This window comes from Chroicocephalus ridibundus, chromosome 5, assembly GCF_963924245.1.
Source record: "Chroicocephalus ridibundus chromosome 5, bChrRid1.1, whole genome shotgun sequence".
NCBI classification, from domain to species: Eukaryota; Metazoa; Chordata; class Aves; order Charadriiformes; family Laridae; genus Chroicocephalus; species Chroicocephalus ridibundus.
In genome coordinates this window covers 33,812,590-34,033,239 of record NC_086288.1, presented here as the reverse complement: position 1 = coordinate 34,033,239, position 220,650 = coordinate 33,812,590, and the positions used below count along the sequence as shown (strand labels likewise).

General features: G+C 47.2%; 14 protein-coding genes across 24 annotated transcripts; 6 read left to right on the top strand and 8 right to left on the bottom strand.

The window, feature by feature from the left end:
* Positions 1–36,450: 36,450 nt before the first annotated feature.
* Positions 36,451–41,608, top strand: SPINK2 (serine peptidase inhibitor Kazal type 2). Its single transcript, XM_063335302.1, has 4 exons — positions 36,451–36,493; positions 37,028–37,065; positions 37,525–37,634; positions 41,563–41,608. The coding sequence occupies exons 1-4, from the start codon at positions 36,451–36,453 to the stop codon at positions 41,606–41,608; spliced, it is 237 nt and encodes a 78-aa protein (XP_063191372.1).
* An 11,274-nt stretch (positions 41,609–52,882) lies between these two features.
* HOPX (HOP homeobox) lies at positions 52,883–61,437 on the top strand. Of its 3 annotated transcripts, none has more exons than XM_063337070.1 (3): positions 52,883–53,407; positions 58,141–58,316; positions 60,787–61,433. In XM_063337070.1, the coding sequence occupies exons 2-3, from the start codon at positions 58,173–58,175 to the stop codon at positions 60,862–60,864; spliced, it is 222 nt and encodes a 73-aa protein (XP_063193140.1). In that variant the 5' UTR covers positions 52,883–53,407; positions 58,141–58,172; the 3' UTR covers positions 60,865–61,433. The 3 variants fall into 3 exon arrangements, with proteins under 3 accessions (XP_063193140.1, XP_063193142.1, XP_063193141.1); XM_063337072.1 differs by lacking the exon at positions 52,883–53,407 and adding an exon at positions 57,709–57,941 and having other exon boundaries at positions 60,787–61,437; XM_063337071.1 differs by lacking the exon at positions 52,883–53,407 and adding an exon at positions 57,711–57,884 and having other exon boundaries at positions 60,787–61,435.
* A 163-nt stretch (positions 61,438–61,600) lies between these two features.
* SPMAP2L (sperm microtubule associated protein 2 like) lies at positions 61,601–66,848 on the bottom strand. Its single transcript, XM_063337069.1, has 5 exons — positions 66,281–66,848; positions 65,845–65,965; positions 64,609–64,740; positions 63,917–64,092; positions 61,601–63,322 (listed from the first exon to the last, which is right to left on the bottom strand). The coding sequence occupies exons 1-5, from the start codon at positions 66,382–66,384 to the stop codon at positions 63,208–63,210; spliced, it is 648 nt and encodes a 215-aa protein (XP_063193139.1). The 5' UTR covers positions 66,385–66,848; the 3' UTR covers positions 61,601–63,207.
* A 5,429-nt stretch (positions 66,849–72,277) lies between these two features.
* ARL9 (ADP ribosylation factor like GTPase 9) lies at positions 72,278–79,562 on the bottom strand. 3 transcript variants are annotated; one of them, XR_010071356.1, is made up of 5 exons: positions 78,053–79,562; positions 77,498–77,666; positions 74,726–74,901; positions 73,250–73,566; positions 72,278–72,749 (listed from the first exon to the last, which is right to left on the bottom strand). XR_010071356.1 is itself a non-coding variant. In XM_063336879.1 (4 exons), exons 1-4 carry the CDS (start codon positions 78,326–78,328, stop codon positions 73,387–73,389), a joined length of 801 nt encoding a protein of 266 aa, XP_063192949.1. In that variant the 5' UTR covers positions 78,329–79,562; the 3' UTR covers positions 72,279–73,386. The 3 variants fall into 3 exon arrangements, 2 of the variants coding, with proteins under 2 accessions (XP_063192949.1, XP_063192950.1); XM_063336879.1 differs by having other exon boundaries at positions 72,279–73,566; XM_063336880.1 differs by lacking the exon at positions 78,053–79,562 and adding an exon at positions 76,298–76,372 and having other exon boundaries at positions 72,281–73,566; positions 77,498–77,636.
* Positions 79,563–79,704: 142 nt separating this feature from the next.
* SRP72 (signal recognition particle 72) lies at positions 79,705–93,989 on the bottom strand. The gene is made up of 19 exons (XM_063336877.1): positions 93,814–93,989; positions 92,615–92,735; positions 90,976–91,099; positions 89,815–89,958; positions 88,930–89,041; positions 87,714–87,745; positions 86,970–87,094; positions 86,820–86,877; positions 86,496–86,627; positions 85,964–86,092; positions 85,361–85,433; positions 84,920–84,984; positions 83,849–83,944; positions 83,293–83,396; positions 82,583–82,660; positions 81,707–81,844; positions 81,408–81,445; positions 80,936–81,095; positions 79,705–79,960 (listed from the first exon to the last, which is right to left on the bottom strand). The coding sequence occupies exons 1-19, from the start codon at positions 93,917–93,919 to the stop codon at positions 79,786–79,788; spliced, it is 2,010 nt and encodes a 669-aa protein (XP_063192947.1). The 5' UTR covers positions 93,920–93,989; the 3' UTR covers positions 79,705–79,785.
* A 2,164-nt stretch (positions 93,990–96,153) lies between these two features.
* Positions 96,154–101,309, bottom strand: LEPROTL1 (leptin receptor overlapping transcript like 1). Its single transcript, XM_063336251.1, has 5 exons — positions 101,296–101,309; positions 101,068–101,186; positions 100,595–100,670; positions 98,379–98,565; positions 96,154–97,315 (listed from the first exon to the last, which is right to left on the bottom strand). Exons 1-5 carry the CDS (start codon positions 101,307–101,309, stop codon positions 97,199–97,201), a joined length of 513 nt encoding a protein of 170 aa, XP_063192321.1. The 3' UTR covers positions 96,154–97,198.
* Positions 101,234–112,317, top strand: SARAF (store-operated calcium entry associated regulatory factor). The gene is made up of 6 exons (XM_063336878.1): positions 101,234–101,380; positions 101,817–101,992; positions 103,659–104,049; positions 107,163–107,271; positions 109,345–109,463; positions 109,974–112,317. The coding sequence occupies exons 1-6, from the start codon at positions 101,308–101,310 to the stop codon at positions 109,997–109,999; spliced, it is 894 nt and encodes a 297-aa protein (XP_063192948.1). The 5' UTR covers positions 101,234–101,307; the 3' UTR covers positions 110,000–112,317.
* A 13,085-nt stretch (positions 112,318–125,402) lies between these two features.
* Positions 125,403–141,997, top strand: REST (RE1 silencing transcription factor). Of its 3 annotated transcripts, none has more exons than XM_063335871.1 (4): positions 125,403–125,482; positions 126,731–127,641; positions 133,286–133,369; positions 136,452–141,997. In XM_063335871.1, exons 2-4 carry the CDS (start codon positions 126,741–126,743, stop codon positions 138,149–138,151), a joined length of 2,685 nt encoding a protein of 894 aa, XP_063191941.1. In that variant the 5' UTR covers positions 125,403–125,482; positions 126,731–126,740; the 3' UTR covers positions 138,152–141,997. The 3 variants fall into 3 exon arrangements, with proteins under 3 accessions (XP_063191941.1, XP_063191942.1, XP_063191943.1); XM_063335872.1 differs by having other exon boundaries at positions 125,422–125,482; positions 126,728–127,641; XM_063335873.1 differs by lacking the exon at positions 125,403–125,482 and adding an exon at positions 125,751–125,845 and having other exon boundaries at positions 126,728–127,641.
* A 6,640-nt stretch (positions 141,998–148,637) lies between these two features.
* NOA1 (nitric oxide associated 1) lies at positions 148,638–159,412 on the bottom strand. 2 transcript variants are annotated; one of them, XM_063337285.1, is made up of 7 exons: positions 158,301–159,355; positions 157,518–157,682; positions 156,478–156,674; positions 154,015–154,146; positions 151,730–151,846; positions 150,154–150,271; positions 148,638–149,567 (listed from the first exon to the last, which is right to left on the bottom strand). In XM_063337285.1, exons 1-7 carry the CDS (start codon positions 159,232–159,234, stop codon positions 149,362–149,364), a joined length of 1,869 nt encoding a protein of 622 aa, XP_063193355.1. In that variant the 5' UTR covers positions 159,235–159,355; the 3' UTR covers positions 148,638–149,361. The 2 variants fall into 2 exon arrangements, 1 of the variants encoding a protein (XP_063193355.1); XR_010071416.1 differs by lacking the exon at positions 150,154–150,271 and adding an exon at positions 149,866–150,130 and having other exon boundaries at positions 149,428–149,567; positions 158,301–159,412.
* On the top strand, positions 159,368–179,203 carry POLR2B (RNA polymerase II subunit B). Its single transcript, XM_063337283.1, has 25 exons — positions 159,368–159,508; positions 159,736–159,808; positions 161,484–161,634; positions 164,378–164,490; positions 164,756–164,975; positions 165,870–166,028; positions 167,056–167,220; positions 167,772–167,968; positions 168,711–168,830; positions 169,213–169,399; positions 170,510–170,653; positions 170,935–171,074; positions 171,199–171,310; positions 171,778–171,932; positions 172,189–172,387; positions 172,497–172,665; positions 173,132–173,228; positions 174,576–174,670; positions 174,958–175,208; positions 175,296–175,385; positions 175,659–175,766; positions 176,215–176,328; positions 176,426–176,586; positions 177,975–178,170; positions 179,057–179,203. Exons 1-25 carry the CDS (start codon positions 159,490–159,492, stop codon positions 179,144–179,146), a joined length of 3,525 nt encoding a protein of 1,174 aa, XP_063193353.1. The 5' UTR covers positions 159,368–159,489; the 3' UTR covers positions 179,147–179,203.
* Positions 179,204–179,253: 50 nt separating this feature from the next.
* IGFBP7 (insulin like growth factor binding protein 7) lies at positions 179,254–197,513 on the bottom strand. The gene is made up of 5 exons (XM_063337286.1): positions 197,018–197,513; positions 183,900–184,009; positions 182,275–182,391; positions 181,063–181,189; positions 179,254–179,482 (listed from the first exon to the last, which is right to left on the bottom strand). The coding sequence occupies exons 1-5, from the start codon at positions 197,496–197,498 to the stop codon at positions 179,463–179,465; spliced, it is 855 nt and encodes a 284-aa protein (XP_063193356.1). The 5' UTR covers positions 197,499–197,513; the 3' UTR covers positions 179,254–179,462.
* A 3,335-nt stretch (positions 197,514–200,848) lies between these two features.
* Positions 200,849–220,362, top strand: LOC134516003 (probable E3 ubiquitin-protein ligase HERC4). 4 transcript variants are annotated; one of them, XR_010071202.1, is made up of 23 exons: positions 200,849–201,094; positions 202,058–202,190; positions 202,848–202,924; positions 203,866–204,087; positions 204,848–204,939; positions 205,533–205,663; positions 206,449–206,591; positions 206,918–206,994; positions 207,308–207,402; positions 208,284–208,343; positions 208,924–209,026; positions 209,194–209,377; positions 209,695–209,873; positions 211,033–211,128; positions 212,326–212,439; positions 212,547–212,639; positions 215,844–215,984; positions 216,062–216,228; positions 217,354–217,420; positions 217,625–217,698; positions 218,860–218,915; positions 219,288–219,387; positions 220,005–220,040. XR_010071202.1 is itself a non-coding variant. In XM_063335769.1 (23 exons), the coding sequence occupies exons 1-23, from the start codon at positions 201,025–201,027 to the stop codon at positions 220,217–220,219; spliced, it is 2,817 nt and encodes a 938-aa protein (XP_063191839.1). In that variant the 5' UTR covers positions 200,853–201,024; the 3' UTR covers positions 220,220–220,362. The 4 variants fall into 4 exon arrangements, 3 of the variants coding, with proteins under 3 accessions (XP_063191841.1, XP_063191839.1, XP_063191840.1); XM_063335769.1 differs by having other exon boundaries at positions 200,853–201,094; positions 218,732–218,915; positions 220,005–220,362; XM_063335770.1 differs by lacking the exon at positions 211,033–211,128 and having other exon boundaries at positions 200,853–201,094; positions 218,732–218,915; positions 220,005–220,362.
* PIGY (phosphatidylinositol glycan anchor biosynthesis class Y) lies at positions 214,452–215,179 on the bottom strand. Its single transcript, XM_063335773.1, has one exon. The coding sequence runs from the start codon at positions 215,177–215,179 to the stop codon at positions 214,949–214,951; it is 231 nt and encodes a 76-aa protein (XP_063191843.1). The 3' UTR covers positions 214,452–214,948.
* On the bottom strand, positions 215,214–215,670 carry PYURF (PIGY upstream open reading frame). Its single transcript, XM_063335772.1, has 2 exons — positions 215,503–215,670; positions 215,214–215,355 (listed from the first exon to the last, which is right to left on the bottom strand). Exons 1-2 carry the CDS (start codon positions 215,643–215,645, stop codon positions 215,214–215,216), a joined length of 285 nt encoding a protein of 94 aa, XP_063191842.1. The 5' UTR covers positions 215,646–215,670.
* Positions 220,363–220,650: the final 288 nt, after the last annotated feature.

Here is a 220,650-nt window from a genome sequence, read left to right as displayed (position 1 = left end):
GGGTGCCTTAGCCCCCTTTCAAGGGAAGGTATATTAAACGGCCTGGTCTATGCAGACTGAGTCTGGGTTTGGGAACCAGGAGTTCAAATTTCTAGCTTTGTCACTCTGACCACTTTGACACTTGGTAGTCTTGGTCTCTTCTCCCAGTCTCTTCTCTGGCCACACAGCCTCCGGGCAGGGAAATATCTATAAGCACGCTGAACACCGAGCCACTAAAACTGTGGACTAAAAACAAATAGGAAAACCCAAGTTTTTTGCTTTGTCTCTCCAGAGTTTTTTGATTAAATTCACTGTTTCCCTGAAGAGAACGAGCCTTCAGGGCTAGTTATATCAATAGAAGAAGAAAGAAGGGACCAGCCCATCACTGACCCCTCAGTCCCCCAGACTGTGTATCCGGTGCCACCTCTGCTTTACCATTTACAGCCCAGTTTCCCCCACTACAGAAGCAGGGGTTTGCAAGCAGAGTACTGCACTGATACTCCAAAAGGAAAGAAAAGGAGAGGAAAACAAGCAGGGCTGGTGCATAGGGGCTGGAGCTCCCCTAATGTCCAGTGAGGCAGCGGGTGCCCAGCCTAAGGGACAGAAGCTTTCTGTAGGATAAGAAACTGCTTGGTTTACAAGGCAGAAATCCATGAGAATTTTTTACTGAGGATTTCAGTGGTTGCAAATTGTTTCCTGGGCAATACCTAATGACAAGTAATCGGGATCCCAGAAACAACTCAGCAGCACCTTCTTATTTTCTGTTGCCTGTGATAGCAGCGTCCAGCTGTTATTTTCATCCTCCTAAGTAGTATAATGGACAATCGCATTCACATTTCTACTCCCTTATTTTGCCAGAGATGTCACCATTTCTATTTTCTCTATAGAAGCGGAAATGCAAGATTTCTTCCCCCTCCCACTGCTTTAGTTTTCAACTAATGTAAAGAAGCAGAAGCCAGTAAAAAGTTGATTACCAGACCTCTCCAGAGGATCAATTTAGCAGTTATGCATACTACAGCTTTACTTCTTTTATTTTTCCTTAAATAAAAAAAAGATAGAAAAGGGAGTTATTTTAAATCTATGAGCTGATGAGACAGTGAGTAATGGTGAATCACTGTTTAATATTTTAGTCAACCATCTGCAAGGTGAGCTGTACTCCCATTTCATATTGCTAGAGCTAAGAAGTCACCTCGAGTTTCATGAATGGAATCAGTCTTGCATCAACCCCAAAAGGCTGTATTCAGCACCAAAACCAATCATCTTCCACCCGGGGATCTCAAACACACAGCCTTTGAACACAGGAGAAAACAAGCACAACTGTAAATCAGGGTTGGGGGGGGTGAATAACACACTGAATAAAAAAAGCTGCAAGGATGAAGCAGGCTTTTCTGCTAGCTCTCAGTGATTCTGCAGGCAGACTTATAGGGAAGAGCAGCTTTCTGGCGAGCATGGAGGACAGTGCTTATGGCTGGCTATGTGCTGGCTTGTGATTGCCTCGTCTTCCTGTGCTTCCCAACACCATTACTAGCACTCCAGAGGCACTAAACTTTGGGCCAGCATGGGATTTTCCAGCCGGTTTCCCAGAGGAAGCAGACACAACCATCTCTCTCCTGTTTCTTCTTCCTCCAGCCCAGCGATGCTTGCAGAATGTCTCTTGTGTCCCGGTGTCACAGCTACCCCAGGAGAAAGCACCACAGTGCTTGCAAGGGAGGAGGACGCAGCATCGTCCTGTGCGAGGGAGGTCTGCCAGCAGTCTGGCACCTGCAGATCCACACTTCCAGGGGACACACACGCCGTGCAGACCAGTCACCTGCCCCACCTGCAGGGACTGTGTCGGAGCAGAGAACGTGCAGAGCCAGCTGTATCCCTTCCAGGCCTTCACGTGGTGCCTCCCCCACTGGGGACAACCTGAGGACTCTGAAATTCCAAGTGGCTCAGGAAAGCCTCCCTTAGGCCTGCTGTTTCCAAATTTCCCTTCCTCCTGTTCCCAATGCTGAAATCCTCATCAGTCTCTTGCTCTTAGCTGCTTTCATGATAGCATCGTCTCCCCACGCTGGCTACTTAACTGACTCTTGCCCACCGCTCATACCCAGCTCCTCTGCTGCCATTGACAAGAGCTGTTTCTCTAGCTTGTACCACCAGCAAAAAGCAGGCTCTAGGCCCAGCCTCTTGGTCTGTCTTTCTCCAAGGGCATCTTCAAGTTCCTTTCCTTGATTAATGCATGTTAAGGCTGACTAATTTCATACCTTCCATCTCTGTAGCTGCTTTACAGCGGGGAAAAATGCAATTTCCTCTCGCTTGTCAAGTGTCACAAGTGCTTTGTGAACCATGACAATGTGCATTCCTTACGGCCACGCACACCCCACATCCCCCCAAAATCTGATGGGATATGAATAACAGTTTTGCAATAAATGCAACATTAAATTACTGTGGAGAGCCAGTGCTACAGAGAAGGGTACTGTGAGCCTCTGTGACCCAGCAGAAATACGGCTCTCCGTACAGCACGGGCAGAGCACAACTGCTCCAAAGGAAACTCCATCAGTTGTCCTGGGGCTGATTTCAACGAGGTTTTATTTATGTACATATGAACGAGCAGTTTAGTCTCCACGTTGGTTTGCAGAGCTTCCTTCCACAGCAAGTGCTTCAACCACGATGCAGTGAAATCTGATGTCGGCACAAAGTCGATGGTCGTTCCTTCTCTGCCTACAAATAGCCTGCTTCAGTCTATGTAACAGAAATTCTGGGAAGCTTAGGGGAGCTGATTTAGATCAGAAAAATATCTCCCTCTCTTCTCATGCCAGTGGTTCACCACACACTCTGTTAAACAGTATGCAAACTTTATTTGCCATAGCTATCTCTTAATGTCCATTTTTTTTATGGGACCTGACCGTACCAACTGAAGGAGATTTCTGGCATGTGGTGTCTTATTTCTGACAACACATGCAGACACCATGTTCAAGTCACCTCCTGGACTTCTCACTTAATTGGGCAGATTTGGCACTGTGTTAGTGCTAAAGAAGTTCCTGATATTATCCAGGATTCTTCCCTCGGAGATATTATCTGGCACTCAGAAAAGTGTAGGTTTGTTTTCTGAATGCTCTGTTTCCTCCATAAAAATTCAAAAAGCTTGCTCACAAGCTTGAAGGACATATTTTGAAGGACAGTAACAGAACAAAACCAAACATTCAAAGCAGTTCTTTCTTTTGTCTTTTCAATGTCTTCCAAGTGAAGCAAAATAAGAACAAGAGAGCTTTCCACCCTCTCAGTTTTTCAGACATAAGAAAAGATCTCCAAGCAAACACATTTCCCTGCTTTCTGAGGTGAGAGAAGCAAAGGAAAGAGTTGGTAGAGAAAAAGAGAGAATCTTCCCTATCCCTTTAACATTTAAGGAAGGAAAAAAATATGGGTTTTTAAAAATTAACATGAAGCTCTGTTATTTTGATCCCTTCCCCAAGCTGTATGTGCCTTGATGTCCACAGGAACTCCTTCTCAAAGTCCTCTCTTGAGCCACCCTGGACTCTCCATGCATCCACCCGCCCTGTGGTGCAGTGAGCATGGCCTGGGTGGCAGTGACCACCCGGCGAGACAAGGGCCTCCATCTTCATACCGCACTAACCCCCATTTCTCACTAAATCCACCACAAGACAGGATAAAAAAGAGGGTGAAAGCACTATTGTAATGCTTCAGTTCTGCCAAGAGAATCCAGCATGAGAGTGGAAAAAGACACGGTCCTACCAGCACGTACGGTCATTTTGCTTTCCTGGATTTGTCTGAATCTCTTATTGTTCCCCTCTCTCCCCTCGCTCATCGTACCACACAGAGCTGCGATCTGAAAGCCTTGTGTGTATTCATCAGTGCTTCAGAGCAGATGATTCACCTACCCCTCTTTATAATTTTATCTTCCATCAGCTGAGAAGTCGAAGTCTGCATAATGCACCATTGTTGTTTTCAGGAGCGGGCTTGTCGCTGCGATACGAACAATACCAGGAAAAAGGTATGATTTGAATTGAAACAGAGGGTCGGCAGGTAGCATCCTAACACCCCGGAGCTAGCAGATTAAAAATAACAACAATGAAATCGTGTCTTCTGACAACCGGGAGGAAAATAATAATAAAAAATACAATAGCCCTGACTGTGGCACTGCATGGGAAGGTGAAGGTTAGAGGGTGTGTTGTCCACTCTGGGCAGAAAGTAAACAGTGCTGCTTGTTTTACATCCTTTACAACCAATTGTGTCAGGTCCAAGCTCTGCCTCCTGCCTGGCTCCCACCCAGCATCTGGGAGGGCTGTACTGGTCTCCAAGAGAGGAACCCTCAGCTGGGAGGGGGCATCTGCCCCATGGGCCAGCAGCCACCCAGCTGTGGCAGCCACCCTTGCTTGGCATAGTAATACTGAGGAGGACAGGGACAGAGGCTGCATCTGTGTCAGATCCATCCGTTGTTAATCCCTGAAGGACATCAGGCAGCCTGGCCCAGGACTACTGCTTTCTGCATACCGTGCAGCTCTTTGTCAGGATGCCCCTCTGCTACCCTAGCCAACAGGCTGCGAAACACCCCGACACCATGAGGAACCTCTTCTGATTCAGCTGGCTTAAAGCGAAGCTGATGGCAGTGACAGTTGTGACATCTGGAAAATGATGGGCTGTCAGAAACCAGTGGCTAGAGCGCCCTGACCTGCATTCAACCCTCCCAGAGTGTTCAGGGGATGAAATGCGTGTTTGTTTCCTTGGTTGTTGGTGTTGTCACCCTCCAACCTGCTACCTGAATGGCACGGACAGAGTCTCAAACACAGCGGTAACTTCCCTGCTCCACTCTGCTCACAGATCAACTTATCTATCGTAAAGGACATGCCTTGTTTTTATAAATTGTCACTAGATTTTGCATGAAAGTAGGCCAGATGGAAGCAAACAGCCTCTCCAGTATTGCTGGATGCCTGCCACTGGGGCTAGATTCCCACACACAGGAGCCATAGGAAGGACACTGAAGGCATGCCTCCCTGGGGACCGTCTTGCAGAACATGGAGTGGGGAATGCCCTCACCTCCTCTGAATTTTGATTGAGGTTGTTTCTTAGTTAAGACAGAGATTATTCATTCTTGCAAAAGAAGCATTCACCCGTTGTGCTCGTGCTATTGATGGTAGGTAGGTTGTAAAGCTGCATAGGACATGCCAGAACCTCACTGGGCTCACAGACAGCTTTTAATGTGATGCCACATGCTGGCGTAGAGCAATTGCTACACTTGGATAAGCACTGGGTTGAGGATCCTGCAAGTATGCCCCTCTTTTTCACTATGATCCTTCCTCATTTTCAGGGCAATGGTTGAGGCAGTGTCTTCCCCTCCATTCATCCCAGCCTCTCTCATCTTGTAACATTTTGAGATTGAAGGCCTGGCCCAACTCGTGGGTTCTTTTGACAATGGTGGACACTGCCCTGAGACATCTAGTCCTGCCCACCATTTTCTTTGCATTAACCCTGAAGTTTGTGGGATCAGGCAGGGAGCAGGATCAGGGAAGTGATATTGCTGAGAGAAGGGAAAGAGGAAAAAAAAGGTTTGTTTTAAGGGGAATCAGCTCCCCAGACAAAGGTTTGATTCAGGGAGATGGAGAGCAGCAGGAGGACATACTCAGGGAAAAGGGAAATCTATGACATTTCAGGTGGCAAGGCTTGTCAAACTATTCCTTAAGTGGCCCCTCAGCTCCACCTGTAGTTAAAGGAGGAGAAAAGGATGTATAACAGCTTCCAAGCTGGGCTCTGGCTCCCAACCACCCTCCCTGGAGGCAACATATGATAAGCATCTTAAAAGACAGAGGTGGTGCGAATATCCTCCTACATTGGCAAGAAATCTTTCACTGCTCTAAGCTGTGGTTCCACACAGGCTGGATTGATCATTCAGTTGTATTACCACCAACACAGCTATTAACCACCTCTAGTACGTACTAGCCTTCAGTGACTACAAATCCTCAGCAGTTCCTCTGGGCAGCTGCATCACCTACCCCTCACTGCTCCATGGCATGAAAAAGACAGTAACCTGAAAAGCAGTGACTCGCATAACCACCTGGTGTTCTTGGAAAAAGCAAGATTTGAAACAGAAATTGGCTGAGAAACAAACATCCCACAAGGACATCCAAGAATTGGCATGCTCCTACATGAAGCGCTCAGGATAACGTAACAACGTGTTATCCTTCTGAGCACAGACCAAAATTCATCCCTAGAGCTACTCAAATAAAACAAGCTCTGAAAGTAGTGTCGCTGGTATAACTACAGCTGCAACATAACCTTCAAAACAGCCTTCTTCTGGCCTACTGCGTCCATCAGGATCACACATTACCTACCCACTGAACAACAGAGCAGTCAGGTATGTGTCATGTAGACCTGGCCAAGAGAAATCAAAAATTACAGATCTCAGTGTCTCCTGGGAAATACTTAACAGGGCTGTCCACATGGACAGCACAATCAGGACTCAAAGGACTACCAGGAGGAAGAAAGATGTTCTGCCCCAAGGTCTATGTAGGCTGGTAATGTGCTACTGAAAACTGAATTTTTCCCGATGTGTGAATTAATGTGCCAACTGGGTTAAGAGTTTCCATTGAACACATCTTTCAGTTACAGATCCATCAGAGACCTCTCTGAAGACTCTGAGTGCACAAGGAGAAAAGAAAGGAGCAACTCACTTTGTCCTCACATAGCCATAGCTGAAGACATGGGGAGATCAGGCCTGGGCACATGACAGGGTCTCTACAGGTGGGATTTATCTTGCATCACTTCAGAGACTTGTAACACAGACACCTCTTTGGTTTGTTCTCTTATGCTCCCTTGATAGTCAGTGAGGAAGAAGAGGTGGTAAGAGACAGGTCCTCAAGAGGCAGCCCTCTGAAAGAGGCCAAGTGTAGGTCCATCCACTAGAGAGTGACTGTTGCTTGTTATCCACAAAGATGTCACACCTAAGAAGTCACATCTGCACTTATTTCCTAATGACAGCCATGCTGCAAGGCAAACCAGAGCACAACACACTATTTGCTGTATTCCTTCTATTTATCACCTTCTTCCTTAAAAGAATTGCTCCCCTTGCCTTAAAATCAGCAGCAGGCTTCATCTTACTCTTTGATTGGTAAAGCCAGTATTTGTCAGTCAGAACACACTATGGCTAAAGGCCACCCTCTACTTCATCACCAGGTCAAAGCATCTCACACCACTGCCACTCCAACAGAGAGCCCAGCACGGCCTTCCACACTTTCTAAGGTCCCCGTGTCTTCTGGGAGAAGGCTCTATAGGATGGGAATCCTCTGGTATGGACAGATCTGATTCTTTTCTTGTGGCTGATGGATGTGGTTCTGAGCACCAGCTGCAAGGTTTCACCTGCAGCAACTGTCTCCAAAGACTACTATTTTTGGAAACACAGTCCGCTTGGAGAAAGTAAACGGGTTCATTTTTCTTGAGAAGAGCTCATCAGAAGCTAAGAACCTGCCTTGCTTTACTGTCTACTATTTCACTGCAAAGCCACAGGAAGCTCAGATACCAGCCAACAGGGGCCAGCATGGAGTTCATGCGGGGTTTCCAAACCATGCCACAGAGCCCAGTGATGTAAACAGAGCTGGTCTGAAAACACAAGGATTTTGCAGTAACTGAGTGAGCAGGTCAAAGCACACTCCATCTGTGCTCCATTTTCTGCAGAGAATCATGCATACCTCCAAAACACTGCCACTAGGTCTAAAACCTTCTCCATCTGCTGCCTGCGATGGTTGCCTGGACCGTAACGAACGAGTTGCCACTTCCAGCACCCAGCCGTGATTGATGCTGTGTTAAGAGGACACCAGTGGTTCCGGTCTATTTACATTTCCAAGGAGCTTGGCTGCGTTTTGTGCTGTCATTTTCTTTTGGTATACCAGCTGTGGGAGACCAAAGGGTACAAAAATTACTGCGACGCTCAAGCGAGGAAATGCTACTGTTGAGAAAACATCCTATTTATGCCACATTTTAAAAGAAGCCCCTCTTTAAGAGTTTTAAAGAGCTGCCACTAGCAACAAATGAGTCTGCTAATTTGGCCTGGCAAGCAGCATTTGCTAAACACCATTTCAGGTTTTAATTCATCTCATGTAGATTTGGAATTGGAATTCTACTAGCAAAACCATCATCAGTGTGCTTTTGCAATCCCAGCTCCCTTTCTTTTCACATCAAGCCGGTCTCCCCCTCTCCCTCTGTCTCCCACAGCTGTCAGCTGTCATCAGCCAGGAAGGCAGATGATCCAGCCCCAGCCTTACAGATCTCACCCGATCTCCTGTGAAACAGATGCCCAGGCCCCAGCTCCTCTTTGCTGCCCAGCCCCTTGTTTGTCTGCAGAAACTGCATGCGCAACTTGCCCCCTGCAAAGGGAGGGAGAATGATTGACTTTCCGGGAAGCAGGCAAGGGATAAAACGCTTTGCGCAATCCCTCACACTGAGAACTGAGGTCCGAGGGCCTGCTTGTGCCACTACAGATCAGACGAGGAACAACCGCTCTGTCCCCCTCTTCTACCCAAATCGTCACCCAGCAGCTCCCACAGGGACCTCTCCTGTTTCCCCTCAGTTTCACTGCCACCATGAGGTTGCTCAGAGAAGGATGTTACTGATGCTAGCTTGACTCCAACCATGCCAAAGTGATGGCAATTTGTGGGGAAAACCTTGGGGACTTAGGTCCTCTCTCCAGTACAGATCTCTGCTTCAGGGCAGAGTGAGCCCTGCCAAGAGCTGTGTGAATAAAACTCTCCTTTTTCCCACCCCGGTGTTTCCCCACAGTGACCGCAGCTGGGGGAAAGGTTGCAATGGTGCCAGCACTATAAGTTCTCTGTGAAAAGAGTTCTGGTACCAAAGCGAGCACTTGGAGGAATTGTGGCCCTGTTCGGGTTGCCCTCCAACAGAGCCCTCTCACTAGTCTGATGCTCCCATAGCTTTCCCTGATCTGTGCCCAAGCAAAAACCTCCTTAGCACCCACAAGACAGACACCGTGATGTCCTCTGGCTAGGGCCTGGGTAAAGGATTCCTAATTCGCTTGCACAAGAAGGGCCATCCAGCGTGCCGTGCTGCCAGCACCCTGCCGCCCACAGCAGCCAGGAGTGCCTCTGGGTATACAGAGGCTGTGACGGGACAAGCACAGAGGCGCCTCTTCCCTGGCATGTCTTGCGAGATACCTTAGGCCCATCCTGGGACAGAATTTGTACATTTAAAGCAACGAGTTGTATTTACATTGCACCATGCTCCAGGCTTCATATATTGGAAACCAAATGCTTAATGGGAAAGAAATGAATGAGCAACCTCTTCTGTTGTGTGTTTCCGGTATTTTCGTATCTATTTACTATTTTACATGGCACGCTACCATAGAGCATAGGAGATGAACATCACATTGGAGCAACTTCCAAAAATCAGACCACAGGTTTTTTTGCAATCAGGCTGTTTGAGAATTCAAAGTAGACTAAGGAGTCTTGCCTGTGCCAAGAGACCCGAGCCAGTGTCCAGGCAAGAGCAGTGCAGCAGGAGGAGGGCAGGTTTCCCACCCTGCCTTCACTGATCTGGGCAGGTGGGCTGCCATTCACAGGGAAAGAATCTGTCTGGATCCAAGTGAAGGAGTCATGTTTTGAAAACTGCCTTCTGAATGAGTCAGCAGAGCCATCTCCCAAGGCACGGGAGCCTGCCAGAGGGAAGAGCAGATAGTTTTTCCCCTTCTGCTGTTGAGGTCGATTATTCACCATCTTGAAGTACGTCACCAGCCTTGAGAAGCTGTTTTTTGAGTAGAATACTTCTTGACTTTTCTATTTCTGAGAAAGTTTTCCAGCCTGCCTTGCTGCTGTTTTGTCAAAGCCGGTCAGTGACAGCAAGGTCTGGAGGAGAAGACAGAAAAGGCCAACACAGTACCCCTGCAGGCCTGGCCTGCAGATTCTTTTCCCTTGCAGGCTGTAGCCACCAAAGCCCTCTTCATGAGAGGGACACACTGAAATCTCTCTCCCTGCAGAGACACTCCCTTCCACTTCTTTCATCCCCTATTTCACAGGGATCAAATACCTTTTCTTTCAGAGGTCACCTCACTGGTACATGCCTAATTAGATATTGAGCAGCTTGGATTTACCTTAAGGTCTGCGACTTCTATTTCAGACCTGAGGAAGGACCAAAAACATGTCCTTTATTCAGCAATAGCTGTTGCTCTAAGAAGGGTATGTTCTCTCTTGCCTAGAGTTTTTCCTGTCAAGGTGACTGACGTAGTAAAATGACTTTCAGGGGACACAGTAAAGGCTGCAGCTCTTCAAGTTAAGACTCATTCAAGTTAAGAACATTTCAGGAAGAGATGCTTGAGAGAGAACAGGCTCTTCTCTGTGCTGTTCCTTCATCCTGGCCATGCAGATGTGACAACCCCAAAAGTCTGGCATCTCTTGTCTCCGCCATAGCACAGGGCTACAGGGGCCAACCTCCCAGCCCTGGTCACATTCTGGCCTGACTGCCATTCTCTGGACACTTCTGAACCGATGGCTGTGCCAGGCACAAAGTCATGGGCAAAAGGCAATTTGTGAATAGCTGGAGCAGGAGGTATCATGTTTGCACAGGCCAGAGGTATGCACAACACTTTGGCCATGAGGTGGTCCAAACCTGACATTCCCCTGGCTGTCATGATGACAAATGTGAAAAATTGAGCTGTCTTACACACTCAGGTGAAAAAACAAACAAACAAGTCATAGCCTGGCTGGTCCCAGAGAATGAGCTAGAGTTTTCTCTCTTGGTCTGGGGACAGGGAGGGGGTCTCCTGCAATATAAATATGTAGAAAGAAGCAACATCGGTACTCCATGCATCTGCCAGCATCAGCTTGGAGCAGGCAGCAGCCAGAGGAAACAGCATCTCCACAGATTATCCTACCACATGGCAAAGTGTAAGCTCTTGAGCCCAAAACCTAAAAATGTTAGCTCCATGCAAGGCATCTAAAGCCACAGACACAATCAGAGATTTTTATGTCAATCTTCCCCACCACCTCTTCCGCTCCCAGCCCAAACTAAGCTAATTACTAGTCTCTCTTTTCCCAAAAAGGCTAGCTACTTCTTCATCCCTGCAAGTCAGCCACCCTTATCCCTCTAATTGCTTGATTGATTAGCATAATTAAGTTGAACCCAGAGTAACTGCTCCCAACCCGTCTCCGCTTGGAAGAAGCGGCTTCCGTTCCTGACCTGGGAATGGATTTATGTGCTGGCAAGCATGTCTGCCCCCTCCTTGGTGTATCATTCAGCCTGGTAAAAGATACGAGCTCTTCCTACGGACCACGCTCCACTGGCTTCCTAAGGCAGGATGCTAGGCTGCTTTTTGTAGGCCCTTTGCCATGAATAAACATACATCACTAAGAAACAGCTTGATAGTAAAATGGTCAGAACGGCAATATATGAAAATCGGTGTCTGGCTGCACTTGGTGAGGATTAGCTCCGTCAGATGAAGCACAATTAATGCTAATTTGTTGCTGCTGCAGCCAGCTTTCCTACCTCCGACTTCCTATGGGAGCAGGGATTACCATTGAGCTAACAGGATCATCTAAAAACAGTTGTGGTCTACTCCTGGAAACAAGACTTACACCCAAATCTTTATAGTCCAGTGCCTCCTTTTGTGACTTTTTTTTTTAAAACCAAGCAGAATTACTGCGATCCCTTATTCTGATTTGCATAGCACAAGGCCAGATAATTTTGTCCAGCAATTTCTGCACTGGCTTCATTCTTTTATGAATGCTTTGGAAAGCCATCCATTACCACGATATTCCCTGCAAATGACTATTTTTTCACAAAGATCAATTACTGGGGTGTCAAATGCTCTGTGCTGTCACACTTGGTGGCTGTGACTTTAATCTGTGCTCAGAACACCTTGCTTTAGTGTGGAAAAACAGCTGAAGCTGTACTTTATCCACAACTCCTGGTTCCCTGGGCTAAAGGCACTTGCAGCAATCCGAAGCAACAGAAACAATATATACGGTAGAAATATCCAAAATCCACTACAACAGAAGGCTCCTGTCTCCTTTTTACAAGTTAGCACACAGTGAAAGTTGAGAGACAATGTCTTTAAAACCCCCAGCTAATGCACCCTGCGGGCCACAGAAGAGGGTTCAGGGTACACTGGTATATCTCAGAGGCTTTTTGTGGTGGGTTTTTTTTTTTTCAGTTTCTCCTTCCTGTGATAACCTTTCACCCCAGGCTTTGTGCTCTTTGTGTGTTTATCAGCAAAGCACATCCAGATGCCCTTCAAGAGAGAAATGACTCATACCTGACTCACAATCGCTCAAGTAAAGCTGCAACCTTTAGTTCATTTCCTGGGAGAAGCATCTGTTAGATTCATCTTGGAAGATTAAGCATTTCTCACTGTCAGTTTACAGATGGAGGCATTTGTGACTGGCTGAGGAAGGGTCAACTGATTCTCTGCAATGGGTAGAAAACAAACTTCTTTGGGCAGTTGAAGCCACACGCTGAGGACTGTAAAGATGCTCTTTAGCAAGTGCTGTCAGCCCCCTCCCTCGCCTTGCAGAAGGACCTCTTGTTTCACCGTGTGCCTTCAAAAAAGGAAAAAAAAAAAAAAAAAAAAATCACTCTTCCCATGACAAGTGTGCAACTGTGCGAAGCAGGCAGCCGGCACGCTCCCTGCCCACATTATCCCTGCGCTCTCCCTGTCTCTGGCTGGCTGATCAACTGCCACTCAGGAAATGCAAATCGCCCTCCAACCCCACGCTCCCCTGACTGCAGTCACAGCCGCTAAGTCGCCTATCTGGCAATAAATGACAGTCACACTGGGAGGACACTGCAGAAACCACCTTGTTGCACAGAGCTGGCAACTTTTCACCCCCTGAAATTTCCCAGCTGTTTCAGCACAGCCAAGGGCCCCTTCCTAATGTGTCCTTTCATTCCCAGAGGACAAAAAGGAGCAGATCCACTAGGCACATCAAAGAAGGGCAGTGCTGGAAGTCTTCCCCCCGCCCCCTCTATCTTCCCTTGCAGAAACCTTAGTTCCTCTTTAGGATAAGTCCCCACATACAGGATTTGTTTCACAGAACTTCAGAACTCTAAAAAGATACTTTTATCTGCCATGTATCCCCCTTTTGTTTTAGAAACAGAGAGGTATCTAGCGAGGTTACTGCCCCATCCTTTGGATGCACAAGCCTTAGGACCAGTGGAAGATCACCCGTTCCTCCCCATAAGGACTTGATCTTGTGGATGTGTATACACAGACATCCCAATAAGCCCAACCCTGCCACGGTAGATGGCTTTGGTTTCCTCCTTATGCTTCCAAATAGTATGGAAATGCTAATAATGATGTATAGCCCTTGGTGTGCACATTCCTCTGCTCACCACTGTCTCCCTTCTTGGCTGAATAATCACAGATAATTCACTTGTCTGGATATGACTCACAGCTACTTTATTTCGCACAAAGCAATTTCTAATTACATGTTGTATGTCTGTGTTATGAAACCCAGCGCTAACTGTTATTACAAAATTAGTGCAGAAAACTCAAGAGGAAGGAAAACCACAGTGAGAAACCAAGTAAGAACCCACAAAGGGGCAGGTCAAAACTGTGTCAGCGTCCCCATCTCTAGTACAGGAAGCTTTTCCACACAGAGCCAAGCATTTCCTTATCGTTCACACAGTGATTTAGAGGCAGTGAGACAACTGGGGTCCTTCTTCCTTTACCCTTGGATGGGCTGAAACTATTTTGGCAAGAGAATACAATGGGGATTTGGTCTGGCTCTGCTTGTCCTTGTATTTGTGCTCAGTAAGCTTTACGGCAACGCCGACGCAGAGTCGCGCGTGGCAGCTGTGAGCTACCAGGGGGGCAGGTGCTGTCCTCTGCCAGGTGTCCCACTTCTCATGGCACTTTCACAAGTGCTTTACATGCCTCTGAAAGGGCAGGCAGTCAAACAGAGCGTGTCATGGCCAGAGAAAACCGAGCTGACGTTATAGACCTGGCAATTTTTCACATTTCTGGGTAAAGCCAAATCAGGAACATGTGAATTTTCAATTTTGCTCAGACACTAGCTCCATCTGCTCCAGTGGCCTCCTTCAGAGCGTTGCCATTGCCAGGCACTTTGGAAAAGTTGGATGAAACCTGGTAGCAGGCAGACAAGGGATAATCCATCCCATGGGCTAAGTTTTATCCTGTATGCATCTGTGACCCTATATGTTCCTCTGACACTGTCCCGGCAGGCTGTACTTCCTCACAGTGCTACTTACCACGTGCTCTCAATTTTGTGCTATGAAAATATTGTTCTTGGATGCTGAAACACATCCCTGTCATTACTTTGAATACCTCGAACTACAAAACACCCTTACAAAATGAATACAGGCATGCCTTGCTATCCATCAAGGACGTATTTCTTCTCTAAATGTGATGAGAAATATGAGAAATGAATAATGAAATTTCATGAAGCAAAAGAAAAAAAAATCTTTTTCATATGAGAATGGTGAGCTCAGGGCAAATCATCAACCATCCATCTGCTTCCATGGGGACTAAAAAGGATCCCAGCTCTGTGTGAAGAAGTTTGCTGCTAGGTGCCGTGAGAAAGCAGCCAGAGGCGATCAGGACCACGAAAGGGAGAAGTAATGCCAAACAAGACTTACCATGCATGCTGGGGAGGCAGATTCTTAGCAGCGAGGGGTGCTTAAACACCTGGACAGATTGCCACGGGGCACAGTGTTCTCCATCACTATCAATATTTATACCAAGATGAGACACTTTCTGACAAGGAAATCACAGCTCAGCTAGAAGCTTTCAGGCACGAAGCAGAAGGCGTTGGGTGGGAGTCACTGATCTGTACAATGCAGGTGGCCAGCCTAGAAGAGTTAATGGTCCTTTCTGGCTTCAGAGCCAGAGGAAATATTGTGATTTAATCAAGCACAGAAAACCCACATGGGCAAAGGCTCAGCTCTGGAAGACTGCCAAGTCTCTGCAGTTGGGCTGCAAATGAAGTGCCCAGTCCTTCATTTGCACCACTGGCAATCAGAGGAGCTGGTCCCAGGGACCCCAGAGTAACAAGAACAACACAGGTGCTCAGGATAATCAGGATTTGAGCTGTAAGCAACCAAAGAAAGCAAATAGGATAGGTATTAGGCAGACTTTGTGTACTCAAGGAAAGCAAAACATAGAGACAGGGCTAAGTGATCATTCAGGCCCACAAGGGGACAGGCATGCTGGGGAAATGGGCATCATCTTTCCTCAAGTACCTCTTTGCCTAGACCCGTGATCCCCTCTGGCTTCATTCATGTAAAACACAAGATTATGAATGAGAAATGCAGCGAAGGGGAAAGGAGGAGAAAGGATTTCATGCTACCAGGGCAACCGTCACCATGGCAACTATTTAATTAATGAGCTGCTACTGAACCCTACCAATATGGTTCCAGTGAAGTCATGCTGTAGTAATTACCAGAGTTTCATTCATCTTGTCCTGGCGGGGGCTGCGCAGGCAGCCTGGAGAAGCCTGTGAGCTCTGACAGGCGGGAGAGAACAGCTTGCTGAATCAATGGAAGGCGAGCGCGTGGCTGGGAGCGTGCTCCATTACTCCTGCGAGCCAGCTCCCCGGGCACTCGAGCACAGAGACCACATGCCGACCAATCCATCTTACAGTCCCACGCTGCCAAAGGGCAACCCAGCTGGCCTCGTGCCACTGACACAGGCAGCATTCACAAGTAGTCTGCAGAGCTAGCCCTCCTCCTCCCTGCTCTGCCTTCCACCTCCAGAAGATGATGCAGAAAATAAGCAAACGAGCAGGTGATTTGCCTTCTCTGGCTGGAGGATTTCTGTTTTCACACCAGCAGACACCAGCATAACAGCCGCATAGGCATCCCAAATGGAAAAAGAACTCCTGATAAGCAGAGTGAGGTCTCAAGAGGTGCATATGTACCAGGCACTCTAAGGAGATGAGGGTTATTCCATACGGAAGGAGGATAAATAAAATACCATAGATGAGATATACAAAGCAAAAAAATACTACTAAAGGTGAGCATCAGGTCAGCTAATTTAGCTTTTCCCATGAGATGAGAAGATGCTCCATGATACTGTACTGCAAGTGCTGAAAACGCATCACACCGCTAGCCTGCGGTGTTACCTGCTCCACAAGGCTCCTTGGACATGGGGGACATGGACATGATTTACACCAATCATTAGGATAGGATACCTTAGATTCATACTCTATTGAAAGATGCGGAAGTGTACAAACTCATGTGCTGCAGGACATACCCTTTTTTAGCACGTGCTGCCGACAAGCCCACTTTAGAAAACAGAAATCAGTCTGCCAAATATTTTCACAGCAACTGAGAGAAATCACAAGGATATGGATCCCATTCACCTAAACTTCAGCCCACAGGATTTGCTTTGCACCCTGGAACTGCCACCAGAGTAAGAGAGAATTCACTGTACTGACCATCCTGGACATCAGAGATCAGAAGGGGTAGGATTCAGGGACAGAAGTGGTGGGATTTATTTTCCTAGCCTTTAATCAAGCACACCTACATCTGAACTCATCATCCAGGCTCCCTTTATAATTAACGGAGAGAAATAAGCCCCTCTGGTAGTTTCAGATATCTATCCAAGGATAATTTCCTTCAAGAAGCAGCCAGGTCTCCTCCCTAAGGACACGGCATCTGTCAAATTAATGAGTTTGGATGGAAACACGATGGACCCCTGTACTTGACGGGACTTGTTCTGATACAGCATCCTCATTCCTACTCTCCATGTGAGCACTAAATTGGCTTGAGCCAATGGTTAAATATAGGAGCATTGTTAAGTACACCTGGCAGGAAACAGTTCATGCGATCACATGGAGGCTCCCGTAACAGTCCACGCTTAGCACCCAAGATCTCTAGCCAGTATCCTTCTCACCCCACCTACGTTTAACTCACCTGCAAACGCTCAGCCTGACTGGCTCACTACTGCCAAACCTGAGCAGTGGCTGTTCTAGACCAGATGCACACCTGAAAACGAGGTGCTTTTCTAGATGATGTCCTGAAAGATGTGGGCAGAGAAGAGCGCTAAAAGCATCTCTGCCAGGGTGCCTCTCTCCTGTTCATGCTGCACACTGACGGTCCTTATACAAGAGTCTGTTTGCAACAACACTGCTTGAATCCCATAAAATCTAAATTCAGCCTCCTTTAAACTTCATTTTGGGGCTCTAAATGCAGACAACTCGGTCACGCTAATCTTGATGTGGCACTACTGAATCAGTCTTTATTTCTGTGGTTAAAAAAAAAAAAAAAAAAAATCAGGAAAAGCCTTTTGCCTAGCTTCCAGGCTCATTCTTTTCAGCTTCTAAAAATGAGGCAAGGCAGCAGGCCTAAAATTTTCTCTTAGAAAAAGTAAATTTCTTTTAGAAAAAGAAAACTTTCTCATCCGTGTCAGTACTAAAACACCCATGGCAAAGCACTGCTTTGAAGCAAGAGCCACCAGGACCCCTCATAACCCAGCACATACAGGGTCTGCAACAGAAGTCTGCCATTTTTTCCCTAAAAGCCCTTCTATTTATACTCATCTTGGCAGGCTTGAAAGTACCTGCCAGATGGACAGATAACTGACATCCGGAAAAGACACTCCACCAGCTGCTGTTAGCAGGGGTTGGGAAGCGTGGGGGCTGGTTAATAAGAAACCACTTACTTCCTCGCGGCTGCTAGCTGCCCGCTCCCTTCCTCGGGCTTAATGGAATTTGGAGAGAGTATTTCAAGTCAGACCATCTGTCAGCACACGTATATATCAGAGGAGTCCCAGCACCTTGCTTGCACGTCAGGCGCACGCTTTGTTTCCTCACAGGAAGCTTTGTTGGTGCGTTCTCCCTCCTCTCTCTGCCTTCCGCAGTGATTCCCACAGGGCAGGGGTTTGACCGTGGATGGTTCTTACCGCTGATAAGCCGGCGAGCTGAGACCCACGCCAACGGGCAGAGGGCTCCTTGGAGAGCTGTTGGCTGCAAGTCAGAGGCAGCCACGTCCAGCAGAGGGGTAAGAGGAGAGAACGCGCTTTCACACCACTCAGAAGCTGTGAGCCCTCAGCCCTGGGTGGAAAGGCCCTGGGGGTGATGCTGGACATCAAAATGAAGTAGCTGGCAGAGCACTTTTCCTGAAAATAGAGCTAAACCGTGTCCTGGCCTACACTAGATGAGTGGCCAGCAGAGCAAGAGGAGTTGTTAAAAAAATCATGCCAGCTCTTACCCACAGCAAGAATCACAAGATTTTAAAATGCACCCGTATTTGGGAATTCTCTAACAATATTCCTGATTTTATGTTCTTTGCCACTTATTTCATAGTTTTGCTAAGAATTTCCCACCAGGCAACATACAAACTGTGTTTATTAACATCCTGAATGAAGATTTCTTACACCTTTCTGTGTGTAGTTTTGCCTCTGCTGTTTCTGAAACCAAACACGCCCTTTCCCTTTCATCGCAAGCAGGGAGCCTGGCATAACCATGGGACTCCAGGAACCGGGCTTTAAGACCGACTGCAACTTGCATGAGCCTCCTGAAAAGTTCACAGGCATTTTCCCCGTGTTTCTCTCAAACGCAGTGGTTTATTCTCCTTTTTAACCTAAAGCAGTGCCTGGGCTCCCGTAACAGGTAACGGCTGAGCCCATGTGGGCAGGCTGAACAACTGGGCAAAAAGCTACCGGCATTTTTGCAGTCTGTTGATCAAGAGGAACGCTGGAATAAAACCACAGGTTCCTTTACACTGCACGGGTATCTGCAGTTGTCTAAATCCTCTCACTTCTCCCTCTGCCTCCACACCCCCATTTGTAAAACAGCACCGTGATGCCGTCCTCCTTCATGAGCTCCTGAGAAGCATGATTTAAAAAGCAAGGCACTGTCATCCTTCTGCTTAAAGGCAAAGCCCCCCGCCTGCACGCAGAACCTAGTTAAAGTGAGTTCGACTGATGGATTAGTTTGCAGCTATTTTTATTCTCCGAAAACCCAGACATAAGAGCAAGTACTCTGTTCTCGTGCATTAACAAGGCACTTACCTGTAGTTCATTCACTGCATTTATTTCTATCTTATTAATACACTGGCCGACAGAAGCAGAATAAATGGGAACAAACAATTGTTTGGATATTTCTTCTTCCGGCCAATGTTGTTTCAGAGATCTGCCTCATACTAATAAGATACACAAGTGGCAAACTTTACAGCTCCTCTGTGTCGATGATCTCATTTATAACTAGAATAATCCTCAGTAATTCCACTGAAATCAAAGGAGCTACTTACAATTTCAGGGCTGGTGCTGAGATCAGCATCCACCTAGTGCAATACCAGTTATAGATTCCACCACCCCTCAACAGTTTTGCAGACACTTGCAATTTCACCCAAGAGTGCCATTTTGCTTGAAGCACCAGATCTTGGAGCCTTAATTTGTCCTTTTTATTTTCCTTTTTTTTTTCCCCCCCCCATTTCAATCCCATTGAGTTAGAAAGCAGTCTGAGACATTCCAACAGTAAGAGACAATTAACAACAAATTATTTTAGACAGTTGCACATTTTCCCAGGTGATTTCACATCTATGAAGGTGCACTTGAGGTTGGAATTTAGCAACGCCAGACTAATTCTCTGAGTTGCTGCAAGCCAGTAAATCCGCACTGCTGACCCCTTGAGAGCAATAGTTTTAGAAGCAGTGGCACCAATATCACATACACTGGACGGCCCGCTAAGTTAACAAAGCTGATGATCATGCTTCAAAATTCTTTTTCAATACACTGGGTCCAAAAAAAGCCTAAAGCCACTCTTTGTCTTTCCTCATATCCTGCCTTGTAAGTTTTCAGTTCCTTCTATCTGAGAGAGGCCAGGGCTCCATTAAAAATCAGGCACTGGCACTGATTTGAAGCATTAGTTTTGGTAACCTTACTACACTGACAATGACAACCTTCCACTGTAGCGTCAGTCTGGGAATGATGAGGCAAGAGCAGTAGGTAGTCACTAGGAGTAGGACATAACTATTAAAAGTTACCAGATCATATAAGTCCTCCATTGTCACTCATTTCCGTGTGAGATTTGCTGTAAGGGCATAATCTCAAGTGTTCTGTAACAATAATCTACGGCATTGCAATTCTTGAAGACCTCTTAATGAAGAGAAACACTTAAAATTAATACTTGGCTACTAGAGGAATTGGCCAGTTCATAAGGACTTTATTACTGTTAGCATATTATCTTCCCCACATAAAGTTTAATTCATGCAATGAGAGAGGAGAAAGTGGCACAAGCAGCGGTAAGTCCAGAAACATCAGAAGGGGCAGCCAGCCCCACCAGTCACCCCACACTTGTTCTAGACAGGAACAGCTGGTAGAAGGCGATGCCTCAATAGAGTCAAATAGCTGAAGATAAATTTAACCTATTTTTAAAATAGTTGAAAACTCATAAGCACTGTCCCTTGCTTCAAGAGTTAACATCTCAAAACAGCCCACTAGAAACTAGGCCACCATGAAGATATTGAGAGATTAGATGTCAGTTCTGGAAGATCTGTTCCTTTTTAGTAGAGGTATAGCAGATCATATGATGAAGTGGAAAAAAATTTGAAAATCTCTGAGTTCAGGATGTGGGCATGCTGGTGAATTCCCGTCTTCTTCTGAGTATGTGCATCTCCCGTTCCATCAGTATATATAGGTGATCAAAAAAGACCACTGCTTAAAACTGCTTAAAATCGTTCAGCTTGATTTGGTTATTGCCTTTGCATGAAGAGTGTGAAAAGGCACCTTTTATATTTGCATAGACTTAGAAGAAAGAAATAAGGACCAAGCTAAAACCATGTAAGCACAGAGCTATTCAAGGACAGCGTGTTAAAATGGAACTGCTCTGGACAGTCATGTTTGCTTCTTTCCTTATGGGAGGCTTATTGGGCAGAGAGCAGCCGCACTGAGCAACACCGCCTGGTGAGGAGCTGAGAGCAGACCTGGTGCCTAGATCCTACTGAGGCTTCTGCCCATGGTGGATCAAGTTCTCAAGTTCTCCCAAGCGAAGTCAATGCACTAACCCACTAGGAAGCGAGTAGAGCTGAGTCTCCTTTATCTTCCCCCGAACAGGATTTACACAAAAAGTAATTATTTCTGATGCCAAACTCATAATTTGGTTCAATTACTTGCTGTATTAAATTGCTGAATACAGTGATTTATTGATTCAGTCTTAATTGTGACCTTATTTTCATCCTTGTCTTGTTCCTCTTTAATTAGTTTCATGAAACTGTAGTAAATTAGCCTAATAATGTGCTTGATAAGCACATACTTGCTCACTTCTTTCTATTAGTAAAATCCATAAAGAGTACATGGGGTGGCCTACCCCTTCAAGTCATATGAATGCTTGATTTTGCCTAATATCTAAAACCCAAATTCTCAAAGGCAGGTAGGAGCCTAAAACCTATGTTAATAGAACCTGTTCTCTTTTATGTATTTGATGATTTATTTAAATGAATTGAAGCCTTTTGCAGCCTTCCCTGCAAAAGTGGGAAGCCTTCCCTCACTGAAGGTCCAGCGAGCCCAGCATGAAAAAATTAGTGCTGCTTCATTCTGCACAGGACTCCTGTTTGTAGGTTAGTTGTGTTGGCATTTGGCTGATTCCCAGACGTCATACAGGCCATCACACACGAAGTTATGCCAAGGGCTACTGCATGCTCTCCACAATCGCACGCTGCTCTAGGGAAGGTGCAAGTTCTGTGGGGAAACAGTCCAAGCACTCACGCCAGAGCACATCTGAGCTTTATAGATGGGCTCATTGTCAGAGCAAAGCAAAATGCTCAGTCGGGAAGGTCTTTAATCCTCAATCTGTAAGAGCCCATTCTTTTGTCTGCACTGCACTTTCTGCACCAGATCAGAATGACTTCTGGTAAGCCAGTCTGGCTTGTTTTCTTTCCACTCTACCACCCATCACCCAAAAGGTTGGCTCTACTACCTCTTTACAGATATCTTACTTACTGCATTGCACAAGTACTACATATCAAGCCCCTGCACCCCAAAGACTGTGACCATTGTGTACTCGGAGAATGGACTGGGACCTCCAAAGAGAGCCTGGAACAGCAAAGCCCTGAAAACATCTGTGCCTCCTACCACTTCCACCTGAGAAATGCTCTTCCTACTCTGCGGGAAGGGGAGAACACAAACAGAAGTCTGTGCAGACACGCAGCCTAACTCCAGGTGTACAGCGTCAGAAAGAAATGTTCAGTGAAGAGTGGCGTCCATAAGCATCCTTTATTCTTTGTGAGTGTAAGCCTCTGACACAGGTTGTTTTCTGTGTCCAGAACAAGCAACCCAAATCCATTTAAAAAAAAAAAAGGAGGGGGATAATAATGTTCTTAAGGAGCTTCTTTAACGAAAGAGAAATCTATCAATTGCTGCCAGAAGAGCTGTGTTATCATAGCAATGTGTATCTGACCACGTAGTTTAAGTCATATTTCAAGAAGGGAGGGTTTTCTTTAGCTTTTGTCCAAATTTGTAGTTAACTAGTCCTTGGAGGAGCCTTATGTCAGACACCCATGCCAGAAACAAAAAGAGAGGGCCACTGTTCCCTCCTTTTTCTATTAGTGTAACTCCACTGGCATGTGCTCCCCAGGGTAAATCCTAGTAAGATCTGCCTCTTCCCCCACCCCAAACGAGTCCTTAGCCTCATGCAATTCTCTGTCTGACTGCCAAGTTTAAGAACAATTATTAGCAGAATGATCGCCAAACGAGCACTGAACAGGAAACAGAGCTGATTAACTAAGGCATAAAGCTCTCCAAACCACAGCCTGGGTTTTCTGCTCGCTTAGAGCTCTGCCTGGTACCACTGGGAGCAGCCCCAACGCATTCACACCACCCTGGTGCAGAAGAGTCTCTGCTCAGCAGAAGGGAGAGAAGGGGGTCAGACAGCGGGAAGCTGATCCCTAATGCAGGCACAAAATAAGAGACCCATTTATAACAGTCTGAAAATCCACAGGTGGATCCACATTCCCTGGGAACCATCACCTGGAGTTTTTAAACACAGATTGAGCTAGCACATGCCTCTTAGGAAAATGCCAGATAGGGAAGTCTCATGGTGCAGACCATCACAGTCATCTTGGACCTTCCAATCTCTTCCTATATAGCCCTCACAAAGCACTGTGGCTGTTTTTCCCCTTTTGAAAACTGCGTTTCTCATCTACATCATATTACCTTGTGATGGGAGAACTCCTGAGGTCCCTGGGCGGTGACCACAACCAGCCCTGGGAACTGGACGAAAGCCTCAGCCACAGTCAGGAGTTTTGCCTTCCAGGCAGACAGTCAAGGACAAGTGAGCCCTTTATTACTGTAAGCAAATGGTCATCTCTAGCAACAGAACGATCACGCCAAACACCATTTCCAATTTGTGAGCCTTCCCAACAAACAAATCAATTACCATTCCTAGCTGGGATCATTACACAGCCTTGTTCCCTTCTACATTGTTTGCTCAGTAATATTGCTCTGTGTCTTCATTAACTAGCAGCGATTCGGAAAGAAACAGCCATAATTCATATTCCAAAAGTCATCTTCCCATGTACCCATTCACTCACCATTCCTAATTAAGTTCATGTAAGATTAATTCCTTAATGATTATGATTTGTAATGTTAATTAATTAGCTGTTTTTCCATTAAGCATTCAGAGGTTTCTACCATTACATCGATTCCTTAATTAGCCTGTGGCAAGTGTAAAAAAAAAAAAAAAAAAAAAAAAAAAAAAAAAAAAAAAAAAGAGTGAGTAACCCACTTCATTCTCTTTGTCCCTTAGGCAAATTATCTGCTGCTTGGTCTTCCAGTCCATCTCCTTTCCCTCTCCATGCAGAATCCCTTTCCTCCACTGCTGCAAGTGTACCTGCTTTGCTCACTCATCTTTCTAAGAGGGTAACATAACCAAGGAACAGGCACGGTTGACTCACATCACCCTTTCCCCAAGAAAAAAGTACTTGGATGTGAACCCTGCCTCTCTCCATGCTCCCCAAGGTGGGCAGACCTGCAACTGAAAATCTGCCTAGCATCCTGCTACACCAGGACGGTCCTTTCTAACATTCGGTGTGGGATGAGAATCCCCAGGATTGCTGAGCTCTGCCTGACACCGGCACCAGGGACGGTATCTACATTGCAATTCCAGTTAGCCTGCCAGGAGCTCCCTGCAACTTCAGCTTCATCACAGTTTCCAAGGTAACTACTTTGGCTCCTGGTGTTGATAGGCTTTGGAGGATGCCCACGGGGGGTTTGCAAACTCAGCCTGTCCTCTCTGCCCTGATGGCAGCAACTAGAAGCTCCACTAGCCATAAGGCTGAAGCTGCACTTTAGAGTGAAAATTTTTAATTTCTCCAAAACTGGGCAAAGCTCTAATTCTCAGAAATGCTCTGGGTTGGGTGCATGCTCCAGATTTGGCACCGTACAAGCACAGAGCATAGGCATTCCACTTTTAGCCTTTACTACATTTTGGGACACTCAAACCAATGCACAGGCTTCTCTGAACAGTGGTCTCAGGCCCAAATTCCCACGGCACTTTCTGCTCCATGTCTGGTCCCCAGATGCTCATGGAAGAGGCTTGCTGATATCTCCTAGGAACTGCAGGGGTGTCCATGTGACCATGTCAGGTATTGGAGCAACCAAAGAAAGTCAGAGTTGAGTTGTTAGGATATATCCCTGATGCCTTTCCATTGCCACTTTTAGAGGAACCCCTAAGCCATATTTCTCTAATGCCATCATTTCCAAAATTGAGAGGATCCACCGCCCCAAACCCCTCTAACACAGAGTTTGGGGGAGGATATCAGTAATCCTGACCACCCTAAACACAGCAGGCCTGACCCAAGGTTGAAGGCATTTTTAAAAGGACAGAGAATTATAGCTGCAGAATGGTGTCATCTAGGGGCCTTGGCTTCAGCTCCACATTTCTCCACTCACCTACACACCGAAAGAAGGCTTCCAACATCCTAGGTGCACCCAAGTGCTCCACAGGCTGGGTCACTCCTTGCCTCTCCTGCAGGCAATATAGCCACAGTCCTCAGGGGAGACCTCAGCATTAGCCACCAGTTTGCTTCCAGAGTCTGGCAGATAAACCTAGTAATGTGCAAGGAACTATTGGGAAATACAGTAAAACAGGGAACATCTCCTCCTGGACCAATGCAACAAGGTGAGGAGCTTACACGGTGCCCTTACCAGCAGCAAAAGCTCCATGCTAAAGTAAGAGCAAATACATGAGTAAGAAGGCATGACTTCTTTGTCCTTTGCACATGGAGATGCTGCCATCGGCAACTGCAGTTCATCCCAAAGCTCTGTACTGGTATTATTCTACTGTTAGTTACTGCACTACACGTGGTTCTTACAACAAATTCATCTCATAGCTCCAAGCCCTCCACTTGAAGCCCAAAGCCACCTGTACTAAGTAGATCTGCTGCAAAGGGTCCCCTCTGTGCTATAAACTGAAAAAGGAAACCCACCTCAGTTCCCCAAATAGTTTAAATGCATGTTTAAGACAAATGCTGCGAGATCAACTTCTTATCTACTTTCCCCCCCCTCTTCTCCGCAGCTTTTTATACTATGGTTGTTATCATGGGGTTAGTGCATGCAAGCAATAGGGTCTCTAAATGCAGGGAAACTGGGATTTGCGGGGTCACCCAGTAATGGTGCCCACTGAGTACCAGCCCTCAGTGGGGGGCATACATCAGAAGCATAACAAACATGGCCTTCCTCATTTAGGCCACCTAGCCAGCATTTGTTGCAGAGCGAAAACACCAGCAGTAGTCTCGCATTTGCCAAAATGCAGCCTAAGAAATATATCCTAACTAGTTGCTATCCCATATATGTATCTCTGATCGGAAACAGCAATAAAAGCCAGAATTAAGGGGAGAAAACAATATTGCAAACCACACACATCCCTTCTGCTGGGGCTCAGTGAAGCGTAAACCCAGTTGCAGCACACTGTAACCGCCACGCAGACGCTTTTATTACAGCAGTAAGTGCTTCTCTGTTTAAATATGAGGTGTTTGGATGATTTCTAGTAAAGCCAGCTTGCACTGAGGCAACAGGACAGCCTTAGGGCAGGCACATCAGCCTGACAAGATTCTTGGTGGCTAGAGAAGTCGACAAGCAGAAAGTTCTCCTGTCAACATCATATGCATCTGCCAGGAAGTCTCCGCATCAGCTGGTGACAGGGACACACAAGGATTCCAGACAGAGACCACAGCTGAGCCTTGTCCCCAAATCACCTCTGGTGACCTTTCAGTTTAGATGCTTTCTGCCACTCCAAGTAAAACTCCCCCCTTTGTCTGGCTCCCATCAGGAAAAGCTGAACAACTCTTGAACCATTTCTCTTCTTCTCCTCTTCCTACTGTCATCACTGCTCGGTGACTCACTCCCCAGTATGCCCACAACATACTAAGCCATCGCTGCTGAAAACACAACACTACAGCTCAATCAAAATAAATACCACCTGTCTCCTTCCTCCTCTCGAGCACCAGCACAGGCAAAACTGCCAGTGGAAGAGACCCCAGCCCTCCAAAATGGGGCTCAGAGTGAGAGACAGTGACGAGCAGAGAAATCCTGCATGAATTAGCAGGGAAAAGGGGAAGGGACTCAGCTAGGAACGGCCCTTGCTACCTGCTACCAGTCCTTGCTCACAGTTCCTGGAAGCCTCTGGGATTGCCAGGCTGGGAACTGAAAGGCTGGGTGAGGTCTCCCATGCCCCAAATATCCTCATGTCCTCATTCCTGCGCAGCCCTGTCACTCATGTAGCCCTGACAATCTTTGTTGGAGCACCCAGCCCAACAGAATGGGCTGTTTCACACTGAATTATAGATGTCTCCTGCACGGCAAGGAAAGGAAGCAGTTGTGCATTGCTGATGCTGTGGGGCTGAACACTCTACATTGCAGTACAATATCACCCAGCTGACAGCATATATGGTCCATTGAGCTCTTCACCCTTAAAAAAATGCTGCAAACAAAACCAGACAGGCGACACAGAGCACGTTCTGTGAGCAAGGCTGCCACCACATGGTACAAGGACAAGCCTGCAGACTCCTTGAGCCAGAGCAGGAGCGGGGAAAACCACCCTCACACCTCCACCCAGCCCTGGCCTCATTAACCATCTATGGCCAAATCCTGATGTCTCAGCTGGATCAATTAACTTTGTCGGGAGCTGTCGCTCTTGCACCCTCCCCTCCAAGTCACTACAATCTCTTGCAAAGAAACCACCAGACTCTTGCAAAATAGGGATTCCTAAGACACAGATGAGATCTGTCTGTTCGTACTAGAGAAGATTTGAATCAAGTGAACCAGTTCAAGAATGTCCCACAGATCAGAAAAGTCTGGGGTCAATGAAGCCTGACAGCACTAACAGACAAAAACATACCAAGCTCGTGCAGTTCCTAAACTCGCGTTGCTTACGGGCATGGAACTAATCCAAAAGCATGATACTTCCAATAGTGGCCAGGGAGCCTTGGCCTCTCCTGTCAAACTACAGAGAAGTTTGGGTAACTAATTCTGCTCTGCAATAACAGAACCATCTGGAAAAGACAGAAACCATTTTTTCTTCCTCCCTTTCAGCCCCCTCAAAATATTTCCCAAAAACGTGGGACAGAGAGGAGTTGAAAATCTAGGGGGAGACTGGGATTTTTCCATTACACATGAAAATTGCCTTTATTGTTGGAAAAAAAGATCACGCAGGTAAAAAAAAAAAATTTCAAACACTATTTTAAAAAAAAGCTTTCTATAGAATGCAGGCCTACCGATACACACCCCACGTGCCAGATGCTGCCCCAAAAGTAGAAGCAAGAGAAACCGCACCTTTGTGATGGAGGAGCATGGGCCAGGTCAGGCCATAAAAGGGTGAGGGGGAAACAGAGCTGAGATTTACCTTCCTCCATCATCCTTGAGCCCAAGCAGTGTTTTGGGGACTCCTGCCTTTTGTAGGCCTTCCATGCAGCAGCACCACTCAGAAATGGTGCCTCCAACCAGCCTCAAGCTTTGTCTCCTCCTCCTCCTTTTGCTGTTCTCCCCCCTTGAATGATGGCAGGTTTCTAACGAAACTACAGACCCCACAGCTGTGGCTGGCAGTGGGGCAGGCAGTGAGACACGCACACACACACCTGTTGGGAAGTGGTACCTCTGGCACTGGCCTCCACAGGGCAGGCACAGCCTTCAGCGACATCAAGCCTTCATAGGGATGGTGCCTGCCACCTTTGCGGCAAACTCATCTCCGTCTCCAAGCCATCACTTAACTTCCTTGGTGAATAAAGGTCTTTTTATCCACCATTTTACCAGACAACCCATCAGGCAGACAGGCATCAAAGCCTGACTGACCCTGACTGTGGTATACGAGCCAACTCTGAAATTCTTATCTGCAGTTCGTCCTGACTCCCGGAGACCACAAAGTACATTGGGTGGGTTTTCCCAGGTTAAGAATACCTTTGTTTATTGGGTCAGAGAGAGCTGCAGCACACTTTGCCATGAACCATGCTCAGGGCACAGCACTGCATAAACAGGGCACAGGAAAAATGTAGATGCTGACCCTGCTGCCTGTCCTCCCTTCCACCTGCCGTCCTCCTGCCATGGTGATAGCTACCAGCAGCCCTTTCCCCCTGGCACAGTGCCCTTGTCCCACAAACCCAGCTGAAGGGCACTAGAAGCTGGACAGAAGCTCTGCTGGGAATGGAGAACATCTTCTCTGATGGGGAACAGAGGCTGTGTCTGGATGAGGCGTTTCTCAGGTGACCACTCCATTCACAGAGCCTGTTCCTGCAGGGTGAAGAGACAGAAGAGGGTGTGAGCCTGTCTCTGAAAGCAGCTTCAGATGGCCGCTGCCCTGGCTGAAACCACTTGCTTTGTGAGAAACAGGTGGCCACTAAAGAAGATGCCTTTGACTTTTCTAAGTGTCTTCCCATATGGAAATAAAACAAGCGTTGCTGGATCAATTAACTGTCAAGCACTGTGCTGATGCAGCAGCAGCTTTGCTCATCTCCCCATGGACAGTCTCTGCCCTTTCGCAGCTGAAAACAGTTTCTGCTGACACGCTAGCCTGGCTGTTGCTCTATAGCTGCAGGTCATCTATGGGGTTTAGCACTGAGAAAAAAAGTGAGCAGCCTTCCAGGCAGGTTCCCTTCATCCTGTCTCCTTTAACAGCTTCAGCAGTTTGAAGGAGTTTTTACAGCCTGTCTTCAAAGTTTCTGCTCTTTGAGAAAACTTTTGACAAAGAAATGCCAGTGGGACCAGCCACCTCCATCCAAAGTGGTTATGATCCCAGGGCAAATCACTAAGATGTAGTGCATTTCCCCTCTAGCAGGATGGGTGGCCCTGGTCTGCCATGCATCATTTGAACTAGTATCCAGACCGACAGCAGAAGTCAAAGCCAGTGCCTGTAAATCTGTCCATGACGGACGAAGTAGATAGATGTGCTTAGTCAAGTTGAAAACAACAGGAGAAAAAAAACTTCTGGAGGAGAGAGAAAAGGAAAACTATGTTGATTCCTGCCCATCAGGACAACCTTTCAGGAGCTTTCTGGAGGCTCCAGGGACTACTGAAGCCCCTTGCTCAAGACTGAGTATCACAGCAACCCACACATTTCTCTGCCAGCCAGAAGGCTGCTGCTGCTTTGTGCTGTGATGGTGTCTGAGGGCATCAGCAGATCCTCCAGGAGCCCCTGGGTAACTCTCAGCAGCCCTTTCCCCACTGTCCCACAGCATGTGCGGCAGTGCCGTCCAGCAGCATTGCCCACAGGTCAGCAGCACTCCTCGGGGCCATAGTGCGAGGCAGCACATGCAGCCACCATGAGACGCTCAGCCCCCACTCCGGGGAGCACCCCCATGTTACACACAGATGGGAGGGAGCCAGGGACGCAAGGTGGGCAGCTGGCCAGCCAGTAAATTAATTTCAAAGGCAGGCAGGTGATAGATTCGGTTCATGTGGGAAACAGGAGAGGACAAATTGCCCATCTGTGACTGTTACAGCAAAGAACAGTACAGGATGGAGCAAAATAAATGGGCACGAAGGGATCAAGGAAGGAGAGACTGTGCGGCGTGTATATAATTGAATCCCTGAGGCCTGAATCCTGTCTTTTGGGCTACGTGGGATTGCAAATGTAGGAGCACAGCTGAGGTGAATGATTCATGAGCTGTGTGTGACAGATAGGACCCCCAGAGCAATCTCTTATTGGTGTGGGGGTGGGAATGCCACTGACAGGATGGTGAGGGAATGTGACGAGATGAGGAGCTTCCTCCACATCCTTCTGTGAACCTTTGAACCCAGCCTTTGTGAAAACAGCCTGGAGGAGTCTACCAAAATTAGAGGTGATGCCACAGCTCGGTGCTCTGGACCTGGCCACGGAGGCAGCTTATCAACTGGAAACAATCTCCCCTGCACAGCAAACCCAGACGTATAGCAAAAGCTTATTAATCTGCTCTGTGATGGTGACTTCTTCCCTACAGGAATCATTGTCAGGGAGATGGAAATGCTCAGGAAAATCAGCTTTTTCCCCTCTGTCCTTCTCTGCCCTGCTGCTATGCCATGTTCCAGTTGGCAGAAACAGACAATTAGCAAGTGCCAAACCATTTCTAGGGCACTCCCAGTCTCACCAGAAGCAGGGACCCTCCAGTGCCTTAGGAAAGAGGCTTTCAGCAGAGCCAACCCAGACTGATGGGCTGAAAAGCATCTCAGAAGCATTTCTGATTATCCTGTGCTATGTTCCTTGGAGGGTGTTTCTTGCTTTTAACCCAGTAATTACTCAGGTGGAAAGACACGCTCCCGTGCTTACACGAGACTCACATGCGTGGCAGAAGTACAGCTGGGACGTGCCCAAGCGCTGTGCCTTGCCAGACTACCTGGAGCCACGCAGGCAGCCAGCTGCACCCTCCTCCTGTTTCGGGGGATGTAAACATCCTCCTCCATATGACTGGGGGCTGCAGGAGAGCGTTGACTGCAGGTTATGTGTGACTGTAGCATCCTTCTCACCAGCCTCCTGTCTCCGACAGAGGCCAGCAATGATGGCTAAGAGAAGAGAAAACTGGAGCAAATGCATAGCCAGACTTCTCCTGCCTGCAGCAGCTCTCAGGAACCTGTTCAAGTGGGAATTTTCATGCTATAGTTTCTTGCTCTGCAACTCTATTTTTTTTCTTCCATTTTTAAACTTTTAGCATCCCCCACAACCTGTGACAAAGAGGATATTCCACACCACACTGCTGAATCCTCCAGTTTAAGGTAGCAGGCAATCCAGTGCCTTAGTCCAAATCCTCCTGGCACCTGGACCTCTCCCTATATCTGTTTGTCATGGCTTAACCCCAGACAGCAACCAGAACCATGCAGCCATTCACTCGCTCCCCCGACTCCCACAGTGGGGTAGGGAGAAGAGGGAGAAAAAGCAGAAAAAAAACCTCATGGGTTGAGATTAAGACACTTTAATAGAACAGTAACAGAAGAGAAAAATAATAATAACCATAAAAGAGTATAAAAAATGAAGTGATACAACACAAATTGCTCTCACCACCTGATGATCGGTTGCCCAGCCTGTCCCAAGCAGCAATTGCGGATTCCCACCTCCCTGGCCAACCCCCATTTATACACAGAGCATGACGTCTATGGTATGGAGTATTCCTTTGGCCAGCTTGTCCTGTCTATGCTCCCTCTCAGCTTCTTTGGGGAGCTGAAAAAGTCCTTGTCCTGCGATAAACATTACTTAGCAACAGCTAAAGCAATATGTGTTATCAACATTCTCCTCATACGAAATACAAACCAGCAGCTACTAGAAAGAAAATGAACTCTATCCCAGCTGAAACCAGGACACTGTTTTAAGCAGATGAGGTGATAGATCAGCTTTCTTTTGAGATTGTGGACTGATTTTATACAGATAACTGGTGTCTCCAAGCTTGTTCCCAACTTGCCCTGCCACCTAAGCCCATGCCAGTCTTTTGCTTGAGCAAAGCTATAAGCAGCCTGACTCTCTGTATGCAAAGAGACTTCATTGCACTAAATGGTGCAAAACAGCTCTCCACTCGTTCCATCTTCATGAAATAATGTGGTTTTTTATTAGGCTCAATGACCTTACTCTCTGAGGCACTGGGAGAGGCCTGAAGTAGATGTTAATCCATTAATTCAAATGCTTTCCATAAATCAGAGAATAACAGAGAATGATGTTAAGGTTTATAACTCAGACCCTCACCCGATTTTTTTCAGGTGGTAGAAGAGTAAGAAACATAGTGAAGACCCTTCTACTGCAATGCAGGCACTTCTGCACTCCCAGAAATTGCCTGTGTCTCACTGATCTGTTCCTGAGGACCTGACAAAAAACAACCTGTTGTCCCTTCAGCTTTGGCACACCCATCCTGGCACAGGTAAGCCAGCCAATCCCTCCTTCCCAACAAAGGTGATACCATTTCAAATCACAGGAGTAAATGGCACTGCCAAATACATTTTTGATACCTGTGTTGAGCAGCATATTGAGAGTTTTGTTGAAATGTTGCAAAACGATAGTGGTAAAAGTTCCTACCACAGGCATGAGTTTTGGGCTGTCTCTTACTGGAAGTTTCCATCCTTCCAGCACCTGATGCCTATTGATTTCAGGAGGATAGGCCGCATAAGTAAACACAGTATGAATCAGCAGATGAAAGCTCTGAATGGATTTCAGGGACAGGGATATAAAGTCATGGCAGTGATAGCTGTAAAGGACCTCTGGATCCCTTCCCAACAACGTCAGCAGAATTGCAACCTTGTCTAGCTGAGTCTTGGAAATCCCCAAGGACAAAGATGTCAGAGTTCACAGGCCTTCTTTCTGAGGAACACCAAGAGTGGAGCAAGTTCAGTTTTTCACAGAGGACTCAATTATTTCAAAAGGAACATCAGACAATGGCATTTATCGTTCTTTGTCTAAAAGCTTTCCTTGATGTTGAATCCATTCCACATTCAACCAAATTCTTTTTGCTGCAGTTTGTTGATATCCGCCTTAATCACTGCCTATTTCATTTAAGACCTACCCATTATGGACTGTATATACAAACTGTTCGTGTTCTGCTTAGCCTGGTTTGGGGAGATAGGGAGCAAACTTTCTCATCCTGGAATAAGCTGGGGCCACCCACGCCATGACCTTGCGCCAGAGGTTGCTGCTTCACTCTTGGGCATTTTTAGCAGTAGGTCTTTGCTCACCTGGCTGATTTGCACAGATTTAAGAGAGGAAACACTCCCATGGGCAGACCCAAGCAGTCGAGCATCTCCAGCAAGCAAGGTAGTCATGAGCGGCTGAGGATAAACTATATAGGTGGAGCCATAAAACGACCTCACCTTCCTGGTGCCATCACTAGGGTGGTCATGATCAATGTCCAGCCTTTGCAGTAGGTACACCTCAGAAGCACCTGGCTAGAACTCACTGGAGCAGCAGCAAGACCAAAGGGTTTCAGCCCCAAAGGTTTTGCTCAGCAGCTTGTTTTATTTTGTTCCTCCCAAGACGCAGCCAGACTACAGGCCAGCCCTGCTGGAAGCGGTGATATGTACTCAGTCACTCCTTCTCGTACAATCACTTCCTTCTGAGGTGAACCTGAGGCTCTGAACTGTGCCCTGTGTCCTCCAGGCCAAACACAGACTCTCACATGTAACACTTCTTTACTCCAAGAGAAGGACACAGACACGTGCCTCTGGTGTGAAACCTGCCTTTAGTCAACCTTTCTAGTCACGAAATCTCTATGTGTTGGGTCACAACCTTGCTAGTACCTAGCTGCTGGGCATCAGAAGAATATGAAGTACATATAAACTCACCAAAGGAACTGTTTTCTTTCAAGGACTCGTATACATTTACTTAGAAAAGTGACCAAGGTTCAAATAAATTCTAGCTTCCAAGACCAGAGGATCATTCCATAAGCATAAGGCAGAAACAGACCTTCTCTGTAGGGATGTAACTTCTAATTATGTATTCCTCCCTGCAGCCTATATGCTAGAATCGTTATTATCTTCCATGTTGATTAATCAGTTACCTGATGTTAACAAGAAGATAACTTCTAGGAGACATGCAAATAATTCCGCGGTTTTCTTTTCCAGTGACTCAGCATTCATATCAGAAATGTGTTAACAGGATACAAAGGCTATTAAGAAGCCCCCTGCGTAACTATCATCTTCCTTGCCTCCAGTTCTTAATAATTTATGGAAGAAAATGGGTATTTTCTAATAGATATTCTATCTTGCCAGAAGGAAAGATGTGTAAGTTATCTTTTCTTTTTTTTTTAAATCTCGTTTCTTTCTTTTTCCCTTCTCTAAAGACCTATATCTGAAATTTTATTCAAATAAGGCAAAGTTAAATACTCTCAGTGGAAAGAAGACTTTGAAGAAGTGAAAGGAAATGCTTTCAGCACTGAGGCTGGACTGGCACCAATTTAAAATATGAGTGTTGGCTTGAGAGTTAATAAAGCACCTGCAGATTACTTTTCCATATTTTCTCTGCAACATCAGGGGGAAGCATCCTGGATTGAACGCACGGCTTCGACTGAGTTCACACATGGCCTTGAGAGAGGCAACTGAAGCAATGTTAACCCAAAATGGTCCCATTCACCCCATTTATCTGGGATCAAGTGCAACAAACTGACAAGCACGTAAATAACGCATTGGAAAATGCATTAGTGTGGAGAATTATTTTTAGGGGGCAGCTATTCTCCTAAGTGACGTGATGACAGTACACATCCATCTTGTGCTTGCTCTGCTGGAGTTGTTCAGGAGAAAGTTTGTCTGGCCTACCAACAGCTGGAGCACTGAGCTTTTACTTGGTTTGTTGTGTTTGGGTTATTTTACTGTGCAAACACAGCTTTGTGCAAGTAACTGTTTAGTGACATGAACTTAAGAAATTAACAACTTCAGAGATAACTCCTACCCTAGGTTTTACTTTCTTCACCTTCAGCTGGCACCTTTTCCTTTGAAAAATCACACCTTCAGGAAACAAGGAAATCCATCCCAGTCTAACTTTCCAGTATTTAACACCCTGAAGCTCCTTCTCCCAAGGAAATCTCTCTGGCACCTAAAGATCCCCCAAGGATGGCAAATCCAGCAACGACCCCACCAATAACAAGGTAGCAGAAAGATGCACTCTTCTCAAACGCCTCAGCAGGCAAAACTGGGGGAAAAACATGGGCAAAGCTAGGGAAGGAGATCCACCAGAGAGAAATACTCCTCTACATGCTCCACCAACCATAAAACATTCTGATTAGGCATCTTGCTTAAAATATCCAAGCCAGAGGCTTTTGTATGAAACATCCCTTGTGATGGGTATTCATTTCAAAAGTGTGCTCTGAGTGGAAATCATTTTGCAGAGGTTACCTGGAGGAATAAGAACATATTCAGCAGATAATGAAATAACCTCACTATGATGCCACGTGGGAAGGGCACACTGTCAGGAACACGTGGGAGAAGAAAAGCCATGCTTGGAAGGACCTGGAGGCTGAAACACAGACAAGAAGGATGGGTGTGACGCCTGCATATGGACCTATCAAAACACCTGACTGGTCTAAACCCCAGCTCATATACACAAGCACAGGCCATTTCGCAAGAAGCCCATAGCCTAGATTTTAGGAAACTACATAAAAACAATTCCAGAGCCAGACTCTGCGTAAAGCTTACCCCCGGGCTTTGCAAAGCTAACCGCTCTTATCAGCACCTAACAGATGAGATCCTCGTTGGAGAGCCACGCTGCCGAGACACCCAGTCATGCCGGCAGGACAGTGTGCCAAGCCTTTCCAGCTCCCACTGGCCTGGATTCCCATGACTTCGGATGCAGGCGGGTTGGCTTTATTGCTGGGGCTGTGTTAATTTTCTCTTCCTCTTGGCAGGAATGCATTCATAGCTCGGCACGAACCATCTCATGTCACTATATGATGAGATGGGGGCTATGACCTTAACAGCCACATGGCACTGCATGCTTATTTCCAACTTCCCCATGTTGCCCAAGACACTCTGCAATCAAAGCACAACGCTGACAAGGCAAAGTCAAGCAGGGAATCCCAGGGAATGCTGAAATTACAGCCAGGGGCCCACCATTAACTCTGCTGCCTCCCTGCACAGCCCTGACATTAAAGCTTTCTGTCCTGCGAGCATGGTCCTGGTAAGGCTTCTGCCCTGCTCTGTGCGTCGCAGAAGGGGAGCTTGATTAGTTGCTGACTACTGCATATTTTGGGCGTTCCCCATGGAAATGGCAGCCATAAGCAACCCCGTGGGGACGTACCAGTAGGGCAGGCACAGGCTTCCTTGCCGAGGACAGCGTTTGGGCACCTTAACCCCACATCCCCCCAGCACGCCCCGGGAGGGTCCCTATCCCTTCTCCACCCCCGGAGGTGCCTCTGGAGGTGCATCCTTACTCCCTGCCTCTCCGGTACGTCCCGAGGCCTTCCCACTCCCGTGGGTGCCCCACGGCTCCTCAAGCCCCAGGTCCCCCCGCGTGGCATCCAGGTCCCCCCGCCCCCTCCCAGCCCCAGCGCGCGCCCGCCCGCGCCGCCCCCCGCGCTCCGCCGCGGCCGTTTCGCCCCGCGCCCGCGCCCCCGCCCCCGCCCGCCGCCGTTGCTCCATTCGGCGACATGGCGGTGCCGGTGGTGGTGTTGCTGCCCGTCCTCCTCGCCGGTACCGGGCGCACGGCGCCGGGGCAGTGGCGGTCGCGGGAGGGAGAGCCGGTCACCGGGAAGCGGGAACTGGGCCGGTACCGCGCCCCGGACGGTCCCTTCCCAGGGAAGGGGAAATCTGAACCGGTACCGGGCACCGGCCGGCCGGTAGTGGGCATCAACCATCCCGGGGCAGGGGGGACAACCGGCACAGGACGGTGCCGGACACGGGCTGGTCGGGATCGGGCCCGGTAACGGGCACCGGCTGATCGGGGGGTGCCGGGACAGGACACCGGCCGGCTTGGAGGAGCGGCCGCGGAATCTAAGCCGGTAGCGGGCATCAACCAGCCGGGAGCAGCGGGCAGAACCGGCACAGGACGGTGCCGAGCACCGGCTGTACGGGGGTTGCCGGGACGGGACACCGGGTGGTCGAGAACGAGCCCGGTAATGGGCACCAGCTGGTCCGGGGGAGGTCGGGGGGGAAATCCATGCCGTTGCCGGGACAGGGCGAATCCAGGCGGGACCAGAAGCCGTTAACGCCGGTTGCTCTCCACAGGGCTCCTCTTGCGTCCCGAAGCCGCTGCCAGCACCCCGGTGAGTGCAGCCTGCCCCGTCGTCCCCGGGAAGGACGATCCCACCTGCCCTCCATGTCACCAACCAGGCGTCCCAGTGCAGGGTGGTCCCTTCCCCAGAGCCTTGGGTTTGGGTCCACGGCCCTGGAGCTGAGCAGGGGTACCAGAGGTGCACCAGAGCCAGGCCACCCCTCCGGTACCCCTCCTCAGCCCCAGGAGATGATGCCCCAGGAGACGAGATGCCCCAGGTGGTCTCTCCCCACAGCCGAGGGCTGAAGCCATGCCAGGCAGTAGAAGCCAAGCCTCAAAGCGATACATTCACATAACAGCATGAAAGATAAAGTGGCACTTTATAGTGCTGTGCCAGCTCCTGTCGAGCGCTCCTTTCTGTGCACGAGTGTGTCGGTATTCTTCAGAAGCTGATCGGAGACCTGTTTCACATGGCCTGTCTTAGACTTCCTATGTTCCTGTTCTTACTTAGCCTGCTTGCTACAAGTATGGTGTGCCTGGATGTCCAAGGGACTACCATCCAGTTTGTGGGACCGATGGAGAGACCTACTCAAACGAGTGTGTCCTCTGCCTTTCAAACAGGTACTCACTTAACTGAAATCCTAGCCTTCCCTTCCCTATATACGAGCGAAATATTCACCCTCGCACCCCCATTAACTGGTAGATTATTGGCTTTGGATCGTTCACACTCTGTTAAACTGCAGTTTTGGCAGTGTCTTCTCAGCTGTCAGCCCCTTGCAACAGCTTTTATCGTGATACCTGGAAACGGCTTAGATTGGATCCAGTTAGCTGGGAGTACTGAATATTCGCCTTTGTAATTCTTAGGGAATTTTGTAGTTAATCTCAGAGGGGGATTACCTGTCACGTTCATACAGGGACACATTACCATTGAATAGAATGCTGGACTCTTCCTCACTCCCCATCAGAAAACATGAAAGATCCCACACAAATATGCAGCTTTTACTACAAAATGTTTACATTCAAGACACAGTCTCCTGTACTTCCTTTCACAGAGAAGAGTAAGAATGCCAAATGTTAGGAGAAAATACCATTTTGCCATTCATATTGTCTGAAAATTGAGAAAAAGATCGCCTGATATTCGAGAGATGGTATTTTTTTCTTTCACAATTGAATAATTTTTTAAAACAAATTGAAAACATTGAAAATCAGTACTTAATGAGCATTGTTATTCCCCATTACGATTGACTGGAAACCTCTGTAGACTGTCCTCTCAGTACAAACTAAGAGGAAATGCTTGTGAATTTAATTTGGTGGGGAAAGGCAATTTATGTTAATGAAGTAACAGAACTTCTCTTTCCAGCAGAGGAAAGAAGTGAGAGTAGCAGAACAGCAGTGACGGGCATTTACAAAATTACAAATACATAGATCTCAAGAAAGGGAAGCCTGAAATATGTTTCTGACTTTGGGGCTGGGGAAAGATTAATTGTGAGCATATCATTTACAAAATTCAAATGACCAAGATAGAGGGAAGATAGACCAGAGCAGGAAAAGTGTCAAAGGTATCAAGGACATTTAAGGAAATAATATTTTAAAGGAAGCGTGAAAGTGTGTCAAAGTATGTTTAAAGGTATGCAAATCTGCAAAATTTTGGTAACATTTTCACCAGAGTGCAACACAAACTACCCAAGCAAATGAGAAATCGCAAAGAGAATTGGTAAACCTATAGTTTGGAAAGAAAAAAAAAAAATTACCAAGGAATCAAAGGGCACACACAGTACAACCTGTGACAAGGGGAGAAAAGAGGTGCTGGCACGTTACATATTAGGAGCCTACCCATCTTTGCTGCCTAGAACGATGTCGGAGTAAGTTATTATGCGATTGACTTGCAGACAGGCAGAGGTAAAAAAGAGAGTAAGCAAAGCTGATACAGATTTGTCAGAAATAATCTGATCAAATCCATGAGATTTATTTTTTTGGCAAGATAACTTGCCTAGCAGAGTAGGAGGAAACAGAAATGTTGCTCCATTACATTAATAAGGCATTTTACATAGCCCCACTTGACATTCACATAAGCAGAGAAATAGTTATTCAGCTGAAATTGTTAAAGGATGAAGTCACAGCAGTTTAAAATGCTGTGGTATAAAAGCAGTAATCAGCATTTTACAGTCAAACTGGAAAGACCTATTAAGTGGGATTTCCTTTAGGTAGAGTATATAATTCAGTATTTTTGTAATGGATTAGATATCAGAAACAAGACAATAAAAATGTGCAAAATGGCATGAGATACAATGACCTGCGTAGGACAGTAAATGGGCTGAAATCGGTACAATAAAAGTCAAAGAGAAATGCTAAGTATGACAAATAGAGAGTGCAAATCCATGTCGTGGAGATACAGAAAAGAGACATCCAAATAGTATATTTGATCCTTCCTCAGAGCAAAACGATGGGCTTTGAGATCCAGCCTTACATTTCACGGATGTTTCATTTTTTGGGCATGATCCCTCGGTTCCAGACAGGTGCGTGGTAGATTCCTGCATACAGCGTTGCACATAGCGCAAAGGGTTCTGTAGGCAAACCCGCTGTTTATTTCCACTCAGTTCCTTAAGTAACACATGATGGGCTTTACGTCTTATTCGTATGACATGTACTGTACATGTTTTGTACATTACATGGGATTTAATCCAGCTGCACACACAAGATATTTTTTTTCTTAATCATCTTTCTTTGCTGGCATCTTACACGCTTGGAAAAATGCATTTTGGTCTGAAAGGGCGCAAGGTGATCAGCTACTATCCTGATGTTTTTTCTTTAATAATTCAGTAGTTGGCATACTCAGTGGCTTTCTAGTTCAGTCTGGAGTTGTTCTTAAGTGTTTGACTTGGCATGAATGCAAGAAGAATAAAACCCTTTGTTTTACTGGAAGAATTTCGAAAAATGGTTCATAGTCATAAGCAATGGTCGTTTCACTTCAAGGAGTCTATGGTACAGTTCATCCCACTCCTGAGGAGGGGTGGACAAAGAGATCTTTCTGCCCTTCTTAACAAGCTGCATGACCAGTAGTTGCTGAGACAAATAGTGTAACGTAGTGACATAGAAACAGATATATGGGCATATCCCATAGTCAATGACAAAACAGTCAGTTCTAAATTAACTGAGGTGATTCTCAACAGCCAACTTGCAGGTCACTTCCAGCCCATGTTTAAGCCCATTAAAAGGACTTTTTAAAGGGAGTGGCACTTCCCTGATGGCCAAGGCAGTGCTGTCCCTGGGCTCTTTTAGCCATACAAGACTGTGTGGGCACCTGGAGAGCCCTGTGCGCATCAGGAGTACTGCAGGAGAGGTTGCTGTGGCTGATCCAGGATAACATGAGACACCTGGAGCAAAGGTGCAGCACAAGCCCTGCCCATCCTGGTTCTGCAGTGCAGCCCATTAACTGTAAGACCAAAGCTGATCTCCCTCCCTGCCTTCTTTTTTTTCTTCTTTTTTTAAATCTTAAATCTAATCCATTCTTAAGTGGGTGCTCAAGTGCAAATCCCAGGTCTCTTTCACACTTAGCGTCCAGTAGCAGTGACAACGGCGGATCTTAATTTAAACCTGGTCTGGTAGCCCCCCACCAAGCTCTTTGGAAACAGACACAGCAGCTTGAGCTGCCTCTGCAGGGTTTAGCACAAGGGCTGTCCTTCAGCCAGGTCTTTTCCTCACATCTTTACATATGTTTTACGTCCCCTACACTTGATTTTTCCCTTCATATTCCTAATCTGCTCCATTGCGTTCTGGCTAAAAGATCCCTGATAAAACTGTTAGTACAGATAATCCCTGCTTTTGGGTGATTGTAAGCCTCTTGAATTTCATGAGGAGTAAACCAGCTTGATTTGATTAAGATAGGGAAGCAAACTGAAGATCTAGGGCAGTTTGCATTCCAGCGCTTCCTTTTTGTATCTGCACTTGCTTGGTAAACTGAGATTTTTAAATGGAGCACCCCAAAATATCATGTATGGGACTTCCAAAAAAAAAAAAAATCGAATGTTCCTAAACTCAGGGACACTTGGCTAAAATTTCCAGCCTTCAGAGAAACACGCATTCAAATTTTAGTGAAGTCTGGGATGCAGAGATGTGTCAGGACGCTCACCCTTCCCACCGAACTCTCACAGGAAAGGGGGAAATTTTGTACGCGATGGAACAGTTTCCCACTTCAGGGACTGCGCAGTTTGACTTGCATTAGTGCTTTGTAACGGGCACTTTACTCATTGCGAGATTTGTCATGTGGTTTGATACTTCTCAGATTTGCAGATGGCTTTATCAGATTTTTGTAGGTAACAATGCCTGGAGCGAGGCTGTCTCTGGTAAGTTATTCGCTCTGTGTGTGTGATTCATAAATCTTTGCATCACATTTACTTTGCGATAATGTTTGCTGTAAGTGATGCAATTAAATGCATCACTGCATTTAATTGAACACATAGAAAGACACAGGAGAGCCCGCTTTATAAAATGCCTCTGTTAAATTCAAGCGTAGTGCTTCTCTTCTGAAATATTTTTCTTCTGCTTGCAGTGAAAATAAAAAGGATGTCCAAATTTTCAAGATGGGAATATGCTGATGTGGCAGGTGGCCAATTTTCAAGAAAATGAGAGGGGCCAAATGGAGACAGTCCAAATGAAAACAATGCCTTAAATGTACCTTCTATGCAGCCTATCTTAATAAAGAAGTTTGCTTGTTTAAACAAAGTACTGTTACTGTATTAAAACTAGTGTTTATAAACATAGCCATAGTACATTTATAACCTAAACCCTGATTTATTTTCTCCTGCAAGACAGATCATAGGGTAAGAAAGAGATGTCCTGACCGTACCAGTAGGTCAGTTGTTTGGAGAAGGAGATGAACGGGTACCCAGTGCCATTTCCACAGCAGCACCTTGGAGCAAGGAGGCCCCAGCACCTCTGCCATGGGCAGCGCTGGCAGCAGCAGCTCCTTGTTGTTTCTGGGAGGATCTGAGCCTGCAGGTGCCAACAACACCTGGGGAGCCACCAGAAGGGTTTCCTGTGGTGGCTACCAAACCAGTGACAGTGGCTTGTCATGTCATGCCTGGTGGAGGGCAGCAACCTGGGCACCTTCTGCTCCTGCGCAAGTAAGGTGTTTTGGAGCTCTGGAGGTGTGTTGCCCCACAAGCCCCCAGCCCTTTGGGCTCTGCTCCATGGGGTGCCCGTGTCACCGCCCTGGGCTGGCACACAAGAGCCACTTCCCGTGGTAAACATCAAAGCAAAATCGGAAAACTCAAGACTCATGTAAAAGGGTGCACTCTGGAGTGGGTCTGGAGGACCTTCCCACCGGGAGGGTGAGTGAGCACTGGAGTTGGGTCCTTTCCTTCACCCACTTGTCAGGCACATGGGCACATAGTCTTTGTCATGTTTGTTGCCTTCTGTTCTGCTAAGCACCTCTGTTTTCTGCATGTTGCTTGAAATGAATTGTATTTGGGTTGTCTTATGGTGTGTTGGTAATACACGGATGGGCTTCCACCTTTGATCCAAGCCAGGTGGCACCTGCTGTAGCCCTGGCCCCAGACAATGGCTCCGTCAGGCTTTACTGGGCAGCAGCAGCACAGGCAGAGGTGTACAGCACGCTTCGTGCCTGATGAACATTCACAGGTCACTGACTTTGGTTTTAAAAACAAAGAATGCTTTTGTCTTATAGTTCCTTTAAAGGGTTGAAGCTACCCTTATCCTCCAGCACGTGCCTGCTTTCATTTCCTTTGTGCAAAAACTAATCATGGACATAGGGACACCATGTGTGGCACAGCTGGAGGGCTGGGAGCTTAGGACAAAGTGATCAAGCGGAGACATGAATATGTGGATGGAAAAGAAAGACGACCAATGCCTCGCAAGAAGGTGTCAGTTGTGGATGGAAAATCCACAAAAATCCACAATTTCTCTATTGGTGGCAAATCCTTTTAAGAAAGTTCCTGTGTGCTCCCAGATGTTATTTCAACATCCAGATCTGGAAATTTTCACTTTTTCAAGTTGTGCAAAATGCCAAAGCAGTTGTGTGCTCTGCTATGAAATACAGGTGAGGTAGAAAGTCGTCTAGATGACACAGTGCTAGAGCAGCAAAACTGAGTGGCAAAGAGGGAAAGACAGCCTGTGGGTCTTGCATCAGTGGCTACAATGGGCTGACGCTGATGACTTCCAAATGCTCTGGTTGCCCAAAATTTGGACAACAATCTAGCATGATGAAGTACCCTGGGGCTGAGGCCACAGACACATGGCACTGGGTCTAGCAACCCTCTCAGTCTTGGTACCCAGAGCTCCTTGGAGCAAGTGGCATTAACTTTTCCACTAAAGCAAGGCAGAAGTATTTCCTTTCTCTTAAGAATATTTTTCTTTTAAACTTTTTACGTTGGTCTTCTTATTGTAACAAATAAACAGAATCATTGAAAGCAGAACTTGCCCAGAATCTCCTTATTTTTGTAAACTTCTTTTAATTCGACTTTTATTTTCCTGTATCTTACTGTTATTCACCCTCCAGGCAAACTGTTTTTTTGGATGGAACAGTTCTGAAAGTTTGTTGCAACTGCTGTAGCTACGTCACCCAACTTTCCTTTCTCTCTCGCTTGTTGCATTTTAAATTGTGCTTTATACTTCTTGCTGTTCTTCAAACTGTTTAAACATAACATTTCCAGCGGGAGCAAAGAGGTGCATTTGTCTTTAACAGAGAGACTGGTGTATAGCATTGAGTCATGCCATGGCTGGCTCTGACAGGAATTGATTAAATCCCAGCCTCCTTGAAATTAAAATTGACGAGTACAGGACTACTCACCAGTGTTTGGTGACCACCATGTTTGATTAATCAAATGCATTAAAATCCATATGTCACATCAATTGCTCCAAGTGTTGACTGCCATTTACTGACAGCATTTATGAACTAGCTAAAATCAGTAACATAGAAGGATGTTACTGTAACCTTCAGACATCAACAAACCTTATGTCAAGCATTCTCGTTAGCTTATTACATCTGCATGAAGCTAACAAGGGATTATACTAGCTGAATGGCATGATTGTGAAACAAGACATGAAAGGGTCTCTATTCTGAGCCAGTCTGAGCTCAGATGGTTGGATAATATTTAGTTTGATTAGGATTTATGGCATTTTCTAGCTTCCCAGGATCAGCACAGTCTTGATTTGTCTGCGGGGTGAATGTGCAGCCAGCCATCTATGTCAAATGAAGGTCAGAAGACATCTTACTGGCTTTTGCTAATGAAGGGTAGATACGAGTGGGTTTGTTCCTGGTTGAGCTACAAGAAGAGCTTTTTTTAGTTGATTACATTTCTGACTCTCCCTCCTGTGGAAATGTTTTTTAGAAAAATTTGTCCAGGAAACGTACTTAAACAAAATGTTTCTTGGAGTCCATGCAGTGTTGCCCAGCAGACATGGCAGGTGTGTTTGCTGGTACAGCTGGGCTCCAGCTCCCATCTTAGCTGTGGGTAGTTTGGAAGTGCTCAGCCCCTTTGCTTCAGGCACTCTTTTGAGGGTTCACAGGTTTTCTCAACCAGAGGCAGTAACACGCTTTGGTTTGAACCAGGAGGAAAGCGTGTCCCCTTGAATTGCTGGCAGAGTCTTTCAGGACTGGGGATGCTGAAGTTCTCTTGGGTGTAGTAGAAACATATCAAACCAAGCATGCTTCCACTGAAATGTTTAAGGCTCAAAAGTTGTTGATAGCTGTCAAAAACCCTTGTCTGCTGGAGAACATCTGTCCAAAGGCACAGGCCATTAACAGTCATCCAGGAGAGACTTTTCCTCTTAGGTACCAGGGCAGTGTTAGCTTGTACTCGTATGTAGCCACTCCGTTTGTCCTCGGTGGCTCAGAAAAACGAGCAAGAGCAGAAGGGAGAGCTCTAATTGGGGGAGCCACGGTCTCAGGCCTGTGGGAGACAAGTCAGAATGAAGGGCTTGAACTTGTGGATTTATTTCCATCTTGCTCCCTAGGCGGCAGCATTTGTTCTCTTTTAAATCTCATTTTATTTTCTGTTCTCAGTAGAGGTGCAGGAAAGACTTTTTGTTAATAATTATCATTTGTATGCATAAGTGTTCTGTTAGAGGCTGTTTCTTTTCATCTATATTATTAGTGTCATCGATACACAATAAATTTCATTTACTTGGCAAAGTTAATTTGCTTTTTTCCTGATCATTGAACTCAAGTATGTTTGCTGAAAGAAACTCTACAGTACATCATTTTGTAAAAATTTTATTCTGTGGGCAGATGCCTCATAGATGAGAACCTCTGGCATTCATTGCTGTGTGTAGGATTGCGTGGGGTTCTCTCTTAGCTTTACGATATTCTAACTGGTCATGTAGCAGTTGCTTCGTTTTCTAAACCCTAAATATTTATAGAAGGAGCACAGGTTTCTGGACAGAGAATTCTTAGCTAGATAACCTAAGAAAAAAGCAATTTTCCTCTGTGACTGAGTCTCATCTTTACATTGAAGAAAAATTAACCCATTTTAAGTGCTTTTTTGTCAACTAATGAGAAATTATATAAGATTCTGGTACACTTGTTTTATTTAGCACAAGAAGAACATGGACCCGTTGGAGCAGGTCCACAGGAGGGCCACGAAAATGATCAGAGGTCTGGAGCACCTCTCCTGTGAAGACAGGCTGAGAGAGTTGGGATTGTTCAGCCTGGAGAAGAGAAGGCTCCGGGGAGACCTCATAGAGACCTTCCAGTACCTGAAGGGGGCCTGTAGGAAAGCTGGGGAGGGGCTGTTTGCAAGGGCATGTAGCGATAGGACGAGGGGTAATGGCTTTAAACTAGAGCAGGGTAGGTTTAGATTAGACATTAGGAAGAAGTTCTTTACAGTGTGGGTGGTGAGACACTGGAACAGGTTGCCCAGAGAGGTGGTGGAGGCCCCATCCCTGGAGACATTCAAGGCCAGGCTTCATGAAGCTCTGAGCAACCTGATCTAGTTGAAGAAGTCCCTGCTTCTATTATTCTATGATTTTACCTTTTAAGCAGATCTGAATTCTTCTTCCTGACATAGATGAAAAAGCGTTTAGAATTGACCTAAAACTCTTCCTACTTAAGCTGGTCTGTTCCAGCTTCCCCAGTGACAGAGGCAAAGGAGCTGAATAATCCTGCCGTGGGGCTCTCTCGAGCAGAGAATAGGGCTGGGACAGAGATGTGGAACTTGCCTAGTAATAGTCCGGTGTCACTGTAGGTTCTGTGTGATATTGCAGCAAGCCTCAAACTGCTGCTCCAGAAGGGCCTGAGTTTTCTGGAAGTACTTTTTCTTATATGCCAGTCCCCTTCAAATATTTTGGATACTCAGCAAGCTGCAGATGTCCGTAAATGGACAGCTGAATTGAGCCCTCTCTCTTCATCTCTGTTTGAAGAACATCTGTCAAAGTGAGGAGTGGGTCTTTTAGGAAGCTTTGGGGCTGCTGGTTTGGGTCTAACCTACACAAACATTTCCCTGCTTTTTCATCTTCCCATGAGAGTTAATGCCAAGAGGTGACACTGCTGCCGTACAGGGCAGTGTCTGGGTGCACCCAGGAAAGTGTCAGTGCATTGTCAGGACCGTGGGTGATGAGCTCCCAGCAGACAGTGGGAGCTTGCAGAGCAGAGAGAGCAGGTCCCTGTGCTCTGCTGTGTCAATTTATGGCCTGGTTATAAAGCACAGCAGTGATCCCAGCCGTGAAGGGTTCTTCTGTGTCCTTGTTGCCTCTCCAAAGGGCATAAGGGCTGGATCGGTGAGAAGGCAGCTTCCTTTTGGCTTTCAAACAGGAGGGATGATGACAGCAATCTCCCCCTGCCAAATGAAGAGTTCAGCTCCAGTGTCCAGAGTTGTTCAGCATGGAATATGGGGATGCACACCTTCAGCAAGTTCAGCCAGGCCTCTAGCAGAGCGGTAGGGACAGAGCACGAAGCTTTGGGCTTCACTCTGTGGCCTGGGAGCTCCTGCAGTCATCCCTGAAAATGGGGAGCTGCACATATCAGGGCTGCATATCAGGAAAAGATTAGCAATGCTCAACTGGACAAGTTCCTTTGGGAGGACCCTGGTCATCCCAGGGAATAATGATGTGGCAGAACTCTTCCTAAGGCATGCAGGGTTGCTCTCTATCTGTGAAATTCATTTCTGAGCCTGAAGAGGGTCCAGCAGTATGTCACTGTGAACAAGAGAATGAACGCAGCCAAGCTCCAGAGCTCACTTTTGAGCTCTGCACCAGGGTGAGATGTATGAGCTGCAGGGACCTCCTTTCCTGGCACCAAGGAAGGGTGCATGGAGTGACAAGTAAAGGACGAGCAGAGTGCGCTGATACGGGGACATGTCAGCCCCTTATAGCCACCTGCTCCTCCTCTTCCAGACTTCATGGTCCTTCCAGCCTGGTAGTTGAGGCTCAGCAAAATGGCATTTTCAGTCAGAGAAAATTCTTTTGTCCCTGCTTTTCCCTAAGCCAGAGAAGGTCCAAAGCAGCTGAAAGCACTTTACAGCACTGCCATGAACTGTTTCTTCCGAAGCTGTGCAGAGATCTAGCACAGGGGTGATGCTGCAGAACAGCAGTCAGATGCCCTGACCAAATCCCGCCACCCTGCCTGGTGCAAGTTTGTCCCTTCTTCACTTTTGGCAGAGGTTTCCCAGTGCCACAACCCAACAATGGTTGGGGGAGGGAAGAAATCAAGTTGTGAGAAATCAAGTCAGGAGAACTCAAGACTACCTTTCCCTGACTTAAAGCCAGCTCAGCCCCACAAGTCAGCAAAGCCATATCTATGTGCAGAAGAGCTGAATGGGCAGCAGAGACTAGAATTATTATCTTGCTAAAAAAAAAAAAAAATCTGCTAAGGGAAGTGTATTTCAGGTGAAGTGGGCTCTGGAAAGCCCTGACAGCATGGTCAAGTGCTCCTTTGCCGTGCAGACAGGCCAGCGCAGGACAGCAGGAGCAGCACGGTGATGGGGACACAGCTCTCCAGTGGTCTCTGTCAGCTCAGCCCTGCTGTGCCCACCCCACTGTGCAGGGTTCCCTGTGGCCAGGCCACAGACTTAAGAAACAGGAGACATGACCCTGCCCCAACCCCTCTCTAGAGAAGATGTTATTAGCCAGGACTAGGCCTGAGCGAAGAAACACCCTTCGAAGAAGGGAGAAAAACTCACCCAGGGAAGCCAGACACACTGGCTATATGAGTGATGAGCACATAGACACCTGGAACAACATAAAGGCAATCCCATGCCAGTGCCAGAAGCCCTCCTTCTGCTTCAAACAACCTCAGCTTGCCAGCAACTAGAGCCCCCAGGACCTGCCGATGGGAACTGGCACCCCCAGCCTCTCGTGTCCCCTAAACCACTCCCCTCCAGCAGAACAAGGAGCAAAAACACCTGTTGCAGGCAAGAGTGGGGCTTCCTTAAGCAGTGGCGCAGGTACAGCTTCGTTAGCTCAGGTTTGTTAGGGTGTTTGTGCTTGTTTGAGCCTGCTGGGCTCTCCCCTGCGTTGAGCACTCTCCAGCTGCTTGCCCGTGCAGCACAGCACCCTGCTCCCACTGCTCCTCCCTGGAAAGCATCCCCATCCGCCAGCCCAGTCCCTGCACCCTAAGAGAGATGGCAAGGAGTGTCCTCCTCCAGCCTGGAGCCTCTCTGCCAGACACACTGGACACAACCGACCCTCTGACAGCGGAGTGCACCAGCACAGGGAGCTCCCAGGAGCAGGGAATGTCCTGCTCCCCGGGGTGGTGAGGCTGTCAGAGCAATGAGGGAGCCCCTGCTGTGCTCACCCAGCTGTCCCCATGGCCATCTGTGTGGAGAAGACCGTTGGCAGCTAGCACCCAGGTAGCTGCGACACCTTTGTCAGTGCTGGCTTCCCAAAAGCAGCAAAACACAGGTTGATAAAGGAAAAAACATTTTTTACATTTTTAAGGTCAGGGCCTCTGAAGTCAATCCCCCACAGCCGGCAGCCGGCGCAGAGGGGTCCATTACATCCCTTCCCTGTTCACCGTCACTCTGCAAGTCGCCTTGGTCACCTGCCAGTGCCACAGTGGCCCATGGGTGCCCAGGGGGCTGTGGCGTGTGTCACATGGAGACACCCCATCCTGCTCACAGCCCTGGTGCCTGCGGTGATGCCCCAGCAGCTGGTGGCACCGGTGGCACCTCTCAGCAGGCACCCACCATGACTCTGTGCCACCCGCCCAAACTGGTCTGACAGAAACCACAGGGACCACTGCCAGCATGGGACAGCACAGGGGAAAACATTGTCCTTGTCCCTCATGGTGAAAGTTGAGGAAAGCAGCTGGGCTCACTGACACAGCTACAGGCTGGTCTATGTCCATGCTCACCCCGCTACGGCCCCTCGCTCTCCTTCGGGACAGTGTGCTTGCAACCAGGAGGGACACCTTGCTCACGTGCTAGTGGTCTGGCAGAGCTCATCCCTGCTCCAGGGAGGGATAACAGCCTTTCATTGACCTGTATACAAGTATTTGAGTCAGGACTTCCAAAACTAGGCAGCTTCAGCCTAGAGGTTCAGACCGGGACAAATTTCAGCAGGCATTCTCCAGCCTCCTGCCTCCCAGTCCTGCCCCCACACCCAGCCGTCCAAATCTCTGGAAGAGTGCTCATTCCTCTCACATCCGTCTGGTGCTCCAGGAGTGGAGAGCAGATTTGCGTGTCTCCTCTAGCCTCTTCCCTGCCTCTCACCAGTGCCAGAGCCCATCTTTTCCTGGGCTCACACGTGTGATGCCCTGCCAGCTCTCTCCGCGTGCTTGGGCACGCTCTGCCTACAAGCAATGGCAGCACTGCTGAAAAGCCTCCTGGCAAGGAACTGCACGTATCGGCGCCTGGTTTAGTCACTTCAAAACAATCTGGTTAGTAAGAGGGAGAGGAGGGAGGAAGGCTGTACCCCAGGCAGAATTGCGCATGGAAATACCAATGAGGTGACATTGTTCTCTGAGATGTATTGGAACAACAGAAGAAGCAATAGAACACCGCAGTTTCCATCCACACATCTCTATCCCACGGACAAAGAAAAGGCAGAGGATCTTATTGGAAGTCACATCTGATTTGTATCTGTCTTGCCTGAATCGGTTCTGATGCTGAGGAGGGGCAGGCTGAGCCCTACCCATTAAAACAGAAGGAAAACGCACAGAAGAGTGCGCAGCCAAGGCAGCTGCTGAGCCACCAATAAGGACAGCAAGGAGCTGCCTGTGCCTTGGGACAGGTCCCCCTGCCCGGGACATGATCTGAGTGAGCGCTGTGTGCTGCTGGCTCTTGGGCTGCAGCTAGTGTTGCTGCCCTCCCAGGGAAAAACTGACCAAAAGATCACTGATTCAGTCAGGTTCCTGTGTTTTGGGGTATCCGACAAAGGCAGCTGTTAGCCACACCCTGCAGAGCATCTCTTACGCTATTCTGCGCCAAGTGGGTTTTGCAGGTAGAAATCTCACCGCATTAGCTGCAAGAGTTACCCTGTGAGTCAGTACTGGCTGGTTAGGAAACTCTAACTGAATGGAAGCCAAAAAATTCTGTAAAGCCTTGTTTCCAGCCACATTTTTTGGTTTAGTAGCCAGAAAACCTCAGCACATAGGGAAAAAAAAACCACTGGAAAACAAAACAGAAGATGGTTTTTGTGGTTTTCCCTTGCACTGGTGTGTCCAAGGGGAGAAGGGTAGGTTTTGCTCTCTCTCTGACAATTGGGTTGGGGGAAGGGGGAGTCTCTGGCAAGCACACATTTTTTAACTCACATACTTAGAAAAAGAAAAAAAATCTCTGCTTAATGCCCAGACAAGAGGTGCTGGTACTAAGCCTCATTTTCAGGAAGGAAAACATAGCAAAATTCAGGAAAGAAGGCAGTATGAACAAATCAGAAAAGCTGAATTATATCCCATTCTCTCCTGGTGGCTTCACAAGTTGCTTCCCCCCTCTCCTCTTCATCTTTTTTCCATCCTGTCTCCACACAGCATTAGAGGGACAACATTTGGGCCAGGATGGCCATGAGCTATGTGTCTGATGCCCCCCACAACACGTTGCCATAGTGCAAGCACCGGATGATGTTCCAGCCTCTGCAAGAGGGGTCCAGAGGAGTGGGATGCTGAACACAGGCTGCAGCTGCCAACTCCTTGCTGCAATGCCACGGCATCACGCAAATTTGTCAAATGTACATCACAACAGCTGTATTTCTTCCCCTGTGATGGGCCTGGATGCACCCTGCATTTAGTTTCTGTTTAATCTAACTGTCCTGACGAAGAGACATCCTCTGGGGGAAGGATCTCCTAATACCAGCTGAGGCATAAACTCCAGCAGTACTCTGACCCTCTCCCAGGAAGAGAAATGGGGCCTAAAAGATTTCAGGATCAGAAAAGCATTAGCATTTGCCAGTCAGACATGGACAAATTCGTGGTGTGACTTCGGACTGTCACTGCGGGACTCACAGCAGCTCTGAAGCCATTTCAGTGGCATGTCTCAGCCTGAAAAATGTCACTGCCAGCGTTCCCAGTGCAAGTCTGGGCTGGGTTCACGGGCTAAGGGAAAAGGGTTTTTTCCACATTAAAGACTTTCTCTCTGTTGACAGTAATAAACAAGGGAAGAGAGGAGCCGATCCTGTTCCCGCAGGCCAGGTTACTCACATTTTGCAATGCTTGGGGCACCTGCACGGAAGAAAATAAAAGACAGCATACAAACATAAGAAAATCTTTCTGGGCCAGAATATCTTCCCCTCTGTGCCATCTTCAAGGGTGGCCAAGAGCAGGTGTCAGAGCAGAGCAGAGGCACGGGGCAGGTAAGTAGCGACACCCACCAGAGCTCCCCAGGCATCTGGCAGTATGCAATGCAGGGTCTCTGCCTGGACCTCCCACGCTGGGTTCAAAACCCAGGGCTGTGTCTGCTCCAGCCCCCTTGAAGGCGCCCCGATCCCCCCAGCCCATGGCTGCTGGAGCCACCCCGTTGGACACATTTTCCAACCTCCGTGCCACCACCCATCGCTACCCGTGCTCCCGTCGCTTAGCACCAGCGATAAACAGGACATATCCCCTTGGCCGGGTGCCTGCCCAGGGCATGCAGGATCAAGTCTTCTCCCAAAAACCTCCTCTGGCAGCCACTAAACAGCTCCACTTGGTTTATCAGGCAGTGAGGCTACCCCTGTAAGCAAAAGCACTCTTGCTTGATCAATGTCATCCTGCTAGGAAAATTGGCACCAGTCTGCCTGGCCTTTGGTGCAGATCTCTTCGCAATCCCCTTGCCTTGGCCCGTGTCTTTCCCCACATTACAAAACCACTCAATCTTCAGGACAGTTTTGGCTCATTGCTAAACATATGGCGGGTTTCTTGCCCGGGTTTGTCCAACCACTTCTCCCCAGGGGCAGGGCTCTTTGCCCCTGGCTCCAGCTAGCTCCACAGCTTTTTGCACCCAGTGCCAGTTTTCCTTTAGCTTTGGCAGATAATCTCAGACATTGCAACCCATACTCAGTTTCTCATGAGCCCTTTCTCCAGCCCCTCTGACTTTCCAGCATCCCCTTCCAGCTGTCTGTAAGCTGAGAGAAAATCAGCTCCTCCCCACTGCACCCTGCCCCACAGGATGCCTCTTTTTAAGCTGCTGCCTAGTGCTTCCAGCCCACCCCACTGTGAACCGCAGGCTCCCCGGCACTTCAGTCGAGGAGAGTGTAGGTCTTTGGCAGAAGAGGATGCCCTGCTCTCCTCCCTATCCCTAGCCAGGTTCCTGCCCTGCGCTTCTGAGGGCACTTGGGCTGCAGCAGCAGGTCAAATCCAGGACCCCAGTCCTGCCCCCATACCCAGCCTGGCGGGGTCACAGGGACGACTAAAACAACAGCGGAGTCAGGAACCTTAAACCTGGACAAATCCTTTCCAGGGGACTAAAGTGAGACGAGAAGCCAGCCCTGTGCAGCAGCAACTGCCGCCGTGCTCCATCAGCAAAGCCAGGAGTGGGGCTGCCCACAGCAGGGGAGACAGTCGCAGCCCGGCTGAGGGGACAGTGTGGGGTGCCCCGGGGTCCCCAGAGGGGCAGGCAGGCTGGGATGGAGCGCAGATGAATGGCTGAGCGCGGTTTCCACCGCACCCTGCCTTCACCCTTCCTGTCCCCCTGCAGGAAACAGCCCCAGCAGCCCTCGCCCGGGGCCCGCAGGACGGCATCCACCAGCTCAGAGCGAAAGCGCAGTGGGACGAGCCCCGACGGCTCCCCGTGCCACCCGTCCGGAGAGCCCCGCAGCCCGTACAACCATGCGTTGAGCCCTGCCAAGGAGAGTGGATGCCAAACCTGAATTACCAGCCCAGAGAGTGGCTGTGGATCCCGGGAGCTCCTGTGATTTGCGGCAGGTTTTTCAGGTCCCCGCCTGTCACACACACACGCAGATACTTAAGCAGTCACCCAAGGACCTGCGGGGTTCTTGTTTTACACGCTTCTGGTCCCCGCCAGCTCCAGGTAAGCGCAAGCTTTGAGCTGGGGGTGCTGGGGTGGATTTGCAGTTGGGGATGGGGGGGGGATGGAGGGAGGAGATGACCTGCGCCTGCCGATGCTCGGGAGGTTGGAGCAGCACCCAGCAGGGCTGTGGTGGGAACGCTTCATGCCTGGGGCAGGGAGAGGGGCACAGAGGCAGGCAGAGACCCCACGCTGGGGGTACCACGGGGGGCTTGCCTCTGCTTCAGCAGCTGCTGTGCTCTTGTTTGCTTTGTTCCCATCCGATATTATCTTCTAAAAGACTGAACGGGTAGTTTACAGGATGCATGACAGGTGGTTTTTCCTTATTTATGGCAGGGTCTGGTTTATTTTTAAAGCCTCCGTCCCACCTTATCCTGTCCTCATGCCGGCTGATGTTATCCGCAGCCACCCCACAGCAGGAGGCCGAGCAAAGCTGGGGACAGGACGTGGCCCTGCAGCAGAGCAAGGGAGGGCAGGAGGGCTCGTTTGCATTGAGAACTGCTATTTTGATCTCTGCAGTGGCAGGAAATAGCTGCAAGCTAAAACCAGATGCAGATGCCTCTAGTCGCACCCCAGCCGTGACAGTGGGGACAGCACTGGGGAAGAGGTCAAGAAGTCCAGCAGAGGCTATGGGACCCCATCAGCTGGGCAGGAGCTACTGCTCAGAGAGTTTTCCAGGGGCTTCCAGGGGTACAGTAAATCGTTGGAAAGGTGCACAGCCAGCCAAATATTGTGTCTGCCGTTCAAAAAAGCAAAGCTGAGCAAACAGAGATCATGTATTTTCTGGAAAAGTGGCTGCTTTCTGCCAGGATAGTAAATGCTGACTGTGTTAGCAGTGCTGGGACACAGAGAGATGTCCTCTCCCAGCTCAGGCCAGAGCTGGGAGCTCTGCTAGTAACCCCAGGGTGTCTCTGGGGAGCTGGATGCAACCACGGGGCCCAGGCAGTGTAATTGCGGAGGGAGGTCTCTCTCCACCCCACTGCTCCTACCTCACATCTAGGTCAGGTCACTCAGGACCATGTCCAGCTGATTTTTAGACATCACCAAGGATGGAGATGCCCCCATCTGCCTGGTCCCTGTCCCCGTGTTGGACCCACACACACTATGAAGATTTTTTTTCCTGATATCTAATAAGACTTTCTCTTGCTGCAGCTTGTGTCCATCAGCCATTGCCTTTTGTCTGCTCACTCCAAAATGGCCCTGGAGGTACATTTAAATGCCCCATCATCCACATGAAGAGCACCAGGTGCTGCCTGCGCAGCCTCCATGTACACAGCAATGCTGGCAGGCAACCGATGAGCCCCTTGCAAGCTTCAGCTGGTGGCTGCTCTCACATTGCTCCACCTAAAACCAAGACAGTTAGTCAGAGCCAAGTGTGAACTCCCCAGGGCTCTTTAGCGTGACAGGTAGGACAGAGCAGGTGTCACCGGTGCTGTGGTTTCACTGTGACCGTGCATCTGGCATTGTCATTTCTGGCTGGGTGGATAGGCCCCCCCTGCCACCAAACTCTCATCTCTGTGCTGCCCAGGGGAGACGGCGGTGGGCATGGGGCTGCTCACAGAGCTGTATGATGACCACAGCCCCCCAGCCTCTCTGAAGGCCAAATAGATGGTTTACATCCTTTGTACTACGCCATTTTTTTCCAATGCCTGCAAAAATTTAGTCAGAAAAAAGCAATGAGCAGTGATGCTTTTCAGCATCTGAGCAAAACGGTTGTGATTCTCCATATTTCTGCCACGTTTAAAGAAATGTAAGCAAAAAAATCACCTCTCCTGTATGGGGGAGACGTCCTGTGCAGCCTGAAGGCTGGGTTCTAGGCCTGGGCTTAAATGGTGCTCCATTTAAATGGTGGGTGGGCTAGTGGTGGTCCAGGTACTCCCAATGAGGACATTTAGGGACTCCTGGTGCCCTCAAATCCTGTTGTATACCCCCAGTTTTTAGCACCCAAGAGGTGCCAAGTCTGGGTGCCACACACTGCACAGGGCCACATGGCTCCTGGAAACCTCTGGGACCCAGTGAAGCAATGTGGGGAGACCTGAAGAGCCCTTCAGGACCCCCAGGGTTTTGACCTTTTCCTGAAAGCCATCTCACAGCCTTGAGAGGTAGGAACTGTTCTACCTCCAGGGCAGAGGGAAGACAAAGAAAAACCATCAGGCATCACATCCTGCATGCTGTGACACCCTGAGCTGCCAGCAGGTAGAAGATACCGTGTCCTACAGGGAAATGCCTCAGGAACCTGGAGATTATCAGAAATAGAAACAGCTGTGAAGATGAAACATGAAAGTTGAAGCACGTGTTCCCTATGCAAATCAATGCACACACATCAATGTACATTAATGCAGCAGGCTGCAAATGATGATTTATAAACTGCCCGGACCTGCTGCTGCTGGTGGCCCAGGCTACTTGCATGATCCAGAGGCGATGAGGAGCCCTGTGGTGACTGGGCTTTCTAGGAGAAGGGTGGGTGGCTTGGAGTTGACGTGGGGTGCTGACCAAGGAGGGGAGGAAGGACTGGTGGCCTGAGCCTGGCCTTATCTGCCCTTTGACCTCATGGAGAGCCCAGCAGCCCTATGCTGAAGAGCAGCACCTCAAGTTCAGGGGATCTCCTTCTCCCCCTGCATCATTTCCAGATGTCTCCAAATGCCCAAGGTAGGTAAGCAGCATTCACCTGGCCCCCACTGGCTCACACACATGAGGGACTGAACTTTGTCTGTCCCCTTCCTATATGGACACCTTGGAACTGAGCTGATGCCAGGAAAGCCCGGGCGACTGCTGCCACACACGTGTGGCCACAACACTCTGCAGACAAGGCCAGCTCAGCTTGCAGCACATGGGGTTAAAGATGGTCTTTCCCCAGTCCATCCAGAATGGTGGATGATGCCATCTACCAGCACACTCCATCAAACTCGGACGTGCTCCAGCCTTACGCTACCACTGTGTTACAATCACTATTTACCAAGTGACTCAAGAAGAGTGGGCTGTTTCACAACCAGCCCTGGTCTATTTATAAGCCCCTACTCAAATGCCAAAGGATCTTTTTATCAGTCAAAGCAACCTCCTGCAGACAAGGCTCAGTGGAGCCTTTGCTTTTTGAGGTAAAGCTCAAAGAAGAGGATCTCTCCAGGCCCTGTGAATAGGAGAGCTGGGTCTTTGCAAGCTGCAAGGCAGTTTTGGAGCTGAGCCCTATCCCAGCAGTGCTGTCAGGCAGTGAGAGCCCAGGGTACCGAGTGGGTTAAGGCGAGTTGTCTGTCAACCAGGAAAGCCGTTGGGTTTAAAGCTACACAGTAGGGGTGCAGCATGATGGAGGTGCCTGGGCTACATCCCAAAGCCAAGGAGAAGGAGAAGCTGGACTGCAAGGTGGAGGCAGGGCAGGTCTGCAGCAAACAGCCCAGGGGAGTTCCAAGGCGGGCCAAGGACTCCTGGCAGTACTGGGGACCCAGCAACACCAACCGGCCCGCCTGGCAGAGATGGGCCAGGCAACTCGGACAGCAGGAAAGCAGATCTAGAAAGGCCACATTTTTGCATCCAGCTCCTCCCCCGCCAACACCCCACAGCTTGGTTTCGGAAACACTGAAATGATTCAGCATCAAGGGACTTCTGCATGCTTTGTGGGGGCAACGCCTCGTGTTTTAGTTGACCGGATTGGCAGCCTCGACCCTCTGCTATGCGGGAGCAAACTTGGAGCCCTGCAGAAGGGAGCTGTGGGACTTACCCAGGGTGTACTTATTTGTTTTGCTTGTGCTTTTGTGCCAAGTCTGCCAGAAATTCGTGCAAAGCATAAGTGGGACAAACGTTACACTGGAGGAGAATGTGGGCTCGTTGCTTCTGCCATTACCGGGAGCACCTAGCACTGATCACAGGCAAAGGCAGTGAGGGCTTGGGCAATGCACATGCACGGGGTACAGTCCTCCGAGGACTGACCCTTCACTTATACACCAAAACACAAACAAACACACAGTTCAGCAATGCTCAGGAACAACACAACTAACTGTTTATGCCCATGCATATAGCATTAAATATTAGTGAAAACAAAGCAGCTCACGTGCTTATCACCAGTTTTGGGTGATGTCTGACCACGCTGCGAGGAGGAGGACCAGGACACTGATCAGGAGGGAAAACGGGGTGATAACTGGGTCCAAGCCCATGCTCCCAAAAGATGCTGCATCCTCTGGTTTGTGATTCTCCTGCACAAACTTGCCTGGTCGCTGGGGAGAAAGTAAAAAAAAACAAAACAAAAAACACTAGGCTGGGTGCCAGATACTGTCCCCTCACCCAAAGGATAAATGATGTTTTTTAATTAATGTCTTTAAATTAAGCCCCTCAACATGTCCATTGCTGTGACATCACTCCCAAGTGACGCCCAGGCCTAAATATGGTTGTAAACAGGAATTGTCCCCACGGGAGTCACACTGGCTATAAATACAGCAACAGGGGAGTGCTGAGCAGAGGACAGGCTGCAGTTTCCTGCCAGCTAAGGATGGTGAGACAGCTCAGCTGGGCGCTGCCGGCGTGCGGTCGCCACACTGGGGAAACCAAGGCAGGAGTTGCTGGGGGTGCTGGGGCTCCCGGCGGAGGTCCCCAGTATGCCTTTGGGAAGGGAGTTGTGCCCTACCACGGCCAGAGGCCACTGGGGAGGAGGGAGCTGGTGGGGACGTGGATGGCAAATCTGGGGCTCAGCAAGTGTGGCCCCACTAGCCTGTCCCAGCTTGGGCAATGACACCAGCCCCTCTCCACAGTGCCTGGCCCCATAACCCTGCCCCAGGAGAAGATGGCCACAGAGAAGCCAGTGACTCCCACCGAGGAGCAGCTAGAGATCCTGGAGTACAACTTCTGCAAGGTGAACAAGCATCCTGACCCCACCACGCTGTGCCTCATCGCGGCCGAGACCGGGCTCTCCGAGGAGCAGACTCTGGTGAGTGTGTACCCCTCGCCTCCACCTTGGCACCAGCCCTGCTTGTCCTGTGCCCCACACACTCCCCACATCTCCTGCCTGTCCTATCCTTGGCTCTCTATCATACTCCCTGCACTATTCTGTCCCCTCACATGCTTCCTACTGCACTCCCTGCTTACACTCTCTGCACCATTCTGCACCCCACACTGCACCCACAGGTCTCCTCTGCACCTCTGCAACCCCCAGTGCAGTCCCAACCCCACACTGTACCCACAGAGCTCTGTTGCACCACCCGGTACCCCACATCCTCCCTACACCCTATGTGTTCCTTCCCCTGCATCCCCCAAAGCCCCTTCCCCTGTAATCACAGCCCCTTCATCCCACAGCTGTGGTGTCCCACACAGCAGCCCTGTGCCCCACTGGGATCCTTGCACCCCCCCGTGCCTGGGAGCCCCGTCCCCAGCCTGGGTTTGGAGACCAGGCTAGTGCTTCCCGCAGGCAGAGCAAGGGCACACGCCGAGGGTCACAGACTGGCTGTGGAGCCCTGAATATACAATCCGCGTGCGCTGTCCTTTCCTTCCAGCCCATTTCTGATAGTCTCGGGTGTCCAAACCACTGCCAGCTTTATGGTCTGAAGAAACTACTGTCATTTTAAAACAGATACAGGATAGATGCAACTCCTGCAGATGTGCTGTGGTGCGTGCTCAAGCCATGCACTCTTCCCCTCACTGTAATTAGCTACTTTAGCATCCCCAAGCCCAGATGTCAGGCAAGTCTGTCAGCCTCTCCAGGAGACATAGAGGCCTCCAAATGTCCCTCCACAGGGACAGGATGCCACTGCCTGGGACTTCCACTGAGCCTTGTGCTCCATCTGTCTGCCTGCAGGCTACCTGGGGCTTCAGAAGCAAGTGGCTCCTTACCAGTTCCTTCAGGCTGCGGTGTAGCCGGTTTTGATGCAGGTGTTTTACAAACTGCTAGGCCCATATCAGCATTGATGGGTATAGAAGAGAAATCCAACCCACCAAAAAGTTAGCAGCATTTTGCAGAGAGCTGCCAAGCCTGGATCTCCCTGGGCAAAATCAAAAGCAGGCAATGCCGACATTTAGCCTGTCCCAGGGAAAGATGCTGGTGTAACATCCATTGCACTGATAGTCCTTGGCTGGAGTGGAAAAGGAGACCTCTCCTCCACTGTCCTTTGGTGGCAGGTGGGTACCACATTGCACTGCTTGTTTGAGGTAGCAAAGAGGCAGTACCCCCAAAATATCTTTTCCTCCTTAGAAATTGCACTGCTCCATGGGTTATTCTCCTAAAGTTAAGTTGTAAACACGGCCCATGTACGCCCAGGACAACTCTGGAGATGTCTTAAAAATCTTCCCTGTTAGCCATCTTTTTCCAGAAATATGGGGTGCTCCTAGAGATCTGGAGATGAAGGTCATGTTAAGGACAAGATTGAGACTGGGTTGGTGTGCTGCAAAGTGCCCGCATTGGATATGACACAGAGAATCATCGCTCTTGACATCTGGAGTGCTTTATCGGCTAGATATAGCAACCATTTTAATAAAAAATTTAGCAAAAATGAGATGCAAAGAGGTACTGAGTCAACAGGAGATGATGGTTTAGGGTAGGAAGTGAAATTTTTGGGAGGAGGCTAGGCAAGTAATCAACTGATTGGATGTGGTCCAAGGCAGCACTAGTGCGAGAGCCACTTGTAGAGAGCACTGTGGTTGTATCATTACAGACCACAATAGCTTCAAAAATAGCCATGAACTAATATAGCAACAAAATGCGCAGCAACAAAGCAAATCACAGGCACGTTCCCAAACAAAAGGCTGTGCTGTGCTTCCGGCACACATGAGTTATCTCTCTCGTATTACGGAGGTAGTGTGGCTTTATCCAGCTGCGTTTTATCTGACATTTTAAATTGCAGCTGTGTTGAAGTGGCATCAGCAGCTCTGGGAGTTGGCTTAGGGATGCTAAGTTAACTACAGAATAACATAGCCATGCATATTGCTTGAAGACCAAGATAATTTTTAATGCTTTTTAAAAATCCATTTGTCCGTATATCTGATGAGAGTTACTGTGTTGTCCCTCTCATGCCTTACAAAGCAGGTCAGCTTTTAGTTCCGCTCATTTTTGGACCTGCAGTGATTCTTTCACTGCTCCAGCCATTTAAAAAGACAGCATCCAGCAGCTTCTTAGCTAATCTCCTACTCTGTTTGCAAGAACTCACAGCAATAAAATGAGGACTCACCCATGCTGTCAAGGTCTGAAGCGAGCAAGAGAAATGAGTTTAAGAGGTGCACACATAGGTAACAAGACCGTTCGGTCAGGAGCGGCTGTCCTGCTGCCCGTACTGCCTGGGAACAGTGCAGCGCCGTGAGCTTCCCTCGCCTGGTCCCCCATGCTGGCCATAACTGCACCTTTAACAAAGGGTTCGCTCAGCCCAGTGCACTCAACCTCTCTTTTATTTTTCTTATTTTTTTTTCTCCAGAAATGGTTCAAGCAGCGCCTGGCGGAGTGGAGGAAGTCAGAAGGGCTGCCCTCAGAAAGCGGGTCTGTCAGGGACTAGAAGGTGCTGCTCCGATCCCCATGCCTGCTGTAAACGGTGGTGAAGCTCTTCAGAGTGGGTTTCCTTGGGGTTCTTCTGTTGCAATAGGTTTTGAGAGACAAAGTAATACCCTGCTATTTAACATGTTTTATTTAAAGTGTACATAACCAGGAAAATCATATTTTAAATATATATATGTGCATACAGCTTCTGATGGCTGTATAACCTGTTGATTCCCATCCATTAACAGCAGTTGCACAGGGCAAGGCAATTTCACACGCTTGTCCCAGGCTTGCAGAAAAGCTGCCATGAAACGTTCAAATACAGAATGGGGGAAAAAAGATTTCTTTTCCTTATGATCCCCAGAGGCAAAGTATGTGTGGTGGCTTTAATATACAGATCATCCAGAGGCGGGGGGCACCTGGAAAACCAGATGTGTTGTTCAGGAGATCTTGGTTAGCTCAAGAAGCCCAAGTCAGCTCGGGATATTGGCAAACCGACTGTCTACACCATAATCAGACCAAGCCAAGCCCCCTTTGCGTGCATTTCTCACGTTTCTGTTAAAGGTCACCAAAGGGAAAGAACTGGTCTTTTTTTTTTTTTTTCTTCCAATGCATTAATAAAAAAACGAAGTTTCTTCATGAGAGGAGCTGTGTTATGTCCCTGCTTGTGCTCCCTGCCCTGGTAGCAGGAGGCAGATTCCTCTGAGAAGGCAACACATCTTCAGGGCAGCCTCAGTGGGCACCGCGGGTTCTTCCTCTTGCCACAGGGATAGCCCACAGACACGGGCAATCTCCTCTTCTAGGGCACCCATGGGTCCATCCCTGGCAGCCCACACAGCTCCACAAACAGCCCAAGCCCTGAGGTGGCAGAGGCTGGTGCCAGCCCCCAGGGTGGGGGAGGACAGACCTCAGTGTCCTTCTGGCCATTCTCAAGCTTGAGGGATGCAGCTGCACTGGGGCTCTCGCACAAAGCCAAAACTCTCATCCATCCTGGTACAGGACAATGCATGGGCTAAAAAATATCCAGCACCATTACCCAGTGACCTTACCTTGTTCAAGACGGTTCAAAAATCCTCTGCTTAGTGGATTATTGAATCAATTAGTCGATCTTCTGATTAATCCTCTTCCGGTTTGTGGTCACCCGCCTCTATTGCTTTGGAAGGAGAATCAGCTTAACATAGAGAAGATTAAGATGCAAAGGCAGTGAAACTGCCACGTGCTTGAAAGAATCCTTATTTTTTGTTGTTCTTCTCTTTTAATGGTACTTTCATCTATGGCTTTTGTCCCTTGCTGGGGAGCATCTCTCTTGCCTCAGTATCTCCAGCCTATCACCAGTGGTTAGGTTGCCAGTGCAAAGCACACCAAACTCGTAGGAAACAGATAAAAGCAGTCTTTGCCATGTCCCACACAGGCTGTGCTGTTCCCCTGCAATCCATCTGCCAAACTGATACACCCTCAGATACGACTGGAGCTCAAGTTTTATTCTGCAGAGTCTGACACCAACATCTGTTTTGTTCTTAATCTTTGCAATGTGCCTTCTCCCTTACACTGAGGAGAACTCTGCTTTTTTGAGTTAGGCTCCAAAAATCCCAGTGCAGAGCTCCATTATTCTGCCCAGGGTCACACAACTGAATATCTGAACCGCACAGATTTAACCCACCTGTGTAACTTGTTTCAAAGACGCATGTAAAGCAAAAGGCGCTATCTGCGGGTTCTCCAGGCCCTTGAGAAAACAGGCCCCAAATCCAAGCCAACTCAACACACATGCCACCCCAGCATTTCCAAGGTCTGTACTAAAGCTTTGCACCTTATCAAATCCATCCCTGGATCTGGAATTTTGCAGCCTTTTGTGTTTCTATTTCTGTCACAAGCACAAAACTTTGAGCATCACTAAGAAGGTATCTCTGAACTTTAGCAAAAATTTTGAAACCCAAGGGCAGGAGTTGTGTTGCATCAACCTACTCTGTGCCGTCGGTTTTGGTTTGCCACACTTCTTTATGTGAAAGAACAGTTCCTGTGCTGGCTTCCCCCAGCTGTTGTGTCATTACTCAACTGTTACAGCAAAAAAATAAGAACAATAAACTCCAGACATAACCCATCCTAGGGAGAGTGGCTTCCCACAGTAAGTCAAGTTCTGCTCTTTTCCCTTGGTGACTCTTTTGTTCTTAAGGAATGATCACTTTATTTAACTCCCCAGACGAGCCAGTAAAATTGGCTACTCATAAGAAAGTGTTCCTGCTAGGTGCTGCCTTTGCGCCGTGTTCAAGCAGGTTTTCCAGCCACAGCACAGCCCAAAGAGGGTGATGTTCCAGGGGCAATGGGGGCAGCTGGCACAAGCAGTGGGCTGTGTTTCTGAGGAAGCTCAGCGCTTAATCGGACGAGCCAGTTCTTGGATCCGTGCAGAACAAGTTGCCTTCTTAGCAGCCTCCTTCACTGTGAAAGCGTCTGGGTTGAATTGAACTGAGCCCATAGAAGGCCTAGGGGAGCAAGGACAGAGCCAGTCAATTCCGGATGGAGCAGGGCCAGCTCTCAAAGCTGCCTGCCAGCTGACACACCTCCACTTGAGCCCTGCCCTTCCCCATCAAGGGAGGACAAAAGCAGTCACGCCTCTGCTGCTGTCACCAGGACGCTAGTGAGAGGGGGTGCCCCATCTCTCACTGAAGCTGTCACAGCCACTACAGCCAGGCATTCCCTCACCCTCTGTGAAACATCCTATCCACCATTTCCTGCTGCATCATGCTGGGCAACATGGATGTGCTACACTGTGCCATGGGTCAGCTGGGTGCTTTTTATAATTGTAATTAATAATTAAGGAGTTACAATCAGTAATTCCTACTGGAATTAGAAAGTTCCTATTTCTTCTCTTTGATTCTCCTTCCACCTCAAAAATGCCTTTTAAATCACAATCCATGTAGCATTAGCACATCCATCCGTACAAAATCCAGGCGTCTTGGAAGTAGAAGAGCAGCAGCTTAGTCACACTGGCCAAATCCAGATCAACAAGGTGCCATGGCCCACACAAAATGGGCTGACAGCTGATCATTTACCCATGGCAGGGAAGAAGCACCTACCTTTTGCAAGGCTGGGCCAGTTCCACAAGCCTTGGTGTGGCCACTGCGTGCTTTGCAGCCTTTGTCACTGGCCACTCAGCATCCCGCAGGGGCACATAGTCAGGGTGCAATCTTTTTGCCCTAGCCAGCTCCAGGGTCCGAGGGCTCGCAATTGCCTCCTGAGCAAACTTGGAAACCTGTAGAAGAATGGGGAGGAAGGTCCTTACAGGTGCTCCCGGCATTCAAGGGTGACCAGCCTGCAACTCAGTGTACCCAGATTCACAGTCACTCACTACACACAGATGGTACATGATCCTGTCCACAGCTGTGTCTGGCACTAGACAAGCTGAGGAAGGAAAAATCACTGCTCCACCAGTCCCATAACCTGCCCTCCAGCCTCTTCTTACTCATGGGCCTTTGTCCAACTCATCCCCAGCACTGGAGATCCCAATTAGGCACTTGTCCATCTCTCCCCATCCCCACAACTGCTAGGCACAGGCCTGCCCTTCTCTGGGGACGTCTGCTGGGGGCCAGTTCATGCTCTGGATGGAGGACAAGTCCTGCTCTCCATCCCAGGAAGCAGCTATGTCAGTCTGACAGACAGCAGCATATCCAGGGCTGCCATGAAGAGAGCCACCAGTGACTGGGCACCCAGTGCCCTCCCCTCTGCCCGGCACCCCTGCCATACGTGGTCCCAGGCAGTGCTGCCTTACCGGACGGATGACAGATTCAGGAAAGCCATGCTCATAGCAGCAGGTCACCTTCCTGACCCGGGGCTCTGCAAGACACTGTAACCGTGAGGATGCTCTGGCCAAGACTGCAACAGTTGTAACCTGTGTTGGCACCTACATGGGTTCAGAATAGAGGAGGGATGTGCGTACACAGAGTTCGTCCACAGCAGCCCACAGGGACACACTCCCTCTCCAAATGAATGAGCACCCAGCACACTTCCTCTACAGACATGGTTACAAGAAGGAGTGTTCTTACTTTCCCAGCATCCATTATTTTTCTTTCACCTAACTACAACGTAATTCTGGCGCTATTGGGATTTGTACGTCTTAACCAATATTACTTGTCGCCCACTCATAGCCAGGAGAGCAATGCCTGTAATGAGAGCCTGTGTAGCCAGGTAAAAGTGCAGAGAACTTTCTCCCAGAGTAGAAATATGTTTTTCTTATTCATCTTCCTGGCTGAATCCAATAAATTCCTTGCTAAGGAGAGACGCTTAGATTTCAGGGTAAAAGTGCTGGTGCAGTTAACTGCATTCCTACAGCAAAAGTGATTACTTCTCCAGCATGGGACTTCTTTCCCCATTTTTCACAGGGTTACTGATGCCAAGGCCTGCTCCAGCACAGCCTCCCTTATATCCCATCCCAGAGGCTGCAGCCAGAAAATTCAGCCTTTGCCATGGAAATGAGTGTAATCTGAGATTGCCCCAAGCCCTTTCACCCCTGCTGAAGCAATGACTCGCCTAAAAGGAGCAAGTTCAGAAATACATCTCTGAATTAGGTTTCTGGTAAAACACTGTTAAAATATATATAGTGTTCACAGGCTCATCCCCCCTATATACACAGATAGGAGCACAGCTGCCCAACTGCAAACATGACTGTACTCCCTAGGAGCTAAACAGGCCATTCCCATCAGGGTTCTCCACGTTCCCAGGCTGCTTTATCAGGGGATACAACCCAGATTCCTCCCTTGTCTCTCCTGCTATTCTAGGCTGCTCCAGCTTGGCTGTTTTCTGTCTCTCAGCAGGGAGATTTTCAAGGACAGCATCTCACTCCAAAAAGGCACCTTCTCTCAGTATCACAAACTCCAGCAGAACCAGACAGATTCTCGCCTCCACAGCACACACCGGGCACACCCCACAGCAGGGTACAGGGTGTAAAAACTCAGGACAGTTTGCAGCATCGCTGTCCCCTCCAAATCTCACTCAACCGTCTCCTCACCTCTCTATCCATCAGGAACTCTGGGTGCAGCACCTTTGGCTGGGCAAGCTCCAGGATCCGCGGGGAGGCCTTATAGCTCAGTGCAGCTGGTGACACGGGCCACTCAGGGGACTGGCGAGGTCTGGAAGCAGAGGGTCATGGCAGTGCCACTCACAGATATTCCCACACACTGGTTAAACCAAGCTGCAGCTGCGATGTTTAAGCCTCATGTTTGCTGCAGTAGAAGGCAGCTTTTTCTTGTGGACATTTCCAGCGTAGAACCCACCTAACTCATGAGAGAGATTCCAGAGGTCTAATCCCAGCATAGTCCTTGCTCTGCATTTTGCCCTCTGTGGTACCCATCCACTGTTCCTATATTTATTACTTTGAAGCGGCACTGATGCTACAAGACACAGTGGCCTACCTGTAGCACCCTACAGACTTTCTGTCTTCTCACCTTTGCTGCAGGTAAGGAGCCTGGCATTTTTTAGGTTCAGACAACTTCAGCAGCCGATCAGAAGGGAAGCCAAAATCCACTAGCAGGGGACGCTCCCAGGTCATTGTTTCCCATCCAGAGCTGTACAATAAGAGGAATGATGAGGAACAGCACAGAGAGTTAGTAAAAGCCAACTAACAGAAAGTGTGATCCTGGCAGATGGTATCCTAAGTCTGGTTAAACGTCCATGCCTGCTGCATGTACAAAAGTTGTCGCCAGTGCGCATGGAAGAGCCATGAACAAATGGGCATTTACACTTGAGATTTCCTGACTTTAAAGGTTAGCACTGTTTGCATTTAAGAGTCTTCTTTTAAGCACCCTCAGTGCATTGCTTTCAAAGACTAGGCCTTTCCTTGGGACATTTCGGGAAGCCGCTCTACAACACAAACCCGGCATCTCTGTTGTTCAGCTCTGCAAGCTGCCAATTTAGAAACCTCTTTGTTGCAATGGCTCGTGCTCTAGCAGCTCCTTTCATCTTGGGATCTCCCCAGGCTTGCCTAGTGCATGCTCATCCAGCTTTCCATCAGCCACAGCTGCTGGCAGATGTCTGTCATCACCAGGGAAGAGGTGAGCAGGAAGGCAGGAAGGGCTGTCAGACGGAGACCGTTAGTCAGAAGCAGAAGCTCTCAGGAGGATGAGAGACCCTGAACTGATGACAGTGGCAGAGGAGAGAAAACTATAGACACACGTGTCTTGACATCCCTCCAGGTAGAGGAATGCCAGGAGTACAATATAGTTTCCATTCTCATTGCTAGTACTTCTTATAGACTAGCAACCACTACCCTGTGTCCAAAAGAGCCTAATCCCCTCCAACAGAGCTACAGATTAGTTGCTTCAAGTAATGCAGCATCACCCTGCCCCACTGAAGTTTACATTTTCTACATCATTTTTCACACCTATTCACAAACACAGACCGCTTTGACTGGTTGTTCACCATGCAGTGACAGCGGGGGTTTAACTCAAGGCAAGAGACCTGGATTTCCTCCAGCCATTAGGATGCTGCAAGGTTTCTCTGTTCATAGCACTTCCTAACCTTTATCTTCAAGATTTAGACCAGGCTCCAAGAGGATGCAGGGGATCACTAATTGTGTCTAGGGGCCTGGCTGGGTCCCAATACAGACAGGGAACACTCTAGAGACAGACAGTCCCTCTGTATACACAGGTATCACATATACATGTTTCCATCAAGGTATGCATGCATGCACATGATTGTCTCTGCTTCCAGGCTGAAGCAGAGCTGTTGTTTTGGTTTGGGTTTTTTTTTTTTGTTTGTTTCTGCAGAGAAACATGCTCCCATGTCCTTGGAGGCTGAGATCAAGGCTGGCTCCTTCGGCAGTTGATCCAAACCCAGAGCTCTAATCAAACTAGCAACCACCACGTGTTGCAGACACCCTTCCCACAGCCAGGAGACGGGTATGAGGAAATAAAAGGGCACCAGAACTTACCACCCCTCAGGTCCTCCTCATTTTGGCAGTCAGGTACTCAGGGTCACTATAGCACTTTCTTCCCTGCTTACAGATGGCCCCTGTTCCAAGCACTGGTAGCTTGGTGGGTCTCAGTGGCATGGAGCTCCCTGTGGGGCAGTGGTGGCAGGAGAGGAGACGGCATCTCCCCTTCCCCTGGGAGCCAGCACATCCCCCTGACTGGAGAGCACCATCTGAGCTGGCTCCTTTCCCAGGATGTGCCACCACACCACTGACCTGCACTGGTGCTTGCTAAAATCCTTCTTGGGCTTGGCCAGTGCCACTATTCTTGGGGATGGTTGAGCTGTCAAAGCACCGCGTGAGAGGGTCCAGATCGTCTCTTGGTTTCCCCACACAAGCCTAGCAAGAACAGCAAGGGTGTGAAATTTTAGAAACATGCACAAGTGCTTGCTGGGGCTATCCATCCCTGCCTAGGATGGGACACACACACCGTCCCTATGGCTCTCCACAGCTGTAAAGTGACACTACCATCCCCTGAGCACTCAACTTCTCTGGCACTGAATTTCCTAACACTGTCTTGGTGGTTGTTGCAACTCAAAAAGAAAAGAGCCTTCAAGTGATGAGTCTGGTTTTACAATTCCCAGTGGATGTGCAGAAAGGGTCGTTTCATTATATCTCTGAAACCCCTGGGGGAGTTTCATGATTGCATTTTTCTTGCCTCACCATTACCACCTAACTATACCACAGGCATGACAGTAAAAATAATAATAATGTTACGGTCAGGGTGTGCCATGGAAAGTGGGTGAGGTTTTGCAGCACGTTAGTGGTTACTCTCCCGTGCCCAGGGCAAATTTGGAGTTGCTCATCCCCCATTGAGAGAGAGGCCATGGTGGAAGAGGGTACCAGAGCAGCCAGGACAGGGATCAGCAGGTTTGTGGAGCCTTTTTCAAGCACAATGACACCCATCCAGACAGTGGAGAAGAGGCGTTATCAAGAGACTGTTGCCCTGGCTTGTCATGCTATAGATTGACCCCATAATGCAGACAGCAACTGTTCCTAAAGCTTGACTGTGTCCTCCAGGGTACAGCAGCCTGTGGCCCCAACGAGGTCCGGTCCCCTTGCACCACAGCACCATCCTACCCTCCAGCATCTCAGTGGGGCAGGTCAGATGGGGCAGCAAAGGCAAGACTCGGCTCAAGCCCAGTTTTTGGACTGAAAACAAGAAAGAGCAAATTGAAGAGAGCCCATCAAACACTGAACATCTCAATCTGATTTTTTGGAACCACTTCTGCACTTGAAAGGAAAGTGGTAGCAAGACAAAGGCAAAGGGTCTGCACCTGCTGAGGCCCCATCAGTCTCCAGCCCTCAAGCAAGGTCTGTATGGGCACCTCCTTACCTGAGATCATTTGCACAAGCTGCTTTCTTGGGTTCTGCAAGTTCTTGTATCCTGCCAAAATTGCGGAAAGGACAAACGTGCTATTAAACATTCAGTTAAACGAACAAAGCATAAAGAAGCTACTGCTGTACGCAAAGCCGTAACACGCTCTTGAACCCCCATGCCTTTGCAAGGCATACCTTGTGAGGCTGCATTTAAGGGATTCCTCTCTCCCGGTAATTTACCATTGATTTAATCTGGTGAACTCACCAGCCCGTGCATTTTTGTGCTATCTCTTGGATTGCAGAGACGTGAATTTGCAATTCTGCCCTCACTGCAGGGTCCCTTTGGGACATAGCAGGGAGAGGGGGAGGTACTTTTCTGGCTAATAACATGCCATGCAACCCCAGCCTACAGGAGCCCAGACAACAGAAACACCTGTTGTCAACACTCTTGTGGTTTACTAAAAGGCACCATGGAGACAGCACTGTTCCCACATAGCTTTAGGAGCACAGGAGAAGACAATTTTTTTTTAATTACCATTTTATTTCAGTCCGTTTAGCACAGAGGTCTTAGATGCTACAAAGACACAAGAACATATATGGTCTGTGTCCTAGGAGCAGCACTGAAAATGTTTTTAGTCAATATTCATCAGACCAAAACCTTTCAGGAAGGTCAGACATCGTTGTCTGCTCCTGCTGGCTCAGGTGTTCCAGGCCTGAAATCCCAGTGGCTGCAAAACACTTGTGCTTTGTGAGCCTGGGACAAAGAGAAGGACAAGACAACACCAGTGCCACAAGTGCATTGCAGAACTCCCTGGTGTCACAGACCAAGCACATACATACTCGCTAGGGCTGCAGGTGCCTGCCCCCAGCCAGCTAGGGAACAACCACATGATGCAGGCAGCTGTGAAGTGCCCCACCATGGAAAAAGCAGAGAAGGTGAAAGCCTGGGGCATTGCTTCCCTGCTTAGTATCACCCAGCAATAAGGCAGCATTGCCCTAGAGTGGAGCAGGGACACCAACAGAGAGAGATGTTTGCTGACAGAAAACAGCCTGTGCCCGCAGGACACACCAGTGGTTTCTCTGACGGGGCCAATAGCTCCAGTGAGACGCCGAGCCCCAGCAAAGGCTTGCCAGAGAGCTCAGCACCCTTGCAATGGCAGGCTGCTGTTAGAGCATCCTCGCCGCATACTCCCTGCGAGACGCCTGCTGATTTATCTCCTAACCGCTGGTCACAACACTGCAAACATGGCTCCCACTGAGATCCCACAGAGGGAACTAACTGCCTGCAGGACTTTGGCCCCCTGCCACCAGTTCAAGACAGGACACGCTCAGGAAGGCAGCCATCACTTCAGGAGCCAAAAACCAGTTTCAGCTTTTCATTCCCAAGCAGCTCCACAGAGGCTTTTCCCTGCAAAGGTGCAAGGGGGTGAAGGATTTCCATGCAGAGGTGTCTCCCTCCTCCAGCCTAGCTACATCGCAGAGTTGGCACCTTCTCACTGCAGGCAGGCTCATTAATTTTCCTCCACTGCTGGCAAGGATCCACCACATAGCCACAGCCAAAACGAGCGCAAAGTGCATGTGGCCCTAGTGCCCCACGCCACTGGTTTGGACACAGCTGTGCAAAGCTTGCTTCATGACCCAGCCAAGGGAGGATTCCAAATTAGGTCTCACAATTCACTTGACAATCGTTTTGGTTTTTTTCCAATTACAAAAGAAGATGACTTTTTACTCTTTTACCATGGCAAAAGCTACGGACAGACAGGCATCCCCACGCAGGATGCATCTGCAGCAGCTCTGCAACTTGAAGGAGTTAAGCCACCTCACTCACTGACAAGGGGACAGCCCTGGGGGAAGCCTTTGCCATTTGGTCCTGCTTCCCAGCAGGAAAAATGATGCCTGACTGCAGCCAGACACAAAAACACCTCCCCTTCCCTGCCTGAGCTCACACAGACTCATTGCTTAAGGGGGATCAACTGCCTTTGAGACCAACTCCATGTAAAGCAAAGGGTCACAGCTTCCGTTTTGAAGGGGCAGGACAGTCAGACGCTGTTTGTCATGAGAAGCAGAGGAAAGGGCAAAACCAGGCATCATTTCCTCTGTGTGTTTATCACAGTGTCATCCGATATATTGACTCACTGCTCAGCGTAAATCCCCGACCCAGCCCTCCCCAAAGACATGGGGCACAGTCCGGACCCCCAGCCAGGAGGCCGGGGCTGGAGGGTTTCTTACCTGTTGCGTGAGCGTGCAGACAAGTAACAAGAAGCTGCAAAGACAAGAAGAGGTGAAGTGAAAAGCTCGGTAGCACCTGCAGCCTGGGCTGCCCGCTCTTTGGCGTGAAACAGTCATGGGGCAGATGAAGCTTAAGCATCTCTTTAGGATGCAATTCCATGGCAGTTATTGGTATTGTTTTTCCCGGGTCCCTCCCTGGTGCAGTCACACTGGGATGCACTCGCCGGTGAAATGCTCCTCTCCGGGGGCTGCTCCTCACCCAGGGGTGCCGTCAGGCTCCCCAGCACCATGTCCCCCACCATCATCCTCCTGCTGGGACGAGCACCAGCAGTCACTGCTGACCTGCGGGCTCTCACCCGGCTCAGTGTGGCTACCCCTTATTATCGCCTTTGATAACCTCAAGCGGACACTTTGAGAGCCCCAGGGGAGCCGTGGCTGTATTAAACCGGGACCCTGCAGCAGTGCAAAACGAGCCGCCATGCTTTAAAAGTGGGGGAAGGAGGAAACAGGGAAACCAGAGAGGTGGCGACACAGGCGCTGTGGGGAACCAGGCGCCATTTCGGGGAGCCCCCATGGCGGCAACGGCCCCCTGACGGGCTGGCATGGCTCTGCCCGCCGGGCGCCCTCAGCTCTGCTGCCAACTGCCGGCCGCGCCCGGGAGCCCTCCCGCCGGCCGAGACCCCGGAGCCGCTGCCGGAGCGGGTGGGGCCGCCCCCGCCAAGAGCCACCGGCCCCACCGCCCCCCGCAGGCCTCCGCCGCCGCCTCCTCCCTACCCACCGCCGCGCCGGCCGGCCGCCGCCATGGCGCGGGCGCCCGTCACCACGGCAACCGCGGCCCGGCCCGGCCCCGCCGCTGAGGGAACCCACCGCTCCCGCGGCCTCCGCTGCTGCCGGGGAGCGGGAACCCGGCCGGGTGCGGGGGAAGGCTGAGCCCCGGCGGGCAGGGGAGGAGGGCGGCCGGGCACCCGGTCCCCGCAGAGGGGTGGGAAGACCCAAGAGAGGCCCGGAGGGTCGGCTGCAAGCGCTCTTTGTTCGGGTAAATGAAGCCCAGACCCGCTGGTTAGGGTAAAATTGTCTGCTTTATGCACCTGTTCCAAAGGACACAACTAAAAAAAACCTCAGTACAGTAAATGCGGTTGCAAAACAGGTCCTTTACAGAACAGTGTGATCAGGAGGACACCGGGAGGGTGACAGGCGTCAGCAGCTCGCCCTCCTCACCTGCTGGCTGGCAGGAACCGCTTTCAGAAGAGAACCGGTGTAAGAGTGCTTGCTCCACGACAACCTGGACTAAACCAAAATATGCCGCTCATCGCGATGCAGGAGTCTCCCACTTCTGGTGCCAATTTAACTTAAACGCTTCCGGTCACTACCTTAAATTACACTGCTTTGCTTTTCCCCTGTAGGCAAAGAAACACTTCATGTCTTAGTGCTTTCATTTTCTTGTTCTTACCCACAAAAGAAGCAGTAACCAATCCAACTTCCAGAGATTACTAATTTGCCACTTCCTTAAAAGCCGACTCCAATACAGCGCAATAAAAATTATCACTGTCAAAAATACTAGTCGTAGCACTTTAAATTTCTGATGCTGTCAAGAGGCGAGGTCTCATTTTTAACAGAAAAACACTGTTACCAAGGTTCTGTAAACCCTGTGAAGTAAATATATTTCAATTTAAAATTGAACCTGAGACATCAAGCCAGGTTAAATTCACTGGATACAACCTTGTTCCACTGAAACCAATGCTTGATTCCCACCTAGCAAGAAGCCATCTCAACCCATCTAAGCTATACATCCCCTTAACTCTGCTGTCTGAGAGACTAATTTTCTCCTACAAATACGCTAAAAAATAGACTACTTTTCAAATGTATTTTCAAACCGCTATAAATTAGATTTTCTTACCAACTAGAGATCATAGAGGAAATCCACACCCACAAGGAAAAGATATCTGTACATTTCAATCACCACATGGCAAACTGACCATATGCTAACACCTCATCCCCCTCAGCTCCAAATATCATGTTGTAGGAAAAGAGCTGTCACTGTGCTTCCAGAACCAGCTGCGCTATCAGCTCCTTGGCATCCTTCATGCTGGAGGAGATCTCGGAGCCGTCCTCTGCCACGTGGGTACCAATCAAGAACATCTTCCTCTCGTCCCCAAGATCAGACAGTGCCAGAGCATCGTGGATATCGGTGATGCAATATGCACCTTCGAGGTCCTGATACACAAAAACAAAACGAGCCTGTTAGTTGCAAGAGGTGATTGCACCATTCCTGCATTGCAAGAGCCGGCGGTACTATTTCCGCTTGGAGCCACTGCCTTTGTCCAGGGGGAAGGGTCTCAAAGGCTCTGGGGGCACCATTCTTCCGTACGTTCTATGAGATCAAGTTCCCATGCCCTAAAATGCTTTGGGGATTAAAAAAAAAAAAAAAATGTTTATCCTTAACCTAATTTCTTCCCAGAAAAATAAGGGTATATCTCTGTTTCTAGTAATTCCAGTGTTTCCGATAATAATGTAAGACTACCTGTACGAGGCAGACAAAAGTCTTGCTGGCCCAAGACCCCAGGAGCCCAGCAGAGAGTTACAAGAACAGGGCAAAAATACAACAGTCATTCCCTGGGTACCTCCTCAGCCACTGGTGTTTTTGACTCCGGGACCTAGAGAATCAGTAGCAGCATTTGTGTTTGATTAAGCCAAAGCCGGCACTTCCATTCAAAAGTAACACACAGAACTACTACTAACATGCCTTAATTACTTGAAATCTAGGGGGTAACAACGTAGAGCAAACCGAGCGTACAGCCCTCATAAAAGAAAATCTGGGCTTAAAACCCCTGGGTGTTCTGTTCTCTAACTGTACCACAGGCACAGTTCTATTCCAGGTACAGCACCAGTCATTGACACTTCCACAAAGATCTTAGGAGAAAGCACTGCCTTGTGAAGAAAGCTTCTCTTTTCTCATTCTTCAGCAGCAGACTTAGGAGCAACCAACCAGACAATCTGAAGGAAAAAACGGTGCTTCACTTTGCGGTTGCTGCTAGTTAAATGGTACTTCTAGACAAGCATTCAGAACAGAAACCTAACTTCAGGTCTAACTGTGGTTTCCCTCACAGCTCTCAAACCTTGCAAACTCTACAGCATTCTCACCATTATTTCCACCCACAGCTCTGACTGCACCATCTGTGAGCCCAGGACCTGCACCTTGCAGATCCAAAACTCAACCTCAGATTATTTTCTTTTGTGGCCAGCAGATGTCCCAAAAAGATCCCCAGCTTCCAGCGTGGCCTCTTTAAAGGCATGAAGCCTCCTTTGAAAGGCTTTGTTGCTGTTTTCAGAGCTGCTGCCAGCCCAAGCTCAGCTAGCAGCAGGGAACTCTTACCTGCTTGTTGGCCAGAACCACCACCGGCAGGGTGGAGTTGTTCTGGATCAGTTGATGAAGCAGCTGCTTCGCCACAGGCAGTCGGGCATGATCGGCGGAGTCCACGACGTAGATTAGCAACAGGACTTTGGGCAGGTACATCTTCCAGTATGAACGCAGAGATTCACTGCCCCCGACTGGAAGAAAAGACAGCAGCACAGGATTCACCAAGTAATCCAAGCAGCACTGCCCCCAGAGGTGCCGACAGCAGGCCCTGGGCTGAAAACCCAAGGTATCTGCATTAGCAAAACCTCAAAGTATCTGGACTACTGTATATGAGACTGGAAATAGCTTTATTTTCCCTCATCGTGTGCCATGCAGACATATATGTATGCTCTGGAGGGGAAAAAAAAAAAAAAAGAAAAAGTCCATTTTAAGCTCTTTAAGCTCTTCTTTCTTTAAGAAATTTAGCTCTGAGGTGGGGAAGGCTCTCATCAGATTTGTATGACACTAGGGACTAGTTCAAAACTCCCACAGCTTTCACACTGTCAAAAAACAGAGGTGCTTAGGAAGAGAGAAAAACCAAGTCCCAGCAGACTTTTCAGGCAGTCCTTAGGTAATGGGCAAAATCTTTGCACAGGATACACTTCTACCTGACATTTCAGATACAGAGGAAAGACGCCCGCCCTCAAAACCAGGTATTATAACAATTCTGTGGTGAAACGATATGCAGCAAGTTGCCTGAGATTGTTGTTCCCATCCAGGGACAGAAAGAGTTTGGTAGTTTGCGGAGTTTGACAGGAATAGCAACGGTATATTAATTATTTCAGATGTGTTTTCAGTTCTCCAGGTCTGCTCCTAGGCACACTGTAGAACCACTCGCTCAAGAGTACTGAAGTGCTCAAAAGGCATGGGCAAGTCCCCCAAATGCAGCAAGTTTTCAAAGCAATACATTTGGGGGCTCCCTATAATTGCCTCCTGCCTTACACAGGAGCTCTTTTCAAAACTGACTTGCTAGTGAGCCATCTTTTACTGCCCTCAGTGACTTTGCTCTGTTTCAAAGCAATTTTACTTTCGCTTAAGTCAAAATGATTCAGTAGTTTCCAGAACATAGAAAGGGAAGCAACATTTCCCACTAGGGCAGGCCTGACTCTTCTTCAAGAGCCCCAGCATACCTGCAGGCAGAACTGCAACTCTGCCACTGTGACTGACACATCACACTTGGGACAGATGCCTCCGATTCTGTACTGTGACGTTGTGGGGGCTCCCCACCGTTCCCTTTGGTAAGTGCATTCATGCATAGCGTAACCCAGGGGTGTGCAACCTCACAGAGGACATTTTTCTTTCCCAAACCAGTAGGAACTCAGCAGAAGCCAGGAGCTCCTATCCCTTGCAAAGGCAAGATACCACCCACTTCTCCATATCATGGCATAAAGCAAAACTTTCCTATCTGTCTCAGCCAGCAAAATAAAAACCCTGCTGTCTGCTGATCATCTTGTGCCATGTGATCACAGCATAGGCTGCTAACCCCTGGGCTAGGCGATGGTACAGACTGGATAAGTAACCAGATTAGAGAGCCATGCATGGATTTACCTGGCTGAAACTGGCCTGAGACATTTCATTTCCCATGGGTCAGATCGCAGCCATCACACCTCAGGCACTACCAACCTGGACCAGAGAGGGAAGGACGACTCAGAAACAACAGGTTCTGCCGTGGTGTGCGCAGCGCTGGGCCCAGGCTGTCCCCGGGCAGCAGCAGAGATACTGTGGGTTTCTCTGGGCTTAGCTAGGGAAAGCACCTCCCAGCAGGAGACACGGGTGTCTCACACCTACTAGCAGAGGGGCACAGATCACAAGCATCTCTGGAGAGATGACTTCCCTAAGACACCACAGAGACTCCTATGGTAGTAGGACTGGGAATGAAACTCTGCTTTAATGGCCTCATCCTCACATCCCAAAGACTTACCTGGGAACAGCACAACTCCTTCAGGCCTGCTGAGAAAGGTACAGAGGTGTCCTTAGACTGGCTGCCAACTAAGCCAGTCAAGCACCGGTAGAAACAGCAGGAAGCAAAGGGCAGCTTCTGCCTTCACGGAAGGCAGGCAGCGACGAGGCCAGGATGTCAGCCTCTCTGTGCCAGGGACTGCCCTGACTCCAGGGTCTCCACCTTCCCCATCAGCTAGCTGCACCTAGAACAGCTATGACACCCCAAAAGCATCACAGGAGATGCTCTCTGCAGGCATGGACAACACCCAAAGATCAATGCTAAGGGCAACACAGAAAGTTTAGTGAAAACCTACAGGCATTCAAAAGCCACTAAAGACTAGAAAATACCACTTATGAGGCTTTTGCACAAAAGGTGTATTTCCTCCTTCTTCCTCCCTCCTCTCTTCTTTCACCTTCTTATTTCTTTTCTGCTCTTGCCTTTCACCAGGCATGAGCACCAAGAAGAAGCCACACAACACACAATGGCTATGGACCACAACACAGGGCTTACTGGGGACATCTCTGCTTTGGGTGGTTTCACACAATCAGAATTGTTACCCTCCTCTCTGGGGGTGGAGATCTCCCTGGAGGACAGGCCTGGACTAACACAGACCTCCTCTAACACCTGTATATCATCTCCTTCAAGAAGTGGGGCGGGATAGCAGAATCCTCAAGGAGAAAATAATCACAACTTCATGTTACCAGAGCAGGCATGAGGGAATGTGGAGGTTTTATCATATGGGCCTGATCCCTAGGACACAGGACAGGAACTTATTTTATGTGCTGTATTAAACCAGGTTCACTCACTCTCCAGGAACTCCATCTGGGACTCTTCGGTGTTGACACAGATGGCATTGAAGCCCTCGGTAGGAGCCACGCTGCGCTTGACATGGTTCGTTGCCAGGGCATGGAGAATGCTGGTCTTCCCGGCCCCATCCAGGCCCAGCACCAGTATCTGCTTGCTGCGTCCTTTACCCTGCAAAGCGAGGGGCAGCCGGCTCAGCCGGGGCAGCCGCAAGGCTTAGCGGGGCTAGGGGAAACAAGGAGGCGAAACGAGGGGTCTGGAGGGGACAGCAAAAGCCGCTTCACGGTGGAGAGGGAGGAGGTGCCTGCCGGGCTCCTGCCGCACAAGGACAGGCCCGCAGCGCCGGCGAGGCGGAGGGCAGCCAGGGACACCCGCCGGCCCCAGCGCGGCCACACGCAGCTAGCGAGGAAAGAGGAGAGCGCGGCCTCGGCCTCCCCGCCCGGACCCGGGCCCCGCCGCGCTGCCGAGCCCGCTGCCTCCGAGGCGGTCCCGGGCGGCCCCCCTCGGCGCTCCCCGACCCAGCGGCCTCGCCCGCTGCCCACACCCGGCCCCGGTACCTGATCGGCGGCGGCGGCGGCATGGCGGGCGGCGGGCGGCGCGACCCGACTCCGCAGGCGGGCCCAGGCCCAGGCCGCCAGGGCCGCGCCGCCCGCCAGGGCCAGCGCCGCCCCGCAGAGCGCGGCGGGCCGCAGGCGGGAACCCATGGTAGCCCCGCTCCGCTGGGCGCCCGGCGGCGCGCAGGGACACCCGGGCGCAGACGGGGAGCTCCCCCTGCAGCCCGGCGCGCAGAGGCGGTTCCCCCCACAGCCCTGAACGCGCGGAGCCCGCCCCATCTGCTGGGGCTCAGAGTCGGGCTGAGCCTTCCCCGTATCAGTGAATACCGAGCCGATCCACGGGTGGCTTTTTGCTTTCCCCGCAGCTGCTGCCGCCCTCTCCCACGCACACAAAGGGGAAGAGTTGTAGGGCCTGACAGTCAGGGCTGTTCAGGCAGCCTGGTCAGGGCTCCAGCAGCGCCACAGACTCAGTGTTTCAGCCAGGTTTGACCAGAGAAGATGCCTGGAGAACACAGATTCTCCTCCAGTATCTCCTCTCTCCACATCACCCTCCAGAAACTGCATGGCTGCAGGATAGTGCTTTCTCCTGCAGTCACCAGCTGCTGCCTAAGGAGGCACATCACCCAGGCACATCAGTTATTTACAACAATCCTTTCTATTCAGCAGGTGACCCTGCTGCTTTCTCAATGCTCACTTCTTCTTTCTCACTCAGAGCACAACAGATGCTCCCGGTGCACAGTCAAGGTAATAAAGACTGGATTCTAATTAGTATTTACTCCATGGCCACTCAGGGAGGTGGTGGGGGTGGTGTGCTGTTAAGACACAGTAACATTTCCCTTGCTCCCCACCTCTTCAGGCCTTGCTTTAAGTTCTTCCAGAGACAGAAGCCCTTGCCTTTTCAGCTGACATCTGACAGCTCTCCCTGAAGTGCTATTTCTACCCACTGAAAGCCCGTGTATGGAAAAATGTTCTTAGTACATTCAGACCAAGCCAGAAGTTTCAAGAGACGCTTGGGGGCTACCTGTGGGGTGCAAGGAGAGCAGACACTTCTCCACCTCACTGCCAGCTTCCACTTGAGAAGCACAATGCCTCTTCAACACAGCCCACTGCCACAGGCAGACACTTTGTTTTAGCTCACTCCTGTCTTGCCAAGCCCACTAGAATAAGGCAGCCGTCTTGCAGAAAAGGGGACACAGAGTCAGCTGCCACATGCTTCATCATGCTTTCTAACAGCTTTGTTCTCCCCTTCAGATTACCTTCTCCGGATAATCTAGCCCATATGTTGTTTTCCAAGACCCTTTGGTCCTGTGCTGTTTGGTGGTCAATGACTGACTGGGATGAGACATACAAGACAATGCTTGCATCACGCATAGACATTGCCAGACAAATCTGTTGAAGGCCTTAACTAACATATGCAGGAGACGCATAAATCTACACTTCAAGAAGTTCTTGATTATTCCACATCTTTTAAATGTTTGGCAACATGGACAGATCTCTTCTTAGGGGCTGCATTTGAGTTTCATACCAACACCCTTAGTCACAGTGGGGGCAAGTGCGAGGAAGGCAGCTTGGTGAGCAGACACATGCGGGTGCCTATACCAGCCCATCTCCCCCCAGACCACTGACAGGCAGGACAGAGATCCAGATACCAGGAGTCTGTTGCCAGCACTTGCTTTTGACCTTTATTCTGCAACCAGCATCACCTACTGAGGGAGGGAGATTACACATCCTGCTTTTTACCACCCTCCTTTAGCCCCTTTCTTCTTTTTCTGCTGCTGTTTCTTCTTGGTGGCTGGGGCACCAGCGGGTTTTTGGTGCCTGGGAGGGATGACGTTACTTGTGGCCGATACAGCTGCAGCGCTGCCGGGCCGAGGGGAGGTAGGTGGGCTGCTGGCAGTCTTGCTGGCATCCCTGCAGGGAAGATGAGAGAAAGAGATACCACGTGGGTTCACAACCACCTGTGAGAAGCTGACAGGGAAAAACAACACCTGCCCTAGAAGACAGCATTATGTATGGGAGGGCACTCATGCAAGAAGATCTTAAATAAGCTTCAACATATATAGAAAGGCTGATAGATGATGGGAACATGTCTCAAAGGGCAGACAATCACCTTCTAACTGATGTTCACTAGACAGCATAAGTCCCCAACAACAAACGCAAGGCTAACTTTTGAATAGACACGTGACAGCTCACACAACACGAGATGCTTTTCAGTCCCCCACGCTTAGGCAGTGCAAACGCAACATCCTTTCTCTCTTCTTAACCAAAGGCATCTTTGTGCCAGCTCTCCTTGCAAACACTGCTCAAGCCAACAGTGCCACAAAGGTCTTTTCATGCTTCTGTTTTGAGACAGCTGTGTAAAGAGAAACTACCAGAGAGCACTGAGAATTCCCTGCGTTGCTATCGTTTTAGAAGTACTTTCTCCTCTCAGACACTAGTAAGTCACCACCCTGCTGTCAGGCCTCATACACAACGGTGAGCCCCGACTCCAGCTCAAATAATCAGCGTCAATTTAGAAGGAAGTATAGGGTTTTCCCAAGCCGTGGCTAACGGTTCTCCAGCTGCCAAAAGACTTTCAAGCAAATAGCTTGAGAGAAGGCATGCAAAATTAATCTCATCATCAAAGCTAAGAAAAACACATTAAAAGACTGGTAATTTCATTTGCACCTTGGCACCTTCAAGTATGCCTAGCATATCATTTTGGTTTTCAGTGACCTATAGGGATCTTTGGGAAGAGCAGCTGGTAGAAGGTTCAAGTGGCAAAGTAGTTTTGCTTGTGCTACCCACAGCTGGTGTGGTGACAGAGCCACAGAAAGGCAGCACAAACCCAGCCCTCCCAGCCTCCCAGTGATTCCCCATCCCAAGCCCTGCAAAATGGGTACTTACAGTTCAGAGGAACCAGCTGTTGTTGAACCCTGAGTCCCCTTGCCAACCTGATCCTTCTTCTTGCCCTTCTTCCGTCCACGATAGTAGGAACGCTCTCGCATTGGAAGCCACCGCTCAGGGTCGGGAGTCACCTTGGGGTCATAGTTCTTAGGCAGCTTTCCTGTGGAACATCCAGTGCCAGGAAATGAGACTGGGGTCAAAACACTAGAGAGGCGTCACCAAGAGCTAGGCATGGGATGTCAGTACCCAGGAAGCACAAGAGCCCAGCAACCCACATCATCCTATCAGGGTGTTGCTCTTGCTTCTGTGGAAGAATGCCCCATCCAAACAATCTATAATGAAGATCTGTGTTCACAGGGACCCACTTCCAGCAAAGGGCTCCAGCTCCTGGGGAGCTCAATGCTATTTGAAGAAACAATCTGGCAAGCTCTCCAGAGCTGTGCCATGTCAACATCTAGAAAATGCAGCTTACCCTTCTTTTTTTTCTTCTTCTTCTTCACATCCCCTTGACTGAAAAGCAAGAAGGGAAACAGCCACTGTGACACAACACAGACGCAGCAGACAAGTCAACTAAAAACTAGCTCTGGAAGATGCTAAATCATTCCCATCTCTCTCAAAATTTGGTCTGCTGCTACCTGAAGCTCCTCGCGGTTAAACAGCAGGCTCCCTTTGCACCAGCTGCCTTTAATGGCAATGCCCCCACCACAGCAGGTGTGGTTCTTGTGCCACCCCAAAGAATGACTACACCGGAACTACAGCAGCCTGCTTTACCCTTGCTCTTTCTGCTGGCTGTCTCCAGTGAGCTTCCCAGCTTTCTTCCGAACATAGGTTGCTCCATGGGAGTTCTCCAGTGCATCAACATCTACTTTAAGTGACAGGGTGTCCGAGGAAGGCAAGTGTTTGCTAAGACTGCAAGGAAAGAGTTCAGGGATGCAAACCAGCAAGCAAAAAGATAAACACCCAGGTCTGTCCAGAGAGCAATGGGCAACTTCAGCTTGAACAAATTTGGCCCGTTAGCAATGCAGACACCAGACAGGCCTATGAGGCTAGTTTCATCTCTCTCACCAGCTGTCTACACAAGCTGGGATGAGCTGCTTAATCACCATCTGCCTCATTTTTTCTTTCTTTGATATGGGACAGAAGCAGCAACTTCCTCTGAAAACTGCTCAGGGTGGCAAAAGCAGTACGTAAACCTGGTATTTTAGGTCAGTGAGAGCTTAGCCATGCTTTATCAGGCACAGTCCTGCACTACTACCACAGGTTTAAGATTCCAATAGAAAAGATAGAGGAGCTCCTATTTTCAGTTCCATCTAGTCTTAAGTGTCCCTGCCCATGGTAGGGGGGTTGGAACTAGATGATCTTTAAGGTCCCCTTCCAACCTGAACCATTCTACAATTCTATGATAAATTATCAGCTCTCAGAGAGAAGGAGGCCAATACATAAGCGTTCTAGGATCCTGCAGTAATCAAACCAGTTAAAGAAATAATGTAGCTACAGGCAACTTGACCCAGATATGTAGCTGTTATGGAGATGTTACCTGCCTTTCTTCAGGCGAGAGCGGGTCTGAATTCCCCACACAGCTGAAATCCAAGGGAGCAATGCCTAAACACCTCTTTCTTTGTTCTGATACCACCATCAAAAGGATACACTTTAGCTTTTTCAGGGTCCACCAGGGAGTAGGCAGAGATGAGCTGTGCCAGAGTATGCACATCTTTTGGGTTTTGCCTTTGTAGTGGCAGGGGGGGGAAAAAAAAAAAAAAAAAAAAAAAGAACAAAGTTACCAAGGTACACACTCATCCCAAAGACTGGTCCCACCATGCAGTGCTTACTGCTGCAGCACAGCTGCTATCTGCGGGGACAGGCACGTCAGCCTGTGGTCTCCTCCAGAGCACATCACCAAACATCACTGGTGTGGACAATGGGAGGTGCAGGCATCTCCACAGTATCATGAAGCAAGCAACGGAAGACGAAAATCCCTTGGGTCCCAGTAGCTAAAGGTAAGTTAACAGCCCCCCCAAAAAATCCCGTCAAGTGCATAATAAAAACTAAAACCTAGACGTCACGGTTTATGCAGCACTAGAAAAAAAATGATGCATCCCAGTCCCCAAAGCAACTTTCACTGCATACAAGAGGCTTCTGGGACAAGCCAACCAGGTTTTCAAGTGAACATCATCAATAGATTAAATGAATAATCCCCCCTCCTTCCAAAATATGGCTTTGCATTGCAGCCCCTCTGCAAAAGCAGCTCTATAAAGGATGGCTACCAGTCAACCAACATTGTCAGACACTGCCTGGCACCAGACAGCTTGCAGAGGTCTCTGGGTGGAGACCTCCTGTTCAGCAACCACCCAACTCACTTCCAGAGCTCCTCCAAGTCGCTGATTGCTTCCTTCTTCCTGCCATGCTTTAGTTTGAAGTTGGCAGCTTCCCTTATCAGTGACAAATGGACAGGAGACTTTGGCTGAAATACACAGCAGCTGTAATTAGTTCCTCATTATCACAGCATGGAGCCCAGCTCTAGCTAGCTTTAATTTCCCTGAGACATGGCCAAGGAGAACTGAGTTAGCACCCTGTCATGCAGAAAGTAGACCACCTTTGCACTCTAGGATGTGAGGCAGAACTGCATGGGACAAGGCAGCTTGCTGCTCCACAATGCCTTCTCATCAGGGAGAAGGCCAGATTGCTATATTTGGGCACCCATTGCCCTCACTCTCCTAACTGACAGGAGCTGCTGCTCCCTGCTTGCAACACATCTAAAATAATGAAACAGTGACAAAATGAACACTCGCAAGGTCTCCAAAACCCCAACTGGATGAGCTGCTGGGGCTGTGCATCAAGAGGAAAAGCTGAGTTGGACTATCTAGAAAAGACTGAGATAAATCCTTGCGCATTAGCTCCTCTGGTCTGACTTGCCTGGAATTGCTGATACCACTGGATAGCCTGTGTGAAGACCTCGATTGCACTGTCAATGTCCTCTTCATGACTGTACATTGTCACCAGCGCGGACACCTGTAAACATTCAAGAGCAGCTTATAGCAGATCCTCACACAAGCTGCCTATAGCCAGAGAGTCAGCACGGTTAAGTGATGCAATTTCCTAAAAGCAGACTCAATGTGAGTCTGCTCAGCCCCTAAAAATCAGCTGTGGTAACAGGCAGGATACCCAGGTGAGACCTTCCTAACCCAGGTCCCTCCCAAAGAAACATCCCCACCAACATCCTGTGGTACAAGCTTAAGACTGCATTCACAGAAAGAACCTTCTTGTCTTGACACTTTCTTTGCTTGCCACTGGACACAGTTTCAATAGAAACACTTTTTCTTTCCCCATTCTCTATCCCAAGAGCCATGAAAAAATAAATCAATGCTGAAGAGACGATAAAGACACCATCTGCTTGTCTACACCCCAGTCACAACCAGAGGTGACCCAGAGAAAGGAGCTGGTATTGCTGACTGCCCCCATAAATTGATTATTACACTTGCAATTGGAACAGAGCTAAAACTGTCAGCCTCTGCTCAAGATGCTTATGTTGTACACTTGAGTATTTTTAAGGTCATCAAGCTCTTCCGAATACTAGAGGTGGACATGCATGCAGACCGGGCTGGTGCTGTGGGGATGGAACATATAGCACTTTCTCCCTAATGCCTGTTGTCGTAAAGCTGCTTCAAAAGCTTCCCAACGGTACGTACCAGGGAAGCAGCTGCTCCAGTCATGTTACGCAAGTAAATCCAGGCAAACATGCAGGTCTGAGGGATTACAAGAGAGTGGGAACATCTCTGCTGACAGGCAGAGTACTTCTGTGGCTAAGGTCAGGCCATTTGATGCAAGTTGTAATCCCACCTTTGTCCAAGACAATGAAGATGGGCTTCAATTCCCTGCAGACACTCAAGTGAAAGCCACAGGGAAGAGGCAACAGCGAGCAGGCAGTACAAATCTGTGCTATACAAGGGAAAAAACCTCACACAGTTCAGACTGAGTTTTGCTTACCATACCAGGCTTGTGCTGCAGTTCTTCTATGCTCCTCAGGATCATGCAGGCTTTGGTGATGCTACCTATAAGGGAGACAGGGAGTAACATGCTCTTGAGTGGCACAGTAACACTTCACCCTGCCAATGACCCTCCAGACAAAGGGAAACAATGGGGACACAAAGATCCTGCCCCAGAACAGATTCAGCCTTATTATTCACAAAGACTGTGGACATGTCTTCCAGGGATCTGTGGGGCCTGGACGTTCAGACATTAAGCTATGAGCTCCATCCTGCCATAGCCATATATATATATATATAGAATACCCGACAGAAAGCATCTCTACTCTGCTCTCCTGTCAAAACTCTGACTGCAGCAAAGATTGCCCCAAAGCCTGTTTTTCTCACCCCTTGTACCATTATCATGTGCAAACACTTCCCAACAAAGGAGGACACTGGATACCTTGAGCAATTTTTAGCTGGGCCATCGTCAGCTTGATCTCAGCTGCACTGGCAGGGTGCTGGTCTGCAAAGTCCTGAGAGTCAGAGGAAAGAACAATTCAACATGTGTGTGGGCACCAGGCTGCTGCTCTGGTGAATCATATCTCATGCTCAGTCTCAGCAAGCTGGCAAGAGCCAAACAAAGCTTTCCAGCACTGTCAGGCTTCAGCACAGAATTGGGGGGGGAGGGGGGCACCCAAACCATGCCAGTGGCCCATTGTCCTCTCAGATTTCTGTCCCAGGCCACTCACTCCCTCCCAAAAGGGGGCTGTTACAAACTGCTTGCCAGCAGAACAGCAAAGACCACTGGCTACCCTAGAGCCATCTATTACAGCTTCCTAAGCATGAAATTAAGAGGTGCAAGGGAACTATTTCCCTTTAAAAGTGGCATCATTCAATAGGGTGTAAATGCTTTACAGTAGCATTACACTAAACCAAACTAGGCACAGTCAGATACCTCTGGAAATTTAAACCAGACAAAGCAAGCTAAGGCAAACAGCACATGAGAACATAAAGCGCAAGTTTAAATGGAGCTTGGCGAAAGGAGTACTTTCTCTTAATGTACCTGCAGAAGCACTACAGCCTTTGCATGCTGCTTCTCGCGACACAGTTGGGCTGCCTGGATAAGCACAGGGAGCAGATGTTCAGGGCTCTGCGACTGCAGGCTTGCTGACAGCTTGCGACACTGATCTGCCTGAGGAATGGGAAGAGAGAATACAATTTTCTCAACCTCTGCAAGCACATAATGCAGGGCTAACATACCAGTTGTATCTAAGAAGAGATGCTACTGATGGCTTCCCAGAAATGGGTACACAGAACCAAGAACACTTGGTAACACTTTAGACGCATCTAAGAAAACACACACCCCTTCTGTCTCCTGGTCATCTCCATACCGCCCTCGCTACAGCAACACTCAAGTCACTACACAACTGGCTGTCTTCTTTTGGGGATGATTTTTTTTCCCCCCTCACTTATGTGGGTAAACCGACTGGTCTTATTTTCTGAAACAGAACAGCTGCATATCCATTTTTGTCTAGTCAAATTCCTGCGGCGAGTGCTAAATCTCTAGCTACTTACTGCAGATCAGTTTTCCCTACCTGGTTAGTGTACATTGCCAGCAAAGCTTTGTTGAATTCAATCGCCTGGAGCTGTTTCTTGGAGAGTTTATGCTCAACGCCTTCTGCATTGGTCAGCTTCACCTTTTTCTTTGAGTCAAAGACATTTTGGTCCTGTGGAAATCACACATCATGAGAAGATTTCACTACATTCCTTGAAGAAGGAAAGGTCCCTGGGTCTGCAATTTAACTACTGTTTAGGAAGAAGTCTTTCCTGATTATCCCCCTTCTCTCCACAGAAGGGGAGAAACAGGCTGAGTAACCACCAGGAAGAGCCTCATTGAAAGCAGCAAGGTAATTCTATACCTTGTTAATTGTGATGATGTTATTTGCAATGACAGCAAGCAGTCCTACATCTGTTGGCCTGCAGATAAGGGAAGCAAAAAGCACATTGTTATGAAACAGTAGTCTCTCTACAGATGGAAGACTGAGCATTTGTTTTAGAAAAGCCCTTACTTCAACTTGATTATTTGATTGTAGAGCTGCAGGGCATCCTCTGTACGACCTTGCAGTTGCATGATATAAGCCATCTGACCATGAATAATGGCCAGTTCAGCCTCAATGTCTTCCTCTGTCACATCCTGAAGGAAAATCAAGGCAAAAAGAAAAAAGCTGCCATCTCACCTCTCTTCCCCTGGCTCCAGCAGTCTGCTGGCAAACGTCTATGAGCTCTCTTGGGCAGTACTAGCAGCAAAGTACCCCAGCCACTACAGGTAAAGGTTGCAGCCACAGCACAAATACAAGCATATCCAGGTTAAACCGTGAGAAAAGAAAGCTTCACCTACTCTTGCAAGAATCTGAAGATACCCTTAACTTGTGCACTGAATCTGCCCCTCTGCTCGAGACAACGACAGCGATTACAAATTTCGTATGTTTCCCACCATCCACTCAGCATGCTCATCCATAGTAGGGGCAGGTCACAGGGAGGTTTCAGATAACCTGTACCCATCCTTCACCAGCATGGGCAACTGTGCCAGGAGCACAGCAGCAACAGCCTGCAGTGTTAGCTACGCTTCTGCAACAACCATGACGGCTGCTCCAGCCTCACAAGCTGGTACCAGGAGCAGTGGGAAGTCCTGCTAGGCAATATTCCACAGCAGCTTTGTCTATCCTTTGGTTATCTACAGTACACTTTATGGCTGCACCCTTGTTCATGCTGATACAAAGCAAACACTTTCCAGAAAAACATCGAGAACTTACAGAGTCTTCAGATAGCGATTGGCGGCACAACTCTAGAAAGAAAAACAAATTGAAGAAAACAATTTAGAAGGCTTTAGGGGAAAAAACCAGCCTAGAAGCATGGCAGAACATACACTTTTTTCACGTATCCCTGAAACTTCTGCAGCATTACACGGGCACATCGGACTACAAGTCTGATGATGGACAGGACTGAGCGTGAGGGAGAAGACTAGATGATGCAGAAGAAATATCAAATGCACAGCAAATAATGTCCTCCCAAAGCTGCCTTCTGAGAGAAGAGTCACACACTCATTTTCTCTCCTGAAAAAATTTCCTTAAACCTAGCTCCTGATCTTTTCCATAGGGATCATTCAGCTGCAACTCCTCACCATCTTGGGAGTTATTTTAAGTGATGCAAGCCTGCAATATTCACATTACACCAGCCTTTATGGGGCAGCAATTCCATCAACTTTCAGTACAGATACCAGTCACTTCTTAACTTTCTAATACACCTCACCAAAACATCACTTGTTTTGCTCTCCAAACAACTATCACCGCACCTATGTTCAAATTACACATGCTCAATAAATCAGTTGTATGAGAGAGGTGCTATTCTACCATCAAAATCAGGACAGAACTGACCTATTTGTCTGCAAGAGCAATTAGATAAGAAAGAAACTAATTCTTCCTAATTCACCCCCCCCAGGTTTTTGTTTTTTTTTTAAAACACACACAAAATCCCCTTCCACCCAATAGAAAAAAATCCTCTTCGCAGAAAAAGCTCATTTATTGGTTTATACTAATTTCTCACCTAATTCAGAGCATGAAGTATTTTTTTTTTTAGTTTTTATTTGTTAATATATATACATATACTAACAAAACCAGGAGTTAGAACAGATGAAACAGCTCACGCTTATGTGAAGAGATTACACTCATGTCTACTTCCTTCTTCAAAAAACTACTCGAAGGCATTGAACAAAAAAAATCGGGGGGCTGTAAGAGGGCCAGAAGATGGTACTTGCCACATGGCTCTGGAAAAGAGCTGCAGAAGAACACTTCTACAAAAACAACAGTTCTGTTAGGAACCATCTGGAAACTTACAAAACAAATCCTGCTGTTGTTTTTAAATGTTGTTTTTAAATTTTCAAAACTACTTTCTCTCTGATTAAGTGTCTATAGAGAGCAAGTAATTACTTCTGTCACACAAAGCTTCCCCCTCACCTCACCATGTTTTTACCTTCTGCTTTCTGTAGTTTTTTCATTGCTTCATTCAACTTTCCTTGCCCAATCAACGCACATGCACTGTTATAACACAGCTCGTAGGTAGCTTCTCGAAGGCCCAAATCCTCCTAGCATGAAAAGCAAAGGTACCACTGCGTAAACACCAACTGATCTATGCAGATTTGACAGGCAATGGATACAAACTACAGTTTTCATGTACATTCAAGCTATTCCTTGCAAAATAAGTTTAGACGCAATTTTAAAAGGGCACACACCTGGCAAATAAGTCACAGTGAAAAGGATCTTCCCTCACACTGCACAACAAACTCAGAGGCAATTGACAAGGCAGCAATGAAACTCCAGCCTGAACTTGGGGACTACTGAGGCTGCTGAACGAGGGCAGGTAAGAACCGCTACTCTAGAGAACTAGAAAGTGGATCCACAGCACTGAAAATAAAGCTGAGAGTGCTGTGCACACCTCCAAGGACAAAGATTTCTGAAAAATTTAGAACGTTACAACCTGCACTGCTCTTTAACAAAAACATTCCCAAGCATGGCTGGGTGACCCAGGCAGTTAGATTTACCCTGGGCAAGAGGGTAATGAGACAGAGGAAAGTGCTAGTCACCACATATTCTACCTAATGCAGGCTCAAAGAGATGTACTTCCTGCTCTATGTGACATCTACTAATACAAGTCTCCTAGAGATCAAAGATGAAGTATAACACTTCATCCCTGAGAACAATAACAGCATTTATTCCTCCATACAGGGGAAACCACTAGGTGATCTTCAATACACTCAGAAGTCATTAAGAAACCGGAACACATTTCTATCCTGTTAAAGATCTATGATTTCATATCCTTTATTCCATGACTGTCACTCTTTCACACGCACTTCCTTACCGGCATCACCTTCTCCCATGTACTTTGTGCTGCTACAACAGCAGAGAGGTTGGTTTTTCTCTCTTCCTCATACTCATCCTGGGAGTTGCGGATGAGATCCCTGTATGCAGCCAGACAATCATCATAACGCTCCAACCTGTACAACTGAGAAGGGGAAGGGATTAGCCTTCAGAACAGTATTTCCCTGTGTATGCTAGCAACTACAGCCTCCTTCCTCCTCTTGCATTGACTGGCAGCAGCAGAGCACCATATTTTAGGCTGAACATTACTAACATTTGCATCTACCTTTAACGGCAAACTCTACAAATTATTTTTGCAGGGACTGAAGCAACAACACCAGCTACCTGCACACAAAAGGCACAGTTCTTACTCCTAAAAAAGCTTCTTTAAAAGCAGCAGTTTACACAGTTTTGCCCTCAAACAGCCTTTCTCCAGATTACATCACCTCTCTATGAGAGAGATTAAATTAATGGTCTTTCATGCAGCTGAGAGAAGACAGACAATTCTTCACAAAACTCTACTCATCAACCAGGGAGAAACCAGAGAAGAAACTCCACTTCTCTTCTGCTTCATTTCTAATGTCTAAGATATGTCCAGGTTTGAGATAGAACAAAACCAATTTTCTGAAGTGTTCGCTTAAGAAAACACACTTAAGTGAACAGTGTCTGTTTCTAGCAGCAGTAACATCTGAAAAAGACACTGTTAATTTCAGAGTACAGTCAGTTAGAAGACACTTAAGTGAAAAGTAAAATTACTGAAAAGAAAATTGGTTTTCTTCTATTTCAAACCAGGACAGATGTCAGGTCCTGCAAACCATTCCTGGACAGGTATCTAATGCAAGCAGATGGCTCAACCACAAATAAACCTCACCAGCTCTTTTCCATCCTCCATCCCCTTGGCCAGACAGCTATTACCAGGCCAGACCCAGGAGGGTGAGGCAGCCACAAATGTATTGCTTTGGTTCAGCAGCGATAAGATGATGACTCTGCCTCCAGCAACAGGTGACTGAAGCTCCACAGAAGTTTGAGCAGCTGGCAACTGTACCTCTCCTTACCTTCAAGGCAGAGAAGGAAATTCTGTCCCCATACTTGCCCCACATTAGAGGAGGGACAAGGCATCCAGCATATGGAAGTGCCACCAGGAAGAAAAACTGGTAATTACCACTTGTCCATAAAGCTCCTTCAGTTTGTCCGTCTGCTGACTGGCACTCTGAATGGTCTTGAGAGCATTTTCAATGCGATTCAACCTGTATTCACAGTAGGCCTTCTCAAAGGCAATAATGTCACTGCAAGGACAAGACAAAGGCTGATAGCAGGCACTGTAGTCTTCATTCAACAGCATTCACCCACCTGAACGCACTTGTTAAAGCAGCCCTAATTAGTCACAGACTGCTACATTCCCAAAGAGCCAAACACCAGAAGTGAGCACATGATCCCAGATTACCGAATTATGTACCTGTTAAGCACTGAAAATATCTTAAATGTGCTTTTTGTTCAACAGAGAAGGAATATCAAAACTTCACCTAAAAGATGATGTTCCTTTTTTTTTTGGTGTCTCCAGACACATGGCATTTCAAATCTCCCCTGGCCTCCTACAGATCATGCAAATCAAATGCTTAAACATAAAATAGTACCAAACTTCATTATGTGACTCCTTTTTAAGAAGAAGGCATATCATTACAGCAAAAGATTGTTACTACAAACTTTCAAACACCAACAACAACCAACTCACACAGAGAACAGAAGTGGTATAAAACACAGTCCCTCTTATAGTCTGATGCTAAGTCAATGGTATCATTAACCTATTTTGAAATATCAGTGCAGCAGAACTGCAGCAAAAGGGTTTGCTGATGTTACCATAACTCCCCACAGGTGCGACCCTCTACACTCTTCCGCCTCCAGCCCGCCAATGTGGCACATAACAGACTTAGATGACCTTGGTTGTTATGGGAGTAAGTATAAGCAAGAGCCTCTCTGCATACCATTCCTTGGTATTTAACTATAAACATCAGATTTTATCACTGCTAGAAGCAGACACTATTTGAAAATATCAGGGAGTGCAGTTAGTTAGAAGAGACTTAACTGAAAAGTAAAATTACTGAAAAGAAAATTGGTTTTGTTTTATCTCAAACCAGGACCCAAGAACAGTATCTGAAATACAAGAATTTTGCTGCCAGGCAATTCTTGGGTAGCAATATTCATCCCAGTCGTTGCACAAAGAGCACCTTTATTAGAAAGAAAATTAGAGTCTGCTTAATGACACAAATGGGCAGCTTGACTTGTTCTCAAACACAAGTTGTCTCCAAGATCCTGATTTCGAGAACACGCACCAAGGGCCTGCACCACCCCAAAAGGTGAAGCAGTACCTTCAGGCTGGCAAAGAAAAGGACCCCAAGGAACAGTACTATAAGACAGCCAAGCAAAGCTAACAGCTTGCTGCCACTGGCAAGGGCTTCTCCCTCCTCTCTTCACTCCCCATGAGATCTGTCCTCTTCCCTTGTACCGGCTATGGTGCTTAACCACATCAATAAACAGAATCAGCTCATGAAGTTGGCTGAAAACAAGATTAGGGACAATCCCTTCAACAGTAACAGCAGGATGTTAAACTGCCTCAAACTCTTCCAGACCACCTCTCACACCCAGAATAAATCAACATTTCACTAGGAAGCCCAATCCCAATGGCTCTGAGCACCTCCTGCTCTTTATTTTGCTGCCTATTAGTCCCCTCCAGTGAAGCTACATGCAGCTTCTCGAGGACTTGCTGTTTTGTATTTTGGAGAGTACAGCAAGACACAACTCACCTGGTTAACACTTTAGTGTGGGTGTTGATTACACTGAGGGCTTCCTTGAAGTTCCCATTCTGGATAAGACACACTACTTTACACTGAAGTGCCGTCACATCGTCTTTGTTGATCTGCAGTACTGGAAGGGAAACAAGTTTAAACACAAGGATCTATCTCATTATCAGACACACTAAGGCTCTGTAAGAGTCATATGTTGTTACAGTTGCAAAAAACTATCACAGAGAGCAGTAACGTCAATTTACAAGGGTCCTGGCATGGCTTGCTTTGGCTCAGATCATGAAACAAATCCTGTCAGGATAAAAGAATCCAGTGTAAACAATGAACTTACCCTAAGTGACCACTGTGCTAACATGCCTGGAACAGAGCTGCACTAAAGGAACTGCACACACCTGGACAAACCTTTCACTGACATTTCAATTCCAGGCAGAGAACACAGTGCCAAAACCCAAGTGCCACGTAAAGCATATACAGGAAGAAAAGCAACTGGTATAGAAAAACAGTATGGCTCTAAACAGGTAATCACTTCATATGCTAATACTTTCTGTCAATGGAAGGCAGTGAGGGAGAACTAGGAAAAAGAAACAGGTTTTAGTATTTTATTTTTTCACTTGACCTCAGATCTGCTAGGCCAGGAGCTGAGCCCCTACTCCTTACAAACAGCAAAGCAAGAACTTTTAGCCATAACGTGCCTTATATATTGCAATCCCATTTTGGATACACAACTATCAAAGCAACTCATCCCACTGTGGCCTCTCACTCGCAAGCCAGTTATCGCTACCAAATCAGTTGGTCCGTACACACAACACTGCCTCAATTCCCGGTGGGAAAGCAGTTTCCCTTCCTCCCACAACCAAACCTGAAGGAAAACCCACCAGTAACCCCCGTGACTCGGCGCACGGCGAGGCCTACTCAAGGCAACAGAAGAAACCGATGGTCCCGACGGATGAGCGGGGCCCAGGCGACCGCCCCGCTCGCTTCCCCCTCTGCTTTTGCCTCTCGCCTCTCCCTAGTACCCTCATGGAGCACGGAACCCCCCACCACAGCCATACCCCACCGGCGGGGCCCTCGCACAAGGCCAAGCCCGCCCGGGAGAGACGTGAGGCGGGGAGGGAACGGGACACGGACACCGGCAACGGCCCCGCGGCGCGGCAGGGGCCGGCGCCGACATGGCGGCGGCCCTCACTCCCTCAACTCACTCTTGTTAACGGACTTGAGCGCGCGGGCGAAGTCGCCGTTCTGGCCGCAGCGGTTCACCTCGCTCCACAGCGCCGCCGCCGACCCCGCGCCGCTCGCCGACGCCATCTTGGAACCGGGAGGAGAAAACACGTCGGGGGGGGGAAGGGGCGGCTGCTGCCCCGGAAGCGGAAAGGGCCGCGCGCTCCGGCCGCCACGTCGAGAAGGGGCGGGCGAGGCCTGGCCTGGCCCCTCACCCCCGCCGCGGCCTTTCTCCGCCCCTCACACCGCCATCAGGCCCTGCGCCCCTCCGCCTTCTCCCTCAGAAGTGCCTGACGGTAGGCATGGGGCGGGGTGGCCACCTGCTGAGCTGATGAGCTGTCATTTTCTTCATTGGGCTTGATTTAATGAAAAAACAGCATGCACCTGTAGCGTCTTGATTATTGCCAAATTAGCTCCACTTCTCTTCCAATGCTTTAACTGAACAGTGGGGGGTTTTTGTTAATATTTTAACCAACTTTTTTCCCCTTTCATAATAATAATAATAAAATAATAATAAAATCAACAGCTAAGACCAAAGTGAGTGTATGTGGGCAGGGGGCAATCGCTCCCCCCAACAAAAAAAAAAAAAAAAATATTTTCCACCAATTCCCATTATTTTCTTCTGCTAAAAGACTACCATCAGTCCCCATTTTTCAATTTCAGCAGTGTCATGTGAATGATTACAAGTATTACAAAGGCTGGGGTTTTTTAATAAAAATTATAAATACACCAGAGAGTGAAGGTGGCTATCACTTTGTGTGATAATACCAACATACCAGAATTTGGACTTCAAACACAAACTGCAGAAAAACTGCAGATGTGAGATGTGACCAGCAAAGCCAGCTCAGTGCTGCTAATAGAGCGCTGGACAATCGAGCTGCTTTTTATCAAGTAGTCTGAAGTAAGTGACACAAATACTCATTCTGAAGGACTTTTGAGTTACCTGGTGACATCTCTTCAACGGGAATGACAACCACATTAAAGAAAGAAAAAAAAAAACCCAATACTTTAAACAAAATACTCTTTTATTAGAGTATTTTTGATTAAACATACAGAATTCAAGATTGCTATTTAAAATTTTTATCGTCCAAAGTTTTTTCCCTCTAGAAGGATGGTAACACTATCTCAGTGCATATTCTATGGAAGGACCATACCTCTCAAGCGTCTAGGTCATAATTGGAGCAATACTGCACGTACCCAGTGCGCAAGCAAAAGAAGGTAGCGCTGTAATGCAATTAACATACAGAAAATGCACCGCCAACACATACACGGTCAGCTCGATGGCCAGTGATCCAGGGTAGCATCACATTAAGAAGTAGGCTTAGCAGCACAGAAATGAAAAAGAAAACTGTTCCTGATCACAAAAAAATGGAGTTGGTAACGGATTCAGGAGATTTGTGCAAGTCCTAAGCAAGGACTCCTTCGCAAGGACTGCTAAGGACTGTAAATCTTGCCACTAGTTTGGGAGATTTTCTGAAGCATCCACCCTTCAGGGGGCAGGGATGCCTGAGTCTCACCACAAAAGGAGGTGAAACGTGTGATTCTACTGCCCCTCAGGCACCTCAAAACATCATGTGGCGGGCAGTGTGGTGAAGCACTTACCTATGGCTGAAAGACCATCTGCTATAGACTGGCTGGCTTCTGCACGGGGCTCTTGGCACCTATTTGTTCCTCTACCAGCACAGATAAAATTGAGCTCTTATTTTACACACGGGATGACGCTAACAAAGCGGCGCCTGTGGTAGCTACACCCCTGCTGCCCCTACCTGCTGGTATCAGTTCCTTGAGCATATGCTTTAACTACCATTACTATCAGACTTGAAGTACTCAAACTTTACACTTTGTTTACATCTGCGCACAAATATTACAGCTAAGACCTGCAATTCTGTGCCTGTTCATACTGCTCCACTGTTAGGCAAGACCTAAGCGATCGTCAGCTTTTAATTATGCACAGTAAAGTTCCTAGACTTTTTTTTTTTTAAAGAATTGAACAAAAAATATAGTTTAGAAGTATGTTTGGTCAAGTTTATCACTGCATTTAGTACAATCAAGCCTGGTTAAGCAGCACTCATCAACTATCTCGTGATGGAATGTCTAACGGCAAATTACTTTAAATGAAAAATCCAGACAATTGAGAGGTATCCAGAAAACATCTTAAATATTTGAAGCTACATGTGTAATCTTACAGAACACAAGCTACAGTTACAAACATATCATTAAATCTTATTAACCCATAGTGCATAAGAACTTAAAAACAGTCAGTGAAATCAGTTCAGCCAGTGACTTCCAAAAAAGTCATGCCTCAGCTGCATTGTCTGAAGGGGGAAAAAAAAATAAAAGTCATTCTTAAGCAAGTTTAACACAAAGTTTTAATCTACATTTGAAAAGCTGGTTTATTTTTTTATATATATATATACTATGTATAAAATAAATTAAAAAGGGTAAGGAGGAAATAGCTTTGTATATGCTTCAAATTAACGTAGACCAGTAGTTCCATAAATGAACATTTTACCATCTTTGTGGTAAAAAGTTGACATAAAAGTTCAAAACCATACAATACTTATAAATAGAAAGAGTTCAAAAGATTTTTTTTTAAAAATGGAATTTAAACATAATTTTCCCTTCCCCTACAATACACTTTAGTTTTATATGTCATAGCATCAATACATTTACAGAGTATTTGAATGTCACATCCACGCAAGAACTGATAACAAAGCAGGTAAAAGTGCTAGCACTGTTAAAATTTAGGACTTCTCCCAAATAACTCTACCTGCTCTTCAGCCTTCTCCTGAAATGAAGGCTGTCAACATTCATCACCCAGTTTGAGGTATGGGCAGAATAAAAATCTGCAACTGGTACTCCCCGCCCCGCCTTGCCTCTGCTGAAATATAACAACAATCTGTTGATCTGGTAATTGACAATAGTGGTGCACAATCTCTTACCTCAGTTCAGCTTGTACATAATTTAATCACTGTATTAAAAAAAAAAGTTATTTTGAAACACAGTATTAATGCTTAACTTAAAAAAAAAATCCCCAACTTTAAGTCTTCTTTGAAACCATGTCTAAATGTTCTTGTTCCAGATTTAAAGCTTCACATAAACACCGGACAGAAGGATGACAATTTTAAACAAAGAGAGCACCTAAAAACATACCATAGGTAAAAATGAAACCAATAATCTCTCCGCTTCATAAAAATGTAGAAACCTTGTCAGCAACAGTAGTACACTCAGAACGAACAAGGTGAAAAGGAGCATCTAGAATACTCAAGAGGCTTGCTATGCTACTTCTCTTTATTGCCCATTCTCTCATTTGTATGGATGGCCACTGCATGAGAAGATGCCTGGGATAGTTCTCTTATCTTCCTTTCACCACTGCTGCCAGCTGAAGTCGTCATTGCTGCCAAAGACCAAGAAAAATCCTAGGATTGTGGCGAAGATGACCGTATTCCCCGTAAGAACAAGTGCACATGCACCCCAGTAAATCTGCAAACAAGGGGAGTTTAGTTAGACACTTTTTGAACCAAATACTGACAAGACAAAAGGTGATGATGTCTTAACGTCACATTACAAAGTTCAGCACCAGGTCTGTGATGCAAGAAGGTGGTATCTCATTATCTGTGGTTACGCCAAGAAGGCTGGGTTTACCCAAAATGACTCAACCAATCCACAGTTAGCCAAGCAGCACTGCAAGTTTCTTCTGGCTGTGTTCAAAGCACTGGCTAGCGGGCACAGCTCTTTTGCTGTAACATCCAAAAATGGTAAAGTAAGGCTAGGCAACAGCATCAAGCACATCTGCAGCCCAGCTATACTTGCTAACTGTGCTGTAAGACTTTTTTAAGACGACATTTAAGGATGCAGGTCTTCAAAAGGCCAGCAGATATCCCAGTAACAAAAAAGGAGGTGAATGTTTTCCAAGGAGAGCGAGCGGATTATTCAAAGGATGTGAGGCATTCAAACCAACTGTCTGAGCTGTTCTTGCCTAAAGAGATTTTAGGAAAATGCACTCCGTGTTTTTTGATGTAGTAATGCTCTCTGAAATTCACACAAACAACATCATATTTTAAAGGATTTTAATGAAAAGCCATATAATGGGAAAGATGTAATGACAACTCAAAAATTTAAAAAAGAACACCAATATAATTTACAGTGAGTGCAAAAATGCATTGTTTATTCATGCTTCCTTAGCCCAACTATTCCACAAATTGCCTTCAAAGTATTCTATACACTTTTATATTTGGTTACTTGCCTGTTAAATTTTCACACTATTTTCTGTCTCATTTTCTCTGCACTGCATATAGGCTGTCAGGGTTTTTATTCCATGACCACGCGAAGCAATTTGTAATCACAACATTCTGCTGTGTTTCCGTTTCTAGCGTTAGTTTTTCTTGCCAAGAAATTTCTTATTCTGTTTCCACTGCAAGCATCTTAAGAACGTATTTATAAAAGTCACTTAGCACATGACAGCTTTACTTTCAGTAAAAAAACTATAAAGAACAAAGTTTTCTAGAAAAAAAATCATAGATTAATAGATGGAAATATTACTAACCAGTTCTGCTCTTGCAAACACTATCGGCAGCCCAAATGCTGAGACAACAATGCCTGTTGTAAGAAATATTGCTAGCTCCTTGCAGGCATTACTTGTAGCATCTGTGTCATCTACCAATCTTCTTGCTATGCAGTATGGGATAGGAGAAAGGATGTAAAAAAACAGAACAAACAGTGGCCAGTACTGGCTGAAAAAGAAAGGAGAAGAAAAGTTCAAGTTAACTCAATTTACTTCCTGTTCTTCCTAAAATCAATGCAAGGCATTTCCCCCATCCAGCACCCCTATTCGGGAAAGACAGACAGAAGCCCAGAGAAAGCAAATCCCCTGCTTTGGAACAAGCTGACATTAATCCAACAGACCGTGTTTGTGAGCGGCTTCAGCTGACCTCAACGGCAGCTGCAGAGAGCTCACTAACAGGATATTCATAAAGCAAGACTTCACTAAGCCAAGCCTAAATCTAATGCCACCTCGCCAGATGAGCTTAACTCTTAAGTTTAACCTCACAGCTTTATTTAAGAATTGCAGAGATACCTTTGTAAAGCCCTCACGTCGTTTTGCCCATAAGTTTTTCAATGCACGTACGTGGAACAGGGTATTGTTCTCAGCCAATACTCAGGGCACTTAGAGTGTTGGTTTTTTTTCCATAAACCTGAACACAACTAACCAAAACCTACAAAAATTACATCATCATACTCGGCAACATTTTCTTTTATTGCTTGCAGCTCCCCAGACTAGGTTTCTCAGACACACCAATGCAGCTGCACATTATTTCAATAAAACTTGATTGCATCATTTGAAGGGTGACTGTATAATGACCTCCTTCCTAAGGGTTTGTGCCACCAGCCCTGATTTTATAACAAAAGAAAGCTGGCATAAGAAAACTAGTCATATATGTAGAAAACCGCCATTTACAACCACTTACAGAAGAACTACAAACAGGATATTTGATATTTATTTAACTATAAATAACTCAGTTTAAAAGATTTTCTGTAAAGTCAGCATTCACTTGCAAAGGGTCAAAGCGACACACCTGACTTCCTGAAGCATTGGTCTACTGATTTCTATCTCCTGGAAATTAAGAGACCGGAATCAACAGACTGACAGCGGAGATACCAGCTGCAATTACTCCAGACACTACATTACCAAGTGCGTACACTCCAGACACTACATTACAGGCCCACCTGATAGTCACCGACAGCCCACTACCACTCAGTAGCCAGAGAAAACACAAATGCCTCCCTGATAACAGATACTTGCTATCTGCTTCTGGAGGTGCTATCTGCTGTCCAGCCATGGAGGGACAACATTGGAGACATGTTAGGACAGTGCGTTCTGTAACATTTTGCAGCCAGACCTGGTAATTTAACTTTTGTTGTCTACACTTCTGTGGTGAAATTTAAGTCCTAGATGGTGTCCTGATTTGAGCAACACAGTACAAATTTCTCTTCTAACGCTTGGGAAAACTGCAGTTTTAGAAGACTCTAGTGTCTGAATTTGTGAAAATATTTACATTATAGCCAGCTATGGGATGTGGGTTTCAAGGTCTCAGTGTTTTCGAGTTAGCCAGGTGCAGAGATGCAGAGGAGCGATACCCAGGCACTTGAACCAAGCTGGCCAACAGGATTATTTCACACCATGAACGTCACATTCAACATAAATTAGAAAGGTTGCTGAGAAGTTCACTCTCTTCTATGATGGCTGCAATCCTGAGAACTTCTTGGCCTGGTGCTGGACCCCTGAGCCCTTCCCTTCCTCCCGAAGCCATAGTGCTCACAGTGTCCGACATTTGCTGCCCACTGCCGGGAGCGCGCAGCTTCCTGCTGATAGAATTGGCCGAGTATAAACCTTGTATATTTTATATTGGTATCAAGATTGGTTCTTTAGTGTTATTAACGTTAATTATCTAGTCTCATTCTACTAAATGTGTCTGTATTTCAACCCACGGGTTTCCTTGTTTCTCCCGATTCCCTTTCCCGGGTGGGAAGGGATCATCAGGTGAGAGAATAATTGTCTGAACGACAACATTGTGGGTTCCTCAAACCATAACAGATGGTCTTTTTCCCCACCCCAATCTTTTTGGGGAAAAAAAAAAAAAAAAGGCAAAACAAAACAAAAACCCTCGTGCACGCAGAGGACTTGTTATGAAAGCCAAACCATTCGGAGTTAAAGGCACGTCAAAAAAAAAGAAGGGAGAAGGGGAGGAGAGTGCACCTTACTTGTACTGGGGAAGAGCGCATCCCAGCATCAGGAACATCAAGCCGACGGCTCCCCCGAAGGACAGGCTGATCAGGGCTGCAACGGAGCACACACCGGCATTAGGTGAGGGACTGGTCACGATGGAACAACACAAGCCCTCGGGAGCGGTGGGGGGGCGGCGCTGCCTCAGCGTGGGGGGGGTGCGGAAAGCAGCGGCCGCGCCGCTCTCCCCACCCCCACCCCCGGCAGCGCCCGCGCCCGCGCCGCTCTCCCCCCTCCCGCGGCAGCGCCGCTCCCCCACCGCCCCCGGGCAGCTGAGGTCAGCCCCAGCCCCTCTCCCTACCCGCTCCCCACCGGCGGAGGCCCTGGACCCTCCCCCACCGCCACCGGGCGCTGCGCGGCCTACCCAGAAGAGGTGAGGCACCCCACCACCGTTACCATGACAACTCCCCCATCCCCCCCCTTTCATCACCCACCCCACACCGCACCGCACCTTTGATACCGGCCATGGCGCCGCACTGGCGGAGGGGCTGCGCGCCGGGAAGCGGAACTAGCGTCCAGCGGGAAGCGGAAGCGGCCCCCGCCGGGGGCCACTTCCGGCCAGAGAGCCCTCTCGTCGCCTATTGGCCCTGCAGGCTGATGGAGCGGGGCTTGAGGGCGGTGCGAGCGCGCACTCCTCTTCAGGCCCCGCCCCTTCCGGCAGGATCCAGGGCTGACTCACCTCAGGGCTGTCATGGCGCCCGCTGCGCTATTCCTGCTCCTCCTCTGCGCTGCCGCCGGTCCCGCCTGGGGCTGGGACCAGCCGGGTGAGAGCCGTGGGGGCTGGGTGCGCCTCCTTGAAGCCCTCCCGGCTGCCTCTTGCGCCTCTCCCGCCACCGCGGCGGCGGCGGGCCGGGGGTTCTCGGGCCTGAGCGCTGCGCAGCGCTGCCGGGTTAGCGGTGGCCTGGGCGGGGGAGAGGGCGGGCCGGAGCCTGGAGTGCTTTTGGGTTTGGGCTCCTTTTAAATCGGCTTGTGCCGCAGTGATAATTCCATAGTGCGGTTTATGTGTTCTGAGAGACTAATCCCGAGCCCCCTCCGAAGGAAGTGGGAAGTACTGCCACGTTCTTCTCTGGGCGTCTGAGTCTTCTCAAAGTTTCACCCTGTTGCGTCTTTTGTATTGTCAGCCTTGTTCCTGAGAGGAGGCCCTTGTGGCTAAGACGAACGCATCTTGGCAAGTGTTGACCTTTGTGCTACCTGTTTCAGGGAGGGTCCTGCTGAGGGAGGTGCAGGCACTCACTCTCCGCAGAGGTCAGTACACGACATCCCGGCGGACAGCTGCAGTTCCTCAGTTACAGTGCACGGGAGGCAGTGCTGGTTGTTCCCATGTCCCTGAGGTTGTTCAGTGTTACAACAAAGGTTGGGATGGCTACGATGTACAGGTAACTGTTTAAAACTTGTTAAACGTTTAATGAAATCATTCTCCCCTAGACTTGGTAACTTCTGAAGGAGAACAGAGTAATGGGCTAGGGTGCCAGTTCAGTTGACAGGCTGAGAGAGTTGAGGTTGTTCAGCCTGGAGAAAAGAAGGCTCCAGGGTGAACTTATAGCAGCCTTCCAGTACCTAAAGGGGGCCTGCAGGAAAGATGGGGAGGGATCTTTAGCTGTGTAATGGTAGGAGTGTAATGGTAGGATGAGGGGTCACGGTTTCAAACAGAAAGAGGGTAGATTTAGATTAGATATTAGGAAGAAATTCTTTACTGTGAGGGTGGTGAGGCACTGGAACAGGTTGTCCAGGGAGATTGTGGCTGCCCCATCCCTGGAAGTGTTCCAGGCCAGGCTGGATGGGGCTTTGAGCAGCCTGGTCTAGTGGGAGATGTCCCTGCCCATGGCAGGGGGGTTGCAACTAGGTGATCTTTAAGAAGTCCCTTCCAACCCGAACCATTCTATGATTCAGTTCGCTTTTTGTTAGATGGCCTTTGACAACTAACGCTTAGCCTAAATGCTTTTTGGGTTTGGATTTTCTATAACTACTGTAGTTATACCTTTGACATATTTCTGAAGGCTGTAATGTAAAAACACTGCATAACGCACCTTGGTTGGTTTTAATTAACATGTTGCTCGAGTTTATAAAAATCAAACTCTTGTTAACCCTTGAGGATGGTCTTTGGTATTGCTGCGTGGATTTCCAATTTTTAGAGTAGAAAGGGCTATAAGTATTTGCATCACTTCAGCTCTATCTTCTAAAAACTAAAAGTTCAGATATCTGTGACTTCCTCTTGCATGTTAGTACTTCAGTCGGGTATTTCAATGGACAGACATGTATTTATCGTTTGTTAGCTATTACCTAGACTTCCACCAATTGACTAACCAGGAATCAAAGCTGCAGATAATGGTTAAAACTAATACAGTACTATAAAAGTATAATCAAATTTGAATTGGCAGCTGATAATGCCATCCTGAATGATCATTTTAGAAGCTACGTTTATTTTTCTTTCCAAAATATGTGTCACTTGCAGTTAGAGGTGATACCTAAGTTCAGATACTTCAAGAAAATGTGAGACTGAGCAATCTGCATATGTTAACTGCAGAATCACAATCTGATTAAGTGTGGCATATGAATTCCTAATGATGTCTGTCCCAATTTCTTTTGATTTTTATGTGGACACAAATGCAGTCAGGTGCACTGGATTTCAGGCTTTCATATTGTATTTTTGTAGCTGCCATCCATTTTAGTAGGGTTAGGGAATTTAGTAAGTAACTGTTGCACAGGGTACAGGTTATTTTTAGAAGTATTCTGGTACCGAAAGCAGGGATACTTGAAAAACCTGTTCAGCATAGAAGAACAAAATCTGTCAGAGTTGTAACTCTTCTGTGTTCTGAAAGATCAGATTTTTTTAACTTTTTAGGATTTTAAAAAACATTCTTAGTTAATTTCAAATTCCTAGTCCTCTTCAAAACAAGAGCGCTCAGAAGTTTTTTACCCTGTGGCCTTTCACATGATTTGTTAGCAATTACAGCTTTATTTCAGAGCATATTTGGGGAAGCAGAGAGACATTTTCATCTCTGGAGCAACAGATTTTACTTTGTATTGTGTTTATTTTTTCAGTGGCAGTGCAAAGCAGACTTGGAAAATACCTACCGTTTTGGACAAATTGAAGTGAGCTGCGAAGGCTACGATTATCCAGATGATCCTTACATCTTAAGAGGCTCCTGTAGTTTGCTATTCAAGCTAGAGCTGACTAAGGAAGGTGAAAGAAAAGTGAAGAGCTCTGGAAGCTTTGGCTCTGGCTATTATCAGTCAAGGAAGGATTCTTCTGATTCTGGTGCTGGAACGATTGTCATAATTGTTCTTCTGGTTCTTGCTTTTGGAGTATACAAGCTCTTCCTCAGTAACCCGCAGCCTCAGGAGAGTTTTGGTGACAGTGATGGATTCACTAGGCCTTTCTGGCAGAGTCAGCAGACACCTCCTCCTCCTGGTTTTAAGTCCAGCTTCACAGGTACGTCCCCGAGCCATTTATAGTACTCAAAAGAGCAAGCAAGATCTTACATTTTTGTCTTCAGTAAGTGCAGGTGGGATAGACTTAAAACCAATGCATTGGCAGTTGACTCTGCTGAATTGGCTGCAGAGCCTGCAGTCAGCTTTGCTTTCTGTTCTTTGTTCAAAAGTGAAAATAAGAACTTGATTTCCCACAGGCTTTCAGGGCATGCTGTGCAGCAAGCTGCCCTTTGAACCTTTGAAAATCCATCTCCCTACACTCTGCAAGCATTCTCTTCATACTCTGTGAAATATGAGGATTGTGACAGGGAAGAATAATTTTCATAAGTAATGTGGAAGAGAGAATAGTCTCACGCAGGCAGGAACAAACTCATGCCAAAGAAGCACTTTGAAACTTTACAGAAGGATCTTTCAGCTGTTGGGCTGCCAGACCCCTGATTTCATTGACAAAACAGTTGGAGTTGAGTATCATGTAGCAGTCCTCTGTTTAACAGGTGCTGCAGTGCAGTCCCAGTGGTTGAAAGGTTTGGTTCCCAGAGCAGAGAACGATGTCTGTGAACTATCATTAGAGGTGCCTTTCATGTGAAGTTGAAAATTGTATAAGCAGTGACAAGTCTGCTGCTAGGAAAAGATGCGCTTGCTCTTTTCCCAGAAAACTGGTGACTTTTGTCACTTAGTAAATGGTCTGCCTTAGATGATCATAGTACCTAAGGGAAATAAACGTTATTGATCTGGTGTTTGACCAACTCATTTAATCCTGTGAACATGTGAGATGCTCACAGCACTGGAAATCAAATTATACTCTGATAAGTTGTATCACTCCATCTCTTCTGGTGAGTTAGAGAAAGGGTTCTATCAAGTAAATAACTAGCAAGGATTAAGTTTACTTAGTCAAAAGCTTATATTTTAATAATGCTTGTTAATGCTTTCTTCTGGGTTTGCTCAATCCACTCGGCCAACAGAGGGTGCCAGTATAACTCTTCTGGATACCCTTGTGCAGGGCACGTGCAACAGAAAATAAAAGGGATTCTGCTTCTGTATTACCAGTGGCTTTGCAAATTGCTTTCCATGTAGTTATTTCAGACTTCAGACAGTCTGTCTATGCTGTGTGTGCATCCATGACCTCTTCCTACTGGCATTATTGTGGTAGTTACTAAGAGCCCTGGTCATAAGACAGGGCTCTGTCATACTAGGCACAGGCAAAAGAGAGTGAAGAGTCACTTTCTCATTTTCTGTCCTGTTCCTTGCAATTAATTTCACCAATGCATTTTTCATTGCAGGAGTCTAATATCTAGCAAGGGCAGGGCCTTGAAAATATGTTTTCTTGATGATTACTGAAAATTGATACACTTCAAATTCACATTGGGAGCCATACATATAAGGCTTAACTTATGGCATTTTTAATAACGAGTATCAATGATTTCTCCTTGGATTTCAAGGAGAAATCTAACACCACCGCACAAGATAAACCTAAGAGTTAAGCTTAACCTGTCAGCTTTATTTAAGAATTGCAGAGATACCTTTGTAGAGCCCTCACGTCGTTTTGCCTGTAAGCTTTCTGAAAGCTTACATTAAAATGTAATGCGCGTGCATGGAACAGAGTATTGTTCTTAGCCAATACTCAGCAGCAGCCATGGGGCGCTAAATTTTGGCAGCAGAGCAAAAGCACATCTCTGAGTGTGTATGTCCATGTGTTCCAGGAATATATTAGTCTTTGAAAATCTGGATGGTAATGAAAAGCCATGGTGTTCGCTTATTGCTGTTAATATTTAATTTGCCTCATTTTAAATCCCCTTAACATGCAGAATGCATCCTGTGAAACTTGTTTAGCTAGCCTATCTTAATTAAATTCTACTTTTTTCTGTTAGTGTTTTGACATGACCCTTAATGTTTATTTTAGGTATTTCAACAAAAAATTACTCAGTTTTCTGAGTCAGTGTTCAGCCACGGTGCTTTTGAACAAATAAGTTTGTTCATCTCCCTGGTTTACGTCATTTTTACAGTAAATTAAGTACTACTTTTTGTTCCAAATCAGCATAGTTTAATGGGTATACTATCCCAATGAGAGTTTATCTTTCTTCCAATGCATTTAAAATGAAATTCATCATCAAATACCAATGTAGACTTAAACTGATTATTTGAACTGTTTTTTTTATCTTCAGTTACTTCAAACAATCCACACCAGTTTGAGGACAAACCAGGCCCTGTATAACTTTCACATAGAAAAATCTCTGGTCCACTTGTTTAGGTGGACATATTTCAGGGTGACTAATATTCTTTTTAGTCCTTGCCTTTTACACTTCCCTATGCATTAAACCTGAGATTGGGTTTATTCTTACATAGGTGTTTTTCTCTAGGCCAGAAAATTATTCTACTTTGGTTTTGCATCTTCTCTTTTTATTTCTAAATGGAAGACATTTGGTTCCGAGTCAGAACGTCATGTTATGCAGGTCACACATGAAAAATCTGTGACTCTCCTCCCCCCACAACCCACTTGCAGTTTCATCAAGGTATTTGTCAAGCCTGATGACTCATGCATAATAAAACCTTTGCAATGTGATTGGAGTTAGCATGTCTTTAGATAACAAATACCAGACTAGGATTCCCAGAAACAATACAAAGTAATGAGCCACTGTTACTCAAAATGTGCAGCTGTTCTGAGTGAGATTAGAAGCAGTGAGTTTTAGTGGTTAGTTCACTGTTTGGTTTTATGTACTCGATGTGTGTTCCTGCATTTGCTTCTGGCCTGCTGTGTGACCTTGAGCAGATTATTCTTTCTTCATTTCCATTTCTATTTTTTTAGTCTAACTTGTTTGATTGTAAATCTGCAGGCAGGGACTCTTTGCCATGTTTTGCAAACATTAGGGCTGTGAGATTGAGTGAAAGCTAATTTTTAATGTAAAACTCTTTACGTTAGTGTTCGTTTCTATGTTTTTTCCTGCTTTCCAAACTGTGAGGCCTCTCAAGCTAAGCTCGGTCAAGAATCTACTGAAATCAGGAGGAGTTTGTTGTCTTAGTTTTCCATTATTTTTAACAGGGGAGAGTCTTGTTGCAACAGCTGGCCTGAGGATTAGGTGCCGCTAACTGATGTTTTCCATTTTCTTTTTGTTTAAGAGGGCAACAGCTTTGGGACTCATTCCAGTCATGAAACCAATTCAGGACCAGGATTTTGGACTGGATTAGGAGCAGGAGGCTTGCTAGGCTACTTGGCTGGCAGTCACAGGTAAAATATGCGTGCTATCAGATTTTAAGTATTTAAGCTTTCAAGGGGTATGCCATTTACTATGTTTACATTGTTTCTAAGCTTTCAGGCCTCTGTCGTTCAACCTGTAAAATCCTATGTCTAGAACAATTTTGAAGAGCAATTCATAGCTCCAGCAGCAGAGACATTTTAAGCATGTTTCTGGGCAAGAAGAATTGGGTGGCCTGAGGTGCTTCATTCTGCTTTAGCTGATTACTCTGACCTGGCATGATGGCCTGCAAATTTATAATGATAATTTAAACATCCATCTACAGACTGCCTTAAAACACAGATAATAATTTTAAGCATAAAACCGTCTGTAGATAGGTCTCTGGTATCAGTGTCATCTTTCCTAAAGCAGTCTGGATAGCAGCTGCTCTTCTGTGATACTCGGGGTGGTCAAATTAAGCAGCCTTTAGTCTACAGTCCTGCGTATGGGAAATCCAATGGCCCGTGTATGGAAATCCAATAGGTGTCTTTTTCCAAAGGATTTGTAGTTCATATCAAAATTGTATTTTGGAAAAACAACGCAAACAGCATTCAAAAGCAGTCTCAGTGCTGGAGTAAACATCTGCTGGTCATATTTGCTAAACACTTTTAAACACTGAAGATCCATCAATTTCAGATAAATAGTTCAAAGGGAGCAATTGCTGCCACTTTAGACTTCACTAGGGAAAATATGTGGCTCCTGCAGGGAATCTTCAGAACCCAAGCAGTTTCCTCTATTTATCAATAACTGCATGTGTATCAAGTCTAATCCTGTAGTAATATAACAGATTAAAATGCAGTAATAATACAAATAATTAAATATGCAATAATGCAAAATTAAACATGCAGTAATATAACAGATTAAAAATAACCACATACATTTTTTTATATTGAAAGTTTGGAAGTAAGATCATGTGGACAGGAGTGTGTTAAAACATATTCCTTCATTGTAAAGTTGGGGTTTTTGTAATGACAGAAGCCTTGTCAGGATTGCTTGTTTATTAAGTAAGTAAAAACTTGGGACATAAGAGAATTTCTAAAATGTCCAATGTGCGTTCTTGATCGCATAAAGTCAAGTAAGGTGAAACTGGGACGGTGATGCCATCAACAGTAGAAATTGTTTCTAAATTAGCTTTGAGTAGAGCTTTAGAGGTTGAAAGGTCATACCTTGGATTCAGTGTCTTAAAAGTCTTTTCCAACCACAATGATTCTACGATTCTATGATCTTGTTTTATTATATTAACCCTGCTAAGAATTCTTAAAAAGTATAATGTGTTAAAGGTCTTATTGACTTGATATTTCTTAAGCCTTAAACACATGACTCTTGTGTTTAAGCATTATATTTATGTATTGTCTACATACAGGTTGGTTCCTTAATTTCCACACGCATCTCCCATTTCAGTAGCCACCTCTTATTGTGCAAGATTAGAGGCCTAACTGAATATTTAAGTCCAAATACATGAACAAGCTTCCTAACTTGGGCTTGTTTTCTTTTAAAACAGTCTTTGGTCCGCTTTTTTTTTTCCAGTTTGAAGTGATGTGCCGGAAAATGCTGGTGCCAGAAAGTGTGAGATAGCTATTTGTAAGCTTTAACAGCAGGAAATTCTGTATCCATAGGAGCAAGTTATTTAAATCAGTGAGTCAAAGGTCATTACTGATACAACCTTTTCAAAATAGTTTATAGAACAGAGGGATGGGTTTTTTTGTCTTACATGGCTGGGACATAGGTGTTGCCAAAATACATTTAAGCTTCAAATGTCAAATCCACTTTCTTGTCCAACAGAATCTATGGTCAGAATTTCAGAGGGAAAAATTTCCTCGTTTGCAGTTGTTAGAATTGCTTATCCTTTGATTTACTTTTGAAAGTCTACACAGGTTATTGTGACAACACTGGTTACCCTTGCTCTGAACGTGTTAATTACATTAAATGGGGAGATTTCCAGTTTTGAAACAACTGCCTGCTTACAGTTTTCTCTCAGAGGTGCAGTCCCCTTGTTTGGAATGGTAATTTCTTAATTTTTCATAAGGTCACTGATGAAGCCTTCCTTCTACTCTGTTTTTCATCAGAGCACAGCCACGTTCCCCATATTACAGTATGTGGACAGATCCCACAGCAGCACCGCCAATGAATGGGCAGTCAAGCAATTCTACAGAAGGTAGCAGTTCAGGAACAAGAACTGCTTCTGGTAAGGCAAAAGACCTTTTCATCTCTTGAAGCTTGAGAGAGTTTGACCTATCATGGTTACACAGTTGTTAGTTGAGGTTCAGCAAGCATTCTTTGTTTTATTTTACCAGTTGGTACAGGTGGGCATATAGCAATGTGCCTTATTTCTGTTTGCTATGGAAGTAGGGAAGCCTTGGGGTGTATGAAACTCCCCACAGACCTACAATGGGCATGGTACCACCAGCACAGGGTTTGTCTTCACCTGCAAGGTGCATTAGTTTAAGGCTTTCCCCTTTTGCTGTGTCCTTCTCTAGCAAACATGTACTAACATGATTTCTTCATAGAAAGCAGGTTGTCTAAACTGCAAGAACAGAATCTTTTTCAGGCTACTCAGCCCACAGTTGCTTGCTGTTCTACTATATGAGAATAAGTTTAACTCATCCTGCTTACTGCCTTTAGCCTTATTAGAACTAGAGAGCCCAGTGGAAAGGCTGTGATAGGACTGACGCTTTTCTTTTTTTCTCCTTTGCAGGCTTTGGGGGCACAAGACGAAGATGAAATCCTTGATGTTATTACATCTGAGTGATTGAACTAAACCTTCCTGTGTGGTAGCACTTTTTTGTAGTAGTAGGCTTCACAAGAGGATATGAGAAGAGGTGTGAAGGACTAGGCAAAGAATTCCTCTCATAAGATGCAAAATAAACTCATCCAAGTTACGAAGAATCACGTTACAGTGCCTATATATCTGTCTGTACTTGAGGGATTATGGCAATGGAAGCCTTACCAGATTTTCAAAGCAAGTAGCTTACTCATGTTCTGGGCTTAATTTCATTTAATCCAGAATTTTCTGAGTTTTTCTTTTTCTTGGTGGTCCAGTGTCCAAAAGGCCTAGTGTGTAATCCACCTGATATCTAAGGGATGCTGTTCTTTGAAGCTACTATTGTTTGTCTTTGTAAAATTCATGTGAACATTACTGTGAGTGCAATCAGCTACTTGGATGGGTGTTGGGGTTTTTCCCGAATGGAAAAGAGCAAAACTAGAGAGAGAGAGAGAGAGACAAACATTAATACAATGTTTTTATCTGTGCTACGTGACTGTTGGGCCAAAATTGGCATATTTGAGAGCACTCCACATTTTAGGGTCTGTCCAAGTGGCTGTGCAAAACTGTGGAACTTTGTGTATAAATTATGTTTAAAAAAATAAAATAACCTGAAATGAGACAAGATGGTCCTTCTCTAATTTGGATGTTTTTCTGGAAGACTGGGGTCATTTAAATTCAGGTGGCTACGGACACTTTGCCCACATTGAGGCTCCAAACTTTTATGGTGGATGTTAGCAATGCTATGAAAACTTCTGATGTGAACTGGCTTATATCTCAGCCCCTGTCTGTCCTGCTAGATGTCCTGTCCAGAGCACAGTAAACCATAGTGCTCATTGCAAAAGGGAAGGGAGCATTCTTAATCCAAAACTGGTGGTATCTGTGGAACACAGTAGGCCTTGAGACGAAGCAAAGAAAGGAAATTGAATGTCTTGTAGGGTTTAAGCTTTCCTAAATGTACTTTTTAAAAACAAAGTGCTGTCAAAAAGTGGGAAGCAGGGAGGCCTTGCTTTGTTCTGTGATTGATATTTTGGGGCTCTGAAAAGTGTCTCATAGTTCTTCTGTGATTGACTGTGTCCTGGGAGAGGCATTGCTGAAAAAAAATAGAAATTTCACAGGATTGGGTAGGGGGAGCAGTGAAAAATGAGCTGCTTGACCACCAGGTCTTCTCCAGAGGCTGTTCTAATACAGTTGAGCAGTGTGTGTCCACGGCTCTTCCTTGCTGGCAGCAGTCTGAGCAGCAAAGCTTTCGTCCTTGTGAAAATACTGTGTCTGGGAATTGATTAAAACTGTTACAGCAAAAGCAAAGCACTGTTTTCCTGATGCCAGCTGCATCTCCACAAGGAGATTTGGCAGGTATGGTTAGTCTAGGAAAGTGACTTCAGCATTACGCATCTAAAAGCAACTATGTCCATTTATGAGTGCAGAAATAATTGGCTCAAATGACAATGCCAGAGTTCAATGTCTGGCTTAAGCAATAAAAAAAGAAAACCAACGTAGAAATATTTAAGATGTTGACAGAAGCTACAAAAAAGTGTTAGAGCTTGTGCTGAAAATGTGAAAATATTGATAAAATTGATAACTTGAGGATAAAATAGTGGTTTGCTACTCAGAGCTGCGTGGGGACTGGAGGGAAAATACTCTCATTAACAGCCTGCTCTATCAACCTAGAAAGCCAGAAAACATCAGAGACCTTATTGTTGGCCTATTAGGAAGTTTTACCTTTTATGAGGAAAAGTACATGACAAATCTTTGTCTTTTTGACCAAATATAGGAAAATAATGTATTTTAAATGTGGAGTTCTTACTTATTTCTAAGTGTGTTCGGGTTGAAATTTGTCACAGTCAATACTCTTTCTGCCAACTAATTGCATAACAATGAAAATGGAATTTTCCTACCTGGGTAGTTTGAAGCTGAAGGTTGGTCTCAAATGATGACATGTTATGAAATGTTTTAGACAATGTTTTCATTTGTATTTTTAGTTTCTGCATGAAATGTGTTTTGATGTGTAAACCTGATGAATTACCACCGTTTCTAAATCTGTTTGTAGGATATTTTTGCCCGTCCCTTTGATAAAGTAATGAATTAAGGGAATAAGGAGTATTTCCGTCTTTAAAGCACTGTCTTGGGGCCTGCAGGGATGTCTCTGTCTGTTTTTCAGGGTTGTCTGTGTCTCATCGTCAACTTCCCAGGTGGTGTAATAACATCCTTTACCTCCAGACACAGAGCTGGTGAGCTGTATATTGTTTCAACAAATTAAAATAGTACTGGGAATAGAGTTGTTTTATAGATTGCATTTTCAATAACAAAATTTTGAACCATGTGAGGAAATGAAGGACTGCTTTTAAATTAAGGTTTCGCAGCTGAGTCTGCAGAAAAGCTCCATTACGTTGGTGAGTTCTCAGTTTTACAAAGTGATTATCTGAACCTTTCAAAAGAAATTACAATCACTGCTGCTGTTCCCCGTTGTGGATATAGCAGAACTCTACCCTGGGACAGCAGCTGATGGATCTGCTGCTTATACCGAGAATGTGTCACTGCTGAACAGAGGGACGCAGTTCAACTTCTTGGCAGTAGTCATGTAAGGTTAAACAGAGACCTGCAAATTCCGGTGTCAAAGTTTCCTTGATCAAAGATCAAGGATGTTGGTGAGGCTTCTGAATGAAAAGAACTTGTGGAAGGCAACTTAGAGCTCATACTTGTTGAGTGACCCTGAGCTTCCTTCCTGAACATCTGATCTGGAAAGTCCTAGTCTTCCTTCTGCTCCTGGGCAGGGTTCTGGCAGCATCTTCACAGCAACTTCATAGTTGGAAGGCATACGCAAATGCTTAACTGTTAAATGCTGTTGTAGGGTAATTGCAGTTCTGCTTGGCACCTGGGACTAGTTCTGCTCCTACTCTGACAAGGCTTACACCCTCACACAAAGCTAAAGCTCATTACAGGGACGAAACTCCTGGTTTTACAGCTGACTTCCCCTGAAGCATGTGATGAAAGAAAAAAAAAAAAAAAGATGCACAGAGATAAGCTTTCTCTGTGCCACTCTGTCTTGTGACTCAGCTCCCAGGTCAGATCTTGGCTAGTTCTGCAGACTGTCGTGCTATGCAGCTTGCCCTTTTCTCTGGGTGCAAAGTGTGTGTTAGGCTTATCAGCAAGCGGAGGTGCTACGTTGTTTTTCTGAAAAATAAGTCTTCCGTGATCATCACTTTACATCATTAAGTTCCAAAAGGGAAATTAAGCCAGGTGGCACGATTTCAAGCACTAGGAGATAAATTGCTGGAATAAAGTAGCAAGCAATACCGGCCTGCCCAGCCATCTAATAGCTGAAAGTGCGGGATTTGTGCTTGGACTGTTCACTTAGCACCAATTACAAGTGGTGTGTTTTTCCCACCTTAGTAAAGCACATTAGTATTACTTCTTAATATTTTCAGAGTACCTATCAACCAGTGATTCTGGTACAGAAACAGTCCATCTGCCTCCAAACTAAAGTATATGAGCAAAACCACAAAAACAGTTTAAAAAAAAAAAAAAAAGACCCTCTCATGGAGATACAGTCCGTACCAACAGACGATGCTGTTGTCTCATGTTGTGTGTAATGAAACGTGTTGTCAGGTCCCTTGTTCTCCTCCCACACCCACTGGGGCAGTTCAGGGTGAAGTGCTGCTTGGGAGAGGCTCCATATCCCTCAGCATATTTTGTTGAAACTTTCTGCAGCTGATTCTCTTGCTTTCCCAATATCGTGTCCAGCTACAGTAGTTTTTGCTTTCTGACCTCTCCTTTTCCATTGCAGCTGTGTTTTGCCAGTGCTAATGAAAATAATCAGCAGACTCCCTTTGTGGCCTGTATTTCTTAACTCCCGCTGTCTTCCATCTTATAGTTCCCTCTGTTCCTGCTGAGTGTCAATGTTTCTTCAGCGAGGAAGTGACAAACACTTGCAATAAGTGAGCTGGGACATTGAGCGGGGAGTGGCTGGAGTAGATGGAGATGAAGTCAAGGGAGCAAACTGTCAGACTGTGAATTGGCCTTTGTGGGCAGTAAGTCTGTGAAAAGAACTTTTTTTCAGCCTTCTGTCAGAAAAGGATTTTTGTCAAGGGTACAGCGTTGGTGGCTGGAGCGGATTAAGAACCAGTGAACTGGCAGCATGGAGAAGACCTCAAAACACCCTTTCCATCCTACCTTAGGAATGATGAAGACTTGTACTAGTATAACCAGGAAGCTGGACCAGGATGTGCTAGCTCAGCCACTCCACGGACGTGCCATTGCAAATCCTGTAGGTAGATGCATGTTTAAAGGCATCAGATGCTTCTGAAAATGCCACAGTGCTAGTGCCAAGCACAAGAAAGGGGACTTGGCTCTGCATCCGTGTTTCTTTCATCCTGCAGCGTGTGTTGGAATGAACTGAGGCGGCCAGAAATGGAAAGGGTAGCAGGCAAGCATGATGAAGGGTAGTAAGTTTACACCTGCACTCACCAAAGCCAGGCTTGCAGGTGGAGCCTTGGCCCTGGTATGTCCTGTCTGCTCGCTCTTCTCGCACAACAGCGGGAAATCCTAGGCAGCTCTAATAGCAATTGTATCAGGATTATTTTGCTGGGCTTGAAAGTTTCATCCTGCATACCTAAATAAGCCCTAAGGGCAATATCAGTGCTGTCTCACATCTAGCCAGATTCAGTTGTCATCTTTGGTGGAGACAAATCACCGTCTGCTTAAAGATCAGGTTCTCCGAGTTGCCACATGGAGAATTTTTCCTCATTTACTGGATTTGCCTTGAGTTCCCTGGCGCTGAGACTCTCGTACAGTCTTTGCTCTACAACTGCATTCTGGTGTCATTGTACAGGATCCTCTGAGATTTGGCCTTGAGATCACAGTCCCTGCCGGCCAACTTCTATAGGCCTCCTGTGCCCTTGTAATCAGCATGTGGGAATGTATTTATTGAGGCAGCACTGGGATTAGCAGCAATCCAAAAATACCTTTTGCTGCTGATGAGTAATGGGAGTTACTCATCTCCCAGTCAACTCCTGTAGTCGTTTTCTTGTCATTTAGCAGCTGTCAATACATCACATCTGCTTTAATGGACAGAAAACAGTTATGGTTGAGAGGAAAAGAGAAAAAAAAAGCGTAATGAATGCAGATAAAATGTTGAGGTGGAACAACTTTGCAGAGTTGACCTTCACTCTGGGAATACTTTATCAGCATTCTTTTTCCAGGGGAAAAAGGAGTATGTTATTATTGCTGTGGATTTGAGTAATACCACCAGTGATTTCTGCACCACTCCAGCAAGAGTGGGAGACTAAGAACTGTAACAAGTTTGGTGTTCAGTAAAGTCAGACCTGTTTGGGGCTCGTTGTGGTTTGCTACACCACTTGCAAAGAATTGGTAGCAGTAACAAGTGACGTTAGATCAGTGCAGATTTTCCGTGTGGCTGCAGCATAGACAGAAACAAACTGCTCTGTGCTGTTTCTGAAATTGAGGTCAAAATCAAGCTCAAAGTAGGCTGAAACAGCTCAGAAAGTTGTTCCCGTCTTTGCTTTCAAGCCAAGGAGATCCTGTTCAGCTCCGATTGTCATGTGCTGCTGACACCTACTGTCAGCAGTGAAGTGCTGTTTTCCTGAGGTAGGCAAATCCCGTGTCCTCATCAGGACTATTAGCAAACCAGCCAGGCCCCCTGGGTCACAGTGCAGTTTGATTTTCTCTTGGCAAGCTTGGCTGGTTAACCCTACGTGCTCTCCTTCGTAACAGGTGGAAGGATTTATTTCCTTTTTCACAAGGAGCTGGGGATTAGGCTGTAGCTAAGCGAATGCGCGTAGAGCTGAAACAGTGCAAACATAAGCAATAAGAGGGAGATCACACTCAAAGCAAGTAATCCAGTTTTGCCCAAGATACTTATACGTTCCCTTTAGCTCAGCTGATGCAGCTGCTAAAGGGAAATTAGGGTTTGGACATCTGGAGGGTTTTACATTGTAAAGCTGCTTTGGGCGTAACTGAGAAACAGAACTTTCTGCAGCAGCTGAGAGAGAAACACAACGTGAACCATCTCCAACAGCGTTCAACCTCAGAAGAGCAGGGGGAGAGCAAGGAGTCCCAGACAGGAACCAGTGAGTGTTTCTAGCCTGAACCTGCTACCGAGGCATCTGTTCCTCTCCAGTCTTTGTTTGCTCAAGCACCTGAGAGGCCTCGTGGAGTGCTACCACTCAACCTCAACTTGGCGGATCTCCAAGCCGAGAGGCTGTGGGTGAGGGAAGGTTGTATTTGATGACCTTTGGACAGCATGTCAGGAGAGGCTCAGAAAGACAGCTGAGCTACAGGAATGTTTCATGCCCTGGAATGACAAATGAAGCAAGGGCAAGGAATGGCCAGCAAGAGACATCTTTGAAAAATGATGTAGGATGCTCTGGTGAAGACAGTCAACATACGGGAGGGTGTCCTTGTGCTCTGTACACTCTAAAGGAGCTGCATCCCTCAGTCTCCTTGTGGCTTATAAGGACACCGTATACATTCATCTGTTGCGTCGAGCTGGCCCTGCTGTCCCCTTCCTCTCCTCCCAAATATATGGCCTAACCATATATTTTCACAATCTTGCCAGCTCAGAGATAGGTGCACCTCAAAATCCAGGCCCTCTGGTTTATGAAACTCGCCGCAGCACGCTGTAAAGGCCAAAACCAAGGATGAGATGGAAAGGATTAGGCCATTTCTCAGGAAGGTAAACACATCAGCCACTGAGCCCTTATGTGACTTCTGGCTCAAAAAGCCATAGATCTTGAATTCCAGAAGCAGAAGGTGTCAATGGCCTCCATCAGAGTCAGGGTACTGGGGTAGAGGGAGCTTTGCTCCAAGGCAGTATGACAGCTTTTACATCCTTAGCCGCAAGGAGTCTCCTGGCACGGCCTCCTCGTACAGCAAGGTAACGCCAGCTGAAAAGCACTTTTCCCAGTACAGTTTACTGAAATTCTGCAAACAGCACACCTGTAATTGCACTAGAGCTTTTGCGGGCATCGGTGGGAGGAGAGAAGAGCACAGGTATTTTGCATTCCTGTCCCAATACGCATTCTTGGCAGAAGATTTAAACGTAGACCAAACTTAACAATCAGGTTACAATAGATAGCACCCCTTTATTCAGCATTTCTGTCAGATTTGAATAAGAAGTTACCCTTACTGCATTCAGACACCTTCACACTTTCCAGACAAGGCTGCTAACCAAGTGTTAACTTTTCAAAGTGCCACACGAGGGCAGGTAATATTATTTATTACCTGTCTTCCAGGAAACTTTGTACATGAAACATTAGTGTTAAGATTTTGATCATGAAATAAAAGCCACATCCTTTCATCTCAGTAAGTGGCCTGATTTCCTGCTGAAATCATGAGAAAAGGCATGGTCAGCATTTTGGGCAACTGTGCCATTTTTACTGAACATCTTAAATAAACAAAAAGCCAATTATTAAATCCTTCATTTGCATTTCAAGAGATGGAGCCTGTGCTAGATTACAGCGTGTGTGCTGTATTATAGCAATCATATAACATCCAAATCTACCCAAGACAGATCTTAAGATCTCATAGATCATAACAAATAAAATCTCGCTGCACGAGTCTGCGTTTCCACCTGAGACAGGGCTGTTGCAGGAGCCTCTTCTAGCCATAGCAGCCTACTTTTATAAGCCAGGTGAGAACTGTGGGGAGAAGAAATATCCTTGATTAGCATGAAACAGAGTTTGAATTTTGCTTTGCTATTTTTCTTCAATAAGCTATTTCAGCTTAGTTTTCCTTAGCAACTTACCATGCTACTGACACCCACTGAGTTCTGATGATGACTGCATCTGTCCCGGAGGAGGTCACTGAGCGGGCTGGCTGGTAAAGGGGGAGTTAACAGGACTGGCATGATTTTCCTATCCTGCAGTAGTGCCTGAGGGCCCCAGGCAAGACTGGGAGAGGAGACGGATCATACTGGGCACTGCACCCCCCACCCTCAGAAAGGCACAATCCCCCTGGGCCCCCAGACTGGGGCAGGGATCACCCTGCAGGGATGAGTGGGATGCGGTTTTTCCAGTTCCTTTCTTACCTTGTGGGCAGAGTTTTGTTAGTGCAAGATGAGCTGCAGAGATACTGGAAGAAAAAGAGTGAAAAGGGACACATTCGTAGTACCTGGGGGTTGAGGCTGAACTGCCCATCTTGGTCAGTCGGTGAAGCGGCAGCTGTTACCCAGAGCTACTAATGTGGGTAGTGTGGGGCTTGGTTTTTTTGTTTGTTTTTTTTCTTTCTGGCTTCCTATTAAAAAAAAAAAAAAAAAAAAAAAAGACAATAGAAAAGACATTTTCTCTGCACAGAGCACTGAATTTTCCATACTTAAAAAGAAATGTTAGGCCTCGTGTAAATCTGGGCATTAGCCAGTATTGTACTGGTGTGGCTGCACGAGTGAAACCTCTCTTCAAACTCTGCTGCAGCCCCACAGCTGCAGAGAGAGGCAAAAGCCACCCTTGGGGGCTTTGTCCACCCGGTAACCCGGTGTCCTGCCCCGTGTGGCTTTCCCAGAGCTGGAAGCCATGGCATCACCAAGAGTTTAGCATTTGGAAAAGCCTGTAAAACTGCAGGGAAGCGTGTGGAAAGTGTGCTCGGGAAAATGCTCATACACTTCACTGACTCCCAGGGATTATTTCAGGCTGGTGAAACAGTGTTTCTGTTGACTGAACAATTACTGGAGGCGAAGTGGAAAGGACACATAGTTTATATGTTTATTTAGGCTACATTTTAATTCCTTCCCCCCCCCCCCCCCCCATATAGTTGTGCTGGTACAAACAGCAAAGGCTGGAGAGCTGGGCTGGAGTGAAGTGACTTGCTACAATGAGATTGCATCCTCATGTCTTCTGGAAAAAAAAAAGAAGTGCACTGAAGCAAGTCAGAAAGACGCTTTTGCTACATCTCTGCATCTAACGCTGGATGTATTTCAGTCTTACTGCATGATTTAGGGTACCCTCCCCTCACTACTGCCCAATCTCTCACCTCTTTTGTCCCCGGTACTGGAAAAGTACAGCTCTTCCAGGGTCTCAAACTCAGGGTTGAATAGTACCTGGTTGTCAGAGAGTGAGCTTGGGCTGCGGCAGAGGGGACAGCAGGCAGCGGCTCCTGTGCTGGGGAAGGTGCAGCGACGACTCAGTGATGGAGGGAACAGAGGAAGAAAGCCCTCAATTAAAGATGGGGTGAGCATCCCAAATGCCTTTGGCTGAGTAACACTTCCAAGCCAGGGGGCACAGGACGCCTGCTGAGAAACAGGAGCGAGAGGATCGTGGGTCAAACCCAGAGGTGTTCAGGAAAGTTAGGCAGAATTTCTGAACCTGAGGTGAATAAGCCAGACTCTTCCCAGCAGGAGAGTTACTGAGAGCAGCCGCGCAGCATGGAGTTGGACCTGCTGGGAATGAAGGGGAAACCAAGGGAGAGGACCCGTAGTCAGCTCAGCACCACTGCACAGCTGCATGTTCTTTCTGAAGAGGGCCTTCCTCTTCCCTTATTCTTCCTCTTACACAGTAATTGCCCGTTACATCCTCTCTCCTCCCCACATAATCCCTGTCGCTGTCAATTAGCCAGTTGGGCTGTTGCTTCAGAAACAACTGCTCCCCCAGAGAACTGTTGTCAAACACCAGGCACCATTCCCTGCCCTGCCATCACCCAAGACAAAAGATGTACCACTCCAAATCCAGTCACACCAGCACGAATTCCTCTGCTCTTGTAGGAGAAAGGCTTTTAAAAAGAGTTTTATGTGTTGCAGCTGCACCTCTGTTTTGGCTGTGGCACCATAACTCCAAGGACAACATTGCCCTCCCCTCCAAACAGTTACTCGGGCAACTTTATGTCTGGTTTAGAAGCCAGGAATAGCTGCAGAGGATTAGGCGGTGTGTGCCCAGCCCTGGCACCCAGCGGCAAACTCGAGAGCAGGTTTTCCGCAGCACTCGGTACCTACCGGCTCTCCCTTCCCTGGCCTGAAATCATTTGGAAACCCAACCACGTAAATGGGAGCTGTGGAAAGTCCGATGGCACAAAATTAACCGTTCAGAGCATCTCAAAATGAACGGGACGTGACAGGAACGCGTTTGTGCCAGGTTGGTGCTTTGAGTCAGACGTCTGTGGTGGGTTAGGTCTGGCAGCGTCAGCCAGAACGCTGGATTTACTGCTCGGTAAAATCACAGCCACAGCAGTCAGTAACAGGTGTACGTTAGGAGCCAAAAGATGTTTTGGAAAGGCTATGTAAAAACAGGTAGAAATCTTGAGCCTGACTTATTGCTTGTAGAGAAATGCCCTGTGAGTAGAAAAATTACTTTCAGTAAGTACTTCTCTGAAGCGTCTTTGCCTTATCTGAGCATTATATTTTGCACTTTATGAAATCGTGGCTTCGCTGAAGTTTGCCCTTCCCAGTACCCATGGCTATCCAAGCAGGTAGCAAAACCGTAACAAAAGCAATCTGTTCTGCGTGCTTTTCTGCAAGGGCTAAAAACAAGTAGCTAAGCCTGGATAACCATCTGCAAACTGGTATTCCCACAAACTGGCCCTGCATTACATTCATTTTTAGGCAGAAGAGCAAACGTGGCATTTCCACTGACCCTTTGAGGTGGGATAAACCGGCACTGCTGACCAAAGAGGAGCTCTTTGGAGAGGCTGCTTTAATAGGTGTTGCTTTCCTGATCCTGATCACCACAGAGATGCAGAAACCTTCATGTTGGAAGGAGGGAGGAGATGCCACAGTGGAATAGTTACGAGACAGAAAATTTTAGTATTTGAAAAAAGTAATGTATTCGGTTCCTGTCATCACGAGACCTGCATATCCTGAAAGCTTTTTCAAAATTATTAAAGCCAGAATTTCTAAAATGCAAGTGATGCTGCATAGGGCTTAAAATTTTGTCCCGGTCTGACCTTCAAACACGAGATTTGTTATAAGGAGCAAATGATGCAAAACAAAACAAATGGAGACCTTTTTTAACCCAGGCAGCAATGCTTTTTCTCCTCTAGCACCAAAAGAGAGTCCTCTCAGAGCACAATACTGCAAAGGCGTAGATCCTCTGATGCTCTGAATAGCTTTTAGAAGTTCATTAGAGCCCACATTGTGTTTTTAAAGCAAGTGCTTGTAGGGTCTATTTTCCTGGCAGCGAAGCAATTAATATAGAAGTTTTTTACAACACTGGAACCATAAACACATTTTTACAACATTAAGGTAGACAGTTAGAGCAAATTGGCATACTTGCAGAGTACAAAAGTTGAGAAATCTGGTCAGACTGGTTTCTGAAAGGCGAAAGAGATCTCTGTTGAAGTGATAAACATTAAAATACTATTAAGATAACATTAATAGTGGTGCTTTCAGAGAAGCCTAAGCAATTTGGTCACTCAAAAAAAGAAGCAACAAAACAAAACAGAGGAGGAAAACCAGACGGTGGAAAAAAAAAACACTTCCAGGGAACGAACCTTAAAGGGCACCTATGTCAAATCCAATTGTGAAATTATACACCGAGGAAAGAACCTAAGTTCCCTTAGGAACCTCGAGTCATGTAAATTGCTTTAACAGTTATAAATGCAGCGCCTTTATTTTCATAACAGACGGATGTTAATATTGAAGTATGCTTTCTATTACAAACCCAGTTTCAAGTCCCTGCTCCCCAGCTGATCCAGAATGGAAACAATCCATCTTAGCATTAACGTCAAGTTCCTTGTTTTGGCAGAAGTTTTTATTTACTATTGCATTTTTTTGCAGGCATTGCAGGCTTTGATGTGGATCATTTCTTTCAGGATACATATTCACTGCAGAATTATCTACAGTCAAGCTGCTCGAAAGCATCCCGACCACAAAATAATTGCTGTAGCCACTTCCGTGTGCCGCCAAGGTTTCTTGGGGTGCACATGTAGGATTTTTTGTAAAGCACTAGAGAACTAACAGCACTTGACTGCTGGCACGATTAAGGAGGGGTGTAACTTGAGTTTTAACCTATAAATCTGAGGGGTCAGCCACCAGAGTTAAGGGGGTTTGTGAATGGCTCAGGCTTGACTAAGGGGCAATGTTCAACCTCGAGCTCAAAGGAGCTTTTCACCAGGGAAGGCATCTTTTGTGTTGGGCTGGGATAAGGAGAGCATTGAGCAAAGAGCTGTCTGCGAATAAGGCAAGTTCTTCAGGAAGAGAGGTAGGCAATGGCGATGTTGAAACCACTTATGGAAGCCGGACTAGAAGTTTGGGTTAGATTTTTCGGAGCCAAGTGGTCTGTGCCAGTTGCATCTGTACCTTTTGGGAAGGCAAAGCTCGGATGTGAGCCCGGCCTCCCGTGCGCTCAGGTTTCTCTGCCAGCTCAGAGCTGCAGCCTGGGCTAATACCAGAGCACGGCTGTGGTCCAGGCATCCCGCTCCTAACCGGGGGAAATTATCATCAGAGCAGGAGAAAAGACACATGGAGGTTGCAAGAGAGTGATGATTTGGCAAGGAACATAAGGTTAAGAATTTAGGGCAACCTCCTTCAAATAAATCCATAACATAATATATATAAATCCATATGTATATATAAAAATAGATATAAACCCATAACATAACCTGTTTCACAGGAGTCCTCTTCTGGATGAAGAAAAAGGCAGGCAAGCAGATGGGGGTTGGAGAAAGGAGCATGCACTTGGAAAACAGAAATACCTGAGTAGAAGTAAGGCCAGCTGGGAAGATTTCCAAGCACAGTTGGCATTTCTGTAATTGCTAATGAACGATTCTTTAAAAAAATATATAATTATACAGTGAAGAAACTCTTCTAGAAATGTAAATTGTAAAAGGCATTTAAAAATTTTTCTAAAGAGGTGGGAAACATCAAAACTCCTTTAAAATTACCTAGAAAAATGTAGCCTTATTGAAAGGAAGTTAGTGTCTTAGGTTATTTACATGCTTTGCTAAGTTTTACTCAGCTTTCCGAAAGCTAGAAGCACGTCACAGTTAAAAAAACACTGAAGTGGTACAAGACTCCACTTTTACACTTTCCTGAAAAAAAACCACAACCTCCAGCATAAACGCCAAATCAACATGGATCTTCATCAGACACTGAAAAAAAGATCATAGAATCATAGAAAGGTTTGGGTTGGAAGGGACTTTTAAAGACCAACTAGTTCCAACCCCCCTGCCATGGGCAGGGACACCTCCCACTAGACCAGGCTGCTCAAAGCCCCATCCAGCCTGGCCTGGAACACTTCCAGGGATGGGGCATCCACAGCTTCTCTGGGCAACCTGTTCCAGTGTCTCACCACCCTCAGAGTAAATAATTTCTTCCTGATATCTAATCTAAATCTCCCCTCTTTCAGTTTAAAACTGTTACCCCTTGTCCTATTGCTCTACTCCCTGATAGAGAGTCCCTCCCCATCTTCCCTGTAGGCCCCCTTTAGGTGCTGGAAGGGGCTATAAGGTCTCCCCGGAGCCTTCTCTTCTCCAGGCTGAACAACCCCAACCCAGCCAACTGAGTGAAGAGCCGACTCCTGACAGGGTGGTGGCTGTGTGTTACACCAAAGAGTAACGGCATGTGGCTGTGGCAGGCACATGGGCAAGGAGGGTGGCCATATGGCCACCCCAACCCAACCCTCTGATGTGCCGGCTGGGAAGGGTGTTACTCACCATCACACCTCGGGGCGAGTCCCAAAATCTCGGTGTTTGTCTGAATGTCAACTTAAGTACATCAATGTGGGCTTGGATTCTGACAGACAGATGCGAGCACCTCTGGAGGAGTCACCGGGCTGCAGTCTGCATCCCGCCGTCCAGTACTCCAGCACCTGTGCTGTTTGATTAAATTAAATACTGTACAGTTGCTTTGAAGTCAACACCCTTACCCTGCTTTAACACCTTTGGGGGACTGGTTCAATCACAGCCTCTACTGACAACAGTTGGAATAAAACCACAGCTTTCAAGACCCAGGGAAGGTAAAGCCAAATAAAACCCCTCAGCCATCTGGCAAAAAGCTTCAAAATGTTCCACAACTTGAAATGTGGCCCAGGAGCATCGGCACCAGCTGGGCTCAGAGGAGGTGAAACTCTTATTGCGATACAGATGAAACAGGAACAGATCAGGGATGCTCAGTAGACACCCCATCTAGATATCCAACAGAATATACGAACAAGTATCTTTACAACAGTTCCCGAGGTAGTGTGAATTCCCCAGTTATTTCTGTACCTAGGAAAAACCCCATTTGCTTTTCCTGGTCACGGAGAAGTTCTGGCTGTGCCAGCCTGGGTTGCAGCACGTGTCTCTGCGCCCGGTGGCACAGCAAAGCTCGCTTTGACATTGGCCCAATGAAACAAGGAGAGGGGTTTTTTTGCAGCCTCCCAGTGATGTCGGCTAATTAAGGCAATAAGTCAGCTTCCGCTGAAAAGAAAGGTTTGCGATTTACAAATTGGCTCAACCTGCAGAATTTCAGGCCCAGGGTGACTTTTCAGATATTGACGTCAAGCGACCAAGAGCAGAAAGAACTGCTGGGAAGACTGTGGGTTCCTCACGTAGAATGGGAATTGATGGCCGACGCAGTCAGGACTGGCCGCTGCTCCTGCGCTCCCGGTTGTAGCGACCTGACGCAGTGAGGGAGCGGGGCCCGGCTCCGCAATGGCAACCGGTTGGGTATTTTTTCCCCTAGTTTTGTAGCGGCTGAGGGAACTGGGGTTGTTCAGCCTGGAGAAAACGTGGCTGAGGAGAGACCTTATCACTCTCTACGGCTACCTGAAAGGAGGGTGTAGAGAGGTGGGGGTCGGTCTCTTCTCCCAAGTAACAGGTGATAGGATGAGAGGAAATGGCCTCACGTTGTGCCAGGGGAGGTTTAGATTGGATATTAGGAAAAATTTCTTCACCAAAAGTGTTGTCAAGCATTGGAACAGGCTGCCCAGGGAAGTGGCGGAGTCGCCATCCCGGGAGGTATTTAAAAGATGGGCAGAGGTGGTGCTGAGGGACACGGTTCAGCGGTGGGTTGGCAGTGCTGGGTTAGCGGTTGGACTTGGTGATCTTAAAGGTCTCTTCCAACCCAAACGATTCCATGAGTCTGTCAGGAGGAACCGCTGCGGGGCTCTGGGGTCCTGGAGGCGCTGTACGTTCTACGGCCACGGCGGGGACCACGCTCCGCCACCTGCCCCGCGCCCCGGCGCCGCACGGTGAGGCCGGCGCCACGGGCAGCCCCACAGAGCTTCCCCCTGCCCCGAACGGCACAAAGGCGGCCACAAACCCCCAAGCCCCCGGGCTGCCGGTTTCGCTCCCCGGGGGGTGGAGGGGCGGGCGGGGCCCGGGCCGTGCGGGCGGGGCGGGGCGGGGCGGTGCCGCCGCTGCGCGCTGTGTGCTGGAATGCGCGGCGCCTCCCGCCCCGCCGCCGCCGCCGCCGCCGCCGCCAGCAGCGCCTCCCCGCCTCGCGCGCGCCCGGCCCCGCGCGCACCGCCCCGCGCACCGCCGCCGCCGCCGTCGCGCGGGCGGGCGGCTCCGCGCCGCCGGTGAGTGCGGCGGGGCCCGGCGGGGGACGGGGAAAGGCGGGGGGAGTCGGGCCGGGCCGGGCCGGGCCGGGCGAGAGGCGCTGTCCAGGGCTGATCTGCGGCCGGGCGGGCGGGCGGGGGCGGCCGGGCCCGGCCGGGCCGCGGCGCGGGGGGGGATCAGCACCACGGCTAAGGAGCCGCGGCCGCCGCCGGCGACGGGGGCGCTCGCCGGGGCCTCGCCGCCGCCGGAAGGCGATGCCGCCGCCGGCCGGGCCGGGCCGGGCCGGGCGCAGCCCCAGGCCGCGGGGCCGGGCGGAGGCCCGCGGCGCCGCTCGCCCTCCAGCCGTCGGGCACCGGGTGGGCGCGGCCGTCGTGACCTTGCCGGTACCGAACCGCTTCCCCCACCCCGCGCCCCCGCGTTGGGGCCGCTGCTCTGCCCTGCCCTGCCCTGCCCTGCCTTGCCCTGCCCGCCGCGGGGGGGAGGAGGAAGCTGAGCCCTCGCCTCGCCTCCCGTCCCCGCGGGCCGGCGGCAGGGGGAGCGGCGGGGCGGCCGTGCCCGGCCAGGCCCCCCGGCGACGGCGGCGGCGGCGGGCGGGCCGGGGGCGGCGCGGGGAGGGCCGCTTTGTGTGGGCAGGCAGAAAATGGCCGCATGCCTGGCAGGGAGGGAGGGAGGGAGGGCGGGCGGCGGCGGGGGCACGGCCCGGCTCCCCCGGCCTCCTCCCCCGGCGGATGTGCGCCGGGACGCGGGGGGGGGGCGGCGGCGGCCGGGCCGAGCCGCCCCCTTTTGTTGGCGGCCTTGGGCCCGGCGGGGTCCCTCGAGCAGCCGGGCGGGGGCCCTCGTCGGGGCCCGGCGGCCTCAGCACCCACCGGCGGGCGGTGGCGCCGCCGCCCCCGGTGCCTGACATGGCGGGTCTCGGGAACGGGTGGGTCCCGGCAGCCCCGTGGGAGCGGGCAGCGCTGCGGCCCGGCCCGGGCCCGGTGGGACCGGGGACGTGGGACCCCGCTGACAGCCCCCCGCGCCCGGCCTTCTCACGGTGGGATCCTGCACCCCGCGTAGGGTGAAACCGACCAGCCCTTTGGGCAGCGGGACCCCCGTCCGCCCCCCGAGGCCGAGCCTGGTTTCTGGTAGCAGGGAGGCCTCTCGCCCCGGCTTCTGCCGCCTGAAGGGGTTTGATCCTGTGGTGTGATCTGGGGGGGCTGCTGGGACAGCACAGAGGAGGCTGTTCCACAAGTTGGGTGCTTACAGGTGTTCCTTTTCTGTTCCAGCAGAACTGCTGCCATGGCAACCCAAGTGCTGGGACAGTCTGGTGGGAACAGCCTCTTTCCTGGCAGTGCGAATATCGGTATGGCGTTGTCCAATGACATGTATGACTTACACGACCTTTCTAAAGCTGAGCTGGCAGCTCCTCAGCTCATTATGTTGGCCAATGTGGCCTTGACAGGAGAAGTTAATGGCAACTGCTGTGATTACCTGGTTGGAGAAGAGAGGCAAATGGCAGAACTGACAACAGTGGGGGACAGCAACTTCTCCGACAGTGATGGAGAGGGTATGGAAGATACCCAGGCTGCGGAGAGCGACCGCGAGGCACCTGAAAATGTGGAATTAAGCTCTCTTGAAGTTCCTAGTGCGGAAACCCAAGGTGCAGCTTCTTGCCCCCCTCCTAAGACTCCCAGTGTGGACAAAGATGTCTCATTGGAAGCACCGGGTACTCCAGAAAGCACAGAGGACAAGTGTAAGAGCTTGAAGAGCAAGCCGTTTCGTTGTAAGCCTTGCCAGTACGAGGCAGAGTCTGAAGAGGAGTTTGTGCATCATATTAGGGTTCACAGTGCTAAGAAATTCTTCGTGGAAGAAAATGCAGAAAAGCAAGCCCAGGTGAAGGAGTCTGATTCTTGCACCGCAGAAGAGGTGGATTTCTCTAAGGGCCCAATCCGTTGTGATCGTTGTGGCTATAACACTAACAGATATGATCACTATCTGGCTCACTTGAAGCACCACAACAAAGCAGGGGAAAATGAGAGAGTCTACAAGTGTACCATATGCACTTATACTACTGTCAGTGAATATCACTGGAAGAAACACCTAAGAAATCATTTTCCCAGGAAAGTGTATACCTGCTCACAGTGCTCCTATTTTTCAGACAGGAAGAATAATTATATTCAACATATTCGAACTCACACAGGTAAGTCTTTCATCTTTTTTGATTTAAGTGTGCTAAGAATGCTGGGAAACTGATGAATGAAGCAAGCCAAGAGTCTTCTATTTGCAAAGCTCATTCCACCCTGATAAAGCTCTGCGCTCTCTCGTCTCAGTGCTACCAGGTTGTAGCCTCATGGAAGTGTGGATTTGGTTTGAGCTCTGGTCTGCTGTCCTAGAGGACTGAGAAAATATCTCAATATCCGGGGCCCAAAAGGAGATGAAGAGCATCCTGTTTCGTAATATTAAGCTAATTTTTTGAAGAGGGCATGACAAAATGTGCCTGTGATGATTGTCAGGCTCTACAATACGAAAGCCTGATGTACTGTAAAAACAAAACAAGCGTGTTGACAAAAGGTGCCTAAATCCCATAGGTAGTTTTGAAAATGGTATGTTCAGACTGAGATGAAACTTGACTAAGTGGTAATTACAGAGAAGAGGGAGCTGATACACACATGTGAAGGAGCCCTCCAGCATCTACCAAGTCAGAATAAGAGTTGAGTAGCGTTCCTTGTGAATTGATTCCTCTTAATATACAGGGGCCTCATTTTTTCTGAGGTCTGCATCACTGCAGTAGCAAGAAGTAGCCACATACTTCTGTTGGCCTATAGGAAGCCCTCGAGGGAGTCTTTGGCCTGATTTCCTGTCTTCTCCTAACCTTGGTTTGTAACCTCAAGGAAAAGCATGAGGCCCCTTTTTACTCTGGTTTATGCCAAGTGGAATTGGAGGACCTTCGGCGTCGCTGCCGTCCTGCAAGCTGGGGCTGCAGGTGGTTTAGGAAGCGCCTTGCTTTGTATCAGATCCTCACCAGCCTCTCCCAAGGGGACTCCTGAAGCGTACCCAAACTGGAGGCTCCTTTCCAACCCAAGGCCAAAACCGGCAAGGGGAGGTTGCAGCCACATTGCCTCTTCGGGCAGTGAGGTACAGTTGCTTTGCCTCCTGATCCCTTTGGTGGAAGCAGGAGGGCAGTTCAGACCTTCCCTGCAGCTTCTCAGAAGCTTTTATTTCCCCCTTGCCAAGGCTTTCTGAGGAGGGGGCAGGCTGGCTAGCCATCTTCTACTCTGCTGACCTGACTCGGTTCCCCTTTATTGTAGGCTGTGCTGGCTGAGCAAAACACTGGGGAATTTCTCCTTTGAAGTCATGTTTTGTCACAGCAGTGACATGAATGGTTTGGAGGCTTCAGTTGAGTTGTCTGCAGCTGTCTGGAAGGGGAGGGCTGGACTCGGGCCGCCTCGGGGCTGGGCTTGAGCTCAAGTGTGCAGAAGTTTGTGTTCGTCAGCATGCTTCAGGATCTGCTTTGACTGGGTTGGGAGGGTCTGCTGGGATTTTTAGTACGTTAAGACATATTCTCTTAACAATAGCCACGTGTTGCTGTTTAGAGAATACCGTCAGTTTAAAAATCAGTCCTGTCTAAATATTGTTTTTCCTAAACAAGTAAACAAAGATTATTGTGAGAGGTGTTAGGAAAATGGTGTGGTTTATCCTCCAGTTTGTTTTCTTTGTGTGTATCGTGGGAGATGATAACAGTAAAGAGACCAGGTAAAAAAAAAGACAAAATAATAGGAGAAAACTAAATAAATCATGTGGGGGACTCATGACCAAATGTGAACCCATGCTGTGGTGCTGGTCTGTTTTACATTTGTCTTGACTTTAAATGCATCCCTGCTTGTGTTTGTACATGACATTAGGTCCCCCCTCTGATCTCTGAAAGCTCTTGTTGAGTTTTACAAGAGCTAACCATGAAAGGATGTTTGCTGAGGAAGTGCTCTGTTGTTGCTGCGTTTGACCAATTTACCAGTGAACTGTATTAAAATTTAAAAAATCAAGCATGTTAAACTACGTAGGGTATTGTCCAGTTCCTCTTTTCTCCTTTAAAAATAGTGGTGCAATCAAGGTTTCTGGTTCTTTGGTTTGCCATGTCTTTTCATTATTTTAATTAAGCCGAAATGAGTGATTACGATTTCAGCATTTCTTAGTCCACCCTGGTAGTTGTTTCATTGCTAGCTCTCACTTAAAAGTTAAGATCTTTTAGCCAGTTCTTGCTTGATAAAAATCTTTCAAATATATTAGTAGACTCATTTAGGAATGTGCCTTGTTTCCAGTAACATTGATTTTTGTGGGGGAGAGTGTTAAGTCTAAAGGAAGAGTATCAGAAGAATGAATAAGCTACTGGCAGGTATATTTCTACACCAGGCTAAACATTTCTGCTGGTATTAATGTGTAATCAGTTGCCTTAAAAAAATACAAACAGAACCACACCGCACAAAAAACCCACCCCCAAACAACCAACCAACCCACCCCCCAAAAAACTAGAAAAAACACCCACAGATATTTTGTAGTCAAAAGTATTTGCAGGCTGTTAACATAACAGCACTGAATTCAGTAAAAACTCTTCGAATAATACTAAAATATCTGCAGATTATAGTTTTCATTTAAAATTTAAGAAAAATATTTGTTGGAAAAAAGATGAGAGGGATAAACATACATACTGCATTTTCTTCCTATTTTATGGGTTCAGAATGTTAAGAAGGAAGTTGGAATTGTTTGTTTCTTTAGTTTACTGATTGCTAATAGGTTAAATAATTTTGGATAGATACTTTTTTCTCTCTCCTGTTTTTTGTACTTCACCTGCTTATTTTTTTTTCTGTGTGGGAAATGCCTCCTTGCAGATAATTGGATTCTGCTGTGTCTGAGCCATCATCCAGCTTTCTGAAACACTGACTCTGTACAGAGTGCAGTTTTCATAGGATCAAATGTGCTGCTGGAGAAAGGTAGTCTCAGTTTTCTCCCCCTGCCCTGGGACTGGTTGATTCAGCTCACTAAAATGGCAGTAAAATATTCCTTTCCTCTTCCCCAGGTTGGTTTTCTGCTGGTTAGTGAACTGAATCGACTTCCTAAGGACACATAAAAATGCCAGAGTGCACGTCCAGGAGCAGGGAAGGGGGGCTGCCTGCTAGTACCTTGCATGGTGGGAGAAATACTGATCCTCGCCATGTTTGGGGACCGCCGGGAGGCCAGCAGAAGTTTATCTGGTTGCCTGTTGCTTGCATCCGTGTTGGAAAGCAGGTGTCCATGAACATGCCCTGTACTGGTAGATAACCTTGCAGTTTATGACAATGCTTTTGTGGCAGGCTGCTGACAAATGTGGGGGACCTCTGGCAGAGGGGTGGTCTAAGGACCCTGCAGGTGGTCATAAGCTTGGGGAGAGCTACATCTGGAGGAGCCTCTCTGCTGCCCAGGAGGGGGTGGATGGAGATGTTCAGGCCCATCCCTTCCTTTGCTGGTGGAGCAGAAAGGAACCTTTGTGTCAGGGACAGACCTACCTGGACTCGATTGTGTTCGTTAGACGTGTTAGACCAAGTTTTGACTTGATTTATCCCATCAACTATCCACGCTGCTGATCCTGGAACCATACTACATGCAAGACAGTGCAGCATTGTTCTCAATTTCTTCCATTTAACTTGTTAGAAGCAATTTCTAGAAAACCTAATTGAAAATAATCTGCAAGGCTATATAAATAAGACATCTACTTCAGGCAGTCCCAGTGTTCAGTGCCTAGCTTTGGGCTGTCATTTTTATTTATTTATTTTGGTTGTCATAGGGGATCTTTCTTGCTTGCCACTGTGTTGGACGTTTGATGGAAGCAGTTTCATTTCAAGCAGACAACTTTTAATAGAATTACAAGAAAAGCTTTATAAAGAGATGGTCTTAAACTCGTTCACTGATATCAGTCTGTGTGTTCATTTACATAGAGTTAAGTGCCTGCTTAAGGTTTTGCTAGGTCGGGGCTTATTCTTTAAGTGTCTTGTGGAGAGAGATTTTTTTGGTGTCTTGTTTGCATATAATGAGTCTGTAAAATTACAATAAAAATCCTTCGGGGAATAGCATTTTATAAAACAGCCCTTATAATGGTAGCCAGGCATTTAACACATATGGCAATAGCACATTTTAAACTAGCTGCGTTCATCATACTTTGAATCTAGTAGTGTTTTGTTGCTGTACCTTATATAAAATACCTAGAAGAAAGCCTTTTTCACATTCCTAACATTGTAGGTAACTTTAAATATATGAAATTTCAGGTAATGGGAAGAAGACATGACTGAATATTCCAGGACCTTTGGCCACATTTGCAGATTGTAAGGAGTCATTGAAAAACAAAACCATTTCTTTATGGTTAACAAAAGGCCTACCCCTCCCTTGTACATGACTTAATCTTATTGTGTGTGTTGCACCAATCTCCTACTGTGTTTTAACTGGAAAAGGGGAGTGTTTTAACTGGAAAGGGGGACGGTATGGTTGTTCGGGTGAATTTACCTTTAAACTGCTGATCTAATCAAGAATGACAGTCTAAATGTTTGATGGGAGGAAGAAATGTGGGATTAGTCTGTATTACAAAGACTGCTTCTACTGCTGTTTTGGCAAAGGCCTGCAGCGGAGCCTCTCATCGCATACTGGCAGATGAAGGTCTTTGCTGCTGCAGGTAGAGCCGTGCCTCTGAAAGTGAACAAATAGCCTGTATGCAGGGCTTTTGCTGGGGTCCAGGTCTCAGTGACTTGGAGAGCACATTGGTTGTGTGCTTCAACTGATGTAGCACAATGCTGTAGTGTCGTTCTGACTATGACTTGAATAAATACTACAACCAAGTAACTTACTTTTCGCTTCCCAGCTTCATTCCCCTCTTCTGTTGGGAGTATCCACCTGAGACTAAAAAGTGCTTTTACAACTTGTAGTGGAGACAAGGCAGCCTAGACCTCTCAGCTGTGCTAGCAGTTTGAGGCAAACATCCCTGGTACTTATCTGGACCTGCCTAACAGACGTTAATTCTAAAACTAACTGCCTTTATTTGGGGCTTGTCTTCACTTGAAAAGGATTTTCAAGTGTCATTGTACTGATAGTTACACAAGCTAACTGTCCCTTGTGGAGACCTAATTTATGACAGGTTAGTTTCCATTAGTTCTCCAGAAACAATAACTCTGCAGGCAGAGGGATTTGGGTCTTCAAAATAAATGTTGCTGCTACGCTTGAGCTTTTGCTAGCAGCATAGTTTCACTGAGCAGGGCATCATGCTTTTTCATGCTCCAAGCTAGTTTCAGGTTGCCAATAAAACTTTAGAACTAGAGACCCTGTCTCTATCTGCACTTGTGTTCTGGCAAATGCAGGTCCATGCTGAATGGATGGTTGTTCCCCATCTTAATCCAAATCAAACATGGAGGTTTCAGGTAAGGTGTTAAGTGAAGCAAGAACATACCTGGTTTCTTACAGGGTCTGTATCTTTTGTGCGTCCTCTGAGTGGTGGGAAAAAATACTGTAGGAAAGTTGGCTCTGGTGGCTTAGGGCTTCCTAAAGGTGGCTGTCATCATCACCTTTTGCCTGAGGTTACCGTCTGACCCTGGATGGACATGAGGATGTGCCTCTCTCATATTCTGCCCCTTCACTACCCTTGTTCATAAGCCATGGCACATTGCACTGGTCCAGCGCAGGTATATGCTTCTCACCGTGTCCCTTTGCTGAGAGATAATGTGCCCTCAAGTACAGCTCGGGGATCTGCAACAGCCTCGCATGTATGGCTCAGTAACCAAGTTTGGGGATCGGCTGTGTTTCAATAACTAATTTGCTGTTTGTTTTTGCAGGAGAGCGACCCTATCAATGTGCTATGTGTCCTTATTCCAGCTCTCAGAAGACCCATTTAACCAGGCACATGCGCACCCACTCAGGTTGGTAAGGGGCGGCAGCAGCATGACTCAGGAAAAGGGGGTAGTTCACAAAATCACGGCATGGTTGAGGTTGGAAGGGACACCTGGAGGTCATCTGTTTCAGCCCCGCTGCTCAAGCAGGGCCACTTATTGCAGGCTGCCCAGTTCTGCGTGAGGTGTCATCTCATCCAGGACGGCCTGAACTCTTATTTAACAGGTTGTCTTTACCTGCTAAGGAAGTGCTAAGTGTCATTAATAAAAGTGATAACAGGGGAATGTATCTCTTTCTTTCCCTTTTACTCTCTGAGATGTATTCTGAGGTTCACAGGTCTGCTCTAGTAGTCCTAGTAATGTAGTAGCAAATACAACATTGTGATGATACAGGAGCAGATTCTTACCTTCTGTCTGCTGCCATAACTCAGTTCAAATCAATGAAGCTGGAAAAATGTTGAGCAGCTGAGAGTCTTCCCTGTGATGTCTGCGATCTCATCTCATCCAGGGGCTCTGAGGGAAACTTAGCTTTTGCTTAGTATTACAGAAAGATGCAAAATAGTGTCTGCTTATGGCAAGCAGACACAGAGAAAAGAGCAAACTCAGAGGGGGTTCACAAGCAACTCGGTCTTGCGACACTAAAAGCCAAATTAGCAATTTTTGCTAGCCTTTATTTCCCATTACTGGTCATAAGCTCTGGTGTTACAGACATATCCTGCTCTTTCTCTTGCAGGTCTCTTTTTGAATGGTTTAATAGCATTTCTGTGAGTCATAACAGCATAGGCATGCTAACACAAGCACAGTTGTCGTTTGTGACCCTCCTAGGGGACCTCAGGTTGATCTCAGCCTATGCTTTTGGTTTACTAATAATCTGAATTGACCAGACCTAGATGAATTCCTAATCCTAGCAAACAGTAGTGAAAGTCTCCTGAACAGTAATCTTTCAGTTTCAATAGATGAGGCTTTTAAGTGAAACCAGAAACCAGTTTTAACTGTAGTGGCGGGGGGGGGTGGGGGGGTGGGTGTTGGACCCATTAGAAATAGCCAGCTTTAAAATGACATGCCAGTATCTTGGTTTGAGAATATTGTGAATGAAATATTCCAGTTCCAGAAACAAAAACAATTTTTGGCTAAATCTCTGGGCTAAATGTGAATTTGCAAATGTTTTGGTCAGTACTGAGCCTTGGAAACCATTTCGTGACTATCTTAAATCTCCCCTTGTCTGTACAAGGAAGTCACCAATCCAAAGGAGGTGAGGAGTAGGATCTGTCCTTGGCCCTTAGAGATCTGGGAGGGAGGGCGCGAGCTGTGCTGGCAGAATTGGGAGTGCACATGGGACTCTTGCTATCAGGGGTGTTTTATTAATAGCTCTCATAGCTTCTATTGCATGTCTTGCCACATTGCCCCGGCAGCTGAACCTTTTCTGTGGCAATTTCTGGACTCCTGCAGTTCACAGGCTGGCCTTTTAAGGCAAACCGGTGCTGGAGCTTTCTTCAAATGTCAGACAGTGAACCACAGTGGTTTAGAACCTACTTCACAACTGCAGCTGTGTTGTTAGCCATCTTGATACGTGTCCTTTCCACTTGTGCAACAAAACCCCTGGATTAAAAGGTGGTGATGAACAGAAAACTCTTCACATACAACCTTTGAGTTACCCCGTTGCAGCCACCTCTGAGCACTCTGCTTGTTCAAGTGCATGTAAGAGAGAGGCTGTTCTTGTCTATGTAACATGGAACTGTTCCTTGAAGCATAGGCAATAAAAGTCCATACTTGCGAGAAGGATGACCAGTGAAGCACATCAAGCTTAAACTTGTGCAAAATATCTCCAGGAACTGAAGGGAAAAAGGAAAGAAGATAGTCTGAAGATGATACGGAATCAAACTAACCCTTCTTTAAATAATGAAAAGATGCTGCAGGCAGACATGAAGTCATCTAGAGACTTAAAGAAGTGTCCCCAAGCTTTCTCCCAGGGAGGAAGCACAGCTTTTCATAAAGCTTGTGAGGGCGTTGCACATCAGCAGTGTGGCTAACACACAGACACCACAGTCACAGTGACTTCATTTTCAGTGCAGGCTGCACCGGGCTCCTGAGTTGTGCTGCAGAGGAGCAGCGTGAATATTGGCAGGGATGGGAGAAGTACTATCGTACCATGAGCAGAAGGGGCTGGAGTGGATTTTCAATGTATTTAGGAAGTGGCATGCATTAGTTTTGCAGGTCAGTTTTGAGATGCTGGTTCAGAGCTCGGGAGCATCCCAAGTTCCTCAGCTGAATTTGCACATGCACAGATGTTCTCAAAGTATTTCTGGACTTGAGTTGTTGCACTAGAAGTGTTTTTCCTGTTTGCTTTGCTGTGTAAATGGGAAGCCACTTCTGCTGCAGCAGCATGCACTAAGCAGAATGTTTCGGGAACACTTCTGCAAGAGTCATTGCAAAACTGTAAATGCAGATTTCAGTAGCAACATGATGGCTTTGGACTGCAGCTGGTTGGCTTGGCAAGAGTAACCTGCAGCCAGTGCATCATGTGTTTGAGACACCATAAGAGTGAAGTGAATTATGAGAGGTAAAGATCATCTGAGCAATGTGCTTTGGGTTTTGCTAGCTTTTCCCCCCCACACACTTCCTTTTCAATGCAAACATGAAGTATGCTAAATCTGTGTAAAGTTGGACTTTTTGAAAACGTTTGTGTGAAACTGCTATTCATCACATGTTAACATTTCCATTTTTCTACAATGCATTCAATGGACCAGTTGGGTATGGATTCCATTTGCTAATATTACTGTAGAGAGATCTCTGCCGGTATGTATGCATAGCCAGAACCTGTGACGTTGTTACTGCTTGTTTGGTTTTGGATCCCCTTCCTCCCAACCCTTGCCCCTTCTCTCCATTTTTTTTTTTTTTGTATTTTGTTCTTGGTGTCTTGTGAACGTGTTTGTGGCTCGTGGATTTCTTATGTTGATTTTACTTAATTTGAAAGGCGCATGGATAATTTTTTCTTTTTCTTTTTGAGTTTCATATTTCTGTATCTGTATTAGCGGGAAGCGATTTCCGCTCCCTCCCCGACCCCCCCATGCTTAATAATCACCATCATTCCCTTCCGCCCTTCCTTCCTTAGGTGAGAAGCCATTCAAATGTGATCAGTGCAGCTATGTGGCCTCAAACCAGCATGAAGTAACTCGTCACGCAAGGCAGGTTCACAATGGGCCGAAGCCTCTGACTTGCCCGCACTGTGACTACAAAACAGCTGACCGCAGCAATTTCAAAAAGCACGTTGAGCTCCACGTCAATCCGCGCCAGTTCCTCTGTCCTGTTTGTGATTACGCAGCGTCTAAAAAATGTAACCTGCAGTATCACATCAAATCCAGGCATCCCGATTGTTCTGACATCACCATGGATGTTTCAAAGGTGAAGCTACGGACAAAAAAGAGCGAAGCTGACTTTTCTGAAAGCATTAACGACAAAGTGGAGAAGGAACAAACGAAAGGGGATTCAGCTGCAAAGAAAACTGAGAAAGTTGTGAAAGTGGAGAAAAAAGATAATTTGGCAAAGGAAAAGAAGCCAGCGAGCAATGTTTCTGCAGGCCAGGTGACAACCAGAAGTCGGAAATCGGCTTCGGAAAACAAGGAGGTGGATATTAAAACTGAGAAAAATACTGAGAAAACATGTAAAACAAAGAAGATCAAAAGAAAGGCAGAGGCTGAAGTAACTTCCTCAAAACAAGAGCCTGCAAATGATACCTCAGCAGTAACGAAAAAGAAAAAGAAAGTGGAAACTAAACCCAGAGACTGCCAGGAAGCTCAGAAAAGTGATGTTGTACTGGAGGAGGAACCTAAAAAGCAAAATTCTTGCCTCAAGAAAAACAGAAAAAAGAAAGCTCTGAAAAATAAGCACAGTAAGAAAAGCAGCAAACTCGATCAGGAGAAGATCGAGGATGAGGAGATGCCAGACGAGTGTCCTGTCACAGAAGAGGATGGATGTGTGAAGCCTGATGCTGAGAGCAGCGACCAGAAGGAGCAAGATCCCACTGATACAGCAGCATTAAGCAACGATGGTGGCCATGCTCTCAAGGGGGAGAGCGCTGACCCCAAAGGAAGCTGCATACAAGACCCAGGGCAGCTTTGTCTGCCGGCTCAGGATGCAAACACAGAAGCTGAGGTAGAGGAACAAGAAATGCCTGCTGCAGCAGGAGGCAGCGAAGACACTGTTGGTGAAAAGGAGGAGAGAAAGGCGGACAGAGGGGAAGACGCTTGCTCCGAGGAATCTTCCCGTGCAGTGTCTTCTGAAAAAAACTTGGATGTGCCCCTGGATGTGGTACCAGATCTGGCACCTGAGAAGGAGCCAGAGGAAACCTGTGTGGCAGAAACTGTGAGTAACTCAGAGCCAATGGACCTGACTAAGACGTGCCTGCCAGCGACAGGGCCAACAGGAGACGCCGTGCCGGCACCTGCGCCCCCAGAAGGGTGTACACAAAGCCCTAAAGTAGCTCTGGCCTTATCATCTCCGGATAACACAGCAGTGAATGAATCTCAGGAAATGGAGGAGGACGAGGGCATCCACAGCCACGAAGGCAGCGACATAAGTGACAACATATCAGAAGGAAGTGATGACTCGGGGTTAAACGGCACTCGCTCTGTACAAGAGGAAACAAGTCCAAAGACGTCACAAGGGGCTGCAAACACCACAGTGGCCAGGGAGAACTATGTGTGCATTTTTTGTGACCGCTCGTTTAAAAAGGAAGGTGAATACAGCAAGCACCTCAATCGCCACTTAGTCAACGTGTATTATCTGGAGAAGGCAACAAAAGGGCAGGAGTAGAAATAGCTGTGGCTTGGGGGAATCTTTTTTTTGTAAGATCTTATACAGCTTATGTACAGATATTGTAGATTTTTTTTTTTTTAAAGCATGGTTTGCTTTAGTGTCTGCATTGGTTTGTTGTTCTTTTGTTTTGGTTTGGTTTGGTTTTTTTTTAAGTTGAAAATATTTTTTGACTTTTTGTGTTATGGTGAACTCATTCACTATTGGATCTCTGCATTAGAGTAGGCAGGTAGGGTGTATGAGGCTGTGTCCTGTAAAGTCAGTGTAAGCTTCTAGTCTATTAGCTTATGTTATATATTTTTAGGAGCAAGACTGTAGCTACCAATACACAAGTTGGATGTTATTAGAGCCATTGGCATTAGTTGCTTTTTGTTCTAGCAGCCAACTCCTCCACTCTCTTCCCTCTTCCTTTCTCCCCTCCCCCCCCCCCCCCCTTTTTTTTGTTCTTCTCAATATGTCTTGATGTTCAAAGTGTTAAACTACTTGATGGTTTTTTTACCAGGAAGATAGCTTCTATTACATAAAAGAGCACTTTGTAAAACAAATCAAAGTTGGCTAGTGATGAACATAACTGTTTAAGATAATTATAATTGTGAACGTACATTTCAGATCCCCTAAGCGTGAATGGTGAGCCAAAATTTAGGAGTAGTCCTTCCAACTTTTGATTGGAGAACCTCTGTCTTGATTAATATCTTAATGACTATGATACATAATTGGCTTTGTTGTGGGGGAGCAAGTTTGTTATTTTTAATTTCTGGTTGTTTTTTTTGATTGTGCTTTAAGGGCTTAAAATGTTGCACATTGTTTTTGATTTTTACCTATGCAGTTTAATCCTTTAGGAATAGCGCTTGTGCAGTACGTGTACACTTTATATATGCATGTTTGGTTTTGTTTGTGTAAGTTGTTTTTTTTTTTATTTGGAAACGTTCAGATTTGTTGCTTACCGTGGGACAGTTTTCTGTTACAATTTCCTGTGATGCTCTTTACCGCAGACTTTTCTTGTTTTCTGAGGTATTATTAGCTGTGCATGAAGTTGCTAAAATTATGAAGTGCTTGGCTATATATTTTTGACTGGCTTTAAAATTGTATTGTTCTTGAGCAAAAGGGTACCAATGCAATTTCAAAACACTATTTTATAGGATTTTTTTGTGATGGAAATGCCACTTCTGCTATTTTGAATACACATACAGAGTAATAAATTTTAATTTATAATTTGGAATCACCAGACAGGAAAATACTCAGTCTCAATGGAAATGGTCTGCAGATTCTGCAAGTCCAGATGATTTCTTTTTTTCCGCTCCTTTTCATTTCAGTCCAACTTCATGATCTTAAAAAAAATAAAATGGTAGCACTGATAGAAGTATGGTTCATCAAAGTCTAACATCTCTCACACCAAAAAAACCCCAAATAAAAATACACCAACTGGTAAGCAACAAACCTGGCGTTAAAAACTGTAGGAATTCCTGCTCCTTATTCATTCAAGTTGAATTTAATAAAACCATCCTGCTTCCATGCAGAGAGAAACACATAAGTGATCAGATTATCATCTCAGGTCTACATGTCATACCAGGAGTTTTTAATTCTGACGAGATTTAATTTCTGGCACAAACACCAGAGAGACTGCATACGCACTGCTTGTAGCCAACCAGTGGCAAAATCTAAACAAAGTCCAAGCCAGCGGAGACAAAGCAAAACCCTCCGGTCCCATCTCTGCACTCTTCTGACTGTTATTAGCCGCCTGTTCAGTGGCAGCAGTCGAGGGCAGCTTCTCTGGTTGTCATCTCCAAAGAAGAAAATGGGGAGGCAAGTGCCGTTTGGAGAGTGGAGTTGAGGAGCTCGGACAGTATTTGTCAGAGCACTTCATGGCAAAGACTCTCAATGTAAGCTCTGGAATAAACCCTGTTCTTCTCTGCGTGTCCCCTCATCATCTTGCCCTCCAAACAAACCCGCTGCCTTGAATGAATAGAGAGCAACAATGCTACATTGCTTCTGCTTTTGGGAGAGATTGGTAATAGGAGGCCAAAGATTTGAGAGGGAAGGCATCCCTCGTGGCAGAAATAAATTGTATAATGTATAGTGAGTTTCTGTTTGCTTAGATAGTGTTCAATCCTTACCTTGGCTGTGACAATCATTGTCAACTGAAGATCAAGTTGCAACTATATTTATGTTAAACATTAAGAAAATAAACCTAGTTGAACAGTTTTCCTAAACAACCAGTTGTAATAGTCTTAGATGTATTTTTTTTTCTTCATAATAGTGTTTCCTTTATATATAAATGTTGCCACCGTTTGTGAGCGATGTAAGCAGATGCTGGGAATTCCAGTACTGTGTAGAGGTTTTATAGCTCCCTTCATATCCTTGCGAAGAGCCTTTGCCATCTTGTGAGAGACTTCAAGGACTTTAGCTATGTGGATAAATAAATTTATGGACTGGCCTGATAATTTTTCTGGTTTGTTTCTAAATGAAAGTAACGGTGTTGACTGACTTTAAATCTCTCTCTATGAGATAAAAACAAAGATGTGGTTCCCTGCGACACTCTGCTGCACATTTCTGGGAAGTGGTCAAGGTTTCAATGCTCAATCTGACAAGACCTCTTTGAAGACGACAGTCGGCTCCTGTTCGGCACTGTTTCTTACCACCACATTAGAAACTGAAAATAAATTATTAACACATTAAGAAGAAGAAAAGTTGATTCTTTCTTTCTGAGACCCAGCAACAATGTCCCGAAATACCTAATGTGGGTGCAGAACTGTGTTGGAATTCGCTGCTTGGTTAAGACAAAGGTTTGGGAGTATGTTATGGTAAAGCAGCAAGGATGTGATGCTTTACGTGTTCCTAAAATGTTAGACATTGCTAATATTGAGTGTTTGAGGAGGGGTGCAGGTCAGGTAACCCACCACATACGGTGGTCTTACATTGCTGTATGTCCCTTTAAACAATGCGTCGTGGTTTTGGGTTTTCTTTGTCTTTTTCAATATTCTTAAATTATTTTGTGTTGGTTTTGCCAATGCTAGCATTTTTTGTGTTTCTTGGCAATAATACCTGTACGAGTGTTCAACCTCTGATAGGGGGTTGAAAGGATTAGCACAACGATACCCCTACACTGCCAGCCCTTGGTTGAGCAACGTGATGTTTTGGGCTTTTGCTGTATGAAGCTATACGCTCAAAGTAACTGCCCTGAGAAATGATCTCGAAGTGGGTAGCTAGGCATTAATAATCCATGGTGTTGGAATTGCTGTTTCTGGATTTTGATGATCTAGACTGGAACTTTAGTCGTTTAAAGAAGAAGAATGTTTAACAACTGACAGGCCAGTTAAGATATGGTAACGTCTTTGATTTCAACAGATTTAATGGATTTCAACAGATTAAATGTAGCTGAAAGGTATTAAATCAAATTCAAGAGTTTTCTTGAATGTCAGTTGTGTAGATATGTGGCGTGCATACAATATTAACAGAATCCAAATAGCTAATGGAATTGTTTCATGTGTACATATGTTTTTCCCCCTCTGAAATTACACTAGCTAACAAACTTTTGTGAGCTGGCATGGAAACATGTTTATGATGTTTAGTTGCACCATGTTTGATGCTTTTTACAGTGCAATACTTGTATTCTCTGAATTAAACCAAAGGTAAATTTTTTTTCATGCTCTCTCTACTGTAGTGCATGACAGTCTTTTCTACGTTTGTAATAGATGTAATACAAGCCAGATCATACATCCTGTTTTTACCTAAAACATGTATAAGAAGTCTTTTGTCCAAAATGTAGTATAAAGTTAAACTAAATTGCATTATATTAACCCTTACAAGTGTATTTTCCTAAGCATAGTTATGATTAAATAAACTTTATTAAGGAACTTGCAGCTTCTATCTCCCAGTTATTAATGGCTATGAAAGCCGTTTGTAACGAAAGGCAGGAGCAGTGCAAGCGCCGTCGACAGAGCTCTTCACGACCTCAAGCCACCAGGGACAACGGCACCAGAAAATACGTTCTTTTTCCATTTCAACATACTCGTATTCAATTCCCTGCCCGCTTCAGTGAGGGCAGGGCACAAGGTGGGAGATGCACGCATACGGAGGAGGTTCAAACTTAACGCTGGACCTGCCTCTAACTTGGCAGGACAGGCCTGATGGGCCTGGAAGGCATATTCCCTGCCACGAGAGAAGAAATGCAACTTGATGGAAGCTGCGGATTTTAAATTTGAGTATCAGCGGTAATACAGGTGGCAGTTCCTCCTGCATTCCATACAGGTTTCTGGTGCTGTCTCATTTGGGGAACTGACAGTCACCCATCATCCCTGTGGCTTTGATACTGACTATATAGTTATTGGAAATGTCTTGAGGGCGGTGGAGTCTGGTATGGCCTGCAAGGGTAACTTTTTGTCTCTCTGCCAGCCTGGCCCTTCTTGAAAACCTGAGCTGGATAAGCCCATGATGCTAACCTGCCTTCTAGGCCTTAGTCATTCTTACCTCCTACTAACGCAGAACAATTCCTTTTTGCCAAGGGATCAAGGCAAATGACATTTGATGAACTTGTGGGGATAATTGTGTATGCAGCTGCTGCAGCTTTGAACAATATGGAATGCTCCTCAAAGCATAAGAACTGAACTTTTGTCTTCTCCGATTAGATGTTTTCTCATAAGTGATGTCCCCCAAGAGTCATCCGAGTCTGTCGATGGGAGTTTGGGCTCCTGAGCCAAGCGGTTAGTAGTCCAGCAGCAAAGAGCAGGCTGCACTGCTACCATGGGACATAGCCTTGGAGGGCTGCGGGGTGGCAGGGGCTGGCATCCCCTGGGTAAGGGGCAGGTTTGGGCTTGCTGCCCTCAAAGTCTTGTAGCCAGTGCATATGCAGTTTGTGGTAACGCCGGTGTAAGGAGTGGGAGCAGGAGTGGTACCCGAGCCTGCCCACGGGCTGCAAGGGGAATGCTCTGGGAGTGAGGCATGGAGCCGGCAGGGTCTGGGCACCTGTGTGCCTCTGCCTGTGCTGTGTGAGTTAATGATTTCAAAGGGGATCGATAGAGGAGACCCTGCCCTTTGTACCACCAGCTAGTGCTGCCCCCCACCCCCGGGAAGGTGTCCTGGGGACAAGCTAGCTGAAACGAGAGAACATGAGTGGGTTGGCAAAGGTGAGAAACCATTTTCCCTTAAACCTGCAGTCAGGTCATCCTTATCTTTGACTAGCTCCTTGCACCTTGGCAGAAAAACCTGCTAGTTGTTTTTCCTGCTAGAAAACCATGATAAAACCTGCTAGGCGGAAAAAATTCCTTAGAAGCTGCTTTATGCTAAGTTGTTTTTTTACAGAACTGGGTAGCTGAGCACAAGTGCGTGGCTCTGTGGTACCTTGCAGGCCAGCGTGAGCTCCTGCCCACACACCGAGATGCCCAAAAGGTGAGTTAGCCCAAGAGGGGGATGGCTTAGCTTCCTGCTGGCCATTTTTACGGGGACAGAGCAAGCTCATGTCTTAGTTCAGCTGCCTTACTCGGGCTTTGCTGGTGCTCTGAAGGAGCCCGAACACTAATTTCCTGATTTTGGTTTGGTGGTTGGGTTTTGTTTGTTTGTAAAGCTTAGCCACGCTGACACAAGTGGCTTTACCTTGTTCGTGTATAATCTATACATAGGAAAAGGTAATTCTAGAAGGGCAAAACCCTTCCCTTGGCCAGGTTGTATTAAGCTCGGTAAATTGAGTTCCCTGCATCTCCGTCCTTTGCTGGAAGCACCAGACTTGCAGCAAGGCAACGTCCTGGCAGTGCTCTGGCACCCTTGGGCTCGAGCCAGGTGGCTGAAGCTGTCCCTTGCCTATGGGCTGGTGGAAGGGGCCATCTTTGGTCTCCTTTCGTTCTGTATAGGTCAGAGCACTCAAACTGCTGTCATCTGCAGCAAAAGCCGTGCTGGAGGTAAGGGGACAGAGGAGTTTTGTGGATGGGTTTGTTTCCATCACAAACAGATAAGGAAAATTGGGGCAGAAGGTTGAGTGGGAAGATGGTGACTGGTCCCTTGGCGGGGATGCGGGGGACAGGGACATCGGCAGCGCCCTGGCTGGTTGCAAAGCAGCAGGGCCACCTCCCAAGGGCTGGTGCAGGCGCCTGCTGCCTTCAGCAGGGACTCAGGAGGGGAAACTGCCCAGGGGCAGTCTTTTTTTTAAGTGGAGATTTCAGGAGCACACGCTTGCAGCATCGCACCGAACAGGCAGCTGGGGCTGTGCAGGAACCCTGTGCTCAGGCACGCTCCCCGGCCAACACACAGGCAGCGCAGCAGATGCTCGCCTGCCCTCTGATCCGGCCTGGATGTTTGCACTCTTTTTTTTTCAGCATCCCTGAGCCCTGCAATCATGGGAAAAAAAACCACAAAGAAAGCTGAGCTCCTTTCCCGTTGCTGTGCTGGGTGTCCTGGTTTTAATAAAGGTCACACATGCTGCTCTACTCCTTCCAAAAGGCACTAAGCTGTGGGTCTGCTCAGAGTTGGCCAGAATAACCCTGATTGTTTGAGGGCTTTTTTTTCTTTCTCTTCTTTTTCTCCTCTTTCTTGGTTTGGTGGTGCCTGGTGAGGCTGGACTGGAGATCTGAGGCACAGAATAACTCAAATATGCAGCCACAGCCACACTGTGGCACCCAATATGTGGCATGGGACATAACGGCCAACTCATCTTCAACAGCAGCTGGTCAAGTATTTGCCCCGGTGTTTCAGGACACTGCTAGCTGACCTGCACAGACACAAGTCTCCTCTGACACCAGAGGAGCCGCTGGGACAGGTCAGGTCAATGCACCACCAAGACACGGCCCCACCATCAAGTTTCTCCTCCAGCACTAGTCATGTTGGGCAACCCCCAGCATTTTAGCTACAAGACCAGTGAAGACAGTTGCTGGTGAGGGGAGTTTATGGGCAATTACAAGCTGTGAATCACAGGAAACTCAGCAGGAAGCAGATGCTCGAAACTTCTGGTCCATTAGGCTCACGGCCCAATGCACCTCTCACCTATTTTGGGAGTGTTAACAGTGGACAAAATTTTAGAATTTACATGGGAGTTGTTCTGCTCTTGCCATGAAAAACAGACACCATTTCCCCAGGCTGGGGGTCCCCTGCCATGAGCATCTCCAAAAAGAGAACATCCACCGACCAGAGAAAGCAAGCCGCTTTTTTTTTCTTTGGTTTTTTTTTTTTGGGTGAGCTGGCGCCACATGGGATGCGTGCCAAAGCAAACCAACCCACGGGCTCCCAGCTGCAGCGGCACGTCCCTGCTTGCAGCGCGGTGGGGAGGTGCAGCCCTCCCTTGGCTGGCCCGGTTCCGCACGCCGCACTGCCCCGCTCCAGCCCAGCTCTGCGCTTGGCCAGGAAGCTGGGAAGCATCCCCCCCTCCGGGTACACAAACACCCCCAGGTGCTGCCACACAACCCCCCCGCACCGTCTCAAAGGCATTGCCAGCCAGCTGTAGCTGTTAGATGTTCAAATCTGTCCTTCTGTAGGATTTTACCTGTATTTTAACTACCCCATCCTAAGCCATGAGCTGGTTTTTTTGTGCAGGTCTCCAACACACGGGGCGGTGCTGCCTCATTACGATCTTCTGGAGCAGCTACAAGTGGTTGCACCCCAAGGGTGCGCACTGGGACACCCATGAAGAGCAGACCTTCCAAGGGGGCTGGACCTTCCCAGCCCTTTCCTTATGCCTCAGTTTGCGCACAGACTCAAACCACCTTCGCTTTTGGCTCCTGTTCTAAAATTAAATTAGCTGTTGTCCACTGGTGTGGCAAAAATTGTCTTACCTTTCAGGCTGTCTGGCATAAACCAGACATGAGTCCTCCCTTTGAGAAGCATTTCCAAGCTGGTCTTCAGCTCTGGTGTAATTCAGCCCTGGGAGCTCATAAAAGGCATGTCTATGCTTTCAATGAGGCACTAATTGCTTCCACATTACAACCTCCTACACGCTGAGGTTTAGCATCTGTCCGGAGCATCCATGTTTGTTCTCAGCTGGGGCTGCTGCTGGCTTGATGCTGCTCTCGTGGCACGGTGCAGCTTTTGTGAAAGCCCTCCAACACCTGCCCAACACCAGGCCCCTGCGCTGCCCCAGCTCTCCACTTGCACCTACAGCTTGGACACAAAAGGATGCTGGGCACAGGAATCATGCAAGCCTTTTCTCCTCGGTACATCTCCAGCACCCCCTGATCCCACCCATCCTTGTGAAATGCTTTTTTTTTCCCCAAAAAAAACAGGGGACCTGCTACAACAATCACTTGCCTTGTCTGCAATTTTTCACGTCCAGCCCCTGGGCTGAGGACCACCGCTGTAACAGAGGCAGGTCTTCCAGTTACTCGTTCTGCGTGCGGAGCCGTTTGCCTTTCATGCTGCGTCTTTCCCAGACGTACAGCGGCGCAGGAATGTTATAGGGGATGCCTGGTTTGGATTTGTCAAGCTAGTTTGAACAGACCGCAGCCAGACCTTTTTCCTGCCTCCCAGTTTAGCTGAGAGTGCCATGCCCCTTTCCGTGCCTGCTTTCCTCGGGCTGCCCCCCACAACCCCAACAAATGAGGAGGTCCAAGCTTCTGCTTTCCAGTGTTTTCTCCCATGCCCCCCACCCCCCTGTTCAATGAAGCGTGTTACCGGCACAAGACAGGTTCTCCTCAAGGCATAAACATTGTGTATCTGTGTGACAGAGTAAGTAAAAACCGATGTCTATGGTTAGCTCTGGCTGGAAATGTAATTTTTGGCAGCAAGATGGGGCTAGCGCCGGGATTCTGCAGACTGGCCCTGTTGAGCTGTCTCAGCATGGCTGCAGTGCAGGCCAGTGAAGAGGCATCTTTAAGCATCATCCAGACTCAAGCAACTTCTCCAGCCCAGGCTCCACACCCACAAAGGAGCACACAGAGACGGTGGTGGGAGGGGAAGCCCAAATAATGCCCTGCCAGGCTACTCCCAGGCTCACCATCGGGGCCATCAGCCCAGCAAAGGCCCACCTGCACAAGCCTAGAGCTGCACAGGGGCACACTGGCAGACAGAACCCAGCTGAAGGACACATGAGGAGTGAACACCTCATCTGGGGTCCTTTCAGGACCGTGTTTGCAGAGCCATCAGCCCCTCTGTCCAGGAGTGAAACCCATTACCATAAGTCTTTGTTTTGGGCAGATCTCATCAATGTATATGAACACCTGAAGGGAGGGTGCAAAGAGGATGAAGCCAGGGTCTTTTCAGCGGTGCCCAGTGACAGGAGCAAAGGCAATGGGCACAAACTGAAACATAGGAAGTGCCATCAGAGCATCAGGAAACACTTTTTTTACTGTGAGGGTGACCGAGCGCTGGCACAGGTTGCCCAGAGAGGTTGTGGAGTCTCCCATCCTTGGACATAGTAAAAAAAGATCTTGAAACAGTACTGGGCAGCTGGCTCTAGGTGGCTCTGCTTCAGCAGGGGTTTGGCCCAGAGGACCTCCAGAGGTCACTTCAACCTCAAGCACGCTCTCTCTAAGCCTGTGTCGTTACCTAAGTCCAGGTCACCTTTTGGGCTAAGTGGGACTGCTATCTAGGGGTGTGGGAGCACATCGTGGGATGCACGGGAAAAACATTTTGAGTTTGGGCAGGACTTTTTCAGGGGAGGAATCAAAAGTGGGAAAAGGGAGGGTTTTAGGTAATTTGGGGAACAAGTGTGGGAAATAGAGGGGTAAGGGGATAAAGAGGGCTCATTGTGCGTAAATAGTTGGCTAGTCAGTACCTTTGTCTGGCTATGCCCTGCACAATCCGTCCTGTGTCCTTACTAAATTCCTTTCTAATTTTCCCAGATGAGGGCTCTGTATTGCGTGTCCATGCATGCACATGGGGATGCGAGGACAGCAACTGGAGTCAGACCCTGGGTTGTAGGAGCTGTGTGTCCATGGTGCAGAAACTGAAGTGGGAATGGGTGTGCTACTGTTAGTGAAGATCAAGCTGGACTAGCTGGAGAACGGGTGAAACGGCCAGGGAGAAAAGGGGTGTGGGGGTCTCCAAGGGGCAGCTCAGGGTGTCAGAGCACCTGGATAGCTGTAGGAGAGCATAAGGCTACGGCACCAGGGGAGTCCTGGCCAGTTGCGTCTGTGTGCGAGGCTGGCTGCACCAGCAACCAGAGTGCGGCTGCGGCCTCAGGGGCTCACATCCCCAGGTATCAGAAAGGAGAATGGCATCCAGGAACCAGCAGTTTCTGGGCAGATTGAGTGTCTGAGCCCAGTAGCTGGAGGGATCCACCACATGTGTGCATGTGTGTACACCGGCTGTTGGTGCCGTCTACGTTCCCAAGTGCTGTGTGTCTGTCTGTGGTGTGTATGCATGCTCTGCGCCTACTGGGAAGACGTCTTCAGCCTCACTAGTGGCAGGACGGAGCTGCAGCAGCCTCACCTCTCTTCAGCTGTCAGACCTGGCGTGATACATTTTCCTCTAACACTAGGCTTCCTGCTGGAGCTTGTGTGTAGTTATCAGGGTGCTTATGCCCACACAAGAGTGTGTCAGCAATTTGAAAAGGATACAACGGAGTAAGTGCCTTTGAAAAAGCTTTATTCTACGCCCTCGCTTTCAGAAACCTTTACACAACCTACAGAAACCAAATCAAAGCAGCAAGTCGCAAAAGTTTTCTCTCCAGGCATATGAACAGCCTGCTTTTCATTAATTCACCTTTCTTGTGTCCAAAAGCAAGGCACTGCACTCCCTCATCTGTCCCAGATATTGAAGGACTGAAAGGACCTGATTTTTGGTCAATGTGGAATTACTGTCAGCCACTAGGAGGGTCATACCCACACTGGAGCATTCCCTGCTCCTTTCCACTCCCTTCACCTCTGGAAACACCATAAAGCCTGCAGGAACAAGACGACAGTTTCTGACCCGTGGGAGCATGTCTGCAAGAGAAGACCTACTTTATGAGCAGCAAAGGCAGCCCAGGCAGGCAGGTCAGTGTCCATCTTGTATTTCAAAAGGGAACACATAAAGGGATTTGCTCATAGACACTGGCAGGTCCCAGGGAGAAGCTGTTTCACCTCCCACTGTAAGGTACCAGCCACCCAGCTCATTAAAAATGCCTGCAGGTCAGTAGCTGGATCAGGGCTTGTGGAATACCGAAGCAGGCACTTTACTTCTCCCCAGGCCTGCTTCCAAAAACGTGCCCGTCTGCTTTTAAAAAGGTAGTCCAAGCTCTCCCAAATATCAATCAGCAACAAGGTTCTCCAGAGGCTGTTCTGTCTTCTACCTTGCTCAGAGGATGAGAAGTGCTATCTCCTCCCCGTGGTTTTCAGGTTTTCCACCTGGGAAGGAGGCTTTTTGGTCCTATAGGCAGCGGTTCCCGGGATCCGGGGCCCTCTGATGGTACTGATGTATGGCAAAAGGGGAGGCTCCCGCACCACCAACGCAGTGCCCTTGGGAGTATAGGCTCGGAGCAGCAGTTTCTCTTCCGCGTGAGCCGTCACTGCCACCCAGCCTGCACAGCCAAAAAAAAATACAGACAGTCAGCAAGATGAGCTAGTACCAGAATGAGGATTCTGATGCAAACTCAGTGCCTCCTGTACTGGCTAAGAACCTGAGCTATCCCGGTGTGATCTGTTTGAGAAACCAAGCTCAAAGGCAATATCCAGCCTTTTCCCAATAGAAGGCAGCACCTGAATCCACATCTTACTCTCCCCAGGTACACCTCTTTCCTGGTGAACTTCAGAGAGAAGGTGTGAATGACCAAAACCACAATAATAAAGCTTTCCAATCCATGGCCCTTCTCCTCTCACCTCGACAGCAGACAGTGTCACAGCCATTCCTGATGCTGTGGAACTTTTATGGCAGCCAGAGCATAAAGTATTCCACTGTGGTCATCCTGTACAAGCATGGTTGTCAATCTCCATTCTTGGAGGTTGCCAAGCCTCAGCCGGACAAAGTCATGGCTGCCCCCATTTTGTGTTGGTGACAGTCCTGCTCTGAGCAGGAAATACAGCTTCATCCCTTCAGAGGCCTCTTCCCATCAATGTTTCTAGGATGCAGACCCTGCAAAGCAAACTAATGAAGAAATAGTAAATTACCTGCAGAGGAAAGCTTGATATCTGCGACTGCCTCAGTGGCACCAATTCCTTTCAGTGTAATGTCCTGAGGGACAAGCGGGGGGAACTCTTTCATTCGCTCTTCCCCACCCATGGGAACCTAACATCAAAACACGGAGAAAAAAATTTAACCATCAAGAGATGCTTCAGCACTCCTACCTTAAACTGGCAAGCACATATCCTGGTTTGAGTGACACAGGACTAAGTTCTCTTCTAATGCTTGGTAAAACTGCACTTTTAGAAGACTCTAGCATCTGAATTTGTGAAAATATTTACTTTATAGCCAGCCTATGGGATGTGGGTTTCAAAGTCTCAGTGTTTTCGGTCTCACCAGGTGCAGGGATGAGAAGCGAGACCCGGGCACTTGACCCAAGCTGGCCAACAGGATTATTTCACACCACGAAGGTCACATTCAATATAAATTAGAAAGTTTGCTGAGAAGTTCTCTCTCTTCTATGATGGCTGCAATCCTGAGAACTTCTTGGCCTGGTGCTGGACCCCTGAGCCCTTCCCTTCCTCCCGAAGCCATGGTCCTCACAGTGTCCGACATTTGCTGCCCACTGCCGGGAGCGCACAGCTTCCTGCTGATAGAATTGGCTGAGTATAAACCTTGTGTATTTTATATTGGTATCAATATTGGTTCTTTAGTATCACTAATGTTAATTATCTAGTCTTATTCTATGAAATCTGTCTGTATTTCAATCCTCGCGTTTCCTTGTTTTTCCCGATTCCCCTTCCTGGGTGGGAAGGAATCATTGGGTGATACAGTAATTGTCTAAACGACAATAAATTATTGTAGGTTCCTCAAACCATAACAGCACAGCACAAGTGGCAATAAAGATATTAGACTGTTGTTAGCCAAATAAGAGCTGGCTTGAATACCCTACAGGAGTTACTTCTAGTTTGCCAAGAGCAGAATCAGGATTACATCACTGGGGGGTGAGCAAAGATGAAGTGTCCACTACAGGACACTGTTGGTGGCTCAAGCCAGCCAACCTGATGTGAGTGACAGAACTTGTTCTCGACACGCACAGGAATTCAGCTGCCAGCACAAGGACACCTCACCTTGTCCCCCATCAATCTGCAAGTGCTACACAGTATGTGGCAATACTAGGGAAAAAGTCAGACCACCAAAATACGCAGGAATGTGCAGAGGATCCAGGGGGGAAAGAATAAGAAAGGTACATTTTTCAACTGCAGTCTCTTCTGAAACCCCAGTCTGAAGTTTGCCATGGAAAATAACCCCATTGCTGCCTTCACTTTAAGGCTGTTCAAGAAAAGCCAAGCATCAGAGAGCACAGCACTGCCAATCTTATCGCTTGGAACAGAAGCTCTGATGAAATACATAATTTCAGGTGCTCTCTCCTAACACAGCTGCAGCCATGCAGACTGTGCAAGGCTGTTCCACACTGCAGACCTCCATTCTCCCACTGCAGAAGTCCTAAACTCCTGACATGTGCTGGTTTTCCCTGTCAATTGTGGCCCAGCCAGGGCGCCTCACCAGGCAGGACAGCCTGCCTATCTGCAACCAAGAGCCCACGACAACGCCTCCTCTTACCTTTAGAAACTCTTGTCCACCATACTTCTCGTAGAGGGCATCTGCATTACTTAGAGTAGAAATGTGGACTGGCAACAGATTAGAAGCCACAACAGAAAACCAGGCAGGCTTTTCTCCCTGAAATAAATAACAAGAGGAAGATGTTACTTATATTAACAGAAAAGCAGCCCTGAATTGCACTCTCCTGCTCAGTTTCTTTCCTGCACATTGAAAACCCATTTGACTGATGTCCCTTCCTTGTCCAAGGAGGAGTCCTTGCCTCTGTCGCTGCAGAGCAGCCAGGGTTTTTATAAAGAGGGGAGCTCAGCTTCCAGGAGAGAAGCACCCATGGCTTCACCATCCTGCCTCAAAGCATCCCCAGTACCATACTCCCTGCCATCACACCTGCTCAGCTCAGGGAAATCATCCAAGAGATATCTTTGCTCAAGTTTAATTCCCAAGAACAAACTCAGTGTGGTTATTTAACATGAGAGGTGATGAATGTCTCATGTTGGGTGCTTTCTCTCCTATCACTTTACACTTCTAACATGTATCTCTCATCAAACCATACTTGGTTCCAAGCTGCTCTCAAGCTATGTAAAGGCTGAACGTGGAGAACGTGGAGCAATTTTAGCAGGCGCTTTTGTCACTTTTGCAGTTAAAACAAACAAGGTTACAGAGGGGAAAGACATCTACAAACTGCTAGCAGCTTGAAATAAGGAAACCCAAGTGCAGCAATTCCTCCAAGTTCCTCACAGATCTAATCTGAAGCAGGGGCTCCTCTGTCACGGTCTGAGCACAACTGTGTTCCTTCAAGGTCTCTGGAGGATGAAGACAGGCATGGCGCATACAGCAATGGGCGGAGACAGATAATGAGAGTCTCTGGGGTCCTACATGTGCACAGCTGAGCTTGCTAGGAGCACCACTACATGGAGAACAGGCTGTTAGCACGAAGCCTAACTGCCAGCCCTGCTGCACTGGACATGTCTCTGAGCCTGTTCTCATCAAGAGGTGGTGTGACGCTATTTTACCCTGGCCTCAGGTTTCCCAGGCTGCCAACATCATCTGCATCCTCCACAACTCCCAAGAACAAAAATCACCCCTCAGGCAGCCCTGTGGCCGGACTGCCTGCCCTGTCCTCCTCATCGTGTCAGAGGCCTCGTCCACGCTCACAGGCTGGCCTGATCTTGCAGTGTTTCTGCACAGGGTGTATACTGCCAGCAAGATGTCATCACCTGTATCGTTGTCCTACTTTGTCAGGGATGCAAATTCAGGTGCTTTCTTGAGTTCCTGATAGTGCTTAAACAACATGCCTAGTTCTTTTCCAAGTGCTTTGCCCAAGGCCATATGGATAAAGGCAGGTGTTTTTTTTTCTGCTTGGTTGCTCTCCCCACAAACAGCATTTTTTCCTGAGTGAGGTATTACTCCTCTGTACTGACAAGCTCTTTTTTGAGCTGGGGCTCTGGATTCTCACCTTAACTATGATGGAACTCTCCTGCCACCCTGGTACACTATTACTTACAGAATCCTGTTCCCCTCACCTTTCCGGTTTTCTTCCGACAGGTCACGAGCGTCCTCAGCAAAGTACCAATTCAACATTTCTATGGTGAAGCTGACTGAAACAAAGGAATAGCCATACACACACACCCTTCCCAAAATACAGGGAACTACTGAGAAAGGAATTATCATAAGTGCTAGACTCATATCTGGAAGAAACCACCCCTTCCAGAGGAAACATCATGGGAGGTCAGCTCCACACAACTCCATAAAGGTGTATGGCATGAGATTTCTAATAAATGGAAGAAATAGGCAGGGGACAACGACACACAGCACCTTTTAAAAATATTTTTACAGAAACTAAAATACGAGTACATTTAATTGCTTCCTTGGGCAAATTCTTCAGAGAGGTCTGTGTCAGGAAAGAAAAACGCCCACACTTTTCTCTCTTGTCAGACAGCTTTCATGAAACACTGAAAGGAGGAAACCACCTATTTTCCAACTTAATTCTGGCACTCTCCTTCTTACCTCCCTCCCTGCCTTGTGTCTTTGTATATTATGGGAAGCACATCAAGCTGAAGGTGTTTGTCAGCATTCATATACAATATAAAATATGCACACTGGTAACAAGTATCAGCTGCAACTCTCCATCCCAAGGCATTCTGCCTTTATGCAGTGCTTCATTAACAGATTAATGATCTCAAAAGCAGCAAAGAAAGGGTCTGGGAAAGCTACCCAGAAAGCCTTTTATTGTCTGGTACTATAACAAGAGATGAAGCAGTTGCTCACAAAATCCTTTCTTCCCTTACCTGTAAGTAGTCTACACGTCCCAAGGCTGCTAAAAACAAGACCATTCCTGGTTTGAGAATGAAGGTGCGTGGAATGATGGCATTTGTTGGCAAAACTAGCTTTACTTCTTTCTCTGTCAGGAGATTTAAAACCTACAAAATAAATTGTACTGTCACAATTCACTCCAGATGTTTCAATGGGGATGATTAAATTAATATTGGTATTATATCGCTAGAGGAAAAAGATCAAGTAGAGCAGTGTGAAAAACGTCTAACAGAACAGTTCAATTCTGGTCCACACAGTAAGTGAGGAGGCAGGGATGTCACCCACCTCCATAGCAATGCAGGGTCCATAGCAAAGTAAAACAGCTGCCAGCAGCCTGTTGGACCAAGGATTTGGGAATCCTGGGTCTGGCTGGAACAAGCTCAAGCAAGATTTACTATGCTTTAGCATGAGTGCAGCCATGTGTCATGAACTGCAGACCACCTTCAGCTATAACATTTGAGTTATTCCACTTGGAAAGTAACACAAAGTGCCAAACCAAAACTAACAGCAAAGCTAGTCTCAAATATCTCACTGAGAGAGACGTGCTGGGTCGGACCGTGAAACCACTCAATCTGCAGGATGACCAGCCTGCCCCACAGTGTTGATCTCTACCCTGGGCACAGCAAAACAAGCTCTCCCATCTGTGAGGGCTCCCAAATGCTCCTGCTGCTTGTATTCCTCTCCTCCCCGCTTCCCTTCCATCTCCTGCCCTAACTGGCTCATCTGTCTAGGTGCTAACTTGTTTCAGTAAAATGATCCACCCCAAAGACTAATGAAAAGCCAGCAACTTAACTAGCAGTGCTGCAGCCAAAGCAGTCCAGTCGCTTCCTGAAGAAGCACTGTTCAAACCCAGCTACGGAACAATGTGCAGGCACCGAAGTTCAGGAAGCAGTGCCTTGAAGGAAAAAACTAGTCTCCAGATTGATGGTGTCTCTTTCCTAAACACAGGGAACTGACAGGGGAAATGTTTCCAACTGTGCTACCCCCACGCATGCCACAGCCATGCAAATACCAGTTTGTAGCAGTCTGGCTATAAGGATTAACCTCAATTCAGCATTAAAAGACCAAACTAACAAGGGTTGTGGTGCCGCCAGAGACCCAAATGCTCTTCCTATGTTCACAAGCAGACAATCTTTTTTGAAAGTCAGGGCAGCCTTCAACACCAATTCTAAAAGATGATGAGGCTTTGCCCTGCTAGTGTGTTTGGAAACGCGTAACGCAAAACCTCAGAGTTATCAGTAATCATTTTCCTTGCTTTCCAGAAGTTCGGCTTTGGAAGGAGTCCTGAGGATGCAGCTAAAAACAAACCTCCAAGGAGTAAGGATAAAAATGTAATTCCATCATATGCTAACAGCCACTTTCCCTCCCTCTTCTTCCAAACTAAAAACCAACACACAAACCTGCTTGTAATTAGAAATCTCCCCTGCCAAAATCTGTCACGTAGACCAACTGCTTGTCCTCCAGCCAGATTGAACACTGACTGCAGAAACAAAATTTGATCTGAAACTTGGCATGTAGCTCTCCAAAGGCACAGCAAGGATAATCAAAATTAGAAACGGCGGCAGGTATTTCTGGATGTAGGAAAGCCCACTTATTTCCACATTTATTCAACTTCAGAAGAGAGGAAGAACATATCCAATCTCCAGTTGTTACCAAACCAGGTCTCTAAGCTAATGACTGTCTTTACAGTGGACACTAACCAGCTATCAGATATGGCAAACCAATAGTTTTCTAGTGTTTATGAAAGAAGCACCAACACTTGAGCTGTGCAGTCTCAGTACAGTTCTTGTGCTTCCTTCTTTTCAGAACTTTCCTATCTCCTTACACTTTTTAACTTTCACAAAAAGACGACCTCCAGCTCTGCATAGATATCAAAGTGATCAAAAATCAAAACACTACTTTTTTTGGATGTGTGCACTAATCAACACCAACTTCAGAGCCACCGCTCTACTGAAAGACTGAGGTAGGCCTGACGTATTGGAGCTATTAACAGGAACACTGCAGATCCTGTTAGCTTCAGAAGAATACTTTCTCAAAGATTTGGTTCAGTCACGCAACACTGGTTATCCTCCCAAGCTCCATCTTTTCCAGTAGGCTGGTAGAGATAAAAAAGTGCAGCTTTCATTGGGTGATGCTGGTATAAACTTGCTTACGGCACTCTCTCTTACTTCCCTTCATTTAGATGTTAAGAAAATTTGATGATGCAGTCATACAATTCCTTTGCAAAGATCACAGTATGCACTAATCAGAAATGCAACAGCGTTAAAACAATGAACGCTTCACAAGTAAATACAAACCACATTTTAACACAATTGCCTAAACCAAAAGAATCCTTACCCCAGGACTGCAGCAGAAACACTCTCCCACATGCACAGCTAAGGCAGAACAGTCCTCCCAAACCCTGTCCATCCCAAAACACAGCACCACAGGGTACCTACACAGTTTTCCTTTACAATCCCTGGAGTATCAAAACACCAGCGAGCATCCTTCACTTCGTTGTATGTGAACTCCTCCCTTTCCTCATTCTTCTTAGGGGAATGTCTGGGATCTTCGTCTATGCTGTAGGAGAGCATGTCAGGGTCAAAGTCAACCACAGGGCTAGACTTCTGCTGTTGAAATGTTCTTCCAACTCTTCCTGGATTAAAATGAAAGGTTTGCTGGTAATTAATTTATTAACGTGCCTTTCCTTCAGTTGGACATCTGTCCCTTTTTTTGCTTAAAAGAGACACACATTGGTAATATAAAGGTGATAAAGACGCTACGTGGGTAGAAATTTATGCATTCATAAGCCAAGATGCTAAGAAATCCCTTCTATAATTCTTGCTTAGCACTCCTCAAACGCCAAAACCTTAGCAGGGACCAGATCACAGACAGTCTATTATTTCCATTTTACAGTAAAGCCCTTTTTTCAGTGCCTTAGACTGTCAAACGCGGAACTTTTGAAAATCAGAGCTATCTTCCAGCACCTCCCTCTCTTGGATACTTACTAAAATGATGTACAACCACTGTGGCCTGCAGCCAAAATGTGATTTTTTTAAAAATGAAACTTGTTTTCTTTCTTTGGGAACGAGAGATTACCTATTAATGCAATATCATTGTAAACTGCTAAGCTATTTGAACTAGGTTAGCAAATGCTGATGGGAGGTGCACTGCAATGCTACTACAACAGCTAAAAAAAAGTACTCAAAAGAAATACTGATGAAGTTACTTATGAAGGAGCTAGAGGTCTTGCACCCGTTACTCAGGGAACAAGAACTGGTCAAAATAACTCAAACACAAGTTTGGAATTTTTTTATTGCTACTACAGATAGTGTGTTCTTCCCATCATTAAACGGAAATGAGTTCTTTCAGAGTGGGAAGAAATTGCTTGCCAAAACTAGCTGGATTGTACAGCAAATTAAGGACTTAACAGTCCTTTGTGTAATACAGTATTTTCATCAGGGCAGAGGGACGACACCTTTACTGAGGCAATACTCACCCACTAAGTAACCTTGCTTTTTAAGTCGATCAAGGTACTTTTTTTCTTCACTGCTTAGCTGATCTTCTGTTTTTGCTGCCTCCTCTTTCAGCCTCTCCTGCCTTCGGAATATCCTGTCACATGTAGGATTAATAATTGGAAATTTCAACAGGTTCAGTGTTGTTCCTGGAAAAAAACAGAAGGTAGGTTTGGGCCTCTGACTGCCAGGCACACTTAAGCTCTGCAGAACAAGAAAAAAAATTGCTCTGCTAGAGATCTGCTCTCACCCATGGTTTGATGAAACCGGTCTCAAAGCCAAGTGGTGCCAAGACTGACTTAACAGACCCCTGGCAACTCCTACCTTCAGGCAGCTTGGTCTGGCCTGCGATTGTTTTACACGTGCTTACCAGTCCACCTCCGAGTCTCTCTTGAGGCTGGAGGACACCCCTAATTGACAGGGAGATGGCAAGGCACACAGATTGGGTACTGTCCCCGCTGCCAGGGGAGCACGCAATGCTCTGGTTTACCAGCCCCCTGTTGGGGGGGGGTAATCTCCCTATTGTTGGGAGACGCACATCATCCTCTGTGCGTGCCTCCCACCCTAAGGAAGGTGACGATTTGAAGCACGGCGCAGCACTGGAGCTCGCTGCCCACAATGGTGATGCTTCATGGTGGTGGCCACCCACTTGGCCAGGTGGACAGGTCCCCCCACCCCAGGGGTGGCAGAGGGCAGCCCTGCAGGAGGCCTAGGATTAGCTGGCCTCCGAGTGACCCGCTGCGATGGGCAGAGTGACATCCCCTGACCTGGCCAGGGGGAGACGGTGGCCCTGTCGACGACATCAGGAGCACGGGACTTGCAGTAGTCGGAGAGCAGCAGGCTGTTGAAGAGGGTGGACTTGCCGGAGTTGGTGGCGCCCAGCAGGTAGACGTCTCCGGTGCACTTCCAGGAGCGCTGCAGCCGGCTGATCAGCCCCTCCAGCCCGAAGCCCGTCTTGGCACTCACTAGCCGGACATCTACCAGCGGGGTCCCGCGCAGGCCGGCCTGGGCGCAGGCCGCCGCCAGCTGCTGCCGCAGCCGCCCCAGGTGCCCGGGGGAGTCGGCGGGCAGCAGGTCCACCTTGTTGCCCACCACCAGCAGCCCAGCGGCGGGGACGTCGGGGCCCAGCAGCCCTTGTAGCTGGGGCAGCACCGGGTCGGGCAGCTCCAGCAGGTCGAGGATGTAGAGGAGGAGCGGGCCGCGGCCGTGGCGCGGCGGGCGGCGCAGGGCGGCGCTCACCACCTCCCGGTGCTGCTCGGGCGGCAGCCGCAGCCGCAGGGCCCGGCCGTGGTGGGCCAGCAGCCAGCAGCGCTGGCAGACGGCGCCCCGCAGCCCCGCCGGGCCGGCCGGGCCCTCCGACAGGCTCCGGTACTTCTCCGCCGGGACGAAACCCGGCGCCGCACCGTCTCGGCACTGCAGCTCGGCCCCGCAGCCCGAGCAGCTCACGCCGCTCGGTGGCACCGAGGGGTCGGGCCGCCCCACCGCCGCCACCGGGGGCCGCTCCCGCCGCTCCCTCCGTTCCCTGCCCGTCTTCCGGCGGGGCACCGCTGCTGCTGCCGCTATCGCCGCCTCGCTCAGCTCCGGCTCGTACTCGGGGAAGACAAACCGCTCCTCCTCGCCGCCAGCTGCCGCCCCGCGCCGCAGCACCGGGACCCAGGGCCGGGCCAGCCGGGCCAGGAGCGCCGGGGCCAGGCGGAGCATGGCGGGGCCGGTGCCGCCGGGGCGGGCTGCAGGGGGACGGGGCGGGCGCGCTGCGCATGCGCGTCCGGTCCCTTCGCGCGCGGTGCCTCCTGGGAGACGGCGCGCGCAGCCGTTCCGTCGCGTCTGCCGTTGTCGCCGCTGTCGCTCTGCTCGGGCAGCCCCGCCGCCGAGCCCCGCTCCTCTCTCGGCCGCTGAGCCCCGCCGTCCGCCCCGTTTCCCTCCCGGCCGCCGCCCGCCGCTCTTCCCGCCGCCATCATGTACGACGCGGACGAAGGTGAGGGAACCGTGCCCCGGTTCGGCCGGGCGAGGCGGGCTGGGCCCGCGCAGGCCCCGTGGGGGCGGGGGACGCTGCGGGAGCGGTGGGGTCTCGCCGCAGGGTCCTGCGGGCGAGCAGGGGCGGGATGGGGTGGCGGAGGGTCCCTCAGGCCGCCGTGTGGGCCCCCCCCCAGCAGGACGCTGAGGTGAGCGGGGCCTGGCTGAAATGTTATGCTTCCCCGGCAGATATGCAATATGACGAAGATGATGACGAGATCACGCCCGACTTGTGGCAAGAAGCCTGCTGGATCGTTATTAGGTGACTTTTTAAAACTCGCTGTTCTTAATGCTTGGGCACACGTGCTCTTGGTCCCTTTGCGAGCAGCGTGTCAGAGCTGCAGGCTGGGGTGTGCCGAATTGTGCAGTGGGGTACGCTGTTTTGAATGAAGTAAGAAGTGATTTTGATTCTGTGTCAGGCACATGATTTTGCCCGTTCCTCTCACCGCTGATGCTGGCAGTACGAAATCAGTACTTGGCTGTTTCACTGTGTTGGTGTTTTTCTAGCAAGACGTGAATGTCCGGGGCCTGCAGCTTCTTGTGACTGTTAAGGAGCACGATGCTGGGTGAAATTGAGAAAAAAGTGTTTCTGTCGCTAATTATGTCATTCATAAAACGTACATGACTGGTGTCTTAGAGCAAAGAGAATGATAAATCTGTAGGGATGGTCCCATAGGCACCCTGGGTGTAGAGCAGAGATGAGAAACTTTGAAGGCAGAAGGATGTCCTTTCTTTTGCAGCCCAGTGATGAGTGCTACCTTTCTTTTCAGTCAGGTGAGAGGTAACTGAGGCAAGTCATTCAGCTAAGGCTGCACCTCACTCCGTATGAGGAGACACTTTTTTACTGTGAGGGTGACCGAACACTGGCACAGGTTGCCTAGAAAGGATATGGAGTCTCCATCCTTGATGGTATTCAGAAACCATCTGGAGATGGTCTTGGGCAGTCAGCTCTGGGTGACCATGGTTGAGCCGTGTGATAGGACAAGATGACCTCCAGAGGTCCCTTCAGCCTCAACTGCTCTGTGATACAGGCTGCCCTTTCCCTTCCCCTTGTGCGGTAGCAGGCTGTGCTGGCAAAACTCACTGTGGCAACAGCATGATGGCCAAGGGTGTGTTCCTCTTCTTGGGGAAGCCTGAGGTTATTGGTAAGCAGGTAGTTCTTACTGGTTTTGTCTGGAGATTTTGGCAGTGGTGGAGCAGAAGCTGAGGTAGTGTGGATGCCCTGGCTGGCTTCAGTAATGTGAATTAGAGGAGCTTGCGGCAAGAGTTCATACAACAGACATGTTTGGGTCATCCCATTAAAAAGTTAGGATGTTGGGCTTTGAATTTAACTTATGTAGCAGACGTGTTTAGGTCATCCCATTAAAAGTTAGGATGTGGGGCTTCAAATTTAGGCTTTGATTTTTACACTTAGTTTGTGCTGGGCTGAAGCTAGGTAACACGAGGGCTAGGGGAAATCCAGGGAAGGAGTGAAGCTGGGAATCTCTGTTGCTGGAACAGAGGGGATCTAAGCTAAGAAAAGTTCTGAGAACTGTTACCTTGACTTAGGAGCACGCACACAGTTTACTGCAGCTTGCAAAATTAGTTAAAGCAAAGTGATTTACGTGCATTGTTGAAAACTTTAGCTGAAGCCACTTCTACTGAGGTTAAAGTCATGTTGCCTTTCTAATTTAAGGTAAACTGTGCATACAGTCATGGCTTAGCCAAGAGGTGGCAGCAAGTCTGTCACTTTGTAGCATCTGTAGCTTCAAACACTGAGAGAGAATTCTTTAGCATTTTTTGACATCTATGTTCGAAACTCATGCCTCGAGAACAGTGAATGTGTTTGATTCTGTACTGTATTTCATGGCTTTTGAAGCTTGTTGATGTATAAAGTACGTGATTTAAATTAAGATATCTTGTTCGTTAATGCATTCTTTTTTTTCCTTTTTTTTTAGTTCCTATTTTGATGAAAAGGGTTTAGTCAGGCAACAGTTGGATTCTTTTGATGAATTTATTCAGATGTCTGTGCAGAGAATTGTTGAAGATGCTCCACCAATTGATTTACAAGCTGAAGCCCAGCATGCCACAGGAGAAGTGGAAGAGCCGGTAAGTGGAGACCGCCAGCAGAGGCGATGTGTTCTAACAATGCAAATGGTTTTAAGTGTGTTTTATTCAAGCCCCATCTCAAGAGATGGAAATACATCTGAATTGTGACACTGCTCATGCAGTCAACAGGACAGAAGTATGAACTCTTTGGAGTCTGTGATGTACATGGCCAAGTTTCCAGATAGTTAGGTGTATGGCTGAGAAACATGTGCAAGAGCTTTGTTATCTGTGGAACTGAACTTCCCTCCCCTATCAAATTACTTTGTCCTGCTGGTTAAGTTGTTGGTTGAGTTGAGACATGACCAAGAACAGTTGGCTGCTGCAGCTCATGTTGTCAGTTTTTGTATGAAACTGCACTGACAGCGATGTAGTAGAGCAAGTCAGGTAACCAAATGCAAACTGTTCTGGTGGGATTTTAATTTTCAGTAGCTTTACCACAGCAAGAAGAGTTTATGGCTCGGAAGTTCTTTGTTAGCTTTCTTCGGCTGGAGTTATGCCCAGGTTTTCCAAGGGTGCCATTGCGCATCATCTTCCATTGGCACCATGTTGCAAAGGAGAACAAGTTATCTAAGGTCTGCACTTCTACAATGAGTGTGCACCTTCTACAGTGGCTGGGGTGCTTTCATCCGTGTCCCTCATGTGGTGTGTTCTCAGTTCCATAAGTGCAAACAGTGATGATCCCTTCCCCTGCTGTCAGTCACTACCTTGCCGCTTCCTTGTAGAGATTTAAAGGAATTTTAGGATACCTGAGCATTGCATTTGTTACATGTTTTGACTGTTCCTTTACGTTTCTTTGCAGGCAAACAATTGTGCTGTAGAGAGAATAACTGGGATTTCTTTTAATTTCTTTGTTAGGCAAACAGTTCATAAACATTTATGTCACTGTAATGTTTCTTCTGTTATTCTGTGTGTATTATTGCTGAAATCTCTAGCTACAGTTCTGTATTGCTGTATATGCTGTATGTGGTTAAAGTTCAGATCGCAAGCATGGTCTGTGCTGGGCACCTTTTTGTCCAAAAGCTGGTATTTTACTTTCTCAAATCAGAGAGGTTAGTTTCTTTTTCTTACTTATCAATTAAATTTTTTAGGAATAGGTCTAGATCTGAGAAAAAGGAAACTTGCTTTTTGCTTCAGAGTCACTTGCAGGCAACCTCTTGCCTCATTTGAAGATACTGGATTAATTTAAGGAGACTGAGTGAGAATTTTTTTGACCTACAAGATGTTTGCCAACAAGGTTCTGCCACGTACTTTTGTAGGGAGCTTTTGTGCTTTTTAAAAATCGTATTGTTTTCAGTTCTCTTCTGATAATTCAAGTCTTACTTTCTTTAGTGATCCTATAGAATCATCCTAGGAACTGGTTTTACCCAGCTTGCCATGTTTTCAGTTATTGATAATGGTTATCCTTCTCCAGTAGCAGTTTTGGTTAGTAATAATTAAGAAAGAATATCTTGAATATGGAAGGCTAGTTATTAGTATATCTTACGGATAAAGCAGCAACGAAACTGCGTGTCTGAAAGCTGTGTTTTTTTGATAAATTGATGCAATAATCTGTTTAATCTCTAGAGGAAACAAAACCACCTAGCAGAGATGTTAAAAAGGTGGTTTCCGTGGCTCTGTGTAAGACAAAATGTACGGGACGGATAATTTTCACCTTGTCCTTTAATAGTGAGTCTAGAGAAAGGACTGAATATGAAGACTTTGAAAAAATGTTTTAGAAAGGCTAAAACCACTTGCTACATAAACCATAAACTGACTTTTTTTTCCTCTGCATTAGAGCTTGCTCTTGCTTATGGCTAAGATACGCTAAAATGCCTGCATGGAATTAAAGTTTTGTTTTAGTAATAGGTATTCTCAGCTGGCTTCTAGGCAGATATGTTAGTTGGGGTGGCAGCACTGTAGTTCTTTATTTGTGTTAGCTTCTGTTCTGCTAAAAGGCACGGTGGAAAATAGCTACTTGAAGAAAAGGTTGTAAAGCATCAAGTCTGTCCACTTGTTTATGTGCAGGTCTGATGATTTGCTTATATTTCTCTCCCTCCCTGGATTTTGGCCTGTGAAGGAACGCTTTGTGAGTAGAGGCCCTCCCTCTACCAGATACACAAACACACTTTGATAAGAGTATCGTTTTAAAACTGAGAATTGTTCTGTTGCTGAATGATATCCGTCCTTTCATGCCTGTGGTTTCACTGTAACACGTGAAAGGATTTCTGTGGAACTAAAACAAAGTTATTAAATTTAATGTTTTATGCATGGGAGCAAAAGTTTACAAAAACTCACACCTTTTTTGATACGTTGACTATCTCATTGTATGTGGTTGAAGCAGATTCACCTTTTTGCATCATAAACCTAACAATTTTACCTAAAGTTACATAAACAATAAATACCTAAATAGACATAGTAAGGCATATTCTATTTGTTAATATATTCACTGACTTGGCAGATTTGGAGTTTGTCAGCTATTTTATAGGAAGACCTATTTGGGTGCTTTATTCTTCTTTTACCAATGGTTTTGACCCTTCAGTTTCCTCTGTTGGCTTATTTATTTATTTATTATTGAGGTGTTTAGAAAATATTGAAAGTTCTTGAGTGTTTTTTTTGATGTAGTCATCTGAAGAGGGATTGTTTCCATATCTTGAGCTGAGGACAGGCGGCAGCATTGGGTATTAAGCTCTAGGGCTGCTCTTGAACAACCAAAGTGGATGTTTCTGCCACTACAGGTAAATGTTGTCTTCGTCTTGTTTTCTAGCCCCGGTACCTGTTGAAGTTTGAACAAATCTATCTCTCCAAACCTACACATTGGGAAAGAGATGGAGCACCCTCGCCTATGATGCCCAATGAAGCCAGACTGAGAAACCTTACGTAAGAGCAAACGCTGTAGTGGATGAACACAAGGAAGGACTGGCTCTGCATTATTAATTGATAATATTTTTCAATTTATTAGTGCCTTGAAAATGTAATAATTACTGCTCTATTTATATTTCAATATCTATTGTTAAATCCAGATGATGACTTGTTAATAATGCTTAATACTACCAGTGAGTGCTTGAATAACTACATTCATTATCCTTCTGTACAGTCTGGAGCAGTAACTGGCAGGTTACACAACGGTGTTTTTATTCCCTAGGTATTCAGCCCCCTTGTATGTGGATATAACTAAAACAGTTATTAAAGAAGGGGAGGATCAGTTACAGACACAGCATCAGAAAACTTTTATAGGAAAAATTCCTATTATGTTACGTTCAACATACTGTTTATTGAACGGCTTAACTGACCGTGATCTTTGTGAACTGAATGAATGCCCGCTCGATCCTGGTGGCTACTTTATCATTAATGGATCAGAAAAGGTAAGGGATTATATCTTCCACAGACATCTTTACAGACGCTGAAAGTTCTATTACTTGTGTCGGTATGTTTTGCCAGAAACATAAGCACTTTTATTCCAGCGTATCAGTTACTGTGGGTGCTCGTGAACTTGTAGAAAGATGGGGTTTTAGTCCTCTGTTAGGACTTTCTTGAGCCACCTTTTCTTCTTCTCTGAGGCACATTTCCCTTTTTCCATTACATAAACTGTTTTGCATTGAATGCCACCTAAGTACTCTACATGCTTTCCTTTCCCTTTTCAACATCACAGAGCAGTATGCGCTCTAAAATGAGGTACTTCTTCACTTGAAGTGTTCTCCAGTTTGTTCACAGCTGTATAGATGCATTTTATTATACTAATAGGTTCTTCTGTCCATTGCTGTGAATTCAGCTTTAGCAAATCATATTTTCTCCATGCTTGTGCCTCACCAATGAAACTGCCAGTTTTTTGTAACTGACACCTGGGCAAACGCAGCAAAACAGCTAGAATTGTATTTTTCTTCTTGGGGAAAAAAAAAATAATCTGGCTTTGACTGTTGGAGCTGGCATTTAAACTTAAATGCCTGTGTAATGCATTGGCCTTGGAAACTAGATAGTGAAAGGCGTTCTTTATCGGTGTTGTGCCTAAAGCTAACAGAAATGTCTCGGCACAGCTAGCAGATGCTGTAAGTACATCATAGTCTTTTGTTTTGGTTGTTCTATCTTAATTAGGTCTATGCTTTGCTTAATGCCGTATTTTTAAAATATAGAGTATAATCCATCTGCATTTGGCAAATTAAAGTTAAGGCACCTGAAGGAATCGTAGAAACACAGTGTGCTTGTTGCTTTCAGCATGCCCTTTTGTCAGTTGTTTACTAGTGTTCTTGTTTCTAACACAGGTTCTTATTGCTCAAGAGAAAATGGCTACAAACACAGTGTATGTGTTTGCAAAGAAAGATTCAAAATATGCCTACACAGGAGAGTGTAGATCTTGTCTGGAAAATTCCTCTCGACCAACGAGTACTATATGGGTTAGCATGCTGGCCAGAGGTGGGCAGGTATGCCTAAGCAGTAATAACCCCTGCCCTGGGGCTTTCGTTAACATTACATTGTTTTAGTAGTTTTGTTACTGTCCTGTCTCTTCATGTCATTTACACTTTTGGGATTTTGAGAAGAAATTGTTTCTAAGTTAGGAAGAAGGTAAAATTAAATCAAAATGTATTCTGTTTGTTATAGATTTTGACTGTCTCTGGGACAAATAACATGAGGATTGAAATGAAGACTCAATTTGTGGCAGGTTGTAGGTGAAGGCTAAAAAAAATCATTTTAGAATTACTGTAAATGAGTTTTTAGAAAATCCAAACAGTTTCCTTTTTTTTTTTTTTGACAAAGGATAAGAATAAGAGCAGGGAGCCTGATTTTGCTGACGGCCAAGCTAGTGTTTGGATGTGTTTTGCAGACCACATATTAATTCATATTTAACATCTAATTGTGCTGTCTGTGAGAGGGAATAAGTGCTGCTCATAACTTCTAAAGCATAAGGTGTCAGTACTCGTTTACTATTGCACTGATGTTTGGAAATTCCCAAACATGTTCAAAGAGTAACTTTAATGGAAGCCTTATGCTGCTCTCACTCCTGATGGCTGGAGCACTCTTGAGTGGTGGTCCCTCTGCATCCCACAATGTTTGTTTCTTTCTGGGAGGGGGGACCAGCTACTTGAATAATTGTGAGAATGGAGAGTCTTACACAGTGAAAAGCTGGACTTAAGCTGCCAGAAGGAAAGCTGAAGGTGGATAGGATTATTGCCCTTTGCAAATACACAAGGGGAGACAAAGGATGCATACGTGTCAGCCAAAGCCTTCCAAGTTTTTGCAGATTTAAAGTTAGAAATGCTTTTAAAATAAAAAAAGTCACTGCTGGAGTAAGGTTTCAGAATAGCTCCTTAGTTGGCCTGCTGAGAAGTCATGGTTTCCCATAGTGCTTGAATAAATGTATTTATGCTGTATCATCCAAATCCAGAGAGATATTTTTATTTAAAGGCAAGATCATTTAAGACTAATGTATGTTTCCCCCCATGTTTTCAGGGTGCGAAGAAGAGTGCTATTGGTCAGCGCATTGTAGCAACTTTGCCGTATATCAAACAAGAAGTCCCCATCATAATTGTCTTTCGTGCACTAGGCTTTGTGTCTGACAGGGACATTTTAGAGCACATCATATATGATTTTGAAGATCCAGAAATGATGGAAATGGTAATATATGTTAAATAAGTTATTTCCTGGCATGACACTCTGTGATGTGTACCTGTGGCTAATCATCATTCAAAATATTGTTCATTTTCCAATTGTAATTTATTACTTTATTATTTTTGTGGGTTGTCTATTAGAAATGTCAAAAGTTCTCTGCCTAAACCTATTCTAATGAGTGAAGAATTCTATTTAAGTGAACCTGTTCTAATTAAGTGAAGAAACTACGACAGAGATTGTAAAGAGTTAATATGTATTTGGAAAGGTAGGGTCTTATCCTGCTGCAGTTGACCTTAATTGTAAAATCCCAGTTTATACTGGAAGCAGCAACAGGCGTAGAATGTGCTTGAATGATAACTATTTTCTGAAGCCTAAACTATTTTTGTGTACTTGCCGCATGCTTCATTAGTGTTTTCTGCTGCTCTTGAAAGAGCTACTATAATAAAGCCAGAAAGAACTGTATCAGTAACTAGTAGTTCCTGAAAAGAGTCATCAGCAAACTACTGTGTAGTTTCCTTCAACCAAAGGCACTGGTTTTGCTCTGTTTTGTGCATTAGGTCAAACCTTCTCTGGATGAAGCGTTTGTCATTCAGGAGCAAAATGTGGCTCTAAACTTCATTGGATCAAGAGGTGCAAAGCCAGGTGTCACCAAAGAAAAGAGAATCAAGTACGCTAAAGAAGTCTTGCAGAAAGAAATGCTCCCGCATGTTGGTGTCAGTGACTTCTGTGAAACAAAAAAGGCCTATTTTCTAGGGTATGTTAGTATTTTCTGTCACACGTCTGCAAATGGACCTGGAATACAGTTTTATTCACGTATATCTGTATAATTGGAAGAATGCACTGAATGGAAGTTTGTTTTTAACCTCAGTCTTCTGGATACTCAGTGATAAACTTTAGAGTGCTGGTGTATTTTCATAACTGAGAAAATGCCAGTGTTGATAAAATAGGAAAAAAAAAGGGAAACAAAACAAGCCCTTCAGTACATTCTGAATCTTAAGTTAGAGGTGATGACAGTGATAAATGACTGTTTTTGACAATTCGTTGCACAGACAACAGATAGAGGTTGATAATTAATGCGTAGATAACCACTGATAAGCTGTTTGTAATGTAATCCCACTCTTTCAAACTAGTACATCCTCTTGATCCCTGCTTATTAGTACGCAGATGAACTATAGCATCAGGAGACTTATCATTTTACACCTGATTCCATGTGTTTAAACATAGCCCATATTACAATATAGGACAGACATGTAGCAGAAGACGCATTGCCATCATGATGTAAATATTAAGTTCTCTCTAGTTATCTGAACTTTCAGTGGGTCATTCACCTCTAACGTCGTACATGCTGAAGAGGTCTGTTTTAGGATAGTAGTATCCTAAAGATCTAGAATGGAAAGCCTCTGGGAAACAGTTCATTGATTTATCTGTGAAAGCGTGTTGTCTTTGTTTTGAACGTCTGCTGTCAGTTTAAAATACAAACTATCTTATTTGCCTAGGTATATGGTTCATAGATTGTTGCTGGCAGCACTGGGAAGAAGAGAGCTTGATGACAGAGATCATTATGGCAACAAAAGACTGGATCTTGCTGGGCCACTGTTGGCTTTCCTGTTCAGAGGGTAACTATAATCTGTACATTTTCTTTGGAGAGAATTAATGGTAGAGGCATTGTGAAATCAGTGCTTCTAGATCTACTCTGCTCTACCAAGTTGTGTCTGATAACCAATCTTGGGCAACACAGCCTGTATCTCATGAGTTTTTCATGGAATGGGTAAGTTTCCTCTAATAGTAGGTGGCTAGCATCAGCTTTTTTTGAAGCGTATTTTGTGCATGTTCACAAACAGGTTAATTTGTTTTGGTCGTGTCTGCATCCCGCCCACCCCACTCCCCCCCCAGTTACAAATTACTTGTTTCTGTGACATTTTTTTCTAAATAGTGCTGGGTAGGCTGAATTGCTACAGTATACTGTTTAATCATCTTTCTTGGCATTTTCTTCTACAGAATGTTTAAGAATTTGCTGAAGGAAGTGAGAATATATGCACAAAAGTTTATTGACAGAGGGAAAGATTTCAACTTGGAACTGGCAATTAAAACAAGAATTATTTCAGATGGTTTGAAGTATTCATTGGCAACTGGAAACTGGGGTGACCAGAAGAAAGCTCATCAGGCCAGAGCAGGAGTATCTCAGGTACCATAGCTGAATAAGGCATGGTAGCATTTGTCAGGTTTACATAAGAGTAAAATTATGTGATGGAAGAGTTTAACGTTGCTTGGCAGCCTTGCATGTTGTGTGTTGAATAGAACCATTTTTAAAAGGAAGTGTCCATAGCTGAAACAGATGAAGATCCAAATAGTAGAGTCTGGTTTGGGGTTGGAGGTTTTTTTTTGTTGTTTGTTTTTTTTGTTTTAGCTATTGTATTCACTGCTAAACAGTTGGTGTAACTCTTATAAAGACTTTTTGTATTAGAGCATATGCTCGTGTGTCTGGTCAAGTCCTAGTCCCAGGGAATCTTTAGGGCCGATGGATTTCTTTAATTACTTCCAGCGTTTCAGAGGTCATTAAAGAAACTTGAGTGACAACTTGTAATGTAGCAGTTACATATTCCACAGCTAATGATGAGGAGGACTGACTTTATTAGCCCAGAGCAGTGCTTAGTTAAGCTTGTTTCTCATAAAGGCGGAAACAGGAAAGAGGTGACAATTTTTAAATGCCAGCACATTTTCTTGTCTGGAGCGCTGTTGAGATCATAATGTGGGGAAAGCAAAGTTAGGAAAGGGATGAAGATGGTAACTGTCCCTGGATGGTGCGTTGTTGGTGTGTGTGTATATGGGCTTGTTTGCTTTTTAACTAAACTCATGCTTCAGGTTGTAATGTTAAATTTTCTTAAATTTTTGAGAATCCTTGAAAAGACTCTGAACATAATGTAAATGCTGATCTGCTCTTAATAACTAGGTCGTCTTAGTTTTTCAAACTATGTTTGAAAAGATCTCTGTGTCATTGTACTGGCAAACCCTCCTGGTGAAAATGCAACTTAAAATGTATTTTCACAATCATCACTTATTCTAGTTACTTGATCGGAGTAAGATATACTATAAAGAACAGATTTTAAGGGTAAACTTAGTCTGAGATTAATGGAGGTGAACTAAAAAGTGTAGCTAACAAATATCCAGAGCTATTTTAGTTCTTTTGAAGTACATAATTTCTAGAGGGCCTTGATCCTTTGCTCTAATATATCATGATGTCTGTCAACAACACACTTAAGAAGCTTTGACTAACTGAATTCCTTACTATGTGCAGGTGTTAAACCGTCTGACTTTTGCATCTACACTTTCCCATCTGAGACGTCTGAATTCTCCAATTGGTAGAGATGGTAAACTAGCAAAGCCCAGGCAGCTGCACAATACACTGTGGGGAATGGTTTGCCCTGCTGAGACTCCAGAGGTAATGAAAGTAATGTTTATGTCAGCTTTTACTCATGGCTGACTACTTTTATCTGCCATTGGTTTTCTATCCGTGGCACTTGTGATGATCACTTGCACTTTTTTTGAAATACTGACACGAATACTTAGTTTTATAGCTAACTCTAGTTGAATGGTAGAAATGAATAAAGTAGATACCACGTTTGGTGTCCAGTTCCTTGAGGACTCAAAGTTTAAGTTCTCATATCTTCTTGGGGGAACTTGGTGATTTGGAAATGCAGCTAAACTTTGTGTTTCTACTAGGGTCATGCAGTAGGACTTGTGAAGAACTTGGCCCTCATGGCTTACATTTCTGTGGGGTCTCAGCCATCCCCCATTTTGGAATTCTTGGAAGAGTGGAGTATGGAAAACCTGGAAGAAATATCTCCAGCAGCAATAGCTGAGTATGTGCAAATGAAACTATTTAAACAGACTTAAGTTTTTTGTCCTGCACGACACTTGAAGGTTTTGGGGTTTTGGTGTTTGGGGTTTTTTTTTAATTATTTTTTTGTTTTTCCCTCTTTCTAGTGCTACCAAGATCTTTGTTAATGGCTGCTGGGTAGGAATACACAAAGATCCAGAGCAGCTCATGAATACCCTAAGGAAGCTCCGTCGTCAGATGGACATCATCGTGTCAGAGGTATAAATTTTACATCTAGATTTTGGGTGTCTTTTTAGATGAGAGAGAATAATGCCGTGACACTACTTTGCAAGCTCCAAATAGCATTATTTACAAGTCTTCTGAACATAGTTCACCTATTCACATTGCTCGAGGTTTTTTTTTTTTTTGTTTTGGGAGTTTTCTGGGGTTTGGTGTTTTTTAGGTGTTTGTTTGATGTTGTGTGTGGTTTGTTGTTTGGTTGGGGGGTTTATGTTTTTTTATTTTGTTTGTTTGGTTTTTTTTACAAAAAGAGGATCCAGTTAAAAAACATCGAAAACAGTTTCTTGAAATGCTTCTGTTTGTAGGAGTGTTAATGTTTGTTCTGTGCTGCTTGATAGCATCTGTAAGGTCTTCGCTTTAGGGAACTTTGTTATCCTATTTTGTGTTCCGTAGTTCTGATTCCAGGCTGAGACTTTGTACTCATGGGGTGCTGCTTTCTTCTCCAGGTCTCAATGATTAGAGATATTCGTGAGCGAGAAATCCGCATCTATACTGATGCAGGCAGAATTTGTCGACCCCTTTTAATTGTGGAAAAACAGAAGTTGCTGTTGAAGAAAAGGCATATTGACCAACTGAAGGAACGAGAGTATAACAATTACAGGTGAGATACGTTCCTGAAATTCAACTAACGTCTAATTTTCCACCTCCGAATTGGAGAGAGAAATGTTTAAAGCTTTGTGCAACACAAAGATGCTTTCTCTGCCTGGTAGCTTAATTCATATTTTTTTTTATCATACTGACACAGTTGTAGTAATAATAAGCCAGGGGAAGTCCTTATTCTTGTTACTGTTGAAGAGATCCATTTTAAGAGATCCGTTTTATTTGTTGAACAAGTGTTTCACATACTGGTTATTCAGTTGGCAGGATCTCGTGGCCAGTGGTGTAGTAGAGTACATTGATACACTGGAAGAAGAGACTGTGATGCTGGCAATGACTCCAGATGACTTGCAAGAGAAAGGTGTGGCATATTGCTCAACATACACGCACTGTGAGATTCACCCATCTATGATCCTGGGAGTATGTGCATCCATTATCCCTTTCCCTGATCACAACCAGGTCAGTGCGTCACTTAAGACATCCTGCTTTTAAAATTGATAGAAAACCCAGAGGGGTATGTGTAAAGAGCTTTATGTTTATACATACTGTTTTTTCCTTCTCTGTCTAGTCTCCCAGGAACACATACCAGTCTGCTATGGGTAAACAGGCTATGGGAGTTTACATTACCAACTTTCATGTCCGTATGGATACGCTGGCACATGTGTTGTATTATCCTCAGAAGCCCCTTGTAACAACACGGTCCATGGAGTACTTGCGATTTAGAGAGTTACCAGCAGGTATGTTGTCCATTAATGGTTATTAAACAAAGATACTACTGTTTTGTTTAAACTGTATCACAGATGTCATGTGTATAATACTTGAATATTTAGCAAATGTATGTAATTTAAAATAATTATAGGTTAAATGTTAACTTGTAGCTTGACACCTAGACTGCAAAAACTACATTGCTAGTGTTGCAGCTGAAACTACTTCATCTGTATAGTCTGGTAAAATCTAACTGGAAAAATGCATTCTCTGTATTGGTATTTGCTAGGTTCTTCACAAGGGGTCACTCTTGACTCTCTTTTCTACCTAAAGTTGCATTTGCTGATACCATGTGGTTTTTCTGTGTGGGACATGGAGATTTTATCTTAGAAAGGGTAGAACAGCTTCATTGTAGAGAATGGAGCTTATTTTGAATTATAAGTAATGCCTGTTTGGTATGTGTGCATTCTTTCAAAGTATTTGCTCTATGTGTTATAGGTATCAACTCGATTGTAGCCATTGCGTCATACACAGGCTATAACCAGGAAGACTCTGTCATCATGAACCGTTCTGCTGTTGACAGAGGCTTTTTCAGGTGAGACTTTGTACATTTTTTAACTGTTTGGAAGGAAAAAAAAAAGTATACTGAGTTGTCCAAAGGCTCAAAAAAAAGTCATCGTATGCTGGAAGACACCATTCTCCAAATCTTTTCAACCTGAGAAGCTTTTTTTGTTTTTTTAATGAGGGTGGAGGGAGCAGCACAGTGAAAATAGCAAATGTGTGTCTTAGCAAAACACAGTGATTAATGGTTCATCCTTTGTGTAACCTGACTTGCCGCTCTCTCTTCCCAACTCTTCCATTTTGTTTTTATTTACTATGTTTATTGTTCTTTGTATGGTGGTTAAGTGAAAAAATATTTGGATTCTTTGCTGTTATATTTTTATATAACTCTTGCCAATTATATGAACTCCTTAATGCCAATATATAGTGTTTGTAATATAGTCTTGTCTTTAGTAGCATAACAGTTGCTACCAGTGAGGATTGGGCATGTTCCTCTCCTTAGTAGGACTGCTGTTGGGACAACTGGCAACTGATGTGACTTTGGGCATTATAGTTTTTAGATGTCTGTGCTTAGCTGTACAGCTGGTCAACGCGTTTCTAGCTTTGTTCATTTTCTTTTGTCCAAGTTGAGCCCAAGAAGTCTGTGCATGGTATCTTGGATCTGCTGCCTTCCAGTGTAGAATTAAGTATGAATGAGACTACTAGACTTTTATGGCTTATGTGAAGCTTTTATAGAATCTCCTGTCTGCATGGGAGTAATTAAATGTGGATAATATTTATCTGAAAGGCTGTGGCTTTGGCGTGCTGGCAAATGAGGCAGCAAAAAAAAAAAAATCCCTAAAGCTCCAGAAAGAAGCCTTTATAAATTGAAAGTTTTCCACTGCAGCTCAGTTGTGGCACTGCGTGCAGCACTGTAAGGTAGCAGTGGAAGCCTAAAAATGCTTGCAAAATGGCAGGTATAAGGGGAAAAGTAATATGAGAATGATATGATGATGGTGATGTGAATAATCTTGAGGAATAACAACTGCTTTTGAGATGTCAAGCAGATCTGAAGGTCTCCGCAGTTCGTCAAAAATTAGCATGTTACCTATATAGGTACTTTGGCAATATCTGAAAAGTGACCATCAAAATGCCCCCTGAAACTGTTTTGTGTTTGTTTGTTGAGGTGGTTCTTGTTTTTGTTTTCCCTTCCTCAGTGATGGACAGATAACGAGACTTTAGAGGAAAGCTTGTGTGGCATATGAACATTATTTGTTTTAGTTGTCATTAATAATGGTAGCTGTAATATATGATAAAAGGATGACTATAGTGAAATTGAGATGTCCAGATGAGGAAAAACGATGCTGGTTTCACTGGAAAAGGCTTTATAACTTTGTTTCAGATCTGTGTTCTATCGCTCATACAAAGAGCAAGAGTCTAAAAAAGGTTATGACCAAGAGGAAGTTTTTGAAAAGCCTACACGTGAAACTTGCCAAGGTAAGATATAGGAGTGTATGAAGACTGAGTTTTTAAATTAATTTTTTGTGGGCAAGCTTGTTAATGTTGTTGAATTGATTCCATCTTTATTTTGGGATATATAAAATAGCAGAAATGCCTGTATTAATAGCGAAATACATCAGTTGAGATATTTGCATAAAATTATCTTTAGATGTTTCAGCAGTAGTCTGAAGTTGCAAGCAGACTTGTTGAATTTCTACAGAAAGTCAAAGTCAATATGTTGAAAAATTTGAGAGTCTACTTTTTTTTTTTTTCTTTTTCCCAAGGTATGAGACATGCAATCTATGACAAACTTGATGATGATGGTTTGATAGCACCTGGGGTTCGTGTGTCTGGGGATGATGTCATCATTGGCAAAACAGTGACACTGCCAGAAAACGAAGATGAACTGGAAAGCACTAACAGACGTTTCACAAAGAGAGACTGTAGCACTTTTTTGCGAACTAGCGAGACTGGTATTGTAGATCAGGTCATGGTAACCCTTAACCAGGAAGGATACAAGTTCTGCAAGATTAGGGTAAGCACTGACATGCGTGCTTTCTACTTTTAATCATTTTTATTCTGTATTTAAGTTACCAATTGAATGTTTTCCTATGGTTTACAGGTACGGTCTGTAAGAATCCCACAAATTGGAGATAAATTTGCCAGCAGACATGGTCAGAAAGGAACCTGTGGTATCCAGTACAGGCAAGAGGTACTGATTCCTCCCCCTTGGACTCCTTAACATTTTATCTCTGATCTTCTTAGCATTGGAACTGTGTGAGTGAGTTGTCTGTGGAATATCTACTAGGGTGTAATAGATTGACTTAAACTTAGCTAAAATATATTTAGAAAGGGACACAGCTGCTTCTTATATGGTACCTCAGTGCCTTTGAAGTGGTTTAAAAGATTTAATTTGAATCCATGGATCAGCTTTTCATAAAGCTGATACTCTGGGAAGTACTGACTGTCTGTTTCCCTGCTCTAGGATATGCCCTTCACCTGTGAAGGAATCACACCTGATATAATTATCAACCCCCATGCCATCCCTTCCCGTATGACCATTGGTCACTTGATTGAGTGCCTTCAAGGGAAGGTAAGAAGAATCTTTTATGCTGCATGTCTGAGCAATATAAATTAATTTTTTTTAATTTTATTTTCCTTTTTTCCCTTTTTGATAAAGATACTATTTCCTGGTAGGTGCTAATCCACTAAAACTCGATAGCAAAAGCAGGTTTCTTGGGGAAGACCGACAGTCCTGTAAATGTTGTCCACTAAGTCAGACTACAGTGTATTCTCTCGTCTGTTCTTATTCCAAATATTTCATGTGACCTAGAAAAAGGCGTAACAACGTTGTTGATACTGTATGGTTTTTAAAATATTAATGTACACTGTGTAGCTGATAAACAAAGCAAGATAGGGTACTTCACAGGCATGGAATCTCAAGTTTTGGCATTAAGAGTTAAAACTGTTTGAAACAGCTTAATGTTGTCTGACCAGTCCTTCAGAAATCTTACAAGCTTTTGCAAATCTCTTCTCTGTAGGTGTCTGCAAACAAGGGAGAAATTGGTGATGCTACACCTTTTAATGATGCTGTCAATGTGCAGAAGATTTCCAATCTCTTATCAGATTATGGCTATCATCTAAGAGGAAATGAGGTATAATAAAAATATGAATTAAAAAACTGTCATTTTTTTAATATACATTTGATGGATAGTAAAGCTCATGATTCAGTGATTGCATTGAATGTTTCAGGTCCTCTACAATGGCTTCACTGGTCGAAAAATCACATCACAGATCTTCATTGGTCCTACATATTATCAGCGGTTGAAGCACATGGTAGATGACAAAATCCATTCTCGTGCAAGAGGGCCAATCCAGATACTTAACAGACAGCCCATGGAAGGTAGATCTCGGTAAGGATGTTTATTAGTTTCTGTACAGTGTTTTCTTTTTCTTTGAAGTTTTTAGCCCTAAAAATTAGCTGCCTCAACTTTGCAGCTAGAACTTAGCACACCCATTTAGCAACACATTTTCATGTGTTTGGCTTAAGATGATGTATTGGGTGCAGGTGTCAAGGTTTTGGTAGCAGGAGGTGCTGCTGGGGTGGCCTCTGTGAGAAAGGACCAGGGGTCACCCTGTGTTGGATGCAGCTACTTACCACTGGCTCCAACAGATCCACCGCTGGCCAAAACTGAGCCCATCAGTGATGCTGGTGGTAACATATTTAAGAAAGGGTAAAAAATGCTGTGCAGCAGCTGAGAGAGGACTGAGAAAATGGGAGAGGAACAGCCCTGCAGACAACCCAGGTCAGAGGAGGAGGACGGGGAGGAGGTGGTCCAGGTGCTGGAGCAGAGATCTGCCTGCAGCCCATGGAGAGACCATGGTGTAGCAGGTTGTCTACCTGCAGCCCAGGGAGGACCATGGTAGAGCAGATATCCACACTGCAGCCTGTGGAAAGCCCACACTGGAGCAGGCTCCTGGCAGGAGATGTGATCTGTAGGGGACCCATGCTGCAGCAATCTGTTCCTGGAGGGTTGTACCCCATGGGAAGGGCCCATGCTGGAGCAGTTTGTGAAGGACTCTCCCATGGGAGAGACCGTGCATTGGAGCAGGGAAAAAGCGTGAGGATGAAGGAGTGACAGAGAGGAACTGTTATGCGCTGACTGCAACACCCATTCCCTCTGTGATCACAGGGAGGGGAGGAGAGTTGGGAATGAAAGAGTTAAATTGAGCCTAGGACAAAGGTAGGGGAGATGATGTTTTTAATTTTGTCTTTTTTCTCACCATCCTGCTCCATTTTTAATGGGCAATAAATTAAACTGATTTTCCCCATGCTGAGTCTTTTTTGCCAATGATGGTAATTGGTAAGCGATCTCCCTCTTTTTATCTTGACCCACGAGCTTTTCCATCTTATTTTCTCCCCCTGTCCTGTCAGCTTGGGGTGGTGAAGAGAGCTGCTTGGTGGGTATCTGGCAGCCAGCCAAGGTTAAACCCACCACAGACAAGTAGAGAATGATTTAATTGTTTACCTCATTTTACTATACGGTTGTGCCATGGCTGTTATCTGTCTGGGATCTGCTTTTGAAATGCTCAGCAGCAGTTACAAATGATTGTGTTTGCATTCTCCCTAATAGTTTTATTCTGAGGTGTTAGAGGACAATTAATGCACAGCTTTACTCTTGCCTTGTAATACTGCTGTTGTGTTTCTGCTAAGTTGCTTGTTCCACCAAGAAGAACTGATGTATTTTGCCAATGGACTCAAAAGTTGATGTTTTCTCCTTTTTTCTTTTCCTTTTTTCAGTGATGGTGGCCTTCGTTTTGGAGAAATGGAACGAGATTGCCAGATTGCTCATGGAGCAGCCCAGTTCTTGAGAGAAAGATTGTTTGAAGCTTCAGACCCGTACCAAGTCCATGTCTGTAACCTCTGTGGCATCATGGCGATTGCAAACACAAGGACTCACACCTATGAATGCCGGGGATGCCGTAATAAAACTCAGGTACGTCTGGTTTTCATCAGCCACTGTTTCTCTTTGTGGGTAAGAGGAAATGCTACTCGGGTGAACAGGACGATAGGGAAGTAAATATTTAAAGAAGCACCAGAGCAATTGCTATTTTAGTTTAATAACTGTTATAAGTGTTTATAGTGCTCTAGTTAATTTGGATGTTTCCTTATTAATTTTACAGTGTTGGCTTGTCGCTTGGCAGGAAATGCTGTTCAAGTATTTTGCAGTGCAGTGTTTTCATAGGCTTTAAAAGTAAACGTTTGAGAGCTTATTTTTAGAAGTAAAACGCAGAATCACAGGAATTTAGAGCCATTGTCCTTGTGACTGTCCCCATGAAGATATTTATGGTTTCAGAGCTGGGTCCCCAAGGGAGGTCTTTTGTGTTGCACTTTTTTTTTTTTTTAATAAAAAAGCTCTATAGTGTGTGCTTGCTTACAGAACTATGTCAAAGGAGAGTGTCAGCAGAGATAAAAATAAGTTGCCTTAAACAGGCTTGTTCTTGTGCTAGGGACTGACTGCTGCAACTCTAACAATGGCATTGGGGTTACTGAAGAGCTGTGTGCTGGAAATCTTAACTGCATTTACTGCATATCAGGCACACTTTACTATGCACATGTTCCCTTGTTAAATGGCTCTTGTTTAAGATCAAATCACTTGGCTGCAGGTTTTATCATTGATATTGTCTTTGAGATAGCTGCTGTGTAGCTTCTACAGACAGCCTGGCCTTCCCTCTTGCTTTGTTACTGTCTGTGAGCAATTCTTGTTAAATGCTTTCATGAATAACTTCAGATTCACTTTTGAGCAAGTTATTTGTGTAGAGGGTCGTGGAAGCTGATGCTTTCAGAGTGCTTATCACAAGCCTTTTGAAATCTCTTTCCAGATATCTTTGGTTCGGATGCCCTATGCCTGCAAACTCCTCTTCCAAGAACTGATGTCTATGAGTATTGCACCTCGTATGATGAGTGTGTAGCCCTTTTTTTTTTTAAAAAAAAAAAAAAAAGATGAGACTGAAGTGCTCAAGTTTTGTTTCATTTTGTGTAGGTTGCGTTTAAAATACAGTTTTACTCATCTGCTATGTGCTGTTCAAAGGTATGTTTATTTCCTGTAAATAGAATTAAAATTTGTAATCAAACTTGTGAGTCTCTGTGTATCTGAAAGTGCACAAGCAAATCAGTAATCAAAGAGTAAGGGAGTTAAGAGGGATCGATTAGTGAGCTAGAAAAAGCCAGAAGTTACAGCTCTCCGAAGTACTTATTTAAAACTGTGCGTAAGTGAAAGTCCTCACATCACAGCTCCGCACCATCATCTGTGGAAAAACAAAAACATGTTACGCTCCGTACTGTTCCAAGGGGTAATATCACAACCTGGGCAGTAGCACAGCGTGTGAGTTTTCTGAGTCTATACTGGGAGCAAGACCTGACAATGCAGTCCTGACCCTCCTTCCTTCTTCCCTTCCTTCCTTCCCTACTGCAGGACCACAGCAGCAGGGGGATGGTAATAGATGGCATTTTTCTGTGCTGAGATCATCTGGACGAGGGACAACACACTCCCTAACTGCGTAGCATTGTAGTTATGGAGGAGCCTGTTGCATCTGACAGTTTGTTCCATTAATGTTATCAATTTACTTTAAGTAGTTGTGGACCGCCAGCTTATTGCTTAGCTACAGCATGCTTACTTGAGGGCTTTCCTACGGCTGAGAAGAAACAGCTGTAAGATGTGATGTGTGTCTAAGAAATAAACCATGAGGCAATGCAGGCAGTACTACAACCTCGCAGCAGAGTTACTGTGAGAGGGGGAGGGAACATCTCCTATTCTGGGGTATAAGTGTGCTGCTCGTGGCACGACTTGGTAGAACTCAATTTCATTCACATCTATAAACAAGATGTTTGAAAAGGAGGGGATTAGAGACTAGCCTAAAAAGCCTTTAGCAAGGTTCCTGTGCATTAGTGATACTGGGATTCATCTTATGCTCTTCAATGCCAGGTGCTGTTAATATTCTCATAAAAGAAGTCTTTCAGCTATTCAGGGAAGTCAAGACTGTATAGTTTGGATAAAGCTACTGGGATTAAAACTAAGGATTATGTCTAAAAGTGGGTTTGGGCAGCACAGTATTCTCTAGTTGGATGATTTGTTCCCAGTGCCTCTGCTTCTAGCATGGCTATGGTTACCGTTCCAGCTCTCGGTATTTATTCCAAAGCCCATGTGGCCGTGGTAGTAAGCCGTCCTCTTTGCAGCTGGAATGAGGGTGTTGGTTTGCCATCCACTTTGCATGCAGCCTGGCAAAGGGGACCTGGGTTTGAAAACTGGCTGAGGGCTGGAGGGTAAAGGCTTCAGGTCTTGCCTAAAGGCCTGCTGTGGCATATCTGTCCCCTCCCCGGTTTGACACTCTAGCATACAGAAAGAATGGCAGGGACTAGGATGTTTCCAGGATGGGGAATAATAATGAGGTGCAGGAACTAGGCAGGAATTTAGTGGCTGAAGTTCCGCCTCTGTCTTGGTGCTGGTTGTGCCAATACTGCTCCTAGGAGAGATGGGCAGGTTTGGAAGTGTCCAGAGAATGCTGAAAGGATGATACAAATCTAGGGCTGGAAAACCACTGAAAGTTGCTTTGTAAAAAAAACCCCAAAAGGTGTTTTTCATTTGGTATTTTAATCTCCAGTACTTCACAGCACTTGGGGTGTTATTTAACAATCCCTTGAGAATTCCAGCAGCTGAGATTTGCTGGGAATGTTTTGCCAAACCCAGTAAAAGCTGCATGTTGACTGATATTTCTAGTGTGCATTTTTTTTTTTCAGAAAGCATTAAACAGAGGTGGTCCTTCTGTATCAAATAACTGAGTAAACTGTTAGGGGAAAGAGCTGCTGAGTGTTCAGCCACACTACCTACCTTTGGTCAGGGCTATTTCATGCAGAGTTTCCACAACGTGGATTTTTGCAGAAGCTGTTGCCTCTCCTTTGGCGTTTGATGCATGACACTCATACTCTCCAGCATCCTCTTTGCTCAGAGGAGATACCTAGGGGAAGAAACAGCCCCCCCATCCGCCAGTAAGTATCCTGTGCATAAGGTACCTTATGTAACTTGTTAATTGCTTGAGGCATAATGAGATTAACGGAGTGCACGAAGTAGCAGTTAATCCTTAGGGACCACACTGACTGCATGATTTCTTCTACCTGCTCTCAACAGTCTGGTTCAGATTGCGGTGGCCCTTTCCAGTAAGGGAGACAAGCACCCACTCCTGTAGGTCAGACTAACCTTCTTCTCTGCTGGGCCAAAGTAAGCGTGTTATAACATTCCCTCCTTGTCTTTTATTGTTTACTTAGTTTGGAGATGTGTCAGAGCACTGTAAGGGGAGGGAGGCCGGGAAGAAAAAGCCTTCCTACAACATGCTGCATCCAGTCAGTCAGTTTGGCAAAATCATCTGCTCAAACCTTTCCTTCTCCTTTTTTCCACCTCCACTTTTACAAGCGGTGCAGGAACCAACACCCTGAGCTGTGCTCCCCTGCTGCCAACTTCTCTGCAGCTGGGTGCTATCATACTTGCAATTCCCTTACTGGGATGCGCAGCAGCTCCCTCCCATGTGTGGCGGTCACCAATTAGCCTGCAGGAACTCCTGCAGCTCAGCAAGTCTGTTGCGCGAGAGCTGGCTTCTGCACTGGGCTGTTCTCAAGCAGGTGCTGTGCTTCACTGAGGGAAGGACAGTTCTGCCAGATCTGTAAGGGCTCCTCAGCTGTGGGATTTTCTTAGGGATGCCTTGCCTTTGCACTGATTCCTTCCTAGACACGGAGAGGGTCTCCTTCCCACCAATGGCAGCAGGAAAGTAAGAACATAATGAGATCTTTTATTAAAGTCTCACCTTCTCTCATCATAGAATGCATGCTTCTACTGCATGCTAAACAGAGGTGAAAAACTGCAACAGGTAAGGCTGGAGCCAGCTGCCACCCTTCCCCTTGGTGTCTAATTCACACAGGTTGTTTTCCTCTAAACGCCCTGTCTGTTGCCATGTGTCTTCTGTACGGCTCTTCCTTCATGAGTTGTTTGAAAACTGCTCTGTACTCTCTGTACTGTTCGTGCAGCTCTGTGCATACACAAAGTACTTACAAGCACCCAGCCAGTCACTTCGTGTTTCTCGGGGCCCCCTCGGGTCTGGATGGCCAAGTTTTCCCGATCCCCCGGCAGAAGCTCCATCCTCTGGACGCCATACTGTCCCCGAATTATCTAAACAGAAGGGTAGAAAGGTGTGAGAACGCTGGGGCGTATTTGTGCTGGAGCTGTTAGGACCATACCTGCCCACAGACAGCATCAATGCTATTTTTACATGAATGCGTTTTGGGCAGTAGCAGTATTTTTTCTAGTGACAGGATTCTACCTTATCTTCCGTGTACTACCCCGTCGCCTCAGCGCCTGCAGGGGGGCTGCGCTGCCCTTGCCTCAGCAGGAAGGGGGAGAACAGCACAGCTGACTGGTGTGGATGGTGCTGGGCAGTGGGGTGAGCAAACATGCCCTGCCCTGGCCTGGTCTCGCTGAACCCTTGTGCCTGTTCCCAAAGGTGTGTTTAGCCCATCAAATGGTGCCCGTGCTGAACAAGGAGGAGGATTCGGCTGCCTGCAGCTGCTGGTAGCTGTACATCAATCCAGGTCAGCAGGCTCGAGCAGCTGCCTTCTGGCTTGGGACTGCTGGGACAGCAGGAGCTGACTGTTGTCCTTGTTTGGGCATGCTCCCCCGCAACTTTCCTGACGATCAGGCTTTTTCGCATGGCAGCAGCAGTGAACCGAGTGTCTGCACGTTGCTCCTGGAATGGGCTCTCCCTGCGTGACCTGTGCTCTTCCCAACAGGCAACCAGCAGCCCTGTAGCTTTCAGCTGCAGCAAACCAGGCCGTCCCTCCTGGTGGGGACAGCATCGATGAGAGAGCAGCAGCACAGCCCTTCCCCAGCGCTGCGCGTCTGGGCCCGGAGGACAGCATGGGGTAAGTGGTGCTCAGCCCGTGTTACCACCAGGTCAAGCTGTCTCTCGGCTGTGAGGAAGAGGCAGGAAAAGCAGAGCAGCACTGACGGTCAGTGTAAACAGGGCATCTGCTTGTAAACAAGCAAAAAATGCAGCCTGGGTCAACATGCCTACATTGCATTCTCACCCGAGAGTTTGCTCTGGGACCCTTATGAGCAGAGTTTGCTGCCTCAGAACAGAGCAATCTCTGGGCCAATCTATTTTTTTTCTCTGTATTATCGTTAGTCTAGTATTGTTTCAGCTTAATTTTAAGACCCAAGCGTCCACAAACCTGTGGCATCTGAAGAGGCTACAGAGGCCATGCAGAGGCGAGGATCCTCTCTGCCCTAAGCCAGGCATTACCAGGACGCTGCCAAAATCAGCACGTTACCAGAGAGAACTGCCCCATGGGGTTTCCATGTGGGTGACCTGCGTCCACCCACCTCAGAGTCACCGCCGTCAGCAGCACGACAGCAGGTCAAGGGACTTTTTCCCTGTGTGCTCTGAATACCAGATGCTACCAAGAGAAACACGAGCTCCTGTTCTGCCTCGGGATCAACAAGAGTTTAGACAAAGATTAAGCACAGTCAGATGTTTGGGGCTGGACAGAACTGCACAGATGGGAGAACTCATCAAAGATGTGTGTTTCTAAGGAGGGATCTGCTATGGCCTTTAGGCTTACCAGGCAGTTTCAGCTGCCTCAGGTTTGCTATGTCCCAAGAGCTCCTAGCAGGGCCCTTACCTTGTTCCAGATGAGGACAGGGGTTGGGATGCCCATGACTTCACAGCTCAGGTAGATCTGTGCTCCTGTCACATTCCAGATGTCCTTAGGAGGGGTGACAATGGAGGGTCCTGCAAAAAGGGGAGAAATGCTTTTAAGCACCAAGTGACTGCAAGCCAGTCTCCGTGCTTGCCTTTTAAGTGGAGCCAGTCACTTCTGATGGGTTTCGAGGATAAGGTGAAGGGGGGGGGCCCTGCTTGGAGCGAAGCTTACTGGACTGATCCCACATCACGGTACTTCCCTCTCCAAAGCTACACACGCATCCGACCTTAAACTCTTCAGGCTGATGGACATTTGTCCCAAATGGAAACTCAAGTGTTGAGCAGTTCAGGTGATCAGTCCATCTACTTGCAAGACTGAGGTTAGGGGCAGGACAGTGTTTGTATTCTGTTCTCTTAGGGATGGAGAAGGACATTACGAATTGCTGCCTTTGCTCACCGTGCAACCACCAAGCGCCCGGTTGACACTCAGCTGGCGTGGAGCAAAGGACCCCCGAAGAGACAGGCTGGGTCCCACTCACTCTCCCATGCCACAGGGGAGCTCGGCCAGCTTTGCAGTGTCCTTTTTCCCACCATGATTTTATTCTGCAGCAGAGCCCGTGGCAGATGGCTACCTGTTTTACCTGTGTGCAATATCCAGCCAAAGGAGGCTGGTTGGAGGGTGGCAGAGCTCTCCTTGGCGGGGGTCGTCCAGGAAGGGACCAGGTGAATGCAGAGCTCCTTTTCCCCAAAGAGCTCCAATCCCTGGTTAAACAGGGAGTTGTTTCCAAAGCCAGATGGGAACAGAGCTGTTTTGCAGATCTGGCAAAGATGTTTACCCCTCAGGCTGGGAAATGTTGGAGACGTAACCCATATCCCAGGAACAGAAGAATGACCTTTTCTGTTCAGTCCCTCTTCAGTGGGGCTGTTTTGCAAAATGCAGCTATTAATTCCCCACAATGGGAAGTGCAGACCAACGGAGCACATAGTGTTTATTTCCAGTTACTGATAGTTGAAGAACACAGCAGATTTTCCCCTTCTGCTCTGAAGATGCAGGCAGTAACAGGAAACTGAAGCTCCCATTAGGCTCCACCAGGAGAAGGCATTTCCTATGCGAACAAGTACTCCAGAGCCAGCCTGACCGAAGCCCCTGGGTATGCTGGCTCACAGACCACGGCTCATTCCCAGCCCCATAGAAGAGGGGCAGATTTGGGCCCTGATGCTCCTTCTTGGGTCCTGAATATGACTGACCCCATCCCTGCACGTGCACTCTGCCTTGCAGCCCTCTTGCAGGCGGCAGGGAGCAGGTTTCGGGTGCATCCCACTGCACAAACACCTTCCAGCAGAAAGCTGGTGTCTTTTTTCCTCCTTGGGATCTGGGGGCAGATTCACACTGGTATCACCAGCCAGAGGACATCAGCCATGCCTCTGTCTTAGCACAAGGGATGATGAGGTGGCTCCCCACTCCCGAGCAGCTGGTGGGATCACAGAGATCTCTCCCAGGGATCTTTTCTGAGACCTCCCTCTCCAGGAATGACTGTACACGACCTGCTGGTGGGAAGCCACTAAGAGGCCAGGGGTGTCCAAATTCTCTGTTACAGAGCTATCCCAGTCCTGGTTTTAACAGAAGGCAGCTGTGTAGAAGCAGGGAGTTTTTATGCGTAGCTGCAGGCGATGGTTAAAACCACACCTAATGATCAGTGGGGCTGGTTTCCTGGCAGACATCACAACCCAGGTGTTCCTCATCTGCACAGGACTGAATCTCTCCGCTGAGAAAAGTATTTCAGCAGCATTTCATTACATCGCTTATCCTGTTCTTGGTTGTGTTGCTGCCTGGACTGATTCCTGTGCGCTGGCCAGGAGAGGGGTGTGTCGGAGTCACAGCACCCTTTCCCGTATGGAAGGGTTCTGGAGCTATCCTTGCTCCAGGTGGCCCAGAGCAGGTCTGTCCCTCCAGGCACTGCACAACACCCCACTGGGGTTTGTTCCCCTGAGCACCACCGTAGCGTAGTACAGGGGGGTGACCCATGGGGCTGGCACCCAAGCACTGCCTGGCTCCCTTTTCCTGGTGTCCCTTGAACAATACGGCACTTGGCGGCCCCAGTGGGATCCGAATGTCCCCAGGCTGCTCAGCTCACACCATGCTCTGCACGGACCTCTGGCTGATGTGCGCCCAGCACAGCCTGCTGCTGCCACCACCTTCTGCTCCGGCCATGAGAAACCCTCCATGGGCAAGGTGCCCTTTCTCGGGCAGAGCTGTCCCCAAGAGGCAGGGCCACATTTGCCACTGTTGACACCGTCCTCCTCCTCACCGGTTGCTGGGGTTCTCCATGAGGCAGGAGAAACACAGCTGCCCCAAAATGACCACCGCAGAAAAGGAGAGATCCTGATTCTTATGTTAAAAGCCAAGTGGATTTTACGGCGTTACGCTCTTCCAGGATCTGGCTCAATTCTCCCCTGGTTGGGAACCAGCAGCATTCAACACAGCACTAAATCCACTGCCCGTAGTGTCACAGTCTGGGCTGACGCTGAGCTTCCCCCTGTACCAAGGGTCTGGACACCCTCTGCCCCTGGACATTTTGCTCGTCCTGCCAGGACCAGGTCACACCAGGATTTTTCTGCAGAAACTGCTGGCAGGGGAAAAGCGAGAGAGAATTTCTACCCTCCTCCTGGGCAAGGAGAAATTGTTTATCTTCCCTGGAAAGGGGAATTGCCTGCGCAGCTTCACAGCAAAGCTCCATCTGGCTTGGCACAGCACAGCGAGAGCCTGGCCGTAACGAGGCAACCCCCAGCTCGGGATGTACATCCTGATCCAACCAGGAGGAATGTGAGAGGCTGACTTTGCCTGCAAAAAGGAACTGGGAGCATTCACAGGCCTCCGCCTCCATCCGGCACAGCCCTGAGGCCGGGAGGGAATACACATCCCGAAAGATGCAACAGTGTCATGGGAAGAGTCAGCGTGGTCTCTCGGGATATTTGACTTAAATCCAGACAGCCAAAACTCTAGAGCTGGGCTTCTTCCTCCACTAAAAATAAATGAGAAAGGCCAAGAAGTCAGCAGATTTGAAGTCGAACCACAGCGGCAGTTAGACTCCCACCACTGCCGGCTGACACCCGAGTGCATGGCAGCCACCCTGCTCACTGCCTGCGCTGGTCCCACTCGCACTCTCTCCCACGGTCCCCCAAAGCAGCCAGAGATGGGCAGGGGACACAGCGACCCAGCACAACAGGAGAGGCAGGGGATGCCTGAGCCTTGCGGGGACTTCAGAGGATGTGAGGACCTTCTCTCCTGCAAGTCACCCCTCTTGCCTCAGGGGTCCTTGTGAAGGCAGCAAGGCCACCAGGACTGGAAACAAGCCCACCTTGTACCGAGCAGGTGACTTGACTCCTGCCAGCAAGGAGACCCCTGCCCCTTGTCCTACAGCCTGCATCTGACAGGGCTTGTTGCTCTACTTGCAGTGCTGCCCCCAATGGGGAATGCTTCTCCTTCCACTTCCTTTGGGCTTGCAGGTTGCACCTGCTGATGGAAATGGTCACCAAGACCAGAGATCCGCCCCGCATCAACGTGTCTGAGTGGTCTCTGCTCCCCACCGGGGACTGAGCCAGGGGCACCGTGGATGTACAGGACGCTCCCTGCCGGTACTTGCCCTGTCTGTGCCGGAGCTCCTTGGCCAAGAGGACATCGCAGGCTGTTGATGGAGATCAGCTGCTCTCCGCAGACACTTCAGGCATTTCCTCCCCACTCTGCCCATTGTTCCTCAGACAAATGGCTCTCCCTGATCCGGGAAGGGGCTTATTTACAGAGCCGGGCGAGCTCATTCACCCTGGGAGAGGAGCCCGAACACACAGGGATTGTGTTTTTCTGCAGATCACAGGGAGCTGACAGCCTGCATTATGTCAAAAGCAGCAGCCAGAGAGGAGTTCCCATTGCTGTTACTGCAGGCGCTTTTCTGCTGCAGGAGCGTGCAGCAGAGCCTGTGACTTCCTCGATGAGGCTATCTATCATGTGGCATTTGGTCCCGACACCCCTCCCGCCCTGGGCACCTCTCCTCTGCCCAGCCGCAGCAGGCAGAGACCTGGCATCTCCCAGCCCACCCAGCCGCCCCTCGCTGGTACCACGGTGGTCTACCACAGCTCAGGTCCTCCCTGATTTTCCTTTGGCGTCCACACACACACACACAAATAAATTACACTCCAGCAAGCAGAGCAGTAACTCTATGTGAAATCACGGGGGCTACGGGTTTGTCACTAAAGGCAGAAATAAGCGCAACATTAAGCACTGTGGGGTACTTTATGTGGGGGCCCTGGCGCTTGGGTGTGCATGGGAAGTCCCGACCACGAACACACGAAGCTGTGTACCCCACGCCGAAGCTTGCGTGGGTGCCAGCCTGATTCACAGCCAGCCCTCCTGCGCCCTGCATCACTGTGCCACAGCCCTGGATGAAACCCGGGCTGGGAACGCTCCCCGTGAGACAGCAAATGAAAGCAAAAGCTAGACATTGTCCACCCTCACAAGCGCTTGCAAGTCTGAAAATAGATGCACTCCAGTCTCCTAAATTGCTGGGAAAGTATTTTCCCTTCAAAATGACTTTATATGGAGAAGGGGAAGCCTTCCGTAAGCAGCATTTACTCATTCTAGCTGGCACGGCCTCAGCTGCTCCCTCCCAGGTCAGTGCTCCAAGAGAGGCAGCAGCAGATGGGAAGGGCAACCAGCTTCTGGTCTCCCCCTTTACCTCTTTCGGAAGGCATTTCTCCGCCTTCTTTAACCTGGCCTTGAAGAGACTAAGCAGTTACAGAAAGAGGCTCCGAGACATGCAGACCAAAGGAGATGATGGATGCTGAGCCTGTTCGGATGCCTCCCTTCAGACCTCAACAGCCCAGTGACCCTGGAAAGGCTGCAAATGCAAACGCAGCTTTGCCCCAAGCCCTGAAGGCTTGAGACTGAGTCAGTAACAGCGTGAGGCAGGGCCTCTGGCCACCATCTCTCGGCCATGGACCTCCTCCTGCTTCCCACCCCACTGGGCTCAGCACAGATCAGACCGGTGCAGCCGGAAATCCCACCCTTGCTGCCTTCAGAGACATTGTGCATGATCTTTATATGGATATTTACCAGTCCTCCGTGGGGTTCACCTATGGGCTGGGAGGGAGGACAGGGCGGCACTACGAAGAACAAAACCCCAAGCCCTTTCTCTCTCTGCCGCATATAGCAGCGTCCACAACGCAATCCCAGACTCGAAACTGGGCTGATGGGGAAACCAACATGGCCGAGGCCGCTCTGAAGCTCAGCTGCAAGCTTATAACCACGCTTGCCCCTAGAAACAGCCAAATGCGGAAAGGCCAAGCCCTCTGACTGGAGATGACACTGCCCTTGCTATCAGACTGCTCCAACCCAACTTCTCTCCTGTCTTTTCCTCCCGTCACGCCTTTTTTTTCCCACCTCCCCTTCCTTTTGCCAGTCTCTGAAGTATGCTGTCCCTGGGGCCAAACAGGCAGTAGCTTTCTGCAAACACACTTGCAGCTTCCCAGCCGTATCTGGATGTGTATTTGGGTTTTTTTTGTCCCAGACAAGCTCTATCAAGAAACTTGATAGAGGCCACCACCACCTCCCTTCTCTTCGCGTGACCTTGGCTCAGTTTTACTAAGACAACTGTCATTATGGCACAAGGAGGACCGTGAGCTAAAGCCTGGAAAGAATGTGAAAAGCTTGCAGTGGGTGCCACGGAAACAAGGCATGGCAGCATTTATGCATGGCAAAGCAAGTAGGGCTTCCAAAAGTCCAACCTGATTAGACACGTTACGCGGTAATCTCCTATTTAGTGTGAACCTCAATCAAGCTCAGCCCAACAAAGGATTAAACGCATTTTTTTAAACACAGCATGCCTTTCCAGCAACAGAAAAAACAATCACAGGGAGGAATTTGCTGATCTGTAATCATTCCTTCCTAGTGATTTTTAATACGCTATGATGATTGAGAATGAAGACGCAGGTGAAATACGGGGATCCTCTTGGGTAGCGGAGGTATTTGCACAGTCCCTGGCACACTGGTGCTCTACAAGACTCTAAGCTACCAAGTAACGTATTAAACAGCTTCCCTAATAAGATTTTAGCACAGTTACCATAAAAACTCAAGCTCCAGTGAACCAAAACCTTCTCACATAACTAAACGCCTTTTAAAGAGGAATTTATGGCCTATCCTACAACAGTGGAAAACCCCAAAGTTACAGATGGATTTTAACAATAGCAGCATAAAGCTTCAGTCCCAGAAACTCTGTCTCAAAATCCCAATGCACAGTGTGCTGGAAAAGCAAGATCCATGCTGGATCACATCCCCGCACCACGCTCCACCTGAAAGGACCCCACGGGACAAAACAAAAGGTGGGACCCCAGCGTGCACCTCTGCAGCTCTGCTCTGCTCTGCCACCGACTCTCTGCAGGCAGCATGAAAACGCTGGTGACATCCCCCTGCAAAAACACATCCCTTTCCTCTGCAGTGGGAGAAAGCAGGTAGCAGGCCCCTGCTGCAAGACCCCCACTTCCAGACAATGCAGAAACCCAAGCCAGCTTCCCAGGAGAATTAGGGAATTCAGCTCATTTCCAAACGCATATGACTTAGCAAAAACTTGTCTAAATCTCTCTTTCCCCGGCAAAGAGGAAAGCACGCATAGAATGCGGATATTCTTTTAAGCCCCTTAAAATCCAGGAAAGGAAGAACGGGAGGAAAGAACTAAAGCAACCTAAGCCACTTGTTAACTAAAATGCACAAATCCAGAAGAGTTTCTTGCAAAATGTGATCAGATACGGACTGTGCTCTCTGGTGTCTAAAAGAGTTGGGAGCCTTTGAATTTAAGGCAGCTGTATCAGGAGAAGATGAGCCAACGTCAGTGATAACAGCAGTCTCCCATCTCCCAGAAAGTTTCCCCCCAAATCCCCTGTTTCTGATCTACTCTGGCAGTGGATTAAAAAAAACAACAACAAACCACCCTCAAACTAAAACATTTCTGGCAAAGCCTCAATAGCTGAATTTGGATGGAATGAGCCAACAGATGTGATTTATGTTTCTTCTTTTAAAATTGACCTGTGGGAACTCGGCGCCTCTTCATTCGGAGCGCAGATGCAGCTTTATGGGACACTGAGACACCAGCAAAGCAAAACCACCGCTGGGAGAAAGTGGCAGGACTTTGGGGGGGTGTACTTGCCCCTGGAGCCGTCAGTCTCCACAAGAGCCTGGCAGCCATGATCCTACATCCATCAGCCCGTTTTTTAAGCCCTGTGGACAGACAAGAAACCTTGCACCCACCTTTTCCTGAGCCCCAGAGCTGGTGGGTGTCACGGTAGCAAAAAAACCCTTCTAGGAGGGATGCTGTTTGGGCTTCTGGAAAGCCAAAAAGATACCACTCTGGGGGGACAGCTCAGCTCCAATGACTGGGATGTCTGTCCCCAGACCAGGCATCCTTTAGTGCTGGTTACAGTCAGCTTTAAACGAGTTTCTCTCCTGGTCCTGCTGTTCATAAGCTTTGCAGCCTGCGGGATGGATTCTGCAAGGTGCTGAGCCCTCATCACCAAAGGACAAGCCCCTGCACGGTCCCAGCACTGGGAAAATACTTTCATGGAGCCACGGAGATTTAAGCGACGTTCAAATCAATAGAAATAAAGCAGGCTGCTTAGCGAGCCAGCAAATCTACCCTTCACAGAGAGAAGCCCCAAGTTTCTACCTGTGGGAGGTCTTTGTAGGTAGGTACAAAGCAGCACCAGCTCCCTGAAGAGTGAAATGCTGTCCTCAGATGTCCACCGAGAGATGCTTTGTGGTACCCTGTGTTTGGGCAAGAACAAGCATTCGGATTTCACCGAGAGATAAGTGCGCACAAAAGAAAGGCAAAGCCTTGACTGACAACAGCAAAACAACCTGGAGACCCCAACTCCGCTGGGACGAGTACCAGGGACTTCAAACAATATGGCCTTTGGGCTGCAATGAGGCAACTTCAGCGTTATCTCCAGCAGTCACAACACGTCCCTCAAAGCAGGTATTTGCTGGTAGCTAACGATAAGAGACACTTGGGGGTATTTGTCCCTTCTTGCACAGGCTGGCAACAACTCCGTGCCTGGTATTTTTCAGCTCAGAGAGCTCATCATGCCAAAAATCCCTCCAGCTTTTTGATGGGGGTTGGTGCTTTGAGGCTGTATTTCTGCCTGGCTTGAGCTGAGCCACGCAACCCTAATTCTTTATGCCAGTTGGCTTTGCATGGCAGTGGGTACTGTGCTCCTCCCGCCCCAGGTCCCAGCTGGCTGTAAACAGCCTCAGTGCATGCGCTGCAAAATGAATTTCAGCCTAAATTACTGAAGGCGCCGACTGCGTAAGAGGCTCTTCTGAACATCCATGCACAGCTGGGTGACGGCAGTGGCCGAGGGCAGCGCCCCGGCTGTTATGGTGGCCTCGCTTCCTGCCGAGGGGACCACCAGTGGTGGCACCTCTGGCCACCTGTACCAGACACCAGGTTCCTGCTTTGCGTCCGGGCCTGCCCTGCCTGCAAGAGCTGGCAGCAGACTTAAGCATAGCTATGCATATTCATAGGGAGAGAGCAAAGGGCTAATCCATTTAAAGGCAATGCTGGAATGCAGATGAAAAACTTCACAGCATCCGTCTCCTGCCTGGCCTCAGTACTGGGATTAGCTACAAAAGAGGCTGCCGGGCACGAGGGTAGAGACAGGATGCGGCTAGTGGCTAGTGGCAAGGAGCCGGGCAAACCCCGAGCCAGCTGTGAGCGCAAGCATGACGGCACAGCACCAGCCCAGCCAGGAGGGAGCACCACGGCATCGCTGCCTGCTCACCCACGGCATCGCTGTTGTCCAGTTCTGGGCTCCCCGGTTCAAGAGGGACAGGGAACTGCTGGAGAGGGTACAGCAAAGGCTACCAAGATGATGAGGGGACTGGAACACCCCTCTTATGAAGAAAGGCTGAGGGATTTGGGTCTCTTCAGTCCGGAAAAAAGACGGCTGAGGGGGAACCTTATCAACACTTATAAATACTTAAAGGGTGGGTGTCAGGAGGATGGGGCCAGGCTCTTTTCAGTGGTGCCCGGCAACAGGACAAGGGGTAACAGGCAGAAACTTGAACACAGGAAGTTCCATCTCAACATGAGGAGGAACTTCTTTACTTTGAGGGTGGCAGAGCACCGGCACAGGCTGCCCAGAGAGGTGGTGGAGTCTCCATCTCTGGAGACATTCAAAACCCGCCTGGACGCGTTCCTGTGCAACCTGCTCTAGGTGACCCTGCTCTGGCAGGGGGGTTGGACTAGATGATCTCCAGAGGTCCCTTCCAACCCCTGCCACTCTGTGATTTCTGTGATTGCTGCCTGGTCCCAGCCGGGAGGGAGTACCACAGCATCGCCGTCTGGTCCCCCCAGAGCAAAGGCAGGCAGCTTTGCAGTGCCCCGCTGACACAGCACCAACAGCAGCCCTGCAACATCGAGGAGCTGGGAATCAAAGAGGGTGCCTTTTTCCAGCTGTTCCCAACAGTCCTGTCCACGTGCAACCGAATCCAGGAAGGACTGGCTGGATCCCTGCACCTGCCAAATGCGGGTACAGCAAGGGTTATCTCCATCCTCTCAAACTCTTCTCAACTGTGTCTTCTTTTGCTCTCCAGCGGGAAGTTTTGGCTGCGACGGAAATACCTTTTTCTGCATGGCTTCACTATTTTTGTACAAAGAACACAGGCATGAGATTCAAGAGGTCTGGGAAACAAACAGCAGAAAGAGAATCCTGAGGACAAGGTCAAGGCGAATTATGCAGGGCCAAGAACTGGCTCCTTCCTTTTGCTATTGAACAACAAAGAAACATCCAAGTTGTTCCCAGTCGGTGCGCAGTATCTCTTAGTAAGCAAAAACTGTCAAATATCTTTTTAACTGAACTTTTATCCCCTTGGAAATGTATCTACGGTGGAAAAGGATGTGTGTCTCAAGGAGTATGTTGCATGTTAAGCCTTCTATAACTGAGTGCTTTGTTTCCAGGTGGCTCTACGCAAGCCCACACGGTGTTGCCTATGACAAATCAGTAGGACTGTCCCTCCCAGCAGGTATACCCCCTCCAGACCCTTTGAATACCTGGTACGTATGGGACAGAGAGGGAGCCAAGGTGAGGGAGAGGGTATGAAATGCAACCCCAGTTAACCAAGGAATTTTAATTGCCCAAGTCTTTGAATTGGTTGTGGCCGATCCCTGTGTCTCAAGCACGTTATTTCAAGGCAGAAGAGGAGGCAGCTGTGGAAGGCTCATTCCCACCTTGCCTGGAAGGGGAGGTTTGAGCAAATGGTGGCAGGAATCAAGAAAGGGATAAATGGGCGGCATTTGCCCCATTTGCATCTGTCCGTGTCCCGCCTCCTGCTGTGACACCCCCGGCACGCCGTAGCGCTAGGGTGGGTGAGGAGGAGCACCTAACAAGAAGCCATTCCCAGACACGTTCCCTTCTTCTGCTGGATGCCCCATCTCCAGCTGCCGCCCTTCCTGCCGATGACAGCAAAGGCCAACGGCAGTCACAGCTCCACGCTTCCTCCTCCTGAGAACAAGCTTTCAAATAGGATGTGCAAAACAAGCCCTCCCGCTCCAGCTCCGCTTGAAAAAAAAACAAGCAATCAAACACAGAGCTGCTGCTGGACACATGTTTTTCTGGATCTCTTCTCAGACTTGAAAGGCTGCTCGCTCTTGGACCCAAAGGACACGATCCTGATAGTCCAGCGAGCGCACGCAGACACCTCAGAGCCCATCTGCCACGAGCGGGAAGCCCAAGTGCCCTGTCCCACAAGGACTTCTTTCTGTGCAAAAGCTGTCACGCAAGTGACTGACGCAGGCAGGATCCTGCCTGTCTGTGGTCTCCCTGTGCAGGATCCCACCCTAGACAGCGCCTTAAGGAGATCACTTCTCTTTGTGGTGGGAAATGGCCAAAGCCAGAACTTCCACTCTTCGACTCCCACAGCATTTAGGTTCTTTTAGGAACCCAGAAAAGTGCTGTCTCCTATCTGGAAAGATACTGAAAGAGGCCCTACCCTGCGGGCCCGATGGGATGGATGTCTTCTCCCGCCTTTCTTTCAAAATCCATGTAGAGATTATACCTTCCCTCCCCACCCAACAGTCCTAACTGCCAGGAGGCCCTGAGGGCTACAGAAATACTTCCAGATGTCTGCCATGTGTGTGGGCTGAGTCGCAGCCTCAGCTGCAAGCCACAGAATGATGCATATCACCAGAAGAAGGTCCACAGCACAAGGAAGGTTCATGCAGTCCCGCAATGTCTCGGAAGAGTCAGTTGCAACACTGTTGCTGAGCAGCCCACGTCCCTCCTGCTCCCTTCCCCAAGATGCTGGGTCAGAGCTCTCCCAGCAGCAGGAGCTAAAAGAAGAGCAGCTCCCCAGAGTGACAGAGGAGGGGACATTTTGCCAGTGTTTCGGCACCACGTGCTCCAGCAAAGTTCTTAAACAACAGATAACAGCCTGCAAAGGTGTCTCGCTGCACATCTGCACACTAGAAGGGACCTTCTCCAAGGAAAGGATGCAGTTTGTGCATGGAATGGTTGTCCCACGCTGTGACGCTCTTCAGAGAAGCTGCCACTGTGATGGCCAGGGGACGGAGAAAGTCTCATGGGAGCTGTTTGAGGCTGGCGGGTCGGTGGCCTCCCACCATGCTGCCTGGTGGCTCGTGTTTGCATTGACCTTATCAAACTCTGTCTCCATAATCGGGGTCAAAGCCTGACTGGGGCTGGGGCAGCAGCTTACTGGTATGACTACCAATGCCTGCTTTGCCACGAGCTCCTGGGTGACTTTGGGCAAGACAAGTGAGAAGGCAGCCCTCTTCACAAATAAGCACCTGAAGCGTGACCTCAGACATCTTTCAAACACATCTGCTCACTTGGTCTGGACTGGCGGGGCCAAGAAGCAGCATGTATTTTTAGGACTGCTGTGACTGTCTCCTGAGCCCGCTGGGCAGGAAAGGCTCCTTCCAAATGCTAGACGGAGGCCCAAACAGAGGCCGTTCTTGTCTCATCCCACGTTAGCCAGAGGGCTGAAGGTCCTTCCCTTCAGGAGTTATCAGCATACCACAGTGTTTCTGGCTAATATATAAGCCTGATGTTTTGCACTAGGTTTGTGAAAAGCCACACAGGGCACTTAATGGGCAACATCAAAGTACATAACCCGGTCCTCACCCAGCCCTTCACGCTTTCCACCGGAGTTTCAGAAACATTTTTTTGCAAGACATACTTGGCCTCAGTTCTGGGAAGAAAGAGAAGGAGGAGGTGGAGGTTGTGACCCTACACATACTGTGTTTATGAAAACACTCCTCTACCAAAACAGCATTGGTGCTGCAACATTGTCCTTGAGAAGTTCAGTAAAAGGCTTGTGTGCTGCATCCCACCCCTCTCCCTCCCTCCCAGCAAAACCCACTCTCAGGAGCCAGGATTTCTAGTAGATGCTCCGCAGCAGAACAATTTCTTCATTGAGCACCACCCTTAAGCAAAAGTTTGGGAAGAATCAAGCTCCTGGTTGGAAATGCTGCAAGTGCAAGCTGCTACGAGCAGCTCACAGGAAAGTTGCTCCTTGTTTTCATTTCGAACCGAAGCAAGCCAGCGAACGTTGGCTCTGAATTTCTGTGGCTTTCACATCCATTTAATCATTTCCTTTTCTCACTGCTGGCAATCTTCCTCTGCCGAGCCCTCCCCTGGATAGCTCAACCCTTTTGTCCCATGCCACACCATCCCAAATGGGAAGCTGGGCAGCGTAGTTCCAGCACAGCGGGAAGCCAAGTGAGAGTGTCTGAGTTTCTCTGCGTTTCTGGGTCTGGTCTAAAGCCTTATTCCAAGTTTAGGCAGCACCACCCGCCGGGGACTCTCAGCTCCATTTAAGGTGGTTTTGAAATCGCCTTGGCTTCACAGATAAGCATCCGGATGGGATACACCGGCACGAGGAGCGCTTCGGACCAGCTTTTCCACCGCGAAGTCGGACGGCACAGCCTCCATCCCCCGACCCGCAACCAGCGCCCGCCGCCCGCTCCGCCCCGCTCCCTCCCGGGCCGCCGCCGCCCCGCGCATCCCCCGCGCACCCCCCGCGCACCCCCCGCGCACCTTGCTCGCAGGCTCCCTTGCTGCGCTGGCTGATGGCGGGCTCGCCGCGGCTCTGTGCGCGCAGGCTGGCGGCGCGGAGCTGGCAGCCGCTGCCGTAGGTGAGCCCGTCGCTGCCGCACACCGGGTACCGGCTCTTACAGAGGCAGACACCGGGAGGGCCGGCGGCGGAGGGGGGTCCCGGGGCCGGTCCGCCCTTGGCTTTGCGGCGCTGGCGGCTCTTCACGCACTCGAGGCCGGGGGCGCAGCGTCCCCCGGTCGCCCCGCCGCCGCCGCCGCACGCCTCGCCCTCGCCGCGGCCGCACTGCCAGCAGCAGCCGCAGCCGTCCCGTACCCGGCCCAGCGGGCAGCCCCGCGGCGGCAGCGGCGGGCACCGCGCCGGCTCGCAGGGCCCGCAGCCCCCCGCCGCCGCCGGGGCGGGCACCGCCAGCGCCGCCAGCAGCAGCAGCAGCGGCAGCGGCAGCAGCAGCGCGGAGGGCGGCATGGCGGCACGGCGCCGCCCGCCCGCGGCAGGCACTTAAACCGCGGCGGGGGGAAACCCCTCCCCGACGGCGCCGGCCCGGCCCCACGGTCACGGCCACGGTCACGGCCCCACGCCGCGGCAGCGTGGAGCCGCCGCCCGCCCCTCCCCAGCCCCCGGCACCCGTACTGGCTGGGGGATGGAGGGACTGAGAGCAGCCCTGCCGAGGGGGACTTGGCGGGGCCGGGGGATGGGAAGTTGGACGTGGGGCAGCAATGCGTGCTCACAGCTCAGAAAGCCGGCTGCATCCTGGGACGCATCAAAAGAAGCGTGGCCAGCAGGTCGAGGGAGGTGATTCCCGCCCTCTGCTCCGCTCTGGTGAGACCCCACCTGGAGTACTGCGTCCAGCTCTGGAGCCCCCAACATAAGAAGGGCATGGACCTGTTGGAGCAGGTCCAGAGGAGGGCCATGAAGATGATCAAAGGGCTGGACAGGCTGAGGGAGTTGGGGTTGTTCAGTCTGGAGAAGAGAATACCTCAGGGAGGCCTTATAGCGGCCTTCCAGTACCTAAAGGGGACTTATAAGAAAGATGGGCGCAGAATTTTTAGTAGGGCCTGTAGCAATAGGACAAGGGGTAACGGTTTTAAACTAAAAGAGGGTAGATTCAGACTAGATAGAAGGAAGAATTTGTTTACAATAAAGGTGGTGAGACACTGGCACAGGTTGCCCAGAGAGATGGTAGATGCTCCATCCCTGGAAGTGTTCAAGGCCAGACTGGATGAGGCTTTGAGCAGCCTGATCTCATTGATCGTGTCCCTGGTCATTGCAGGAGTGTTGGACTAGATGGCCTTTAAAGGTGTCTTCCAACCCAAATTATTCTGTGATTCTGATTCTATTCTACATACTGGGGACAAAGTTGCTGCCCAGTGCTGGCTTGGCTTGTGGTGGCTGTCCTGGGATGGCTCCTGAGGGATCCCTGAGGGGCTGAGGGCAGGGGGCTGTTGTCACCAGCAGAAACAGGGAATATTCCTTGGGCAGTGCTGGGCGATGCTGCTCGAGTCTGTCAGGAGAGTGCCAGGAGAGTGAAGTACCCCAAAGCATCGTGGTGCTGTTAAACCCCTCAGGCGCAGGGCAATGGGGTGGCCCAGACGACTCTTTTCTGCCCTTGTGCTCACTCCCTCCCCTCAGGCCTGGCTGCGCCTGTGGGGGCTTCACCTTGTGTGGGGCTGGCCAGGCCGAGGCGATGCTCAGCACTGGTACTGTCAGGGCCTGCGCGGCGGGCGCTGCTTTGGCACTCTGTCTGGGGAAGGATGAAATGTCCCTCGCTGTGAAATTGGGGGATGTGGCTGAGCCGTGCTGTGTGGTCCCTAGGCCACCACGTCCCTTCCGAGGCAGAGCGGAGTGTGAGCTGGGTGCCATCAGTCAGACAGGCCAGCTGAGAGGGGCTGCAAGTATCCAGGCTCCCAAATCTGCTCTGGAGGGATCGACCCACTGATGCCCACTCGGCTGCCGACACTGTGGGAATGGGCTTCCACCACACTCTTCCTCAGCTCCCTGGGGCCCGCCGTGTGACATTCCTCCTGGGATGTCATGGCATTGGCATATGTTTCCTTGGATTTCTCCATTCTACTCACGCTGGAAGTGCTCCATGCTGTTCTCCTGGGAGAACGGCTGCCCTCATAAGAAAGCACTGTGCCAAACTGGAGGTGTTTGACACATGGGGGTTTTGCTTGCCTTTTTTTTTTTTTTTATGGGTAAGGCCCTATAGAAGTGATGAAAAGGGGTGAAATGGCCAAAACATGGATGGACATGTCTGTCAAACCCAGTTCTAGCTATGAAAGATGGTCTAGTGGGAGGTGTCTCTGCCCATGGCAGGGGGGTTGGAATTAGATTATCTTTAAGGTCTCTTCAAACCCAAACCATTCTATGATTCTATGAAGAAAAGCATTTTGCACAGTTCATCTCTTTCCTCTGTCTCCTGCCAGTTGCCAGGCATCTCCCTCATGGGTCCCCAGATTCCTTTGGGTCAGACTATCACAAGTCCTGGTACCTCCTGGCAGAGAACCACAAGGTGTTTAAGGAACCTGCAGCAGCTCACCAGAGCAAACTTATCTGACATGAAGTCATTGTCAGCAATCTACTTGGCAGGAGAAAAAACATAGCTCCGAAAGGAAGGCATTGTTATGTTTCCTTTCCTCCCCTTGAATCTCTTCATTTGTGTGCCAGAGGAGGCAAGTGCCCTTACCTCTGCTTGGAGCAGTTTTTCCTCCCAAGGAGGAGGCCTTAGTTCATACTTTGGTGCAGAAGGACCCCTAGTGTCCCTTAGTAGCTCATGCTTTTGGTCTCACAGCTCTAGCTCGGTATTTCTTGATCTAAAGACTTCCCTATGTACTGTGGAAGGAGATAAGGTCCCCGTAGTGTGTGTAGTGAAGTGGCTGAGAAAGACAGGCTGGGTTGCTCCTCCCTGGGGAGAAGTCAATTACTGTATGCCCCGGGGTCACCTTGCTTTGCTTCTGCAGCTCCTCCACACCCTTTTTTTTCTTCACCTCAGGGGCCTCTGTGTCTCTTTTTGTGCACCACAGGCTGCTCCATTCAAATACATTAAATGCTTCTGGTGTCCCAGTAACAAAATTTCCATTGTGTTTCAGTGAACACCAATACAAACCTATAGATTCATGTTGTGCTTCTTGGGACTCTTGTAGAATGCTCCACTAAAACCTGCGCTTAGTATTCAGCAGCATATTTTTTTCTTAAGCAGATTGAATTTAATTCATCAGTGGAAGCTATTAGGAATACAATGAAAATGCCCTTATGTTTTTCGATCCATTTCATTGTTCACATCGGTATCCCTTATTTCGTCATCCGGATGGTCCTGCATGCATCATTCCAGTGAGAAGGTGCGGGAGGTGGGGTGGGGTGAGCTGGGTGGCCTTCTGGCGGGGGGGCAGGGGGGAAAGCTTCCAGGGTCTTTGAAGGCAAGGGGGAGATTTAGCAGGGGATAGGAGAGACTATGTGAGAATGGAAGCAGACGGCTTTTAGATGTTGGTATGCTTCTAAACTGCGCATTTCACTTGCTGCTTGACATCACCCAGCCAAGTAGCCCCTCTGAATTTGGGTGGACTCTTACTCAGGATACAGGGAGCAGCAGAGTAGGTCACTGAGCTTATAGAAAGCTATAAAGGATGGACACCGGCGGGTCACTCTCCGAGGTGAATAATGAAGTCAAACGGATGCCTTTTCCATATGGAACCCCCCAGCATCCTTCTGCCCGCTTTCTGGTCTCCCCTCTCCGCCCACCCCGAGCAGCGGCCGCCGGAGGGAGCCGGGAGCTCCGCAAGGCCCCGCAGCTCCTCGGGTCCGCCTTTGCCTCGGCTCCGGACCTTCCGACGACGGCGATGCCGGGAACCGGCCGCGCCCCCTCCTCCTCCTCCCGCTGCCGCCGCATCCGCCGAGTTTCGGTTTCCGTTTCCCCGCCGGGGCGGGGCGTCCCCGGGGCTGTCACCGGCGCTGTGCCCGGCCCTGCCGCCGAGCTGTCGGGCGGCGAGCGGGGATGGCGGCGGGACGGCGGCGGCGGCGTGCCCGGGGGAGCGGCACCCGGCAGCGGCCGCGGCGCACGGCAGGTACCCACCGGCGGGAGCGGAGGGGTCGGGCAGGGCGCAGGGGGGGCAGCCAGAGCCCTGCCGGGGCTCCCGGACCGCGGGGGACCCGCCGCCGGAGCCGTGCCCTCGGCGGTGAGACCCTTCGGGACGGTTAAAGTGGCAGTAATGTGCTGTGCCGCCTCTCAGGGAGCGCGAACCCGCTGCTTAGAGGTGCTTAGACATGTCCCAGTGCGAGCAGTCGGGGGGAGGCTGGGAGGAGGGAGACCATGCCGGGGAAGAGCCGTGAATTTTCCTCTCTGGTTACGTGTTGTGATTAAGCTGGGGAGGTGTGAGAAGGGTGGACAGTGGGTCTGCCAACAGAGCAGAGGTGTTAGGTAAATCAGGGAAGGCTTTGCTGATGACCGCCTTTCACGCTCGGGCATCCTGGCTCTCAGACACTTGCACTGCAGTAGGGGCCACAGGCGAGTAACTGCGTGGATCTGGTGCCTCAGGGTCAGGAAAGCACCTGCAGACCCTCACCTGCCGGCAAGAAGGGATTTCCCTCTGTTTTAAATGGGCAGTGTGTTAATATTCCATCTTTGCTCCTCCAGCGTCTTGTAAAACATCTGGCTTAAATGCATCCCATTGCCAAAGTTGTGACAAATGTGGGGCAGTCAGATACCTCATGAAGTGCTTTATCTCCCATGGACACTCTCCACAGCTGTGCAAAAGTAACAGTGTGCTCTGCTGACGTTTCACTGATTGTCTTGGCAACTGGTGGCACAGCAGCCTTAGAGATGGAGAAATGCCTTTTAGTGCTAGCCAGGAGAGTTGTCTGGCGTGGCCTAAGAAAATAAGTCAGGCACACTTGTCTCACTTCTTCCTGAGGAGCAGAAGCTCTTGGTGAAAGCAGTAGCCCACAGAGATCTTGGGAAGGGGGCCGAGATGGTTAGGATGCCTGCTGCCTTAGCGTGACCATCGCGTCCGTCTGTGTTTGTTCTCCAGAGCATACGCAGTCGCAGAGGAATGAGAAGATGCAATGCTCAAACCACAATGCAACACATAGGCTCGTTCTCTCCCCTAATGGGGAGCTTTCTGAACACTGGACTACAGCTGTAGCCAGCCTCTCTAAGACAAGGTAAGAAGCTTTCACAGGGTGGAGGTACGGATGGTAAAGTTCAGAGAAGGTGGCCCACTTTTCCTAAAGGTAACATCCAAGAGACTGAGGTATGTTCCTGTTGTAGAAGGGGAACTGGAACACATTCCCTCTTAGTACCCAAAACTTTATCTTTTTTTGTTACCCAGCAAGAAGTGTACTGACTTTGAAGATAATACCAGATCTGAGCTGCTTGGGATGCATGAGACAGGTTTCTCTCAAACTTAGTAAGGATCAGTAGCACATACCAGAGTAATGCAGATGACTTGCAAACCACATGTGGCTTGGGAAAGCTGCAGGTGAAGACCCAAGGACATCTGAACCTTGCCACCTTCTGATGAAGCTGTGAGGGTAACCATCATCTGAAAACAGCACAACAGATTTTCTGTTGACTTGCCCAGGGCTGAGCCTAATTTTCTTCCAGCTTCCCGTGGTGCAAACCCCAATCAAATCAGCCCAGCTGCAGTAGGCTAACATAAGAGCAGGGTGAATCAACTTACAGGCGACATATTTTTCCATGTAATTCCTGCTAAATGTGCTAGGACTTGGTGAGCAGAGGATCTTCTTCATTTACTTTGTGTCACAACACAGCAGCTACCTATTTTGATTTAGTATTATTTTTTTTCCTTATTTTTGCAGGCTGTTGAAAGAACTGGGAAACCAACATATTGTTCAGATGGCGTGTGGGGACCACCACGCCATGGTGCTCTCCAGAGGTAACCTCTTTCAAGCACACTTCTCCTCCAAATGGGAGTCACATTATGGCAGGCTTGCTGTCGGAAGGGAGTGGTTGAACTCCTCCCGGTAGTTGGTGACACCATTAGAGAGCAATGAGCAATGGGTGGGGGACACCACCCATCAGTCTGGAAAAAAGACAGCTGAGGGGGGGACCTTATCAACGCTTATAAATACTTAAAGGGTGGGTGTCAGGAGGATGGGGCCAGGCTCTTTTCAGTGGTGCCCGGGGACAGGACAAGAGGCAATGGGCACAAACTTGAGCATAGGAAGTTCCACCTAAACATGAGGAGGAACTTCTTTACTTTGAGTGTGCCAGAGCACTGGCACAGGCTGCCCAGAGAGGTGGTGGAGTCTCCGTCTCTGGAGACATTCAAAACCCGCCTGGACGCGTTCCTGTGCAACCTGCTCTAGGTGACCCTGCGCTGGCAGGGGGGTTGGACTAGATGATCTCCAGGGGTCCCTTCCAACCCTATGATTCTGTGACACAAAGCGCGCTGGCTCTGGGTGCTGCCCTTTCCTCCCAGCACCCAGGGACCTGCTGCTCTGTTTCTCTCTGGTTCCTTAGCACTACTCCTCCGCAAGGGTGTGTTGTGCTGAGCAGACGTGGCCTCCCCACGCTGCAGCCACCAGACCTGATCATTCTTATGTTGGAGCACCCCTCTGGTTGGGAACTTCTTGCAAGTAATGGCTTTAGAGGTGGGAACACCCTGCCTTTATTCTTGCTGTGCTGAGTCACATGGGCAGCATGGGGCTGCCTCAAAGGGGTCAGAAGCAATCAGGAAGATTTGGTTCCTGCTGCTGGTCTCACCTTGCAGCTAGATCCCTGAAAACAGCACTGATTTTCACTCCCACTCCCAAAGTGCAAAGACTCAAGGGAAGCAGTGAGGCTGAGCTGTTTTCTTCTGTTCTGTGCGTGAAGGAGGCGAGCTCTTCACCTGGGGCCAGAACACCCATGGTCAGCTTGGAGTGGGGAGCCAAACCACGACCATCCCCCAACCAGAGCTGGTGAAAAGACTAAAGGGCATCCCACTCGCTCAAATTGCTGCTGGAGGAGCTCACAGCGCCGCCGTGTCACTCTCTGGAGCTGTGTACTCCTGGGGAAAGAACGATTTTGGACAGCTGGGACTTGGAGACACAGAAGGTAAGGAAGGACAGCAGCAGGGAGGTGTTTCCCGGTCAGTGAGTTTACTGCAGACACAGGAGTGGCTCCTCAGCACTGCCAGGCCCCATTGGAGCAGCAGTGGCCAGTAAAGTCTTTTGAAGAAAGTATGCCTGGATAAGTTCTTTGTTTCCTGACCAGGAGAGGCATGCAGGGACAAGGGATTTAGGGGTTGTATTTCTACACAGAACTTCCAATCATTTATGTGGCGAACTGGATAGCATGGACTCTTAAAAGGTCTCAGAGGTCTCTTTCCACTCCCATGCTCTCTTCAGGCAGTCTTCCATGAAGGCAATTAATTTTATACCTCTTTGCCTTCTTTAATTCTCTGTAAACACAAGGTGAGAGAAGAATTAAAATCACCCATTGTCTTCAAACCTAGAAGGCTAGAGCAGAGTTGCTCTACCTAGACAGAACCTGAAGGCATCGGGGTCTGAGTGAGCCCACACTCTTGAGAGCCAGATATTTTGAAACCAAGTACCTTTTGGAAAACAGATGTGAAGGCGCTGTGTTTTGTTTCAGATCGAATATAAATTAAAAGAAAACCCTATGAAAAAGAACATTATGAGAAAGTATGTTGAAGTGGAGGGTAGAAAACAACTCAAAGCTAAGTTGTAAATACATGAATTGCTGTAAGAGAGGACTGAAAAGCAGTAAACCCCTCTATTTTCCAAATCTTTCTTTGTGTGATTAACCCCCCCCCCAGTCCTCTTTCACTTCAGCAGTGCTATCTTCTTTCCAGACAGGGGCTGCCCATCATACATTGGAGCGTTAGAGCACTGGAAGACTGTATTTATCTCATGTGGGGCAGATCATACTGCAGTTCTCTCCAAGGTGAGTCTGAAATGGGAAGTCAGCATGTGAGACCTCACCCTGGGAGAAAAGATACACTGCTAAAACTTAGCACAGAGAAATTGGGGTGACAACGCCTGCTTCCATCCCAGTCTGAAGACAATTCCCAAAGGATGCTAGCTAAGCTATTGGGAAAACTGGCCTTTTCTCAGGTTCCTGTCACCTGCGTGCAAACTTTTGCAGGGAGATGGTGGATGGGAATCCTGGGGCAAAGAGGTGCAGCTCAACTCTCAGTATTTTTGAAAATATTATCTCTTTTTGTAGCATATAGGGGAATTCGGAAAATGGAACGATAGCTACTTCACTAGGGTTTACTCATACAAGTAGAACTCTTAAACAACAGGCAATTATTCTCAGGAGTGAAGTTGCTCGTCTCAGGAGTTAAATGATTTGGACATTAGACAACGTAAGATGAGGCTTGATGAGAAGTGAACTCTATCTGTGTTTGAATCAGGGATGTTTTGAATCAAGTCCCATATAACATGCTGTGTCTTGCCGGCTCCCACTCTCGGTGGTGACTGTTTGAATGCTGTTAATAGTGCAGTGATCCTGTCGTTTGCTTCTTCATCTTCAAGGAGGGGTTGGTGTGCACCTTTGGAGCAGGAGGGGCTGGCCAGCTTGGTCACAACTCCACCCGGAATGAACTCACGCCTCGCTTGGTGGCCGAGCTGTGGGGAGCAAGAGTTTCGCAGGTTGCCTGTGGCAGGTGGGAAATCACCAATAACATGCCTTCTAAGGTCCAGGTCTTAGGGAAATCACCAAAGAACAGTAGGGAGGGGCATCACCAAGATGTTCAAATCCCTGCATCCCAGGAGGTCAGCACTGTCAGAGTATCACCCACTCTTTAAACGTAAGCCACCCTCCTGCCACAGCCCCAGTGAAAGCAGAACCCTCAGCCTGTGACGAGCAGAGGGGGAAGGCTGCAAAAAACCACCAGAAGCACTTGGTTTTTTGCTCTTCTAAGAAATTACGGGTCTGCTGACTTCCAAAGGGCAAAAGACTGTCAAAAGCCTGCATCGGGAAAGTCACCGAATTCCCGTCCACTTTGACAAACTGGTGGGTCCTTAGAAAGAACCGAAGAGTGGTGATAATTACCCAATTTCATTCTGCCTTTCTGGCACTGGGCCAGAAAAAGTCTCCTGTCAGCTTTCCTGGGCTTTGCGTCAGGCTCGGCAGCATAGCAGTTGCCCTTTTAAAAATGGAAAGGCATGAAGCTGGCAAGGCATAACACTTTATTTTTGCATGTGGGACCGGGGTGAATCACAAACGTTAGAGGATCGTATAGGAAATTTGAGTCCATATGTTTCTTTATTGCTGAATGTTTATGCAAGGAAACGTCCTAAGACTTTGGTTAAAGGGATTCCCTAGCTGGATTGTTATGACTTTTAAAGACAAGCCTCAGCTATCCACTCTGAAAACATATCTGTAAATTTTGTTCTGACTGGCACAGTGGTATTAGCTTATTATGACCATTTTTCTTTTTCTGAACAGACAGCACACCCTGGTCTATGTCCCCTCCTTGGACAAAGTCTATTCGTTTGGTTCGGGTGCAAAAGGACAGCTGGGGCGTCAGCCTAAGCAGTTGATACCACTTCCCATCAATTCACCAGTGAATACTGGAAAATCCTGCAAGGGTAATGACCATTGCAGAACCTACAATGACATTGTACAATCTGTATTTGTTTCTTCCAGGGAGTTGTTTGCTTTTGTGATTCCATGTTTACACTGAGAGGCTAACATTATGTCTCATGCTTGCTTGGTCATCCCGACAGATTCTACAGTGGATAATTCCATTTGCTGCTTGATTTATCATCATGGGTAACGGACACATAGAATCAACTTTTAGACAGATAGCTACTATCTGAGGGGTTTTTTTACTGTCCCACATCTGTGCACTGAACTTCCTGAGGGTAACTCTGTCTTCAAATGTTCCTTGGAAAATCTTTTTACTCTTCTACAGCAAACAAGACGTCACAGAACGTGCATGAAATTCTTGCAGGAGGAAACCAAAGTATTGTCCTTTGCAAGAATGACGAGGTACGTGCATATTTGATCATGGCTTCTAATTCTACCATTGTTCACATAACTGCTGGAAACATTTGGATTTTCCATCCTGCTTTTAGCGCTCCAAGTTCATATCTGTCTCTTACAGTTATTTCCATGCTTACCCAGAAACTTACTTACATTGCAGTTATGTATCTGTTCTGCGGTTAATGCATCTGGATCAGGCTGGGTGACCATTAATTTGTTCATACTGAGGCTGAAATCTTCTTGTAATGAGTGGCTTGAAAAAAAGAATCCTGTCTGCTAGACCTGTAATCTTGTCAATATTTTCGTGCATTTCACACAGAATTCTTATTTGAATGGTATTGCCACTCTGAAGGATGAAGCTGTGGATGGATGGATTTCCAATTCCAGTTCGCGACAGTGGGAGGGTGTAAAAAAGTAAGTCAGAAGCCTGCTGTGTTTCTTTTTCCCCCCGCCCCCGATGCATGATTTTCTCTAAAAATGATTATTCTTTGGAGACTATTGTAGGAACTGATGTTCAAGAATTTAGTTGAGACAGAATCTCATACTGGCACTTCTTACTTAAGTTTTTTTTTGCACAGGAAAAAGGTCTGTTGATAAGCAACGGCCCTTCGATAACCCTTTTGCAGGAACAGAGCAAACGTACTGCCTGGCTTCGGAAGCCTGTCCTCCTCTGCTTGCACAGCGTGGTTGTTAAGTTGATGAAGAGCTGACAAGTTAAATCAGTGAAAGATTCGGTCTGCAGACCCACGCCTTGTGCAAAAATCATAATTCAGAGTACCCAAACTGGAACGTTTTGTGTGTGTGTCAGCATTTAAAAATCCGTGATCCCTTCTTTAGTTACCCATTTTCAAAAGCAGTAAGTATATACTGCTGTGGGAAGCCTTACGCTTATGGCTGAGAATTATGATTATGTAGTCTTTTTTCAGATCTTACGTGGAAGGTTATTTTCTTTGGGAAAGTCTGACTCCAGCTGCTAATTTTAAGCATTTAAAAATCTTGGCTAATTTGGATCTAAATGTTTCCCTGGCCACTTTTAGTACGGTTTGGATCCTACGGAAAGTGGTTGTGGAGAAGGTGAAGGAGAGAGGGTTCTTTCCAGATCTCAACAGGAAGGGCCTGACAGCAAATTGCTTGATGAAATAGTGGCTTTAATAAGAACAGAACCAGGAATACAGGTAGTGAGTAAGTCTAGTGTCCCTTCAAGCGCTGGGAACGTTTTTGTTCTTTCAGAATTACAAACCTGAAGTTGCTCCTCATGTTGAAAGGATTGACTTTGCTTTGTTTTTTACTATCAGGAAAATCAGACTGATCTTTTCATCCGAGGCTTGCATCAATGGAAGCTTCCTGGAGAAAAGGTAGAATGTGCTGACTGAGACGTAACGGAATATATTGGCTGCATGTAAGCTGACCGGGAAGTGTTATTTTAGACTAGAAAGTGTTATTTTAGGCCACGTACATAGAGATTAGTCATATCTGAATTTGCAAGAAGCAAGTCTATATTTCTCAAAGTCCAAGCTACAATAACGTTTTTTATCTCCCCAGTCCTACTGAAATTTTCTACAGAAGCTCACAGTCTAGCAGATTACCCTATAGTGACGTTTAACACATGATAATCCCTTTAGGCAATATTACAGCTCCCAAAGGATCAAAGGATCCATAATAGCTCCTCCCAGCACTGAAGTGCAAGTTGTTTTAGGGTGAAATACAGGAAGCCTATCAGTGACAGCACACAGCTACGTAGGACCCGAAGGTCAGAGTGTTAATTAGGTCACACCCCAGTGAGAACATCTTATACCAGATGAAATTATACCCACTGGGGTCAGAGCTGAACTTCCCAAGTATTTTCTGATGTTAGGATGCTTCGCTGTTCAGTCAGTAGCAAAAAAACAACTTCTCACATCATTTGTTGTTGGTTTTTTTTTACCTTTGTGATAGAGACAAACATTTCAAAACTTCCAAAGACTTTTCGGGTGTAGACTTGACAGAAGTGCAACGTTTTTACGAGAAGATCAGCAAGCAGCCAAAAGTCTTGAAGGAGGTAGGGATTCGATGTGAGGACTCTCACTACACAGATACTGAGGAGCTCTGGATTTGAGCATGAAACTTGGCAATTTCATGCCAACCTAATTTGTAGATGATTTTGGCAAAACGTAATTGCATTTTTAACCCTTGCCTCTTTTTTCTTTTTTTTTTCTCCCTCTGAAGGTGCAAAAGGGGATTGAGATGTTACTGCCATCGTTGTCTTCCTCTCCCATCTCACCTGAAAATTTCAGAGTCTACCTGATCTTGCCTTTCCTTCTGCAGGGACAGGATGACAGCTCTTCCCATTCTCTTAGGCTGCTAGGAGAAGCCATCACGAAGCTCCAGAAAAAGGACCGGCAAATTCTTGGTAGGGTTTTGTGATGAGAGAACCGAATGATTTAATCAGCTGCGGAGCAAGAGTTAGTATCGCTGATGGAATTTGTTACAGAGTTCAGCCTGAAAGAAATGCTTTCGGTAGAAATAGAAACATGGGGTCTACACAGTAAGAACACTGGAAAAAAAATATTCTGAGTCTGAGGTTTACTAATTTTTGTAGTGCAAAATTAAGCATTTTTTTTTTGGTTTGGTTCACTTGATAAAAAGACAAAATGCAGCTTCATCCAGAAATTGCAGTTATTTGCATGTTACCTCTGAGGGATACTTCACTAGCTGTTTCCTTTACAGAATGCCTGTGGTCAAATCTAGAAACATCCTTTTTCAAGAAGCTGGTCATTCTGTATCAGAAGGTTTCCCAGGAAAACCTGTCTCAATTTATCACGGGAGTCAGAAACCTCCAAAGACAGCTCTTTCACCTGCACTCACGTGAAACCGCGACTCTGCAAATACTGCAGATGCTTTACCAGGTGAGGAAATGTTTGGGTTGTGGTTAGATAGGACGTATCAGTTTGAGTTAAGAGTATTTTAATCCTTTTTACTTGTTGAATTCTCTGGTTTGCCTTCTTACAAGGGAACATGGGGCCTTGTCATTTGACATTGCTCGAGGAATCTCTTTGGCTGTACACCAGCATAGCTTTGAAGGAATCCTGCTCTTGAGTTGTGCCTGGCTGACCCTCTATAGAAATGAAGAACTGAAGCATGTTATAGCCCCTTGGCAGGGGGAGGGATGCTGTCAGGGGTGTGAGGAGCACGTGCATTGATGGGTACAGAGCTATGGATGTGGTGTCCGTTACGCAGCATGACCATTCCCCTTTCTGCTGGTGAGAACCCTCACCCCAGGAACTGCTCACGGCATTTCGAAGATGACCCCCCTGCTTGGCACACGGTGGCTGCTGTAGTAACGCTGCGTGATGCTTTAAGAGTCTGTTACCTGAGAAATTGCTGGGACAACAGGATTAGAGCTGCATACGAACAGGAGGAAGAAAGGGGGCAAAAGCTGTATTCTTCTTGACAACTGTCCTTTCTCCTGCTGAGATGTTCAAACTTTAGGAAAGTCAAGAGCTCAAGCATGCACTTAGTATGAATCAGAGAAAGTTGTTAAATTTTGTTCAGAATTGAATATCTTTTTCGCTGAGAATGCAGATTTGGGCCTCGAAGTTTATAGACTCCTGAATCTGTGTTTATCCAGATAAATAAACTCAAAAGTGCAGCAGGCCTGCCCCTCTGTAAGTGGCTACATCACTTGGAGCTTTACATGTTCACCGTCTCCCCAAAAATCCTGCCTTTGCAGGCAACAAGTATGAACATGAACAGGGAACTTCAGATTCTCTTGCAACATGAAAGACACTCAAAGTGAAACACACCTTTCCTGCTGGAGTCCTGTTAAGGGGTCTTCATTGTAAATGAAAATTGCTTTCCTGCTCGTTTATATGTGGGTATAAAGTTCTGAAACCTCTCGCTGTGGAGTGCTGTGCTACTTGTAGCGTTTCTATCCTTCCGCTTCCGTGCAGGGTCTCCGAGCTTTCTGCGGAAAGCCCTATTACTCCTTAGGACTGTCCTGCCACACAGACGCGTAGCTCACTAGGTCTGATGACACCCCTTTTCATATTGCGTGTATCAATGCAGGTGAACTCCAGGACTGGTTTCAAAGTACAAAAAACCAACTTCTATGTGCCTCAAGTGAAAGAGATTATCAGATGCTGTTGGATCCTTACGATAGACGTACGTATAAAATCTTACCAGCAGTGCAAAACACATTTTTTCCCCCCTTTTTTATTTAAATGAGTTGATATATATGGAAGTCAACTCTAGACTCTAGCCCAGTACATCTCAAAACCAATGCATTTTCCCTCCAGCTGTTCTAAATTATGCAAGCCATTCACCGTCCCAGTATTTTAGCTGCTACAATAGCGCCTTTTCCTGAGATGACCCCCTGGTTCTGAGAGTCAGGACTGTCCTACAGCATCTTAAGCAGCTCTATTTGCTTTGAACTGGTGACCAGTGTGAAGTAGCACCATGAAGGGTGGTTGCTATACTTCTTGTTACTCTGGATTTTATTATGTTTAATTAACAGAAATATTGTGAGGTCTCTTTAAACTCTTACGTAGAAACCCTACTGAGCATTTCAATTTGCTTACATCTAAAACCAAAGCTGTGGTAATAAAAAATAATCTGTGAAATGGTTCATTTCTTGATGACAAGAAGGAATGAAAATTAGCTACCAAATGCAATCGGTGTCACAGCAACCAGCATGAAATAGAAACGTGGATAATAGGGGCTTCCTTAGGCAAAAAATGCAGTTTTCTGACAACTTGGCTAGAATTCAAAGGGCAGCTGCCTAATTTTTTCATAAGCTTTCACTTGCTAGTGTACCAATTTTGTACCAATTAACCAGAGCAGAGGAGGCGGTTTGAGAAACAGTATAGAATCAAAAGCCAAATAGGACATTACCTGAAGTTGCTGCCTTATCATACAGGAGGTGTAACACTTTGAATTAGATTATTTTGTATACTAGTATCTACTTTGGTATTACAGATAATAAACCCAATGGTTTTTAGCAGCAATGTACTATAACCTGGGTATCCAGAGCATTTTTATTATGTGTTCTGATTTAGAAGAATTATACAAGATGCTATTAAAATCATTCTCTCTCTCTTGGGGCATCGTAATACAAGCGTCTGCCTGCACAGGCATTTCAGATGCCTCTCTGTCAGGGCTCCCCACTCACAGAAGTGTTTAGAATCCGCTTTTAAAAAGCGTGTCTCTGCTGGTGTAGTGTTTGTGTACACAACAAGGGCATGTTTCAGAGACACAGGAGTTTGCCAGGGTACAGACTGGCAGTTCAGTCTGCACATGTACCCCCGAACTCTGATTTTGCAAGCGAAAATCAACACGTCATTTTCTTTCTTGTCATTTCAGCAATTTCAGGTGTCCATACGGAAGCTGACCAAATATCCATGCATCTTTGACACGCAAGACAAGATCAATGTTCATTACGCAGAATGCGAAGTCCTGTCCAGGTTCTTCGGTAATGTAAGTGTGGACAATTTTTTTTTTATAATTTAGAAGAGATAAATACACTGCTAATACACTGCTACTTCATTCTTCGGGTACCCCTAATACTGATGGGCTGTGGACAGTGGTTTTTTCCAGTCAAGAGACAGTGCCTTCTGCAGGACATATGGACCCATTTAAATCTCACCCAAACCCTGCAATTCAGGAAGATCTTACAGGTAAGATACCAAATTGTATTATTTGTTAGCTCTGAATATATTGCTGCAGTGTTCTTTGGTTTTCAGTGTTACTAAGTATCGGTAGAAGGGTTTTGGTATTCATTGAGCATCCAACAAAACAACTACACATCAAATTATTATAAAACTTGTTCTACGCGGGATGTAGAGTAAGTCTGGAGGGCAGTATCTTATATTCTTATTCCAGGTAGCCATCAAGCTTTGTTGGCATAAGTTAAATGCTCGTGGCAGTGCTATTTACTTTGAGATTGCTTTGGGGTAATGTAATGGGATTGCTCAGGAAACTGGTAATTGCCAAAGTCTGTAACTATTACTGCTAGACTGAGTTTAAAGACTCTAGTCTAATTTGCTGTACATGAAAAACCTGGTGGCTGGGGAGCCAGCATTAGAGGCCAGCAAGTGACATAGCCACAAAAGCCATTTCTGTCATGGAGAGGCTGCCTGAAGGGAAAGGAAGGATAATGCCAGCAAGAGAGATGAAAAGCTGATTGTAACACTGCTGCCTCCATGTGGCTTTAGCCTGTGGTTTCCACACAAAGCTTCTGGCAGCCGTATTTTCTTCAGGTATTGCAACACGAGCCCTGCCCTGCAAAAGCCATCGGATGGCTGACACGGGAACATGATGGCTCTGGCACCTGGCCAGAGCAGAGCTGAGCTCAGGGACCACATTCCACACCAGTCACTAACACAAGGGCCGTCAGAGTCTGGCACCACACCTGTGCAGCAGGAACTATCAACCTCAGTACCCTGTTACCCAGTTCTTGTTCTTTCCAAGTGAGTCTTCTTGCCACCAGAGCTGTCAAAGCTTTTCCTTCCTGTACACTTAGGGGAAGATTTCTTTTCTTCCCACTTCCTCACTATATCGGCTGAAAGAAGTGTTCATTTATGGAGGCGATAAGGCTCGTGCTCTGTACTGTCCTCTAGCTCTAGACTCTCTCTCCACTAGTTGTACAAGGAGCCCCGACAAACAGCGAGATTCAGCCTTCAAATACACCGTTTGTGGTCACTGCCTTTCATACTGGGCATCACAGCATTATTTGCCTAGCAGCAGCCTGATCAATTTGACTGTATTATTAGTATCCCACCAAGAGACACCGAGGTCTGCAGTATTTACAACCTGCTGCTGCATTTCTGAATTTTTCAGCATGTAAAGGACATTCATGTGTTTATGTTGCAGATATAAACCACCCATCAGCAAAACATAAACATGAAACCTTTGTAATAGATATCATGTATCTATCTATATATCTATTATGTATCTATGATATGTAATATCATAGCATTAACCTGTCCCCTTCATAGCTCCATCCTATTAAGACATTTTGTCAGGCAGTACTGAGAAATTTGCATGTGTCAGCCTCATGGTGGTCTGTCACCCCATTCTCTAGTGTTGCTGTAAATGAAAACAGGGAAGGTTGAAGTATTTAGCAGAAGTATCTTCTCTTCCCTCTCTACTGAGGAGGAGATAGCACTGAGGGGAAAGTTACCCTACACAGTTAAACAGCATTTGTAGCTGCCAACTTGGCTACCAAATCCTGGGCTCAGTTGGAGTTATTTTTCCTCTAACCTGTCAGGAGATGCCTCTTGAATGAAGATGACCCAGCCTGGCTATCAAACTTGGGCACTCAGACACATTTAACAAGTACTAGAGGGACATCTATCTCTTAAGCAGACACTGGAATATGTTGGAGGTCACTAACAAAACCCCAAAATGCCCAAGTGCGTCTTTTCTGCAGTGCTGTCATTTCCCCATCTTTTTCTTATACAGAAAAAAAAAGGACATACAGGCATGGGTATCATCCAAGTAAATATCTTCATTTAACTCAAGTTTGGTTATTAAACATCAACCTAATTTATTTTATGTTCTTCTGGCAGTGAGAAATCAGTTCAAAACAAATAAACAAACCCAAAGCTCATAATTCAAAGAGAGATTCATATCGCTCCATGTTGTCATTGCTTATTGTTTAAGATCAGTTATTCCAGTCAGGGTACAGTTCTTCCTCGTAAAAACGATCACAACCTAGAAGATTTTCCTTAGTGCTACTACGAACACACACCACTCTTGAAGGGATCCACTAGAAGGAATTAGTGTTTCTTCTTCTTCCTTCTCTTTATCTGCCTTAGCAGTAATTAAGTAATAGGCTGCTGCAGAGGACGTTATACAGTTCCAGAGAAAAATGATGACAGTCAGTAGGGCCAGAAGGGAACTCCTCCAATCAACTGCAATAGCTGATGAGATTAAATGAACCGCGTTGCTTTAGAGAAGCACAAGGGTTAGCAAACACATCGCACTAGTTGTGCCTAAAAAGCTTAATTCCCATCCAGGTCCACAGATGGAAGAATACATAAACCGGTATTGTAACAGGAAGGAGGAGACTGTAGAAACATAAGCTGTTTGTGCTGGTGCAGCCCTGTGGGAAGGTTTCATCTACGCTGGCTGAGTAGAACAAGCCTGCTAGTGACAGGAGGGGAACAAGTACAGTCAGTGTGGGCAGGGAGGGCAGCATGCCTCCTCCAGCCATCGGCCCCAAGTTTACCGCTGTGGCTGGTGGGTCCTCAGGGCTGCTTCGAGCCCTCAGCTGGGGGCTTCTTCTGAGTCGTCCTGGCAGCCTCTGGGATCATGTTCGGGATGCCGTCGATGATGGGGTAGGCAATGCCCAGCTCCTCGTTAATGAGCTCGTTGGTAGCTTCGTCATACCTGGCCAGGCAAGGAATTAAAAAACAAAACAAAAAGGAGGAGTGAATAACCTGGGTTTGCCCTTTGGCAGCTCCTCGGGGAGGGAAGGGGGTGGGGGGTGAGGGCAGCAGCAGGCCGCGGCGGGCCCTGGAGGCCCCGGCCCCTCACCTCAGCGGCCGCTTGGACAGCGGGCACACCAGGAAACGCAGCAGCGACGGCTCCAGCCGCACCGAGACCGGGCCCTGCCCCGGTTCCGGGCCCTGCCCGCCGCTCAACGCCCGCCGCAGCACCACTGTGGCGCCGCGCAACATGGCCGCTCCCGCCGCCGCGCAGCCCGGGGCGCGTTGGCGCACGGCCCAGAAGCGGCGCACTGCGCCGCTTCTGGTCCGTGCGCCAACGCGCCCCGGGCTGCGCGGCGGCGGGAGCACAGTGGTTCCGCTTCCCTCCGTTCCCCCTCCACGTCCCTGGTTCCGGTGTCCCCGTCGCTATGGGTGTCTCGGGGCTCGCAGGTGTCGTTCGTGGGCGAGGAAGGAGTGGACGAAGGCGGGCCGTCGCAGGAGCTCTTCAGCGTCGCCGCCAGGAGCCTCTGCCAGCCCAACAGCGGGGCCTTCCGCCTCCTCGCCTCCGGCCTGGCATGGTTCCCCAGTCAGGTAAGGGGCTGGGCTGGGGAGGCCGAGAGGCTGCCCCGGGGAAAGGCTTTTATTCTAACGTGTTTGGTTTTAATCAGGTGTCGAGCGGCGACGACATCTTCTTCCGGATTGGGATGCTGTGCGGAATGGCCCTGTATAACGAGTGCATGGTGCCCTTCCCCTTCCCCGGGGCTCTCTACAAGAAGCTGCTGGGCCTGGCACCCACCCTGGAGGACTTCAAGGAGCTGTTGCCAGACGTAGGCCGGTATGAGCCAGGCCAAGCTGGGAAGCTACAGCCGAGGCGTGTCTCCTTGCTTGACCATAGGCACAGAGATCCCCAGGGCTGTGTTTGGGATACCTGTGGCAGCTATGTTTGCCGTTGCGGAACTGCTAAAAGCCACAGACCTCCAAGGTGGTCCTTGTCTGGGGTGCAGATGTTGCTCTCGAACAGAGGCCGGCATCGCCAAAATCAAAAGCTGAGCCCTGTGGCTTAGAAGGGGTCAGATTTCTGCTCCCCATGAGCTTGAGTCCACACTGTGAATGTATGTATATTTCAAAACCACTTTGAGCTGTAGTTCAGACTTGGAAGAACTAAGCACCCGATTACTAATTTTGGCACATGCTGCAGTTGTGCCAAATCTGAGAACCTGCATGTGGGGTTTCCACATGCTGAGAAAGGAAATTTCAGGCAGATATATCAGCAAGAGGTGCTGCTGCCACCAACATAAAGTTTCTAGGCTCCTGAAGCCCAACTTCCTACATAAGTGCTATAACAACCGAAAAGATGAGAACCCCTTCCCACAAGCCAGTGACTATTGAGGTGGACTGAAACGTCAGGTTGCCTGCAATACTTTCAGAGGTGCTGCACCCCAAAACAGGTCTACCAGATCATCCCACTGGTCCACGCTTAGTTCCTCGCTAGATTATATTTGGAAGAGCAAGTCTGTGGTCCAAACCCGCTTGCCATGGAGCTTTGTGTAAAGTTATTCCCACAGGGTGTGGGGATGGACTTGCCTGAATCCTTCCTGGTGGAGGCATTTGCCCTCAGCTTATGGCAGCAGCGGGACATAAGTCCCGCTTATCATCCCTGGATGTGTTTAAGACTTGTTTAGATGTGGCGTTAAGGGATATGGTGTAAGGGAGAACTTTGTAGAGTGGAGATGATGGTTGGACTCGATGATCCCAAGGGTCTTTTCCAACCTAAATGATTCTATGATTCTAAGTGTACAGATCAATTTAGGGCCATATATGAAGGTTCTGTGTGAATATAGGTGTTCTGTATGTATATGCGTTTAAATACTGTTTGTCCAAGGATGGTTTTCAGTGGAATTTGAAAGTGCATTGAATGGTCATGTTTTTTCTCTCTTTCTTCCTCTTTGTTTTTTGAAAGGAGACTTCAGGGAATTTTGGATGAAGAATCTGATCATGACCCTGAGAGCCTGGACATGGACTTCACGGTGAGACATTATTATGCCATTCAGGTGTGCCACGCGTGTGCTCAGGCACGACAATGTCTCACTGCAAATGGCACAACTTGTCTGTAAACTCAAACTAGTAAGAGTGCTATGTCAGGCCCCACAGAAAGAAAGAATGGTAGAGGTAGCACATGTTTATCTGTCATACATAGATATAGCATCCAATGTTTTCATTTATTTGCATAGATAATAGAAGAAGAAGGTTCCATTGTTGAACTTAAAAAAAATGGTGCCAACATTCCTGTCACTAAGGATAACAGGTCAGTTTTATTTTTCTTATGCTGTTGTCTTGTCATGAGCATATGTAATGTCATATCTGTACCTGTCCCCATATACTCTTAGAAAATATTAAACATCAGCATTGTGCCATTGGTCTTTGTCCAGTAGGTTGTATGCTTTCAGTTCTTGCTGTATGTGCTGCGTTTGTGCCAGACATTGACAGTTTGTGCAAGCAATGAATAAGAAGGGGATCCTTGGACATCCTGGCATCTGCATATACACAGAGATGCCTGGCCTTATCAGGGAAATCCCTAACAAATGTATAAAATATCCCTGAACAATATTTTCAGGGAAGTGCAGACAACTGGTCTGGGAAATTCAGCTATAGATACAACTCTAGAAGGTTATTTTACAAGCAAAATATTTCCTGCTTAGTTACATGTATGGAATGTATCTTGTATGTGACAGAGGAAGAGCAATCTATGAATAAGGTGTCGTGTCAATATTAACCTCAGCACAGGGGACGGAGAGAAATTCTGTGGCCTGAGTTACGCAGATGATCTGAGGACCCATAGGGATGCATGAAAGCGCTGTTTAGGAAGCTTAAGGTATAGCATTTACATTGAATTGATTGTACAAGTACAATGTCACTAAATGAGTCCCCATCACAAGCAGAAGAATGAAACTACTGATTAACAGCTGTGCAAATATTTATTTTGATTTCAGGGTAAGTCTTGGGCATTCAGTATGAGTTTTGCTGAATTTACACCATTTAGGTCTGCTAGGTTCTATCTTAATAGTGAAGTGCCTGATAGGATTTCATTGGAGAGTTCCCATGAAGTAGAAGGAGGATGATCAAAATGAATTCATGTTGGCCAGCATTCTCTTTTATTTGTGATGATCCTCCCAGCTTATTCAGTGAATAAATAATTGCGAGTGATGACTGCTCTCAGTAAAGACTTAGTCTTTACAGGAGAGCAGGTCATATGGAATAAAGGAATAAAGTTCTCTATAATTCTCCTTTTTAAAAAAGCACCTATCACATTGCTTGTATGGTTCAAAATATCTTTGTAGGAAGGAATTTGTTGACTTGTATGTGAATTATGTGTTCAATGAATCGATACGGAAGCCATTTGAAGACTTTATGAAAGGGTTTTTAAGAGGCTGCCCAGCTAGAACGTGGATGATGTTTCTCCCTGTAGAGCTCCAGATCCTTCTCCAGGGACACACAAGATGTGACTGGAATCTGCTGCAAAAGGTACTGAGTACAAGCACAGTCATCTTCTGCTATGTCTGCTGAGCATAAACCCTTTCTAACGCGGTCTTTTGTTGAGTGCATAGGTCATGAACAGAAAAACAGAAGCTCAAGGGATTGTCTCTTTTCTTGATTTGTGTCGTTGTTTTGAGTTTCTTTCTAACCTACATCGGGTACAAGAATAAAGGGACTAAAAATCAAGGATTGTCATATGAATCTTTGAAAAACAAACGAACAAGCAGATTCCAGAGGTTAAGAAGATTTTAGTATCTATGAACAGGGTTGTAAAATTTATCAGATAAACTGTTGTTGCTTTAAATAAAAATTGAAATAGTGAGCGTTAACTGGCCAGTTTTATTTTTATCTCTTTGACAGAATGTGAAGTACAGCCAGTATGAAAGGTTAGATCAAACCATCAGGAATTTTTGGACTGTGTTTCACAAACTCCCAGAAGAAAAAAAGAAAATGTTTATCGGTAATATATCAGGCATTTAAAACTTTTCATAGCCCTTTTCTCTCCCCCACAACACACGTTTTGGGTGCTTGGAAATGAAAAATACTATAGTTCCAAACTGCTTTTCGACACGTTCCCCCCCCCCAACCTCTTCTATTGAAAACCACAAAGAAGTGACACAAAGAACTGCACAGACACAGTTCTGACCCTTCTCACGTCCCTTGAGGCTCTCCTGAGTGCGTCTGACCGCCTTGAACCTTGCAATTACTTTATCCTTTACTTCTGTGGTTATCCGTTGTTGGTGAGAGGTCTCAACTTGTGTGAGCAGACTATGCTGGTGTAAGCAGTTTAGCTTTCTCAAAGGATCGCAGAAGCTAGCTCATCCTTTTTAAATGTAGAAGGTCAAACCTAGCCTGGCCTTTCTCATCCACAAAGTCTATATAAGTAAAAGAGCACTTATAATTATGAATCAGCAAGACACTTTGTTATATTCAGGTACAAATTCAACAAAGCATAATAATTAGCTTATGGAAATATCCCTATTTTTACGCTAATTTTCCCTCATGATTTTCAAACATTATCCTGTTTATTTTTTGTTTTAATTTGCTAACTTGTTTTTCTTTTCCCCCTTCTTTCAGCATTTCTGACAGGATCTGATCGAATCCCTGGCAACGTACTGGAGCATTTTACATTTACTATTGCAGATGCTAAAGTAGAAAATCCAGATGAGTTCTGTCCTTCTGCCAGCACCTGCCGCCGCATTTTGTTCCTCCCCAGATACAGCAGTGGAAGAATACTCAAGAAAAAGCTGCTCTATGCCATAGAGCATAATGAAACTTTTGCCTTGCCCTAACTCTTGGTCAGGAGCACTTTAAAGCAAAAATCTGAAAACAAGTCTTTGTTTCATTTGTCATAATTGTCTCTTAATAACTCCAATTTACTGGTTTCTACCATGCCTTGTGTTTATTGCACTTTATAAACACTTGAGTGTGTGTATTCACTGAGATTTTTATATTGATTATAAAAATAGGCTTAGACCAGATACCTGATTGTTAGATTATAAAGTTAGGAAAGAGGAATCCTGTTTAACATGCTTCCAAGAAGCAAGCCGATAACCAAGTTTGTTTACATATACGTCCATCCTGTTTGCATTGTGCTGGTCTTGTTTAGTTGGTGAGCGTTCAGCAGCAGGGATTCCGTGATTTGTATGTTACCAAACATACAACCCGTATATGCTAAGCAGTCATTGTTGCAAGAGGAAGCTAGGGTAAAGTTTTCATCTGT

Coding starts and splice junctions, on each gene's coding strand:
- SPINK2 (XM_063335302.1), top strand. CDS start 36,451: ATGGCGGTGCCGGTGGTGGTGTTGCTGCCCGTCCTCCTCGCCG. Junction 36,494..37,027: donor GCTGCCCGTCCTCCTCGCCG/GTACCGGGCGCA, acceptor TGCTCTCCACAG/GGCTCCTCTTGCGTCCCGAA. Junction 37,066..37,524: donor AAGCCGCTGCCAGCACCCCG/GTGAGTGCAGCC, acceptor GTTCTTACTTAG/CCTGCTTGCTACAAGTATGG.
- HOPX (XM_063337072.1), top strand. CDS start 58,173: ATGGCCACAGAGAAGCCAGTGACTCCCACCGAGGAGCAGCTAGAGATC. Junction 58,317..60,786: donor TCTCCGAGGAGCAGACTCTG/GTGAGTGTGTAC, acceptor TTTTTTCTCCAG/AAATGGTTCAAGCAGCGCCT.
- SPMAP2L (XM_063337069.1), bottom strand. CDS start 66,384: ATGACCTGGGAGCGTCCCCTGCTAGTGGATTTTGGCTTCCCTTCTGAT. Junction 64,741..65,844: donor AGTTCCTGATGGATAGAGAG/GTGAGGAGACGG, acceptor GAACCCATGTAG/GTGCCAACACAGGTTACAAC. Junction 63,323..63,916: donor CTGGCCCAGCCTTGCAAAAG/GTAGGTGCTTCT, acceptor TTGCTCCCCTAG/GCCTTCTATGGGCTCAGTTC.
- ARL9 (XM_063336879.1), bottom strand. CDS start 78,328: ATGGGGCGGGCTCCGCGCGTTCAGGGCTGTGGGGGGAACCGCCTCTGC. Junction 74,902..77,497: donor CCAGATGGAGTTCCTGGAGA/GTGAGTGAACCT, acceptor CTTTTCTTCCAG/TCGGGGGCAGTGAATCTCTG. Junction 73,567..74,725: donor TGGTTCTGGCCAACAAGCAG/GTAAGAGTTCCC, acceptor TTTGTGTATCAG/GACCTCGAAGGTGCATATTG.
- SRP72 (XM_063336877.1), bottom strand. CDS start 93,919: ATGGCGTCGGCGAGCGGCGCGGGGTCGGCGGCGGCGCTGTGGAGCGAG. Junction 82,661..83,292: donor GACTTGGAGGAGCTCTGGAA/GTGAGTTGGGTG, acceptor GCCACTACAAAG/GCAAAACCCAAAAGATGTGC. Junction 81,845..82,582: donor GACCCTGAAAAAGCTAAAGT/GTATCCTTTTGA, acceptor CTTTCCTTGCAG/TCTTAGCAAACACTTGCCTT.
- SARAF (XM_063336878.1), top strand. CDS start 101,308: ATGGCGCCCGCTGCGCTATTCCTGCTCCTCCTCTGCGCTGCCGCCGGT. Junction 107,272..109,344: donor TACTTGGCTGGCAGTCACAG/GTAAAATATGCG, acceptor GTTTTTCATCAG/AGCACAGCCACGTTCCCCAT. Junction 109,464..109,973: donor AGGAACAAGAACTGCTTCTG/GTAAGGCAAAAG, acceptor TCTCCTTTGCAG/GCTTTGGGGGCACAAGACGA.
- LEPROTL1 (XM_063336251.1), bottom strand. Junction 98,566..100,594: donor TGCGCTCTTCCCCAGTACAA/GTAAGGTGCACT, acceptor TTTCTTTTTCAG/CCAGTACTGGCCACTGTTTG. Junction 97,316..98,378: donor TGTTTGCAAGAGCAGAACTG/GTTAGTAATATT, acceptor CCTTGTTTGCAG/ATTTACTGGGGTGCATGTGC.
- REST (XM_063335871.1), top strand. CDS start 126,741: ATGGCAACCCAAGTGCTGGGACAGTCTGGTGGGAACAGCCTCTTTCCT. Junction 127,642..133,285: donor ACATATTCGAACTCACACAG/GTAAGTCTTTCA, acceptor TTGTTTTTGCAG/GAGAGCGACCCTATCAATGT. Junction 133,370..136,451: donor GCACATGCGCACCCACTCAG/GTTGGTAAGGGG, acceptor TTCCTTCCTTAG/GTGAGAAGCCATTCAAATGT.
- NOA1 (XM_063337285.1), bottom strand. CDS start 159,234: ATGCTCCGCCTGGCCCCGGCGCTCCTGGCCCGGCTGGCCCGGCCCTGG. Junction 154,147..156,477: donor GGATTGTAAAGGAAAACTGT/GTAGGTACCCTG, acceptor TTTATTTTGTAG/GTTTTAAATCTCCTGACAGA. Junction 149,568..150,153: donor TATCAAGCTTTCCTCTGCAG/GTAATTTACTAT, acceptor TTGGCTGTGCAG/GCTGGGTGGCAGTGACGGCT.
- POLR2B (XM_063337283.1), top strand. Junction 164,491..164,755: donor GCCAGACTGAGAAACCTTAC/GTAAGAGCAAAC, acceptor TTTATTCCCTAG/GTATTCAGCCCCCTTGTATG. Junction 172,388..172,496: donor CTTTCCCTGATCACAACCAG/GTCAGTGCGTCA, acceptor TTCTCTGTCTAG/TCTCCCAGGAACACATACCA.
- IGFBP7 (XM_063337286.1), bottom strand. CDS start 197,498: ATGCCGCCCTCCGCGCTGCTGCTGCCGCTGCCGCTGCTGCTGCTGCTG. Junction 184,010..197,017: donor CAAGGGAGCCTGCGAGCAAG/GTGCGCGGGGGG, acceptor CCCTTTTTGCAG/GACCCTCCATTGTCACCCCT. Junction 179,483..181,062: donor TGAAATAGCCCTGACCAAAG/GTAGGTAGTGTG, acceptor GTTTTTCCACAG/ATGATGGTGCGGAGCTGTGA.
- LOC134516003 (XM_063335769.1), top strand. CDS start 201,025: ATGGCGGCGGGACGGCGGCGGCGGCGTGCCCGGGGGAGCGGCACCCGG. Junction 204,088..204,847: donor GGGACTTGGAGACACAGAAG/GTAAGGAAGGAC, acceptor TCTTCTTTCCAG/ACAGGGGCTGCCCATCATAC. Junction 216,229..217,353: donor CTGTTGCCAGACGTAGGCCG/GTATGAGCCAGG, acceptor GTTTTTTGAAAG/GAGACTTCAGGGAATTTTGG.
- PIGY (XM_063335773.1), bottom strand. CDS start 215,179: ATGGCTGGAGGAGGCATGCTGCCCTCCCTGCCCACACTGACTGTACTT.
- PYURF (XM_063335772.1), bottom strand. CDS start 215,645: ATGTTGCGCGGCGCCACAGTGGTGCTGCGGCGGGCGTTGAGCGGCGGG. Junction 215,356..215,502: donor CTGTCCAAGCGGCCGCTGAG/GTGAGGGGCCGG, acceptor TTGCCTGGCCAG/GTATGACGAAGCTACCAACG.